Consider the following 288,358-nt stretch of genomic DNA (forward strand, 5'->3'; position numbering starts at 1 on the left):
GTGTTGAGTAGCAACTATCGTTTGCATAAAATTGATATTATCTTAGAAATTAGACTAATACTGAAATCAGAAACCAGTGTTCTAATTACAAAATGTATAAATAAAGTTGGTCCTTTCTATAAGTAAATACAGTCACTAAATTTTATACACCTTCATACATACAGTACTATGCATGCCTCCTTACGGAGTATGGCCAAAGTTATTGTGGATTCCATTATTTTATCATGACAGAAATTTATATCTGTATAGTAAAATTTGTTTGGGGTGTAGACAGGTATGTAACAACACTGTTTTAGAAAAAGCACCTCTGAATTGCTAGAGTTGGTTTTATTTATGAAAAACGAGAAATGGTGCTATCACTCAAAGAAATTTATGTCTTCCTGTGCATTGCTCTAGAAACTGCGTTAAGGTACTAAATATATATATAGAATTCCGATTATTCACTGTCAATTTTAAATTGATTTGTGCACCAAAAATGCCTCATGATGTGTAAATAATAATATAGAAAGCAGCAGGGTTATCATCACTCTCAAAATTTCAGAATTATAGCTAAAGAAATTTAATGGTCAACAAGTACTGTATAAAAACAGTCTGCATTACATTAGAACCCACAAAAAATTAAGAAAACCAGCAGTGTGAATGTGAGGGTAGAGAGGAAACATAGTGCTATCAATAGGAACCAATATAACTCAATTCATTTTGTTTAAGGATAAAATTTTTAGTAATGAACTATGATTCCTTGCTAAAATAACTATTTGTTGGGCCCCATTGTGTGTAACATCTCAAATGATGTAGTTATATATTATTATTATTATTTAGAACTAACATTTTACTTATAAAATAAGTGTTCAGTGCCAGATACAAAGAAAACCAAGGAAATCATCGGCAAGCTTCAAAAAATTACCATGACAGTAACAGATAACTGTTTTTGAAGTATGAAATCTCATCTCTATTATAGGAATACATTCTTAGACATTCAGCTATACTGGAAGAACTTTTTTTGAATGATCACAAAATAACAACAGTTAGAGTTCCTTTATAGAAAGAAAACTCAACTAAGGGATCAAAATAGGAAAATATTAAAGGAAATATTTAAGTGTGTTTCATGATATGTCTTAAAGAAAAGCTATTAAAATATGTGATCTGAATAATGAGAATGACTGAATTGCAGTAAAGGCATTAAAAGTCTAATCATTGGTTTGTGAAATCGAAAAATACCTTGTGAAAAAATGTGCTATTTTGTCTCACATGAAGCATATGTAGAATTTAATACATACTGTAATTTTGATTTTTTATTGAACATTCGTTCATGAAAATGCACTTTGATATATCTTATGGCACTCCATTGTATTACAAATAAGGATATGTTCTGACAAAATGAAATCATTTAAAGTTCTGAAGTTACTGACATCCAAACTGGAAGTGATTAGGCAACACAATGGGAGAGAATTCCTCAAATGCATTCAGACATTGTGTAGTATTCATGGTAGACAGGTAGGAGAGGTGACTCATTTAAAACCCATTAAAATAAAGTAAATAAATTCAGCAACACAACCAGAGAAAAAAGAAAAATGGTATTTTATTTAGGAATGGTTTCATTAAAACAAATCTTCGTTTGACAATAAATAAGTAGAATCTGTATATAGACTCTTAACAAATAACGATGCAGCCACGATCTGTTTCATATTTGTGACAAACTAATAACGAATTTTTGCAGGATCTATAACAAACAAAGTAAGTTGTTTGGATACTATTATACAAAAACTGAGTTAAAAGATCTATCTTCATTGTGTTGCCAAAAATGAAAAAGGCTGTTGTTTTGTTCCAAGTGCATTACTTTTTCAAATGTCAAACTGCAACCAATAGATGTCTCTTGAATTTTATGATAGCTTATATAATGGAATTAAACTAATGATACCTGCCAATGCTAGTCATACATGCTCCTAGAATAATATCACTTGTTACAGAATAATGCAAAATTATCTAAAGGTTCTTACTATACTAAGTAGAAATGATAAAATTGTTCTTACAGTGTTTGTTCACAGTACATATTCTTTAAATCTAGTAATCAGTATTACTGACTGTCATTCACTGTAGTGATTCTTGTGGAAATCCGATCACAACAGTTTCACATATTTCTTTTGAACAAGAAGTTAAACATCTCTTCTTCGTGCCTCATTTTTTATTGAGCTGGCCAAGCAAAGAGCAAATACTATTCCAACAACCTGAAAACATTATTTATTGTCTTTAAAACATAATTTTGATTAAAAATTGGTAAAAATGATTCACTGTATATTATCTAAAATATACAGTAAATCAAGTATATTGGAATGCAAAACCTTAATATGTAAGTACAGCTTCATTTTAAGTGAAAATACAGTTTTGTTAACCTTTGTTTGTCTGGTGCAACTTACTGTAAAATTAAGACACTATTTGGTGCCACCTTCTTCCACGTTAAAGAATTTTTCTGTTATTCATGCAGCCTCTTTTTTTTTTAAAAAAAAACTAATTTGATTGATGTAGGGTAAAAGTGCACATTGGTTTTAACACAAGGTGTTTGCTTCTTTGGTGATTATGGATAACATAACTGTATATAACAGACCAGAATGCTGAGAGTGGACAGATATATGTGAATTATATCCATGTCTGTTAACCTTCAGGTAATATGGATAACATGACTTTAGAGAGAGATGGATTGTGGACAACGCTAAATAATACTTTTGTAAATAACTGGAACTCCCTTTGCTGCAATGACTTACAGAGTCATTTTGTGTTCTATTTGCTGGTGTCTGTATTTAATATTCGTTGTCAATGTTGGTACACTAAAGGAAAATAAAAGAAATAATAAAATCATACTACAGGTACATATTTTTACATGAGGGAGTATCTTGACGCTAAATTATCTTAGTGCTCATGATGAAAACTGAGTCAGTGAACCAGTTTCATTCTAAAAGAATTCAAATTATGTGGATAGCTGTCAGAATAATTACATGACAGTCTAGTACTGTTAGATCACTGGAAATAAGTGTGCATAATTATTATGTGCAAGATATGTGAGTTAAAATTAAGAAGTAAGTAGCTACTACTCAATAATAATGCTTACTCACCTAATACGAGAATTTTTGTCACAACAGTTGCATGTAAAAATTAATGATGTTAGTGTTAAAAGAGAAATTTTTTAATATAATTTGAAAGTTTATATTACCCTGTTATGACGAAATAAGCACTGAAACCCTTCTTTCTAATACTACTGCATGACTGAAATTTGTATGCGCAAAACCTAAGTACTACATTTAATTGTAGTAATGCGAGTACTGTACTACTTCAAAATGTATATAACATACAGTCATTGCTACATTAGAAAAAAAAAACAAAGATAGGAGAAGGAAATTTGCAAGATAAGAAAATTTTTATTTTGGTGGCTCTTATAAATTTTTGTTGAAAAGAGGCTATAAAAAGATTATAAGTGCGATAATTTATCATTTTCATTTGTTCCAAATGATATTTGTACAATCTGGTAGCTGTGTGGTGAAGATTCATTTACTTCTATCATAATACTCATATCATTCATAAAATTTTTAAATAATCCTTAACAGGTGTTTGTATGACACATGTTTGAGAGTTGTATGAAATGGTAGTGCCAACAGACTCTGATTCTTGAACAAAGGATATGTTTATTGGGTGTTGATGCCGAGAAATTCTTTGTTCATTGACATAAAATTTCTGGAATTTGTAGGACACACACACAAACAGAAGCTGTAACTCGTTAAATAGTTTTATATCAATGTGAGAAAGGTGCATTACCAGAAAATATCAAGGAAAGCACTGTTTACTTTGATCAGAACAGTGTACTGATAATAATACATTAATTTCATACCTCAACAACAGCTGCTCCAATTGCTATACCACCCATTATGTGTCCTGCATAGCTCAAGAAGCTCTCCATAGCTTCAAGACAGCCAGTAGTGTAGTAAGGTGCTGAATTAAGAATTCCAATTCTACAAATGTCACCTTGTTTGCAACAAGATGATGGCAAGTTTACTAAGCCTATCTTCAAATAATCTCTTGGTCCATCTGCTCCACAGCATTCTAGCTGCAGTTACAGGAAAGAACAACAAATATTCATTCAAAGTCTACAGACACGTACATTGCATCAAAGCACTATCCTACCAAATATCTAAGAAAATAGTCATTAATTCCACAAAGTAATGATAACCAAATTTTTAATTGCATGGGAGGGAGAAATACTCATTTATGATAAAGGAGCTATTCATAAATAAATCATTATGTAAAATGTACATAAATAAAAATGTTCCATTGTTCAAAATCATAAACTTTCAGAAGTTCTTCAGTGTTTGCTCTGAGATTCTGACACAATGTTGCATTAGAATATCTGCAAGCTTTGATACACCTACTGGAGCACCATATGCCATTTAAATATATAACTAATAAATGAAGGTGATACATTGTTAGCAAAAACTGCATGTTCATTTGTTCAAAATCTTAAGTCTCTAGAATTTCTTCACCAGTTACTCTGAAATTTTGGCAGAAAACTACATTCCAATATGTGCTTGTATTTGTATAGCTGTTTTAATGTATATATTATACAAAGAAATATGTAATGTATAAAGGGGAAATTTTAGTACCAAAAAATCGTATTGCAGAATGCCAGAGAGAGGAGGAAAGAGGAAATGGACAGTGTGGTGGGAGGAAATGGACATAGAAAGTGGAAAGAAGGAGACAGAAAGAGAGTGGGAGCATAAGGACATTGCGAAAGGGGGGAGTAGAAGATGGAATAAGAAATGTGGGAGGTGATGGACAGAGAAAGGGGGCAGGAGGAGATGGACAGTGGACAGAGGAAGAGGGGAGGAAGTGATAGATGGAGAGAGAGGGGAAGGAAGAATTAGACAGAGAGAGGGAGAAAAGGTGATGGACAAAGAGAAAGCGAGGAGGAGATGGATAGAAACAGGCCCCACTGTTAGAGCTCTTTCCTGTTCCATTCACGTATGAAGTGCAGGAAGAATGATTTTTTAAATGCCTTCTTGTGTACTGTAACTAATATAATCTTGTTCTCATGATCTTTATGGGATTAGTAAGTAAATGCTTGTAACATATTCCTAGACTCGCCATTTAAAGCCGTTTCTTGAAACTTTGTTACTAGATTTTCACAGGATATTTTCTGTCTACCTTCAAGAATCTGCCAGATCAGTTTCTTCATCGTCTCTGTGAAACTCTCCCACAGATCAAACAAAACTATGACCATCCTTTCTGCCCTTAACTGTATATGTTCAATATCCTCTGCTAGATCTATTTGGTATGGGTTCCATGCACTTGTGCAATATTCTAAGATGGGTCGCACAAATAATGTGTAAACAATCTCGTTGTACATTGATTACATTTCCCTAGTGTACTACCAATAAACCGAATGCCCTGCCCATGACTGAGCCTATGTGATCAGTCCGTTTCATGTTCTTACTAAGTGTTACACCCAGGTGTTTTTATGAGTTTGCAGATTCCAGCTGTGACTCACTGATATTATATTTGTAGGATACTATGTTTTTCATTTCCTGAAGTAAACAGTTTGACATTTCTGAACATTTAAAGCAAGTTTCTAGTCTTTGCACCACTCTGAAATGTTATCAAGATGGGGGTGAATATCTATACAGCTTTTTTTTCAGACTATACTTCGCTGTAGGTAATTACACCCCCTGTGAAAAGTCTGAGCTTATTATTAATATCGTCTGAAAGATCATTAATGTATGACATGAGCAGTAAGAGACCCAATACACTTCCCTGGAGTACACCTGAACCTACTTCCGCATCAGTCAATGGTTCTCCACCAAAGATGACATTTTGCCAACTCCCTACCAAAAAATCTCACTCCCATCACAAATTCCGTTTGATACCGCATACGATTGTGCTCATTCTTTTGATAATATCCATTTACGTGATATTGAGCCAAGTGCTTTTTTTCAAATCGAGAAATATTGCATCTGCCTGACTGCCCTGATCCGTTGCTTTCAGGATGTTACGTGACAAAAATGTGCATTAGGTTTCACATGACCTATATTTTCAAAATCCATGCTGGTTGGCATGGAGGTGGTCTTTCTGTCAGAGGTACCTCATTATATTCGAGCTCAGAATAAATATCAAAGATAATCGACGGTAATCTTTTAGATTACTTCTTCTACCCTTCTTGAAGATAGGTGTGACATATGCTTTCTTCCAACTATTGGGCACAGTTTTGTGCTAGAGATATCTACAATACGTTATAGTTAACAGAGGGTCTAACTCAAGAGCGAATTGAGACCAGAATGTGATAGGGATTCCGTCGGACCTAGGAGCGTTGTTGAATTTTAACGATTTCAGACGTTTCAGGATGTCACTGTAAATGATTTTTATTTAACTCATCTTTTCAGTGGTACGAGAATTATATTGGGGGGGGGGGGGGGGTACTCCTGGGTTCTCCTTGTTAAAGATACATTAGAAAACAGTGTTCAGCATTCACGCTTTTGTTGTGCCTCTCTGAATTTGAATTCCTACCTTGGTCATGAGTGACTGGACATTAACTTTGGTGTCACTAACAGACATCCTGCGACAGATCCTTCGACAATATTCTGCTACGATATTCATTGAAGATTTTACACCCTTGTGCTAATATGCAGTAGCATCTGTCTCTTTAGAACTTCTTTACAGTGACTGTATATCATGGAGGATCCATCCCATCATGGACTACGAACAACCTTGTTGGCAGAACATCCGCAACTGAGCGTTATAGTAGAGGGTGAAAATACCACTTCAGTTGTAAATTACTTTATTTTCACACGACCGGTCTCGGGTTGTTATAAGCCCATCCTCAGGTGCCGTAGCTGTAGCTGTGCTGTGGCCTCCGAGTGCCGCGTGTACCAGGCGCGGTGTGCTGCCTAGGAGCCCAGAACAGGGAGCCATAGTTCTGCGCTCATAGACAGCACAACGCGCCTGGTACACGCGGCACTCGGAGGCCACAGCACAGCTACAGCTACGGCACCCGAGGATGGGCTTATAACAGTCCGAGACCGATCGTGTGAAAATAAAGTAATTTACAACTGAAGCGGTATTTTCAACCTCTGCCATCATGAATTGTTCTACTGGGTGCTTATCTATTCAGTGCTTGGTCAACTATTCATTTAAACTTGAGCCCTAGTTCCTCTACATGTTCCTGTCCAACGCGAAAAGTTTCAAGTTCCTCGTTGAGATATGACAGCTTCTCTGTCTATTGCTGAACATATAAATCTTTCTACTTGCTTTTGGTTGCCCTTTGTGCTGTGGTATTCACTGTTAATAGAACTGCCTAATGATCATTGATTCCAGTTTCGATGTGGACTTCCTCATAAAAAAATGGTTCAAATGGCTCTGAGGACTATGGGACTTAAAATTCCTCATAAAGGTCAGATCTATTTGTTGCCATTCTATCTAATATACAGGGTGATTCAGGAGGAATGTCACATAATTTGTGACATAATTTTGCATGTGAAAAATAAACTAAAAAAGGAAAAATTCCTATGAATCTGTGTCCGATGTTCAATCGTTACGAAACTGGAGAGGGCTGAAGACTAGGCACATCTATGAACGGGTATAAAGACAAGTGTGAATATTACTTACCAAAATGCTATCTAGGCGCTGTGGTAGACAAAATAATGATGGTACAGACTACTGATCCATCTTACAAGAGGTATGAGTGTTCTCCAACAGATGGCAACACTGTGACGTCTCACTGGGGCAACGGCACCGAGTGCGCCTGGTGCGCAATCGTGGGTTGGACCAGTGAGACGTCGTGAGGCCGTGTGCACGTTATGCTTGATGTTATTTAATTGAGCAAGTGCATTGTGTCCATGACTATGAACACGCTGCATACATTGATCCCCGCAGAATACGCAGACGGGTATTGTACGGGACCTGTAATGGTAGGGCCCATACAGCTGTGACAGAATGCCAGAGACATTTCCCTGATTGATGAACCCCTGCCATGGATTTCAAATATAACGTGAATCCGGAATACTATCCAGTGAACACGTAACATCAGAACGTGGGGCCGTCCATTCAGTCGATGAAAGGGACGACATTATTTCGAAAGCACAATGGAATCACACCACAAGTACACGGTGCATTAGCTGTCAGCTCGATATTCCCCAAACACGAGTCTGCGGTACCTTCCATACAGCGCATGCAACGTCTGCATCCTGGTGACTCAGCAGACAGACAACAAATTTGTGAATGGTTGGCTGTAGACACAAACGTCGTGCAATACACTTTATTTACAGATAAGACTGCATTTACACACAGTGGTATCATGAAACCAACAGTTCTCATATATGGGTGATAGGGAACCCATATAACTCTAGGGAAACAAAATTCCAACTTAGGTTCTCAGTGAATGTCGAGTGCAGTACGATTGATGACCGGCTGATGGTGCCTATCTTCCTGCCAAATTGCATGACAGCCGCAGCATATGCCCATTTCCTGATAGAAAATGTGCCTTCACTTTTGGAAGACGTGACGTTAGAGCAGCGAAGGCATATTTGCCTGCAGCATGATCGACCACCGATTCATTGTACCAGACAAGTACCCCGGTACCTGAGTAACACATTTGGCCGTGGCGGACTGACCCATTAGACTTCTGTTTATGGGGCTGGATAAGGGGGACATGTAGGCTACCATGGTGGATACACATGAAGAACGTGTCGCTCCCGTCATTGACGCTGTTGCCCACATTAAAGCCCGCCGATATGACGTTCGATTTGCAACACAACAGCCCTCCAACGCATTGACAAGTGCCCTGAGAGGGGTGGAGGCATTTTTGAAGACGTGTTGTAGTATGGATCAGTCATCTGTCCAATCATTACACTATCAACCACAGCGCCCGCACGGCACTTCAATAAATAATGTCCATACTTGTCTTCATTTTCTTACGAGCGTGCTATCTTCAATCCAATCCAGTTTCGGAACGATCCAAAATCGGACACGTGTTCATAGGATTTTTTCGATTTATTTCCACATGGATAATCGCCTCACAAATTATGTGACATTCCTGAATCACCCCGTATTTCCATCATGAGTCAGGTTCTGAACTATGTGTTCTAGGTAATTTTCAGATAAGTCATTTCGTAAAGTTTCGCAATATGTCTCTCATGCCCACCGCAAGCAAAACTTGATTTTGCCAGTTTATTGGTAGATTTATGTCTTCACCGATGATTACAGTATTGCAGTATGTTCGGGCAACTTACGTACAAGTGAAATGAGGTTTGCTCTAAAGTTTTTGGTCACATCAAGAGCTGAGTCTCGTTGGGCAACAGAAGGATCCAGTTACCATTTCCTGTCCATTACCTTACCCAGCTTAAATTTATATCTCGGTTGATTTGAGTTTCTTGTGTATTGCTTCAAATACAACACCTTCATTTCCTGTCAGCCCATAATGTCGATATACCAGTAAATTTTCCTCAAAAATCTCACTGTTATCAATTTCATATTTCAACCAGCTTAGTGTTCCTAGTAAAATGTGAGCTTCAGTGTTTTTGAGTAGCGTTCGCACTCTGACATTGTTGTGAATGCTTCAGCAGTTTACTGTTAACATTTTAATACTCTCACCTGTGGGTGGGATTTCGTTGGATCTTACCCTGGAATTCTGAGGTTCCTACAGCTATTGTTGTCTGGACTGGATGGAACCCTTGTGTGCACCTCACACACAGTCAGCTACTGGGTTAACTACTCCTGATGTGTAGTACACATCTGACCCATTTAAACAGACCCTGCAACTTTCAACACTACGTCGCAAGTCTAGAAAGTCACAGCCTAACTTCTCACAGAATCCTCGGGGTATCTGGTTCAAGCCTTCCACTCGACTCAGAACTAGGGGACCACGATCTGCTGTGGGCACGATGCTGCAGATCATTAGCTTCGCTGGATCTCTGTGAGTAAGGCTGACATTTTAGACCTTCTCTGCTAGTCGCTAGCATGATCCAAGTATGACCTCGGAGCACAGACGACAGACATAGTTCATTGCAACGTGCGTCTGCCTAAGGAACTTCTGAACTGCCTAGGTTAATAGACACCTACCCGTTTGCAGTCGCTGCCCTTGACACGGGACGCAGCAGGTTTCCCAACAGATGAAGCGAGCCTCACTAGAACAGTTTCGGTTTCAGTGCATGACAGCACCTCAGACCTGTTGGTTAGTTGGCTGCTGGGTACAATATCCTAAGTTCTCCCTGATGTGTTTCCTTTAGATAGGACGCCTGGACCCACTACTGACAACCCACTACTGACACGCTACTCACAATCGAGTGGCCAGGTAACGATAGGGCTCGTACTTCCCACCGGAGAGACAGTGTCCACAGGAGAGGATAGTACTGTAGTAGAACAGTGAATGTAGGAGAACACAAATTTGAGAGGTAATGAAGTAAGAAAGTAACATCTACAGGAGCAGTTACGATAGCCAAGAGAAGCTACGAAAAGGAAGATCGTCGCAGGCACTTCGGTTTCTTTAAGTTAGAATTTTGCAAACTAGATTAGAATCAAATATAGTGGTAAACTTCTACTAATATTTTGAAGGAATCATAACTTACACTATCCTGAAGCGCATCCATTGCTTTTCTACTACTTTCGTTTATATTGTAGTCATGAACAAAATCATAAAGAGTTTGTTTTAGAACAGCATCCGTATCACCACCGTATACAAAAGCAAGAACAGCAATTGCAATTTGCAGAACCAGTACTGTCAGGAGGAACACAGCATACTGAAAAAGATAGGTAAACAATAAAAATTAATGCTTTTCCTTCTGTGGTCATATTTCCACAACATACATATAAAACATTAACATAGCAGATATTATAGGATATCAGTAACTAACGATTACTTCTTTTTTGTGGTGTACCTTTTGGAATACTTCATTACTTATCTACCATAATAAAAATTCCTTAACTGTTTTGCGTTTAAAGAAATGGCTCTGAGCACTATGGGACTTAACTGCTGAGGTCACCAGTCCCCTAGAACTTAGAACTACTTAAACCTAACTAACCTAAGGACATCACACACATCCATGCTCGAGACAGGATTCGAACCTGCGACCGTAGCGGTCGCGCAGTTCCAGACTGAAGCGCCTAGAACCGCTCGGCCACACTGTCCGGCTTTTGCATTTAAAGTTTTTACGACTGGTCCCTCTTTCAGCAAAACGAACGAGCGGACACGTATGCCAAACGGCATCCATGGGCCGAAAAGACAAATAAAACGTAAAGAAATCGGTATCTTCTTCGTAGTTAATAAAGATCGCTTTGTTGGCCGTTTGCTGCACTGAATTTTTCACTTGTTATCTCTGTTTTGAATTTTTATTTAGAAGCCACGTGAGGTAGCCGACGGGTCTAAAGCTCCTTGCCACGGTTTGCGCGGCTTCCCCCGTCAGACGCTGAAGTCCTCCCTCGGGCATGGATGTGTGTGTGTGTGTTGTCTTTAGCTTAAGTTAGTTTAAGTTAGATTAAGTAGTGTCTAAGCCTAGGGACCGCAGACCTCATCAGTTTGGTCCCATAGGAACTTACCACAAATTTCCAGTTTTATTTAGAATTATATTTCAGTAACAAATCTGTAATAAAGTGTGGAAGGTGTCGTCACGGATCTATGAATTCAAGGATCTTTGAGCACATTTGTTTAATGTCATGGTTGCCCAAAATTATTCATAAAAGCGCCTCGGAAATTAAAATTCAAGAAGTCTGCAAGGACGATGAAACACCTAATCATTTGATTAACCATGTGAGTGGGGAAGTAACTGAACTAGTTTTGCTTATACATTTACAAAACTGAAAACTTAAAAAGTATAGGATAACCCTATACATGAATTGCGGCAAGGATGACGTACATAACCATAGACCAGTCTCTTTAATACTGGGTATCTGGACAATATTGAACGTGCAGTAAATTGAGGCTTGTTTTTTTATTTTTTATGGTGGTCTTCAGTCTGAATCTGGTTTGATGGTGGTCTCTATGACAGTCTGTATTGTGCAAGGGTGTTCATCTCTGCATAGCTGTAGCAGCCCTTATCCATTTGAGACTGCTTACCGTATTAAAACCTTAGTCTCCGTCTACAGCTTTTGCCCACCACATCTCCTTCCATTATCAAATTCTTATTTATTGATGCCTCAGGATGTGTCCCATCAGTTTATGATACCTTCTTTTAGTATGGTTAGCACAGTGGATTCGCATTGGGACCTTCCGACCATCCAGGACTAGGTTTTCGTTGATTTGCCTAAATCGCTCCAGGAAAATGTCGCGGTGGTTCCTTTGAAAAGCACACTGCCGATTTCCTTCCTCATCCTTTCGTCATCGGCATGTTACACTCCAATCTTCCTTTTTGTTTGTCCTTTTTGTCATAAATTACTTTTTACTCCGATTCACTACTTCCTCATCTGCTATGCGCTCTACCCACTTAGTCCTCGCCATTCTACTATCGCACAGCATTTCAAAAGCTGCTGTTCTCATCCTGTCCGTACTGCTTATCGTCCACGTTTCACTTCCACATAATGCTACACTCGAGAAAAATACCTTATGCAAATACTTCCTAACATTTCAGTTGATGAAATGGAATAATTGTATGGCATTAATGGACAGGAGACCCCATCTAGGGGTTGTCCGGACATCCGAGATACGTCTTTTTGACGCCACTTTGGCGACTTGCAATTCGTTGAAGGTGAGATGAAATGATTAGAATACAAACACCCAATCCCCGAGCGAAGAAAATTTTGACCCGGCCAGGAAACGAGCCCGGTACCCCTTGATCTAGAGGCAGAGACGCTGCCCACAAGTTGTGGACTTAGTGCTAGATAACAAGGTTGGCACGTGACGTACATAGATACATGTGCCATCATGAGTACCGTGAAATTACTAGTCATGCGGTGTTGATATTCCGGTTTCCAAAGAGCTGTTATTCACTGTTTTTTTAAACTCGGTAGTTTATTAATCAGTTTATACAAAACCGCTAGCCAATCAGGAATACTTCTGGAAGGAACGAATTTTTGGAGGTATGTAGTTTATAAATATCAATAAAAACGGCAACAGATGCTATTACATGTGGGTTTCTTACTCCACAAGTGGTTTCATTCTAATCGAGCATCCTCGTCGTTTGTAACGGAACTGGCTGTTGCCATTTTTATTTACATTTACATCATTCAGCTGTGCAGCCACGAAATTGTTAAAACGCTAGACCGGTATATGTTTACAGATTTATCTTTTTCAGAAATGCCTTTCTTGCTATTGCCAGTCTACGTTTTATATCTTTTGTCCTGGCTCTCAACAGCTATTTTACTGCCAGAATAGTAAAACTCAGCTGCTACTTTCAGTTTCTCATTTCATGCTCTAACTTCCTCTGGATCGCTTGACTTAAGATTGCTCTAGATTACTATTATTTTATTTTGTTAATGTTCATCTTTTAATCTGTTTTCAACACCCTATCAATTCCGTTCCGCTGTTCTTTCAAATCCCTTGTCGTCTATGATAGGATTACAATGTCATCAACAAATTTTCAATTTTCTAGCTCTTCTCCAAGAACTTTAATACCCTTTCCAAAGTTTTCCTTGGTTTCCTGTACTGCTTGCTCATTCTACAAATTGAATAACATCAGTGAAAAGCCACATTACATTAAATTACTTCTTCCTGAACTGCAGATTTCAGGGAGTGCAGTACATTCTACGTTGTCAAAAGCTTTATTTCTTTGAGTCTTCAATCTTCTGGCTGGTTTGGTGCAGCCCACCTTGTATTCCTCTTATGTGCCAAACTTTTAATCTCAGAGCAGTAATTGCAACAACCTCTGTATTGCTCTACGGTTTTTCCTCTCTGCACCTCCCTCTAGTACCATGGAAGATATTCCATGATGTCTTAACAAATAACCTATCATCCTTTCCCTTCTTCTTGCCAGTGTTTTCCGAGGGTTCTTTTCCTCGCTGATTCTGCGAAGAACCTCCTTATTCCTAGCCCTGTCAGCCCACATAATTTTCAACACTTTTCTGTTGCACAGCATCTCAAAGGCTTCGATTTTCTTCGGTTCCGGTTTTCCTACATTTCATGTCTCACTACCATACAATGCTATGCTCCAGACGTCCATTCTCTGAAATTTCTTCCTCAAATTAAGGACTATGTTTGATACTAGCAGACTTCGCTTGGCCGGGAATGCCCTTTTAGCCAGTGCTAGTCTGCGTTTTATGCTGTCATTGCTCCGTCCGTCAAGGATTATTTTTCTGGGTTGGGTTGGGTTGTTTGGGGAAGGAGACCAGACAGCGAGGTCATCGGTCTCACCGGGATTAGGGAACGAAGTGGGCCGTGCCCTTTCAGAGGAACAATCCCGGCATTTGCCCGGAGTGATTTAGGGAAATCACGGAAAACCTAAATCAGGATGGCCGGATGCGGGATTGAACCGTCATCCTCCCGAATGCGAGTCCAGTGTTTATTTTTCTGCCTAGGTAACAAAATTCCTTATTTCGTCCACTTCGTGACCCCAGTTCTGATGTTAAGTTTCTCATTGTTCTCATTTCTGCTACTTTTCATTACTTTCGTCTTTTTCAATTTATTCTGTCCATGCCCTGTACTCATTAGACTGTTCATTCCATTCAACACATCCTGAAATTCTTCTTCACTTTCAATGACGATAACACTGTCATCAGCGAATCTTATCATTGATAGCGTATCACCCTCAACTTTAATCCCTCACTTGAACCTTTTTTTTTCTTTCCCTCATTACTTCTTCGATGTATAGATTGAACAGCAAGGGCGAAAGACTATATCCCTGTCTTACTCCCTATTTAATCCCAGCGCTTTGTTCTTCGTCTTCCACTCTTATTGTTCGCTCTTGGTACTTGTACATATCGTATATTACCCTTCTTCTCCTATAACTTAGCCCTATTTTTCTCAGAATTCCGAAGATCTTGCACGATTTTACAGTGTCGAACGATTTTTCCGTGTCGATAAATCCAATGGACGTAACTTGATGTTTCTGCAGTCTTGCTTCCATTATCAACCGCAATGTCAGAACTGTCTTTCTGGTGCCTTTACCTTTCCCAAAGCTATATCGATTGTCACCAAATAGATACTCAACTTCCTTTTCCAATTCTGCGTATATTATTCTTGTAAGCAACATGAATTCATGAGCTATTAAGCTCATTGTGAGATAATTCTCACACATATGGTCCCTTGCTATCTTCGAAATTGTGCGGGTGATGGTTTTCAGGAAGTCTGATGGTACGTCGCCAATCTTATACATCTGCACACCAGTGAGAATAGTCGCTTTGTTGCCACTTCCTTTTATGATTTTAGAAATTCCTGTGGAGTGTTATCTGTCCCTTCTCCCTTATTTGATATTAAGTCGTCCAAACCTTTCGATTCAAATAATGGATCCCCTATCTCTTCCTTGCCAACTCTTATTTTTCTTCTGTCGTTTCACCAGACAAGTCCTCACCATCATAATCATAAAGGCCTTCAAGGTACTCATCTACATTTAACACTAGCATTCCCGTTGCACTCACAATGTTGCCGCTCTTGCTTTAAGTTTCATCAAAGCTTGTTTTGACATTTATATATGCCGAGTCAGACCTTCCGACAATAATTTATTATTCGATATCTTCACTTTTTTATGCAGCCATTTCGCCTTAGCTTCCTCGTTCATTTCTATATTCCTGAATTTCTCTGCACATGTTGGTATTTCCTTCGTTCATCGATCAACTGAAACATTTCTTCTGTTATCCGGGGCTTCTTGGCAGTTACCTTCCTTGCACCTACGTTTTCGTTTCCAACTTTTGTGACTGCTGTTTTCCAGAAATGACCATTCCTCTTCAACTAACCGCACTATCTACGACGTCAGAGAAGTTCATGCGTATCTCTTCATTCTTCAGTACGCCCGCAACTCGCTTCCTTGTGTACTGACTCTTCCTGACTAGTTTATTAAACGTCAGCTTACTCTTCATCGTTACGAAATTGTGATCGGAGTTTACATGTACTCCTAGGTACGACTTACAATCCAATATCTGATTTCGGAACCTCTGCCTGACTATGAGGTAATCTAACTGGAATTTTCTCATATCTCCCGGCCTTTCCCAAGTACACCTCCTCCTCTTGTGATTCCTGGACAGTTTATTCTCTACTACTAACTTACATTCATTGCAGAACTCAATTAGCCTATCTCCCCTCTCAATTCTACTACCAAGCCCATGTTCTCCCGATACCGTTTCTTCCACTCATTCCCCTAAAAACGCCTTCCAGTCCCCCATGACTCCCCCATGACTGTTAGATTTTTATCTCCCTTTGGGTAATGAACTACCCGTTCATTATACTTATACACTTCCTCTGTCTCTTCAGCTTCTGCTTGTGACGTCTGTACAAATATCTGAATTATTCTTGTTGTCGTTGGTTTGCTGTCGATTCTGATGACAACAACTCTATCACTAAAATGGTTCACAGTAACACATTCTCTGACCTACCTTCCTATTCATAACGGATTCTAGTCCCACTATACTATTTTCTGCTGCTGTTGATATTAACCTTTACTCGTCTAACCAGAAATTTTTCTTCCTTCCATTTCGCTTGACTGACCCTCAATATATCTAGACTGAGCCTTAGTATTTCTTTTTTCAGGTTTTCTAGCTTCCCTACCACGTTCAAACTTCTGACATTCCGCGCCTCGATTCATAGAACGTTATCCTATCGTTGGTTATTCAATATTTTTCTCATGGTCACCTCCCCCATGGCAGTCTCCCACCGAATACGAATGGGAGGCTATGTGTAATCTTTTGGAGTGGAGACATCATCGTGACACTTTTTCAGTCAGAACCCACTTGTTTCGTGGATACACATTATGTGTCTTTAATACAGTGATTTCCATTGCCTTCTGCATCCTCATGCCTTTGATCATTGCTGACTCTTCCAGCTTTTAGTGGCAGTTTCACACTACAACGGCAAAAGAGTGCCATGAACTTATGTCCACTCCCTCGTCCTCTTTGACAAGGCCTTTGGCAGAATGACGGTCACCTGTTTAGCTCGTAGTCTTCGACAACCATTGCTGATGAATTTTATTAAAAATATAAGCAGTTGTTAGATTCTAACCTGGGATCGAGAACATTTTATTTAGTAATCAAAGACGGTACCTCTACACCATGGTAGACGCCCCTGGACTCCGAGTAGATACGGCTCCCCGCCCCCCCCCCCCCCCCCAACAACGCCTTCATTTTTATAATTTTTAAATACAGTATATCACGCTACTTGATGTTAGGAATACACACAGTGCGATATTTGAGCACCATTTTCAAGCTATCTGTATTTAAGTGTTGTGACTTCTTTATTTTTTGTACGTTATTATGAGTGATATAGAATTTTGTATATGGTATTCAGATTAATTAAAAACTAGTAAATTTGTTGTGGATTTTAAAAACGGGTACGATATTAGGGCCGCTTCCTCAAAAACCGTGGTGCTAAAAAGGTCTCTGATACGCCACTAACTCAAAGCGAAACCTCGTAAAATCAAAGTGCCAAAGCTGGTATACCAATAGTATTAGACAACAAATTAGAAAAGCAGATAGGCAACTATGACTGCATTTATCAAAGCAGAATTATAGTAAATTAAAAAATTAAGATATTGTAACTTAGTATTAGAGTATACAACGCCGACGAAGGAAAAAAGGTGCTTCAAGCTATGAATAGGAACAACTACGCCACAGCTAGATGTTATATATGAGCAAAAATGTTCTCAGTTAAGGAAACAACCAAATTAAAATTAACGTGTAGACGAATTGGTACGGGTCACGTGTCATTTGCTTCATTGCTAGTTTCACTCTTGTAAATCTGAAATTTTAATGTATTATCATGAAAGCTGTTATTATCGGAAAATGTTCTCGTCTGTAGTGTGTAACTAGTAATACAGCAAGCAAAAAGCGACTTGTGGTGGTATGTGTTTGCTGTAAATAAATGCCGGAGTTTCGTTATATACAACTCTCTGTTTGTCAGTAACTGGTTCCTTAAAGACACTACGATTTAGAGTTCTACGACTCGTGGAGTTTGTGCAATGGCGAATTACTACCGTTCTCTCACATTAAAAAAAATGCAGGAAACAGGAAATCACTGTTTTGCAACTTTATTCCTGCATCATGGAAACGATTTGCTTCCGGACGTGGCTGCCTATTCATATCGTGATATGCGTAATGCAGTCTACACGTCCTAGCATTTTGTCCGCGAAAATTTATAAAAAATCTGTTCAGGATGTCCTTAAAGTTTTCTTGTGTTACAGAACTCGACTCTACATTCTGTTCTTATGTACTGTCCGCACCAAAGTAAGCAAGTAAGGCTTTTGTACAGAATTGTTAACAACAACCTTGTCACATTCGGAATAAAATGACAAGATCAGCTTTATGGTTAAATAAAATGAGATGTGCTCATTGTGTTGAAAGCAGTGAAACTGAGTAACATATAAAATGCCATTAACTTTAGAAAACGTTAACCATTTCGTGATGTCTGGGTGTTGTGTCATGTCCTTAGGTTAGTTAGGTTTAAGTAGTTCTAAGTTCTAGGGGACTGATGACCATAGATGTTAAGTCCCATAGTGCTCAGAGCCATTTGAATCGTTAACCATTACCATACACACTATTTATCTTCTTAGACAGCAAACTCTGTAAACCATCTGCATGTTTGGGAAGAAGATCGAATCACTACCGTATGTTTCTCTGTACTAAAGAAGTTAGAGGTCACTTTCAAAAATTCGTTTTTGATGTTGATCACATTTTGCCTGTTAATAGCATCCTATCAAGTTTGTGATACCTAAAATTAACTGCTTTGAAATTCACAGATAGGTTAACACTCTGTTACAATATGAATTAGAAATGGCAGTTTTCAGATATACCATTTATAATTGTAAACGCTTTATTTCTAAGTTGTATTACAAGAGAGGGATCGGTATCATAGTGGAAACACGAAATTTCACGAATAGCACCTAGGTAGTTAGTACATTATAACTAATTTTGACGTACTTACCGTTGTGACCATACAATGACTCTCTCTGATTGCTCCGCAGCATCCATAGAATGATATCACAAGAATAATACTGCCAATAACTATGAGTAGTATAGCAGGAGTATTTGTCTTTGAGTCAAGAACTTCTCCAATTTCACCAATTTGCAACTTTATCAGAATCCCAATTGTCAGTAGGGCGATACCTGCAAGCTAAGAAGAAGATTTTTTCAGAAACACTATGTCACATACCATTATTAACGTAGCTGAGTTTCGAGAACTAGGTCGTAGAATATAATGAAGCCTGACTGACTTCTCAAAGCTTCCACAAAACTTGCTGCTGTACATGAATATTATGAGTGAAATGTTATGATTTGTTATTATACAAGCACACGGAACGGTAAGATTAGAGGCAAAAAATCAGACAATATTAATGTTGTAGCCCGTCGAACGGATAATCAACAAATGTCTCAATTTCCACTTCACTAGTCACTATGGATACCTCTACGATTTAAGCGACAGGATAATACTGTGATGAACGATAGTGTAGAACATAATTCTATATAAAGATACTGAAAAACAACACCTATTCTCATGTCTCGAAAATAATGGTTTTCATTAAAAGATATATGCAGTATATGACAGAAGTCATTCAGTATTTTTCAGAATATAATTGACTTTTGTCTTCGAGAGAATATCTTGCAATAACTGAAACTTCTGGAAAACCTAAAGTTGAGACCAGAAAAGAGGCGTTTTTCTTTCGCTAGCGAAGCGCTAGCAATTGGTCCGGAATTGTAAGCACGAGAGCTTCTGTTGATTTTAAGTGAGTAGGACACCGCTACTGGATCGAAGCAATGTGGTGGGCAGTGATGAGTGCTCGGATTCTCCTGTTGGTAGAATGTTATCCTGTCTCGAACTCGTCCCCAACTGCACTCTCTCAGAAAGTTTAATTACGTCACACACTCCATTGCAGAATGAAATGTTTATTTTACTTCAAATAAAGTTCGTGTGTCTCTCATAAATTTGACTGCGTATACCCTCATCGCCTGTACACTTTCACGGCAGAGGTTTCGCTGTCATTTTCAGGCTAACCTCTAGGAATCCTCTGATTTACTTCTTTCTTTTGGGGAGTTGGGAGGAGGGCGATAGGTCAACATTCTGAACACTGCTTTGATGAAGCCCGCCACGACTTTCCTGCGATAAGCTCTTCATCTCAGAATAGCAAATTCATCCAACGGCCTTGATTAACTATTTGTTGAACATACTCCAATCTGTTTTCTTTTACAGTTTTTGCCCTCTGCAGCTCCCTCTTGCGCTATGGAAATTAGGACCTGATACCTTAACACGTATCTTGTCATCAGGTCCCTTCTTCCAAACAGTTTTCTCCAAATCTTCCTGTCCTCATCGATTTTACGGAGAGGTTGTTTATTTTTCTATGATGTCACTCGACTTAATTTTCAACATCCTACTGTAACATGGCATATCAAATGCTTCGATTCTCTTTTCCTATTTCCGACAGTCCATAATTTGCTTCCGTACAATGCTGTGCTTCAGACGTCAATTTTCAGAAATTTCTTCCTCATATTAAGGTCTGTTTTTGAAGCTAGTAGACTTCTTTTAATTCCCTCTTTGTCTGGATTAGCCAGATTTTTACATCCTCCTTACCTCTTTCAAAATTCAAGAAACAGTATTCGCCAGGACAAACACCTGTCTCACATCATACAGGTATAAAATTTCTTCTACTCCTACGCGATACCTTCACACAGACAAACACGCTGGTCGTATATGTACACATGATTTTTTCACAGATTGGTCTTATGAACATTTTCAATTCCCTCTGGTAAACAACATGACATCTAGACTTAAAATTCACGAAGAGATCGGCCATGAGTTTTCTTAAACTTGGCAGTCGGACGTTAGGGGAAGGTGGCGACAGATACTTTACTCTCAACTTAATTCACATTTATCGCTTGTAGAGACGTTAACGGCGTTGCCAGTTAATAAAACAAACAAATGAAAACTGTCACAGGAGGAGCTGCGTGCAGATAACATTTTATGTGATCCTAGGATTTAGAGTTCCGCAGCAACGGACGAAATGGGCAAGGATTCGCAATCCTCGCTGCTGAGCAAGATATATTCTTGTCCATGCAATTTGTCCATCTGATACTTCCTTAAGAGAAGAAGAGTAAGGACTAGAATTTTTGAATACACACTGCCGTCTACCTCGGTAGCTGAGTGGTTAGCGCGGCAGATTGCTAACCGAAGGAGCCTGGTTTCGATTCCCGGCCGGGTCTGAGATTCTCTCCTGTGGAGGAGTGGGTGTCGTGTTGCCCTTACGTTCCCATCGTCTTAATGGACTTCCCCCAACTCTCTGCCGCGAGGGACCCAGAATTCCAGCATTTCTCCTGAGCATGACAGGTGGAAACTTGCCGAAACATTACTTCAAGACGACGCTGTTATTCCCATGAAAACCGAATAAGCTTTCTCTGCTGATACAGTAATGTACAGAGGTAAGTCATATTAATTTGGGAACTCGATCGGTAATTCTTAAATAGTACTAATATGACCTGAGTCTAAGAATCACATTGCATTTACCATCAGAACTGAATCTTTATACGCACAGTATGTTTGGGCAAAATGCCATCATCTGACAGACATAAAATGCAAACAGCTTAGGAAAGCACAGGAGCTATTTATGCTTTAGCTCTGCCGAATGGTGACACTTTGTCTAAACTAGATGTACAAATAACAGTTCAAACGTATGACATCTCTGGTGGTCAACACAACGTCGTTTTAAATTTCATATACACTGTGGAACACAACTTAAGGAATGTTCAGGATTGATTATGATGATGGAAAAATCTGGATGTACACTGGCCAAATTCCAAACAGCTAGTAGTGTAATGCAGTCCACACTACCAGAAGATACAGAAATGAGTACGTTGTGTTCCAAGTTATCCTGTTAATTACGCTGAAAAACATAGGATTATGTAGCTACCTAAGGATCACAGTTTTTGTGGGATTATTTCGCAGTATACAGCTCGCACTCTCCCACAAGTCATAAAATGCGTTCGTAAAATCAACAAGCTGTTTCCAGAAGTTTATGATACGACTTTCTGACTATTCTGTTTACGTCATTCTTTCAGTTGTCGGGGCGTGTAGCTCGTTTAATTGTTGTCTTCACGATAGTAAGCTTCAGTATACAATTCTCTGCTGACTGCTAAAGCATGAACTAGCTAAGTATCTAGGGGTAAGGATTGCTGTTCAAATCTATTGAGCTGAAAACATAAGAGATCTGTTACTAAATTTACGTACGCTCTGGTATGGGCTCGTTGATCATAGCAAGAGATACTGTCTCACATACAAGACATGATTTCCTACGGGCGTGACAACTAGCATTTTTGGCAAGGTTTTCGTCATTCTCGCTCCTTAGCTACTAGAATATAATCGAACGCTTGTCGTCTTGTCAAAAGTTTGGAATGCACAGTCAAAGAAGCAAATATCGCTGACAGATTGGATGCAAAAAACAGAGAAGTACATTGGCTCTAAAAGTACGAATACTTACCACAAAAATGAAATTGAACAGGAAAAGGATGTACTTTACGATGGAAATAGCGCAGCCCATTTTGTTGCTTGTTGCTGTACCACGGACGGAAGTCTTACTGATAACGGAGTTGATCAATGCGTTATCCTATCTTATCTGTAGCCTCCGCCCCCACCACGTCTGTGGTTCGTGAAAATAACTTCGTACTTAGAGATACAGCGTTATATATGTTCAAAACTGCATGACACTCTTCTGTTACTCTGTTCTGACTTTACATATTTCCGGTGGTACATTTGTAGTTAAGAAAATGATAATTGGAAGCCAGTTCCTGAATCAAAACTACAGCTCTTTACTAATTCCCCTGAAAAAGACGATAACGAAGTAATTACTTGATAATCCAAAGTCACACACATTACATTCCACACGTAAACATGAGCAGAGAAGAAGGTAATTATTATAATGGACCTCATGGAATTGTCCACAGCGTCTGTAAACATTTAAACTACAGATTATCAAATAGTGTGTATCAGTAAACACTTTTTTTCTGCTAATATTAAATATACATAGGAGTCTGCAGAATTTCTCACCAACGGTGCCAATGTTGACAGTGTGTAAGTTTACCAAAAATTTTTCGAACTCATCTCTGCGATCAGAAAAAAGCGTTTGACTGCATAAGCCATAATACAGTTATATATAAATTAAAATATTGTGGTGCCACAGGAAACATTACAAAATGATTGAAACCCAATATCCCAAACAGAAATTAATTAGTACCAATAGGGAAGACCCTTACATTACGCTTGCAGTCGTCATCCGAGAAGGAAATAATTACGTGTGACTCTGATACCGTAGTAAGCATTTAACTGAGCGTCCATGAACCTCACAAACCTACCGCCCTACCCCCCCCCCCCCCTCTCTCTCTCTCTCTCTCTCTCTCTCTCTCTCTCTCTCTCTCTCTTCTCTGTCTCTCTCTCTCAAGCACACACACACACACACACACACACACACACACACACACACACACACAGATAATAAATAACATATGTCCAACAAGATTCCATCTTACACCCATACATTTTCACGTGATTTATTGACCTCACTTCAATATTATTACTAGATGCAAGAACTGCTTTGCTTACAGATTATACAAACACTGCAATAAATATATAGCCAAATGTAGTGGTAGGATCAGCTGTTACTGAAATTTTCGCATGTATTAATGAATGGTTTCTAGCTAGATATTTGCTACTAAATACTAAAACACATACTACATGCAGTTCAGAACTTGTTATAGGGCTCCACCTAACACATGTCTAAAAAATGTCGACATGCAGATAGAAGAGGCCACTAGTGCTACATTTGAGGATTACAGTCTGATAATAAAACTAAACAAATTACCATAAGCAAAATGGGTGTTATCAGAGATAGGTGATATAAAAATTTAAAAAAAGTTGCATAACATCGTATGGGATCATATTTTGGGGGCGTCTCCTCAAGCCAAACTAAAGTTTCCTTAGTCCAAAAACAATAAATACGAATTATGTGTGGTGTGAACTCGAAGACACTCAGCAGAGAGCTGTTGAAAAATGGGAATACTAAACAAAGTACCTTTTATGAGGAGGCTAAAGAATTTATTGATAAACGACTCTTTCTATTCCACTGACGAATTTCTTACTAGAGCTAATTTCGTAAATTAATGGTAGGCATTTTGTTAAATGTTACAGGACAGACAAAAACGGTACCTCAAATAATATATAAAGTGATACAGATAATGTTATTACTAGTGTAATTGTGTAATAGAAGCCTAATTATTGACAGATTGGAGATATCTATGCACTTTCAAATCGTTTTTAGATACTAGAATTAATGACTTGTGGAATTATGAGGTTTCACAGACAGATAGTGTTACGGGGTTTTCATTGCCTACCATCGATATACTATTAATAATATCAAATAATGTGAGAGTCACATAAATCCGATCTCTGCACATCTTCACGACAGCAATGTGCTTTTTGTTAGTAAATGTTGTAAACTACTTCATGTTTAATGATGCATGGCTGTAAGAGGTTGAGAGTTATCCTGTGTCCTTCAGTGTATAGGCATATACGAGTATATTAACATGTAAGTGATGTACTTGTCCCAGGACTGGTGGGATCTGTTTTTGGTCTCATGACATGCTTAATTCCTAGGACAGTTCAAATTTTAGCTCATGACTTAGGTAATTCCTGGGACACATTCGGGTTTTCCAGCTCCTGACCTACTCAATTCCTGGGAAATATCTTTCAGCCCACTGACGTCACAAATTGGTCTGGGAACGTGCTTTGTTCCCAGACATGTATAGTCGATACTGGAGACCTAATTCCTGTGACACATCCGGGTTTTCCAGCTCCTGACCTACTCAATTCCTGGGAAACATCTGACTTTCAGCCCACTGACGTCACAAATTGGTGTGAGAACGTGCTTTGTTTCCAGACATACTTAGTCGATACTGGAGAGGCAACAGCTAACTAGCATGACAAAAAAATCATGTCAGCCATGAAATTAGCACCGGAGAGTGGCTCAGACCAATTTGAATGCATAGTTGGCCCAACTGTATTACAACTACCCCTCATTGAGACAGTACCTTTCAAAGGCAGCGTTAGGTAATACCCTAAACAATGGCTGTTCCGTCTCTTGTTCCAGCGTCTACGCTTCCCTGTGGCTAATTATCCTCTCACGGCTTACAGGTTGGAAGGAGGAGGAGGTGATTAGTGTTTAACGTCCCGACGGCAACGGGGTCATTAGAGACGGAGCGCTAGCTCGGGTGAGGGAAGGATGCGGAAGGAAATCGGCGGTGCCCTTTCAAAGGAACCATCCCGGCATTTGCCTGAAGCGATTTAGGGAAATCACGGAAAACCTAAATCAGGGTGGCCGGAGACGGGATTGAACCGTCGTCCTCCCGAATGCGAGTCCAGTGTCAGGTTGGAACCTTTGTCGTCTGCGGCGTCTGGCAATTCCTGACAGTCCATACTCTCTCCGCCTTCCCCTGCAGTGGTACGACTTTCGTATTCAGATGCGGAGTCAGTAGAAGCAGATGCAGTTGACAATGACCCCTCAGCGTCATCATCTGTATCTTCCAGGGTCTGATGCTGAATACGACGTAGTGCCTTCCGTGGTTCTCTCTCTCTCTCTCTCTCTCTCTCTCTCTCTCTCTTTTTTTTTTTTTTTTTTTTTTTTTTTTTTTTTTTTTTTGCGCCAACGTCGGCGTTAGGAATGTTTCTCTTCACGGCGCTTCGCTTTGGTTTTGGTGTCCAGTATAGAAACAGCTTTTAAGGTTTGTTCCGAAGTCTCACCTAGGACAGAGTCTGAAGCGACATCCTTGACGTCATCCATGTCGTCCACAAACAGGGCAACCTGTAGCAGCCTGGGGTGCAGCCCTGCTACTGAGGCTAAGGATGATGCAGGAAGCCTGGCGTACAGACCGCAGGTTAGTCCCACCGCAGCAGGGGCCAGGGGTCTGAAAGATCCTATGCCAAACCACCTCATCTCCAGCTTTTCCGGAGTATCTCTCCTACCGTAATGACCTAACACATCCGCTAACAATAAAACTGTCTGCCAAACACACGGCAGCATCGCTGAAACGAGGGCAGGAAAACGGCTATGGAAGAACAATTTTGCTTAAGGTGTACAACTCCATACTACCTTTGCACTGACTCACGCGCAAATGTGACCTGGTTGAGCAGTGGTTGTCAAACTGCGGCCCAAATCAAGTATTTGTGGGGCCCGCGGTACTCAGCCGCATTTTATAATAATACACATTTAGCAAAGAAACAGCCAAATCCAAAAACCTCCAGTAACGTTAACAGCTTCTTAAGAGTGTATTTTTCCTGCGCAAACAAAAGTGGTTAAAGAGACAGTTATATCTTATGACGTGCTAAATTTTAATTAATGTTCGTGAATTCGGTGCTGAGCTAAATTCAACCTGGCCGCCTACCTCAGGGGCAGAGGGGTAAGTAGCGCTGCCACTGTGCAATTGGGTGATGTGACAGTAGGTTACCAATTAATAATAAGATTGATGCATACACTACTGGCCCTTAAAATTGCTACACCACGAAGATGACGTGCTACAGACGCAAAATTTAACGGACAGGAAGAAGATGCTGTGATATGCAAATGACTAGCTTCTCAGAGCATTCACACAAGGTTGGCGCCGCTGGCGACACCTAGAACGTGCTGACGTGAGGAAAGTTTTCAACCGATTTCTCATACACAAACAGCAGTTGACCGGCATCGCCTGGGGACTTAGAACTACTTAAACCTACCTAACCTAAGGACATCACACACATCCATGCCCGAGGCAGGATTCGAACCTGCGACCGTAGCAGGCGCACGGTTCCGGACTGCGCGCCTAGAACAGCGAGACCACCGCGGCTGGAGGCTGTGTCTGGCCTTATGCACCCACCATAAGTGAGTTTCCGTCCATATGATGTGCAGACAGTGTTTGTTCTATGCTAGCAGCGTCACCGGTTTCCTGGCGAGTGCGTTTCTCAAAAGCGTAGCTTGTACGTTCTGGTGGCTTGGCGTATGGTGCCTGTCTTGTATGTAGACACAATCGCGGGTCACGTGTAGGCATCTCCGCACGGTAGGAACGTCAGGTTGGCAGTTGACGAATGTGCCCTGCTGCCGATTTCGAGTACAAGAATTTCGGTTTGCCATTACATTCTTTTCTGTTTCCTGTAATATAGAAAACTCATTGACACATACACTTCACCTACTAGTCACAGAAGTTGTCCAATATATACTTAGCTAATACGCCAACATTTCGCAAATAAGAAAAATATATATATAGGTTGTCTCTCCCGAGAGTCATGAGGAGCATTTTCTGTGATGTTTTAGCAGATATTTGCTGGAGTTAGCCCAAACAAATGTTGTTATCACGTCTTCCATTCGACACTCGGAATGGACATAAAGAATCGCTTTCTTTCCCGCTACAAAAAAAAATTAATTTCAAATGGAATTTTTACATGACCATTCGACAGAGTGGTTCCCAATTACTTTAGTATGATACTCGTTTTACAGCATGAATTAATTGGAACAGTAAAATGCCTAGAATAAACAGTACTCCAGCAAAGACAGTACCGCCATTAGCCAGTCTTACTGCTACTATCATGCAGAAGCGCTGTTCAGTAGCTGCTGAAGTACTAGGTTATTCCGCATGTTTTACTCTCCCTGTTAATATATATCAATAAAAGAAACATCACATTAAACTAATTTTTGACCGCTCTGTTGAGCGGCACATAAAGTTCCGATTAAAAACGTTTTGTTTCTAATTTTAACAGACGCTTGTTGTCCAATTTGGGCTTTACATGAGAGACGTAATGAGCAGTATTTATTTGGTCTGACTAGAGGTGCAGATTGCAAAACGTAAATTGCAAATATCTGCTGAAACATCAAAAAAATGTGTCTAACGAGCCGTAGGAAATACATCCGGTATATACATCATATCTTATTAACTAATCTAATGTACACTTACTCACATCTGTACTTCGGTAGTTACAGTTACCATCCACGCAAAAACACTTCTCCGTCTCACTCTTTCATCCTTACCGTACTTTTCGGACATGAAACTATCATTCTAGAAGATTCATATACATACACACATGGCCTGACATATTTGTGGTTTAAAATTACACTCAGTTCTGTTGCTGAAAGAAAATCAAAACGTATTACTCAAGGTCGTCTGCATTTACTGTCAACACAACCACACATCATCCATTGTACTACGAAGAATACTCAACAACGTACTACAGTCACTCAAAATATGTCATCAAATGTGTTTCAATCATGTTTCACTAACCTTACTTTCCATATGTAATTAACTTACCAAAAGCCTTTGGTGGGAGAACGATATCTGATCCACCCATACATGCCGTTCACTAACAGGCAATCCTGTCTGCGAATGAATCGACACACTAGACTAGTGGTGGTAGACATCACATCTTATACTACATCTTTCAGTTAAAACAGCATAACGTGACCTAAATTTGAAAATCAAATGTAATTAATTTCTCTTCATTTACAGATATGTAAAAATAAATATCTCACCCAAGTCTATATGAAATAGTAGGTTTATTCTTCATTCGCGGTTATCATTTCCTGCCTCAGTTCCTCAATCTGCTGTAATGCAACCTGTATTAGCAAAACACATATAAAATTCACAATAATTACCACAATCCTCTTATTTTAGACAAGCAAAACTTTTCACACATCATCACTTACGCAGGCACAGTCGTCTCACTTTAGGCTTTGGCAGTCATTAAACATAACTCAGAATAACCTTTAGAAAGATCTTAGGTTCTGTATAGTCTTTTTTGAGTCCTGCCTATTTATTTTCACCTACATTCACCAATTTATATTCATCTATTTATATTCCTGCCTATTTATATTCACGGAAAAAACTCAAATACTAAGATATCAACACAGACACAAAAAATCACCTTGGCATCCTTACAGAGAGGGAATCAATGAAACCACAAAATTTACATCTCAAAAAAGCTTGTAAGGGACTATTTAGTATCCCCATATACTGCACGGTATCTCACAATATTCGTTAGCAAAACTTCAACGAAAAAGACTACTTGATCAGATTTTACTAACTCCTCCTCCCCTTACATCTCCTTACGAAACCGCGCAAATTGAACGTTCAAACGAATTTATCCCTGAAATTTCTCATTTTCATGAACACATTCACTAGGCAACCAAAACTTTCAAACATTCTGGGAGCTCACATCCACACATACCTACTTACAGAATGATTGACTTCACATCACTTTCACATCAAAATAACAGTAGTGAAAGTTTCCCACTCACACACTTAGGACGAAATGAGAAAAGAAAGCAGCAAAGAAAAAACAAAGGTTAAGTTATATAATGTTTCATCTGAGGTTCTCCGTGTTAGCCAGGCACGTACGATATTCTTATCAAATGCTCGTTGAAAGTTTTGTTCACAGTTGACTAATCTCACATCACTTTCACGGAAAGCACACGGTCAGATAAGGATTCGCACCCTCACAGTTGTGGGACAGAATGAGAATAGAAAAATGCACAAAACTGAAGGTGGAATACGCACTATTTCAGCTAGGAACTGTAGGCTTGCAACGTCCTTTATATATAGGGCACATGTAAGTCTCTGAAGGTTTCGTTTTGGTATTCTCACATCAGAACACATTTGCAAAACTTCCTCACAGTTGCAATATCATCGGTGACCCAGTATTGGAACAATTAACAACCAAATCGCCTCATACGCTTGCAGCACACAGACCAACAAACATAGGGGAAATGTAGAGTCAAACCTATTAAATTCTAAGGTGGAATAACAACCTCACACAGAACAGAAAAACACAAGAAAATTTTAAGCGCTCCTAGTAACAAATCTACTTTGCTCATTTCACTGTCAGACTATATCAACCGTACAGAAAATACTGACTTATTCAATAAGAAATATAAAGCAACTAAATCTTCTTCTATCATGTTCTTACACCACAAAATATCCAAATAAAACAATTAACACTATATCCAAAAGCATTATCTAAACAACGAATTTCTGTGCCAAGTTCATAAGCACACAAAAAAATGAATCACCCACAAGACGTGGGCTGATGTCGATGTAGCTACATACACATTCTCATCATCAGTGGCTATGCAAATGAGTAGAGTTGCAATTCTCCATTACGTCTAGAACGACCACCATCAAACGTCAGTGTTGTTCGTGTCTAATGTTGTTACCAGATTAGTAGGGTGCGTAATTGGCGTGGACAGTGTCAGATGTTGAGTGATCGCTGAGAAGGATACAGATGCCACGTGCACGTTTGAGACAGCATTATCAGCACCTGACAGAGTTTTAAACGGGCTCACTGTTGGTCTCCATTTGGCTGGTTGGTCGAATCATGCAATATCCAAATTCGTAGATCATTCAGACGTGACAGAGACCTGATATTGGGTTGAACGGGAACGAGAGGTGAGGCATACTCGTCGCCAGGGCTCCAGTCGATCACGTCTAATCAACAGAGGGTAGAATTTCCGAGCTACGCAGCAAGTACATCATAGCCTCTTCACATGCGTGTCCGCTATTTGAGAACAAGTGGACTCCTTGTAACATTCTACAGGGTGTTTCAAAAATGACCGGTATATTTGAAACGGCAATACAAACTAAACGAGCAGCGATAGAAATACACCGTTTGTTGCAATATGCTTGGGACAACAGTACATTTTCAGGCAGACAAATTTTCGAAATTACAGTTGTTACAATTGTCAACAACAGATGGCGCTGCGGTCTGGGAAACTCTATAGTACGATATTTTCCACATATCCATCATGCGTAGCAGTAATATGGCGTAGTCTCTGAATGAAATTACCCGAAACCTTTGACAACGTGTCTGGCGGAATGGTTTCACATGCAGATGAGATGTACTGCTTCAGCTGTTCAATTGTTTCTGGATTCTGGCGGTACACCTGGTCTTTTAAGTGTCCCCACAGAAAGAAGTCACAGGGGTTCATGTCTGGCGAACAGGGAGGCCAATCCACGCCGCCTCCTGTATGTTTCGGATAGCCCAAAGCAATCACACGATCATCGAAATATTCATTCAGGAAATTAAAGACGTCGGCCGTGCGATGTGGCCGGGCACCATCTTGCATAAACCACGAGGTGTTCGCAGTGTCGTCTAAGGCAGTTTGTACCGCCACAAATTCACGAAGAATGTCCAGATAGCGTGATACAGAAATCGTTTCTGATCTGAAAAATGGGCCAATGATTCCTTTGGAAGAAATGGCGGCCCAGACCAGTACTTTTTGAGGATGCAGGGACGATGGGACTGCAACATGGGTCTTTTCGGTTCCCCATATGCGCCAGTTCTGTTTATTGACGAAGCCGTCCAGGTAAAAATAAGCTTCGTCAGTAAACCAAATGCTGCCCACATGCATATCGCCGTCATCAATCCTGTGCACTATACCGTTAGCGAATGTCTCTCGTGCAGCAATGGTAGCGGCGCTGAGGGGTTGCCGCGTTTGAATTTTGTATGGACAGAGGTGTAAACTCTGGCGCATGAGACGGTACGTGGACTTTGGCGTCATTTGGACCGCAGCTGCAACACGGCGAACGGAAACCCGAGGCCGCTGTTGGATCACCTGCTGCACTAGCTGCAAGCTGCCCTATGTGGTTGCCGTACGCGGTCGCCCTACCTTTCCAGCACGTTCATCCGTCACGTTCCCAGTCCGTTGAAATTTTTCAAACAGATCCTTTATTGTCTCGCTTTTCGGTCCTTTGGTTACATTAAACCTCCGTTGAAAACTTCGTCTTGTTGCAACAACACTGTGTTCTAGGCGGTGGAATTCCAACACCAGAAAAATCCTCTGTTCTAAGGACTAAACCATGTTGTCCACAGCACACTTGTACGTTGTGAACAGCACACGCTTACAGCAGAAAGACGACGTACAGAATGGCGCACCCACAGACTGCGTTGTCTTCTATATCTTTCACATCACTTGCAGCGCCATCTGTTGTTGAAAATTGTAACTACTGTAATTTCGAAAGTTTGTCCGCCTGAAAATGTACTGTTGTCCCAAGCATATTGCAACAAACGGTGTATTTCTATCGCTGCTCGTTTAGTTTTTATTGCCGTTTCAAATATATCGGTCATTTTTGAAACACCCTGTATGTCACTCCACAACACTGGATGGAAAGCAGCAGCAGCTGGACTAGGCAGATACCATCCTCTGCATAGGCCGCACTTAACACAACATCACAAACGGCTGCGTTTGGAATGATGCCCTGACAGGGAAGATGAATGGCGTTGCACTGTTTTCAACGATGAATCGCGATTCTGCATCACCCTGGACGACCATCGTCGGCAGATATGGTGGCGACCAGGGAAGACACACCATTCTTCCAGCTTTTTGGAGTGGCACAATGGAGTAACTCCTGGCGACATTGGTTATAATGGCACAATGATATGTCGTAAAAGTCCTGCATTCTCGTACGTTACCGCTCACGTGAGAGCGTCAGTGTATCACTTTTCAACAGACAATGTTCGTTCACACACGGCACGTATCTCTATAAACTGTCTGCGCAATGTTGAGGTACTCCCATTGCCTGCTAGATCTCAACTACTGTCTCCAATAAAATATGAGTGGTACCAACTCCAATACATCAGTTCCACCCGAGTGCAAATATTCAGAATATCAAGAGACAGTCACAACAGTTGTTGGCCAGCTTGCCTCAGGAGAGGGCATAATGGCTTTGTGAGACCATAGCCAGCTGAATCATTTATGTCTGTTTCTTATTCAAATGGGTAATTTTTAAACAAAGCCAAGTACATCAAGAGTTACACGCAGAAGTAATGTTAATCCAAGTCCACAACCGGGTTGTAATGAATACATGCATCCCCTTCACTTGTTTATGCTAATTATTACGCACATTTATGCGATGGGGAATGCTCAGTAGCAGCCAGGCTACATGCCCATCTGACAGTTATGCGTCAGCAAGGGGCATTAACGAGAACATCATAACAACCAATGTTGTGCAACCTTAGTAGGGACAAGATCCGACTATTCGGGAGTAGGATCTTACAATCTCAGAGACTGTTCCGAGACCAACTTCCGTCACAATGTCGGCAAACGTGAAATCACATCCGGCTGGTAACAGCGATCTAAACGCCCGTTGGCTGAGAGTTTTGATATATATGCATAGGAGACGAGTGTAGTGTCCCTATTGGCTAAGGGAGAAAGGTGGGGTCTCTCTTGTGCATCAGGAAGACAGGGCGAGTTAGTTGCGAGGCGCCACTCAAAATGCACAGTCGAAAGTAACCGGAGGCGGCTCCAAAACAACGGTCACAAGTAAATATAGCAGTGATAAACAAGATATAAAGTTAAAGTAAAGATATTAATCATCACTGAACGCCACGTGTCGTGGGCAGTATCTATAACGAGTATGGAAAGGAATCAATGTGTTGTAAAGGGTTGTGTATAACGGAATAGCCAAGAGCCGCCATATTGTAAAGTCTGTGACGTGCGTTTCAAAGTACTCTTCACTAAAACGAGTGTGTTACAAAACGTTGTTAACATTTAACAACTGGCATCCCGACATACCCCACTTCAGCAGGATCACAAACCTGCATTGAACCTGGGGCCTGAGCGCTACTACTGAGCGACGACGGACAACTGAAGCAGCAAGGCACCAAGTTACAAATAAAGAAACCAGAGAAGTAAGGCGGAGTCGTTTCCTTCTCGCAACAGTGCGACTGAGAGGGCATTGTAAGATCGGTATCGAAATAGCAGCTAGGTAAGATTTATCAGAGCTCATGTGGTGTACTTCAAAAGACTGATTCACAGCAGCTGGCCTAGATCCATGCTGGTAGTCGCTGCGCCCATGTGACCCGTCACTCGTGGCTCTGGTGGTGCCTGTCAACTCATAGCTGTAATGCTTAATAGCTGCAATCGATCACTTCTGATACTGGGGATGTTAAATCCCTCCCCCCCCCCTCCCCCCGAAATCGGCGCATAGGGCCGGAAATGTCCAAGTTCACGCCGGTTCCGGTAGGAATGGGCGGGAAGAGCGACAGCACTCTCCATCAGCAGCTCTCAAACCGTGGGCTTGGGACGAGCCTTGTAAGGAGTCACGGTGGTCCAGACAGCTGTGTGCCTGTGGCAGCATACAGATCTGGTGCCAATAACATGAAGAAAAGTTGAGACGGAAGGAGTGGTTCCACCTCCATAGACTCCCAACCATTATACGTTCGCCCATTACTGGTGAGAGGAGGGATGCAGTGGTGTGGGGTGTTATCACGTACTGTGATGTAGGATACGTAGGGAGATCTGCCTGGTGGTGACCTTGGTGATCTTGTTGACTGGTCTGCAAGTCAGAGATAGAGGTGGGGCAGGAGAAGAGCAATGATTGCGACTGTGGTTGCAGCTGGAGCTGGATGTGGTGGCAGGTCATGTGGACGTGTCCAGCCAGAACATCAAACTGATGATGGCCCCTATGACCTACAATTATCACTTGGAGCCACAATGGATGCTAGTTAAATGTGCATGCTCACACACATGTGCCCTGCATAGAGGCGTTTCATTATGCAGGTTGAGCACACTGCACAGGGCACAGGAGGTCTGACAGGGTGTGATGCTGGCAACTGTGTAAGATTTTGGGTAGACTGGCCCCATTGACAGAAATCCACTTATACATCGTGAAAAAGTTGTACACGACGACCTTGGCTTATGAAGCTTGCAACGCCTTCTGCACCTGGGTTTTAAATGCGTAGACAATCTCCTCAGTGCTCAAATTGGAGAATGGATGAAAAGGGGCGGTGGTCTTATGGTTGATGCAGTTCTAGTGTCAGAAGGCCTCGGACTGATTTTGCGTAACTTGGAGTCTATTGTCAGACACCAGGGTGCAGGGTACACTTCAATGGCGAAAATTCTCTCAGGAGCATGTGTTGTAGCAGTGGTGGTAACAGATGCCTTGCATGCCGTATATGGGAGGTTTGTGAGGGCATCCACCATCAGCACCACAGGGGCACGGCCATGGCAAAAATTTTCGCTGGGGACGCCTGATGGAGGGAACAGACACAGCAGGAGCGGCACCCACGTTCATTGTCAGCATTGAAGCTGGACTAGTAAATGCGCTACTGGGGCAATGCCTTCATGTTTTCATCCCAAATTTGAAACTTGCAGGAGCTGGAGGGTGTGGGGCTGGAGTAGGGGCAGAATGACGACCTAGCAGTTGATAACCTGCATGGCGTTGAGCCAGTAGCGCAGTGGGAAATCATTACTAAAAGCTGTGTTGGCCTGGCGGGAAACATGCTCCGGCCACCCTTTTTGGATCGCTGACATAATCAACCTGTTGACTAGGTTGCGGGACGGTCCTGAGGCTACCTCATATGCCATCAGAAGGAAGTCGTCCAGGCTTGTGTGTAGAAGATTATACCAATTCCCAGCGCTGTAGATGCTGTGCCATCTTTTCGGGAGCTGAGAACGAGTCCCAAACAAGGAACTCATTGATTTGTTGCCAGTTAATAGGAATTTTCTGCCATTCAAGTACACATGAAATTTCTTGACCACATAAACGATTGCTATGGCTTCCTTCTCTATTTGGGAATAGTTGAGCTGCACAGAATTTAACAATTTGTAGACAAAGGCAATGAGCTCAGAAAAGACCCACAACTTGGGACACAAAACTGCCACTATTACACAAAGGGACGCTTCTGTCGCCAGTGTCAACGGCAGTCCATCGTGCATAGCATTAGCCATGGAGCCAGTTAGAGACTGTCCTTAAGGCAGTGACTGTGGTTAGCATACTGGACTCTCATTTAGGGGGATGATAGTTCAAATCCCGCTTCCGGCCATCCAAATTTATGTCTTCCTTGGTTTTCCTAAATCACTCCTTGCAAATGCCAGGATGCTTCCTTTGAAAGGCGACAGTATATTTCCTTCCCCACCCCAGAAAGACGACTATGTTCCGTATCTAATGGTCTTCATGTCGATGGGATATTGGACCCTAATCTTCTTTCCATGCTAAGGCGCTTAAAATCTCTTGAAAGGCAGCTGACCACACAAATTTGACAACCTTAGTCATGGTATGAGCTATTTGCATCACTTGGAGAATAAACTTGGTATGATACGTGATTAGGTTAGAAGGTGCCGACATTATGGTCGCACATGGTTTGCGATGTCTTTGTGCCTAAGAATATATCCTAAACTTTTTCTGGGAGCGAGAGAATTCCACTTTACCAAAAGGCAGCATATGCCGTTTTCCTGGAAACGTGTAAAAAGGTATTTAAGTTTCTTCTGATGTAAAGTATGCGTTGATCTAGTAACACTGATATCATCCAAATAATTGACATATTACAGGAAGCCTTGAATAAGTTGCTCTAAATGTTTGGGAATGATAGATGTACTCGTAACGCCAAATAATAAGTGATTCTACCTTTATGACCCCCTCCTGCTGCAGACCCAACAGTCCTGTCAAGACACGACTGGAGTTTCTTCAATGTTGGTGAAGTATGCCGTCGGAGTTTCTTTTTACTTGCGTGAAGTATATCGCAATGACGAGGAGGGAAGAACGCTGTTGGGAGAACAGAGACGCTGGCGATGGCACGCTGTTACTATATAGGTTAACCGATGCTTTAAATAACGTGTATCCAAACTTTTTTTGTCATCTTTCGAAAGCCAGGTATGACAGACGCAATCATTAATGCAAAATCTTACCACCCACGGAAATATAAAAAGCTTTCTTTTTGTCTTTGCTTAACAGAATTCTAAATTACCACTGACACTTGACTAGCAACATTAAAAAGTAAAAATTTTGAAGCAAGTTGCGTATGCTGATAACTATGACCCCAAAATCGTAGATTCGCTATTTCAGGAAGTGAAATCAAAAACGCATAAATTATTATCAAATGTCTGTAAATTGGTATATATGGAAAATGTTTCCAGTAGAATTAACGGACCTTTCAAGAATACCAACCATTCTTTTGCGTTCTTACTCACAAATACCGTTTTAAATAAATTAAGACGTACTGTGGGAAATGCCAATGAATACTTTTCTCGCTCAGGCGTATGTAAAGTGACCTGTGGTAACTGCAGAAAAATAAACATTGGACGGACTGGACGTAATTTTAAAACGCGTTCTAAGGAACATACCTGAGGAGTATCATAAAAAAATCCATGTTTGAACAACACCTTTTAAATGAGGAACATAGAGAAGGTGACATCACCAACCGCATCGAAATATTAAACACAAACCTAAAGGGGTTACTCTTGAAAGTATTTGAGGAGCATGCAATTTTTATTCACCGAAAAAATAATTCTTTCTTTTAAATGAACAGCTAGATTTTCACGAAATTACCTTTCTCGATATTTTTAAAGAAATAACATAAAGAGGGATTGTTGCTTCTTCGTTTTCTCATTTAATAAGCTTATATGACGACTTTTTAATTTTGTTTCACTGAACCCATTAGATGTTACGTAATTCGTAACCAATTGAATTCATCACATTTTATTATATTTTACTTCCTAAAACGTTTACGAATAGTGATACTGTATGTTACGGGAAAAGAACTTCTTAAAAACGCAATTGTATTTATTTTACGACTAACATACAAATTTTAGTTAGTTATCTACATTTTTTGGCTTAATGCTACCGTGATTAAGTTCACAAATAATTATTGCAAATTCTCTGCGTCTTTTATAAATCGCTGTATTCTCTAAGCACAATGTTGAAAATTATTTCGAGCAAAATGCCAATTCAATCAAAGTAAGGACCATCTACTCGTATACAGCTTCTCCACTCGAACAGCGTAATCTACAAAAATCTATAGGCGCCAATAGGCACTATACAACGACGCCTAGGCAAAACCGTGCTACTGCATGATCTTTGACATGCAACGGCCAACACATCGCCATTTCTGTGGAAACGGTGTCGCCTTGAAGTAACAACAATCATCATCAGCTGGCGTTCAAAGTTCGCATATCTTTTTTACTTGTGCATATGTATTTAAAGATTACTTATAATTAAGCAATTTCGCGAATGATCTGCACTATTTATTTAAACAGCATTTGTATTTAAAGATTATTTAAAACTAAGCAATTTCACGAATGATCTGCACTATTTATTTAAACAGCACCACTTTTTTAATGACATACATATTGGCTCGCTATCAAACACCTTTCAGCGTGTAGCAGCACAGCCACTAGCAGCAGTTATTATCGCCTTGACAACACGCAGCTGCTTAGCACGTCGCCAGCTCCAGCAAATGGGTAAAACATAATGCCTTTTTACTTTAATCTTCGTACATTTTGTGCAAGACTGACATCCCTTGTTACCAGTACTTTCATAATCTTTGTCGTACAATCAATGTGAAGATGGCCTGCTGTGAGTGATGGAACAGATCATTTTAAATAAATGATATTTTGCGATCGTGACTGTTCCTTCAAAAATAATTATTACAAATCAGATCGCTGACACTCCCAACCATGTTGGTTAAAGTCATGTGATACCTTTGACTAAAAATTATGCTAATGTATAAGGACTTGGTCTGTCGTTTACTTGTTGCAGCATCGGTTTCCCTGAAGTAAGTCACAACAAAATTGTGGCTTGGATGTAAAGCAATTAGGCCACCAGTGCTGCAGTGGCCCTGCCTTCTTATGCATTGCCGATGATAGAACTTCAGGCTCTTGGATGTCCAGTCATGGAGTAATTGCCTGCCATTGTAGTGCTAGTTCTTGTTGTACCAATGGCCAGTCTCTGATGTAACCGTGTCCCATCGGTTCCACTCTGACCTGCATCCATGGCTTCTTGCATTGATAGTGGCAGGCGTCTCAGTAGGATTCATCTTTGTCACATAGATTAATTTGTGCTGCAACACATGTAATGCCTTACTCTAAGGGGTCCTGTACACGTTCTCTACGACTGACCTCTGGATAACACCATCTAATGGTCAGCTCACAGTCCTGTCGTCTGCTTGTCAGTCCTAAGCTCCATACCTCCCTACCTAACCAGTACACGTATTATTTTCTTTACTGGCGTTTCGCCGTTGCCGTACAGCCATCCATCACATACTGCAACATTCTGAAATGGTTATTCCTCTATGCATGTCTTTAATTGCTATTTACTATAAAATCGGTATACGAATTAACCAGTCTAAAAACCATACCGGAGCACAAAAAAGGCGAATATGCTCCTGTTTAACAAACTCCGACTGAAAAGTGGTGTACCAGCTGCCTCATTCTACCTTTCTCAACACCTTTAAAATTTTCCCCAAAATTTTTTAACATCGAACATATTCGCGCTTTTTTTAACGTGCAACTCACATCTCTCGCTTACAAGATCCCCCAAACTGTAACACGCTCACACCCGTTAATCCATCGCTGTCAGTCACTCATATTCATCACTCCCACTTGCCCATTCTCACTCACTCACTCACTTATTCAGCGCAAGTAATTGTCATTATGTTTTTGTGCCTGTATAGCTATCACTATCCCCTGTTTCACAGCCAGTTTTCTTCGTTCTGTCCTACTAATGTCGTCACTGTTCCCCTCTTGCTCCCTCTTAGTGCTACTATCTCATTCATTCCTTTCCACTGTTGCTGCCTGTTCTCACTGTTACTTTCTGCCTCTTCCTCGTTGTCGTTGTCACTGGCTCTCAATCACTTCCATTTTCTCCTTCTATTCATTCCTTTCCCAATGGTACTGTCTCCTCCACTCCTTTCCTAGTACTGTTCTGTCACTGTCAACTATGTTCCGCAGCCAATGACCCTCTCCTTGTCATTCTTTCTATTCTGCAACCATTGTCTACTATCTTACAGTACTTATTACTTTAACATCTATTTCCAATTACCATTGTCTCTTTCTCTCCCTGCATAAAAAATGTGAAAATGTTCGTGTGCCAAAATTTTTAAAGATGCTCGGAAGGCAGGATGGGCACCTGTTACCCCACTTTTCAGTCAGTCTTCGAAACAGGAGCATATTCGCCTTTTTTTGTTCTTCGATAGGAATACTTTTCCGGTAATTCTTTTCCTTGCTAGAGTAGGGCATGACACTCATATGAAAAGAACTTTACGGATTAGCAAAATTTTGATAGTTTCCTTACGTCAAATTAAAATAACACAAAACTATATAACTTCAGACAGCATTTTACATGCACAAAAATTTTGCTTGCGCTTCAGTACTACAGCAACATGGGCTTCTCAGAACCCTTCTGATGATATCAGAGCACATTTCCCCACGCTACATCACATTACAAACTACATTTTCTCCTCACACCAGATTTTATATTGTAAGGTGGCAGATTGGACTCATGTCAATTTTGCACCTTACATGAGAGATTTTATATGTTGTAACAAATAGATGAGTATGTCACGTGACATACTTCGGCGATTATGAGCAGATCTGCAGTACGTAACGCAAAGGGATAACTCTCAGTTCGATGGTATTAACACACCAAACCCAAATACTGCATGTCAATGAGCAAAAGGTGAAAAAAGCTGCTGGAGGAAACATTTTAGTCTGGGGGCAGACGTGAGTTGCGTCGTACAACGGACCCTTTGAGCTGTTATCCATGGAGCCCTTACAGCAAAGCGGAACGTCGGCGAATTCTACGCCCCGTTTTGATGGCCTCGTGCCAAGCCATACTGGGCTTACATTTCAGCAAGATAATGTCTGTCAGGACACGGCGAGAGCTTCTGTTGCTTGTCTTCGTGCTTGCCAAACTCTGCCCACGCCAGCAAGGCCACAGGATCTCTCCCCAATGGAGAATGTATGGATCATTATGAGTAGGGCCCTCTAACCAGCTCGCTTTTTGACGATATAACTGGCCAATTTGACATAATGTGGCACGATATACCTCAAAAGGACATCCAACAACTCTAAAATCAATGCTAAGCCGAATAACCTCTTACGTAAGGTGCTTTCTGAAACTGTAGTCATTTGTTTGTCTGCAATGTAAGTCACATCTACTGATTTCCTCCGTGATATGTCGTTTTTTTGTCTTAAAGTGTTTAAAAAATTACACCTGAGACTGAAGAATAAGTTGTAATTGTGTTAAATAGCAATTCAGTTGCTGTTCTCTCGAGAAAAATATGCCGACTATAGTAAAAAAAAAAGACCATAGCATAACAGAAAATATCCAAAAATTATGTACGGAGGATATTTAGATAGGTCATACATGTTGTTGTTGTTGTTGTTGTCTTCAGTCCTGAGACTGGTTTGATGCAGCTCTCCATGCTACTCTACCCTGTGCAAGCTTCTTCATCTCCCAGTACTTACTGCAACCTACATCCTTCTGAATCTGCTTAACCTACATCCTTCTGAATCTGCTTAGTGTATTCATCTCTTGGTCTCCCTATACGATTTTTATCCTCCACGCTGCCCTCCAATACTAAATTGGTGATCCCTTGATGTCTCAGAACATGTCCTACCAACCGGTCCCTTCTTCTTGTCAAGTTGTGTCACAAACTCCTCTTCTCCCCAGTTCTATTCAATACCTCCTCATTAGTTATGTGATCTACCCATCTAATCTTCAATCACGTCCGTGTTGACAAATTTTCGGATAAAAGATTTTTGCTTTGTATTTTACCTGCTACACGAAAAAAGTAGATGGTTCACATTCCGTTCATCATTGGGTACATCGCACAATGGAGATTCCTTCAATACTATTTGGAACAAGTCGGTTGGAAATTTGCCATTGTTGAAGCGCATGCACAAAATGTCGTCAACGATAGTTTGTGTCTATTCCAGTAGTAAAGCAATCAGATAGTGTTGTTTTAGGCTGCAAATGGCGATAATTCACACCTTATGAAGTTTTGCTTCGATCCTATTGCGTCTGCCATTCGTTTCTCGTTTTTTTATTAAGCTCACTATTTCTTGGTAAGGACGTCTATCATTTAAGAGTTCGCTGAAGGTCAGTGCTCTCTTTACTAAGTTGTCTACTGGTACATTACAAGAGATGCCACTGTATCTTGAAATCCACAAACATTTGTTACTATATCTGCTTGCTTCTTTTTGTGACTTCTTTAACAAAGTCTGTAGGTGACACACTTTTGATTCAGTTTGGTTTCTTGAGGATCTTTATTACATTTTGGGAATCGGTTTATATCACATGCTGTTTCGTGTGCAAGAACTGGCGTAGTTTATGACTGATTTAGTCCACGTCTTATCATGTCATTGTAGTGGATTTCTTTTGTTTGCTCTTTTCTTGCCCTACGTCCTCTTCTTCGTTCAGGACTACAGTTCCACCTTACCCGAGAATATGTGTTCAGCTAATCATGTCAACTCACCGTAATATTGTGGCTATTTTTCTTGTACTCATCAAGTGAAAATAAAGTGGTACACATCCTTTTCTTAAGTCCATCTCGCAGTGTAACATCATGGTGTTGTCTCCAGAAACTGTTCTCAAATGTTTCACCTATGGGTAACTATGCTTTGCATAAGCCATTTGAACATGTATATGCAGACTGAAGCGATGAATGAAAGTTTTTACTAAGGCCGGGATTCGAACCGGAGACACATTTTCATTCGTGGTTTCAGTCTGCCTATATACATCACAGGTTCAAAAATGGCTCTGAGTACTATGGGACTTAACTTCTTAGGTCATCAGTCCCCTATAACGTAGAACTACTTAAACCTAACTAACCTAAGGACATCACACACATCCAAGCCCGAGGCGGGAACAACCACACGGCCACTCCGGCCGGCATACATCACAGATGTTTAACACTTTAAAAGGTCTCTGGAACCATATACTTTCATTTCATTTGAACGTAGTTTCATACGTTACATTAGTGTTCAATAAGACCAAAAGATCGGTGTTTTATATCTCAACCAACTTAAGCCAGAATGTTCTTTCCGTTTTTTTCCATATTCAACTACAATAATTTACTGATGCTTGTATTCTTAAATATTTTGAAGGTAGCCAAGTTCCGCACCCAAATACTGTTTCGTATCCTTTTTAACGTACAACTGGTTACCAGTGACTGGCTGCTTTCCGGTACTGACGCTCCCTCATAAGCAGCTAAAGACAGGTTTTTAACCTGCCTTTCTGCTAACGTGTGTGGCCTTAGATTCGAGTTGAGTTGGGAATTAACAAACAAATCAAATAAAACTACAAAATAACTTTCAATGTGAAATAAAAACAAATCAGTAACCAAAATAAATCATTATCTGTTGCAGGCTACATGTCAATCTATTTCATTACTCTGCAGTTCATTCTTAAGCTCCTGGCAGAGGCGCTGCTTCGAACACTTGAACTACCTTCAGACTCTTTCTCTACCGTTCCACTCTCTAACTGCGCGTGGGTAAAATAAAAACTTATATATTTCTGTAAGATCTCTGATTTTTGTTATTTTATACGATGATCATTTCTCCCTGTGTAGGTTGGCGATAGTAAATTATTTTCCCATTCAGAGGAGAAAGTTGATGATTGACCGCAACGAAAAACACCTTTGCAACTCATTTGTCATATACGTGACTCTCACTTCCCTGTTTCGCGATAATACAAATCGAGCTGTCCTCCTTTGGAATTTTTCGATGTTCACCGTCAGTCCTAGCTGATATGGATCCCATACCACAGAGCAGTGCTTTAGCAGAGAACGGACAACAGTATTGTTGGCTGTCTCTTTTGTAGACCCTTGTATCTTCTAAGTGTTCTTCTAATAAAATGCAGTCTTCGGGTTACCTTCTCCACAAGATTGTCTAAGTGATTGTTCCAACTTAAGTTGTTCGTAATTATAATGCCAAGATATTTAATTTAATTGACAGCACCATTTGCACTGCGACATACTTGGATTTTGCTCGGCATTCTGCCCCATTCTTCGACGTGGCTCTTCTGAGGTCATTCAATGTGAAAAAGGTTATTGCGACGAAGCACTGCATGTTCCAACTGTTTCTAAGTATGCTCAGCACGGTCCATGACAGCAGATACTGCAGGCCGTTCCTTTTGGTTGATTTCTACCCCTGAAGGAATGTGTTCACGAGTTGGACAAGTTGTGCAAGTGTCATATAAATTAAATAAGGATACAAGTGCTGAAAAAAAATTATATTAAAAAATAACTAATAGCGCGATTCGAACCGTCACCTCGTCTACGACGCTCTTCCCAACTGTAAACGCTAACGACATGACCACAATGAATTCTTACGGCTTGCACCTACGCACAAACAAATGGTTTACATAACAGACGCGTAAAACGTCTCTTGCGATTTTCTCAGAATAACCACAGTAGTGCACCTTTTAATGGCTTATTGAAGGCGTAAAAAGTTTGAAATAAACCTGTGATCCCAATTTCGTGACCTCGCTTGTAAAGAAAAATATACTCAAATATCCTTGTCTAAACCATCCATCTTGGAGAAGAATGAAGAACGCTCAGCAAGAAACAGTTATAATTCCTGACCTTTTCGTGTACTGACGACATAATGACTTGTACGTTGTTACGCTTAAGACTATTTGGAGGCATCAAGGGCACTCCAAGGTAGGAAATCAGAGACACAATGCAGAGAGTAAAGCGAAAGTGGTAGCATTCAGTTCACCGGAGATAAAGAGTATAAACATAGCTGAGCAAATTGCAGACGCTCTGGGCAGCTGTTCCGGGACAGAAGTTTCAAATTAGAGAGTTGACTGGTAACTCCATCCACCACCTAGACGCTGTCGTAGGGCGTCTCTCTAAAAGATGGCTACGAAAGACACGTCTTAGCAGAGGCAGCAAGCTTGATATTTGCTCCTGAGAAATGTAACGTCAGTGAGTTTACACAGGTTAGAGTGCTATTACAGCAGTCCTCACCCACAGAGGGGCGGGAGCAGGGCTAAGTAACGTAAAATATTGTTGTTGCTGGCCGTAATAGGAGTGGCAATGAGTGATGTTTAGCTTTCAACTGAACACTGTTGACACCAAACTTGAATTTTTTAATGCAAAATCCAGAAGTATCCCTACCTACTGAGTAAGACAAGGGAAGGAATTTAAATGTCGTTGACCAGAGCCTCCCTGAAGGGGCAGGCTGACTCGCCAGATGTCCCGAAGATTGTTAAGTGCTGATGGACTGATGGGTCGACTATAGGAAGGGAAAAATGGTGCGCCACCACGATTCTTTAAAAACCCATGTGTTGTATTCAAATCGCTGGGGCGCCGACTCCTTGCCGCTCGTGGCCAGCCTCGGTAAGTTCCGACATGCCTGCTTTTCTCACGTGGAGCGCTGCTCTCAAGTTTGTACTTAACGTGCTGCTAGTGTTCGCTACTTCTGTTGGCACCTAGTTCTATAGCTTCAGACACTACTTCTCTTGTGTAACCAATTGCCTCCTTTGCTTTTTCTAATGTTTGGAATCAGCCTTCAGTACAGAAGTTAGTCTGTTCACAATTAAATGATGTTAATTAGACCCCGGCAATTTCATGAGTCTTCTGCTGCAAACATCCTGTCGAATTTCAAAATCCGCGCCTCTCGTAGATGCCCTGTGACAGTGTTTGGCGCTGATCCAAGTCATCAACCTGCCTTCATTGTAAATTCGTCTTTCTGCATGTTCTTCTCCCGCTCGAAAACTGCAGACTGGCCACCAACCCCCTGACTTCCCTCTCTCCAGTGTCAGTATACGACAGCCTAAGGAAGATCCAGGAGCCAATTAACAAAACTCAATATGTGGGCTGCCTTTCTAAGTCACTTCACCCGCACCATCACAAATTGAAATCTTCCTTCAAATGCGCCATGATTAGGAACTCATGGAATCAAAATTATTTTTCCTTAAAATTCGAAAATGCACTGTCTGACAAAAGTGAAGCTTCCAGAACCGGAGGAGGAAACGAAGCTTTATGGGTTGAGGTAGTACATGATGTTACTGTAGTGGTCACTTTGGTCCCCTTCCTGATGCTAGCGTATTTGCCTTGAACCGACTCTTGACAAAGCAAACAGTAATCAAGTCGTCTCTATCTTATCGGCACTAATGCCATAAAATCATGACTCCTTCTAAGACATAGGCCTGACCTCCTCTGAAACTTCTAACGAAAACAAGAGTTGAGCTCTAGCTGACTTCTTGGACGTATGATTATTTAGTCGTCTTTTAGATCTAGTGGCCGGCCGCGGTGGTCGTGTGGTTCTGGCGCTGCAGTCCGGAACCGCGGGACTGCTACGGACGGAGGTTCGAATCCTGCCTCGGGCATGTGTGTGTGAAGTAGTTCTAAGTTTTAGGGGACTTATGACCTAAGATGTTGAGTCCCATAGTGCTCAGAGCCATTTGAAACTTTTTTTTAGATCTAGTTGTTGTTTCCTTTTTACTCTTCCCCTTGTTTTCGCTTTTCCTGTCTCTGTGTAGACTGTTCGTGATAACTGCAGTTTTCTGAGTTTTCTTCAAACTTCTTCATGGAGAGAGTTTGTCCATTATTGGGGAGCATTCATTCCGGAAAACTTTCGGTGCAAATTTTGCTGCGCCAACTGGAAGAGATTCTGACCTATCTTGACTTCCAGATGCTAAGACTGCAGCATTGGCCTTGGTCCTATGTGGTTCCAGAGTTAAGTCACTGATAGGTGGCTCTCTTACACGAACATTATTTCTTTCTAACTACTTCACAGCTACAAAATAGCAGCCTTGAAAAACATGTTACTTTACTGAACACACTCGTATTTTTTTTTACTTGCATAGCCATTCGCTGCGGTCCCTATTGTCGGAGCCTGTCCATAAGCTTTAGCAGGGAGATATGCAGTATGAAGTTGTGTAAAAACTTCGAGTTTTCTTTCACTGCATTTTTGCCTTAGAAACATGTAATAACTACCCAAAGGCTTAAAAACGAGACATGCATTCACGTACAAAGGAACAATTCATAAAACTTTACAGAGACTGTTTTCACGCAAAATCCAAGACAATCTGAAGAGAAAAATAAATAATTCTCTCACTGTCGCAAAATCACATAATTGTACGAGAACTGTGGCTAGCAGACACTGGGACATGTGGAAATATCGGTCGGTCCGCGTAGCGGGCTCCGATAGCGAAGTCGCGCAGTCTGCCTTCGGTAGCGAAGCCGTTCACGTACTCGCTGTGGCGTGTGCGTCGCGATTGTTTACTTTCAGACCGGTATTCGTGTGTGCTAAGATCAACGGTAGAATGGCCAACTCCTATCATGAAACCACACTAGTGTTCACTTTCTCGAACAAATATTATGTGCGACCGAAAGCACTCGCTGTCGAACAATTCCTGCTTGACACAGTGAAGATCCCCTATGAAGACGTGATCGAAATACACCTGTCCATCATTAGAAGTGCGGCTTGCGTTAAACTGACAAACGACGTTTCTTGCTACAGGATCTTAGCATGGACGAAAGACAGTATCCAGTTCCAACATTTGGACGACCACATCTGCCCTATAATTGTTGAACATGCTGGCCTGGGATTACAAAAGGTCCGTATCTTCGAACTCCCATCCGAAATCCCGACGGAAAACGTAATGGCGTCATTGCGCACTTAAGGAACAGTACACGGGTGAGCGGCAGAGAAACAGGCTCACTTCATACGTACCCGATTTTGAAAGATATGCGGCAAGTCTGCATTGAGGTAAAGAAACATGTCCAGTCCCACCTCTTCATTGGCAGTTACTGGGTCTTAGTCATATACTATGGGGAACCAAGGAACTGTTCTGGATGAGGTAAAGAAGGATATGAGTGAAACGAATGTCACCAATGAAGAATTACGCAGCTACGGTCCAACGATGTTTTTCCCCTTTCAGCTATGGCAGCCCTTTCACACACATACGCGGTGGCACTGAAATCTGATACCCTCCAGACGCCGGCAAAGCAACTTCAGGATATTTCACAATCTGCTGAGACTGGACAAGACTAGGCTGACCATCTACAATAACGACCGGCCTCTCGGCCGAACATGGCAGTGCTGGATGAAGATCCGACAGACATGAAGGTGATATGGATCTTGATGCCATGGTTGTGCCTAGAGTCACCTTTGTTCCTGAACGTCGTGACTCTACCTGACTGAAAGCTTATCCCTATGAACAAAGGTAACTAAAACGGCACAAGAAGAAGATGACATCAGACGCAGAGTCAGAGTCCTGGATGAATTCTTCACACACCCATCAGATGATTCCCAGGAAGAGGTCTCACATGAAGTTGCTCGTACACACTGCCATCATGGGCACGACAATTTAACAAGTAACCCTAGAACACAGCAACACCTTGAAGACCCCAACAGCGATGTCTCTCGCACCGCCAGCATGGACACCCTGATGGCAACGGCTTTTCCTCCATCAGCTCTGACCGGAACTGACTCCCCCGTTACGTGGCCTGAAGACATAGTTAATGAACCCCCGTCAGACTAAGAAAATCCCGGTCTGCCCCAGTAAACCTGGCAACATGCTGCAGATACAACCATACCTAATTTCTATCATTAGTTTAAATATGTTCTGCTCCTATGTTAAATTTCAGTTGTTTGTGGCATGTTACGAGCAGGAGACACTGACATTGCCCTGTTCCAAGAGCTGTGGACAAAGACACAGCCTAATTTTGATGGATATACTGCATACCTGACCCCGGCTGCCAATGGAGATAGTGGAACAGCGATTATCGTACTCGATGACCTTACAGTAGAAGACGTCACTTGCAGTCAGCGCGAGGGCTAGCACCGACAGTACGCGGAATACGACTAGCGAACGCCGATGCGCCGTCTGGCTGAGACCGACGACGGGAGCGCTCGCAGTTTTATTCTGAAAACGTCGCGCCGCTTTTTCTGGGACGATATGAGCACACCTTTTCCGGGGGAGATTACGACCGCATTCTTGCGAGGAGGCACCAGAGTCCAAATATTAACAGCTGTCTCGAACTCCATTACTCACAAGGAGAACTCCCCATTGCAACCCCCTAAGATTTAGTGGTAAGATGGCCCAGTTGATAGCCCGTCAAAAACTGAGCACAGATCAAACATGAAAACAGGAAAAAGGGGTACTGAACTATGAAAAAAGAAGCAACGTACAAATAGTGAACGGTCCAAGCTCAAGAATTGCAACATCAACTGAATTGAACGGTCACGAATTCGTGATTATGTGGCTACGATGCTGGACTGCGAAGGCGGAAGTCCATGTTCAACTCTCCCTCGTTCCCCATGTTTTAAACACAAAATTATGAACTGTTTGTTCACTGTATTCAAATTTGTGTTTGTGTCGTGATATCACGTCCGTTTGCAACAACGAGGTATAACGAAAGGAGCTCCAGACGTACGTGCGTCCTGTTTGTTCTAACCAAGTACGACTCGTTATGTCTCTTGCGTTCCGTTTTGGAAGTTTTTACTTTCGAATTCCTTTGTTGTAACACAGTTCACACCCATTTATTTGTTATTGTAATTTCTGTGAGACGTCTATGCGGCATCTCGACTGCTCTCAGTATTGAGACTATGTTCTATAACCAACGTACTCGTGTAGCACGACGATTGCCGAGACCATAGAAGGAGAACAGAAACGTCAGTGACCGGTCAGACAGTTCATAAATTTTTGAGAAAAAAAATGGGACACGAGGGAGATTTGAACACGGAAACACCCACTTGGCAGTCCAATAGCATGATCGCACAATCACGACGCTGTGGTTCTCGCAGTTCACTCGATGTTGCACATCTTAAGCTTGGAGCGTTCACTGTTTCTATTTTGCTTCTTTTTCACAGTTCAGAATACTTTCTTGTTTTCAGGCTTGATCTGTGTTCAGGTTTTGACGGGCTATCCACAGAGCCATTTTACCACTAAATCTGATGGGGTTGTGATGCGGAGTTTTCCTTCTTAGTACGTCAGCTCAATCTTTTAGGCATCTGGTAAGCATTGTACGAGGATAGCCTGGGATATACTCGAGCGTACATGACGAACCACTCAGCCAATCGATTGGATTGCGTCTACGTTACTTCCCCCCTCACTTTGGACATTCTCAATGCGGAAAGATGGCGTTCGGCCTTCTTAAACCATAGCATTTATGTGTGCACGGTCAACATCTGACGTCAAACAATATGGCTCAGCCGGGGACAGTGGAAACTTAACATTGCCTGTTTACAGGAACCGGAATTTCGACGACTGATCACAGACACATTGGAATCCTGTGAGAGACCCGTTACACAATCCTCATCCATACTTACGAGGTGTGTACCACATGTAAAGCCAGCTCTGTGCCGTGCACTGTTCGAGTATGGCAAGGAATGAATGCAGTGACACCGACACACGAAAGAATGCTACTGTATGATCGTCTGGGACCTTATGGAGCACCTGCGATCCCCGGAACTTCAGGTCGAGATTCCACGCGTTGAGGCTCAGATTTTGGTTCTTACTCGGCACCGACTGGAAGGCGTACTTCTACAAGCGCGGTGCCAAGACAGCGTTAACGGAGAAACTGGCTCAACACATCATGTCGCTGCATATCTCAGACGCCATCGACAAGTGAAGATCTGTTCTTTAGATTTACCTGACGGCTGACTTCGCCACAGCGGCACTTGCGCGCATACAACAGACGGTGAATTGTGCCACTGATGACCAATCGGCGGCCTCTCTTTCAGCAAATATTTCCACTTAAGACATTATTGATGCGCTGACCATAAAGGCTCTCAACCGATCGCCAGAACCATAAGGGCTGCCATTAGAATTTTATAGGATCTTTAAAAACTTGTAGCTGCCACGATGGAGGCCAATGTACCATGAGCTACTGTCCGCTACGACGACTAACACCGGAATTTCTCGAAAGTCTAATTATTCCGATACCCCATCCCTCTAGAGGCGCACTACCTGATAACTATTGGCCGTTAAATTAACTCAGATTTTAATACTTTTATGTGCCTCCTCGTGATGCATTTGAGTGTACCACGCCCTGTAGCCCGTGCAGACATCCTTGGGAGGAGATATTAACATACAATCAAAGCAATGTGTGTTTAGAGACATCATCACCACTTCACGAATGTGATGTAATGGATGGCTTTCCGTGCACACAATCTTGACGGTATGGAATCACAGCCTCGACAGTATCTGTGGACTTTTGGTCGACGATCTTGAACTTCGTTCATGTAAAACGTGGTTGACCTGGCCCACATTGCAGCAGCGTTATGAGATATCAAACTTTTGCTCTTCAACACAGCTATGTCCGTTAAGACTTTTCTCGCACTAGGGCTTCCACTATGTGAGATATTTATCTCCCCTCAATGTGGATTCAAGCTCAGAATGTTGTCGACGGACGTCACCTAGCGGTACGTGCCAGGCGATGTGACGTGCAGCTCATCAGCCATACCTCACCATGTAAACGAGCACCGCCTGGTACATCGTCGTTACGGCTAAATGCCGGACATAACACAAACTCCAAGTCATCGCCCTGGCTAACGTCCCCGTCTGCCTGAGGCGTAATCTGTACGACGCGGACGAACACCGTCTCATCCGTGGTGCGCTTGCGGACGTGTGATTCCTTACCCAGTAGATACTGGCTTATCTCCAGGTGCATAAGCACATAACCGTCCCTATATGCTCCACTATCCCAAGACGATGTATTTTCCGACATCAAAGATGCTTGCAGTCACCTGGATAAAGGGTGTGGCATTCCTTTATCTTTTCAGAGGTGGACCCAAGAACGCCATCGATTTCTGGACGGTTTTGCTAACTCTACATCACATAATGAGACGAAACATACCAGTCCACTTTTGCTAACTGCTTAGGAAGGATTTTATGTAAACCATCTCGTGGTTATGGCATGTCCCCAACCTGCGTCTGGGGTCTTAAAAATGAGAGATTACCGACTTGTTTTCTCACATAAGGAGCACCTCTGAGCTATCTTTTTCCTTTTGCCTTTGCTAGTCAAAGGAGTTTTATGTTATCCTTTTACACTACATAATTAAAATAAAAAAATTGTTTCCTTAGTTACTTGTATTCTGTAATTTGTACTCAATGGATACAAGTTAATTGTAATGAAAGTGATGTTTCATTTAAGGCGGGATGGGAATAACCCATGCATTTAATGCATTTCACTAGCAGACTGTATACAGAATTAATACTATATAATTGTAATGTAAATAATTCAGTAATGATCTAAGGCCTGTACCGAAGAAATAATCAGTATTTAGTGTTTCTTATTTATCAGATAGTACGATAGATTTGTGCCTATTCAACAGAACTGACTATTGCATTATTAACTAAATAAACTGTCGTAAAAAACAAAAACCGATCTGGGAAAGTGGTTAATCGACTGCTTGCGTAAAGTAGCAGATCCCGGTTCAGGTCCTGGTCCGGCACAAATTTTCATTTCTTTTCAGTTAACTGTGTATCTTTGTGGTACCGTATTCGCAGTTGTGTGAGGTGGAATGTGAGAGGGGAATGTATTATTGCTTATCTTCCAGTAATGACAGTTGTCGGGCGAACGCGACTCGTGCCTATCAGCTGGTATGATATAAATTTCAGACGGATGTAACATAGATCCGCGAATGCGCTTTATAGAAACGTTCATCTTCAAAAGCGGTACATGTTGTAGCAACGGATACAAAATTAAGTTAAGTTTGTTGTAATACGACGCAATAAACAGAAGAAAAATTATACTGACAACATTTAGTAAATGTGTAATACATGTAAATATAAATGTAGTTACAGTAATTAATCAGTTAATCATCTTCTAATCTAATCCTCTCATACACACAACAGTTACACTGTTACAACTTTTGGGCCCCTGAGGGTGGCAGCAGTCTAAAACAGAACAGACCACACGAAGAGTTCCGAATGATGCCGATTTTTAACGATTAGTGTTTGGGAGTTGGCGACCAACTTATCGCGCTCTTTCTAGTGTATTGAAGGTTCATACCATACTATCTTATATGCATTACCAATCAATAAAAAAATCGGTACATACACAGCCTAATGTGCGTCCCACAGTGTCAGTTCTGGCTACTGAACATAAAAGTTTGCAACAACTGATCTAGAGCAATCCCTCAAGTACATCGCTGCCAACGATGCTTGACATACAATGCTCATCTTCCCCCACAAATGTAAATCAAAACCAAGCTAGAACTCACTATACCCACCGAGCAGTTGCCGCTCTTCTGTCGAAGATGAAGGCATCACTCGCTTCATATCAAACTGTACTCCAGAACATCCATCACTTCCAACACCCCCAGTATTACTTTAAACATCCCCTTTTGCCCACAGCTTGCATTTAAATGTAAAGATAATCGTAAATGTAAAGATAATCTACACCTCTATTATAAAAGCCAGGAAGTCGTTTCTGAAAGTATTTGTGTGGGGTGTAGCCATGCATGGAAGTGAAACATGGACGATAAATAGTTTAGACAAGAAGAGAATACAAGCTTCCGAAATGTGGTGCTACGGAAGAATGCTGAATATTAGATGGGTAGACCACATAACTAATGAGGAGGTACTGAACAGAACTGGGGAGAAGAGAAATTTGTGGCACAATTTGACTAGAAGAAGGGATTGGTTGGCAAGGACATGTTCTGAGACATCAAGGGATCACCAATTTAGTATTGGAGGGCAGCGTGCAGCGTAAACATCTTAGAGGAAGACCACGATATGAATACACTAAGATAGGTTTCAGTAGGTACTGGGAGATGGAGTAGTTTGCACTGGATAGAGTAGCATGGAGAGCTGCATCAAACCAGTCTCTGAGCTGAAGACCACAACAACAACAATATAAAAGCGCTGGACGAATATGTGTATAACTCATATATTATTTTCCTGATTATCTTATTCTTAATCTGCGTTTTTCAGTGTTCATTTGTTTCAAGCTCCAATAACAGCTACGGAAAAAACCAGGGGAAAATAGACTTATTTAGAAATACTTAAACGTTGCCAAACTAAACAAGATATGTTCGTTTCTACTATTTCACTTTGTTTTGTTAATCCACGTCGGTAACTGTTTCATCTTTCTTTTCCTCAGCGTACATCCAGTTTTGTATGGTATCCACTTTTTTTTCAAGATTTTTCTTGTTGCTTGATTGCCTCCTGAGGCCACAGTTGTCAAAGCAGCTTAGGGGAAGGAAGCCTCGTGCCCCATCTGGCTGTGCATCGTGTAACCTTTGTTCCACGTATTATTATACTTTATTTGTTTGTTTATTGTTTTCGAAGGAAAAATTTGGCGACTTGCATAGCATTTGCCTAAACGTGCGTGGGAAACCGTCTAAAAGCACGTTCGGATTGTTCTGTCTACCATCCCCCGTGAACGAGCTCGCGTCGTTTAAAAGTTGAGAAGGGCCTTTTACGAATAAATAGTTTAATAAGTTTTACCCTATAACAGAATCCATCTAAATCCTGGCCTGCCTTGAAATAAGATATTTAGAGTTTCGTTCTTCTGCTGTACAGGCGGAAAAATGACGATTGTTCATCTTATTCCTAGCGACCTAACCATTCGACAGTCACTGGAAGTTAATATTTTGATAGTTTTTTCTTTTTATTGTTTATTTTGTTTATTGCACTTCAATTGCCAATCCGTGGCAGGCTGGCAGCAGCATATGCGCTTCTCTTCAGCCGAAAGATATTAATTGTACAACAGAAGACATCCAAAATTACAAAGGAGAAAATATAGCACACATAAAAAACATAATGGAAGAGAACAGACAGAAAGGGGGCGACTGTAAAATGGAGATAAAACCCTTAAAAAGTATTGTGCACAAAAAAACCTCACACTGGGACAATTAAAAGAACACAAGGCCAAGTATGGCTGGAGCATAAAAGTAGCGAAGGACAGCGTAGCACATATCGATCACTGACAGTAACACTATGTACAAGACCAGCACACAATTAAAATCACAGCTCTAGATGCACAGGAGAACAGCACCAAACACAACACTAATGTAGCACACTGATGACGATGAGCAAACACAGCATCTGCCAGGGACATGGAGGTGTGGAGGTGAGGGAGAAGGAAAGAAGGGAAGAAAGGAGGGAGGGTTGGAGATGGGGGAGATGAGTGGAGGAACATCGAAGAGGGCTGGGGAAGGAAGGACGTGGGAGGGACACAGTTGAGGAGGGGATGCAGGGAGTCAGGGGGGAGGACGAAAATCCGCTCTGGGAGAAGGAGAGGAGAGAAAAAAATTGGGCCCTGAGGAGGGGGGGAGAGGGGTTGGAAGGCCAGGTTACAGTCGGAAGGAAGGGTAGATGTCACAGCAAAGTTCAGCATCCAGGAGGTGGAGGTGCTGGAAATTACTCTGATGCCCTGATGAAGGAGATGGGGGGTGTGGAGGTGGAGAGAGGGAGGGATACAGCAATAGAGGCGCAGTAACAGGTGGAGGTGGAGAGGAGGAAGGAAATGAGGGCATGAGGGGGGGGGGGATCAAGCCTGCAGACAGTGTAAAGGATGTGGAGATGTTGGAGGGAAATTAGAAGGTGGGGGAAGGGGATGAGGTCATACAGGAGCCATGTGGGGGAAGGAAGGTGGATACGAAAGGCAGGGCAGAGCGCATGGTGTTTGAGGATTTGGAGGGCCTTGTAAAAGTACGTAGGTACATAGATCCAGGCAACGCTGGCATAACAGAGAATAGGATGGATGAGAGATTTGTAGGTGTGGAGGATGGTGGAAAGATGCAATCTCCATGTCTGGCCAGACAGGAGTTTCAGGAGGCAGGAATGAGCTTTCTGCTGGATGGTCAGGAGGTGAGGGGTCCAGGTGAGGTGACGGTCAAGGATGAGGCCAAGGTATCTCAGGGTGGGGGTGAGCTGGATGTGGCGACCATAAATGGTTCATAGAGATAGAAGGAGTTTGTGGTGCAGCCTGTAATGATTGCCTGGGTTTAGAGGGGTTGAGACGAAGGAACCACTGATTACACCAAGAGGCGAACTGGTCAAGGTGGGTTTGGAGGGTGCATTGGAATCACTGAAGGGTAGGATAGAGAGCTAGGAAGGCGATGTCATCAGCATATTGAAGGTGGACAGGTGGGGTGGCTTGGGTATATCGGCGGTGTACATGAGGTAGAGGAGAGAGGAGAGGACGGAACCCTGGGGGACTCCAGTAGTGGGATAAAATCCGGATCGTTACATTACGTCCTAAGCACTCATAATCTTTTCATAACCAGTTGCAGGAACAAGCATATTTTCTAGTCTACTTGCGTCTTCAGATGAAAACACAGAAAAGTGGTCAGTATGTGTGTAGAAAGAAATCATCTATAGCTTTGTCACAGGGACAACCGTGGTATCTGCCTCATATTATTTCAAGAAGCCACAAGTAACCAGATCCGAAATGCTAGGTGGAGACCTGAGCTCCTCTCTTGGTGAATGCGAAGTCTGTATCCCTGCACCATCTGTCTTGACACATAGCAAACTCGGCAAGCCAGTGTACATTCAGATCAAATAGAGTATGATACTGACTACAAGCATTGTGAACTCAAAGCAGTCTTTATGTTGATCTGTACTTTACTTATGTCAGCTGTAGAGAAGTACTTTATTGAATCTCCACATAGCTATCAAACAGGCCACCTAAAGCAAATATGTAATGAAACCCTCAGATGTTATAATAAATATTTTATATTCAGTGTAACTTGGACATTACCTTTTGCATTTCACTCTAGTTGACATGGAAGTCATAAATATTCGCTTTTAATGAAATACCTGAAAAATAAAAACATAACTCACCAGTCCAATCAAGGCTACTGGTTTCCTTCAATTGCCACATAGTTTCCATCAATGGGTTATAGTGTAAACACTACACACATCTGAACAAATCTAAAAATATTTCATATTCTTGATTTTTAGGAGATTTTTGTTGGCCTCCTATACCGAATGGCATATAGTCAAATCCAAAGAGGCCAAAAGTAGAAATGATCGTTTCAAATGTAAAAGAATGACTGATTACCAAAACACTTAAAAACAGTTAGAAAACATAATGGAAACTGAATGGTGGCATATATGGGCGGGCAAAAAGTGGAAACTGATTAATAATTGCTGCTTGAATAATTGAAATAAAATTGATTGGAAGGAATAGTTGAAAGAAATTGGAAGGTAATTTATAAATCTGTACACATATCCTGGGTGAACTTTAGCTGGTGCCAATATCAACAGACCTTCCGTGTCAATACATTTAAGATCAGTATTTATACTTTAAGTTATGTACTGCTTCACATTAATTCCATTGTACGTAGTCCTGATTATAACAATGCCGATCCAGGATAGCTCCTCCGCCAATAGCGCAAATTCCTTTTGTCTGCTCGGAACCTCCTCATGAAAGATCTCGGCGGCTACGAAATGATGAACAGACATGTGTGGTCGTCGTGAATATACGAATAAACTTTGCTTTACTAATAAATTTTATAAGACTTTATACGGTTGAAATACACATTTTTAAACAATACTGGTACGACAGATGTTATCACACGTCTGCCTGCTACCTCTTACAGAAACTGACAGGTGAATATACTGGAGTTAATAAATAGAAGAGCGCATTTCTTCTTCCTTTTTTCTCATGCAGATGTATCAAAACATTATCCTTGCCGCAAAACAACTCGTTAATTTATTTTTGTCGTGGTCTATAAGCCATTCAGTTTCCTTATAGCTTACAAGTATAAAAAAAACCGAAAGAAATGAAAAAATAATATCATTCAATATAAAACCATTATTTAAATTTTGTTTATAGTAAGCTACTTAGGCCACAGGTTAGGCAAGACAAAACTTTGAAAGTCCTATACATTTGACTTTCATCACACATAATTCATTTATAGTTTTCACAATAGAGTATTTTGGTCGCTTTCCTAATGTCAGCACATTTTAACTGAAACCACTCTTTACATAACAAATAATGACTCATGTCGATAACACTATGAATAGGACAGATTGCTACTCACCATATAGTGGAGATGTTGACTCGAAGACAGGCACAACAAAAAGATTGCCAAACAAATAAGCTTTTGGCCAAAAGGCCCTCTTCTGGAGCAGGCATGAATCGTATCGTATTTATGTCGTCGCCATAGATGCAACAAGACTATGACTCCTTCCAACACCTAAGGTTACACTTGACTTGATCTTTATCGTTTTCCGCTTCTTCCAGTCTCTGTTTGTATGGAATGCTTGTGATAACTATGGTTGTCAAAATTTGAAACACTGCTGAAGCAGCAACTGTTGAAGATCTACACAGTAAAGTGCTTCTGATGAAGGTATGTTTAGATAGACCGAAACTGTGCTCAAGGATTTCAATAAATCTTTATCCTGCAACTGTTTGGAAACATGCAATGAAAGTGTTGCTGCGCCAACTGGAAGACATTCTGACCTATCTTGACAGCTGTAGAAAGGGCACAACAAGCTTTCAAGGACTTGAAAAAGGTAGGGAAATTTGTAAAGAGAAATAAAGTTCTGTTGTTAGGTAGTTCCCATGGTAGATGTGTTGGCCAACTACTGCAGGAAAATCTAGGTCCAGAGTACCAGGTCACAAACTTTTTCAAGCCTAATGCAGATCTTGGTCAGGTAACAGAGGATGTAGGTTCTTTATGCAAGGATTTCACAAAGGAGGATGCCGTGGTTATAGTGGGTGGTCTAGGAAATAGCATTGACAGAGACTCTGAATATTCCATAGAGAGTGACCTGGTGAAGATAGCATCAGCAGCGAAGCATACGAGTGTGGGATTTGTGTCTGTGTTGAGACGCCGTGATCGGCCTTATTTGAACTCTTTCGTAGGGAGGGTGAACTTGCAGTTGGAGTGGCTGCTTGGGACAGATGCAGGGTCTCATATTGGTTTGACTCCTGTGGATGCTATTGATAGGTGGGACTACACTAGGTATGGCCTTCACCTCAATAGGAAAGGGATGGGAAAACTGTCTGGTTTTGATTGCAGAAAACTTAAGGAGGGCCACTGTCACAAGTGGTAAAATACCAGTAGTCACAGGTGTCAGAGGGATGCCTTTTTCAGGATAGGGAGGGGGGAAAGAAAACGAATTTTAAGAGAGATTGGCAGACACACTCAGTTTGAGAAAACAGATGAACAGGATTAGATTTTAGCATACAGCCTCCATTTAAACAATGTTTAACAGAAAGTAATCAAAAACTGCCAGTACATCTTCGCCAAAGCAGTTATAATCCCATTAGTATGCAGTATCAGTTATCTGTATTACACCAGAACATTCCGGGACTCAGAAATAAAGTTAATGAGCTACTCATTTGTATCGATGAAATGAATTCATCTAACCAAATTGACATAATCTGCCTCTCTGAACATCATGTGACCACTGGTATAGATATGTTAGACATTTCAGGATTTAAGCTAGCTTCCTACATCTGCAGAGTAGATATGGATGGAGGAAGAATTGCCACATTTATTAAAAACTGCCATAAATTCAAGAACATTGACATTAACAAATTCTGCTTAGAGTTGCATCTAGATGCATGTGCAACAGAAGTAGAGTTCCACAACAGATCCCATATAATAGTAACTATTTACTGTGCACCTGCAGGAAATTAAAATATATTCATAAATCATCTAGAAGCTCTTTTGGGTTCTTTAACAGGAAGAAACAAAGAAATTTTGATTGCTGGTGACTTTAATACAGATTTTCTAATGCAGTCTTCTAGTAAACATTTATTGCAGTTAGTAATGTTGTCTTTCAACCGGACTCACACTGTAAACTTTCGAACTAGGATCACTAAATCCTCAAGGACAACCATTGATAACATTTTTATAGACAAATCAAAGGAACAAAATTATATCATAAAACCTGTTGTAAATGGACTATCAGATCATGACATGCAGCTCTTGTTTTAGATGTAAATTCTAAGAATATTTTCAAGATTGCTAAATCTGAGTACAGGAGAGTTGTCAATCAACCAAAAATTTAGTGTTTTAGGAAACTGCTCAAAGATATGAACTGGAAAGATGTTTATAGTGCTTACGACATGAATGAAAAATATAACACATTCATGAACAATGTCAGTACTATGTTTGAAAACTGTTTTCCTCTAAAAGTTACTCGAATTAAACAGAAGTCTGTAATAAAGCCATGCATTACACAAGGTATAAAGATTTCCTGTAAGACAAAAAGGAAAATGTATCTGTCGACCAAGAATAGCTCCAATGCTGATGATTTAGTTAAATACAAGGAATACTGTAAAATATTAAAAAAAGTAATTCAGACATCTAAACCAATACACTACGAGAAGAAGACAGCAATGTCCGGGAACAAAATAAAAACAATATAGGATATAGTGAAAGAGGAGACAGGTAGAACCAGAAAGGAACAGGAACAAATAGCACTAAGGGTAGATGACACATTAGTAACCGATGGGCATAGTGTGGTAAATCTATTCAACAAGTACTTTATATCTGTTAATGATAGAATGGGATTGTCAGGATCAGTAAACAACGCCCTTGAATATCTGAAACTAGCCTTTACAAATAGCTTCAGGTACATGAATATGTCACTCACTTCACCAAAAGAAATAACTTCCATAATAAAATCTTTAAAAACAAAGAATTCTAGTGGTTACAATGAAATATCAACAAAATTCATTAAGGCATGTTCTTGTGAGTTTATTACAATTCTAAGTTACTTGTGTAACCAGTCAATCATAACTGGGACATTTCCTCACTGGCTAAAATATGCAGATGTTAAGCCTCTATTCAAGAAAGGGGATAAAGAGATACCAGCAAACTACAGACCGATTTCACTTTCGCCAGCAGTCTCAAAAATTTTAGAAAAAGTAATGTACAGGCAGCTTCTCAACCATCTGACCACAAATAACATATTATCAAGAACACAGTTTGAATTTCTGAAGGGTTCTGATATCGAGAAGGCTATTTACAACTACAGTGAAAATTGTACTTAATTCATTAAATAACAAGTTACAAGCAGCAGGTATTTTCTGCGATTTGTCAAAGGCATTCGATTGTGTGATCTACAACATCCTTTTAAATAAATTAGAATTCTATGATGTCACAGGCAGTGCTGCAAAATGGTTCAAGTAATACCTCGCTAACAGGAATCAAAGGATGTCAGTGCAAGGGACGAGTGAATTAAGTCATCAATCATCATCAGAATGGCAAGAAATTACATGTGGTGTGCCACAAGGATCCGTCTTAGGGCCATTGGTTTTTCTAGAGTACATTAATGATCTCTCATCAGTTATACTGTCAGAAGCTGAGTTCGTTTTGTTTGCAGATGACACAGGTATTGCAATAAATAGTATGTCGAGTGTAGTTCTAGAAAGATCTGCTAATGATATTATCAGGGATATTAATAAATGGTTTAAAGCAAACTCACTGACATTAAACTTCAAAAACACTCACTATATGCAATTCAGAACCTGTAAGAGGTTTCCACCCAGCATATGCATAAAGTATGAAGAAGAGCAGATAGAAGAGGTTGACAGTACTAAATTCCTGGGATTACTACTTAATAATAAATGCAGTTGGAAGGAGCACACCACAGAAGTGCACAAACGCCTTAACAATTCTGTATTTGAAATTCGAGTGTTAGCAGACATAGGCGACATAAAAATGGAAAAGCTTGCATACTTTGCCTACTTTCATTCCATAATGTCATATGGTATAATATTTTGGGGTAACTCTTCAAGTCAAACTCAAGTTTTCAGAGTCCAAAAGCGTGTAATATGTATTATTTGTGGTGTAAATTCACGGACGTCCTGTAGAAACCTCTTCAAAGAACTGGGTATACTAATTATTGCCTCTAAATATATTTACTCCTTAATGAAATTTGTCCTCAATAATATATTTCTTTTTCCAACAAACAGCTCAGTTCATACATACAATACCATGAACAAAAATGATCTGCACAAGGACTTAAAAGCAGTTACTTTAGTTCAAAAAGGGGTCCACTACTCAGGAACACTCATCTTCAATAATTTGCCAGCAAACATAAAAAATATAGTTACAAATAGAGATCACTTTAAAAGGAGCTTGAAAGACTTACTAGTGGCCAAATCCTTCTACTCCATTGACGAATTTTTTAATAGAAACAAATAATGTATTGTATATATTCATACTATTAGTATTGTTATTTCAGCTTTAAAAAGATTGACATGTTCCACATCCATGAGGATTGCCTCAGCACGGATCTATGGGACGAAAAAATAATCCACTCTCATCTAGATGCTGAGACAACACCATTGGTCCAAGGCCTATCTGGTTCCTGACTTAGTTCTTTGAGAGGTGTTGCTCTCACAGGAAAATTATTTGGTTCTGGCTGCTTCACAGCCACAAAATGGCAATCTCGAAAAAATTCCTGTTTACTGGTCAAACTCCTGGCTTTGTAAAACCATTCACAATGGTTCCAATTTTGTAGCCCATCCATATCCTTTATCAGAGAGAGGCACAATACGAAATTGTGAAACAACTTCAGATTTGCCTTCACTGTGTTTTTGCCGTGGCAACTTCTCCATCTATGTAATGTAGTAATTACCCAAAGATTTGGAAACGAGAGATCCAGTGGTTGTAACTTACAGGTAGTGTTGCCTGACAGTGAGAACAGGGTGACACTGCTTCTAGAGTGGTCAAAGCAACTTTATTCTTTGTGTGGGGTGAATGGCCATCGAGCAGAAACAAAACTTTCTTTCCATTGACGGATGAACTGCATTGACAGAATGCCTCAACCACCTCACAAATCACTGAGGCGACAAAAGTCATGAGATACCTCCTAATATCGCTTCGGACCTCCTTTTCCCCTGGCGTAGGGCAGCATCTCAATAGTGTATTGACTCAACAAGTCAGTGGAAGTACCGTGCAGAAATATTGGTCCATGCATATCCGTCCATAGCTGCAAAAGCATTCCCGGTGCAGGATTTTGTGCACAAAGTGACTTGTCGCTTTTGTCACACAAATGTTCGATCGGATTCATGTCAGGTGATGTGGGAGACCAAATCAATCCCTCGAACTGTCCAGATTGTTCTTCAAACAAATCGGGAACAGCTGTGGCCCAGTGGCATGTCGCATTGTCATCCATAACATGAAGTACATGAATAGCTGCAAATGGTTTCCAAGTAGCCGAACATAACAGTTTCCAGTAAATTATCGGTTCAGCTTAACCAGAAGACCTAGCCCATTGCATTTAAGCACAGCCCACATCATTATGGAGCCACCAACAGCTTGCACGGTGCCTTGTTGGCAACTTGGGTCCATGGCTTCATGGGGTCTGCGCCACAATCGAACCTTACCATCAGCTATTACTAACTGAATCCGGGTCTCGGCTGACCAGGCCACAGTTTTCCGGTAGTCAAGGGTCCAACTGACATGGTACGAGTCCAGGAGAGGCACTGCAAGTGATGTCGTACTGTTAGCAAAGGCGTTTATGTCGGTTGTCTACTGCCACAGCCCATTAACACTAAATTTCGCCGTACTGTCATGACGGACGTCCCACATTGATTTCTGCAGTTATTTCACACAGTATTGCTTGTCTGTAAACACTGACAACACCACGCAAATTTCGATGCTCTCGGTCGTTAAGTGAATTCAGTCGGCCACTGTTTTGTCCATGGTAAATCTCGGAGTATTGAATTCCCTAACGATTTCCGAAATGAAATGTGCCATGTGTCTAGCTCCAACTACCATTCCGCGTTCAAAGTCTGTTAATTCCCGTCGTCCGGCCCTAATCACGTCGGAAACGTTTTCACATGAATCACCTGAGTACAAATGAGAGTTCCGCCAATAACCTGCCATTTTATACCTTGAGTACGCCATAATAACAGCACCTGGACATGTGCATATCGCTATCGCATGACTTTTGTCACCTCGGTGTATATCCTTATTGACATATCCGCTTTCTGGGTTGCAGACAAAAACTGTTTCTGGCGAAGCTCTATCTTCTAACCGTTCTGCCGAATTTGAACGTTTCCAAACCATTAGAGATGGGACATACTGACCAGCTGGGATTGTGCAGTTAACTGCAATACTAGTGGTATCCCTTCCACTACTGGCTTTTTGACCCCTCTGCCCTTCTACCTTTGTGGACAAGAAACTGTCTTGGTTTCTTCTGAAACGTTGATAAACTGTCTCATCAACGTAAGTACCCATGTTGTGCTGAGCAGGTTTTCATAGAAAGACTTTCCTGGTACATCGAACAAGTGGCATATGCTCTCCCTGTTAAAGCCCTTTGCTCGATCAAACGAAGTCGGTTCTGGCTAACACAAAGCTCAGAGAGTCTCTTCATAACTGAATAACACCATTTTTTCCGGCAGTTATTTTTTGTCTAGCGAATCTGCGTGGAACCTCGTTCCTGCCCGCTATCTCAAAATGCGGTAAACGCAGTTTTTTCTGTGTAAAGTTAAACGTAATTCTTCTGTCTTCTGGACGTGTGCAACTAGTTCCTCCTCCAATGTCATGAGCATATCAGCTGTACTTCCAATAATTTGACTCTTCGCTGCAGCAAAATAGGTTTTCCCAACTAAACGTCTTTGTAACGCTGTTCTTGGTGCGCTATAAGTTCAGGCAGCCACACTGATAGCCATATCTCCATTTTGTGCTGTAGCTAACGCACAGCTCATACTCTATATTTCACGTCTGGAGGCATACAGGACAGAAACCTTACAAGTAGTATATATAGGTTTTAAATACTAGTATTAATTACAAATAATTAATAAATTGGTTGTTGTCACTTTATGACTCATTATTACTAAATGAAACAGCCCCATCAAATAGAGTGTTAAAGAAAAGCAGCAGACAGAAGCAGCGTACTCCCCAGGATAAACAAAACAAAATGTATGATTCATTAAATTAAACATTACACATTGTGATTTAATTACTCGTTATTCAGTTAATCGTCATTTAATTTGCTGTTACTCAATCGATGTTTCCAAATTAACTGTTCAGTTAAGCATTAATAGAGTGACTGTTATTATTTAATAAGTTTTCTCATTGATCGTTGCTTATTATTCAAGTAATGATTACTCATTAAGTTAACTATTGTGTTTGTCTGGTCCATAACGCTAACAGTTCTATGACAGTATGTGTGAATATAGCTCCCATCATTGACACACTATCTCATATATGGAAACAAAGTGGCTTATTCAAGGCATCCACATAACTTTATGTTGTCATCTGGGTGAGAAACCTGGTATTGCTCAGGTATTTATCTACCGGGTGATCAAAAAGTCAGTATAAATTTGAAAACTTAATAAGCCACGGAAAAATGTAGATAGAGAGGTAACAATTGACACACATGCCAGGAATGACATAGGGTTTTATTAGAACCGAAAAAAAAGTTAACAAAATGTCCGACAGCTCTCTTGCGCGTCGTTTGGTGATGATCGTGTGCTCAGCCGCCACTTTCGTCATGCTTGGCCTCTCAGGTCCCCAGACCTCAGTCCGTGCGATTATTGGCTTTGGGGTTACCTGAAGTCGCAAGTGTATCGTGATCAACTGACATCTCTAGGGACGCTGAAAGACAACATCCGACGCCAATGCCTCACCAAAACTCCGGACATGCTTTACAATGCTGTTAACGATATTATTCCTTGAGTACAGCTACTGTTGAGGAATGATGGTGGACATATTGAGCATTTCCTGTAAAGAACATCATCTTTGTTTTGTCTTACTTTGTTATGCTAATTATTGCTATTCTGATAAGATGAAGCGCCATCTGTCGGAAATTTTTTGAACTTTTGTATTTTTTTGGTTCTAATAAAACCCCATGTCATTCCAAGCATGTGTGTCAATTTGTATCTCTCTATCTACATTATTCCGTGGCTTATTAAGTTTTCAAATTTATACTGACTTGTTGATCACCCAGTACATCTGTGCCCGAGAGATTGTGCACATTACATTTATTTTTGACTTATAAAGATTGTTTGTATTCAATATTTGAATTAGTATCACTGGGGATGAGAATGAGCTTCTTGCTTCACTGACAGGAAAAGAGCGACAGAGAGTTGGGCAGACAAAAACAACTGACACCAAGGTCCAAGCCCAAAAAGCTCAGCGTCTGGTCTTGTGCGTTGTTTGCGGCATAACGTAAGCTCACTGGGAATTCCATACATTTCTTAAAGCAAAATGGTAAATTGATGTGAACTAGCAGGATACAAGGTACAAAAAACTAGTTCACCTACGTCACTCCCCAAAAAAATTTCCGCGCCTATGGTGTTACATTGGAGAAAAATAACTTTAAGCCTCTGTGAGTGAAGGGTTCCGAGAGACGAGATAATGCGTGATGCTATCGATGAGGAGCTTCCAAAGAGTAAGTTAACGCCTGATGTTCTCTAGCTGCAGTAAGTCTCACCTCACGATCTTCATTAGATTTTTGAGACTGCATAGTTCTCAGTCTTTTGGCCTTTCTGATGTATTCAAAAAGACTTGAATGTTTTCTAGGAATTTTTATCTGTAAAAAAAGAAATAAAAATGTAATGAATAGGCACCCATATCACAAAGGAAGCTTAATAAATTCGATTTGCTTAGCAAAGAATGTAAATGAACTCCCTTGAAAGAAGCAAAAGCAATGTTAAATTTTTAACATACCAGGTGATATCAGTAAATTCGTTTATCCTAGCCAAGTAAATTATCTGTTAGTGTGTATTCATAAATATACGATTGTGGTGCTTAATGATATCACTGACTAAGCTTCCCAAAATACATCTTGACACTGAGTTAAAAATCCCTAAAAACGCCATCGATTGGTTCTTCGGTGTACTAGAAAATTAACAGCGCTTTCTGTTGGTTCTTGGGTGTACTTCACCATGAAGATTAAACATATAAACTAAAAAACTGGGCACACGATTTTAGATAAAGTGTTAAATTACGATACCTTTTTTCCGTGTTATGATTTTGATTAAATAAAGCTTCTATTTTGCTCAAGCTAAGCTTATCTGTGAAAAACCCCATGAAAATTTGTTTTGTGTTTTCGGAGATTAGTGTGTTCAGACAATTAAAGACACACGATGGTTTCACAATTTCACTATTAGCGGAGGATAGATATAGATATGACAAAATTGTGTGATTGCTCGTACTTCCCAATGATTGCTGCAGAAATTTTCTAACCATCAGTGTAGCACCCTGACATTTCAATCATTAATATGCCAATTACAAGAACATAGTGAAAATATTACCTTCTTTCACTTCAGCTTTGTGTCTTCGTCGAACAACTCACAACTAAGATGCCGAATATTGGCAACATGTGATACGCTTAACGACCACCAGATTGCACCTATTTTCAACATGGACAGAGAAATTGAGTTGGCCTATTGATAGCAACCGTACCCTACTATGTGGCCACTGGAAACAGTCACATCATTAACAAACTAAGGGTATGCGTATGGTACGATTGAAAATGAAACGGCCACATGAAACGAATTGTAGGAATGACAGATCCTGGACTGACGTTCGTTGGAACAATCGTAGTCTACCCATGATGGAGACAGTTTACATAACCTTCATATGACCGATGCTTCTGCTTCTTGTTTTGGGACACTTACCTATCAGACTCGATAAAAGTTTCTAAGCTGCGCTCTTTGCCATGAGGTGTTTAACAAATGCGAAAACATTGCTGAAATGCCCATCCAACTCCAATGGAATACGATACAAGAGATGCGTGCAGTGCATCACGTCATGGGTTACTAGTACAAATCCTATGTTCTTAGAAAGGTCAATCAGTATCTTGCTTCGTGCTACGTATGTTTTGCTAAAAGAACGTGAAAGTAAAAGTAGATCAATCATTTCCCTTGTGCACCATTCGAAGCTACGACAGGTATGAGGGCTCATTGTGATATACGAAGAACCCACTGTCACATAGCCCAAGGCGGCTTGTGGAATCTACATCTACTTCTACACGATTACTCTGCAATTCACAGTTAAGTTCCTGGAAGAGGGTTCACGGAATTACCTTCAAGCTATTTCTCTACCGTTCCACTCTCCGACATCGTGCAAGAAAAAAAAAAGCACTTAAATTCTTTCGTATGAGCTTTGATTTATCCTATTTTGTTATGATGATCATTCCTCCGTTTGTAAGTGGGGCCAACAAAATATTTTCAGACTTTGAGGAGAAAGTTGGTGATTGGAATTTCATGAGAAGATCCTGCGCAAGGAAAACCTTCTTTGTTTTAACGATTGTCACCCCAATTTGCGTATCATATACGTGGCCCTCTCTGTCCTATTTGGTGGTAATACGAAACGAGCTAACCTTCTTTGGAATTTTTCGATGACCTTCGTCAGTCCTACCTGATGCGAATTCCACACCACAGAGCAGTACTTCAGAAGAAAGTGGACGAGTGTAGTATAAGCAGTCTCCACACATATTATAAAAGTGCATATCTGTGTTTGTTAGTGTGTGTGTGTGTGTGTGTGTGTGTGTGTGTGTGTGTGTGTGTGTGTGTGTGTGTGTGTGTGTTCCACATCACTTTTTAGACCACGGGACCAATTTCAACTGAATTTGGTACAAATATTCCTTCCTGTCAGGCAACGATCGCTGTGAAGGTAAGAACCACCTACCCAGCTAGTTTGGATCTGGAGATGTGACATCGTAAGTACTGAGATGCCTGAAAAATTGCCGCTATGCATGTCTTCTAAATTTATTATTACTTTGCTATTAACTCCATTTGCAACATATTTCTCTGATAGTATCGAAATGTGCTGCTGAATGTACCTACACGAATATGTTATTGCACAATATATAGTTCAAAAGATACATCAAAAAATGCTGCATCATGCGTAAGCTTTTATTACATTTATTCTTTACTACAAAGTCACTCCTGCAGCGGAGTCAACTTAAGGAAATCCCTAACTCCTGGGAGAATACTGATAGCTTTCAGCTGTGAAGCGCAAACGGCTACGGGCGAAAACTATAGTTGTCTATAGAGCTATAAAGAGGCGTTGTCATAGAGACATTTACAGAATCGTGTTGTAGACACGCAAAACAACTGCTCACAGCCTACATGAGCTGTCTGGGACAATATTTCTTAATTTGAATACAGTACTTACACGTCTGTACATTAGTATATTTCTTTGTACACCTATTTCATAATTTCAATGGAGTTTTCACGAATAGGTGGAAATGAAATATTCTGGATACTTCACTATTAACACAGTTTTGTTTTGTTTTCGTTTCTAATAGAAAACTGACAAAATAAATACCCAGGCAATGCTGGTTTGTCACCTAGTATAGATTAAGATTCAAATTAGATAGGAGCACCACTAAGAGGCAGCTGATTTCTTCAGACACTCTCCCTAAAGCATATTTGCTGAGAAAGTACATATTCAGTTATTTTAGCGCCATTAATCAATCAGAAAATGCCTGTAACCCAGAAGGACAAGGTAACTGTAAGTTAAATCACGCGACACGGCATGCAATGCACCAAGCTGATATTCTTCGATGCATGTAGGTTGCCTCAGTTGATTCACTGTGTAATTTTACCACCAGAAAATACGTTTCTTGCTTCCGCTTGGTGTTACCATTAGTCCATAATGAGGAAAAGTTGAAAGAAAAGTCTATTCCTATATACGAGAAACCAGTTGCAAGAGTACAAGGATGGAATTCATGTGCCTGGAATGACAAACTTTAATACTGAAATTACGCGAATTCCATTATGTCCAGAGTGTGTGTTCCTAAAGTTATATGACTCCCTCTCCTGAGAAGAAATGCTATTAATACGATTTATCCATTGTAGGTGAACGTTGCGAGTGATTTCCTCCGAAACAGGGCACGATACAGTGCATCCAGTGGTACTAGACACACACTTCTTTTGGTTGGCTTCTTGAGTTTGCCCGACTGCTGAAAATGCGAGTGAGTGACACTTCAAAAGGATAGCTAAAACAATATGAGAGTTGACAGTTTACTTTATTCCAGCAAATATTTGTGTAACTTACTTTTGCTTTCTAATGGAAATAAATTATATATTATTGTGCATGCATAACTTGGTCAGATGTCTTAATAAATTGTTGTAGAGATTTTTCAGTTTCATATGTACAATTATCTCTATTACTTGCGAAAAGTTCTGTCGCTCTCTGTATAAAATCTAGTAAACCGCATAAATAGGTACAATCAAAGCATTACCACTGAACAATTACTGGAAAACTAATGTATACCTCTGCTGTTACAGAGCATATGTAAATACTGATGTTATTGAACAAACTGTACTCAGAAAAGAATTTCTTCTCATAAATACGAGCTTTGTATGCTCGTACACTAAAACATTGTCTTTCATGGTTTCACAATACCCAAATGAACAACCGTTACCGAATCACATAAATTTCTGTGTGGTACGTTGACTTTACGTTATCCGTCTCTGGGTCTGAGGTTCCTCAAAAGCGTCTGTTGTGCATCAACCGGTTCCGCTGATGTGGTTTCGGTTCTTTTTCGAATCTCTGCAGCGTAGAAGGCGGCAATCACCAGAATGGATAACTGAAACACCAGAACAAAAAGGTTAGCCACACTGTTAGTAGCAGAAGTGAAATTTAACACATATCCTAAGTTAAATAAATTAACTATTAATAGTATTGCATTAACTGACGGTTCCGTTGGTTCTTGAGAAAATATTTTATATATTATTAAGGAAAAACACTTGACACTGGTGTGATATCCTACAGTTTGTATGATGTTACTCTTGTGTGTTTTTTCAGTAATGTTAATAACATTTATAAAAATATTACGAATTCGTATTCACGAATTATTAAGCGAAGTAGCACCTCTCCACCTTTATTGAACTGCTTATGAAACGAAGGCTCACGGATTTTGAAGCCTGTTCCATGCTGCCACAGTTTTTTCTTAAAGTTCAGACATAATGAGCATGATAGAAATCTTAAAAAATTAGTTTCCAAGACAGGAAATTATTCACTTTTATGATATTCATGTTCTCGACAGCACCATTCTGCAAACGAAACACATCACTAGCACGTATTATCTGTCAAAATACATATGTTCTTACACAACCAAGGCCACACTTTGTAAACAGTGGCCAGTTACCAGTGATACCTGGAACATCCAATTAGAAGTTGTGAGCTGATATTATGGAGATGGACAGCTTCCCGTCTCCATAAGCACACACAACCACACAACGGTGGTTCACAGATGGTTAAAAAAATTATTAGTATCCTCCTTACAGAGCTCCAGCATCACAATTCCAGTGTATAAATTGTAAATCTATAAATAATTAAAATTTGCTCTCTGTATCACACGAAACCCTTCCACGTGGTGATTAAACTCATTCCAGACTCTTGTGTACGAGTATCTGTAGCTACACCAAACTGATAACATACTTGGATGTACTCTTTAACGGAGGTCCAAAGAAAAAACAGTTGTGCCAGAACAGTGCTACGGAAACAGAGTTTCATCACAGATTCAAGCAGAGTCGAAGGCTTCTTGGTGAAAAAAGGTGGACGGAGTCAAACTGAACGCAAAGAGAGTAAAGCGAAATGCATTCAGTTCATTCAAAAGCAAAATTTTGGCAACTCACTTGATCAATAATCCTAGAATTTTTGGTCTGTGGCGGACAGATATCACAATATTTGACCGTCTACTGACCATACTGGTGCCGAAACGGAAGATGATATAGCAGATTGTTATCCTGAATTCAGTTTTCAGAAATATTTTCACTACTACAGTAAAACCCCTCCTTTCAGTCTAGGCATTAGCCCTGAAATGGTAGATATTGAGTAAATTGTTCATGGAATAGAAAGGCTAGTAAAATGGCTTTTCAGTGAACGGATCTTGAACAGATGAGATAGCCGTAAATTTCTACACACGTCAAGCAAAAGTACTTGCTCCCTTTCTAGCAGATTAATGGAGCATTGAAGAGTATCGAGTGACAGGAGCAAAATGCAGGTAATTACCGTTTTCAAAGAGGGTCATCTGACGAATGTACAATATTATAGTCATATCTTCCAGCCAATAATGCCATATGATCATTTCTTTTCTTATCGCTGAAATCATTCTATTGTACAATTGTGGGAAACTTTTATACTCACATTTTTTGCAGAACGAAACTTCCTTAGATAGACAACATCATGGAGTGAGGAAAACAAGATCTTGCAAACTTCAGTTCGCCCTATTTATGCATGAGACTCAGAGTGACGTAGGCAACGGCGGGAATTCCAGACGATATTGTTGTCCATAAGACAGTTGCAATGCCAGAGGACTCTATCGAAATGCAGACATACTTGCAAAGTAACATCAGTTAGTGTAAGGACACCAAGTTGAACATTGAAAAAATGGCAAAAAGTTACTGGAAACCATAACAATAACAAAATACCTATAATTACCCGTCCAGAGCGATCTAAAGTGAAATGATCACATAGGTCATAAGTAGAAAATGGAAGTGACAAGTTGAGATGGATTGCAAAACCTTAAGGAAACGCAGTTCATCCATGGAAACAGAGGGACACACGTCAAGGTAAGACAGTATTTGCTTTGTTTCACAGAGTACAATCAAGGACAGCCTCAACCCCTCTGTTAGCAATCGCTGATTCAAGTTGGAAATATGAATCAGCATTCATCAGTAATCACCTGAATATTGCGACAACAATTTTAATCAAAAATTAGTTCAGAACCATCGACTCAATCCTGCAGAACACCTGAGAATTTGAAATGCAATCCATTACTAGGGAAAACGTCTGATCGAGAATCATCACATCTTGTGTAGAAGGTAATAATGGCTTTTGTTGCATATACAGGCAAGAGTAGTAGTAGTAGTAGTAGTAGTAGTAGTAGTAGTAGTGGTAGTAGTAGTGGTGGTAGTGATGGTGGTGGTGGTAGTTGTGGTGGTGGTGGTGGTGGTGGTGGTGGTGGTGGTGGTGGTAGTACTAGTGTTAGTAGTAGTAATAGTAGCCATATGCCTATTTTGGCCCAGTTATAAATGTGGTAGTCCCACTACCTGCACATCCTGATGCACTTTGACCTTGAATGCGATCATCAACTTTCAAGGTTATCACATTGTTATCAGTTAGTTCATTGCATGTTCCACAAATCAGTTGAACTATTCTTTTATCTAAATTATGTAGAATAAGTCAATTTACAGGCTGTGTATATGTTCAGTGGGTTAACATTAATGAACACACTATTTTTTTAGTGCTACTCAATCTACTACATTGTCCAGGACAAATGATTTTAGCTTACGTCCAAAATTTGCTCTGTGTCCTGTCAGACGCTTTATGTTATTAGGCAACTGCTCAAAGATTTTTCTGCATATTGAGCTCCTTCCTGTGCCCCTGACTGCTTTAATAGTGGGAAATTAAGGTCATTTTTTTGCTCTAGTGTTCTAGATATGGATCTCAGCATTATTTTAAAATTGCGATGGACTGTTTGTGACAAATTTCATTAGTGAATAAAGCAAATATGTATTTGTGGTGGTGTAGTTAAAATGTCTGGCTCTTTGAACAGCGACCTACAAGATGTCCATGGACGAGCACCTCATATTATCCTTACTCGTCACTTTGGTACAATCAGCACTTTCTTTCTAAGTGGTGAGTTACTGCACTGTTTAGTGGAAATAGGTAAAATATATTAGGAGATTAATTTGTTTGTTTCCAAGGTTAGCAATCACGTGAAGAACAAAAGTAGCTGAACTTCATTGTTTGAAAAGTTCTGTAATATGTTTCCTCTAGATCAAGTTTTCGACATACAGTCAAAAATTTGAAGCGTTCTATCCTATTTACTGACTCCTGCTCATATGCTATGTCAGTTGCTGGTATGACTCTATTTGTTGTGTAGAACAGAAGTGAATAGAGTGTTTTTCAAAATTTAGAGAGAGTCAACTTTCTGAGAACCACTCAGTACATCTTTGAGAAAATTCATTTGCAATTTCTTCTGTTGTTTCCTCTAAAGGGATTCTACATCTAAATCTACATCCATACTCCGCAAGCCACCTGACGGTGTGTGGCGGAGGGTAGCCTGAGTACCTCTATCGGTTCTCCTTTTTATTCCAGTCTGGTATTGTTCGTGGAAAGAAGGATTGTCGGTATGCCTCTGTGTGGGCTCTAATCTTTCTGATTTTATCCTCATGGTCTCTTCGCGAGATATACATAGGAGGGAGCAACATACTGCTTGACTCCTCGGTGAAGGTATGTTCTCGAAACTTTAACAAAAGCCCGTACCGAGCTACTGAGCGTCTCTCCTGCAGAGTCTTCCACTGGAGTTTATCTATCATCTCCGTAACGCTTTCGCGATTACTAAATGATCCTGTAACGAAGCGCGCTGCTCTCCGTTGGATCTTCTCTACCTCTTGTATCAACCGTATTTGGTACGTATCCAACACTGATGAGCAGTATTCAACCAGTGGGCGAACAAATGTACTGTAACCTACTTCCTTTGTTTTCGGGTTGCATTTCCTTAGGATTCTCTCAATGAATCTCAGCCTGGTATCTGCTTTACCGACGATCAACTTTATATGATCATTCCATTTTAAATCACTCCTAATGCGTATTCCCAGATAATTTATGGAATTAACTGCTTCCAGTTGCAGACCTGCTATATTGTAGCTAAATGATAAGGGATCTTTCTTTCTATGTATTTGGAGCACATTACACTTGTTTACATTGAGATTCAATTGCCATTTCCTGCACCACGCGTCAATTCGCTGCAGATCCTCCTGCATTTCAGTGCAATTTTCCATTGTTAGAACCTCTCGATATACCACAGCATTATAATACCAGCATCATCTGCAGAAAGTACCAGCTCTGCTTGGTGAATGTTAAGTTGAAAGTTATTCACATATACAAGGGGTAGGAGTGGACCCAAAATTGAATACTGTAGGACTCCATTTGTGATTTCTTCCCAGTCACTAAAATTTTCTATCCATCCAGTATTGTCTGCCTCATTTAGTACAACTTTCTGCATTCAGTTTGTTAACTGTGATTCAAACCTGCTGTATATAAAGCTTTCAACTCAATAATCTTTGCGTCTTTCTTAGAGAATAACATGACCTAAATAATCAAACGCCTAGGAAAGATAAAAAAAATACCAACTGACGATGTTTTATTATTTAAGACTTGTTCTATTGGAATAGTGAATGTATAAATAGAAATTTCCCAAGCAAACGCCCGTGAAGCCAAACTGACATATGCTAAGTAAATTGTTTCTACTTCACTGTGAAACTATTCCTGAATACATTACTTTCTTCGAATATCTTGGAAGAAGATGTCAATAAGGAAAATGGGCAGTAATTACTCAAGTATTTGTTGTCACCTTTCTTATGAAGAGATTTAACAACTACATATTTTAACCTGTCTGGAAAGAATGCGTGCGCCAGTGATGAAACACAAACATCACTAATGATATTACTTATTGTGTTGAAATAATTTTTCAGAATTCAGTCTGTAATTCCATCAATGCCACATGAGCTTTGGTTTTTTAGAATTTTTATATCTCTATTGATTTCAGTGAAGGATGTTTATTCTATTTCTAATTGCTTCATGTTTTGTGGAATTACATTTTTAATATATTCTCTTGCTTCTTCAACTGAAACATTTAATCTCATTTTTGCTCCAATATTTGGTAAGTGATTGTTGAAAGTACTCACAACTTGTGAATTATCAGTCACACGCTGTCATTTAGCTTAATTGTCACAATATCTTGTACACTAACTGGCTGTCCAGTCTCCTGTTTGACGATACCCAATATAGTTTTAATCTTATTATCTACGTTATTGATTTCCATACATTCTTCTTGAGATTTTAATGACCTTTCTTAAAATATTACAATATTTTTGTAGTATGCAAATAATGTCAGATCTGGACTTAGTATGGCCTTTATATAAATTTATTTCTTCCTCTTACATTACTTTGTAATTCCCTTACTTATCTACAGCTTACTTGTTTTGTAATAGATCTTCTGGATAACTTTTTAGGAAAGCAACTTTCAGATACCGACAGAAATTTAGAATGGGACAAACTGTATTTGACGTTACCATCTGTTTCTACAGGGTGTCCCTGTCTGCAGCTCATGGACTAGTGGCTAGCATTGCTGCACTGAATCACAGGGTTCCGGGTTCGATTCCTGGCCAAGTTGGGGATTTTCTCTGCCTGGGACTGGGTGTTTTTGTTGTCCTTATCATTCCATCATCATTTGTGAAAGTGGCTCGATTGGAGTCTGTACAGATTGGGAATTTGTATGGGCGCTGAAGACCATGCAGTTGAGTGCCCCACAAACCAAACATCACTACAAGGTGTCCCATCGAAAACTAGTATGCCTTATGTTCCAGTTAATCATTCTTAGCCAAATTCCTTGTGAAATGGTCTGTATGCCCATGGTCTACTTCGAGCATCTCTCATCAACAGGTAACTGCATGTTTTTTAATGTTACTATTATCCTTTTTTAGTTAGTTCATTCTTACCTGAATGTTGGGTGTGAGGCGCACCATATTAAATATTTCCACATGTATATTGTCGTCATGCAATAGTTTAGGATGGATGCAGATAATGCATCACTAGAAAAATATAGTTGTTGACAATTATTACTATTATTACAAATGGCTCAGGCCTACCAAAGTGTATGTGCAATAACATCTTTCAACTAAGTCTGCAATCAGAACTATAATACCAAGGCTCTCTAGCTGGTTTACAGACTTTATTTCTTATTATCAGCTATTAAATAACAAAATCATCTAATAAAAATACGTTATACACACCAGGTAGCCAAAAGGTAAACAAACACATGATTATGAGAGAAGAAAAAGGCTGTTAGATTTCAGGAATAAAGAAAGTATTTGATTTTAGAAAAGGATACGAATATCACTTAATCTGCAGAACCTCATTCTTTGTCTACGTACACTCACAAGATGACCAAAGATGGTAACAAAGAGATGTGTTATCTCCAAGATAATGTCACAGTCGATATCTCGAAAATAATCAAAATTATTTACCATTTATTGCAATATTTCAAGCACTTTGTATGCAAGTGAAATATTTCTGCGTCTAAATTGTCTGCATTATTTACTACAATTGTCACGGCTTGTGTATTAGCATTAATGATGAAGACTTTCAGGTTAAAGAGCACTTTTAAGAGTTAAACAAGTGTGTTATACCGAAGCCTGTTGTATAAAAACAATGATTTCCTTTTAGCAATAGTGATTTATTTTTCATAGGTACCAAAGTACAAAAACGTATGTTTGCAAATATATCAAAACTGCTCATTGACACTGAATTTATTACAAAAAATATGCTGTTACTCTCGCTAAAACATGATTCCAAAACACATGAGAAGAGGGAAAGTGCATATTTAATGCAAACAGCAATGTGTCTTCACGAGAAGAACAACACTCCCATCTCTTCTTGGAAACAAATTTTACACAGAGAAGCATTGTCAGTAGCCCCTGCTGTCACTTGCTGGTCAAATGATGGTGTGCTCTTGGGTTATCAGTGTCACAGATTCAAGAAGATCTGAAGGGCGTTCAGTAGTAGCTGCATCCTTCACTGTAATGAACATGTCTTTTTTCTAACATACAATATTCACATAATCTTTGAATCTTGGGAAATGACAGAACAAGATCAATCAACGGATCGTCAATTTCTTCCCGACGTTTCATGCCTCCAACACCATGGGAACAAATCATTTGCTTATCATTAACAAAGTAAAAGACTACAGTGTCACTCAGTTTGTTTCAATTCTGCTTAACATCTAATGAAGAATCACGGAATTATGTTAGTCTCATCTTACATGTGTTGAATTTAGGATGAGCTACTTTTATGAAGATGAGGATGTTCTACACATCATGTGTTAAACTGTATGACAGTGCTGATTCAGGAGATGAATGCAGGCATATTTCCGTAATAGATTTAGATGTCTCATACATCATGTGTTTAGCTGCATGATGGGGAATGAATGCAGCATTTTATATTCAGTTGTAGATAAACATTTCCCCATAATATGTGAAATTTAGCTTGCTTGGAGACTGCATCAGTGCATATGTGCAGATGTCAGCAAGTCTAATCAGGAAATGGACAAAGCAAGTTGAAGCTTGTTCTAGCAAGCTATGACAATCAAAAGCAAGTTGAGACTTAACAAGTCAATACTTGTGAGGAAAACCATGTTCCCTCTTTAATACATTGTTGCTTGGAAATTTACTGTGGTACATAAATCAGGGTGATGATTGTGATGAGATGCATATAGAAAGCAGTAGTATTTGCCAAGTAAGTCAGCAAGTGGTGGGGGTAAGGGATTCCCTGGAATTTCTTATCTTGTGTGAATCAACAACAGGGTATTCCCTATGGAATTTTCAATAGCTTCCAGGCCTACAGTCACCTCTTTCTCTTTTTTATTTCCAAGAAATGTGTTTCCTTCATACTGTCTCCACCCAAGCTAGCTCTTAACGGAGAAATACTACATTAAAAAAACATAGTGAACCAGACATCAACATCTGTCACATGGGATCCTATAGTATTCTAGACAGACACATGCTGTGACATCAAGACAGAAAAATATACTACTAGTGCCTTTGGAAAATACTGTTGTCCATCCTTTCATTTGCGGTTGTAGGCACAGCAACACCTTCTGCATTTAAGAGGTGTCGAGTGAGTTATCTTGTCTGTTGTTGAAACTTCTTGGCAGGTTAAAACTGTGTGCCCGACCGAGACTCGAAATCGGGACCTTTGCCTTTCGTGGGCAAGTGCTCTACCATCTGAGCTACCGAAGCACGACTCACGGCCGGTCCTCACAGCTATACTTCTGCCAGTATCTCGTCTCCTACCTTCCAAACTTAAAGTAAACTTAAAGTAGAGCTGTGAGGACCGGTCGTGAGTCGTGCTTCGGTAGCTCAGATGGCAGAGCACTTGCCTGCGAAAGGCAAAGGGTTCGAGTCTCGGTCGGGCACACAATTTTAATCTGCCAGGAAGTTTCATATCAGCGCACACTCCGCTGCAGAGTGAAAATCTCATTATGGTTGTCTGTCGTTGTTTGGATGTCAAGCGAGTAAGAGTGTAAGTACAATTAACTGCCTCATAGTTCCTATAACACAGCATCAAGAGACATTTGCTGTCCTACTTTGAATCAAATAGTAGTTTACTAAGGATTTTAAACACGTAGGTTAATTTATTGGCAGTCAACCAGTAAGGTGGCCACCCATTAACATGCTGGGAATGGTGGCCACCTAAAGGGAGGATTATGATCACATAGGGAGAATGAGCTTCACCTGGTAGGGGAACAGCGGCTTTCTACAAGGAAGTACGTGGAAGTAAGTGGAATACTGTGCATGTGCAGAAGCCATAGGTGCGCCATATTTGTTTACGGTGTCGTCGTAACTGCGTCTGCTTAACATCTACCGTACAGCAAGCTACGTAAATTTAAGATATCTTGGGTAAGATATTCCGGAGGTAAAATAGTCCACCCAACGGACCTCTAGGCGGGGACTACTCAAGAGGACATCATTATCAAGAGAAAGAAAACTAGCATTCTACGGATCGGAGAGTGTAATGTCAGATCACTTAATCGAGCAGGTAGGTTAGAAAATTTAAAAAGGGAAATGGATTGGTTAAAGTTAGATATAGTGGGAATTAGTGAAGTTCGGTGGCAGGAGGAACAAGACTTCTGGTAAGCTGAATACAGGGTTATAAATACTAAATCACATAGGGGTAATGCAGGAGTCGCTTTAATAATGAAAAAAAATAGGAGTGCGGGTAAGCTACTACCAACAGCATAGTGAACGCATTATTGTGGCCAAGATAGACACAAAGCCCATGCCTACTACAGTAGTACAAGTTTATATGCCAACTAGCTCTGCAGATGATGAAGAAATTGCTGAAATGTATGATGAGATAAAAGAAATTATTCAGGTAGTGAAGGGAGACGAAAATTTAATAGTCATGGGTGACTGGAATTCGAGAGTGAGAAAAGGGAGAGAAGGAAATATAGTGGGTAAATATGGATTGGGGGAGAGAAATGGAAGAGGAAGCCATCTGGTAGAATTTTGCACAGAGCATAACTTAATAATAGCTAACACTTGGTTCAAGAATCATAAAAGAATGTTGTATACATGGAAGAATCCAGCAGATACTAGAAGGTATCAGATAGATTATATAATGGTAAGACAGAGATTTAGGAACCAGGTTTTAAATTGTAAGACATTTATAGGGCAGATGTGGACTCTGACCACAATCTATTGGTTATGAACTGTAGATTAAAACTGAAGAAACTGCAAAAAGGTGGGAATTTAGGGAGATGGGCCTGGATAAACTGAAAGAACCAGAAACGAAAGAAACGAAAGAAAAATTCGGAGTAGGTATTAAAGTCCATGGAGAAGAAATAAAAACTTTGAGGTTCGCCAATGACATTGTAATTCTGTCAGATACAGCACAGGACTTGGAAGAGCAGTTGAACGGAATGTACAGTGTCTTGAAAGGAGGATATAAGATGAACGTCAACAAAAGCAAAACGAGGATAATGGAATGTAGTCGAATTTAGTCGGGTGATGCTGAAGGTATTAGATTAGGAAATGAGACCCTTAATGTAGTACAGGAGTGTTGCTATTTGGGGAGCAAAATAACTGACGATGGTCGAAGTAGAGAGGATATATAATGTAGACTGGCAATGGCAAGGAAAGCGTTTCTGAAGAAGAGAAATTTGTTAACATCGAGTATAGATTTAAGTGTCAGGAAGTCGTTTCTGAAAGTATTTGTATGGAGTGTAGACGTGTATGGAAGTGAAACATGGACGATAAGTAGTTTGGACAAGAAGAGAATAAATGCCTTCGAAATGTGGTGCTACAGAAGAATGCTGAAGATTACATAGGTAGATGACGTAACTAATGAGGAGTTTTTTTTTTTTTTTGGATCATCAGTCTACTGACTGGTTTGATGCAGCCCACCACGAATTCCTCCCCTGTGCTAACCTCTTCATCTCAGAGTAGCACTTGCAACCTACGTCCTCAATTATTTGCTTGACGTATTCCAATCTCTGTCTTCCTCTACAATTTTTGCCCTCTACAGATCCCTCTAGTACCATGGAAGTCATTCCCTCATGTCTTAGAAGATGTCCTATCATCCTGTCCGTTCTCCTTATCAGTGTTTTCCACATATTCCTTTCCTCTCCGATTCTGCGTAGAACCTCCTCATTCCTTACCTTAACAGTCCACCTAATTTTCAACATTCGTCTATAGCACCAAATCTCAAATACTTCGATTCTCTTCTGTTCCGGTTTTCCCACAGTCCATGTTTCACTACCATAGAATGCTGTACTCCAGACGTACATCCTCAGAAATTTCTTCCTCAAATTAAGGCCGGTATTTGATATTAGTAGACTTCTCTTGGCCAGAAATGCCTTTTTTGCCATAGCGAGTCTGCTTTTGATGTCCTCCTTGCTCCGTCCGTCATTGGTTATTTTACTGCCTAGGTAGCAGAATTCCTTAATTTCATTGATTTCGTGACCATCAATCCTGATGTTAAGTTTCTCGCTCTTCTCATTTCTACTACTTCTAATTACCTTCGTCTTTCTCTGGTTTACTCTCAAACCATACTGTGTACTCATTAGACTGTTCATTCCGTTCAGCAGATCATTTAATTCTTCTTCACTTTCACTCAGGATAGCAATGTCATCAGCGAATCGTATCATTGATATCCTTTCAATTTGTATTTTAATTCCACTCCTGAACCTTTCTTTTATTTCCATCATTGCTTCCTCGATGTACAGATTGAAGAGTAGGGGCGAAAGGCTACAGCCTTGTCTTACACCCTTCTTAATACGAGCACTTGGTTCTTGATCGTCCACTTTTGTTATTCCCTCTTGGTTGTTGTACATATTGTACATGACCCGTCTCTCCCTATAGCTTACCCCTACTTTTTTCAGAATCTCGAACAGCTTGCACCATTTTATATTGTCGAACGCTTTTTCCAGGTCGACAAATCCGATGAATGTGTCTTGATTTTTCTTCAGCCTTGGTTCCATTATTAGCCGTAACGTCAGAATTGCCTCTCTCGTGCCTTTACTTTTCCTAAGCCAAACTGATCGTCACCTAGCGCATTCTCAATTTTCTTTTCCATTCTTCTGTATATTATTCTTGTAAGCAGCTTCGATGCATGCTCTGTTAAGCTGATTGTGCGATAATTCTCGCACTTGTCAGCTCTTGCCGTCTTCGGAATTGTGTGGATGATGCTTTTCCGAAAGTCAGATGGAATGTCGTCAGACTCATATATTCTACACACCAACGTGAATAGTCGTTTTGTTTCCACTTCCCCTAATGATTTTAGAAATTCTGAGGGACTGTTATCTATCCCTTCTGCCTTATTTGACCGTAAGTCCTCCAAAGCTCTTTTAAATTCCGATTCTAATACTGGATCCCCTATCTCTTCTAAATCGACTCCTGTTTCTTCTTCTATCACATCAGACAAATCTTCACCCTCATAGAGGCTTTCAATGTATTCTTTCCACCTATCTGCTCTCTCCTCTGCATTTAACAGTGGAAATCTCGTTGCACTCTTAATGTTACCACCGTTGCTTTTAATGTCACCAAAGGTTGTTTTGACTTTCCTGTATGCTGAGTCTGTCCTCCGACAACCATATCTTTTTCGATGTCTTCACATTTTTCCTGCAGCCATTTCGTCTTAACTTCGTTGCACTTCCTATTTATTTCATCCTTCAGCGACTTGTATTTCTGTATTCCTGATTTTCCCGGAACATGTTTGTACTTCCTCCTTTCATCAATCAACTGAAGTATTTCTTCTGTTGCCCATGGTTTCTTCGCAGCTACCTTCTTTGCACCTATGTTTTCCTTCCCAACTTCTGTGATGGCCCTTTTTAGAGACGTCCATTCCTCTTCAACTGTGTTGCCTACTGCGCTATTCCTTATTGCTGTATCTATAGCGTTAGAGAACTTCAGACGTATCTCGTCATTCCTTAGAACTTCCGTATCCCACTTCTTAGCGTATTGATTCTTCCTGACTAATGTCTTGAACTTCAGCCTACTCTTCATCACTACTATATTGTGGTCTGAGTCTATATCTGCTCCAGGGTACGCCTTACAATCCAGTATCCGATTTCGGAATCTCTGTCTGACCATGATGTAATCTAATTGAAATCTTCCCGTATCTCCCGGCCTTTTCCAAATATACCTCTACCTCTTGTGATTCTTGAACAGGGTATTCGCTATTACTAGCTGAAACTTGCTACAGAACTCAATTAGTCTTTCTCCTCTTTCATTCCTTGTTCCAAGCCCATATTCTTCTGTAACCTTTTCTTCTACTCCTTCCCCTACAACTGCATTCCAGTCGCCCATGACTATTAGATTTTCGTCCCCCTTTACATACTGCATTACCCTTTCAATATCCTCATACACTTTCTCTATCTGTTCATCTTCAGCTTGCGACGTCGGCATGTATACCTGAACTATCGTTGTCGGTGTTGGTCTGCTGTCGATTCTGATTGGAACAACCTGGTCACTGAACTGTTCACAGTAATCACCCTCTGCCCTACCTTCCTATTCATAACGAATCCTACACCTGTTGTACCATTTTCTGCTGCTGTTGATATTACCCGATACTCATCTGACCAGAAATCCTTGTCTTCCTTCCACTTCACTTCACTGACCCCTACTATATCTAGATTGATCTTTTGCATTTCCCGTTTCAGATTTTCTAGTTTCCCTACCACGTTCAAGCTTCTGACATTCCACGCCCCTACTCGTAGAACATTATCCTTTCGTTGATTATTCAATCTTTTTCTCATGGTAACCTCCTCCTTGGCAGTCCCCTCCCGGAGATCCGAATGGGGGACTATTCCGGAATCGTTTGTCAATGGATAGATCATCATGACACTTCTTCAACTACAGGCCACATGTCCTGCGGATACACGTTACGTGTCTTTAATGGAGTGGTTTCCATTGCCTTCTGCATCCTCACGTCGTTGATCATTCCTGATTCTTCCGCCTTTATGGGCTATTTCCCACCCCTAGGACAAGAGAGTGCCCTGAACCTCTCTCCGCTCCTCAGCCCTCTTTGACAAGGCCGCTGGCAGAATGAGGCTGACTTCTTATGCCGGAAGTCTTCGGCCGCCAATGCTGATTATTTATCAAAATTCAGGCAGTGTCGGGGATCGAACCCAGGACCGAAGACGTTTTGATTAGACCACGAGTACACCTTCAAATGAGGAGGTATTGAATAGAATTGGGGAGAAGAGGAGTTTGTGGCACAACTTGACAAGAAGAAGGGACCGGTTTGTAGGACATATTCTGAGGCATCAAGGGATCACAAATTTAGCATTGGAGGACAGCCTGGAGGGTAAAAATCGTAGAGAGAGACCAAGAGATGAATACACTAAGCAGATTCAGAAGGATGTAGGTTGCAGTAAGTAAGGAGATGAAGAAGCTTGCGCAGGATAAAGTAGCATGGAGAGCTGCATCAAACCAGTCTCAGGACTGAAGACAACAACAACAACAGATTTCGTGTTTGTTTTGAATACAGTCCAGAGTCAGTTAGTGCTTATTTTCATTGTTTCCAACAAGAAGTTTCTAGCAACCACAGTTTAATCAGCTATCAGCCGCCTTTTGTGAATTAGTAGTCTAGTTGAAATTGGTAACTTAACCCTCTACAGTAAATTGTTGATTTCTTAGGATGGATAGGATGTGTGACTGCTGTGTACGGACGCAGGAGAAGCTGGCCACTGTTCGCGAACAGCTGAACGTGTTGATGGCCACGGTCAGCCGTCTGCAGGCTGCTGCCTCGGAGTGTAGCGGCAGTAGGGAGTCTGGTCCGTGGCATGGTACACCCCAAGTGTTACATGCTTCATTCACCCACTGTCCCTGTTGTCGAGACATCTTCGCGGGTACCGAGCGCTGTTGGGCCTCCCTCTCTCCAAGGGGAGTGACGGCTTCAACAGTGTTGGCATCGCACGAGGTGGAGGGTTAATGTGAAGACTGTCCGTGTGGCACCGCCCGCTCTGCCTGTGAGTGGACATGTGGCCGCTCCTTTAGCAAGGTCCGAGTTGGCACACGAGGGGAGGGATTTATTAGTGATTGGGAGCTCCAACGTTAGGCGGGTGATGGAGCCTCTTAGGGAAATAGTAAAATGGTCTGCTTGCCGGGGGGTCTCATCCGAGATGTGGAGGAGGTTCTGCCGGCGGCGATAGAAACCGTTGGGTGCACCCGACTGCAAATTGTTGCTTATGTCGGAACCATCTGGGTTCAGAGGTCATCCTTAGTTCACACGGGCGGTAGGCGAAGTTGGTAAGGGCGGAAAGCCTCCCTCGCGAAATGGAATCTGAGCTGACTATTTGTAGTGTCGTTCCCAGAACCGATCACGGTCGTTTGGTTTGGAGCCGAGTGGAAGGCTTAAACCAGAGTCTCAGACGATTCTGCGGAGATCTGGGGTGCAAATTTCTCCACCTCCGCTATCGGGTGGAGAAATGCAGGGTCCCCCTGAGTAGGTCAGGCGTGCACTACACGCAGGAAGCGGCTACAAGGGTAACGGAGTACATGTGGAGTGCACATGTGGGTTCTTTAGGTTAGAGAATTCCTTTCCTAGGCCCGACAAGATGCCTCCTGAGACGCGACAAGGTAGCAGTAGGCAAATCGCAACATGGAATGACAATATTAGTATGGTAATAGCAAACTGCAGGAGCGCCTATTGAAAGGTCACAGAACTGCTCTCATTAATAAACGGTCACACTACCCACATAGTACAAGGGACGGAAAATTGGGTGAAGCCAGATGTAAACAGTAATGAAATCCTAAACTCAGACTGGAATGTATACCGCAGAGACAGGCTAGACAGTGAAGGGGGCGGCGTCTTTATAGCGATTAAAAGTGCAATAATATCGGAGGAAATTGACGGAGATCAGAAATGTAAAATAATTTGGGTGAAGGTCATGGTTAAAGCAGGCTGAAACATGGTAATTGGATGTCTCTATAGGCCCCTCGGTTCAGCAGTTGTTGTGGCAGAACACCTGAAGGAAAATTCGGAAAAAATTTAGAGTAGATTTCCGGCACATGTTATAGATTTGGGTGGAGATTTTAATTTACCAGATATAGACTGGGAGACTCAAACGTTTATAACGGGTGGCAGGGACAAAGAATCCATTGAAATTTTTTAAAGTGCTTTATCTGAAAACTACCTTGAGCAGTTAAACAGAGAACCGACTCGTGGCGATAACATATTAGACCTTCTGGTGACAAACGGATCCGAACTATTTGAAACAGTTAACGCAGAACAAGGAATCAGAGATCATAAAGATGTTACAGCATCGGTGATTTCAGTTGTAAATAGAAATATTAAAAAAGGGAGGAAGTAACAAAAAGAAGATTTCAGTGTACTTGACGGCTCAACACAAAAGTTTTATCTCAAGTGCAGACAGAGTTGAGGTTTAATGGACAACGTTCAAAATCATCGTACAAAATGCATTAGATAAGTAAGTGCCAAGCAAGATCAGATCCACCGTGGTCCAACAACCGAGTTAGAAAACTGCCACGGAAGCAAAGGGAACTTCACAGCAAACATAAACATAGCCAAAGCCTTGCAGACAAACAAAAATTACATGAAGCGAAATGTAGTGTGAGGAGGGCTATGCGAAAGGCGTTCAACGAATTCAAAACTAAAGTTCTATGTACTGACTTGGCAGAAAATCCTAAGAAATTTTGGTCTTATGTCAAAGCGGTAGGTGGATCAAAGCAAAATGTGTAGACACTCAGTGACTAAAATGGTTCTGAAACAGTGGATGGACGACTAAAGGCCGAAATACTAAATGCCATTTTCCAAAGCTGTCTCACAAAGGAAGACTGCACTGTAATTCCTTCTCTAGATTGTCGCAAAGATGACATAGTGGTAGACATCGCAATAGATGACAGAGGGGTAGAAACAATTAAAATCACTGAAAAGAGGAAAGGGCGCTGGACTTGATGGGATACCAGTTCCATTTTACACAGAGTACGCGAGGGAACCTGCCACCGTTCTTGCAGCGGTGTACTGTAGGTCTCTAGAAGAGCAGGGTTCCAAAAGATTGGAAAATGGCACAGGTTATCCCCATTTTCAAGAAGGTACGTCGAACAAATGTGCAGAACTATAGACCTATATCTCTAAAGTCGATCAGTTGTAGAACTTTGGAACACGTATTATGTTCGAGTATAATGACTTTCTGGAGACTAGAAATCTACTCTGTAGGAATCAGCATGGGTTTCGAAAAAGACAATCGTATGAAACCCAGCTCGTGCTATTCGTCCACGAGACTCAGAGGGACATAGACATGGGTTCCCAGGTAGATGCCATGTTTCTTTACTTCCGCAAGGTGTTTGATACAGTTCCCCACAGTCGTTTAATGAACAAAGTAAGAGCATACGGACTATCAGACCAATTGTGTGATTGGATTGAGGAGTTCCTAGATAACAGAACGCAGCATGTCATTCTCAATGGAGAGAAGTCTTCCGAAGTAAGAGTGATTTCAGGTGTGCCGCAGGGGAGTGTCATAGGACCTTTGCTATTCACAATATACATAAATGACCTGGTGGATGACATCGGAAGTTCACTGAGGCTTTTTGCAGATGATGCTGTGGTGTATCGAGAGGTTGCAACAATGGAAAATTGTACTGAAATGCAGGAGGATCTGCAGCGAATTGACGCATGGTGCACGGAATGGCAATTGAATCTCAATGTAGACAAGTGTAATGTGATGCGAATACATAGAAAGATAGGTCCCTTATCATTTAGCTACAAAATAGCAGGTCAGCAACTGGAAGCAGTTAATTCCATAAATTATCTGGGAGTACTCATTAGGAGTGATTTAAAATGGAATGAACATATAAAATTAATCGTCGGTAAAGCAGATGCCAGACTGAGATTCATTGGAAGAATCCTAAGGTGTGGCATCCGTACCAGATAGGGTTGATGGAAGAGATAGAGAAGATCCAACTGAGAGCAGCGCACTTCGTTACAGGATCACTTAATAATCGCGAAAGCGTTACGGAGATGACAGAGAAACTCCAGAGGAAGACTCTGCAGGAAAGACGCTCAATAGCTCGGTACGGGCTTTTGTTGAAGTTTCGAGAACATACCTTCACCGAGGAGTCAAGCAGAATATTGCTCCCTCCTACGTATATCTTGCAAAGAGACCATGAGGATAAAATCAGAGAGTTTAGAGCCCACACAGGGGCATACCGACAACCTTTCTTCCCACGAACAATATGAGACTGGAATAGAAAGTAATAAAATAGAGGTACTCAAGGTACCCTCCAACACACACCGTCAGATGGCTTGCCGAATATGGATTTAGATGCAAATGTAGATGTAGAATGGTGGCCACCTGGTAGGAGAATGGCATCTGATCAAAGTGGAGAATGGTGGCCACCTAGGGCAATTGGTGGTTAGCCACAGAAGGGGTGGTTACCATCCCAAGGGATAATAGTGGCCATCCAAAAGTGGAATGGAGACTACCTAGGGGAATTGGTGATAACATAAAGAAGGAATTGCGGTCACCTAAGGGGACTGGTGACCTCCCAAAGAGAGAATGGAGGTCACCTATGGGGAATGATGACCATCTTGTAGGGGTATGGTGGCTACCCAAAGAGGGGAAGATGGCAATATAAAAGAGGAATAGTGGCCATCCATAGGTGGAATGGTGACCACCTAGGGGGTTTTGTGTCCAAAAATAGAATGGTGGCCATCTATGGGGATTGGCGAACACCCAAATTGGTAAATGGTCTCTTCATGGGGGAGTTGTAGCTACCTAGTAGGGGAATGGTGACCACCCAGAGGGAATGGTGTCCATCAAACACAGGAATAATTGCCACTGAAAGGGGGAATGGTGGCCACCTACGGGGTTGGTGTCCACCACAAGGGAGAATTATGGTCACTTAAGGAGAATTTTGGCCATCTAAAGAGGAATGGTGACCAACCAAAGAGGAGAAAGGTGGTCACCTAAGAATCGTGGACATCTAGTAGAAGGATGAGACCCACCTAAGAGATTTGGCGAAGACCCAAAGTAGGAATTGTGGTCACCCAGGGGGAGTTATGACTACCTGGTAGGGTAATGGTGACCACCTACAGTGTAATGGTGTCCAAACAAAGGGTTGCCATGGAAAGGGGGGATGGTGGCCACCTAGGAGGATTGGTGACAACCCAAAAGTGAAATGATGGTCAACAAGGGGGAATCATGACCCCCTAGTAGGGGAATGGTGGCCACCTAAAGGGGAGTGGTGACCAATCAAAGAGGAGAAAGGTGGTAACCTAAGAATGATGGCCATCTAGTAGAGGAACAGTGGCCACCTAGGGGGATTGCTGACTATCCAAAGGAGGAATGGTGGCCACCTAGGGGGACTGGCACCCACCCTGAGGAGGAATGGTATCACCTAAGAGGAATGGTGAACAGCGAAAGAGGATATTGTTGGTACATAGGGGAGTGATGGCCAGCTAGTAGGGGAATGGTGGCCACCTAAAGGGGGGATAGTGGCTATCCAAAACGGGTCAAGTAGTGGGAGAATGGTGGTCATCCAAAGGGGAATGGTGACCAACCAGAGGACAGAGTAGTGGGGTAATGATGGCAACCAAAAGTGGGGATGGTGGTCACCTAGCAGGATTGGCGACAAATGAAGGAGGAATGGTGACAGCTCAAAGGGGTATGGTGGTCACAGTGGCCACATAGTATGGGCATGATGGCTTCCCAAAGAGGAAATAGTGGCCACAAAGGGGAACGCTGGTCACCTAGGGAAAGTGGTGGACATCCTGTAAATTGTCTATCATTTTCCAAACAGTATACTTCTTTATGTTTCGTATGGGTGCAATATATACAAGGCACACATACAGCATATTTGAAAATGGCGAAGCGAGCTGTTATTGATGTTTTATCGATTATAAAAGACCGCTGGAACTTTTAACATACCTCTTTGCACACTGTGAATCATATTAAGGAATGGAAATGGATCTGACACAAGCTTATGAAGGAAATGTATACAGCTTGTTAAAACACCTAAAGCCAAAGTATGTTTAAAGAATCAGTTGCCTGTCATACTCAGTAAGAAAAAAATAATTTTCTTTGTTCTTTCGAGACATCAACTCTGACATTGTTTTTGGAGATGTCACATCTTTCTGTTACCATCATTGGTCGTCTCGCGAGTGTGTATAAACTAGTGATGGGCTAAACTGCGATTTTCCGATATCAGTGATTTCTGTGAATGCTACTTTTCAGTATCTGCTATTCTTAGCTGTGATTTGTCGCAGTTAAGAGTCGCAGTTAAGGAAAGCATGTCGCGTATCCCTCCGCCACTGCTATTTCTGCGATTTCTGCTACTTCCGCGATTTCTGTGACTTCTGCTACTTCTGCGATTTTGGTGACTTCTGCGATTTCTGCGATTTCTGTGACTTCTGCGATTTCTGTGACTTCTGCTACTTCTGCGATTTCTGCGACTTACCACCGTATGAAAAAGTTACATCTGCTCAGACAGAAAATTGCATCTCAACAAATCTGTCTTTGGTAAGTAAGTTTTACGTTTGTTCTTCCATTGGCTTTAATTATGTATTAAAGAAACAACTGTGAAAATATTAATAGTGTAATTAATATGTAAGTAGCCATACAGTAGCGTAATAGTTCGTGTTTAGGAAATGAATTCTAACATATTGTTATGTTCACTGGTACCCGAACTAAATTTCAGTCACTCAGTAAATTGATAATTCAAAATATCATTGTCAACAGATCTGGAGAAATTGCCACTGCGTCTTTAGACCGTTTTGGTCATACGAGAGGTTAGTTTCTAAGTGTTTCGATGGACTTAATTACTTCAGTGAGATCGTCCTTGCAAATGTGAAATATACCCCATTGAGTGGCTTTCATTACAGCAAATATTAGCAATCTACTCTGTCAATTATATTGCTTGTAACTAGTGAGAGCAAAAATTGTTTAATAATCCTTGTGATTTTGCAGACACAGTTCTGACTCTTGATTACTGGTTGCTGTACGTATCTATGCACATCAAGGCTATTGAGAGAGACTCGTGAAGATTCAGGACAGCTCTTAGATGATTTGCAGTTTAAAAGTGACATAATTGTGAAATAAGTGTGCAGAGATGAGTGATTAAACTGTGTTTTATTGAAGTTGTTATGCGGTTTTAAAGGAATAATAAATGTTAAATACAGTGATTGAATAATGAAAATCTCATTTCCCACATGTTTAAGCCGTCTTATACCCGTAATTTTCCGCCACATATCTACTGGTAGACACTAGTTAAACAGTCACATGCCACCGCAGCACCCCCCCCCCCCCCCCCCTCCACAATCTTGATGTGACACTGACCTGTAACATAGCCCGAGGTATAGAATATGCATTTTGAGGCTGTTGATATGAAAATGGGAAGTACAGATCTTCCAGTTAAATCAGGAATAGCTTAAGCGAAATGCAGTGTGAGGAGGGCTATGCGAGAGGCTTTCAATGAATTCGGAAGTAAAGTCCTATGTACTGCCTTGGCAGAAAATCCTACGAAATTTTGGTCCTATGTCAAAGTGGTAGGTGGATCAAAACAAAATGTCCAGACACTCTGTGACCAAAATGGTACTGAAACAGAGGATGACAGACTAAAGGCCGAAATACTAAATGTCTTCTTCCAAAGCTGTTTCACAGAGGAAGACTGCACTGTGCTTCCTTCTCTAGATTGTCGCACAGTTGACAAAATGGTAGATATCGAAATAGACGACAGAGGGATCGAGAAACAATTAAAATCGCTCAAAAGAGGAAAGGCCGCTGGTCCTGATGGGATACCAGTTCGATTTTACACAGAGTACGGGAAGGAACTTGCCCCCCTTCTTGCAGCGGTGTACGGTAGGTCTCTAGAAGAGCGAAGCGTTCCAAAGGATTGGAAAAGGGCACAAGTCATCCCCGTTTTCAAGAAGGGACGTCGAACAGATGTGCAGAACTATAGACCTATATCTCTAACGTCGATCCGTTGTAGAATTTTGGAACACGTATTATGTTCGAGTATAATGTCTTTTCTGGAGACTAGAAATCTACTCTGTAGGAATCAGCATGGGTTTCGAAAAAGACGGTCGTGTGAAACACAGCTCGCGCTATTCGTCCACGAGACTCAGAGGGCCTTAGACACGGGTTCACAGGTAGATGCCGTGTTTCTTGACTTCCGCAAGGCGTTTGACACAGTTCCCCACAGTCGTTTAATGAACAAAGTAAGAGCATACGGACTATCAGATCAATTGTGTGATTGGATTGAGGAGTTCCTAGATAACAGAACGCAGTATGTCATTCTCAATGGAGAGAAGTCTTCCGAAGTAAGAGTGATTTCAGGTGTGCTGCAGGGGAGTGTCATAGGACCTTTGCTATTCACAATATACATAAATGACCTGGTGGATGACATCGAAAATTCACTGCGGCTTTTTGCAGATGATGCTGTGGTGTATCGAGAGGTTGCAACAATGGAAAATTGTACTGAAATGCACGAGGATCTGCAGCGAATTGACGCATGATGCACAGAATGGCAATTGAATCTCAATGTAGACAAGTGTAATGTGATGCGAATACATAGAAAGATAGGTCCCTTATAATTTAGCTACAAAATAGCAGGTCAGCAACTGGAAGCAGTTAATTCCATAAATTATCTGGGAGTACACATCAGGAGTGATTTAAAATGGAATGATCATATAAAGTTGATCGTCGGTAAAGCAGATGCCAGACTGAGATTCATTGGAAGAATCCTAAGGAAATGCAATCGGACAACAAAGGAAGTAGGTTACAGTACGCTTGTTCGCCCACTGCTTGAATACTGCTCAGCAGTGTGGGATCCGCACCAGATAGGGTTGATAGAAGAGATAGAGAAGATCCAACGGAGAGCAGCGCGCTTCGTTACAGGATCATTTAGTAATCGCGAAAGCGTTACGGAGATGATAGATAAACTCCAGTGGAAGACTCTGCAGGAGAGACGCTCAGTAGCTCGGTACGGGCTTTTGTTAAAGTTTCGAGAACATACCTTCCCCGAAGAGTCAAGCAGTATATTGCTCCCTCATACGTATATCTCGTGAAGAGACCATGAGGATAAAATCAGAGAGATTAGAGCCCACACAGAAGCATACCGACAATCCTTCTTTCCACGTACAATACGAGACTGGAATAGAAGGGAGAACCGATAGAGGTACTCAGGGTACCCTCCGCCACACCCCGTCTGGTGGCTTGCGGAGTATGGATGTAGATGTAGATGTAGAAGTGCAGTACTTGAAAGTAACACAGAAAAAGCTTACTTATGTAGGTGGTTGTAGTGTCGGCAAAAAGTTCGTGTGTGTGTGAAGTTGCCATGTAGAACACCAGAGGCAAAACTTTTATCTCGAGTCTTGAACTGTGCCGGAATAAAAGTGAGGCATTCATATGACTCAATAATGCTGTTTTCATTGCACTACACTTATACAGATGTCTGAGTTCTGCTGTGTTAACATTGCAAAGTCCTGTAGACATGTGGAGTATTAACCAAAATTGTCATATTGGAAGCAGAATCATATTTGTTACGTTACTTGATATTTTCAGGAGAAAAAGGCAATGTTGCTTCTTATTAATATAATACGTTCAGAGTCACAGCTGTGTTTGACCAATCATAACTGATGCTGAATGTGCATGTCGTCATATGTGAAGGGCTTATTTCAATAGTGGTACAAGTCCATTACCTCCACTTTTCTGTCTATAATGCTTCTGAAATTAATGATCCAAACAAACATTAATATAGGTTCATTTCTAGCAAGAAGCCATATGCTTGAATATTTCTGGTATCTCAACTGTAGATTTTTCAGCGCTCATTTAACTTTAGGACTCCGTATCTCAAAATGAACAAAAATGGACTTGTACCACTAATGAAATAAGTCCTTCATATACACACACAGCACACGGATTTCGTGAGGCACAATGCTCTTATAACGAAGTACGTACGTCGTTCAACAGATGGCACTAGAAAAAGAATGTTAACTGCGCTTTTTAGTTGCTACTTGTGACTCTTAGTTGCGACTTGTCACAGAAATCGCAGTTAGACTCGATACCGTGTCACAGAGATGAGAGTAGTACGAACTTTGGCCAACATATGACACTGTTAACTGCGCTTTTTAGTTGCTACTTGCGACTCAGTTGCGATTTGTCAGTGAAATCGCAGAAAGCAGTATGGAATTCGGCCAACAGAGGGCTCGCGGCGTTTATTGTGAAATGTTACTTGCGACTGCTAACTGTGACTGAAATCGAGTTAGATTTTGTAAAGTTGTTACTGTGATATCTGTGACTTATCAATCACTGTGATTTCTAACAGATAAACGATTTCCTGCCCACCACTAGAATAAACAAAGAACGTTGTTGTCCAGTTTCAGTTATACATCAGAGTAAAATACTTTATTCCATCCTAAAACCGATCATCTTTTTCCTTCCCTGCAAATATTTGTTTGCCTTTTGGGTATGTTGTGTGTATCACGTATTTTTATTACATGATGGTGTTATTTAATACATTGACTACTGTGGACGAGTTAATTTGTCTCGCTCCTCCACTCCCCAGGTGCAGAGGACGATTTAAACAGAGCCTTTGGGTTTTCCTTAAGCGCTATTCACTTGTTTACATGTCTCGTTCTGCCGATGCTCTCACTGCTGCAGTTGTGTTACTTCCGTATCTCGGCGAATAAAAATGTTTCGTGTACTTACATAATTCCCGGTTCGCATGTGATGGAATTGGGCACACTGTGTGTGTCCATCCACCGCATATAAAAACCAATATCTCGAGAACGCAACGAGATATCGTTCTGTTATCAATTTTAAATAAAATCTCGACATCTTTTCCACGTTTCATACACAGTAACGTATGAGCTAAACTCAGTCATACGAAAAGTCTACACAATGCGTTTTTATCTCTGCAAAATGTTTACAATTTCGTGCAATGCTTTACTTAATTGAATGCAGCTCAGTATCCTTGATGAGCAACGAAAATAAAGTCAGTCATGTATAGAGTGATGATATCAGATGGTGATACTCTTTTTCACCAAATAGTTTCCCTAAAATTGAATGATAGGTATTTCATAGCAACTGGCAGGCCCACATGGACAGAACTAAACACATCGCATGCGACTCTCTACCGGATGGATAAGATAACCAATATGTTGAGAAGAAAATTCTATTCTCACTTTTAAACAATATTTCGATACCTTATCTGCATTTCATACGTACACTAAAATCAATCATATGCGAAGTCGACACAGTGGATTTTCACCTCTGCACATTCTTTATCACCTCATGCTATGCTTAACTTGACTTTATACAGCACAGTAACTTTTAGGAATAAGGGACAGAAATGTAGTCTGTTAACGAGCGAAAGTATCACACTTTAAGATTGGAAAAAACAATTTCTTTACCTAATAGTTTTCTTGAAATTGAAAGATAATTATTTCATAGCGTCCAGAATGCCGTCTATCAGCAGAGGTAGCAGCATTAGGCGAGCAGTACAGCGAGGGAATGCAGACAGCGTGTCTGTAACAGTCTAATGGGTAATAGTTGATTACAGGAAAGGAAGTCTATAAACGGTGTAAAGAGCCTTGGCACTAGAGTTCTAATTGCAAATTGAGTAGAAAGTTGTTATTGTACATAATCTCCAGTGGGTCTGACGCATCTGTAATAATAGCAGTAATTGTCAACTATTACATTTTTCGAGTGATACATTATCTTCGTCCATCTTAAAATTGTGCTTGAGAACAATATAAATGATGAAATAATTAATCTGAGGGTGTATTGTGACTTTCATCAAGAATAGGCACCATTAACTATATTCAGACTGACAATTTGCTTGTGTGCTTGTCTGCTTTGTGTTGTATTTTAACTAATATGTGTTTTGTGCAGGTATAACGCTGGTCAGATTATTTTTACGGCATCAATACGTTAGGTCTAACTTCTGATGTCAACTGTCAGTTCATCATGTTATTTGTAACTATTTACACATGGAAATAGCACTGGAATACTTTCTTCAGAACTGACTGTTACGTTTTAGTCATTAATTTGACGACTGTATTTTTATCTAGAAATTAGCATAATATGCTTCATCTGTCAGTGAGCGCTATTTCTAATACTACACTATGTTTGATTGAAGAGAGGGAGGGGGAAGTGTATGTTTAATGTAATTTGACATTTTTTTTTACACATCGCCTTAGTATTACTCTCTGGTTGGTTGGAAAGATGAGGCAATAGGATTTTAAATTTACCATTAAGATAATTGAGGTATTTCCACCAACATGAATTATTAATAATGTGCTAAGATTAATTGGTGATAGGAGTATGGGGGAGCGGAAGAGGGAGATTTAATTTTCTGTTAGTGCATTTGGGCTATGTCCGCCATCTTGGATGTTTAATAATGCACTGTGATTGGCTGGAGATAGAGAGGGAGGGCAGAAACTGGAGGGGAGTGGGGGAGGGGGCGTTTTTCATTTCCAGCTATTGATTGGTTGATTCTGTTGAATGATGTCATGAATTCAAGATCACTGATGACGTCACGCACGATCTCCATGATCATGTGACGATCACGTGATTACCTTGAAGGTTAATGACCACGTTCAAGGTCAATTTTGGTCCAGAAAGTAATTTGTATTCCTACTGGCACGGATGGAACTGAGCGAGCGAGTAGAGAGAGAAGATGGTTGTTCAGAGCGCATGCTTTTATGCACGACAAACAAAATGAGGCTGCGCTGCAGGGTAAACGGGCACTCTGCAGACTGACCGTGGCGGCAGCGGCGGCGCCCGCGACGGCGGCGGAGGTGGCAGCGAGGCCCCCCAGGGCGTCGGCCAGCGGCTGTGCGCACCCGCGCTGGAACACCGCCTCGCAGTGTCCCTGGTGCGGGCCGGCCGGCACGCAGCACGACGTGGGCAGCCGCGTCGGGTCCACCGCGCGGTAGTCCCCGGGGCCCACCGCGGCGCAGCACTGCAGCTGCACATAGCACACGGCGACTCACTTCAGTCACGTTCTTAACAACTTCACTCAAACACATCTTAGATCGCCTGCCCTGTACTCTGCTGCTACGTTCGCAGGTTCGAATCCTGCCTCAGGCATGGATGTGTGTGATGTCCTTAGGTTAGTTAGGTTTAAGTAGTTCTAAGTTTTAGGGGACTGATGACCACAGATGTTAAGTCCCATAGTGCTCAGAGCCATTTGAACCATTTGAATCGAACGCAGTGAGATGGATCGACGTAGAGACGTGGCATAGTGGCAGAAAAGAGCTATCGTCTCTGGATGCACCCATGACCACAGTGCGAACGAAGTTCCCTGTATTGTTGATGTATCAACGCATATCGTTCCATGTGTTTACACGAAATAAAAGCGTGTAACAGGGTGTAAATATTGGCTGTACCTACACCATTATCACCAATGAATAGGAGCAAGTGTCACGCCTCGTCAGTGACAACTGTTTTCAAACCCGTCAGGGATTGCTGTGTTCAGTGAATGTAGGTGAACCATATATCACAGAAACTGAACAGTAACCGACTGGAGACGTGTGCTGTGGTCCGATACGTCACGATTTTGCTTCTTTTTATGTTTCGAGTAAGCCGACTGCACATGGAGGCGTTTAACCCTCCATTGGGCACGTGGGGGTCATTTGAGGCCCCATACCGCTTACACTTCTTGCACTTCATTATTTACTGGACCTGCAATGTTCATGGTCCCTGACATCTCTCTCGTAGTTATGATGTAAATGACTACTATGCATAAATACCATTAGTTAACTATTTATTTAATTTATGATGACGTAGTTTAGGAATCAACTAAAATGGGCACTTGGGGGTCTTCAAAGACCCACAATGAAGATTACTCAGTTGTAAGCTTCAGACAGCATTGTTGATGCGAGGGAAGTGGATGATGGCTGGTTGCATTAGGTAAGCACAGTTTTTCTTTTCAGATCTTACAGTTTTGCATACATGTAAGATGTTAATCAAAATATCCACGGCTGTACTGCCGGTCTATAGTATCCAACAGGCACAATACTTCGGCGATCGAACATGTCGCCATCATCAGGTGAACTGACGGACTGAGCTCCTGTGAATGTGCCGGCACGGAGATCCGTACGCTATGGCTGCTCAGGGGGAACTGGGTTCGGTCGCGGCGGCGGCCGATTGAAATACCCTCCGCCCGCGGCGCGCCCACTCCGCCGTCCGCGCCACGCGCCACGGTCGCGCGGTGGAACAGATTGCGACGGTGTCTGAGGTGACGTCGCTGTGATGGCTCTGTCTGCCGTGGTCGTCACAACTATACGTTTGCTCGAATTACTCTTGATTAACCCAATCGCTGGTTCCCAAGCCTTGCTAAGATTATAGCCACAGTCACGGTTTATGAGGTCGTCATTGGTGCGAATTTCGATGGCCTCTCTAACAACGCTGTCCCAGTATCTCGACGTCTGTACCAGAATCCTCGTGCGTTCGTACTCCATAGCGTGATTTTCCGACAAACAATGTTCAGCGACCGCCGACTTGCTCGGGTACATCAGTCGAGTGTGCCTCTGGTGTTCACGGCATCGATTCTGGACGGTACGCATCGTCTGACCAATATACGACTTGCCACATTGACACGGAATCTGGTACGCGCCGGCCTTCCTCAAACCGAGGTCATCTTTCATTATAACGTAAGTCAAAAATATGAAAACTGTAGAAAAAACCATTTTATTACAATTTAGGTTAGAAGTTAAATATAGGCTTACTTTTTTGTTTAGGATTGATGGAAGACTTGTTCGGGCTCAACAAGCTGATAAGATTCTTCTTCAGAAGTGAGATGATGCTAATGTTGATATTGAAAGTATTTATGAGCTGAATGATGATAAATACTTGACCTCAGATTGTGAAGAGAAGGAAGGCAGTGATGTAATGGAACATAAAGAGGAAGATGAAGTTGACGTCATTCACAGTGAAGATGTGGTAACGGTAAATAATGACAACGCTATGAAAGATTATTCATCGGAAAAGATGGAATGATTTGGTACAAAGAGCTTCCAACTAACTGTCAAACTTCCTCTCATAATATAATTCTTGGTAAACCTGATCCTAAAGTGGTACCCCTAGTTCAATAAAAGAAGCCCTAAAGCTCCTGATTACCCCAGAAATAATGTCCAGCCAGAATGTGATAAAAATGGGGAAGTGTGTGGTGGTGACATGGCCATTTCTGTCATAGTATAATTAGAACAGGTATTTCATTGTACTGAAGTTTTCATTTTCTTTTCATTTTTGTTACGACCTTTGTAGATATAGCAAAAACTGATAAATAAAATATATCAGTTGTTTTCAAAAAGGTAAAATAAAACGGTATGTCCTGATAACGTTTAATATGTAAGAACGTAAACTGTAAAAAATATTATTATAATAAAAAACAATATAAAAATATGCGCAAATTATATAATGATGTATTTTCTGCCGTACAATATAAAAACAAATTTTCATTAGATATATATGATCGACTAATAATAAAAACAGTGTGGAATATAACAATTTGATGTTACGACAAGAAAATAATGTCGAAGGCCAACAACAGATAAAGTTCTCCAGTCAAATGAACTGGGGTTTTGAAAGATCCCAAGTGCCAAGTCATGTAACTTTTCCAATGTGCTCAGCGGAGGGTTAAGATGCAATGTGTTAAGTTTGTAGCTCAGGCCAGAGATGTTTCTGTGATGATTTGGAGGTGTTCTTCGTATCGTGACATGTGCCCATAAGTTCAGAGTACATAAAACACGAATCGCGGTGTTCAACATTATTGACAATATAGTGTTACTTTTTCTCGCAGGGCACAATAGATAATATGGACACAGGAACGCCTCAGGTGGGTTCTAGAGAGATGGACGAAGGTCTTCTCAAACGGTGAGTCGAGCTACTCTCTTATATACGTTGATAACAGGATATGAGCGCGTAAGAACGACATAAGACGATGCAACAGGGTCCCTTAAGTTTGGCCATGGATTATTCTCGTGAGGGAGACTTTTACATTTAATGAAATGGAGCCTTGAATACACCAGATTTCATCTTTTACCCTCGACAATGCAGGACTCTACAACCAGATGAAGAGTGGCCGTTTGTTCATCTGTAGCACCTTGCAGGTGATCAGCGCCTTGGGCGAGACATTTCCCCACTGCCCCACTTCCAAATACTCTCAGTGTTGTTTGTAAATGCAAAAGAGGGTGCTTATGAAACCTCTCAGATCACGCTCAGTCCTTCTGAGCAATTGTGAGACGCCAGCAAGTCTGACGCTCGCACCTTGTATGCTACACCGAGAAATCTTCTACAGCTGTAAGTGGCGGTTGAGTAGTCATGGATCAACATGGCCCTCTAGGCTTTCCGTGGGCTTGTGACGTTCATTACATGTTACGTCGTCAGCATTAGAACTATATTACTAAGTTTCTCCAGTTCAGTTGTTCTTGAGTGTGTATCTCCGCATATTTGAAAACATTCCGATATTCAGCCTCATGTACTGACTTCCATTGTCTTCACAAAATTTAGTTCCAGTCTTCATGTATTCTTTTATACTAGTTCCCAATTAAACCAAGAAAAGTAGAGCAGCGTTTGATGAGATCAACACCACGTAGTTTATATGTCTAGTGCTCCTCATAACGTAAAGTTCACCTTTGTTCTACAGTGTATTCCAATCAATTCTGGTGTGGGTTTTCCATTATAAAATAGTAGTTCAAAAATTTGCAACGATCTAAAATAATTGCACGCTTGGATGGCACTTGATTTTGACACCTCATTTCCAAAGTCAATGTGCTATAAATTTCGCCATTTGAGAAATATTCCATGAGTTCTCGTCACCAATTCCTCTACACATCTTCCAAACTCCATGGAGGCTCTATCTCTCAAGATGCATTGAGACTAGTATCCTTTGAGGAAGAAAAGATACAAATGGAAACGAAAGGCGAGTTTAATGTGTGAGTCAATCTGTGAGGCATTCTGGGAAGGTGCACAGTGTTAGCTCATAACGTGCGTAAATCAGGTATTAGAGTTCGAGTCCTGCTCCATCACACAGTTTTGTCACGTAGTCTACACTAAGGAGAAAAGAAGATGTAATCGCAGTAACTAGTTTTTATTGAAATAGTATATCCACATTTATTATATTTGTGTGTAATGACTCGGCAACAGGGCAAAAAGGCAGATACGCAACTTATTGTTAAATATATTTGAACCATTGACTTTTTTTGGATGGAAGTAACTGTAGGTTAAGTCTATACTTGAAACTGTTTGCTTCGCATATGATGCATGTAGTCAGTCTCAAAATTCTTTTCAAAGAGTTATCTCTGTGTGTATTTCGTAGTTGCTTTCTTCAGTTCACTTAAACAACTGTAGTTGAACAAATGAATGAGCGGCGGTGCACGTTTACAGAAAAGCTTGTTCACTGCTCTTCCCTAATGTGACAATTTAACACGCGATTGTGAAGAATACATCCTCACTCGCCTCAGACTCCACTTTTTTTATTTTACAGGTAATCCTGTTTTCCTGATTATCAGGTAATCGCTATCGGATGGGCTCTCTGCGAACCACTATCTAATCTTTAAAATACGCATCTCGGGTTTGTCTCAGAATAATGTTGTGTAAGTCGGTCAGTATTTCATCAAAGCAACTGTTGGAAATTTTCAGAAAGTTACGTGGGATACTGTTGCAAGATGCGGCGTCAGACAAGTCTGAGAAGTGACGTTGCATTGTCGAACACTTACTGATCAGTGAGCTACTGCCAGGAAAACATCTCTTGACGCGCTGTGACATATCGTGACAAGTTAATCCTGTGATATAATCAATTAACGAAGAAATTTTTATATTACTGTTTTAATTTTTATAGTGCTTCAAAATAAAATATAGAACACTCTACAAATTTTCTTGCAATCTTCGAACTATGTCGCTGGACCTTCCGTGCTTTTTGAATTCGATAGATCGGCTCCGCCTCATTTCACAAGGTTCTCTCGTTTTCCCTGCTAGTCCGCAAATCCGCTTTTCCGTTTTTGTATGTCCTTGTCGCACAAAACCGAGCTAGCTTTCATTTACACTTTGTTCTGTACTTAAGTAGGCGTATGATAACACTAAGATCCGTTTACTTCAGCACGATCCAATTGTCATAATAAAAAAGTTACTTTGTCACTCACTCTCATCTCGTGGCATTCGGATACATGTTATCGCTTCAGTTTCAGCATTGGATGCGAACAATAAACACATTTTCGGTGTTGAAAGCGGCCATGAAGAGTGATACGTACTTTGAAAAGAGGGCCCGAGATATTACTTCATATTGTGCTAAATCGCAAGTCGGCTACGGTCGGAGCTGTTGCTACCTGCAGATACACTTAAGTTTACAAGTGAACGCCGCATGTCCTGACATTGAGTCGTTTTCAGGCTTAAATAGTACCCTAAAAACTTTATGTGACAAGTCAGGAAGTTAGTAACTCATGAATGATCCAATTAGAGCGGCAAATATGGCCTCTTTCCGCGATGATGTCGACAGAAATGCGTCATGCCATGGTCTGCACGGAACACCAAAACCGCTGGACGGCCACCCTGATTCATTAGAGCTAAACCGTCGTCCGTAACTCACGGCTATTGTTTTGGTCTATGGTGTCCCTATAGGATTAAGGGAAGGTGACGTGAGGGACCCGGGCACCGTCATGCCAACAAGAGTGCTTCATCGTTGTTTCTCATTACTCCGCAGAGATGAGGTGGTGCACTGTGTTGCTGAAGGTACAGGTAGCCAGTAAGGTGCTGTAGGAGCATGAATTCTCGGGCCAGCAGATTTCTGAGCTGTTCGCCGACAAGAGACCTGTCACGGACTTCTGCCAATCCCATGTAAACTTCCTCCACACGAGAATACCTCTACAAACTTCATAAACTGTTACATGTTGGCTAGGGCAATGCATCGCATTTTTGTTTCCGGCATACTCGTGCCCTGTCACAGGCGTATACCAATACTTATTGTTCGGCAGTCGAGAAGTCCTTCGAGTGTCCAGTGGCATCGTCTCTATACTCAGCCGCCCGCATCTCGTGGTCGTGCGGTAGCGTTCTCGCTTCCGACGCCCGGCTTCCCGGGTTCGATTCCCGGCGGGGTCAGGGATTTTCTCTGCCTTGTGATGGCTGGGTGTTGTGTGCTGTCCTTAGGTTAGTTAGGTTTAAGTAGTTCTAAGTTATAGGGGACTGATGATGTTAAGTCCCATAGTGCTCAGAGCCATTTGAACCATTTTTCTATACTCAGCCGATTTCCTTACCCATCCATTCCCAATTCAAGCTTCGAAACGTGGGCAATAGTTACCAGGACAGACATTTTATAGATGATGCACTCATCTCTAATGGATTACTATCTAAAAAACAACTTTGCAAATATCCAATGACATCTTGAAAAAATATCAAAGTGATGCTAAGATTGGTAACTGGTTTCATACACTGACGGAAATAAATTGCTACACCAAAAAAATAATTTATGTAGAATAACGAAATGTCAGTAATGCATTAGTCTAGGTTATATATTTAAGTGACTAACATTACAAGATTACAGGTTAATGTAAGCTCGAGAAAAAGTCACTGAAAATTTGAAATGCTGGCACAATACTAAGCGATGAAACCATCAGAATGTAGAATGTAAACAGACAAAAGTGCATGCTTTGAGTTGTACAGGTGCCGAAAGTCAGTTTGTGGGACGGAGTTCTATGCCTGATGCACTTAGTCGGTAAATACAGTAACGTTTAATGCTGGTTGTGGATGACTCTGGAGGTGACGTTCGGTGATCTCCATATGCGCTCGATTGGAGACAGGTCTGGAGATTAAGCAGGTCAAGGCAACATGTCGACACACTGTAGAGCTTGTTGGGCTACAACAGTGGCTTGTGGGCGAGTGTTATCCTGTTGGAAAACACCCCCTGGAATGCTGTTTGTGAATGCCAGCTTAACAGGTCGAATCACTAAACTATTTGCTGTCAGGGCACATGGGGTAACCACGAGAGTGCTCCTGCTCTCATACAAAATCTCACCTCAGACCATAACTAGTGGTGTTGGTTCTGTATGTCTAGCACCCAGATAGTGCGAGAGGCTCTCAATGAATTCGAAAGTAAAGTTCTATGTACTGACTTGGCAGAAAATCCTAAGAAATTTTGGTCCTATGTCAAAGCGGTAGGTGGATCAAAACAAAATGTCCAGACACTCTGTGGCCAAAATGGTACTGAAACAGAGGATGACAGACTAAAGGCCGAATTACTAAATGTCTTCTTCCAAAGCTGTTTCACAGAGGAAGACTGCACTGTGCTTCCTTCTCTAGATTGTCGCACAGTTGACAAAATGGTAGATATCGAAGTAGACGACAGAGGGATAGAGAGACAATTAAAATCGCTCAAAAGAGGAAAGGCCGCTGGTCCTGATGGAATACCAGTTCGATTTTACACAGAGTACGCGAAGGAACTTGCCCCCCTTCTTGCAGCGGTGTACCGTAGGTCTCTAGAAGAGCGAAGCGTTCCAAAGGATTGGAAAAGGGCACAAGTCATCCCCGTTTTCAAGAAGGGACGTCGAACAGATGTGCAGAACTATAGACCTATATCTCTAACGTCGATCCGTTGTAGAATTTTGGAACACGTATTATGTTCGAGTATAATGTCTTTTCTGGAGACTAGAAATCTACTCTGTAGGAACCAGCATGGGTTTCGAAAAAGACGGTCGTGTGAAACACAGCTCGCGCTATTCGTCCACGAGACTCAGAGGGCCTTAGACACGGGTTCACAGGTAGATGCCGTGTTTCTTGACTTCCGCAAGGCGTTTGACACAGTTCCCCACAGTCGTTTAATGAACAAAGTAAGAGCATACGGACTATCAGATCAATTGTGTGATTGGATTGAGGAGTTCCTAGATAACAGAACGCAGCATGTCATTCTCAATGGAGAGAAGTCTTCCGAAGTAAGAGTGATTTCAGGTGTGCCGCAGGGGAGTGTCATAGGACCTTTGCTATTCACAATATACATAAATGACCTGGTGGATGACATCGGAAGTTCACTGAGGCTTTTTGCAGATGATGCTGTGGTGTATCGAGAGGTTGCAACAATGGAAAATTGTACTGAAATGCAGGAGGATCTGCAGCGAATTGACGCATGGTGCACGGAATGGCAATTGAATCTCAATGTAGACAAGTGTAATGTGATGCGAATACATAGAAAGATAGGTCCCTTATCATTTAGCTACAAAATAGCAGGTCAGCAACTGGAAGCAGTTAATTCCATAAATTATCTGGGAGTACTCATTAGGAGTGATTTAAAATGGAACGATCATATAAAGTTGATGGTCGGTAAAGCAGATGCCAGACTGAGATTCATTGGAAGAATCCTAAGGAAATGCAATATGACAACAAAGGAAGTAGGTTACAGTACGCTTGTTCGCCCAATGCTTGAATACTGCTCAGCAGTGTGGGATCCGCATCAGGTAGGGTTGATAGAAGAGATAGAGAAGATCCAACGGAGAGCAGCGCGCTTCGTTACAGGATCATTTAGTAATTGCGAAAGCGTTACGGAGATGATAGATAAACTCCAGTGGAAGACTCTGCAGGAGAGACGCTCAGTAGCTCGGTACGGGCTTTTGTTAAAGTTTCGAGAACATACCTTCACCGAAGAGTCAAGCAGTATAGTGCTCCCTCCTACGTATATTTCGCGAAGAGACCATGAGGATAAAATCAGAGAGATTAGAGCCCACACAGAAGCATACCGACAATCCTTCTTTCCACGTACAATACGAGACTGGAATAGAAGGGAGAACCGATAGAGGTACTCGGGGTACCCTCCGCCACACACCGTCAGGTGGTCTGCGGAGTATGGATGTAGATGTAGATGTAGAAGAGACCATGTGGATGAAATCAGAGAGGTTAGAGCCCACACAGAAGCATACCGACAATCTTTCTTTCCACGAACAATGCGAGACTGGAATACAAGGGAGAACCGCTGGAGGTACTCAAGGTACCCTCCGCCACACACCGTCAGGTGGCTTGCGGAGTATGGACGTAGATGTAGATGTAGATGTAGATGAAGTTTGGTCACAGGCCCTTAACAGGCCTCCTCCTAACCAGCACACAACTGTCACTATCATCGAGGCAGAACCACCTTTCATCAGAAAGGACCTCCACCCTGCCTTCCAATTACCTCTCGCTTGATACCTCAGAAGTCCCAAATGGCGGTGGTTTCTGATCACTGGAATGAACGCTGCGGGGCATCTGGCTCGGAGCTGTCCTTGAAGAAACCGATTTGCAAGAGTTCTTTGTGTCGCTATGGTGCCAACTGCTGCTCAAATTGCTGCTGCAGACGCAGTATAATCCGCCAGAGCCATACGCAGAACACGAAGGTCTTCCTTCAAGGTGCTGCCACGTGGCCGTCCGGAGCCCGGTCTTCTTGCGACTGTACATCCTCGTAACCACCGCTGCCAGCAGCCATGTACAGTGACTACATGTCTACCAAGTCTTTGTGCAACACCGCAGAAGGAACATACAGTTTCTCGTAGTCCTACTACACTATCTCTTTCAAACTCAGTGACGTGTTGATAATGGCATCTTTGTCGCCTTAAAGGCATTATTGACTAACATAAGTTTACTACGTCCAGTCTCAAAGGTAACTAACTCTCACGGCCGTTACAGCGTGTATTTAAAATAAACCTGGTTTGCATACTCATAGTGGCGCTACTAGCGCCAATCTTTGTGACTGGAGCGAAATTTGAATAATCACCATCTTTTAGATGTGGAAACACCCCACAATTCCATCTTGATGGCACGATTTTTTTCCTGTCAATGTATGATGCGAAACGTAAAACTGTACGCTTCACAAACTGCTGAAAATAAGTATCCTATAATTAAAACACTACTGAGTCACAATTGGAATCAGCTATTCTGTACAAAAACATGAATGTAAGAATTTGTAGGGAAATGAAATGGGATGATCACATACAGTAGGTCCAGTAGCAGGTAAAGTAGATAGTAAACATCGACTGACTGGTGATGTATGGGGTTAGTAAATGAGGAAAGACAACTTACAAATCACTTGTGCGTCTTATTCTAGAATATTGATCTAGTGTATGGGACCCATATCTAATAGGACTGACATTGAATATTGGTCGTATACAAAGAAGGACAGCACAAATAGTCAAAGGTTTGTTTGACTCACGGGACAGGTTCATGAAAACGTTGAAAAACCTGAATTGGCAGACTCTTAATGGTAGATACCAAGCATTCCACGAAAGTCTACTTGCGAAGTTTGAAGAAGCAATAACAAGTGAATAATCAAGAGATGTTCTTCAGTGTACTACCTAGGGCTCCTGTAAGGACCGTGAAGACAAGGCTGGAATAATTACAGCACTCACAGAGTCCTTTAAGCAGCCATTCTTCCAGTGATCCATAAGTGAATGCAATGGGAAGAAATCAAGACTTGTGACACCTTACAAGGTATCCTCTGCCACGCACTCACAGTTGTTTGTGGATTATGTAAACGCAAATGTAGATGTAGAGTTCTGTACATGTTGGCGCACTTCCACGTCAGGTGAGAGATTTGTCGAACACCATATAAGATGATGGTACCCTCTTGTCAATATGACATCTTTCTGGCAGGTGGTAGAAGTAGTCTGAGAAGGTGGGTGTTTGAAAGGCATGAAATGGAGCCCCTGGTATACGTTAGACCGTCTCTTGTCGGCGACGACACAGGGACCTATTGTTCGGTGATGGGCATCCGTTTGTTCGTCTACGGCGGCACGCAGGCGACATGCACCTCCAGCAAGACAGTGCAGCACGCCACCAGTCCTGAGGCGTTTGCCGAATTTTGCAAGAGACATGGCGCTGCTTGCGCGGTCTCCCAGGTCACCTGATTTGAAGCCTGCTGAGAACGTCTGTGCTGCCATTGAGCGACATGGGCGTGCTTTGCACCAGTTCCGACCGAATTTTCGTGAGTCGTGGGCGGAGGTTGGGGAGCTAGGAATGACAACAGCTCAACAACACTCACTCTCCCTAGAGATCATAGCACGCAGCGTTATCACCATAGTCAGCACCTCGTGAGTATACGTGCTGTTGTGAAGATGAACGCCTCACAATAAGCTAATGCAAATTCTCTGAACGTATCACCAGAGCTTCTCGTACAGCTCTCGAAGAACGTGATGCACCACTATTCAGTAACGACAAAAGAGATGCCATCTACTGAAGAAGAAACTGCAACCAAGTGACAACATTTTATTGGAATTATAAGTATCGTAATATATGGCAGAATATTTTACTAACTGAGCTACTACCTTCGAAATACATCGTACTGGTGAACCCACTATATATGAGAATTATACCAGAATCGTAGCTCACCATTAAAAAGAAGAGCCGAATGTGAAAGCCAGGATTTTCATATTATTCTAATGTTTCTAATTTATCCAATGTAAATATCGTCTCCTGTAGAAGCTACGGCTTAATTATTTTCGTTAATAATAGAGTCACTGACATTACTAATTTGGGAAATTTTTGGTTCAACTATGTATGTTTAAGTATCAGAAATTCTATACATCATACAACGGGTAACTATATTCCCACAATTCATGAACATTTTGCAACTACTCTCAAAAATTAATGTCACGCCTCAGGTTCACTCTGGCATTTTATTAAATACAGCATTTCATATCATAAAAATTTTATCTGTAAATAATAGGGGGCGCAACGTCTAGGCTAGTGCAATTACTGAATGAAGGTGACGTACTGATGATTGCGTAGAAAAACTAAAAGTACAGTTTAAAATCAACTCTCTCCTGTGATGTTATGTGGGAGCTGCTAGTGTTTCTGTGTGCTACACATACTCGTTGTACATGTCACTACAGTGTCTTTCTTTAACTACACTGGTAAGCCAAACATTATGACCACTGCCCACCTCGAAGTTGGAGGCCGCTCAGTGGCGTTGCGGACACATGACGTGGTAACAACAGTATCGAAGCGGAGCAGACACGGTAGGGGGATGACCCTAGCGAGGACATAGGCTGCAAATGGGGAAGCCCATTGCGGTAAGGACTTTGACAAAGAGCAGATTATTATCACACAAAGTCTATGAACGTGCTACCGGCGTCAGCATCTACGGAAGGAGGTAGAAGGATAGTGAAACTACTTCTAGGCGCTAAATGGCTGGACGTCCATGACTCTTCACACAACGTGGGGTTCGGAGGCTTATCTGCTCTGAAAAGTAGAATAAACGATGATCTGTGGCATCTCTGTCGAAATGAACGCTGGTGCACGCACAAATGTTTTGGAGCACACCATTCATCGTGCATTGTTGAAAACAACATGGAACTCCGCAGCTGACCACTCCTACGTATTCGCAAGCTGACACAACGAATCGTGAACTACGATTATAGAGGACACGTGACCATAGGGATTTGGCCGTCGATCAATGGAAACGTGTCGGGTCTTCGGGTGAATCACATTTTTTGCTACACTAGGTCGCTGGTCGTCTCCACAAACACCGTCATCGAGCTGAACGGTGACTCGTAACGTGCAGCGCGCGACGGACGCCAGCTGGTGGGAGCAGTATTATGCCATGGAAAACATTCTCCTGCACTTACATGGGACCTGTGGTAGTAATCGAAGACACGTCAACAGCTGCGAACCACCTCCACTCCTTCATGCTTTATGTCTTCCCCGACGGCAATGTCATCTTTCAGCACTATAATTGTCCGTGTCTCGGAGCCAGAACCGTGCTACAGTGATTTGAGGAGCATTTTAACGAACTCACGTTGATGTCTCAGTGACCAAATCGGCCTGATGTAAATCCTATGCAACCCATCCGTATCGCTATCGGGTGCCATCATCGCATACGCAAATCAGCAGGCCGTCATTTACACAAATTACGTGACCTGTGCGTAGACACACAATGCCGCTTACCGCCACAAACTTACCAACAAACTGTCGGACCCCTGATACTCAGGAATAGTGATGTATTTTGTTCCAAAGACGGACAAACAAACTATTTAGCGGGTAGTCGTAAGTGTGGCTCATCAGTGTGTATCTATAAATATATTTCGCTCGCCACAGTACAGTGTACGATGCAAGGTAATTCGACCAACATAAATGTTTTGAATCCTTTTCCGTTCGGTTGTGCAAGCTATCCCAGAGAGATCGGATGCTAGTGGCCGCGGAGCAGAAGCCTCTCCGGGCACGGACGTGAAACCCTAAGCAAAAAGCTATAGAGGAACTGGCACTGTATATACGCGCACACAAGAAAGAAAGTATGCCAACGAGAAACTAAGCACTGATTTGCAGACTGTCGCCAATCACTGACAAGTCGGGTAGAGCGCGGATAGCTTCTCTCACTTTCGTCATGATGGCCTGCTATGTTCTAGGGCCACTAAAGTTTCACAAATATGACGTATTGACAATGTAGCAGAATTGTAGAACAGTGTTTTGTAAAGTTCTCCGACAATGTTTAGCGATGACGATATTCTGTTTAATTTCCTTGAAGGTTTTCTCTACAACTACGTATGTTTTGTGTTACATTCATAGCACCACATCTCTGAATCTCGCCTGATTGATAGGCATTCTGTTATACCCTCGGCAGACACTAAAAATTCGTCCACATTCTATGTGGATAGTCCCCAGAAGCCGAACCGCCTGTCTCAATTACCAGTAGACTGCCAGCTTGGGGAAATACTGAGTGAGTTGCGGTTATTGTAGCATGCGGGAACGACCAAGCGCCCAAGTCTGCAAGGGAAGCATAATGACATCATGGAAGCCACGAATACCGTCATACTAATGACAAAAAAGAGTGTCTTAAGAAAGGCTAGGTACAACACAACAATAAGCATTCACTGTAATTCCATCTAAATACAGATGGTTGCGGGGCCTCGGCTGCTGAATATAAAATGTCGAATTAAAACACCTTGAGCTGCCTGGAAATTTAAATGGCTGAAAGTGTTATGATTTGACATTGTAATATGTATTCAGGTGCCAAGCCTGCAAAAAATAGCTTCTGAAAGATGAAGTAACGAAAGTTTGAAGTGAGTAGCAGAGCTGGCAGCGAGGAAAAATCAGGTCACATGATGTCATAGCCATCCCGAGCGCCGTAGAGCGCACCGGAAGCGCCTACGTAAGTACGCTATTCTTCTTAACAAATGTCTGATTGTTGAGTGCTGATTCCCGACTGCACAGCCAGTAGTCTCAGCCCTTCTGTCAGCTGCAGCTATACAGTGAGAGGGGGGGGGGGGGAGGGGAGGGGTATGGAGGTCGACCCTCACCATGCCTAGCTATCTTCAATCGCCTACGTACCCACGAGTCCAGCTGGAAGGAAGCTACTGCTGCCATCTGCACTGTCAACTTCCTAGGCAACACTAATGGGGCTCGGAGGCCACTGTCGCCATGCAGGCCTACAGGAGACTTGAACTGGACGCTCTCCATCATCCGACTCGGAGAGGGGGCCACTGCTGCTGCCCATCCCATTTCTGTGGCAGACATCGAAGCTGCCGGCTCATGTCTCCTAAAAGAGGGCTGAGAGTCGATCCCTGGGAGCCAGCGAATACCTCGGGTGGACCCGGGGCCTGACTCCTGAGTGCAAATATCCGACGTCAATGAGTGCACTTTGAAGATCGATACATAAGGCTGGAGGCCGCTCTGTGACGTAGCAGCAGCCATCTGACATTTTGCTGCGCTATCGTTACTGCAAGACTAGTCGATGCTGATCTCCGCTGCTGACGAGGCGCTGTTCCTCCAGCCTGGCTGAGTCGCGGCGCTTTGGAAGACAATCCAGAATTACTGCCTAATAAATGTATTATTGTCAGTGATGTTTCCTTGGCGCCCTGGAGTGCAACTAGGTCCTCACCACTAAATTCCGCCTGGCTGTCTCCTAACGAATGTAGGCGCCTGGAACTGGACCTCTATAATTCGAAACATAGGTTCAACACTCTGGAATTGGTAGTACTGGCACATTTACATTAGAAATGCACCGCAGTTTCCATAAAATTTACGCATTCCATTCGCCTTTCTCACTCCTGACTGTCGTCCCCCTTCGTATCAATCCGTGGTACTAATACTAAACAGTTATACTTTATGATGGGTTCCAGAAGCTAACTTATGATGTTTGTAATTAGAGCCTATCTAGTCTTGGTCTTTATTTTAGGCATCGTCTGCGTTTATCCATATTTAAGGAGGCTTTTCACACTTTACAGCAAGTGGAAATATTATCGAAGTCGTTCAGCACTTAAATATTCATCGAGTGTCAACGTAAAGATCCTTAAAGGAGAACTGGCTGTCGGTAATGTCCTTAGCATTGCATGGTACTTTAAAATCTGATCTTCATTTCTTTCTTTTTACTGGTATGGCCATTCTTAAAATCTCTGTAGGTGAAGAATATATAAAGGACAATGAATCGGTTCTGAGTGGCGAAAGACTGATTCCCCACAGTCGAAGTGTCTTCCAAATGTCATGACTGATAGTGCCCCTTGCCAGATAAGATGCCTTTGTGTACTGCTGCAGTGACTCACGGAATGTAGCTCTTGCGACAACCTGTCCCACTTCAGTATTGGCATACGTAAATCTGACACTAGCTCACATATATCTCTTTCCTGTAGTAAATTTTTCAGAATGTGCCCCCTGACAGCATGAATTCTATAATGTACGAAAATAAAAAACAATGTGAAAAGAATAAAATTACTTCACCGTCATCACAGACAAATCTCTGAGTTACGAAAATAGGGAACATCAGATACTCATTTCTAATCGGCTTTATTTTTATGCAACGTACATTTAACTTTTTAAATTGACATTAACTATTTGGAGCGATAGAGCTTACACTGAAGCGCCAAAGAAACTGGTATTAAAATACAGAAATATGTAAACAGACAGAATACCACGCTGCAGTCGGCAAAGCATATATAAGGCAACAACTATCTGATGCAGTTGTTAGGTCGGTCACTGCTGCTACAGTGGCAGGTTATCGAGATTTAAGTGAATTTGAACGTGGTGTTATAGTCGGCACACGGGCGATGGGACACAGCATCTCCGAGGTAGCGATGAAGTGGAGATTTTTCCGTACGACCATTTCACGAGTGTACCGTAAATATCAAGAATCTTGTAAAACACCAAATCTCCGACATCGCAGAGGCCGGAAAAAGATCCAGCAGGAACGGAACCCGCACGACCGCTACGGTCGCAGGTTCGAATCCTGCCTCGGACACGGATGTGTGTGATGTCCTTAGGTTAGTTAGGTTTAAGTAGTTCTAAGTTCTAGGGGACTGATGACCTCAGATGTTAAGTACCATAGTGCTCAGAGCCATTTTAGGAACGGAACCAACGACGACTGAAGAGAATCGTTCAACGTGACAGAAGTTCAAACATTCCACAGATTGTTGCAGATTTCAGTGCTGGGCCATCAACAAGTGTCAGCTTGCGAACCATTAAACGAAACATCACCGATATGGGCTTTCGAAGCCGAAGGCCCATTCGTGTAGTATTGATGACTGCACAAACAATGCTTTATGCCTCGCCTGGGCCCGTCAACACCAACATTGTTAACTGGAAATATGTGGCCTTGTCGGACGAGTCTCATTTCAAATTGTTTCGAGCGGATGGGCGTGTACGGGTATGGAGAAACCTCATGAATCCATGAACCCTGCATGTCAGCAAGGACTGTTCAAGCTGGTGGAGTCTTTGTAATGGTGTGGGGCGTGTGCAGTTGGAGTGATATGGGACCCCTGATACGTCTAGATACGACTCTGACATGTTACATGTACGTGAGCATCCTGTCTGATAACCTGCATCTATTCATGCCCATTGTACATTCCTACGGTCTTGGGCAATTCCAGCAGAACATTTTGACACCCCACACGCCTAGAGTTGCTACAGAGTTGCTCCAGGTACACTCTTCTAAGTTTAAACACTTCCACTGGCCACGAAACTCCCCAGATATGAACATTATTGAGCAAATCTGAGGTGCCTTGCAACGTGATGTTCAGAGGAAATCACTTCCTGCTCGTACTCCTACAGATTTACGGAGAGCCCTGCAGAATTCCTGGTGTCAGTTCCCTCCAGTAATACTTCAGACATTAGTCAAGTCTATGCCACATCGTGTTGCAGCACTACTGAATGCTCGCAGGGGCCCTACGCGATATTAGACAGGCGCACCAGTTTCTTTGGCTCTTCAGTGTATGACGGTAACGATACTGAGTCGGAATGGGGTAGTGGTTCTTTGGAGTTTATGTGTTCGGAGAATGACAGTATAGGAAAAGTGATCAACAATTACCTTGGAAATTTGATTGTAATTTTGGGCTTGCATAGAAGTCACCAGCGCTTCATCGTTATAGGTTGAAAATGTTTTAAATTGATTCCACCCTGTTTACCTACAAGAACATCGCATGTTTACTTATGGCGTTTCCCAGTCATCTTGAAGTGAACAGATGGCTCAAAAAAATGGCTCTGAGTACTATGGGACTTAACATCTGAGGCCATCAGTCCCCAAGAACTAAGAACTATTTAAACCTAACTAACCTAAGGACATCACACACATCCATGCCCGAGGCAGGATTCGAACCTGCGACCGTAGCGGTCGCGCGGTTCCAGACTGAAGCGCCTAGAACCCCTCGGCCACGTGAACAGATGCTGCTGCTGACTGGTCACACAGAAACCACAGATAAATCACATAGTGAATAAACTCTCAGAGTTTCTTGTCGCATAGTTGCTGAAGTTTACGCCATGTTTAAGATATTAACATAGTGAATACAAAACCTCCGGCTTCCTACATGCTTCGCATAACCTCTTGATCCCATAGTAGTTAATTATGTTGCTTCAAGGACCCATATAATTGAATAGCGACAGCATTTCTTCCTAAATAAAAGCACTGATCTCGTAATCATGAAAAAGCTATATGAACAGTTATCGCCAAGAAAGTATGGGCTGTGAGTGTTAAAATTTTGGCAGTGATCAAGAAACTGGAGATGCAATTGATCGTGTCAAATTCCAAATAGTAGCTTTTACAATTTCAATGCACCGAATAGTCGAGCAACTTCTTCAAAAATTCGTAGAAAAGTAAAACGCCCAGCTGAAATGGAGAAAGCCGTCCGGAGTGGCCGTGCTGTTCTAGGCGCTACAGTCTGGAGCCGAGCGACTGCTCCGGTCGCAGGTTCGAATCCTGCCTCGGGCATGGATGCGTTTGATGTCCTTAGGTTAGTTAGGTTTAATTAGTTCTAAGTTATAGGCGACTGATGACCTCAGAAGTTAAGTCGCATAGTGCTTAGAGCCATTTGAACCATATGAAATGAGGAAAATACTTTGATGAAGAAGAAGAAGAAGAAAAAGAGTCAGAGTCTGTGACTGATGCCCTCCTCACCCTTCTCACCCGCTCTCCCCTTCCCAATCACCCCACCCAGTGTGCAACGAAAAGGATAAAACGGCAGATAATTAAATTCTGCTGTCAGAAGGACGCAGCACGAAGCTGTCAATGATACCCGGAAGAGACGGATGTGCACTGGAGCTGTGACTGTTACAAATACAAGGAACTCTTATTGTCTGTACGGCAACCTCCCAATTCAGGTGATAAAGTTGCTGAAAGGTTCAAAGAAACTAGAATCTGATTTCAAACACGTACCGGACTCATACGATAATAGTTGGTGGTGACTTTAATTTACCCTCGATATGTCGTGAAAATACATCTTCAATTCCTCAGGTACGCATAAAATATCTTCCGAAATTGTGCTAAACGCATTCTCTGAAAATTATATCGATCAGTTATGTCATGAGCCCAAGCGAATAGTAAACGGTTGTGAAAACACATTTGACCTCTTAGCAACAAATAATCCTGAGTTAATAACGAGCATCAAAAGCGATTCAGGGATTAGTGAACACAGGGTTGTTGTAGCGAGATTGAATACTGTAATCCCCAAATCTTCGAAAAATAAGCGAAAAATATACCTATTCAAAAAAGCAGATAAAATCGACTTGACGCCTTTCTGAGAGACAATCTCATTCCAAATTAATAATATAAGTGTAGACCAGATCTAGTATCTGCAGCAATTGAGTGATTTATACCAAATAAATTAAACTATGGAGCTGATCCTCCTTGGTATACAAAACGGGTTAGAACATTGCTGCAGAAATAACGAAAGAAACGTGCCAAATTTAAACAGACGCATAATCCCTGAGATTGGCGATCTTTTACTGAAGCTCGAAATTCAGTGCGCACTTCAATGCGAGATGCCTGTAACAGTTTCCACAACGAAACTTTGTCTCGAAACCTGGTAGAAAATCCAAAAAGATTCTGTTCGTATGTGAAGTATGTTAGCGGCAAGAGACAATCAGTGCCTTCTCTGCACGATAGCAATGAAGATACTATCGAACACAGTGCTGCCAAAGCTGAGTTAACAAACACAGCCTTCCGAAACGCCTTCACAAAAGAAGACGAAGTAAATATTCCGGGATTCGAATCGAGAACAGCTGCAAACATTAGTAACGTAGAAGTAAATATCCTCGGAGTAGTGAAGCAACTTAAATCACTTAATAAACCAAGTCGTCTGGTCCAGACTGTATACCTATTAGGATGCATTAGCTCCATATTTAACAATTATATACAACCGTTCGGCCGACGAAAGATCCGTACCCAAAGAGTGGAAAGTTGCACAGGTCACATCAATACTCAAGAAAGGTAGTAGGAGTAATCCACTAAATTACAGGTCCATATCGTTAACGTCGATATGCAGCAGGATTTTAAAACATACAGGGTGTCCAAAAAGTCTTTCCCTGATTACATAAATTGATAACTCAGGCTAGAAGTAAGATACAAACACGAAACTGGTGTCTAATTGTTTACAAAGTAACAAAGTTTTTTTCACACATCAGTAAACTTCCACATGAGCACCCTTGGTAGCACGTAGCACATCTAGGCGATATTCACTTTCCGTCCACACATTAGCCAACATCACTGGAGGGATCGATTCAACGACTTTGGTTATCCGTTGCCGCAGAGTTTCAAGATCTAGTACACGTGTTCGGTAGACCTCGACCTTGACATAACCCCGTAAAGAGAAGTCTAATGGGTTATGTCAGAAGAGCGTGGAGGCCAAACCGTTGGTCCATCACGACCAATCCATTGCCCAGGAAAGGTCATATCTAGATAGGCACGGACGTCCAAACCCCAATGAGGCGGTGCACCGTCTTGCTGAAAGAGGACATCGGGGCGATACTGAAGCAGCTGAGGAACAGCATACAGTTGCAACATGTTCAGATACACTGCAGATGTGTGGGTAGCGTCAGCGAAGAAGAATGGCCCGATAATTCGATCGTGCAATAGCGTGCACCAAACATCACCTTTGGACTGCCTCTGGTGCACTCCATGACCTCGCCAGGGGGTTGTGAATACCAAACGCGCACATTATGGCGATTCACTACTCCACTGACAAAAAAGGTCGCTTCGTCGGAAAAGGCAATTCGTCTGAGATAACCATCATCGTCCTCAATACATGATAGAATTTCGACCTCAAAGTCACATCGACGTGTACTGTCATTGATCAACAATGGAAGTGAAAGTTTACTAATGTGTGAAAAAAACTTTGATAGTTTGTACACAATTAGACACCAGTTTCATATTTGTATCTTACTTCTAGCCTGAGTTATCAATTTATGTAATCAGGGAAAGACTTTTCGGACACCACGTATATTGTGTTCGAACATTGTGAATTACCTCTAAGAAAACGGTCCATTGACACTCAGTCACCATGGGTTTAGAAAACATCGTTCCTGTGAAACATAACTATCTCTTTATTCATATGAAGTGTTGAGTGCTATTGACAAGGGATTTCAGATCTATTCCGTATTTCTGGATTTCCGGAAAGCTTTTGACACTGTACCATACTAGCGGCTCGTAGTGAAATTGCGTGCTTATGGAATATCGTCTCACTTATATGACTGGATTTATGATTTCCTGTCAGAGAGGTCACAGTTCGTTGTAATTGACGGGAAGTCATCGTGTAAAACAGAAGTGATTTCTGGCGTTTCCCAAGGTAGTGTTATAGACCCTTTGCTGTTCCTTATCTATACTAACGATTTTGGAGACAATCTCAGGAGCCGTCTTCTGTTGTTTGCAGATGATGCTGTCGTTTATCGACCAATAAAGTCATCAGAAGACCAAAACAAATTGAAAAACTATTTAGAAAAGATATACGAATGGTGTGAAAAGTGGCAGTTGACCCTAAATAATGAAATGTGTGAGGTCATCCACATGAGTGCTAAAAGGAACTCGTTAAACGACGGTGACACGATAAATCAGTCAAATCTAAAAACCATAAATTCAACTAAATACCTAGGTATTACATTCACGAACAACTTAAATTGGAAAGAAGATATAGAAAACGTTGTGGGGAAGGATAACCGAAGACTGCGTTTTATTGGCAGGTCTACTAAGGAGACTGCCTACACTACGCTTGTCCGTCCTCTTTTAGAATACCGCTGCGCGGCGTGGAATCCTTACCAGGTACGATTGACGGAGTACATCGAAAAAGTTCAAAGGAAGGCAGCACGTTTTGTATTATCGCGAAATATGGGAGAGAGTGTCACAGAAAATGATACAGAATTTGGGCTGGACATCATTAAAAGAAGGGCGTTTTTCGTTGCGACGGAATCCTCTCATGAAATTCCAATCACCAACTTTCTCCTCCGAATGCGAAAATATTTTGTTGTCACCGACCCACATAGGGAGGAACGATCACCAAGATAAAATAAGGGAAATCAGAGCTCGTACGGAAAGATATAGGCGTTCATTCTTTCCGCGCGCTATACGAGATTGGAATAATAGATAATTATGAAGGTGGTTCGATAAACCCTCTGCGACGCACTTAAATGTGATTTGCAGAGTATCCATGTAGATGTAAATGTAGAATTATTGTCGGGACGGCGATAAATACACACAACTACAAAGCGAATATTGGAAAGTTGTAACCCGTTTCTAAGTGTTTATGTCTACACAATATGGAAAAATAATGATCATTTCAAATGCTGTGTCGCTTCAGAAAAGGGTAATAAAGATGTAATTAGCAGTTGTTTCCAAAAACACTCAAATTTCTGAGCTCAACAAGGTGGATGGTACGACGTAACACCTGTATGGTTCTATAACGAAATTTAACCAAATCAATTGTGACTGTGAAAGAACAAAAATACGAAGTCATGCTGAAAGTAATGCCTACAAATGTTTTATGGGAAAACTCTTAAAACTTTTTAAATAAAACAACATTTATTAATATTTATTCTTCACGTCTACGTATTTATTTCTGAATGTTGTCGCTCTGAAAACGAGCGCATTTCTCTCAACGAGAGACCAGTTTGTTGATACCGTCACTGTAGAATTTTTTGGCTTTGTTGACGGAGCCACAACCTCACCTCTGATAGCACCGTTTCATCACTATGACATCTCGAAGGCGTTCTTTAAATTTTAGAAACAGATGAAAATCGGATGAGGCCAAGTCGGGACTGTATGGAGGATGTGGAGGATGAGCGATGACAGTCAGCCCAAGGCGTCGGATTGTTGCGGATATCGCAGTGCCTGTGTGTAGTCTGGCATCTTCATGCTAAAGTATGGTGTGCTGCATGTATGGACGAACTCTTCTAATTAGAAATTCGATTACAGCACGCCGTTCCTCAAACATCGACATAGTTACGTTTCACACCACCATGTTACATGCTACAACTTGGAGCCCTCTAGAGGCAGAGCGTTGAAAATAAGTAGACATGAAGAATAAGGAATTAGAGTGTTAATAACGTTCGTTTTATGTAAAAAGCGTTAAGAGTTTTCACATAGCAAATATGGAAGCATGACTTAACGGCAAGCCCTCGCACCGTCCATGTACATGAAGGAAAGCAGAATATGTCCTCACCTCTTCCGTGCTGTGTAAATATTATCTGATATGAAGAATCATTCTATACTGTGTTCAAACATTAAAGGTCTACTTTGGACTAAAAACCTTACCTATGATAACCAGCATGTATTCTGGAAACTTCAGTCATGTGAAACGCAACTCGCATTCTTTAGGCATGTTACTTAAATCCAGTGGACAGATGTTGCAATGTGTTTCCTGACTTCCAAAACTTTTTAATCGGAACGGAAGCGAAGCCTTCTTCATAAGGTATGCATCTGGAATGAAATAACTTATCCATGAGTGAACGAACGATTCTGGTGAGACGAAACTGACGTGTCACTGGACTGAAATCGTAACCGCAATGCAAATACTTACAAACTAAATTTTGCAATAGATAGTGATTTTATAACCTTCATCCATTTGGCGACAAATACTGGATGAATATCAGAACTGAAACGTGAGTAATAATGCACCGGATGCAACACAGGAACGTATCGACATTTAAGTTAAGTTTTTTGGTACAGCAACGTATTTATGTGTTCTGAAAGATAGCCCGACTGCAGCTAAGGCAAGAAACGGTTTGAGTTCGGATTTACTTAATGACACGTTTTGTATTTGGTACCGGAACTGTAAGTTGTTAATTTTCATTGGACATAGGTGGCGTATTTTCCACCAAAATGGTACTATGCATAAATAACTGAGTTTGTGTGATGGAGTGCATAATTATGACGTGCATAAAAACAGCAACTGGCTGTTAGCACGTAATAAATACGTGCACAAACTGAACTAGTCTCTGTTAAGCAGCATGTTCAACACAGTATATTTGTATATTATGGCAATCATATAACTCTGTAGCTCATCTAAATGCTGCCCTCCTGAATCTTCTGAACTCCAACCCTACTCCCTCCCCTTTTTTATGTATTACCCCTTTTCAGTGTTGTTGTGCATCTCCAGAGACAGGTCCTCCACATTGACGTCTTGCTAACCTCTCAAGCTTCTCACATGTAGGCTCTTACTATGTCAAATACTGTCCTCTACGTAGTTACTCTTGTTTTAGAATTCTCAGTCTGCCATTAATCATTCTCCACACCAACTGTTTCCTCCTTTAGCGATACAATATCGTGACTATTTCACTTAACAATCCCTTCTTCGCCTTCAGAGCTTCCTACAAGCTCGTTGAAAATGGAAAATAACAAACATTTATCTTCGTCAGGGATTCTTTGCGTATTCCATAAAACAACTGAGAAGTATTTGTTTCTAAAACCTGTGGGTGTGATATAGTCTGTACAATTCTCAATTGGAAACTTGTATGTGGCTAGTTAAGCCGTTGTCTGACAGAAATGTTCCTTTTGAGGTAAGTGTCGTTGCACCTGTTTGCCTCCATAAAAATTAGCACGTAACGTGAGATCATAGTCTCACTATGTTCAAAGCGACTGACTTTGAACTAAAAATCTTCTTATGTTGCACAATTATATCTCGTTCCAAGTACGGATATGAAAGAGCCTTATCACTGATTTATCTGAGACTGTAGTGTTAAGATTATGTGCTTCGGCGGTGAGTTAGATAAGTACGCAAAGCACAAAGATCTCAAATACATAACATACACTGAACAGTGTAAACCATCGTGATATTAACAGCAAGTTATAACATGCCGCTCAGACTGCACATCTTTCGGAGCATCGAGAAACTGATATGCATATGTCATTCGTAATATTTACATAGTACAGTCCAGAAGACTGAAACGTAAACTGCGATTTTCCTGGGCAGTAAAAGGTATCTTCATTACATCGTCGATTAAAGGATTGTTGCAACTTGACCACTTTGAAAGCAGTCGCTGACTGAATATCACTTGGTTTTGAGGAGTACAAGTTACGAAACAGTACTAAGATTCACTTTTGCTGAAAATACACACTCTGACAAAAAAGTGAAGACCGAGAAGACATGGTTGGATGTCAATATGACGTCGCACATGCACACACATCAGAGTGTATGTAAATAATAAGAATTGCAATATTCTCTGACAAGCATAACGGCCACCAGAAACCTTTAGTGATGTTCATGAACTCAGTGTGCCAATCCGTCCCTCTGATACCCCAATTCACCTTAACAATTCCCTCTGTCCAACTCCCACTGCTGTAGACATTAGCGATTTAATGACAATTTTCCGCAAAAACATCCACCTTTCCGACGTCAACACACCCTCCAACAAATGTGCCTTGCTGACCACTTCATCTTCCATCTCAGCAGCCAAACAAGTTTCCTACTGCCACGCCTACTCCCACACCCAGGTCAACTTCGTCTTCACTCACGTCAAGACCCTTGTTTCAATTTCCTCTAGTCATCACCCGTACAAACTACTCTATCTCTTGTACTACAGAATCTTGTACAACATCCGCTCCTATCCACTAATAAATATCTTTTAACTCATATCCTGTCCCAACACAACACACATACCTTTATCCTTAATAGAACGTTCTTCCAACCCTATTACACCATCCGAGCCTCTCCATACATCCTCCACCACACAGGTAACCCCCTTCCCCTGGCCACCACAAAAACATCCCTGTTCAGCCACAACTCTTAAACATTACTCTCACCAAACAACTTATTCGTACCCTCTTTTTCCAAACCCTTACCCTTACTTGTGCCACCATATACATCCAACCTAATCACCGCACCCTTATGACTTCCTAGCCCACATAGACCATTCCCTTTCCACCTATGTTATTGCCACTGACTTCTCCATTCATAGTAGATGCCCCAAAGAAATTCAGCGTTGGCGTCAGTTTATTGACTCCCTGCAAGGTGACATTATTCCCATCCCACACCGCACCTGTCCTGAAAGCAACACCACACCTCATTTTGTTCTAGCATCTCGCTATATTCTTGGACGCTACACTGCAGAAGTCGTCTATCTGATTGGAAGTGGCAGCCTGCCTGTACTCCTCACCATCTCCTAAACACAACTTCAGTCCCATGCACTCCATTTCAATCTGCATCCAAGACTACTCATAGAAACCAGATTGGAACCATCGTGTAATCTTTTAGCATCCTGACACTATCTCTCATGCGACATACTTCCGGCACAAAACCGTGTCAGATGCTATATACATCCAAATTCCTAGCAAGACCATATATCCTCACTGTCTCATCCTCCACTTCTCCACACAGAATCCTGTCACGTGTACTGCTCTTTTTGTGGATTCAGCACAGTGATACATTCCCACACCACAGGCAAATACAGAGACACACGAGGAATTTATTAAGGCAATAAGCTCTGGGACTGACGCTAGACATTCACCATTCAACAATACAATCTCCATCACCATCTCCATTATCTCTTCCAAGTACTGGATAGCATTCCATAGACTCACTGGCAATAACCCCATACCTCACTACCTGCTCCTCCACAATAACCATCTCTTAGCTCAACCTCTCTCTGACGTCATCTCCATTCCTGATGACCTTCATTTTGATTACTCACCTTCCCTACCGTCCACGAATGCACAAACACCACTATTCACAGCACACAACATAAAACGATACTCCACAAAAAGCGGAACACTTCCCCCAGGTCATGACTGCATTACTTACCAACATCTCACAGAATGCTCCCTCTCCTGTCTGGTCACCCTTGAAACCCTTTGCATCACTATCCTCTCCACAGGTAACTAACCTGAACTATGAAAAACCTTCAGAATCCTACTTTTCCACTAACAGCACAAACCTCACACTGATACCTCTTCCTGCCATCCCATCTGTCTCACCTCAGTGTTTAGCAAGATATTTCAATCCATTCTCTATCGATACATCCATCAAGAACTAGAGCTACACCACCGACATACCATTAGCCAGTGTGGTTTCTGTACCGATTTCTCCTCTGTTGGCCTGCCCCTGCGTCTCACACACCGCCTGTCCCACAAGCTCAACTCCTGTAAATTCGCTGTTTTTGTCTCCCTCGACCTGAAGAGAATCTACGAATTTTTATGGCATTCCAGTCTCTTTTCCAATCTCCGGGCATATGCGTTTCTTATTAACTATCGCCCATCCTTTGTCACTCTTAACAATACCAGTTCCGTTCTTTTCATCCCACTGCAGGAGTGCCACAAGGCTCTGCCCTCGTTCCTCCCCTTCATCTCTTCCACACTGCTCATATGATAAAACTACCTCCATCAGTTCACCTTCTTCAATATGCTGATTACACAACGTCCCTCGCTCTCTATTCTACATTCCAGAACTCCCAACGATTCCTACAGTTCCACCTCAATCAATTTACCTCCTGAAGTAACTGATGGCTCAAGATCAACCCCCCAAAAACACAGAAATAGATACTGGACGACACACTTGGACCTTCCATCTCCATGACTTCTACCTTACCATTTATGAGCACCTAGTCAGTCAACTAATACACTAAAATGTCATGGCTTAACTCTCAACTGGCAACTAATGTGGAAACCTTAGCCCCTAACCATCCAGCAGAAAGACCACAATAGGCTAAAATTACTAACAGGCCTAACTTAGGGTCTGTACCTCTTGACTATTCTTCACTATTCTCTACAAAACCCTGACTGACCCATTCTCTGTTATACAAGTGTTGCATGGATCTCCGCCACAGCAAAGCTCTATATGGCCCTCCAAATGCTGGGATGCAATGCATTCTGCTCGCTTTCCACATCTGTTGTCCTTCCCCCACGTGGACCTGCTACCAACTCATAACATTCCCACTCTCCCAACCCACCTGAACACCTCCGCATGTCATATACTATTCGCAAAATACAGGGTGTTTCAAAAATGACCGGTATATTTGAAACGGCAATACAAACTAAACGAGCATCGATAGAAATACACCGTTTGTTGCAATATGCTTGGGACAACAGTACATTTTCAGGCAGACAAACTTTCGAAATTACAGTAGTTACAATTGTCAACAACAGATGGCGCTGCGGTCTGGGAAACTCTATAGTACGATATTTTCCACATATCCACCATGCGTAGCAATACTATGGCGTAGTCTCTGAATGAAATTACCCGAAACCTTTGACAACGTGTCTGGCGGAATGGCTTCACATGCAGATGAGATGTACTGCTTCAGCTGTTCAATTGTTTCTGGATTCTGGCGGTACACCTGGTCTTTCAAGTGTCCCCACAGAAAGAAGTCACAGGGGTTCATGTCTGTCGAACAGGGAGGCCAATCCACGCCGCCTCCTGTATGTTTCGGATAGCCCAAAGCAATCACACGATCATCGAAATATTCATTCAGGAAATTAAAGACGTCGGCCGTGCGATGTGGCCGGGCACCATGTTGCATAAACCACGAGGTGTTCGCAGTGTCGTCTAAGGCAGTTTGTACCGCCACAAATTCAAAAAAGAATGTCCAGATAGCGTGATGCAGTAATCGTTTCGGATCTGAAAAATGGGCCAATGATTCCTTTGGAAGAAATGGCGGCCCAGACCAGTACTTTTTGAAGATACAGGGACGATGGGACTGCAACATGGGTCTTTTCGGTTCCCCATATGCGCCAGTTCTGTTTATTGACGAAGCCGTCCAGGTAAAAATAAGCTTCGTCAGTAAACCAAATGCTGCCCACATGCATATCGCCGTCATCAATCCTGTGCACTATACCGTTAGCGAATGTCTCTCGTGCAGCAATGGTAGCGGCTCTGAGGGGTTGCCGCGTCTGAATTTTGTATGGATAGAGGTGTAAACTCTGGCGCATGAGACGATACGTGGACGTTGGCGTCATCTGGACCGCAGCTGCAACACGGCGAACGGAAACCCGAGGCCGCTGTTGGATCACCTGCTGCACTAGCTGCACGTTGCCCTCTGTGGTTGCCGTACGCGGTCGCCCTACCTTTCCAGCACGTTCATCCGTCACGTTCTCAGTCCGTTGAAATTTTTAAACAGATCCTTTATTGTCTCGCTTTTCGGTCCTTTGGTTACATTAAACCTCCGTTGAAAACTTCGTCTTGTTGCAACAACACTGTGTTCTAGGCGGTGGAATTCCACCACCAGAAAAATCCTCTGTTCTAGGGAATAAACCATGTTGTCCACACCACACTTGCACGTTGTGAACAGCACACGCTTACAGCAGAATGACGACGTACAGAATGGCGCACCCACAGACTGCGTTGTCTTCTATATCTTTCACATCACTTGCAGCGCCATCTGTTGTTGAAAATTGTAACTACTGTAATTACGAAAGCTTGTCCGCCTGAAAATGTACTGTTGTCCCATGCATATTGCAACGAACGGTGTATTTCTATCGCTGCTCGTTTAGTTTTTATTGCCGTTTCAAATATACCGGTCATTTTTGAAACACCCTGTAGATTCCAATAAAGCCACTGTCTCCCATTAATCGGCAACCCTGGTATGCTGCCATGGCTTTACAGACACACGTCCCACCAGCCCTACACCAACACACACTCCGTATTGCAACCCAAGCCAACTTCAACTGACTCCTTTAAACAGACAATGAAATCCCCTCCGATATTTATCCATTCTACCAATCATAGGTTTTCCCATCTATTTCCACTTCACATCAGGGCTCTTTCCTCTCTCCTCCCTCTCGATTTCACTCCATCCCTTCCTCCCTGTGACATCATGGCCTTGGTCATGCATACTCGTCGTCAGGGCACTGGTCGACCATGTCTGACCACCATAAAGGCAGGAATGCAGTACTGTGCACCAAGCATACCGTCAAATCTTCACATCTACACATGCCATCCGATAAGAAGTAACGGTCTCTGGAACATTCTGCGTCGTCCCTTACCATTATTCGGGGACTAGCAACAGCCGGACCCCTGAATTTTTGTTTCATGCCGCAAGCTGCCGTTCACCCTGTATCAGATATAGCTGCGTTTGAGGTGGTGCCGCAACCAGGAAACGTGGACTTCTGATGAGTGGCTTCGCATTGTCTTGAGTGCTGAATTGTGATTCTCGATGCTCCTAGAAGACCAGATCTGTTTCCGATAGAACGTGCAAGAGACCAGCAAGTACGTCCCAGTCCAAATGTCCACGATGTCAAGGATCAGATACAACAGCTTGCCTCAGGAGAGGATACAACAAACAGTCAACCGAAGAGATATTTTCGATCTTGAAACTTTATCGAAACAAGAAAACGCTCACTGGTGATCAGACTGCTTTACTGCATGGATGCAAAGGAGATAGAAAACGCTTCATTTCTGTGCTAGGAGGAATAAACCCATTTTAGTGAGATAAACAGATGGCGTGGCTGTTCTTTTTTGACACTGTTAAACTGATAACTGAATTTGATGTCATTTTCAGTGGCCACCGTTTTGTGGAGAACTTTTAATATGATTAATTATTAAAAAATAATAATTAATTAATTAATTAAGACATGGTAAAGAGTTTTTAAGTCGGATTTGACTGGCGGATGGAGACGCCGAAGGTGCTGCCTTACGAATGTTAAGAATCTAAGGAGACGTCCCCCACACTCTAAGTGACATGTTACTTTAACTGTAGGGGCTGTTGGTGCCGGAGACCACTTTTCTTAGAGCGATAAAGAATAGCGAAATTGCTCGCCCAAACATGTACAAGAAAGTACTGTGTACATTTTTAGCTATTGCAATAATATAGGTAGACAAGAGGAGACAGTTTAATCACATACTAGAACTCTACTCGTTAAAATACAGATTTTTTTTTTACTATTCTGTACCTCAGTCAGTAAAAACAGAACCCTTACAGGATCACTTTGTTGTCCGACCGCCTGTCTGCCTGTCCGACTTTTAAAAACTCTTTTTCTCGGGAATGGGTGGACGTGTCTAGTTTAAATTTATGTCACATACTAAGATCCGCAGACCCTTGGCGGTGTAAAAAGTTGAAGCTTGTAAGTCAATAGAGTCAAAAGATACGAGCATTTATGTCACGTATTTTGATATTAGCAAACTCACTCATCAAAACATATAGGGTGCTTCCCGTTGGCCTAGAATCATGAAATATCGCAAAAAACAAGAAGTTAGTGTACAACCAAAGGAAAAAAAATCGAAAATTGTAAATTTGTAATTGTATCACACGAAAAAAATTGTCTTTTGTTATCCGGCTCTATGGCTGTTCGTCCGTCGGTTAAGACATCTTTTTCTTAGGCGTGAGTAGACGTATCAAGTTGAAATTTATGTCACATACTAAGATCTATAGGGTCTTGGTAGTGCAATAAATGTAAGCTCCTAAATCAATGCAATCAAAAATACGGCCATTCATGTCACATATTTTTATACTCGCCAACTCACTCGTCAAATTCGTGTAGGGTACTTTCCGTTGACCTAGAATCACGAAATTTGAGAAAATCAAGGTTTCACAATACAAGTAAAGGAAACAATCAAAAATTGTCCAATCGTAATTATATCACAAGAAAAAATAATTCTTCCGTTATTTTTTATCCGACATAAAACTTGAAATTAAAACAATCGGCAGTTTTTCATTCAGGCTGACTGGGTCGCTATGGTAAAAGTCAAACATCAGGCAAGGGAATGACTTTATTGCTCATATGATCCATTTCGGAATTTGTCCATCATCAGATATCCAGAATCGATTGTTGCAGGTAGATATGGCGTTTCTAGTTGTATGGCAAACAAACATTCGCACACTAGACGAGACTAGGACCTATGTGACATAAATTTCAGTCCTGAGAAAACGGGATCTTAATACACAAACGCAGACATAGAGCCAGATAACAACTGTAAAAAAAAAAACGTGTCATATAATTACAATTTCACAGTTTTCGGATATTTTGCTTTGGCTGTACTGATCATTATAATAATGGTCGCCTGTCCGCTGCATGACTTTATGTCACATTTATAGTACTGAAATAACATTCTCGATAATCTTGGAATGCTTGAGACCAATATCTTGTCAGTATCAAATTCGATAACAGGCAAAAATCGTAGAGCAATAAATAGCAGGTAGGCTTGTTAGTGAGATTAATATGATTCCTTGTCTCGGTGTATGATTGAATAAAAATACAAGAGTCTGCTTACGCTTTGTATTATTCAAGCTGTTGTAGACTACTTTCGTAAATTTGTCTGTGCGTATCACTGTGGTAGCCCCCTGTAACGACATGTTTACTGAGTAACTCACTACTGACGAAAGCGTAAGTTTCAGCGCGCCGACTGCGGTATCAGCCGCACATGTAATTCCACACGATCGGCGGAAATCCAAGGAATGTTACTCGGGCTTGTAACGGCGGTCCCACCACTTTGCACACTGGACCCTTTTATTGAAAGTCTGTATTTTCTACTATTATTATTATAAAGAGCAACCAAATCATGACGAAACAGAAGGAAAGAAGCAGATAACCTGTTTATTATTTCAAAAGTAATACCCATAACCGTTAACACATTTAACCCACTATAAACAAGACGGTCAGTTTTTGTCATGTTACAAAATCGAATGTAAGCATGCTTCGTGAACTTTATTAATAACTTGTTTAATACTCTGTAAATGTTTTAATGAGATGTTGAAAAGTGACCGCAATAATTTTCTCTACTTTAGAGTACATTGTGTACGTATATCATTAGCTTTACATTTGAATGATGGTCATTAATTAAGAAACTAATTTAGATTCAATAGTATGTGATATCACAGAGAACATACAAGCGTGAATGACAGGACAAAGATCATCTTTTGAAAGTCTTGATTAGTGAATGATCTGACTGATCGACAAATCCTGTTTGATGGATTAACGTTCGCCTGACTTTGAATAAACTATGTCAGCGTGTTAGTTAAATACTTTAAAATTATTCTGAACGTATAATTAACTTGTGAATACGTGATTCAGACTCTGACTTTTCACAGGCCAGGGTGAGTGACTGTTGTCGGTAAGTGATTATGCGTGACTACACAAACTGTAATTCGGTATATGGGATTTGAGACAGCTGTGAATTGTGATTATTCTCTGCAGCTGATATTTATTTTCTTTTGTAACCTCAGTGGTTATTCAGAAAAACAAACATTAGTTTACAATGTGATAAACTGTAGGGAACTGCTCGTTCGGATTAAAACGCTGCTGCTAATTTTTTGTGAATTATAGAGCAGTAAGATGAACTTAGCCCCAACGGGAAGCCGCGGTTCTGTTAGCGTCGATGTAGGCACGCCAGCTTCTTGTACTAGCTGTGTCTTCTTAATTAGACCCAGTGCTGGCTCTCAAGCCTAGATGAAACTACAGTTACGGTTGACGAGGCTGCCTCTAGTGCGTATTTCGACGGCTTCTCTAACGACGCAGTCCTAGTATTTCGAATAGTGCTAAAACCCTGTTATATCGTATTCCCAGAATGAGTTTCGGACAAACAGTACCGTGCAACAACAAAAAAAAGGTTCAAATGGATCTGAGCACTATGGGACTTAACATCTGAGGTCATCAGTCCCCTAGAACTTAGAACTACTTAAACCTACCTAACCTAAGGACATCACACACATCAATGCCCGAGGCAGGATTCGAAACTGCGACCGTAGCGATCGCGCGGTTACAGACTGTAGCGCCTAGAACCGCTCGGCCACTAAGGCCGTCACCGTGCAACCGCCGACTACTTTGAATACATTAATCGAATGTGTCGCTTTTATTCCAAGCATCGATCTCCAATGCTGCGCTCTGTTTGTCTGACATACGACTTCCTACTCGTAGTTTGGTACTGAATCTGGCATACCTCGGCCTTCCGTAAATCGAGGTCATCTTTGGCGTTTTGCAATAATTCCCGAGATTTATTAAGCGGAAAAAGAAAACAGTTCTTAGTGAATGATTTTTCAGTGAGCGCGATAGCGCGCCGGTGAACGGTGTAAGGTCAGTGGCCGCCTCGTTCTCAGTAGCTTCGACCGTCTCCACAGGCTGAACTGTAGGATGGGCGCAGACCGTGCCTCACTTGGCAGTCCAAGTAACCATTTTCTTGGAACACTATTAAGAGGCGTTCCAATTCCTAGGGGAGACTCTCTGCCACTGAGATGGCACGCGTCTTGTGTGCTAGGGTTTTGAGCAAGCTATTCCTTTGCACATGGTTGTGGTAGCTGTCTACACCCAAGTGCAGACCAATGGGCGTTTGCTTCTGATATACTTCGTGGCCCAGACTGACATCAGTAGTAAGTGGGTCCGTTCAGCGCACTAGGAGATAAATTACTGAGCAAGCTCACCCACAAAAGAAATATTAAAAAATAAATAATAAAATAAATGATTTTAACTATTGTTCACCAAATTTTATTAATAAATAAATTAAATTATTTCTATATCCATGAGGCACTGTATCATAATTTTCTAGAACAACTCTTTTATCATATTGAAGTGAAAATTCTTTCTTAATTACTTTTAGTGTCAACATCTCTAGTTATCTGGTTATACTCTAACTGTATCTTTTCTTTCACTGCACTCTCTACTAATTTGATCATACGAGGTTCATTCAAGTTCTAAGGCCTCCGATTTTTTTTTCTCTGGACTGGAAAGAGATAGAAACACGCGCATTGTTTTAAAATGAGACCGCGTTCATTGTCAATACGTCCCAGAGATTGCAGCACCATACGGCAGATGGAATTTTACCGCCGGCAGCGAGAATAAGAACTGATTTAAATACTTAAAATGGCGACGTTTTCCTTACTTGAACAGCGTGCAAGCATTCGTTTTCTGAATTTGCGTGGTGTAAAACCAATTGAAATTCATCGACAGTTGAAGGAGACATGTGGTGATGGAGTTATGGATGTGTCGAAAGTGCGTTCGTGGGTGCGACAGTTTAATGAAGGCAGAACATCGTGTGACAACAAACCGAAACAACCTTGGGCTCGCACAAGCTGGTCTGACGACATGATCGAGAAAGTGGAGAGAATTGTTTTGGGGGATCGCTGAATGACTGTTGAACAGATCGCCTCCAGAGTTGGCATTTCAGTGGGTTCTGTGCACACAATCCTGCATTACGACCTGTAAATGCGAAAAGTGTCATCCAGGTGGGTGCCACGAATGCTGACAAATGACCACATGGCTGCCCATGTGGCATATTGCCAAGCAATGTTGGCGCACAACAACAGCATGAATGGGACTTTCTTTTCGTCGGTTGTGACAATGGATGAGACATGGATGCCATTTTTCAATCCAGAAACAAAGCGCCAATCAGCTCAATGGAAGCACACAGATTCACTGCCACCAAAAAAATTTCGGATAACCGCCAGTGCTGAAAAAATGATGGTGTCCATGTTCCAGGACAGCGAGGGCGTAATCCTTACCCATTGCGTTCCGAAGGGCACTATGGTAACAGGTGCATCCTATGAAAATGTTTTGAAGAACAAATTCCTTCCTGCACTGCAACAAAAACGTTCAGGAAGGGCTGTGCGTGTGCCGTTTCACCAAGACAACGCACCCGCACATCGAGCAAACGTTACGTAACAGTTTCTTCGTGATAACAACTTTGAAGTGATTACTCATGCTCCCTACTCACCTGACTTGGCTCCTAGTAACTTATGGCTTTTTCCAACAATGAAAGACACTCTCTGTGGCCGCACATTCACTAGCCGTGCTGCTATTGCCTCAGCGATTTTCCAGTGGTCAAAACAGACTCCTAAAGAAGCCTTCGCCGCTGCCATAGAATCATGGCGTCAGCGTTGTGAAAAATGTGTACGTCTGGAGGGCGATTACGTCGAGAAGTAACGCCAGTTTCGTCGATTTCGGGTGAGTAGTTATTAGAAAAAAAAATCGGAGGTCTTAGAACTTGAATGCACCTCGTAGATTCGCCCTTCCTCTTTTGAATATTCTTGTAATTTAATGTGAAACTCTTTACTTTCGTCACAGCGCTTTTATCATTTTCCTCATATTAATAACTGTTTGGCCCAATTGAAACCCAATTAGTACTCCATTTATTATCTCCCAACTCATCTGTCCAGTCGCCCAACATACAACGTTTTTCTAAATTGGCTGTGCCATCATCAATATATACTACAAAATCAGTATTATAATATTTAACATTTTTCCTAGTTTTTTAACCTATCATAGTCTCTAATCCTTTCATTTGATGTACTGAATGCAGCTATGACAATATTTGTGGATGTATTATTTTCCACATAACAATCGTTGAAATTGTATCTCATGTGTACCATATGGTCATTAATAACATTTACATCTAAATTATCTAATCGATTATCCAATAGTATCTCATAAAATCACTGTAAATCTGTTACATATACTGTGTGACTCATATTTTGCCTTTGCCCAATTTCCCCCATAATGAGTTAAGACATATCTTCGCAAGAGCTCGTTTTCACGATTTTCCTTTATTCTATTAGGATCATAAGTGTTACATGCAAGCAAATTGCAAAAAGGAGACTTTTGTGAAAGAAAATTTGGTGAAGATTTTATAGTGCAAGGTTGCACAAATTGTAATACAGATGGTTGTTATATTAATGGAGAATTCATCAATTTTTATGTTTACCCTGCTTCAAATGCTATAAAATAGTTGCAGGTACAGAGTGTAAAAGTTTTGATAAAGGCTTCCCTAAGAGAATGAAATGTACCTGTACTGGGTGACACATGTGGTTTGTTTATGAATCTCAACAAGAAACTGGTATACAGATCCTGAATCTCATAATAGTTCACAATTTAAGGGAGATTCTGTTTATAAATTTAAGAGAAATGAGGAATTCTGCAGGTGGCTGATATATGATATAAAACAGGAATTACACATTTATAGCTCATTATGCTAAAAGTTATGATTCTGATTCATTTTGAAGTTCTGTGTTGAAAATATAATACATCCTTATACCATCTATACAGGAACTAAATTGATGTTATTGGAGATAAAGCATTTAGATCTAAAAATTATAGATAGAAGTAATTTTATACAAGTCTCTCTTAGTAGTTTCCAAAAAAGATTTGATTTGAAAGAACTGAAGATGGGATACTTCCCACATTATTTCAATGTACAAGAAAATGAAATTTACATAGGACATATTCCAGGTACTCGATATTGTTGTGTTAACACTATGAAGTCAACAGATAGAAAAGCACTTTTCAAATGTGCACAGTTCCAGAGTTAAAGAAAATTATGTGTTCAGTATGAAGAAAGAAATTGTTGAATACTGTAATTCTGTTGTAGATATTTTGAGAAGAGGCTGTTTATGACTACGAAAACAGTTCCTAGAAGTAGCTAACATTGATCCATTCTGTTATTTAACAATCAGTGGAATTTGTATGGTTCTATACAGATCTAAATATTTACCTTTAAATACAATTGCTGTATTGGATAAAGAACAGAAAGAGAATTATAGAAAGAATCCATAACTTGGTTAAACCGCTTAAACAATAACGATATTTTTCACGCTCTTAATGGAGTAGAAGCAAAAATAGCTGGTGCAAAAGTAGATGGCTTTGATAAAGAAACTAATACTGTATATCAATATCATGGTTGTTATTGGCATGGTTGTAAAAAATGTTTTAAAAGTGAGGCGATCAACGATAAAAATAAAAAACAATGGATGACCTTTATCAAAAAGCCTTAACGAGCAGTGCAGAATTGCAAAATATGGGATCTAATTTGGTAGAGATGTGGGAATATGATTGGCTTAACTTAGCAGAGTATAAAAAGCTTAAGAAATTGAAACAGTAACCTGAAATTGTTGAACCATTGAAGCTGAGAGCTGCTTTCTTTGGTGGTCGAACAAATGCAACAAAATTAAGAGCTAAAACCAATTGTGTTAGCACAAAAATAACACATGATGATGTATGCAGCCTTTATCCAACTGTACAATTCGATGATTATTATCCCGAGTGACATGAAACAAGAATATATAGACCCAGATATTATACTAAAAAATTGTTTGGATTTATAAAATGTAAATTATTGGCGCCTAGAGGATTGTATCACCCTATTTTGATTGTAAGAATTAAGACTGATAAAAGTAAAAAACTGCTGTTTCCTTTGTGTGTCATATGTGCAGAAGAAAAAATAGGAAAGTGCAATCACAGTGATGAAGAAAGAAGGTTTATTGAAACTTGGGTAACAGATGACGTAAAGCTGGCTGTGGAAATGGGATGTAAGGTTTTAGATGTTCATGAAGTATGGAATTTTAGAAATAAAAGTAATATGTTATTTAACAATTATGTGAAAGACTTTTTGAAAATAAAATTAGAAACCAGTCCATATAATTTTGAAAGTGATGAGGAGTGTATCAAAACAGGTAAAGAAAAACTGGATATTGATTTAGATCCTGATAGAATAAAACGAGCTGTTGCTAAGATATATCTAACTCATTATGGGGAAAATTTGGACAAAGGCAAAATATGAGTCACACAGAATATGTAACAGATTTACAACAGTTTTATGAGATACTGTTGGATGATCGATTAGATAATTTAGATGTAAATGTTATTAATTAGCATATGGAACAGAAGAGGTACAATTTCAAGAATTATTATGTGGAAAATAGTACATCTACAAATATTTTCATAGCTGCATTCACTACATTAATTGCAAGAATTGGATTGTATGATAGATTAAATAAACTAGGAAAAAACGTTATATATTTTGATACTGGTTCTGTAGTATATATTGATGACGGCACAGTCAATTTTAAAAAAAGTCTGTATGTTGGGTGAATGGACAGATGAGTTGGGAGATAATAAATGGATTACTAATTGGGTTTCAACTGGGCCAAAAAGTTATTACTACGAGGAAAATGATAAAAGTACTGTGATGAAAGTAAAGGGTTTCACATTAAATGCTCAATAAATTATCTCTTAGTGCTATGGTCAGACCCACTTACTACTGACATCCGCTGTTCTCTTGACCATGACGTATGGTAATGGTAGTTTTCCCTCTGTCTTGGTCCCCATAGTGAATTTGGTGTTGGGACGCGTGGAATTCAAATGATCAACGAAGTTTTGCAGTTTGTCTTTTCCAAGAGGCCAGATGAACGTGTCATCCACGTAACGGAAAACGCAAGTCGGTTTCCATCTGGATTACTTGATGGCTTCTTTCTCGAAATGCTCCATGTACAAACTCGCAACCACAGATGAGAGTGGGCCCACTGCAGCTCCCTGCGTCTGTTTATTGTGTTCTCCATTAAACAGACAATACCTTGAGGTAAGTAAATCACGTACTTCAAGCTCGGACCCTATTCCCGCAGTACGCCGGCGCTAAGCGCTGTGATTCGCCCATCTCACAGCTTTGTTGCCGCATGTACAATTAACGGTGCAGTGCGTCAGCGCCAGCTTACATGTTCTGTGTTTCTACTCGTTGTCGTGTGTTCACGAGTGCTTTCAGTAGTCCGTGGAATGGTGCAGTGATGTGTGTCTGTTAATGAACGAAGTGCAGGAGATGGGCTTACGTGTAGTGTCGATCGGTGTGTAAGGGCGAAAAGACATTAGAAATCAATCAAAAATCCTCGTATCGAACGTACTCAAGATTATTACTGATCTTTCCAACACTGGGAGAAGCTAGGAATAATATAAATTCCGCGAAAGTTCATAAAATGACAACAAGACCTTGCGAGATTTCCGAATCGACTGTATTGCGTATTAACAGTGTAGCAATTTCGGAAGAATCTCTAGATGTGAGCACATGTTTTGACTCTCCAAGAATGGAATATAAACGAAATTTTTAATGGAATGCACAGACATTACAGAAGCAAGAATGAAGTTTTTATATAAAAGCACTTACTGCGTTTTGACATCAATTGTCTTGTGGTATACTTCAATAAAACTTGTGATTTTACAAAATCACACGCAAATACACACTGATGAGCGAAGATTTTACGACCACCTGTTTATAGCTTGTTTTTCCGCCTTTGGAAATATATAACTGATTCTGGTATCACGGATCCGACAGTTTATAGGTAGGTTTGTGGAGGTAAGTGACATCAGATGTCTACGCACAGCTCATGTAATTCGTTTAAATAACGGGCTGCTGATTAGCGTATGCTGTGATGGCGTCCAACAGCTACCCAGAGGGGTTCCTTAGGATTTATATAAGGCGAATTTCGTCGCTGAGACATCAACGTGATTTGACCATAATGGTCCTCAAATTACAGTAGCACGATTCTGGCTTCTAGACACGGACAATTATACTGCTGAAAGATGACATCGCCGTCGAGGAAGACATCAAGCATGAAGTGATGCAGGTGGTTTGCAGATATCAGCGTGCATTCGATTACTTACACAAGTCCCACGCAAACACAGACGAATGTCTCCCATAGCAGAATACTGTTCCCACCAGCCTGGGTCCGTGGCACACTGCACCTTTAAGCCGCTGTTCATCCCGATAACGGAGTTTGTATAGAAGGCCATCGACGTAGTGTAGCAAAAATAAGTTTCACGCGACAAATCGGCACTTTTCCATTGGTCGACGGTCGAATCCATATGGTCCCGTGCCCACTATAATCGTAATTCACGATTCGCTGGGTCAACATGCGAACACGTAGGAGTGGTCACCTTCGGAGCTCCATGTTCAACAACGTACAATGAGTGGTGTGCTCCAAAACACTTGTGCATGCACCAGCATTGTCCTATTTCGGCAGCAGTGATGTCACAGATCACCATCTATCCTACTTTACAGAGCAGAAAAGCCTCCGAAGCCACGTTCTATGAAGACATCAAACCATTTAGCACCATTTAGTTTCTCACTGTCCTTCTACCTCCTGTAGATACACAAAACCGTAGCACGTGAGCATTCGACGCGCTTCGCCGTTTTAGAGGCGCCCGTTCACAGGCTCTAAGTAACCTGGCCTGCTCTTTGTCAAAGTCGCTTACCTCCGTGGGTTTCTCCATTTGCAGCTCATATCTTCGCTAGGGTGATCCTCAGTCCTTATCTGCTTTGTTACTGCTTTACGTGCCAGCAACGTCACCAGATGGCATCAAACATCGCTGTGGGCAGTGATCATAATGTTTTGGCTTACTAGTGTATTTTTCTCTGTTGCTGTTGTTGTTGTTGTTGTGGACTTCAGTCCTGAGACTGGTTTGATGCAGCTCTCCATGCTACTCTATCCTGTGCAACATTCTTCATCTCCCAGTACCTACTGCAACCTACATCCTTCTGAATCTGCTTAGTGTATTCATCTTTGTCTGCCTCTACGATTTTTACCCTCCACGCCGCCCTCCAATGCTAAATTTGTGATCTCTTGATGCCTTAGAACACGTCCTACCAACCGGTCCCTTCTTCTCGTTAAGTTGTGCCACAAACTCCTCCTCTCCCCAATTCTATTCAATAACTCCTCATTAGTTATGTGATCCTCCCATCTAATCTTCAGCATTCTTCTGTAGCACCACATTTCGAAAGCTTCTATTCTCTTCTTGTCAAAACTATTTATCGTCCATGTTTCACTTCCATACACGGCTACACTCCATACAAATACTTTCAGAAACGACTTCCTGACACTTAAATCTATACTCAATGTTAACAAATTTCTCTTCTTCAGAAACGCTTTCTTTGCCATTGCCAGTCTACATTTTATATCCTCTCTATATCGACCATCATCAGTTATTTTGCTTCCAAAATAGCAAAACTCCTTTACTACTTTAAGTGTCTCATTTCCTAATCTAATTCCCTCAGCATCACCTGATTTAATTCGACTGCAGTCCATTATCCTCGTTTTGCTTTCGTTTATGTTCATCTTATATCCTCCTTTCAAGGCACTGTCCATTGCGTTCAAATGCTCTTACAAGTTCTTTGCCGTCTCTGACAGAATTACAATGTCATCGGCGAACCTCAACGTTTTTATTTCTTCTCCGTGGATTTTAATACCTACAACGAATTTTTCTTTTGTTTCTTTTACTGCTTGTTCAATATACAGATTGAATAACATCGGGGAGAGGCTACAACCCTGTCTCACTCCCTTCCCAACCGCTGCTTCCCTTTCATGCCCCTCGACTCTTACAACTACCATCTGGTTTCTATACTAATTGTAAATAGCCTTTCGCTCCCTGTATTTTACCCCTGCCACCTTTAGAATTTGAAAGAGAGTATTCCAGTAAACATTGTCAAAAGCTTTCTCTAAGTCTACAAATGCAATAAATGTAGGTTTGCCTTTCTTTAATATTTCTTCTAAGATAATTACTAGGGTCAGTATTGCCTCATTTGTTCCAACATTTATACGAGATCCAAACTGATCTTCCCCGAGATCGGCTTCCATTCGTCTGTAAAGAATTCGCGTTAGTATTTTGCAGCTGTGACTTATTAAACTGTCAACACCTCCTTTCTTCGGGATTGGAATTATTATATTCTTCTTAATGTCTGAGGGTATTTCGCCTGTCTCATACATCTTGCTCACCAGATGGTAGGGTTTTTTCAGGACTGGCTCTCCCAAGGCTGTCAGTAGTTCTAATGGAATGTTGTCTACTCCCAGGGCCTTGTTTCGACACAGATCGCTCAGTGCTCTGTAAAACTCTTCACGCAGAATCGTATGTCTCACTTCATCTTCATCTACATCCTCTTCCATTTCCATAATACTGTCCTTGCTTAGACCCTCTATATACTCCTTCCACCTTTCTGCTTTCCCTTCTTTTCTTAGAACTGGTTTTCCATCTGAGCTCTTGATATTCATACAAGTGGCTCTCTTGTCTACAAAGGTCTCTTTAGTTTTCCTGTAGGCAGTATCTATCTTACCCTTAGTGAGATAAGCCTCTACATCCTTACATTTGTCCTCTAGCCATCCCTGCCTAGCCATTTTGCACTTCCTGTCGATCTCATTTTTGAGACGTTTGTATTCCTTTTTGCCTGCTTCATTTACTGCATTTTTATATTTTCTCATTTTATCAATTAAATTCAATATTTCTTCTGTTACCCAAGGATTTCTACTAGCCCTCGTCTTTTTACCTACTTGATCCTCTGCTGCCTTCACTATTTCATCCCTCAGAGCAACCCATTCTTCTTCTACTGTATTTCTTTCCCCCATTCCTGTCAATTGTTCCCTTATGCTCCCCCTGAAACTCTGTACAACCTCTGGTTTAGTCAGTTTGTCCAGATCCCATCTCCTTAAATTCCCACCTTTTTGCAGTTTCTTCAGTTTTAATCTACAGTTCATGACCAATAGATTGTGGTCAGAGTCCACATCTGCCCCTGGAAATGTCATACAATTTAAAACCTGATTCCTAAATCTCTGTCTTACCATTATATAATCTATCTGATGCTTTCTAGTATCTCCAGGATTCTTCCATGTATACAACCTTCTTTTATGATTCCAGAATGAGATTTTCACTCTGCAGCGGAGTGTGCGCTGATATGAAACTTCCTGGCAGATGAAAACTGTGTGCCCGACCGAGACTCGAACTCGGGACCTTTGCCTTTCGTGGGCAAGTGGTCTACCAACTGAGCTACTATAGCACGACTCACGCTCGGTTTGGAAGGTAGAAGACGAGTTACTGGCAGAAGTAAAGCCGTGAGTACCGGGTGTGAGTCATGCTTCGGTAGCTCAGTTGGTAGAGCACTTGCCCGCGAAAGGCAAAGGTCCCGAGTTCGAGTCTCGGTCGGGCACACAGTTTTACTCTGCCAGGAAGTTTCATTTCTTTCATGATTCTTAAACCAAGTGTTAGCTATTATTAAGTTATGCTCTGTGCAAAATTCTGTGCAAAAATCTGCCAGACGGCTTCCTCTTTCATTTCTTACCCCCAATCCATAATCACCTACTATGTTTCCTTCTCTTCCTTTTCCTACTCTCAAATGCCAGTCACCCATGACTATTTTTCTCTACTTAAACAGAAAGATTGGCCTAAAATTACCTACAGTTACATTCATTTAGCATATACCGGCGATTTGGGTGATGGGTGCAGTGACGAAGGGTCGCTACAAGCATTAAAAAAATATATTCAGAAGATAGGGAATATTGTCGGTTGTATTAAGGCGAACCATCGGAACTAAAGTTCTAGCGGCGGCATACAAGTATTCGCGCTCTTTCGCACACAGAATCTCTCGTAAATAAAATGCATTCATACGTGACATAGTACAATAGTGATGCATCATATGTTACCTATATTAACTTCATACGAGGGCTATTTAGAATGTAAGAAACGCTCGGGTGTAAAAAGGAAACCACAGTGAAAATCCAATGAAGGTTTGCACAGATGTGTTGGGCAGTGTCTCTAGTATATGCACAGACAGCGTCATGTCGCTCTTCTCAGTTCTGAGGGCACAGAGGACCGTAAAGATACCTATAAGATAGTGTCTTCGGCCATGTATGGGTCCTGCCGAGAGATTTCGCCTGATTTCATGCAGCCCCATATAACATAACTGTCATGCGTTTCCTTCTTCATAACAATGTTCTTGGCTGCTCACTGCAGGGGCAGTGAGGACGCTCATTCAGCGTTTACGATAGTAAGTGTTTGATCACCCACCATCCAGCCTGGACCTGGCTCCCACTGATTTTCATCCCTGCTCAAATGAACTGCTGGCTACGGAGACAAAATTTTTGCACAGACAACGAGTTGTAGTCCAGTGTAGAAGATTGTCGGGAAGCACAGTAGGCTGCCTTCTATGACGAGAGTCTTGGAAAGTTGGTACAACGCTACGACAGATATCTAAGTCGGAGCGGCGACTATGTAGAGAAATAGCTGGAAGGTGTAGCTAACTGTTGGAAATGAAACGGTTATTACTTTCGCTGTAGTTTCCATTTCACGACCGATAGTTCCTTACCTTCCGAATAACTGTCAAAATTTTCTTGACCACTTTCTCGATGGGAATTTCTACTAGGTCCAACAGAACACAAATTCGTCAGCGACGAAATTTTTCGAGCGCAGGTGGAATAGTTTCACACCTCTTATGGTATGTTATCTCGGAGGGCTTCTATGTTTTAGCGATAAAACATGTATCATACCATCTACAAACTTTGAGAAATTTCATATATTATTTTCGGTCCAAATTTAAGTGAAAACATGTTTTTCTTCAACATTTGTTGTAATGTTTTTATATTTTTTTCATAGGAGCTGGCAAGAACTATCCTTTGGAAAGTACTCCATAATATTCTAGATTAAAAATAGTGTCTAACATTTTTTTTGAGTTTTTACTAACATTTGATATCACTAACTGGCAACGCTGTAGGACGGTGGGACTACCTTGAGGCCCCTACTTCTGTGGCGATCTCTGTAGTCACTTCCTCTCCTGTTCCACTTGCAAGTAGAGTGAGGGAAATACATTCATAAACAAGAGCGGGCAGTACAAACTGTTAGGTGGTATCTGGACGTTTTCACATAGTAACCAAGCGGAATCCAGAACGTGCCGCGTTTTTTTCAGCAGACTTGGGTGGCAGTCTGCAACCCTCCCACGGCCTGCCTGCCGTACTCTGAAACAGCAGTTTTCGGGCGTTAATCCATTACACACGGCCGCAAACGTGCCTTAGCTCCCAGGTGCCCACTTGGGATGGCTCAAATGGCTGTGAGCCCTATGGGACTTAACATCTGAGGTCATCAGTCTCCTAGACTTAGAACTACATAACCTAACTAACCTAAGGACATTACACACACCCATGCCCGAGGCAGGATTCGAACCAGCGACCGTAGCAGCAGCGCGGTTCCGGACTGAAGTGCCTAGAACCGCTGGGCCACAACGTCCGGCACTTGGGATGTGATAATATTTATTCAGCATGGATGTCAACGGGAATTCTCTCTTTTTCGATTCCCATGAAATGTGAGAAATTCCGCACCACCTCAATAGAATTTCTGTCTGCCCAACACTGTTTCTGTATATTGTCTCTCCTGCTAGAAACAGTGTGTTCTAAATTCTCCAATAGTGAAAAACCATTCAAACTCGTTACCAGCTAATAAAATGTTTATGCACACATGTTCGCCACATCAGAGAAACTTTTTGAGCTTTCCTCTCTTTCTTCATTCTTCGAGGCACTTCCACGTTCGTCACATTGGTTAGAAGGATGCCGTCACTCACCAATGGAGTTTAGGTTAGGAAAAGAGAATTTAAAATTCTTAGCGCTCGTTTTCTGACTCTGCTCCGTGCTGACTGAGCAGTTTGAAGATAAAGGGTAAAGTGTCCTAATATGGAGTAGTTTTTGATTTTGTCTCATACCACTAACACCATTAAGAATTAAACACTATTTTTACAATTATATTAAAGTATGGGATTCTAAGATTAGGTTTGTTTGGCTTTTAGTTTGTTAAAGGTAAACTCTTTCTTTTGTAGTTTACTTTTAGAAAATCCCAAAAACTATTCCCAATATGGGGTTGGCTCCTATAATGTGGTATCACGTTCTCTTACAGTTTTCGGTTAGAAATATGACAGTAAAATCAGACATTACTAGTTTAACACACTTTCCATAAACAGATAAAGCATTGTTTTAAGTTCTTCCGGCACAAAAAGAAACACATAAATGAATATTATTTTCTTCCTTTAAATCAACCAAAGTAAACCAAAGGAAAACAACTCAAATGATCACATATTGATTATTATTCAGTTATTTACAGGTCAAGCAAATGAAATTCTTTTTCAGATTACCCCCACAGTTTATGTGAGACCCATTTCAGGAATTTTTGACAACGGATCCAGTTTTCACCTAACCGATCATTTGAAAACGACGCAGCACAACACACACACACGAGCTTTCATTTCGCTGTTCATCAACCTCTGGCAGAGAAGAAAATTCTGAATCTTCTGACGAGGATGAAGTCGGAAATTTTCTTCCTCTTTCCCCATTGGTTTAGCAGGATTAGTTGACATTCTATCTGCATAGGAATCAATCTCCGTAATCTTCTGGGACCCTTTAGTCTATATAGGCCTTGCAGTTTTTTGATTATCAACTCCGACGATCTTCTTCATTTCACTACTTTCCAGTTGTTGTATGTGTGGCAATGAAGTTGTGATCTTCGCAGAACCTGCTCTAGAACTTCTTTGGGCAGTGGCATTAGAAATAGATGATAGAGGACTCAAGTCTGCAGTTCGCACCAACCATCTTGACGAATGAAGTTGTTATAACGAAAAGAGTGAGTTTTGTTCAGAATGACCTGCCAGGTCGTCAGCAGCGACATTAGAATTGGATAATACGAAACACACGTCTGCAGCACTTATAAGAACCCATGCTGAAGCTACAAACCTATCATCAGTTGTCAGAAGTCCATTGTTGTGTGGAGTGATGAATGACGGTACACAATGTGGCGATCCGATGGCAGGGTGTGGCTATGGCGAATTCCCAGTGAACGTCATCCACTTAATCCACTAGATATTTATATGTGAGGATACTTAATGGGACAAATTTATACTCCACCTGTATGGTTAAATGATGATGGCGTCCTCTTGGGAAAAATATTCCGCGTTTGTAGTGTCAACAGTAAAATTCGGAGGCATTGTTACGTTGTCATGGTGTGGTCGTGTTTTTCATGGAGGGGTTTGATCCCCTTTTTGTTTTGCGTGACACTACCACAGCACAGGCCTACATTGTTTTTTTCGAGCACCTTCTTGTTTCCCACTGTTGAAGAGCAATTCGGAGATGGCGATTGCATGTCTAAACATGATCGAGCACCTCTTCATAATTCACGGCCTGTGGCGAAGTGGTTACACGACAATAACATCCGACAATAACTAGCCTGCACAGAGTCCTGACCTGAATCCTATAGGATGCCTTTGGGATATTTTGGAACGCCGACTTCGTGCCAGGCCTCACCGACCGACATGGGTACCACTCCTCAGTGCAGTGGGGCCGCCATCCCCAAGAAACCTTCCAGCACCGATTTTCTAACCCACCTGCGCGATTAAGGGATCTGACATTCCACGCTCCGACCTGTAGGACGCCAGTTTTCTTTCTCCTGATAACAACGTGCTCCTGAGTAGTCCCTGCCCGGAGATCCGAATGGGGAACTATTTTACTTCCGGAATATTTTTCCCAAGAGGACGCCATCATCATTTAACCATACAGGTGGAGTATAAATTTGTCCCATTAAGTATCCTCACAAATAAATATCTAGTGGATTAAGGTCAGGGAAATGTGGGGTTAGAGCACTTGATCATGATCAAACCATTTACCTGTTTAAATGAAGCACTTCCATTTCCCTGTAAGTGCTTCATTTAAGTAGTTAGGCAGATTCATTCCAAAGTGTGGCAGTGCACCACAGCTGTCGCCGGAAACCAAGTAGAACATTTTCTAATGCGTCAGGCAAAATATTGCAAAGAAACATACGATACAGGGATGCATTCAACTTGTCCGACAGTAGGTAAGGACCCAAAAAGCACTCCTTCTACGATTCCACCCGAAAGGTTTATGCGAAAACGTTCAAGGGTGACATGTGGCTTGTGTTCCGACCAGTAATGGCTATTGTGGAGGTTGAAAATGCATTCACGAGTGAAGCTAGAATCAGTTCATATCACGTTATTTATAAAATGATCGTTATCTTCCTCTTGGTACAAAAGTCGTTCACAAAACTGTACTCTCAAAACGCGGTCTTCTGGCTGCTGGCGTTGACTTAAAGCGTAATGATATTGATCAAGTTCTTCACCGTACATAAATTCAACAACCAGTCTTTCAGACATCTGGAACTGCCTTGCAATATCGTGAGTTCTTCGCCGAGGTGATTGGTAATCAGTTTTTAAGAACCACACCCTCTGTTTGTGGAGTACATCTAGTCCTTCGACGATCTCTGTCAGTTACTTGTAGACGGAGATTACAGGTTTCCCGAAGATGTTGATCCAGGCGACGAAAAACATTCTTATCAGGATGGCGCCTTTCAGGGTTATGTGCAGCACGAGCAGCAGCAGCAACAACAACAACAGCTTGGTTATTGGATGCACCCAAAACCGAAAGCATATCGACGTATTCACCTTTTGTATATTCCATCGTGAAGCCGCCATACATGAACTTGACGGGCCCAGTTACGGTTGAGCACTGGGCAGTTACTGGATTCAAACATGCCGTTTAAGGGATCCCACTGTCATGTGATGGCTATTGGCATATGAGCAAATTATGTACTGCTTATAAACGATGAGAAATAATGAATGTACGTCTAAAAAATAAAATAGGAACCTGATGAAGATTCAAACCATAGCTCCACGGTGGATGTGGGTTTCATGTCCCAGCAGTCTACTCACTGAGTTACGATTACTTGTATGGCAGTGCAAGTTGATACATGTTCCTCTGTACATTACAATGTATTGCACAACGTGATGGTGTTGCCAGCTCCTCTTTTTCATACGTGCATTTTCAAAATACACCCTCTCTGATTTTGCTATATAAACTTTTGCGTTGAATCTGGATGAGGAATCAAAGGCCGACCAAGTGTGAAATTTCTTCTTTATACGGTAAATGCAACCTTTTCCGACAGCAAAATTGTAAGTATTGTTTTTAATAGTACTACAATTTTGAAACATCCTTGTCGCCTGAAAGTTTCCATGCTAGGGTGATCTTAGACCATAACCGTTCGCACATTGGAGAAAAAACCAATTAGCCACTTACAGTGTTAAATGATGCCATTTGTGCACTGTATGAAGTCTTCCAGTTATGAAATGCTGAGGAATAGGAAGTTAGGAGTCGTTACCTGGGGCTGCAGAGTATCCCAAGAGATGGATGGGGTGCCTGTGAGTAGCGCGGTCAGCATGGCATCCGTGGGCGGCGGCAGCGAGTAGCGCAGCACCAGGCTCCAGACGCACAGCACGCCCTGGCTCACACACAGCGCGCCCAGCCACACGCACACCTGCCACAGCCAGACCAGAGGGCTCTAATTGTACCTGTATTTAAGAAAGTGAGCAGTAAGGATTATAGGAACTATAGGGGAGTCACGATGTCCCAAGTTATATGAAAAGATCCTGGAGGCCTGATCAAGTGTTGGCCTCATATTTACAGTGAGGCAGCTCCAGAAGCACCACCATGATTCTGGGGAAGACCTTGTGACGGCCTTTCTCGATATAGAAAAGTCATTTGACAGCATCTGTCGAAGAAAAGTCTGAGAACCCCTAGAAAAAAGGGGACTGGAAAAACAGAACTAGCGTAGTGGAGGAGATGGTCTGTGGAAGTCTAACTTTCACATGAAAGTGAGAGCTGAAGGAACAGATTGATTCCAGCAAACAAGTGATGTGAAACAGGGCAGTGTATTGTCACCTCTCCTCTCCATTGTGGTCATAAATGAGATAATTATTAAGGTGACAGAAAAAAAATTGAAGAACGTAATATGAAAGCAATGATGTTCACGCATGATTTGACGATCTGGAGAAACAAGGTGTAGAAGATTCAGGAACAGCTACATGCTTGGGATGAAACTGTGAGAAAGTATGGAATGAATTTAATGTAAACAAATATGAGAGCCAGGTAACAGCTGGGAAAAAAGATAGAGCAGCCAGCGGTATAAGGATTGGAGGTGAATAATTGAAGAATGTGGAAAATGCGATGAAGTAAAATGGAACAAATGAGAAAGAGATCTGAATAGTGTTAGGAGCCTTGTTTGGAACGAAGACGTCCCACAAAAAGGGAAGGAAGTAATATGTATATAGAATTTACTACATCTTAATACGGACCTATGCGTCTGAAACATGTGTAATGAAGAAAAGAGATGTGAGAAGACAACATGCATGTGAAATTAAGTTCCTCAGAAGTAAGTCAGTAATAATAAGGAGAGATAGAGTGAGGAATGGAAGATTAAGGGCGCTGAAACCACTCTGCAGCAACGGTCGCACGTTCGAATCCTGCCTCGGGCATGGATGTGTGTGAAGTCTTTAGGTTACTTAGTTTTAACTAGTTCTAAATCTAGGGGACTGTTGACCTCAGATGTTAAGTCCCCTAGTGCTTAGAGCCATTTGAACCATTTTGAAGAATAAGGTAAATAGTGAAAGAGGAACCCTAAGAGAATAGTACAGAAACATCAAGTCTAAGATGGTATGGTCAATTAAAGAACATGCAAAGCAAGAGTATTTTCAAGAAAATTCATTAAATGGAGACGAGAAGGAAACGACGAACAGGAAGACCAAGGAATGGATGGCAACAAATTTCAACAGTGGCCACAAATACCGCTAAATTTACCTGCCAAATTATATCATTGCACGGCATGTAATTGAGGAGATACGACATCATAAATATTGTGATGTGTGGAAAATTATATAATTTGTAAAGTAATAAGATGTTCGACAACGTTTTATAGTTGAGAGTACGATTCCTTAAGGAATCGGTGGTGGAGGCGGAAGGGAAGGGGGTGTATAGTACGCCATGTACTGGTTCCCAGTAATAAGGGACATTAACGCTGAGTGTAAACTGTTCGTAAGCACTGACATTCAAGGATGCATATGCAAGGGTAAGTATCAGTATATTACATCACTTTGAACACTGGTTAGCATCAGCGGTAGGACAACTGTAGCCCTGCTACGTAATTATGTTTAAAGAGCTGCAAAGCAGCGTAATTTTTGAAGAAACCGCAACTCTAGTTACCGTGTATGACTTTATTGCCACTAAAACTGGAACACGTTCGTCTTCGTAACAATCGAGAAACTGATTTGGTTCATCTGCCTTCACACATCCCTTAACTAAGTTCTATGAACATTTACTTCTCTCACAACTTTATAATAGTACACAACTGCCAAATAAACGAAAACTACAGTCCAAGTTACTTTATTTTTTGTTAATTTTGTCTTTTGTTCTAAATACCGTATTATTTTGCAGATTTGCCCATATCCACCAAACAATTTTGCTGTTTATTATTTTTCAGCTACTAAAACAGATACACCAATTGCCCTAGTTGGTGTAATATTCCATATTTTTGGTCAGGCTACTGCCTGCTCCCCCAACAGTCAACATTCGGTCCCTAGCCAGTTCCTTAAGATCTTGTGTTACTTGGTCAAGGCTAGATTATATTTTACAAGATTCTTGATCAGACATCATAATCTCAATTTTTCCTGCTGCTGTCAGAGGACACTTCCTTGTTGGAACATTTGAAATACACTGCTAGCCATTAGAAACTGCAACACCAGGCAGGATACGAATAACGAAATTTTAATTATTCTGATTACACAACATAAAAGGAAGTATATATGATCAAATTTGTAGTTTCGGTGCATACAGAGTGCGAAATTAAACGAACATTGCTGGCACGTTTGGCAGCCTACCAAGCTTGGCATCGAACTGAACTGGTCTGGGATGACAGAGTTCATCAATTACAGTTGACACGGAGAGATGGCTTTCCAGTCTCTGGATAACGCACGGCCAGATGTTTCAAATGTGAGAGAGGTCTCGAGAACGTGCTAGCCAGGTCAGCAGAAGAGATGGGTAACACGCAGTATTACGTTATCGTACTGAAAGATAACGTTAAGGAGACCTCGAAGATAGGGCACAGACACCATCCTCAACACACCAAAAACATAACGGCTGCTGTCCAAATCACCAGTTATGTGAAGTAGAGGTGATCGTGGCGTGTGCCCAATATCACGTCAAGTGCTGGTCCAGTATGACAGTAACGAATGCAGTCTGGCAACAGCGGTTCTCCTCAGGACCTCCATTCACGGATATGTTGATCGTGATTCGGAGTTCTACCGTGTTTCGGCTGAAAAGACGACGTGTCGTCAGTCCTGAGTCCAGTGGTGCAGGTGGGCGCAGCACTGTTGGCGCGCCTCTATTCTACCGCATCACAGAAAGCTGCAACAATGCTCTCCGTGCTGACAGTCGCTGATGCTCCAGACGTCGTCGCGCTATCCGTGTAGATAGATACTTGTCCTGATGCATAGCACTCTATTACACGACTACTCATGGTACTACCATGCTCAAAAAGTATCCGAACGACCTGAATTGTTTTTCACCTGATTTGCATATAGCCCATATAGCGTAACTGTCTTGCAGGTCCTCTAATATCGTTTCGGTACAGTCACTTGATAATACAAAATGGTTACCACAAGTGACAACTAGAAATCACTGCTCTCTATATGTATGGCAGTTAACTACGGCTGTAAATTAATAGCAGGATACTACAAATATCAGGGACTACCTGAGCCAGTCCTTGGCGCTTATAAACACAAATTTGTTACAAGAAGTGACATTTGTAAAGTGTTACCACTCTCATTAGTAAATTAAACTACACTCCGCCAGAACAGGCCATGAAAGCCCCACGGTACCGACAGGCCGCCGTCTCCTCAGCCTACAGGTGTCAATAGATGCGAATGTGGAATGGCATGTGGTCAGTACACCGCTCTCCCAGCCGTATGTCAATTTACGAGACCGGAGCCGCTATTTCTCAATCACGTAGCTCCTCAGTTTGCCTCACAAGCGCTGAGTGCGTCCTGCTTGCCAACAACGCTCGATAAATAGGATGGCCACCCAACTTACTGCTAGCCCAGCCCGGCAGTTCTTAACTTCGGCATCTGAAGGGAACCGGTGTTACCACTGCGGCAAGGCCGTTAGTACTTGACACAAATGATGATCGTAACTCTTAAAACATCATTCATTCTTGAATTCTTTTTCTCTAAAAGATTTTTCAACCATCTATTAACCATCGTTAACTTGGCGAGTGCTCTTGCACAAAATGATTAAAGAACCAACCTCTTAGAAAAACCATGATTAACAGCATCAAGCACTCTATCGAAACCTCACTGTTAACAACGTATCAGTAGTAATTCCACTATCTTCAAGATGGCACGTCGATCCATGTGCAGTGTTATCTAAAACAAAGGGACATAAAAGTTTTAGTTATTCATTTGTTGTGAGACGCGACTACAACGGTAATCGTCGCACAGATAAAGGTCTGATATCGATTATGTCAATAGTAGGGAGATGTTTCGAACTGCAATGACGAGAAAATTAATAATTTCTGCCTTCCTGGATTCGAAACCGGTACCTATCGCCGTTGTTTTCTAACCACGAATGGATATTAAATATAGATTTCTTTCATCAAATGCGAGATGTGCTTAGAAAACCTTTGTGCCGAGCCAGGATTCTAACCATGACACGCACCTTACGTGTAGAACTTGAGGATTATTGAAACTGGGGAAAACAATGAATTGATGGCGCTACGTCATCATGAATGGATCAAATCCCGTTAAACCAGATCCCATATGTTCAACGTCTCAACATAAAATAAAAGATAGAATAAGTGTCCAGTGAATGTAAAAGATGTTTGATTCTTTATCTAAAATAAAATATCTACTACTATTGGTGACAGAGCTTCTACATGCTGCCACTTACGCCTCTGTCATGGCCCGGCCTGGCGTGTAGTCGGTAGCGAAGGGAATAGTGGGGATGTGGAAACACGAAGAGATCGTATATTCTTTTACTTGGAATGATCAGAGGCAAATAGGATCTAACAGTGCCTATTAAAAGCTTTCACCTGAAGAAGGAACTGAACCCTGACCCTGCAGATACTAACTTAGTATCATGAACCAGACCACATAACTCCTCGGTTTAAGGCGCTACAGTCATGGACTGCGCAGCTGGTCCCAGCGAAGATTCGAGTCCTCCCTCGGGCATGGGTGTGTGTGTTTGTCCTTAGGATAATTCAGGTTAAGTAGTGTGTAAGCTTAGGGACTGATGACCTTAGCAGTTAAGTCCCATAAGATTTCACACACACACACACACACACACACACGTAACTCCTCAAATGGATGTGTCATGATTTTGTCGCAGCACTGGTGCCCCACATCGGTTGAGAATTCTGACTTCCTGACACGCAGGAGTGGATTACAGTCTGTTCAGTAGAGTCATCTCTTGCTCGATTGAATCGCCATTAACCAGCTCAGCTACCCAGTGGGTACATTCAACTTGATTTTGCAGTCACTGAAACAAAAGCGCATGACGGCCATCTACAAGAACTGCCAACACTGTAGGGCGCAGAAGATTTCACAGGGAATGTTGGTTCCACTTAAGCTATTCTCCATAGTAAACATCGTGCAGTACAAAAGAAAAGACGCATTACTGAACCCGATTCATCCATAATGTAGCTAATTACAACTCGTCAGTCTGCTAACACTGTCAGTCTGTCGGAAGCTCAGAAATAATTTATTTCATTTTATAACCCATCAATAACAAACCTCACAAAAACGTTCCTTGATAACCTCTGGGCTACATGTTCTGATGAGAAGAATTTCAGCTCCGCCGTCGTAAGCCCACCTGACGCTACCCGGAGTCAGCCCAGGTGATCGCGGCGGCTCGCGCCTTGAGCCTCTGATCTACAGCGGACGTTTGCACCCTAACACACACACACACACACACACACACACACACACACACACACACACACACACACACAGGCAATCATAAGACTGATCAATATAGTACTTTCGACTTGGACGAGAAATATTTTTTTATAAACTGTGCGTAAATCGTGCAGTGTTCTCACAGCATATCACTTGAGGAATACTAGGTATGTAATCTACCATTGTATGGGATAGTTACCAGAGAAAAGCAGATTGGTTCATAAGTTTGTGACGATTTTGGATTTGATAGAAGGGGGGAGGCAGGAAGCTTGACCGTCTATGCCCTGTATGAGGTGAGTGTTACCGAAGAAATGAAGTCGGGTAATAGCTGCTCCTCGAGGACTTCAAACACTCTACTGCTTCGATGAGGTCGAGCTCCGTCTTACATGAACCACATCTTGTCGAAATCACGGTCATTTTGGATAATAGGGATGAAACCATTTTCCAAAACTTTCATATACTGTTCGGTAGTCACCATCTGTCAACGGTTCTAGGCGCGCAGTCCGGAACCGTGCGACTGCTACGGTCGCAGGTTCGAATCCTGCCTCGGGCATGGATGTGTGTGATGTCCCTAGGTTAGTTAGGTGTAAGTAGTTCTAAGTTCTAGGGGACTAATGACCACAGCAGTTGAGTCCCATAGTGCTCAGAGCCATTTGAACCATTTTGAACCATCCGTCAAGGAATATCGCACCGATTATTCCCTGACTGGACACTGCACACCTCACAGTCACTTGTCGAGGATGAAGCGACTCCTTGACGACGAAATGCGGATTCTCAGTCCCCTAAATGCGCCAATTTAGCTGTTGACGAACCCATCCAACTGAAAGTGGGCTTTGTCACTGAACCAAACAACAATATGCATACTGACTTCCATCATGCCCCATGGCCAACCATGCACTTTGAACGTCCTAACGCAAACCGTTCAGAAGTTATGACGATTTTAGTTCATATAGTTCGATAATTGTCACCCTGTATTTTGGAAGCTTGAGGTCACAGTCGTGAGCTTTGACGAAGTCGTTGTGTGTGTGTGTGGGTGGGTGGGTGGGTGGGTGGGTGTGGTGCCGCTGCTGCAATGTCAGGAGATTATCCAGGTTCTACCCCATATTGTTTCCATACTTTTAGAACTTTTTTAACAGTAGTGCACACTGACCGATCTCAGTTGCCATTTAGTTTGAATTAAGTAAGTACCGTATGGTAAATTATACCACTGAACACAGCCCACATATAGACAACCTTTTTCTCATGAGTATGGTTGGTTTTCCATGTAAATAATGATTTATTTAGCACTTTATATCATATATAATAGTTTTTGTGTCATGAATGACACAAATGTATCTCACACTGGAATTAAGTCTTTTATCGCTGTTTGTTAAATACCACAGAAGGTGAATGCCAATGGGCGTCTCTTGAAGACAGCATCAAACTGAACAATATGACTTAGCGAACGTAAATCTTAATTGTAATGGTGTAAATGCGATTAAAATTACAACAGAATTTATTTTTGTGGTATGTTTAATCTAATTTTGTAGTCTTCTTTATGATAACTTTTTATTTGCCAAAATTACAAGGAAGGATACTCGATTTCTAGTCTCGACCAGTAAAATGACCATCTTCAGATAACATAATAGGAAACAATGCCTACATTGAATACTGAAATACAATGCTTGGTCACAATGATATTAAGATTCCAAACTTGAAAATTCAAAACTACAGTTATCGATTTTTTCACTAGCTTGTATGTTACTGGCCAGTATTTATTTGAATAAGAAGCCAGTTCAATGCAATATTTTTTTTTTTTGCTATTCTGAATTTTACTGACCAGTAGTTTGAGTGAACTGGTGTTGCACTTTGATTCATGTTCATTTTTATGTGGGTAGCGTCATCTCAAAACAATGACTGAAAATATGATGATGTTAATGTCCTATCACACGTATGTCAAAATTAAAGTTTTCAGTCACTTATATTGTCTTAAAGTACAAATAAATGGCACCACTTGCTGAATTACAGTTCTAGGAGCACTTTGCAAAATTAGCTGACTTACATCTGATGGTTGTATTGTCTAAAGAAGCGAAGAAATCGTAACATTTAGAGGGTTACAAGTCTATCTACTTCTGCTAAAATGCGGAACATCTGATGCAGTAAGATGACAGCAGATATGTGTCATGTATCCCCAGTAACTACTAATGTTTCTACAATAAATACGTTTTTACCTTAGCAATAGTGGGTATGTTGAGTGGAGTTTGTATGTTTTTATTGCGCACACCTTTTTAAGAAATAGTAAAATTTATTATATTATATTGTACTGTATAATTAATTTAATTCTTTAAAAAGTGTGTGCAACAAAAACATACCAACTGTGCTCAACATATCCACATACTACTTATAAATCTAGAACTACATCACTTTCAACTGCACTAAAAATTGCAGGCCATTCATAATACTGTCTTCTTAAAATCCATGTAGTCATAATATTAATAAGATGAAATTTAATTTTGGTTGAAAATAATCGGATTTTGAATGCACTCCAATTAATTTAAAAAGAAGTTCATTTTGCTGTATTTAATTCAGTGATGGATGGTCATTATAATGGGCTGCGCCACTGCTACAAGATTACTCTGATTTAAAAAGAGATTTTGAGAAAAACCAGAAAACATTTGCATAAAATTTAAAGCAAAAATTCTTGATGATGAAATTCATTATCATTATATTAAACTTTCTTCTTTCCTATATATCTCAGTTTAATATTCCCTTCTCCAAAAAACTGAAAATCCAACTACCAATTAATTTCAAACATTTATGTGGCAATATAATTTTAAATTCGTTATTTGTTCCAAATATTTTATCTTAATGCCTAGTGTCCAAATATTCGCAACCAGCAATGTTACAGAAAAATTGTGATTGTAGCTCACGAAACAAATTTAAAGAAATTAGTGTTGTTTTGCCTCTTCTGTAAGACTTCCATTTACATAGAATTAAAATTTATTAATAAAATTTGAAATCTGTACGGTACTGTGTTATAATTTTTTGGAATTATTCTCTTATAATACTGAAATGATAAATCTTTCTCAACTGGTTCGTTGATTAAATTTTTACTCTTTATATCTCTAGTTGTTTGGTTGTACCCTAACTATGACTTTCTTTCACCTTATCCTCAGCTAATCGTACCATAGATTCACCATTCAGCTTCTGAATATTCTTATAGTTTAAAGTGAATTCCTTCATTTTCATCTCTGGGTTTTCATTATTTTTCTCAAAATAATAACTTTTAGGTCCATTCGAAATCCAATTTGTAGCGCAATTTTTTTCTGAGTTCATTAGTATATTCATGTAGCTTACCTCCTGTTTTCATAATATTTTCACCATTATCAATTAGTACTAAACTGTCTGTATTAACAGATTTTTGTATATTATCTAAAATATCATATAATTTAAGTCTTGCATTTGATGTAGTGAATGCTGCAATAAAACTATTTATAGCTTTATTATTTTCCACATAATAATACTTGAAACTGTATGTTATCCAAAACATTTCTGTATTATCTATATTATACACTCCTGGAAATTGAAATAAGAACACCGTGAATTCATTGTTCCAGGAAGGGGAAACTTTATTGACACATTCCTGGGGTCAGATACATCACATGATCACACTGACAGAACCACAGGCACATAAACACAGGCAACAGAGCATGCACAATGTCGGCACTAGTACAGTGTATATCCACCTATCGCAGCAATGCAGGCTGCTATTCTCCCATGGAGACGATCGTAGAGATGCTGGATGTAGTCCTGTGGAATGGCTTGCCATGCCATTTCCACGTGGCACCTCAGTTGGACCAGCGTTTGTGCTGGACGTGCAGACCGCGTGAGACGACGCTTCATCCAGTCCCAAACATGCTCAATGGGGGACAGATCCGGAGATCTTGCTGGCCAGGGTAGTTGACTTACACCTTCTAGAGCACGTTGGGTGGCACGGGATACATGCGGACGTGCATTGTCCTGTTGGAACAGCAAGTTCCCTTGCCGGTCTAGGAATGGTAGAACGATGGGTTCGATGACGGTTTGCATGTACCGTGCACTATTCAGTGTCCCCTCGACGATCACCAGAGGTGTACGGTCAGTCTAGGAGATCGCTCCCCACACCATGATGCCGGGTGTTGGCCCTGTGTGCCTCGGTCGTATGCAGTCCTGATTGTGGCGCTCACCTGCACGGCGCCAAACACGCATACGACCATCATTGGCACCAAGGCAGAAGCGACTCTCATCGCTGAAGACGACACGTCTCCATTCGTCCCTCCATTCACGCCTGTCGCGACACCACTGGAGGCGGGCTGCACGATGTTGGGGCGTGAGCGGAAGACGGCCTAACGGTGTGCGGGACCGTAGCCCAGCTACATGGAGACGGTTGCGAATGGTCCTCGCCGATACCCCAGGAGCAACAGTGTCCCTAATTTGCTGGGAAGTGGCGGTGTGGTCCCCTACGGCACTGCGTAGGATCCTACGGTCTTGGCGTGCATCCGTGCGTTGCTGCGGTCCGGTCCCAGGTCGACGGGCACGTGCACCTTCCGCCGACCACTGGCGACAACATCGATGTACTGTGGAGACCTCACGCCCCACGTGTTGAGCAATTCGGCGGTACGTCCACCCGGCCTCCCACATGCCCACTATACGCCCTCGCTCAAAGTCCGTCAACTGCACATACGGTTCACGTCCACGCTGTCGCGGCATGCTACCAGTGTTAAAGACTGCGATGGAGCTCTGTATGCAACGGCAAACTGGCTGACACTGACGGCGGCGGTGCACAAATGCTGCGCAGCTAGCGCCATTCGACGGCCAACACCGCGGTTCCTGGTGTGTCCGCTGTGCCGTGCGTGTGATCATTGCTTGTACAGCCCTCTCGCAGTGTCCGGAGCAAGTATGGTGGGTCTGACACACCGGTGTCAATGTGTTCTTTTTTCCATTTCCAGGAGTGTATATTCATTTGAACCATGTCTATATTACGTCTATATTATCTAATCGATCATAGAATTGTATCTCATGAAAGTGTTGCACATCTGCCTTATGCTCAATTCTACTCATATTTTGATGTCCAAATTTTTCTCCATAATGAATTTAGACATATCGTAGCAACAGCTCATTTTTGTGAATTTTCACTTATGCTATCAGGCTCTAAGTCAATAGCTATTTTCCTTTTACATATTTGGTATACATCTTACTACTTTCAATCTTATGAGGGCTAGTTTGTAGTTTTTCTTCATGAGGTCTTTCAGGTAATTTTTAAACAACAAGTTTCTTTTATTTCTAAAATTCCACACTTTGCAGATATCTGAAATTTTATATCCTGGCCGAAGGTTGAGTTCCAAAAATGAACAGCATAGAGATAGAAGTGATGACACTTTCTGCAGGACTGGACCATTTTGCAGGACATTGCTCAATCACATACAGTGCAAGTTGTTTCTGATTTTTTTTACTAATGGGCCTGCTACGTGCTATACCACCTACTGCACTCTCCTAACTTAAGCCTTCATGAGTTCAACTCGATTTCTTAACTGAATGAAACACTTCATGGCATTCACTTCAGAGCTGCCACAAATGTGTCAGGCAATAGACCACGCCGCTCAAACTGTCAACACAATGGGCACTGCTAAGAGTATCCTATGACCTTCATATCACTGGCAATGGGCTATACACGATGCTGGTGACTACTTTGAAGGTCAGTAAAACTGTGAAATATGTATCTATTTTGTGCCACTATTAAATTTCCGACCCTTGTATTTATCACTATGAAGTTGATAATTTTTTCATTAATATGTGCTGTAGTGACATAGTTATTGATAATTGTATAACCAGTTTTTGTAACATATTTTTTTGCAAAGTACTGAATGGTAACTGTATTGTGACCACTTATAGGACCTCTTAAATCTAGTAGTCGTCTACCTTTAAAATCAGTACTTGCTTCAGTTACATTAAAAATGGTATGTAATTTTTATGAAAGTTTTATTAAATATTCTATTCTTGGATCAATTTCATTTAAGTTTATTTTTCCATCTTTAGACTGCAGCTTACTTCCAAAAATGTCCATTTACTATATTCAAGATTTCATTAAACTTTTCTTTATGGGACATCAGTTTTAAGACAAATGTACACAAATGGCAATAAATTTCTTCATTTGCATATTGTATTAGTTGTCTGTTTTGGTACAACTAACTTCAGCCTAGATATTTAACTACTTTATTAGGAGTAATTCTCAAAATGAATCACATACAAATGTTTCATCTTTATTCTTATAATAACAGATCCAATGTGAGTGTGCATGATCAGATGTATCTAGATTCGTAATTGTTTAGCTAGTTTTTCGTCAAAAAAATTACTTAATGAATTATTTGTTGTAGTTTGTTGTTCCAACGCCATCTTTCTTTTCAATAGCTAAACTGTGTCTTTTTTGCTTTTCTCCGGGTGGTCTAAAGTGCTGCAGTCATGGACTGTGCGGTTGGTCCCAGCAGAGGTTTGAGTCCTCCCTTGGGCATGGGCATGTGTGTGTTTGTCCTAAGGATAATTTAGTTTAAGTAGTATGTAAGCTTATGGACTGATGACCTTAGCAATTAAGTCCCATAAAATTTCACGCACTTTTTTTTGTTTTTCTAATTCTTTATCTCCTTTTCCCTAACCATTAATACTTTTGTGATATCAGTTGCTCCACCAGCTAGTTGATCAATAGTTGCTAGATATGATAATGCTATCAGTAATAATGGAGGTGGTTCTCCTTCACATTTTGTTTCTCTTTTAGTGTTCTGATTCGCGTTTCTTTTACTTATTTTCCTTCATACATGTCAATACATACCATGGCTGCTGTTAGCCATGAATAAACTGTCTCTCCTATTTTTAATAAATTTAATGCCATATTCTTTCTCACACAGTTCCTTTAAATATAAACAGCATGTTCTACAAAATGTCTATTAGCAACGGAAATTATTCTGTTCGGGACACATTTCTTTGCAAATGTATAATTACCTCACTATTAGCACAGTCACTTCTATTTCAGATATTTCTTGAAACTGCGCGAGGGATAATGACTTCAACATACATATAAACGCTACAAAACAAAGAGTTGAAAGCAGATAAATGATTTGCGTACAAAAAGGACAAGATACAACAGAAAAACTTTGTTATTGTAACAACTAGACTGTTTGTCCACGATAAGTGGTAGTCGGGTATGGCCGTGCCCCCGTATTAGGGCTACTGATGGGAGAGGAGCGGTAAGGGGAATGCAGCGTCGGCTGCTTGCAGCTGTGTTGGCAACATGAACCGCATTTTGTGCTCAAGACAAATCGAAGACGACACTCGCGAATATAACGCCCGCTAAGTGACACTTCTGTCGAATTGGAACTCACCTAATTTGTTGACACATTCATGCTTGAGAGTTTTACCTACCACGTATGTATTATTTATCGAAAATAATTAAAAATGAAGCTAGATGTATGTACAATTTACGACTCAATGAATCAAAAGTCAAAAATTTATTTTTGAAATCTATTTGCACATTGCATTTATTGAGCATAGAATGGCAGTAATGTTTATAACTATAATGAACTGCATCTGAAAGAAAAGTCGAAATGTCTTTCACTAAAGATAACAGACCTTTCATTTTTGTTAGATACTTCACAATTTTTTTCACAACTGGTATACCTCATTGTATAAGTAAATTACCAACAATTTCTTATTGCTATGACACACTCTTAAAACTAAATTTCTGTGTCTTTTCCTTTTTTGCATTGTTTAAAAATTATGAATATCATTTAATTGTTCATTATTGAGTTTAATTTTAACTGTATTTGGTTTAGTTTTGCTCTAGGTAGCAAAGAATAATCATGCTGTAGTAATTCCGTTATTTAGATAAAAATTTTGATCTACCTTTTACAGTACCCAACCATTATCATCAAGAGGCAGTCTAAAACTTCCTTCAGCTGGCGCAAGATGGTTTTTTTGTACTTAGACCTTCAGGGAAATCCAAGCCCATACATAATTTTCTCTTTGCATACATTATTCCTATAACTACTGTAGTGGCCAATTTCTCTACAGTTGATGCATCAGAAGCATGCTTCTTTCTTCTGAAGTTAAGTGAAGTTTTTTATCTGCTTCATGCATTTTCACTTAATCTGTATTACCTCTATATGAAATATCGTTTTTTTTGGGGATCTTTAGTGGATTAATTCCTTGGTGTCCTCTACTGAACATTTCATCTAATTTGGTACCCAAACCATCAAATCTACAGCAGGTAGATGAATTTCAAATGGTTAATTTATTAATTAATGTGTAAACTAATTGTCTTCCATAACTTTCAGTTTGATGTATGTGGCAAGTTATTCAAAAATATAATCAAATATTGAAATTCTTTTGGATTGTAGACAATAAAATTGCTAAGTTTATTTGTTAACATTTTGTTATTCACCTACTTTCATTACAATATTTTTTATTTCCAGCTAATTATTCTCTATGAATAACTGCTAATCCATCAATTAAATGTCTAACATCACTCACCTAAATATATTCAATTGATTTTTCTGTATATTCTTTAGCTAAGCCTTCAGCTGTTTTGTATCTGAAATATCTGAACTTGAAAGAGTTTGTCATAATTATGGAAAATAGTCCTCATCAATTTCTTTCATCAAACTTTCATATTATTTACCCTTGTAACCCTTGTAAATTAAGTCCTATGCTTCTTGATAGAGTATAGGGGAACGATGTGAGAGACCCACACTGCCATACTATTGGAGGACTTTTTACACTTACTTGAATTTATTTTGTTTAGATTATTATCAGCGGATAATGCTCCTCAACTGAATAATACATCTGCATAATTTGAAAAAAAATTCACCTAAATCATCCCTAGTAATCATTTTTTTAGTTAACAGATTCATTAATCCATCTGTACCTTTGTATTCTTTTCCTCCAATAGTCCTTATATCACCCTGAAATTTTGCTTGTAATTACCAACATACTGAAACATACCCACAGGTTTCAATCCAAAAAGTTTATCGTCACTGTGATTAACAGACTTCAATATTCATTCACTTTCTTTATTTTTCTACTTTCACCTTCAGCTTGAGCTACATTTTCGTACCTTAATGTCTTCCTCATACTTCTTCAATGCATCTTGTATTTCTGATCCACTTAATGAATAGTCATACAAAACAGGACGATCATCATACCAATCATGCTTCAGACTTACATATCCTGGTACACCCCAAATTCTTCTAAATTTCTATGATGATATAGAACCATATGCTTTTTAACCTCTCTATTTTCTTCAGTAACGTTCACTACATTACCACTTAACCTTTGATTCCTTTTTCAACTCTTTCAATTGCATCAATAACAGGTTGATCTTGTTTACGTTTCTCATATAATGTTCTTGATTGTTTCTTCTGAAACTTGAATCCTTCAAACAGTTCTTCAATTTTTTTATATTTCGTTTAGCTCTTTGAACAACGTGTCAGTCCCGTTTCTAAATCATTTTCTAAGGGTAAGAAAAAAATAATCTATTTTATTTTTGCATTCAGATTTATAAAAACTAAAAAGATAATGCATTCAGCTTTTGCACATATAAAAAAACAGCAACTACATGCACCTGGCCCACATTTAGCTTCTTTAATTCCCAATGTAAAATTATTATACTGTTGTCCAATTTTTTCCTAACTATTCATATCCTATTTTATAGTCAAGAGCATCTTTAAATTCTTTTATATGTTCAAGTGAAATACCATCATCAGCATCTAATAGGTATGCAATATCGTCTTTTAAAGTGCTCATTTAATAAGAAAATCTTTTATATGACATCTGTATTTACAAGACATGTGCATTTTCCTTCATTAGGTTTCCTATACATGTCAATCATAAAAAATCCAAACTGATCATTCCAACACCTACTATAGATTTGTTTAAAACCATCAAATTCTAAATCATCATCAACAAACTCATGATAAATGTGATTTAATTTTGTATTATCTTGTCTAAAAATACTTTAAAAATTAGATTATCCCTTACTAATTGTTTTCGTAATTTTGAATATGCCAGAGCTACATAAAAACATTCTATTTCTATATGTTTTTCTCTATAAAATATTCTCGAACTATATCTTGATTTTCAAGAATGAAATCATCAAATACTATAAGTGAATTATCTTGGCATTGATCAAATGGTGTCATTTCATCATTGTTTTCAATAAACATAGTAAGCCACTAACTATTTTTGTATTCAATTTATTTACACATTTTTATAAATTCTCTATAAATATGTGTGTGATTTGTCTCATTCCCAACATGCAAGTAATTTATCTTATTCCAGTTGAACCACCCTGGAGCTAGAATATAATTGCCAATCAGTAACGTTTTTTCCACATCCATTTGGTCCTTTTATTCAACATCAAATAGAATTTGGTTCAAAATGGTTGAAATGAGTCTGAGCACTATGGGACTTAAATCTATGGTCGTCAGTCACCTAGAACTTAGAACTACATAAACCTAACGAACCTAAGGACAGCACACAACACCCAGTCATCATGACACAGAGAAAATCCCTGACCCTGCTGGGAATCGAACCTGGGAAACAGGGCATGGGAAGCGAGAATGCTACAGCACGACCACGAGCTGTGGACTAGAATTTGGTAAAGCTTACAATGTTTACTTTATTATTTTTGGCTCCCAATCTGTTTTCATTTAATTTAATAAAATTAGGTAGATATTAAATAAGTCACCTATATCAGTTGAGTGGTTAGTCATCTGTTCTGAAAAAAATATGAAAAGTTATAGTATGGTTACACTTGTTGGTTTTTAATGTAACTTTTTTAATTCCAAATATTACATGGAAAACTAATAAACTATGTTATGATGGAGAATCAACAGTAAACATATGAGCCAATATAGTTTGAAAAGTTTGGAAAAATTTATTCATTCAAAACATCCAAATATTCAAATTAAAGCAAAATAAATTTTAAACAGAATTATTATTGAGTGTGATGTTAAATTATATATGGATATAAAAGAAAGTATTGATGAGCCATATCATAATGTATATGTTCCAGTTTTTGATACTATAAAGGAATTGGGAATCACTATAACTGTTGAAAATGATAGTTTAATTGAACTGAATGGACCTCGTGTGACACTTGTTCTACATCTACATCTACATGACTACTCTGCAATTCACATTTAAGTGCTTGGCAGAGGGTTCATCGAACCACAATCATACTGTCTCTCTACTATTCCACTCCCGAACAGCGAGCGGGAAAAACGAACACCTAAACCTTTCTGTTCGAGCTCTGATTTCTCTTATTTTATTTTGATGATCATCCCTACCTATGTAGGTTGGGCTCAACAAAATATTTTCGCATTCAGAAGAGAAAGTTGGGGACTGAAATTTCGTAAAAAGGTCTCTCCACGTCGAAAAACGTCTATGCTGTAATGACTTCGATCCCAACTCGTGTATCATATCTGTCACACTCTCTCCCCTATAACGTGATAATACAAAACGAGCTGCCCTTTTTTGCACCCTTTCGATGTCCTCCGTCAATCCCACCTGGTAAGGATCCCACACCGCGCAGCAATATTCTAACAGAGGACGAACGAGTGTAGTGTAAGCTGTCTCTTTAGTGGACTTGTTGCATCTTCTAAGTGCCCTGCCAATGAAACGCAACCTTTGGCTCGCCTTCCCGACAATTTTATCTATGTGGTCCTTCCAACTGAAGTTGTTCGTAATTTTAACACCCAGGTACTTAGTTTAATTGACAGCCTTGAGAATTGTACTATTTATCGAGTAATCGAATTCCAACGGATTTCTTTTGGGACTCATGTGGATCATCTCACACTTTTCGTTATTTAGTGTCAACTGCCACCTGACACACCATACAGCAATCTTTTCTAAATCGCTTTGCAACTGATACTGGTCTTCGGATGACCTTACATGACGGTAAATTACAGCATCATCTGATAACAACCTAAGAGAACTGCTCAGATTGTCACCCAGGTCATTTATATAGATCAGGAACAGTAGAGGTCCCAGGACGCTTCCCTGGGGAACACCTGATATCACTTCAGTTTTACTCGATGATTTGCCGTCTATTACTACGAACTGCGACCTTCCTGACAGGAAATCACGAATCCAGTCGCACAACTGAGATGATACCCCATAGCTCCGCAGCTTGATTAGAAGTCGCTTGTGAGGAACAGTGTCAAAAGCTTTCCGGAAATCTAGAAATACAGAATCAACTGGAGATCCCCTGTCGATAGCGGCCATTACTTCGTGCGAATAAAGAGCTAGCTGCGTTGCACAAGAGCGATGTTTTCTGAAGCCATGCTGATTACGTGTCAATAGATCGTTCCCTTCGAGGTGATTCATAATGTTTCAATACAGTATATGCTCCAAAACCCTACTGCAAACCGACGTCAATGATATAGGTCTGTAGTTAAATGGATTACTCCTACTACCCTTCTTGAACACTGGTGCGACCTGCACAATTTTCCAATCTGTAGGTACAGATCTATCGGTGAGCGAGGGGTTGTATATGAGTGCTAAGTAGGGAGCTATAGTATCAGCGTAATCTGAAAGGAACCTAATCGGTATACAATCTGCACCTGAAGATTTGCCCGTATCAAGCGATTTGAGTTGCTTCGCAACCCCTAAGGTATCTACTTCTAAGAGACTCATGCTAGCAGATGTTCGTGTTTCAAATTCTGGAATATTCCATTCGTCTTCCCTGGTGAAGGAATTTCGGAAAACTGCGTTCAATAACTCCGCTTTAGCGGCACAGTCGTCGATAACAGTACCATTGGCACTGCGCAGCGAAGGTATTGACTGCATCTTGCCGCTTGTGTACTTTACATATGACCAGAATTTCTTCGGATTTTCTACCAAATTTTGAGACAATGTTTCGTTGTGGAACCTATTAAAGGCATCTCGCATCGAAGTACGTGCCAAATTTCGCGCGTCTGTAAATTTTAGCCCATCTTTGGGATTTCGCGTTCTTCTGAACTTCGCATGCTTTTTCTGTTGCCTCTGCAACAGCGTTCGAACCTTTTTTGTGTACCACGGGGGATCCGTTCCATCTCTTACCAATTTATGAGGTATGAATATCTCAATTGCTGTTGCTACTATATCTTTGAATTGAGCCACATTTCGTCTACATTCTCATAGTCAGTTCGGAAGGAATGGAAATTGTCTTTTAGGAAGGCTTCTAGTGGCACTTTATCCGCTTTTTTAAATAAAATTATTTTGCGTTTGTTTCTGATGTATTTGGAAGAAATGGTATTGAGCCTAGCTACAATGACCTTGTGATCACTAATCCCTGTATCAGTCATGATGCTCTCTATCAGCTCTGGATTGTTTGTGGCTAAGAGGTCAAGTGTGTTTTCGCAACCATTTACAATTCGCGTGGGTTCGTGGACTAACTGCTCGAAATAATTTTCGGAGAAAGCATTTAGGACAATCTCGGAAGACGTTTTCTACCTACCACCGGTTTTGAACAAGTATTTTTGCCAACATACCGAGGGTAGGTTGAAGTCCCCACCAACTATAACCGTATGAGTGGGGTATTTATTTGTTCTAGAAATGTCTTATTAAAAATGTATCATTATTAAATAAACAACATTGAGAGCTATCAGTTCTTTTCATTCCCTGTGAATAAGAAATCAGAAAATTATCGAAACATTCCTAACAAGCATAAAGAAATTCACATAAATATGGGAGATAGATAGATTCCTCCTAATCATTTCCAGTTGTACATGAGCTTCAATATTACTGGAACTGATGGCACAGATTATCCAAATTATGATGGAAAATCTAATAAAACTTAATTTATAATATACAGAAAGCTTTTTGAGTTTATAACCATAAAGAAAGGAAATAATGTTATGCCTAGAACAGAGGATCCTTTTATTTCATCATCAGTTTTGTTATATTTGACTTCACCTCTTACTGATAAAATAAGTGTGGAAGGACATACACTTAATAATGCTAATGTAAAGAGTAAGAAAAATAAAGTGCTTTATCTTCTGAATATGCTTGGTGATTTCTTTAGGGACCATAAAGAAATTTTATGGGCAGGGGATCTTCCTATAATTTTTATTTGGAGTTCCATTACTGGAGATGCTCCTCTTTGATGGATTGACTAAATTGATGCTGAAATTGAAACAAAATGTACTCTTCGAAAAGAATATGGACCTGTAGTAGAATCTATGGAAATTAGTGTACCTACTGTTAAATATGAACCGAACTATGAACTTATACAATTAGAAGATGTACTGAAAAATCTTAAAATTCTGATCTCTTTCTATGAACTACAAACTGTGCGAGTTGCTGATTTCAGTAGCAAGAAATATTTTGAGCTGGATCTCATGAATTGGTACGACTCAATAGAATTTGATATGTCTTATTTTATTTTTATGTACTTCAGACTAATCGTAAAAATAACACACTGGCTGATTCATCACTATATCATCTTGTAAGGCCATGTAACCTATATTTGAAAAACGGAAGAAACGAAATGTTTCCACAAGAATCCTGGAATTTAAAACTACTAGACAATTATTTGAAAGCTTTTGATGTTTTTCTCTATTTTAAATCAGTAAATCAGTAACTCAACCAACCCCCCCATGAACCATGGACCTTGCCGTTGGTGGGGAGGCTTGCGTGCCTCAGCGATACAGATGGCCGTACCGTAGGTGCAACCACAACGGAGGGGTATCTGTTGAGAGGCCAGACAAACATGTGGTTCCTGAAGAGGGGCAGCAGCCTTTTCAGTAGTTGCAGGAGCAACAGTCTGGATGATTGACTCATCTGGCCTTGCAAAATTAACGAAAACGGCCTTGCTGTGCTGGTACTGCGAACGGCTGAAAGCAAGGGGAAACTACAGACGTAATTTTTCCCGAGGGCATGCAGCTTTACTGTATGATTAAATGATGATGGCGTCCTCTTGGGTAAAATATTCCGGAGGTAAAATAGTCCCCCATTCGGATCTCCGGGCGGGGACTACTCAAGAGGATGCCGTTATCAGGAGAAAAAAAACTGGCGTTCTACGGATCGGACCGTGGAATGTCAGATCCCTTAATCGGGCAGGTAGGTTAGAAAATTTAAAAAGGGAAATGGATAGGTTAAAGTTAGATATAGTGGGAATTAGTGAAGTTCGGTGGCAGGAGGAACAAGACTTCTGGTCAGGTGACTACAGGGTTATAAACACAAAATCAAACAGGGGTAATGCAGGAGTAGGTTTAATAATGAATAGGAAAATAGGAATGCGGGTGAGCTACTACAAACAGCATAGTGAACGCATTATTGTGGCCAAGATAGATACGAAGCCTACACCTACTACAGTAGTACAAGTTTATATGCCAACTAGCTCTGCAGATGATGAAGAAATTGAAGAAATGTACGATGAAATAAAGGAAATTATTCAGATAGTGAAGGGAGATGAAAATTTAATAGTAATGGGTGACTGGAATTCGAGTGTAGGAAAAGGGAGAGAGGGAAACATAGTAGGTGAATATGGATTGGGGCTAAGAAATGAAAGAGGAAGCCGCCTAGTAGAATTTTGCACAGAGTACAACTTAATCATAACTAACACTTGGTTTAAGAATCATGAAAGAAGGTTGTATACGTGGAAGAACCATGGAGATACTAAAAGGTATCAGATAGATTATATAATGGTAAGACAGAGATTTAGGAACCAGGTTTTAAGTTGTAAGACATTTCCAGGGGCAGATGTGGACTCTGACCACAATCTATTGGTTATGACCTGTAGATTAAAACTGAAGAAACTGCAAAAATGTGGGAAATTAAGGAGATGGGACCTGGATAAACTGAAAGAACCAGAGGTTGTACAGAGTTTCAGGGAGAGCATAAGGGAACAATTGACAGGAATAGGGGAAAAAAATACAGTAGAAGAAGAATGGGTAGCTCTGAGGGATGTAGTAGTGAAGGCAGCAGAGGATAAAGTAGGTACAAAGACGAGAGCTGCTAGAAATCCTTGGGTAACAGAAGAAATATTGAATTTAATTGATGAAAGGAGAAAATATAAAAATGCAGTAAATGAAGCAGGCAAAAAGGAATACAAACGTCTCAAAAATGAGATCGACAGGAAGTGCAAAATGGCTAAACAGGGATGGCTAGAGGACAAATGTAAGGATGTAGAAGCTTATCTCACTAGGGGTAAGATAGATACTGCCTACAGGAAAATTAAAGAGACCTTTGAAGAGAAGAGAACCACGTGTATGAATATCAAGAGCTCAGATGGCAGCCCAGTTCTAAGCAAAGAAGGGAAGGCAGAAAGGTGGAAGGAGTATATAGAAGGTTTATACAAGGGCGATGTACTTGAGGACAATATTATGGAAATGGAAGAGGATGTAGATGAAGACGAAATGGGAGATACGATACTGCGTGAAGAGTTTGACAGAGCACTGAAAGACCTGAGTCGAAACAAGGCCCCCAGAGTAGACAACATTCCATTAGAACTACTGACGGCCTTGGGACAACCAGTCCTGACAAAACTCTACCAGCTGGTGAGCAAGATGTATGAGACAGGCGAATTACCCTCAGACTTCAAGAAGAATATAATAATTCCAATCCCAAAGAAAGCAGGTGCTGACAGATGTGAAAATTACCGAACTATCAGTTTAATAAGCCACGGCTGCAAAATACTAACGCGAATTCTTTACAGACGAATGGAAAAACTGGTAGATGCAGACCTCGGGGAGGATCAGTTTGGATTCCGTAGAAATGTTGGAACACGTGAGGCAATATTGACCTTACGACTTATCTTAGAAGAAAGATTAAGAAAAGGCAAACCTACGTTTCTAGCATTTGTAGACTTAGAGAAAGCTTTTGACAATGTTGACTGGAATACTCTTTTTCAAATTCTAAAGGTGGCAGGGGTAAAATACAGGGAGCGAAAGGCTATTTACAATTTGTACAGAAACCAGATGGCAGTCATAAGAGTCGAGGGGCATGAAAGGGAAGTAGTGGTTGGGAAAGGAGTGAGACAGGGTTGTAGCCTCTCCCCGATGTTATTCAATCTGTATATTGAGCAAGCAGTAAAGGAAACAAAAGAAAAATTTGGAGTAGGTATTAAAATTCATGGAGACGAAGTAAAAACTTTGAGGTTCGCCGATGACATTGTAATTCTGTCAGAGACGGCAAAGGACTTGGAAGAGCAGTTGAACGGAATGGACAGTGTCTTGAAAGGAGGATATAAGATGAACATTAACAAAAGCAAAACAAGGATAATGGAATGTAGTCAAATTAAATCGGGTGATGCTGAGGGAATTAGATTAGGAAATGAGACACTTAAAGTAGTAAAGGAGTTTTGCTATTTAGGAAGTAAAATAACTGATGATGGTCGAAGTAGAGAGGATATAAAATGTAGACTGGCAATGGTAAGGAAAGCGTTTCTGAAGAAGAGAAATTTGTTAACATCGAATATAGATTTATGTATCAGGAAGTCGTTTCTGAAAGTATTTGTTTGGAGTGTAGCCATGTATGGAAGTGAAACATGGACGATAACTAGTTTGGACAAGAAGAGAATAGAAGCTTTCGAAATGTGGTGCTACAGAAGAATACTGAAGATAAGGTGGATAGAGCACGTAACTAATGAGGAGGTATTGAATAGGATTGGGGAGAAGAGAAGTTTGTGGCACAACTTGACTAGAAGAAGGGATCGGTTGGTAGGACATGTTTTGAGGCATCAAGGGATCACAAATTTAGCATTGGAGGGCAGCGTGGAGGGTAAAAATCGTAGAGGGAGACCGAGAGATGAGTACACTAAGCAGATTCAGAAGGATGTAGGTTGCAGTAGGTACTGGGAGATGAAGAAGCTTGCACAGGATAGAGTAGCATGGAGAGCTGCATCAAACCAGTCTCAGGACTGAAGACAACAACAACAACAACAACTCAACCAAAAGGAAATGTTCATATAAAGCCTCAAAAATTCATTAAAAACTCATCCTATATATGTGATTAACATTAAACATAGAAAAAATATTGTTACAAGTCAGTAGACAACAATGAAATTGGTGGGTACTCTTAATGATAAGGAATCAGAAACTTCCCTACATAGTCATATGGAATTCTCGACACAGAACACTTACTGAAAATTTTTAATTAGTATATGATATCCAATTTTATTCATTATACTTTTTTTGGACATCCCTTTTCATGGAGATTATGTCAGCATTTTGAATTTTTTAAATCAGATAATATTTCACTGAGAAATTAACAGAAAGGGTTTTGCCCCTTGCCCTGCGAGCTATGAAACCCAATTTACATCGGTATATCGCAGGTAGTGGTTTTCCATGCGTATTACCCATGTTCAAAAATGCAATCAGTATTCAGTTATATGTGAAAACAAAAAAGTTTTGACAAAAACAATCTTCAGAAATTCTGAGACCCAAGTATAGAGTTTCAATGTGAATACAGGCAGTACAGAGAGAACCTATCACAGCATCCATTAAGAACACACGATTGTTATCTTATGGTCATCTCATGAGGATGGAAAGTGACTGACTAACAAAAAGAATATGGAGTTTCATCCAATCTAAGAAAACAAGGCCAAGGTGGTTCAAATAATGGGAAAAAGATCTTAGACAGACTGGTATCTTAGAGAGAGAAATTTCAGACAGGAACAAATTTAGAAGATTGGTGAACAACTACCAAGGTTTTAAAATGGCATAATCGTCCAAAAGATGGAGAAGACCATTATCTGAAGAGCATAAACAGTCACTTCTTGGTAGGCTCAGAAGATGCTGGCAGGAAGTCGAAGCTGAAACAAGAACAAGACCTAGCCACTATAATGAAATTGGTTGTTACCATCATGCAGTCCATAGAGGCTCAACTCAGAAGAAAAATAAAAAAATAAAACAATATGAAGTGACGTCCAACAAGCGTTTTTACTTAGAAAATTTGTCAACACATGGCGATAAGGTAGCTTCATTTAAATTAATAAGGGAACATACTTCACTTCAAACACAACAAATTCTTTTTTTGTTAATTTGAGTATTGTAATTAACATTACACATTATTTGCGTTTCGTCTCTTCAAATAAAACACAATAACTTGAAGAAAATAATTTATTTTCACCCAAAATAAACTGTTAAAAATGACAGTTTGAATCAAAATTGTTACTCAAATATTAACTAAGTATACAATGTTCGACACTTTAGTTCAGCCAGACTCCACTACATATGCTTAATAAAGGGAGTGTACATTACTGAAGGTCACTTAATAACAGCCCCAATAAATCGAGTGCTTCTGTTAATTCAGAAGTTATTCTCTATGTAATGCCATGAGCATAGGACCAGATGAGTCCAAAACACACACAAGTTGTGTGGAGGGTCAAATGGGTTGTTTTGCACTTTTTTGAAATCTTATTAATGTTCTTTCTATACGTTTTAATGATTATGGAAAAGTTAATGTTACTTCAAGGTTAGTGAATACCTACCACCCACCTGCAAATCTTCATGAATAAAATATTAAATATCATTAGTATCCAGTATTGTCAAAATGATATTAATTCCAGTGTGCTCAAGACTGGTGTATAATTACACACTTCAAAATCTTCATAAACGAAATTAATTAGAGCCGAAAATGAAATTAATTTAATGAAGTTGACATAAAGAGGGTGTGCAATAGAAACATATGCAGTGCACTCAGTGTACCCACATGCTTTTACCTTTTACTGTTAGTTCATACTCTATGAACTTTTCCAGTAGTATCATACAGTTCATGTGTGAAGAACTGGCTCTACCTTGCATGATGTGTTTCTTAGCAAAACTGCCAAAAGTCAAGATGCTGCCCGAGTTCGATGTTTTAGAATCCTATAAATATGGCTAAACTATCCTTACCATAGAAATATCCCATTACAAAAGTTTCACATAAAAGCTTTCATGTTTGACAATTATAACACAATTATGTCTTCATTACACAATTACACACATAAACATAAATTACTCGGCTACATAAATCACAGGCTACTTCACTTAGGTTTATAATTTTTCTATGGTATTACACATACTCAGATAATTGTAGTTATTAGGTAAAAACAATGCAATCTCAGTGATGTATTCTGTATGTGCATTGAATGGAATCTGCTCTCAAGTCGATGTCTAATAGCCCAGATATCTAGCAAGATTTGGGTAGCAGCAGTAGAGTGAGATTTCAGGAGTCATCTAAAAATAGGTTCCTGCTGTTTGTTTATCAAGTATGTGACTGTCAAGTTACTTTTGAAACTAGAGCTGAATGGTAGTTCCAAATCCAATGGACATTTCCTTGCAGTTCTGATTAAACTTTCTGAATGAAATAAGTGACAACGAGAAAATTTAATTTTGTGATTGCAAGAAAGTCATTTTACTTGTAAATTGTTATAATTTCTCTTATCTTTCGCTCTGTGAACATGTCATTCTTTCTGCCTTAACTGCTATTATAGCAATGAGAGAATGTTCTATGCATCAGTGCTTCACTAGCTTTGTGATCTTACATTTGTTGGCCATTGCAAATGCAGCTTTTGCCATAGGGTGGATCATCACTGTAAAAGTGATAAATGTAAAGTCATTTGAATTTTCCATTCTCTAATGCAGCTGGAAAGGACCAGAATGAAATTTGGCACCTCTGTTAAGAAACTCTGTAACTTTGCACTGCAGTTTATGTTAGACTGAACAGGCAATTTCTTATAAACATTAGCTGACTGTTGGAATATGAAAAACGTGATTAATTATCACTGTAATATTATTATTGCTGTTGTTATTTGGTGCTATTATTGTTGAATATTAAGTTGGAGAAATGGGAGCAGCTCTTGTTCACTTCATGCGATATTCTCCTTTACCTTAATTTTCAGAGTAAAAGGAAAGCACCCAGTCATAAAAGCTGATAACAAGCAGCCGATACTGTAGGTATAAATCTACAACCATGTATGGTGATTTATCGCTATCATGACAAAGTAATTCACGTCAGAGTCTGTTCCCTCCATGAATAACGAGTAAATGCACTGAAACCACCAGAAATCCACGAATGAGCGGTCCTGATTAGCCTACAATGGTTTTCTGTTATTTCATCTGTTGGCTTCATTGGATTAACTGAAAATGGCAGAAAAGTTTTCATGCCTCTAGGACTCTGATGCATTGGTAACTTAGAACGAAAAGGTTGAAATACTGCGAACTTCTGGCTTTTGGGTCAAAATCGAGGGTTGTTGGCTAATAACTACATGTGTGATGATACTGAAAACAAATAATAAGTCCCCTGGCAGCCATGAATCAGATTATTGTGTGAGTAGCTACAGTTAACTGCTTTCAGAATACCGAGCTACTTTGTAAAATTTCGTCTTCAAGTTTATAGGAAGATGTTGGAGAAGAAATTCTTCCCGATTTGTTTATTGTTCATAGCTAAAATGTGATGAGTTGTGGGGGCTTCAGTGAATTAAACGAGCTAGGAGCTTAGAGTACACAAGATACATACATTTATTTGTATACTGCCATTAATGATAGCATGCTAGACTCGTCATCTGTTCTCTAGTTAATGTGAGGGTTCTCTGTAAACTATTGTAATATTCACAGTGGTGGAGTTATTATATAATGCAGTGCTTTTATGGGCAAGGGCCGATAATACTGTACCTACAGCTCTGATTGGTAAAAATAAATTGATCATAAAGTAATTCAAGGGCTGCTTTGAACTTGAGGAATCAACGAGTAGGTGGCTTACCTCGTCAAGGTTGACTAGAGGTCCTAGCGCTCAAAAGGGTGCAGGGCATTGTAATTATTTTCAGTAGTATACAAGTTTCGTTAGCCAGAAATATGAGATCTGTAGGGAATTGCCAAATTAATTTCAAGAGCGGAAAGACAGCAAAACTCGGTAATGTTTTTGTGTGCGATCATAATTTCTGAAAATCCACTATGATGATGAGGGATGGACGGAGTAGTGGGATTATATGAGGTGCATGATATTGTGAGAGAATCTTACTCTTGTTTGTCACCTTCAAAGTAAGGTCTCGGTCTGCTACTAAGAAATTAAATAATCTCCAGAAAGGTGTAAGAATAGCGTTTATTGTTGTGATTAACTATTACTTGAGAGGGTTTTGTTGTAAGTTGGATACAAAGGTATTGGTACTGTTCACAAACTGCAACTCTTTCAACAGCAAAAATTAAGTTTGAGCTATAATCTAATTGACATCGAGCGCTGTTAAAGGAGCTTGGTAGTCTGACTTAATGGATGGGCAGCACATGGGTAATCCCCAAGCATTGCACCACTCTCTGCCCGTCTGTGCCGTCGCATCATACCCCAGAGATTGCTGTGCGTCGCTGACTATAAATGCCAATCCAGACTACTTATTAAATTTCTCTTTATTTAAGGTCTTTCTGTTACTGGGCCCTTCGTTAGAAAGAACACCAATTGTTTTCCTATTTAAACTTGACTTTGTAGCCGATTGTAACAATTACTCCTCGACAATTCTCATGAACATTCTGGTCACTCAAGACTAAAACAGAAATAAAATAATGACAGCTATGAAGAGGAACCTCCCCTCAGGACCCATGGACCTTGCCATTGGTGGGGAGGCTTGCGTGCCTCAGCAATACAGATAGCCGTATCGTAGGTGCAACCACAACGGAGGGGTATCTGTTGAGAGGCCAAACAAACGTGTGATTCCTGAAGAGGGGCAGCAGCCTTTTCAGTAGTGGCTGGGGCAACAGTCTGGATGATTGACTCATCTGGCCTTGTAACATTAATCACAACGGCCTTGCTGTGCTGGCACTACGAACGGCTGAAAGCAAGGGGAAACTATGGCCGTAATTTTTCCCAAGGGCATGCAGCTTTACTGTATGATTAAATGATGATGGCATCGTCATGGGTGAAATATTCCAGAGGTAAAATAGTCCCCCATTCGGATCTGTGGGCAGGCACTACTCAGGAGGACGTTGTTATCAGTAGAAACAAAACTGGCGTTCTACGGATCGAAGCATGGAATGTCAGATCCCTTAATCGGGCAGGTAGGTTAGAAAATTTAAAAAGGGAAATGGATAGGTTAAAGTTAGATATAGTGGGAATTAGTGAAGTTCGGTGGCAGAAGGAACAATACTTTTGGTCAGGTGAATACATGGTTATAAACACAAAATCAAATAGGGGTAATGCAGGAGTAGGTTTAATAATGAATAGGAAAATAGGAGTGCAGGTAAGCTAGTACAAACAGCATAGTGAACGCATTATTGTGGCCACGATAGATACAAAGCCCACACCTACTACAGTAGTACAAGTTTATATGCCAACTAGCTCTGCAGTTGATGAAGAAATTGAATACATGTATGATGAAATAAAAGAAATTATTCAGATAGTGAAGGGAGACGAAAATTTAATAGTCATGAGTGACTGGAATGCGAGTGTAGGAAAAGGGAGAGAAGGAAACGTAGTAGGTGAATATGAACTGGGGCAAAGAAATGAAAGAGGAAGCCGCCTGGTAGAATTTTGCACAGAGCACAACTTAATCATAGCTAACACTTGGTTCAAGAATCATAAAAGAAGGCTGTATACATGGAAGAAGCCTGGAGATACTGACAGGTTTCAGATAGATTATATAATGGTAAGACAGAGATTTAGCAACCAGGTTTTAAATTATAAGACATTTCCAGGGGCAGATGTGGACTCTGACCACAATCTATTGGTTATGACTTGTAGATTAAAACTGAAGAAACTGCAAAATGGTGGGAATTTAAGGAGATCGGACATGGATAAACTAAAAGAACCAGAGGCTGTACAGAGTTTCAGGGAGAGCATAAGGGAGCAATTGACAGGAATGTGGGAAAGAAATACAGTAGAAAAAGAATGGGTACCTTTGAGGGATGAAGTAGTGAAGGCAGCAGAGAATCAAGTAGGTAAAAAGACGAGGCCTAGTAGAAATCCTTGGGTAACGGAAGAAATATTGAATTTAATTGATGAAAGGAGAAAATATAAATGCAGTAAATGAAGCAGGCAAAAAAGAATACAGACGTCTCAAAAATGAGATCGACAGGAAGTGCAAAATGGCTAAGCAGGCATGGCTAGAGGACAAATGTAAGGATGTAGAGGCTTATCTCACTAGGGGTAAGATAGATACTGCCTACAGAAAAATTAAAGAGACCTTTGGAGATAAGAGAACCACTTGTATGAACATAAAGAGCTCTGATGGAAACCCAGTTCTAAGCAAAGAAGGAAAGCAGAAAGGTGGAAGGAGTATATATAGGGTCTATACAAGGGCGATGTACTTGAGGACAATATCATGGAAATGGAAGAGGATGAAATGGGAGGTACGATACTGCTTGAAGAGTTTGACAGAGCACTGAAAGACCTGAGTCGAAACAAGCCCCCCAGAGTAGACAACATTTCATTGGAACTACAGACGGCTTTGGGAGAGCCAGTCCTGACAAAACTCTGCCATCTGGTGAGCAAGATGTAAGAGACAGGCGAAATACCCTCAGGCTTCAAGAAGAATATAATAATTCCAATACCAAAGAAAACAGGTGTTGACAGATGTGAAAATTACCGAACTATCAGTTTAATAAGTCACAGCTGCAAAATACTAACGCGAATTCTTTACAGACGAATGGAAAAACTAGTAGAAGCAGACCTCGGGGAAGAACAGTTTGGATTCCGTAGAAATGTTTGAACACGTGCGGCAATACTGACCCTACGACTTATCTTAGAAGCTAGATTAAGGAAGGGCAAACATACGTTTCTAGCATTTGTAGACTTAGAGAAAGCTTTTGACAATGTTGACTGGAATACTCTCTTTCACATTCTGAAGGTGGTAGGCGTAAAATACAGGGAGCGAAAGGCTATTTACACTTTGTACAGAAACCAGATGGCAGTTATAAGAGTCGAGGTACATGAAAGGGAGGCAGTGGTTGGGAAGGGAGTGAGACAGGGTTGTAGTCTCTCCCCGATGTAATTCAATCTATTGAGCAAGCAGTGAAGGAAACAAAAGAAAAATTCGGAGTGGATATTAAAATCCATGGAGAAGAAATAAGAACTTTGAGGTTCGCCGATGACATCGTAATTCTGTCAGAGACTGCAAAGGACTTGGAAGAGCAGTTGAATCGAATGGATAGTGTCTTGAAAGGAGGATATAAGATGAACATCAACAAAAGCAAAACGAGGATAATGGAATGTAGTCGAATTAAGTCGGGTGATGCTGAGAGAATTAGTTTAGGAAATGAGACACTTATAGTAGTAAAGGAGTTTTGCTAGTTGGGGAGCAAAATAACTGATAATGGTCGAAGTAGAGAGGATATAAAATGTAGACTGGGAATGGCAAGGAAAGCGTTTCTGAAGAAGACAAATTTGTTAACATCGAGTATAGATTTAAGTGTCAGCAAGTCATTTCTGAAAATATTTGTTTGGAGTCTAGCCATGTATGGAAGTGAATCATGGACGATAAATAGTTTGGACAAGAAGAGAATAGAAGCTTTCGAAATGTGGTGCTACAGAAGAATGCTGAAGATTAGATGGGTAGACCACATAACTAATGAGGAAGTATTGAATCGGATTGGGGAGAAGAGAAGTTTGTGGCACAACTTGACCCAAAGAAGGGATCAGTTGTTAGGACATGTTCTGAGGCATCAAGGGATCACCAATTTCGTATTGGAGGGCAGCGTGGAGGGTAAAAGTCGTAGAGGGAGACCAAGAGATGACTACACTAAGCAGATTCAGAAGGATGTAGGTTGCAGTAGATACTGGGAGATGAAGAACCTTGCACAGGATAGAGTAGCATGGAGAGCTGCATCAAAGCAGTCTCAGGACTGAAGACCTCAACAACAACAACAATGAAGAGGAAGGTCGTCCATTTCATCCATCCTGCCCTTAATATATGTCGTTTATGATGAGTTACACACATTTGCTTTCATCTTTCGTATTTCAGGTATGTGCCAATTTGAGACGATATCTGTCAATTTGAGAGATGCTGCCAGTGCGTTTTCGTTGCGCAAGATTTACTCCTGGATTGCTAGACTGCTCAAGAAAGTCATCGGAAGTGGAACCGTATTCCTTGCTGCTAGGAGAATGACTGGGACTTGCCAGCATCGTATACTAAGCCTGGCAACCCTGTGATAGCCGATAATTTGCTGGAGTGACACAGAATTCTCCTGCTAAATTCCCTTGTTATTGTCTACGAAATTCAGTTAAATATTCTGAACAATTTTCATTTATGGTGTGTCATCTAACGATCAAACGTATTATTTTTGTCCAGGAAGGGCATCCCAGGCTGAAAGTACAAATAATTTCATCTTCGTTTCTCAAGAAACTCAACGATAGTGGTAAAATTTTCCTTCTTGCTACGTGGATGATTGGGACTTGCCAAGCTTGGAGACTAAGTCTGGCAACCCTGTGATAGCCGAGATGCTACCTGGAGTGAAACAAATATCCTGCTAAATTCTCTTGACATCACTAGTACCATGACGCAACATGAAACGCTACACTAGGTCGCAACGTCACTGGAAACGACGGCGCACACTGGAGCCATCGTACCGTTTGTTCGGAATTCTAGTCTCGCAGGAGACTAACATTTTAACTCTTACGTGACAAAGCTACAGAGGTTCGGCATGCTGAGTGTGGCAAGCTATTCAAATTAAAATCATCCTACATGACACGGGCAAGCTATTATTCGACTTCGTTTCTTCGATAAGACTCACCCCACACAGGGCACAGATGTTCGAGGTTCCTGCCTTCCCCCTTCTATCAAATGCAAAATCGCCACAAACCTGTTTTTCTTTGGTAACTTTGGCATATAATGGTAGATTACATATCTAGTATTCCTCAAGTGATATGCTGTGAGAATACTGGTTACAACGTTATTCTCACTGCAGAGTTTACGCACAGTTTATAGAAAATATTTCACCCCGAAGTTGAAAGTACGATATTGATCAATCTTATGTTTGCCTTTGTGTGTGTGTGTGTGTGTGTGTGTGTGTGTGTGTGTGTGTGTGTGTGTGTGTGTCAGTTTGCAAACGTAGATCAGAGGCTCAAGGCGCGAGCCGTCGGGATCACCTGGGCTGAAGCCGAGTAGCGTTAGGTGGGCATACGACGACGGAGCAGAAACTCTTCTGATCAGAACATGTAGCCCCGAGGCTACCACGGAATCGTTTTCGAGAGGTTTTGCTGCTATTTTTGGGTTATAAAATGAAATAAATTATTTCTGAGCTTCCGACAGGCTGACACTGTTTGCTGACCGACGAGTTGTAATGGAAGAATCGGGTTCAGTAATGCATCTTTTCTTTTGTACTGCGCAACGTTTACCATGAAGAATAGTTTAAATGGAACCAACACTTCCTGTGAAATCTTCCGCGTCCCACAGTGTTGGCAGTTCGTGTAGATGGCCATTATGCGCTTTTATTTCACTGTTTGCAAAATCAAGTTGAATGTACCCACTGGGTAGCTGAGGTGGTTAATCCACTTCTGAGAGTCAGGAAGTCAGAATTCTCATCCGATGTGTGGCACCAGTGCTGCGATAAAATCATCCATATGTGGAGTTTAGTGGTCTGGGGGCTTGGTACTAGGTTAGTATCCGTAGGGTCAGGGTTCAGTTCCTGCTTCAGGCGAAAGCATTTAATAGGTACTGTTAGATCCTATTTGCCCCTAATTATTCCAGGTTAAGATTATACGATTCCTCCGTGGATCCAGATCCACATTATTCCCTTCGCTACTGACTACACGTGACGCTGGGCCATGGCAGAGGCGTAAGTGGCAGCATGTAGAAACTCTGCCACCAGTAACCATTCTTACAGTAGTAGATTTTTTATTTTAGATAAAGAATCAAACATCTTGGACAGTCTTTGGACACTTATTCTATCTTTTATTTTATGTTGAGATGTTGAACATATGGGATCTGGTTTAACGGGATTTGATCCATTCGTAATGACATAGCGCCATCAATTCGTTGTTTGCCCCATGTCCCAAATTCCTCAAGTTCGCCACATAAGGCGAGAGTCAGGGTTAGAATCCCGGCTCAGCACAAAGATTTTCTTAATGTCCTTTCAGGCTTTAACATGAGAACACCTAACTGTTGATGAAAGTTTATTTTGATTTTTAACATTTAACATTCACTATCAATATGTTACTATTTCGACCTAGAGAGACGCATATCTTTTAGGCACATCATTTCGGGCTCACATACGCCACTTCTAGCTATTGGTGAGAAATAATTCGATAGTTTTTTTTAACAAGTCTTCTTGTGTGGTCAGCAACTATATATGTGGTGTTCGATTCCCAGTCATCACTGTAATCTTCGTCGCGTTACTTCTCCTTCAAACATACGCACATGTTGCATTTGGTGAAAGAAATCAATATTTAATGTCCATTTGTGGTTAGAAAACAAAGGCAATAGGTGCCGGGTTCCAATCCTGGAGGGCAGATATTGTTTTTTTCTTGTCACTGCAGTCCGAAACTTCTCGCTAATATTGAGAAAATTCTATATCTGGCCCTTGTCTGTGCTTACATAACAAATGGATTAGGTGCTGGGTTCGAATTGCCATCCAGCACATACTGTTGTGGTCTTCAGTCCAGAGACTGGTTTGATGCAGCTCTCCATGCTACTCTATCCTGTGCAAGCTTCTTCATCTCCAAGGAACTACTGCAGCCTACATCCTTCTGAATCTGCTTAATGTATTCATCTCTTGGTCTCCCTCTACGATTTTTAGCTTCCTCGCCGCCCTTCAAAACTAAACTGGTGATCCCTTAATGCCTCAGAACATGTCCTACCAACCGACCCCTTCTTCTAGTCAACTTGTACCACAAGTTCGTCTTCTCCCCAATTCTGTTCAGTACCTTCTCATTTTGTTACGTCATCTACCCATCTAATCTTCAGCATTCTTCTGTAGCACCACATTTCGAAAGCTTATATTTTCTTCCTTTCTAAACTATTGATCATCCATATTTCACTTCCATACGTGGCTACACCCCATACAAATACTTTCAGAAAAGACTTCCTGATACTTGAATCTACACTTCTGGAAATTGAAATAAGAACACCGTGAATTCATTGTCCGAGGAAGGGGAAACTTTATTGACACATTCCTGGGGTCAGATACATCACATGATCACACTGACAGAACCACGGGCACATAGACACAGGCAACAGAGCATGCACAATGTCGGCACTAGTACAGTGTATATCCACCTTTCGCAGCAATGCAGGCTGCTATTCTCCCATGGAGACGATCGTAGAGATGCTGGATTTAGTCCTGTGGAACGGCTTGCCATGCCATTTCCACCTGGTACCTCAGTTGGACCAGCGTTCGTGCAGGACGTGCAGACCGCGTGAGACGACGCTTCATCCAGTCCCAAACATGCTCAATGGGGGACAGATCCGGAGATCTTGCTGGCCAGGGTAGTTGACTTACACCTTCTAGAGCACGTTGGGTGGCACGGGATACATGCGGACGTGCATTGTCCTGTTGGAACAGCAAGTTCCCTTGCCGGTCTAGGAATGGTAGAACGATGGGTTCGATGACGGTTTGGATGTACCGTGCACTATTCAGTGTCTCCTCGACGATCACCAGAGGTGTACGGTCAGTCTAGGAGATCGCTCCCCACACCATGATGCCGGGTGTTGGCCCTGTGTGCCTCGGTCGTATGCAGTCCTGATTGTGGCGCTCACCTGCACGGCGCCAAACACGCATACGACCATCATTGGCACCAAGGCAGAAGCGACTCTCATCGCTGAAGACGACACGTCTCCATTCGTCCCTCCATTCACGCCTGTCGCGACACCACTGGAGGCGGGCTGCACGATGTTGGGGCGTGAGTGGAAGACGGCCTAACGGTGTGCGGGACCGTAGCCCAGCTTCATGGAGACGGCTGCGAATGGTCCTCGCCGATACCCCAGGAGCAACAGTGTCCCTAATTTGCTGGGAAGTGGCGGTGCTGTCCCCTACGGCACTGCGTAGGATCCTACGGTCTTGGCGTGCATCCGTGCGTCGCTGCGGTCCGGTCCCAGGTCGACGGGCACGTGCACCTTCCGCCGACCACTGGCGACAACATCGATGTACTGTGGAGACCTCACGCCCCACGTGTTGAGCAATTCGGCGGTACGTCCACCCGGCCTCCCGCATGCCCACTATACGCCCTCGCTCAAAGTCCGTCAACTGCACATACGGTTCACGTCCACGCTGTCGCGGCATGCTACCAGTGTTAAAGACTGTGATGGAGCTCCGTATGCCACGGCAAACTGGCTGACACTGACGGCGGCGGTGCACAAATGCTGCGCAGCTAGCGCCATTCGACGGCCAACACCGCGGTTCCTGGTGTGTCCGCTGTGCCGTGCGTGTGATCATTGCTTGTACAGCCCTCTCGCAGTGTCCGGAGCAAGTATGGTGGGTCTGACACACCGGTGTCAATGTGTTCTTTTTTCCATTTCCAGGAGTGTATATTCGATGTTAGCAAATCTCTCTTCTTCAGAAACGCTTTCCTTGCCATTGCAGTCTACATTTTATATCCTCTATGTTTCTACCATCATCATTTATTTTGCTTCCCTAATGGTTATACTCATTTACTACTTTAAGTGCCTAATTTCCTAATCTAATTCCCTCAGCAACACCTGAATTAATTTGACTACATTTCATTATCATCGTTTTCCTTTTGTTGATATTAACCTTATATCCTCCCTTCAAGACACTGTCTATTCCGTTCAACTGCTCTTCGAGGTCCTTTGCTGCCTCCAAGCAGCATCGGCAAACCTCAAAGGTTTTATTTCTCCTCCATGGGTTTTAATTCCTACTCCAAATTTTTCTTTTGTTTCCTTTATTGCTTGCTGAATACACAGATTGAATAACATGGGGATAGGCTAAAACCCTGTCTCACTCCCTTCCCAACTGCTGCTTCCCTTTCATGCCCCTCGACTCTTATAACTGCCATCTGGTTTCTGTACAAATTGTAAATAGCCTTTCGCTCCCTGTATTTTACCCCTGCCATCTTTAGAATTTGAAAGAGAGTATTCCAGTCAACATTGTCGAAAGCTTTCTCTACGTCTAGAAATGCTAGAAACGTAGGTTTGCCTTTCCTTAATCTATTTTCTATGATAAGTCGTAGGGTCAGTATTGCCTCACGTGTTCCGACATTTCTACGGAATCCAAACTGATCTTCCCCGACGTCGGCTTCTACCAGTTTTTCCATTCATCTGTAAAGAACTCGTGTCAGTATTTTGCAGTCGTGGCTTATTAAACTGATAGTTCGGTAATTTTCACATCTATCAACACCTGCTTCCTTTGCTATTGGAATTTTTATATTCTTCTTGAAGTCTGAGGGTATTTCACCTGTCTCATACACCTTGCTTACCATATGGTAGAATTTTGTCGCAGCTGGCTCTCCCAAGGCTATCAGTAGTTCTAACGGAATGTTTTCTACTCCCAGGGCCTTATTTCGACTTACGCTGTGTAATCAGTGGTATCCGTACACCACCAAAAACATACGTTTTTCATATTAGGGGCACTGTGCTGCCACCTACTACCAGGTACTCCATATCAGCGACCTCAGTAGTCATTAGACATCGTGAGAGAGCAGAATGGGGCGCTCCGCGGAACTCACGGACTTCGAACGTGGTCAGGAGATTTGGTGTCACTTGTGTCATACGTCTCTGTGTGAGATTTCCCCGTTCCTAAACATCTCTAGGTCCACTGTTTTCGGTGTGATAATGAAATGCAAACGTGAAGGTACACGTACAGCACAAATGTGTGGAGGCCGACCTCGTCTGTTGACTGACGGAGACCGCCGACAGTTGAAGAGGGTCGTAATGTGTAATAGGTAGATATCTATCAGGACCATCACACAGGAATTCCGAACTGCTTCAGGACCCAGTGCAAGAACTATGATAGTTAGGCGGCAGGTGAGAAAACTTGGAGCGTAAACACTGGACGACTGAACAATGGAAAAACGTTGTACGGAGTGACGAATCACGGTACACAATGTGGCTAGCCGATGGCAGGGTGTGGTTATGGCGAATGCCCAGTGAAAGTGATTTGCCAGCGTGTGTAGTGCCAAAAGTTAAATTCTGAGTTGGTGGTGTTATGGTGTGGTCTTGTTTTTCATGGAGGGGGCTTGCACACCTTGTTGTTTTGCGTGGCACTATCACAGCACAGGCCCACTGTCGAAGAGCAATTCGGAGAATGAGAATGCATCTTTCAACACGATCGAGCACCTGTTCATAATGCACGGCCTGTGGCGGAGTGGTTACACGACAATAACATCCCTTTGATGGACTGGCCTGGCGTAAATGCTATAGAACACCTTTGGGATGTTTTGTAACGCCGACATCGTGCCAGGCCTCACCGACTCCGTAAAGAAAGGGCTGTCATTCCCATAGAAACCTTCCAGCACCTGACTGAACGTACGCCTGCGAGAGTGGAAGCTGTCATCAAGGCATTACCGATGGAGGGGTCACGAAATTGTAAGTAATTTTCAACCAGGTATCCGGATACTTTTGGTCACATAGTGTGGATCTTTCAGTGCTCTGTCAAATTCTCCATCCAGTATCATATCCCCCATTTCATCTTCATCTGTGTCCTCTTCCATGTCCATAAAGCTGCCCTCAAGTACATCGCCCTTGTGTAGGAACTCTGTATACTTTTTCGACCTTTATGCTTTTCCTTCTTTGCTTAGAACTGGTTTTCCTTCTGAGCTTTTGATATTCATACAAGTGATTCTCTTTTCTCAAAGGTCTCTTTAATTTTCCTGTAGGCAGTATCTATCTTACCCCTAGTGATATACCCCTCTACATCCTTATATCTGTCCTCTAGCCATCCCTGCTTAGCCATTTTGCACCTCTTGTCGATCTCATTTTTGAGACGTTTGTATTTCTTTTTGCCTGCTTCATTTACTGCATTTTTATATTTTCTCCTTTCATCAATTAAATTCAGTATCTCTTCTGTTACCCAAGGATTTCTAGTAGTCCTCGTGTTTTTACCTACTTGATCTCCATTGCTGATGAGTCCAAATCTGTTTTGTAAGTAGTGCAAAGGCCAAGTACAACCATTGGTAATGTCCAGCCTTTAAGGAACTGTGTAATATTTTGACCATGCCATTGCTTACCAGGTTCACCTCTCAAAGCTGCCCATTCTTTTTCTACTATATTTCTTTCCCCCATTCTTGTCAAAACTCTCTAAAACCTCTGGTTCTTTTAGTTTATCCAGGTCCCATCTCCTTAAATTCCCTCCTTTTTACAGTTTCTTCAATTTTAATCTACTGTTCACAGCCAATAGATTGTGATCAGAGTCCACATCCGTTCCTGGAAATGTCTTACAATTTAAAACCTGGTTTCTAAATCTCTGAAATCTTCCAGTGTCTTCCGGCCTCTTTCATGGATACAGGCTTCATTCATGATTCTTAAACCAAGTGTTAGGTATGATTAAGTTATTCTCTATGCAAAATTCTACCAGGCTGCTTATTTCATTCCTTACCCCCATTCCATATTCACCTACTCCTTTTCCTCCTCTTCCTTTTCCTGCTATCGAATTCCAGTCCCAATGACGATATAATTTTCGTCTCCCTTCACTATCTGAATTATTTCTTTTATCTCATCATACATTTCTTCAGTCTCTTCGTCATCTGCGGAACTAGTTGGCATATAAACTGGGACTACCGTGGTAGGCGTGAGCTTCGTGTCTATCCTGGCTACAATAATGCGTTCGCTATGCTGTTCGTAGTAGCTTACCCGCGCTCCTATTTTTCAATTCATTATTGGACCTACTGCAGCATTACCCCTATTTGATTTTGTGTTTATAACCCTGTACTCACCTGACCAGAAGTCTTGTTCCTCCTGCCACCGAAGTTCACTAATTCCCACTATATCTAACTTTAACCAATCCATTTCCCTTTTTAAATTTTCTAACCCACGTACCCGATTAAGGCGTCTGACATTCCACGCTCCGATCCGTAGAATGCCAGTTTTGTTTCTCCTGATAACAACGTCCTCCTGAGTAGCGCCTGCCCACAGATCCGAATGGGGGACTATTTTACCTCTGGAATATTTCACCCAAGAGGATGCCATCATAATTTAACCATACAGTAAGGCTGCATGCCCTCGTGAAAAATTACGGCTGTAGTTTCCCCTTGGCTTCAGCCGTTCGCAGTGCCAGCACAGCAAGGCCGTTGTGATTAATGTTACAAGGCCACATCAGTCAATCATCCAGACTGTTGCCCCTGCAGCTATTGATAATGCTGCTTGCCCCCCTTCAGGAACCACACATTTGTCTGGCCTCTCAACAGATACCCCTCCGTTGTGGTTGCACCTACGCTACGGCTATCTGTATCACAGAGGCACGCAAGCCTCCCCACCAACGGCAAGATCCATGGTTCATGGAGGGATCCAGCACATTACATTACGCTATTTCAAGTTTGTTACTTGGGAGTGGAACCATCGTTGTTAGTTAAAAGGGGCAACAGTTTCTGGATAGTTGTCTCGATCCAGTACAAAAGTTTTGGTCATTTAATTTAAAGTTCAGATCAGTTAAGTGATACTGGCTAAAAATGTATTATATCCGTCTCTTTATGCTTAGTTAGCAACGTCGATTAGTGTGTGGTCGAGTCTCAGAACATATGAATAACTTATATTTCTAATGTCACTTTGTTTTAGTTAACAAGTACGATAGGTGGTTTCCGAACTGCACGTGGATGAACGCGTCATCATGGAGATAGTGAAATTTTTAGTGATACGTTGTTGACGGTGAGGTATCGATAGAGTGAGTGCTTGATGCTATTAATAATGTTTTTTAAGTGGTTAGTTCATTAATCAGATTATGCAAAAGCATTCACCAACGATGGTTAATAGATAGTTGGAAAATCTTTCAGAGAAGAAGAAACCAAGAATGATTTATGAGTTACGGCCACTGTTTGTGTCAAGTACAAATTAGAGTGGTAACACTTTACAAATGTCACTTGTTGTAGTAAATTTGTGCTTGTAAGCGTTAAGGACTGTCTGAGGTGTTCTCTGATGCTTGTGGTATCGTGGTATTTATTTACACCTTGAGTTAATTGCATACAGAGAAGTGTCTTCTAGTGATCATTTGTGACAACAACTTTTTATAGTCAACCGACTATATCGAAGTGAGGATAGAGGACCTACAAGATAGTTACATCAAGTATGCTGCATGCAAATCAGGAGGAACGATCCATGTCGTTCGAATACTTTTGAGCGTGACAGTGTTGGAAGGCCGAGCAAACAGGTTCTTGTCCTCTCACACGCCGAGCCGCTGAGGTCCAGCATGGCGTTGAGTGTGGCCTTTCTGAACCCCTCCAGTCTATATTCGCTTGACAGTTGTGAGATCCTGACCAACGAGTGCAGCAATATTGCGGACCGGTGAAATGCACTCTTGTCAAGCCATGATCTTGCCGCTGTCGAACTACAAGTTCCGGTAGATGCTGCTCTTATTTATAGGGGGCATAACAACATATTCTCACAAACAGGTACCGTAACTATCATATCTCTGACTGAGAAACCCGTGGTGTGATATTTCCTCATGCACGGGAGACGGATGTCGTTACTCCTGCTTACATTTTTGCAGCTGCCCTTAAACGCTAATCACTTGCATATCTACGTGTGTAGTACTCTTGATGCCTATTTCACGTTTGTTGAATGCCGTCTTCATAGTGTTGCAATTTTAATGGCCAGCAGTGTACATACACAGACGGTAAAAAAATCGCGACACTAAAAAATAACTCTTGTAGAGTCATAAAATTTCTGGAATTCATTTGTGTAGGTAACATATTTAAGTGATTAACATTTGCAAGATCACAGATTAACGCAAGCGCGAGATAAGACTTTACAAATGTGTAAACATGGTACGGTAATAAACAGTGTAAACGCCGGAATGTTGAATGCAAGCATGTAAACGCGCATGTTCTGTGTTGTACAGGTGCCGGATGTCAATTTGAGGGATGGACTTCCATGGCTGGGCACTTGGTCGGTCAATACAGGGACGGTTAATGCTGTTTGTGGATGATCCTGCAATGTTCGTTCGACGATGCCCCGTATGTGCTCGTTTGGAAGCAGATCCGGTGATCAAGCTAACACGTCGACACTCTGTAGAGCATGTTGGGTTACAGCAGCGGTTTGTGGACGATCGTTACCCTGTTGGAAAACACCCCCTGGAATATTGTTCGCCGGCCGCGGTGGTCTCGCGGTTGTAGGCGCGCAGTCCGGAACCGTGCGATGCTACGGTCGCAGGTTCGAATCCTGCCTCGGGCATGGATGTGTGTGATGTCCTTAGGTTAGTTAGGTTTAAGTAGTTCTAAGTTCTAGGGGACTGATGACCAAAGCAGTTGAGTCCCATAGTGCTCAGAGCCATTTTTTTTTAAATATTGTTCATGAATTGCATCACAACAAGTCAAATGACCAGACTGACGTACAAATTTACAGTCAGGTTGCGTGGAATAACCAAGAGTGTGCTCCCGCTGCCATACGAGACCACACTCCAGACGATAACTCCAGGTGTAAGTACAGTGTGTCTAGCATGCAGACAGTTCATTTTTAATTTTATTTCATTTTGTTTTTGCAAGCCCTCAACTGGGCTCCTTCTAAATAACACACGACCATCAATGACGCCGAGGCCGAACCATCAGTTTTCATCAGAAAACACAACAGACCTCCAGCCTGCCCGCCAGTGAGCTATCGCTTGACATCACTGAAGTCGCAAACGGCGGTGGTTTGTGGTCAGTGGAATACACGCTACAGGGCATCTGTCTCTGAGCTGTCCTTGAAGTACTCGATTTGTAGCAGATCGTTGTGTCACTGTGGTGCCAACAGCTGCTCAAGTTGCTGCAGCAGCTGCATCACGATGGGCCAGAGCAATACGCCGAACACGATAGGCCTCCCACTTGGTGTTGCCACGTTACCGTCCGGAGCACGGTCTTCTTGGGACCGTACATTCTCGTGACCACCGTTGCGAGCAATCATCTACATCGGATACATTTCTGACAAGTCTTTGCAGAAGGAACATCTAGTTTCTCGTAGCCCTATTACACGAGCTCGTTCAAACTCGGTGAGGCGTTGTTGATAATAGCGTAGGCTATTTGTCGCCTTAAAGACATTCTCGACCAACATCAACTCGCTACGTCCAATCTCAAAGGTGGCTAATACTCACGACCGTTACAGCGTTTATTTAAAGCAAACCTGGTTTGGATCCTCATGCGTGGCGTTACTAGTGTCAGTCTTTTGCGACTGGTACGAAATCTGAACAGACATCATATGTGAGTTGTAGATACATGCCTGTCAACTTCGGTTTAAGTCGCACAGCTACTTCTTTATGTTGCGATTGTTTTCCGTTAGTGTAGTTAAGGCAAACAGTTTTTTGACTGTTTGCCCGACATAAAGTTTATAGGGAACATAATGAAGATCACACTCTTCATTGTTGAGTACTTAATGTCTAATATCACTCCTTGCTAATACTCTCTACACACGGTCGCATTTGCTGTCACTAAGGTGGAAACTGCTCTACAGTTACAGCTAATGATTTGTCAGCCACTAATACTATTTGCTCATTCTATGGAGCTCACCCAATCCTTGTTTGATCGGCTAATTAGGTGCATCTTCTGTTCAGAGCAGTTTAGGAATACGGAACCATTTCATTGCCAACTGGTTGCTATTTCATAGTGATATATAAAAACACTGAACGTCCAAAAAACAAAACATGAGAAATCGAATTTGGGCACTAGACGCTATTTCCTATTGTAAGATTCCACATTGATAAATGCTAGGCTCCGTGTCATGCTGTGTATGCGAAAAGGAGAAAAATTAGGACTTAAGTTTCAGTTTAAAGGGACATCGGTCCAATATTCACTTCTTTTAAGAACAAAGACTAGCTAACGTTTTCATTCAAATTTTATTGTCAGTTTCGGCTGAATTGGGCCATCTGAAAGTGCAATACAGGAGGATACCTGGTAGCAGCATATAGTACCCATAGAAAAGTTAAACCTAGTTTGTTTCTGGTTCTTGTTGTCGCTTTTCGCGCCACGCCTGTCTCTGCGCCCTGAGCGGAGGCCAGTCGTGTCACCCCTTCGGTGGAGTACTACGCCGCAGGCTGGAGTCACTATAGAGACAGATGTAGTGCATCGACAGATTACGATGTACCTGGTACAACTCTTCCGTAAGCTATCCGTTTGCAGAATGTTTGCTAAACTTCATTAACGGTCCTGGATATTGCCTACAATGAAATCTGAAGCTCCAGTTGGTCCTGCATAACTGGATGTTTCATGTCTAGTTTGAGACGCGCTGGCCAATAAATGAACCGTGGAACTCTTATTCAGTAATATGTATTTGATTTTTAAAATAATTATTGTAATTCCATACAATATATGAGGGCAGGCAAATGAAAACGAACCCACGCCACAAACGGACCATGGAATTGTTTGATTCAAAAGTAATCATCACATGCGTTAAGACCCTGGGAAACGAGGTGATGATTCCTGTGTCGCTGAACGCGGCCAGCCGCTGACGGAACAACAACCGCACCCACTGTTGCACTTCCTCGGCTGACTGAAACCGACGTCCAAGCATGTCTTTCTTCGGGCCACCAAAGACGTGAAAACAACACGGTGAAAGATCCGGGCTGTACGGAGATCGCTGCAGTGTTTCCCACCCAAATCGCTGAACTTTAGCCTTCGTCCGATTGGTAGTGTTGGGACGAGCATTATCGTGCAACAAGATGATTTCGCTCGACAGCATTCCGACAGCCCGAGAGCAAACGGCAAGGCCAACAATGTAGACCTCCGACTTCTCCCCACCAAAGAAATCCAAAGCTCTTCAGACAAGTTCCGGTAAGGTGAAAAGGACCTTCTTCCTCCACTGCAAGGGCCCTCTTCTCTTCGGGTTCCTCGAGCATGGAACCACAACCAATACACAATGGTATGAAGACATTTTTCAGATACTGCAACGCACCATAAAGTCAAAACGCCCAGGAATGCTGTGGGACGGAATGATTCTGTTGCACGGTGCTCACGTGGTCTAATTGGTATAAATCACTTCTTACATTGCAATTGTATTTCCAATTTTCAGAGCTGTATTTATGGCATCCAGGATGTTGTAGATTCCTAAGTGAACTCAAGTGTTTGCTCCCCTCAGTTGTAGGTGTCGAAAAATTAGAGCAGTTTATCCAGCTCGTCTTTTCCAAGTAATGAGCCTTTCCTCCAGAAAATTTTTGAACATAGCCCTCTTAAGACGCGTACAAGATGAGGCTGATCAAGGAAGTAGGGCGTTGTTACTTTTGTGGGAAGAGAAAGTAACCGGCGTCCCAGATTTGTATCACCGGTCGAAATTGATTATAAATTATTGGAGCTTACATCAAAAATGAAATGCGTCCTATTAAAAGCAGATAAAATTTCGACATGACAAAATTTCATGACGCACTCCAAAGCACTATGCCAAACAGTAAAATGTCGCGAAACATCGGTTGAGAAAGCCTGATTTAATTGCAAGTTGTGCTTGGCGGTTGAAGCTAAAAACGCACGCCTGCGGCATTCGACGGGAAAGAACGAACGCAGTGACGTATACGAAAGCGTTTAACATTGAAGCATGTGTGAGAACTTCAGAGGAATGTGTAGATACGCGGTACGGTAGAGTGTAGAGAAGATGACCTATTTTTACATAGCTATTTTTACAATGTAAAACAAAACTCTCTGTCGATATATTACGGCGTTAAGTTTGTAACAATAAACAGCAGATCAGTGTGGCATAGAACATTTGTGTCGACTTGAAATTTGTAAAAATTTGCCTTAATGAAGCAGAATTACGTTGAATGTATCCTTCAAACGGCCGAAAACATTCCAACATTCCATGTCGCGATCCATTACTTCGAGAGCTTAAAAATACTGCGTAAAAATAAGCACATAATATTGTTGTTGTTGTCTTCAGTCCTGAGACTGGTTTGATGCAGCTCTCCATGCTACTCTATCCTGTGCAAGCTGCTTCATCTCCCAGTACCTACTGCAACCTACATCCTTCTGAATCTGCTTAGTGTACTCATCTCTCGGTCTCCCTCTACGATTTTTACCCTCCACGCTGCCCTCCAATGCTAAATTTGTGATCCCTTGATGCCTCAAAACATGTCCTACCAACCGATCCCTTCTTCTAGTCAAGTTGTGCTACAAACTTCTCTTCTCCCCAATCCTATTCAATAACTCCTCATTAGTTACGTGATCTATCCACCTTATCTTCAGTATTCTTCTGTAGCACCACATTTCGAAAGCTTCTATTCTCTTCTTGTCCAAACTAGTTATCGTCCATGTTTCACTTCCATACATGGCTACACTCCAAACAAATACTTTCAGAAACGACTTCCTGATCCATAAATCTATATTCGATGTTAACAAATTCCTCTTCTTCAGAAACGCTTTCCTTGCCATTGCCAGTCTACATTTTATATCCTCTCTACTTCGACCATCATCAGTTATTTTACTTCCTAAATAGCAAAACTCCTTTACTACTTGAAGTGTCTCATTTCCTGATCTAATTCCCTCAGCATCACCCGATTTAATTTGACTACATTCCATTATCCTCGTTTTGCTTTTGTTAATGTTCATCTTATATCCTCCTTTCAAGACACTGTCCATTCCGTTCAACTGCTCTTCCAAGTCCTTTGCCGTCTCTGACAGAATTACAATGTCATCGGCGAACCTCAAAGTTTTTACTTCGTCTCCATGAATTTTAATACCTATCCCGAATTTTTCTTTTGTTTCCTTTACTGCTTGCTCAATATACAGATTGAATAACATCGGGGAGAGGCTACAACCCTGTCTCACTCCCTTCCCAACCACTGCTTCCCTTTCATGCCCCTCGACTCTTATGACTGCCATCTGGTTTCTGTACAAATTATAAATAGCCTTTCGCTCCCTGTATTTTACCCCTGCCACCTTTAGAATTTGAAAAAGAGTATTCCAGTCAACATTGTCAAAAGCTTTCTCTAAGTCTACAAATGCTAGAAACGTAGGTTTGCCCTTCCTTAATCTTTCTTCTAAGATAAGTCGTAAGGTCAGTATTGCCTCACGTGTTCCAACATTTCGACGGAATCCAAACTGATCCTCCCCGAGGTCTGCATCTACCAGTTTTTCCATTCGTCTGTAAAGAATTCGCGTTAGTATTTTGCAGCCGTGGCTTATTAAACTGATAGTTCGGTAATTTTCACATCTGTCAGCACCTGCTTTCTTTGGGATTGAATTATTATATTCTTCTTGAAGTCTGAGGGTATTTCGCCTGTCTCATACATCTTGCTCACCAGCTGGTAGAGTTTTGTCAGGGCTGGTTGTCCCAAGGCCGTCAGTAGTTCTAATGGAATGTTGTCTACTCCGGGGGCCTTGTTTCGACTCAGGTCTTTCAGTGCTCTGTCAAACTCTTCACGCAGTATCGTATCTCCCATTTCGTCTTCATCTACATCCTCTTCCATTTCCATAATATTGTCCTCAAGTACATCGCCCTTGTATAAACCTTCTATATACTCCTTCCACCTTTCTGCCTTCCCTTCTTTGCTTAGAACTGGGCTGCCATCTGAGCTCTTGATATTCATACACTTGGTTCTCTTCTCTCCAAAGGTCTCTTTAATTTTCCTGTAGGCAGTATCTATCTTACCCCTAGTGAGATAAGCTTCTACATCCTTACATTTGTCCTCTAGCCATCCCTGTTTAGCCATTTTGCACTTCCTGTCGATCTCATTTTTGAGACGTTTGTATTCCTTTTTGCCTGCTTCATTTACTGCATTTTTATATTTTCTCCTTTCATCAATTAAATTCAATATTTCTTCTGTTACCCAAGGATTTCTAGCAGCCCTCGTCTTAGTACCTACTTTATCCTCTGCTGCCTTCACTACTACATCCCTCAGAGCTACCCATTCTTCTTCTACTGTATTTCTTTCCCCTATTCCTGTCAATTGTTCCCTTATGCTCTCCCTGAAACTCTGTACAACCTCTGGTTCTTTCAGTTTATCCATGTCCCATCTCCTTAATTTCCCACATTTTTGCAGTTTCTTCAGTTTTAATCTACAGGTCATAACCAATAGATTGTGGTCAGAGTCCACATCTGCCCCTGGAAATGTCTTACAACTTAAAACCTGGTTCCTAAATCTCTGTCTTACCATTATATAATCTATCTGATACCTTTTAGTATCTCCAGGGTTCTTCCACGTATACAACCTTCTTTCATGATTCTTAAACCAAGTGTTAGCTATGATGAAGTTGTGCTCTGTGCAAAATTCTACTAGGCGGCTTCCTCTTTCATTTCTTAGCCCCAATCCATATTCACCTACTATGTTTCCTTCTCTCCCTTTTCCTACACTCGAATTCCAGTCACCCATTACTATTAAATTTTCGTCTCCCTTCACTATCTGAATAATTTCTTTTATTTCATCGTACATTTCTTCAATTTCTTCATCATCTGCAGAGCTAGTTGGCATATAAACTTGTACTACTGTAGTAGGTGTGGGCTTCGTATCTATCTTGGCCACAATAATGCGTTCACTATACTGTTTGTAGTAGCTTACCCGCATTCCTATTTTCCTATTCATTATTAAACCTACTCCTGCATTACCCCTATTTGATTTTGTGTTTATAACCCTGTAGTCACCTGACCAGAAGTCTTGTTCCTCCTGCCACCGAACTTCACTAATTCCCACTATATCTAACTTTAACCTATCCATTTCCCTTTTTAAATTTTCTAACCTACCTGCCCGATTAAGGGATCTGACATTCCACGCTCCGATCCGTAGAACGCCAGTTTTCTTTCTCCTGATAACGACATCCTCCTGAGTAGTCCCCGCCCGGAGATCCGAATGGGGGACTATTTTACCTCCGGAATATTTTACCCAAGAGGATGCCATCATCATTTAATCATACAGTAAAGCTGCATGTCCTCGGGAAAAATTACGGCTGTAGTTTCCCCTTGCTTTCAGCCGTTCGCAGTACCAGCACAGCAAGGCCGTTTTGATTAATGTTGCAAGGCCAGATCAGTCAATCATCCAGACTGTTGCCCCTGCAACTACTGAAAAGGCTGCTGCCCCTCTTCAGGAACCACACGTTTGTCTGGCCTCTCAACAGATACCCCTCCGTTGTGGTTGCACCTACGGTACGGCCATCTGTATCGCTGAGGCACGCAAGCCTCCCCACCAACGGCAAGGTCCATGGTTCATGGGGGGGCACATAATATTAAACACTATTATTATTTGCAGTTCAAGTCTGCCGTTAATTTTCTGTCAACAAACTGGGCAGTGCAGATGGCTCTGAGCACTATGGGACTCAACTGCTGTGGTCATTAGTCCCCTAGAACTTAGAACTACTTAAACCTAACTAACCTAAGGACATCACACACATCCATGCCCGAGGCAGGATTCGAACGTGCGACCGTAGCAGTCGCACGGTTCCGGACTGCGCGCCTAGAACCGCGAGACCACGCCGGTGCAGATGCAGGGCGCCTTACAGCGTGGGGCCTGTAGCTTGTGCTACGTGTGATATATTCTCAAACTACGGCAACTCTGGGAGGGCTTTTGTTGTTCTACGTAACAGTGTCGCAGTGAAGCATTCGTGTTGAAGTCTAAATTAGCAGAGCAGTTATCAAGTGAGGCATAGCCATTTACACTTTACAGCAAAGCGATTTCGTCGGTTACTGGCGTGCTGGGAATTTTTGTACGAAACCTACTAAATATTTGCAGGGTGTGGCAGATGGATCATAGCAATTCAAATCGAAAACCTTGCAGCTGTCCCAGAGGAATGTTCTGTCATTCCTAATAGAAATTTTCACCGCATAATCCGTATTATGTAACTTGAACTAAGATTGTGTAAACGCTCGGCAATAAATCTAATAAATATCGGAACATGATGCATGAATCAAATTTAACTGGAAGCATGTTTATCATGATACCTTCGGTAACTTGCAGGACACTTTCATCATACTAAGTGAGATCCTAGCTTTGTTTCATAGCGTTGCCGGCTATGGCCGAGTATGTCTTGGACATCGTAAAAATTTTTGGTTTGGGAATCACCGTAATGGCGCCAACTAACCCATGCAGTGTCTAATCACAATTTGTGCCAACAGGTAACAAACAAACCACTAAAGTATCAGATACCAAGACTTGCGCTAAACCTAAAATTACACTACAATGTTTTTCTGTAATTAATGAGTAGAGAGAATGAAATTAAGGAGAAAACTGCAACTAGAAAGAGACTCACCCCGACTACACCGAACAGGCGGCGAGCGTTGGTGGCACGCCACAATAGGTACGAGGTGAGTCCGGTAGAGATGGCGACGGCCACTAGGAGCGCTGGCGGCCACAGCAGACTCTGCGAGAACAGCTGCCGGTGCGGCAGTACACGCCACGCCCACCAGCCCGCCCACGACGCCTCCAGCACGCCTCCTATCTGCACAAAACACGCGCCCTCAGCGCTCACGAATATGCAGCTATATACATTTCAGGTTAATCTAAGTAGAGGGATTTGACGAAGCATTGTGGATTCTTTCGAGTAAACACATTCCTTGAATTTATTTTCTGATATCTGTAACGTCCACTGTCGATGGTTCTACCATTGTACCGAAACTTGCTAGGAAGCACAGTTACTGGACCATACCGTAGGGTCACAGGGTGTGTACTTACAAGGGAACCTCCCCATCGCACCCCCCTCAGATTTAGTTATAAGTTGGCACAGTGGATAGGCCTTGAAAAACTGAACACAGATCAATCGAGAAAACAGGAAGAAGTTGTGTGAAACTATGAAAAAAATAAGTAAAATATACAAACTGAGTAGTCCATGGGCAACATACGCAATATCAAGGATGATACGAGCTGAGGAAGCGCCGTGGTCCCGTGGTTAGCGTGAGCAGCTGCGGAACGAGAGGTCCCTGGTTAAAGTCGTCCCTCGAGTGAAAAGTTTATTTTCGCAAAGTTATGATCTGTCCGTTCGTTCATTGACGCCTCTTTTCACTGTAATAAGTTAGTGTCTGTGTTTTGCGACCGCAACGCAAAACCGTGCTAGTAGTAGACTAAAGGACGTGCCTCTCCAATGGGAGCCGAAAACATTTGATCGCAAGGTCATAGGTCAACCGATTCCTCCACAGGAAAACTCGTCTGATATATCCTATACGACACTGGTGACGGCATGTCCGTCACATGACAGGAATATGTTGTCGGCCCACCTATCTTGTACACTTGGCGAATGGTTAAAAAGATTCTTCTCCTTGCCCGATTTATGTTTTCTTGTGGATGTGATAATCACTCCCAAAAAAGTGATGAAAACATAAGAGTTTGTCACATAAACTGGAAGAAATTAATGCAATAGCTCCACAGTCGCACATAAAAAAATTAAACTTTTCACTCGAGGGAAGACATGAATCAAGGAACTTTTTTTTTTTTAAATTCTCATTTTTGTTCGGTTTCGTTCGTTGTATCTGCTCTGGGCGGACGTCGAAAGACACCCGTTAAGTTCGTTGTTGACCCATTAACTCAGTTTTCTTTTTATTTTATTACAGAGGGCCTCTGACCGAACACGCTGAGCTACCGTGCTGGCTGGACCTTTCGTTCCACAGCTGTTCGCGATAACCACGGGACCACGGCACTCTTCAGCTAAGTTTGTCCTCGATGTTGCGCATGGACTACTCAGTTCGTATATTTTGCTTATTTTTTCATAGTTCAACAGAACTTCTTCTTGTTTTCTCGATTGATCTGTGTTCAGTTTTTCAAGGCCCATCCACTGTGCCAACTTATAACTAAATCTGAGGGGGGGGGGGGGAGGGGGTGCAATGGGGAGGTTCCCTTGTTAGTAGCATGCTACGACGCCGACATCACATCCGACCTTGCCACCGCTCAGCAGCTCGCCTATTGTGCTTTAAACGCGGTTTTCAATGTGTATACGGTTGTTAACGTGAGAGAGAGTACGTTTCGAAGACTGACCACAGAATTACTGACTGCAGAATTGTGCTACAGATGTCAGTAGATTGAGGCATCCTCCGAGAATGCTTTGAATTGGTTTCGGTGAAGAATAATGGTCTGCAATGCGATCGTGAGATGCAGACTTAATAAGCGATGTAAACAACGAAGAAAGTTAGGAACTAAATTTCAGGTATTTTTTAAGAATATGCGTAAACCTGACACCGAGAACCCATGGGCTAACTTGAACTTGACACCATGGTGCATCCGCGAACTTGCTGCCCCCTACCAGTCGCCTGTGACACATTGTCTGATTTGCTTTATTTCTGTAGTGAATGTTAATTCATCTAGTATCACACGGTCTATGTGTAACAGAGATGTCAGTGTGTGTATGAGCTCCTTGGTAATTTATGAAGACATGTTGAGGGAGTGCCGCGCGGGATTAGCTGAGCGGTCTTGGGCGCTGCAGTCCTGGACTGTCCGGCTGGTCCCGGCGGAGGTTCGAGTCCTCCCTCGGGCATGAGTGTGTGTGTTTGTCCTTAGGATAATTTAGGATAAGTAGTGTGCAAGCTTAGGGACTGATGACCTTAGCAGTTAAGTCCCATAAGATTTCACACACATTTGAACATTTTGTTAAGAGAGCAGTCCTCCTCGAAAATTACAAAAATCCGATTTTTTCTGCTTAAAATGTTATCTGGGATGTTTAATTCATTGCAGTGTTCATCCAAAGTACGTCAGAAAGTCCGTTACCGAGTTACAAGGCGAATTGTGAAAAAGTGTCTACGAAAATCATTCGCATCGGGAAACAATAGTCGATATAGCGGTCAATGTGGTAGCATGTGATTTCAACGACGGCCTAATGGGTGTTATGCAGATTATGAACGTACTCGAAATTGAGATTGGACCAGTCTGTGCCAACTTCTGCATAAAAACGGACGAAAAGCGTATCTTGCGAGCAGAGCAGCGAACAACGGCTGCCAAAATTGCCCGCCGGACTACCATGGCTAGGAAGAAGATGGAGGTGGACTTCCTCTCGGATCTGGAAGGGTTACTGAATGATCCAGGGATCACTGACTGGAGCTATGTTTAATTTAACTACAAAAAATGTAACCCAGTACTTTAAACGCGTTTTCCTCGAAACCGTATTTTTCACTTTCATGGGGAACAGCTTGATAACGGTACTTACGCTTTTGATACAAATTTGATATCGGTATTCTAATTTGAATTCCACGTCAGCGTAAGTAGCTGCTTCGTGATATATTCTAAAGTCGGTTTTCGGTGCACGCTATTCTCCAGTTTTTTTCTTTTCTTCGCGCGAAGAAAATAACTTTTGTTTCAACATGTCATTTTCTTAGAGTTTAATATTTTTCTCTTGTGTATGTATGCCGATGGTAAACATATTTAAAATGGCTTATACAAAATTCTTTTGTTGCAGGTCCAATTGGAGGGCTTCAGCAATTCCCGCCGACCACCAATGTTGCCGTTGCAATAGGGCCTACCACCTGCTGCAGCGGCTACAAAGAGAGTCTAGCGTGAACACACACAAAATTGCACTGAGGTGAAAAAGTCATGGGCTAGAGATACGCACATATACAGACAGCGGTAGATTCGCGTACACGAGGTGTAAAATAGAACTGCATTAGCGGAGCTGTCATTTGTACTCAGGCGACTCATGTGAACGTTAACAGACTTTGAACGCGGAATTGTAGTTGGAGCTAGATGCACCGGACATTCCATTTCGGAAATCATTAGGGAATTCAATATTCCGAGGTTCACAATGTCAAGAGTGTGCCGAGAGTACCAAATTTCAGGCATTGCCTCTCACCACTATAATATCCCTCCCCCAAGTTACTTGCAATAATGTATTAATTCTCTCTTGAATGACTGTGTACTGTACGGGGCGACTGCCAATATTTGTGAAGTTAACTACAGGATTTTTCCTAACAAAAATCCTGAAGGTTCTCTGAAAATTATTACTATTACTATTATTATTATTATTATTATTATTATTATTATTATTCTGTCTCCAGCAATGGAAATTCGCTGGAAGAAGAATTCTTCTGAATCTCGGCGATGTCGATCCCGGGACCCCACAGCTGCTGCCATCGACGATTTAGTACTGATGGTTCTGCACAATCTCAACGAAAAACTGGAGAGGAATGAAAATTGTAGCAGATCCTTAATCGTTGTAGCAAGAATAAATCCACGTCCGGCTATGTCGCTCGTCGCTTGTTTTGATCCGTATTATTATAAATTCGGTGCAGGTTTTTGAAATTATATTCGCCACAGGATGTAAATCGGGCTGGTAAAACTTATAATGTCCAATGTGAAGTGTCAGGTTTTTAAAAGAATGAATTACCTTTTCCTGTTTTGTTGTCATTGATGATAATTGTATTCGACATTTATTCATCAAGATGAGCTCTTTCGAATTACAGTGGTCTTTAATTCTTCCACCTCTTCTATATAGACACCAAACATTTAAGTCACAATTCTGATTGCAATGGCACACTATCCCTTTCATACAACAATATATACCTCTCTCTCTCCCTCTAGGAAGACAACACAAAACAAAAAAAATTAGAAATCGCATCCAAGTCGGCTAACAAAGCTAGAGATACAATGAATAATAGTCTCTTTTTAGCATCACTGCTGCCACTGGCAGACACTATATCGTTGGGTGACAATATTACCGTCGTGGTTATTTGTGTAGTCTGTTTATATCGGACGTAAAATTATCAATTATGCCTTACACTTCAAATCGTATGCGAAGTAAACGTCTTTCACCACCAGTTTATAAGAAAAATAAAAAACATTCCCACCGCGTTGACACTTTTACCACTTTTGCACACGCGTCGTAAGACAGAATACAATGAAATATCAAATACTCTCGACAAAGCTCCGACCGACGGCCTGCTCTTAACGACCGAGAGCTGTGACGTTTTCGTAGAGTTGTCAGTGCTAACAGACAAGTAACACTAAGTGAAATTACCGCAGAAATCAATGCGGGACGCACGACGAACGTTTCCTTTATTACAGAGCTGCGAGATTTGTCGTTAATGGCGTATGGCAGCAGACGACCGACGCGAGTGCCTTTTCTAACAGTATGATACCGCCTGCAGCGGCTCTCTTGCACTCTTTACCGTGTCGGTTGGGCCCTAGACGACGAAACCCTTGGCGTCGTCAAATGAGTTCCGATTTCAGCTAGTAAGAGCTAATGGTAGGGTTCGAGTTCAGCGCAGACTCCACGAAGCCAAGGACAAAAGCTGTCAACAAGGCAATGTGCAAGCTGACGGTCTCTCCATAATGAAGTGGACTGCATTACCATGGAATGGATTCGATCCTCTGGTTCAACTGACCTACTTGCACATCATTTGCAGCCATTCATGGACTTCATGTTCCCAAACAACGGTGGCACTTTTATGGATGACAGTGCTCCATGTCACCAGACCACAATTATCTGGTTTAGCCACCCAGATCCCCCGACATAAATCCCATCGAAAATTCATGTGACGTAATGGGAAAGGCCAGTTCGTGCACAAAATCCTGCATCGACAACGCTTTCAAAATTATGGACGGCTATAGAGGCGACATGGCTTAATATTTCTGCAGGGGACTTCCAACTACTAGTTTAGTCCATGTCACGTCGAGCTGCTGCACTACGCCGAGAAAATTGAGCACCGATACGACATTAGGTGGTATCCCATGACTTTCGTTACCTCAGCGTTTTCCTTGATGACAAAAGTGTAGGGAATAAAATTATATAATCAGATTTAGCCTTATTTTTTATTTGCCTTGAAAAAAAACGCGTTCAAAGAGAACAGCACCCTTAAGAAACCACACATAAGAAAACATCCTTAAGAAAGCACACTCGTTGAAAGAAGCAGAAATAGTGCTAAAAAAAAAAAAAAAGAATGGCGAGGTCGTATGCAATTCGTGTGACAAGGGAATTAGTTAAGCGTCAGCTCTTGAGTGGCATCAAAGATAGATCCATGCTGGAGAGTCATCTCTACTATTTCTTGAGATGGCGTTTGTTGTTGACAGTGCAAAACTTTCGTCTAGTCTATAGCCGACAACTGAGGACTCTTCCTAACGTTGCATTGTATTCGTTATTCGTCCAGCGTCGAATGTTGACCCATCAAGATGTACACACATAAAAAAAAGTTTTGCATCGCCTTGGTTCCGAGAGTTCCGAAACATGTACAGAAAATAGGAATAGAGATCAACATAAACATCATTTCCGCCCTTTTTATTGCTCATGAAAACCACACGTTGCATGTTGTACCACCATACAGCGAAAACTTCAGAGGTGGTGGTCCAGATTGCTGTACACACCTGTACATCTAATATCCTGTAGCACGTGCTCCTGCATTGATGCATGCCTGTATTCGTCGTGGCATACTATCCGTAAGTTCATCAAGGCACTGTTAGTCAAGATTGTCTCACTTCTCAACGGCGATTCGGCGTAGATCCCTCAGAGTGGTTGGTGGGTCACGTCGTCCATAAACAGCCCTTTTCAATCTATCCAAGACATGTTCCATAGGCTTCATGTCTGGATAACATGCTGGCCACTCTAGTCGAGCGATGTCATTATCCTGAAGGAAGTTATTCACAAGATGTGCACGATGGGGGCGTAAATTGTCGTCCATGAAGACGAATGCTTCGCCAATATGCTGCCAATATGGTTGCACTACCGGTCGAAGGATGGAATTCACATATCGAACAGTAGTTACGTCACCTTCCATGACCACCAGCAGCGTACTTTGGCCCCCATAATGCCACCCCAAAATAGCATGGAACCTCCACCTTGATGCGCTCGTTGTACAGATTGTCTAGGGCGTTCAGCCTGACTTGATTGCCTCCAAACACGTCTCCAACGATTGTCTGGTTGAAGGCATTGCGACACTCGTCGGTAAAGAGAACCTGATGCCAATCCTGAGCGGTCCATTCAGCATGTTACTGGAACCATCTGTACAGTACTGCATGGTGTCGTGCTTGCAAAGATACTCGTAGACCTCGCCATGGTGGTCAGGAGTGAAGTTGCGCATCATGCAGCCTATTGCGCACATTTCGAGTCGTAACAGACGTCCTGTGACTGCACGAAAAGCATCATTCAACGTGGTAGCGTTGCTGGCAGGGTTCCTCTGAGCCATAATACGTAGATAGCAGTCATCCGCTGCAGTAGTAGCCCTTGGGCGGCTTGAGCGAGGCATGTCATCAACAATTTCTGTATCTCTGTATCTCCTCCATGTCCGAACAACATCGCTGTGGTTCACTCCGAGACGCCTGGACATTTTCCTTGAGAGCCTTTCCTGGCGCACAGTAACGCGATCGAACCACGGTATTGGCCGTCTAGGTATGGTTGAACTACAGACAACGCGAGCCGTATACCTCCTCCCTGGTGGAATGACTGGAACTGATCCGCTGTCGGATCCCCTCCACCTAATAGGCGCTGCTCATACATGGTTGTTTAGATCTTTCGGCAGCATTAGTAACAACTCTGAACAGTCAAACGGGCTGTGTTTGTGATACAACATCCACAGTCAACGTCTATCTTCAGGAGTTCTGGGAACTGGTGCGATGCAAAACTTTTTTTGGTGTGTGTACATGACGGCAAGAGATCGCGTCATTAGACAAACCTCGTGTATCTTTTGCTACGATTGCCATTTATGCATTATGAAGTTTCAACATTTTGTTAATATAGGAACAGCAACCCTTGTATTTCATGAAGAGTTTATGACAAATCTGTCACAGTCTCATTACACTAGTTTCGAAGCAATTGGCTCATCCTCAAGCCTGACCTACTGAGGCTGCACTGCAATGCCTGATTTTCATGACAATCATCACACAGTGACGATAGATAAATGCCACAATATCCATATAATTACCATACAAGTCAGTGTCAAACACATATTTGATTCTGACTTGTATAGTGAGCATGTATGTATATTGTGACATTTCTCTACCGCCACTGTGTGGGTCAAGTATTGTAAATTTTAGACGGTTGTCATGAGGATCAGTGCAGCCTCTATAGAATCATACTTGAGAATGAAACAGTCGATTCGAAACGAGTAGCCAAAAAAAGTAATCCAACTGTGACATATTTGTAATGAACATTTATCGCGCAGTTGTCCGTTAGATAGCATCCCAGGTATGTTCCGTCGGGTTCAGAGCAGGCGAATTTGGTGGCCAAGACATCAACGGCGTGTCTAGACAGGACCATCGAACTGCAGTAACAAAAACGTGTTTCATCTGTCCAGGTGACACGCTTCCGTTTAGCCTCAGTCTCATCTCGATGGTTCTGTTACTACTCCAATCATAACTGACGTTGTCATTCGGTCAACATGGGAACACGTTCGAGTCGTCTTCCGCATAGCCTCGTTTTGAACAATATGCGCTGAATAATGTGCAATAGAATACTTGTGCCAGACCAGCATTGCACTCCAGGGTCAGATCTCCCAACAGCCAACCAGGGTGCCTTGTCAGAACAATTCACCATTTGTTTATATTAATCAGTGGATTTCCCCATTTGTGGACGGGTTCTTGCTTGAATGATTCACTATTCATCTCTGCTCTACATAAATACTTTCCTTACACGTTAAATACCCAAAACGCCAAAAAGTGGGATGCAGTTTCGCGGTGGGGATTGATGTTTTGGATCATAAGAGAGTTTCTGAATGCGTATCAGATGAATGGCGTGGGTATTGGTGCAAAGTGCTTTGGCACAGGCAAAAGAAATTTCATCCAAAATAATGCGTATGATCTCTATAACCTCAATGCCAACATTTACTAAGGAAAATCACAAAACAGCTGTACGTTTTTAGAAGTTATTTTACTTTGACAACCAGCTTCGGCATTTCAATATGCCACCTTCAGGGCTCATATGCACTTCACGCATAGACATTCAGGTATATCGATATGGGCATCAGTATCTGGGTACCATGAATTCATATTCGAATGCTTCCTTCGAAGACTTGACTACAGCTATAAGTTTTTGTCAAGTCGTTGAATGCGTATTCACGGTATCCAGATACTGATGGCTCCAGTATGCCAGTATCGACACACTTGAATGTCTATACATGAATTCATTTACAAAAAACGTGATTTGAATATGAGTAATTCTGGTACTACTTTAACATGGACTGAACAGTGACACTGCAATCGTAGATACAGTAGTACATGTTAAACAACTGTATTATTCACTCCAGTTGAAAGCATATCATGGATGGAACAAAACCGGCGGATTGTACGTACATTTCTGCATTCTGTGCAGCAGTGACTCTGATTCCTGACGAAAGAATGAATTAAAACAACCGAATAAACCCGTAAGTCTCATTCCAATCTGAAACAAAAGTTTTCTTTGGTCTGTAGCCCAGAGGAATGACTCAGTGTTAGTTACCCACACATATCATAAAAATAGATCTCTCTCTCCTCTCTCTCTCTCTCTTTCTCTCTCTCTCTCTCTCTCTCTCTCTCTCTCTGTGTGTGTGTGTGTGTTCAGAATCTCCTCCCAAACCACTGAATCGACTGCAACCAAACTTGCTGTCAGCAACGATCACTGAGCCGCTTACCTATCACAGTTCAGGAGATATGAAATCATAAATACTGAGATGTATGAAAGACTGCCACACAGTGCATGACGTTTAAATTTGTTACTTTTGTACTACTAACTGTATTCGCAATAAACTTCGCAGTCATTATACACATGCGTCGCGAAGTACACCTGCAAAAGTATATCACGGTACCACACATAGTTCATGAGATATAATGTCATAAACACCGACATGCGTGAAAAATGATGTAGTGTGCATGACCTATAAATGTATTACTCCTTTCTACCAACTCTACTCGCAACGTATTTTGCAGACAGTATCCACATATGCCTTTAATGTGCCAAATATATTAATGAACGACGCAGAGTTCAAGAGATATGACGTCGTAAACACTGAGATACATTAAAAAAATGCCACATCATTCATGAAGTTTTAATGCAGCTATTCTTTACTACTAAGACAATCCCACAGACGAGTCAACTTAAGGAAATCAGCGACACCCGGCAGCGCTTTTGACAGCTTTCAAACACGAAGCGCAAACGGCTGTTAGCGGAAACGATAACCTTCTATAGAGCTCTGAAGATGCGTTGCCATAGAGACGTTTATAAAATCGATTTATCGATACGCAAAACAGATGCGTTCAGCGTACAGAAACTGTCTGGGATCATGTATCTTAATTTGGGTGATCTATTTCCACATTCGTATATTAAGCATATATTTTTTTTGTACGATTGATTCATAGTTTCAAACATATTTTCACTAATATATGGAAAGGAATTTCTTTTTTCAATACTTCCCTGCACAGTTTATTTTTTGATCACTTTCTAACAGCAAATGGGTAAAATGAATACCCGGGCAATTCCAGGTTTGTCAGCTAGTTTGCTATATGACGCTTTACTATACCCAAGAATCTTTCATGTTAACTGTCTCTGGCCGCGAAAACCTATGCAATTATAAAAATTTACCTATTCCGATGTTTTCCACCTAAGGTTGCCAATCAGTGCGCCACATCACTATACAAAAATCTGCTCGCCTATTGACAACGCGCAATGCAGTACAGTATTTCGCAATTTCGATTAAATATGTATTGGCGGGATACAGTTCCTGAGTTTACAATCCTTTCGCAGGTGATGATGATTTGTATTTAATAAATTAATGATTCGTAAGGTTACAGAGTTATTCATTACCTACTTGGTGCCTTACCGGGAGTAGGAAACTGAAGACCAGCAGCAGGTACCTGCAACAGCGTACACAGAACGCCATGGACGCCAAGCGACAACAGCTCACTCGCCTTTATCTTCGATTTTATCTCACACTTCTGTCATAAGATCACATTTGTCACGCCCGTGTGTCTTGAACGAGAAGTGCTTTCAGTGAGCCAATGTGTAAGTACACTCAGGTTCCGAAAAAAAAAAAAACAGAACACCTTAAACGACTAGATATAGGACGTTCATATTCACAGGACATGTGCATTAGTACACAGCATTTGAACCATGTCGATACGCGGATGCGAGGTCAACATCTATATCGCTGTGCAACACTAAATGCCGGTATAATGTGCTAGCGGCTCTCTTTATCGCTGCAAAACAGAAAGTAATGGATCAGTTTGACTTCAACAGACGCGAAGGATGCCTCGCAGACGTATGATCGAACAGTACTGTCAAATCAATGAGTTTGAAACAGGGTGCATTGTTGACCTGAGAGAATGTGATGCATCCACCCAGGGAATTGCTGCTCATGTTGGGGCGAAATATTTCGCCATTGTAACAGGTGTGTGCAGAATGCCTCACAGAAGGCCGTAGAACACACAAACCAACCCCGATAAGATCGGCACCCATCTGAATGGCACTGCAGGACAGATCTGCGTCCTCCTCGGCTCTGGCGCAATAGTGAAACAGTGTAACACATCGTACATTAACAGGGATGACAATCCTTCGTCGTTTATTATGGCATGGGTTACGCGCGCGTCGTCTATTTCTCCGCTTACCTTTGACGAACGTGCAGAAATATACTAGACAGCTATAGTGTATGGAACGACGCCACTGGGGGCGGGAAGGCCATCAGATAGTGTTTTCGGACAAATCCAAGTTCTGTTTGTTTGAAAATGATGGCCACATTTTGCTTCGCCAGAGACAGTGGAGGCGGCATCAGAGTGAGTGCATTCGCACAAGGCATTCAGTGTCAACTCAAGGCCTTATGGTGTGGGATGCTACTGGGTACAACCATCAATTACAGTTAGTGCGTCTCTAGTGCACTGCGACCAGCGTGACCTACGCAAACGACATCATGCTACCTGTAACCATAATCCTCCTACACAACGACCCAGACGCAATTTTTCAGCAAGACACCTTCTTGGTGTCATAGGAAGTCAGCCTTTTGCCCTGGTCCACCGGGTCACCCGACTTTTCGCCAATCGAAAATATGTGGGATGCGGTGAAACGACGGGGGCACCATGTGTTCCAGTGCCAACCACAACAGGTGAACTCTGGAATTTCATGGAGTATTGTTAAGATTTAAATAAAAGACACATAATAGTTGTAACACTTCTGTTCAAAGTACTAATTCGGCTCATAGCAAACATCTGACTGAAAATACGGTTGACACTGAATGAGGCACATAGTATCAGCATAGTACTTGAATATAATTACTTGTCACTAGGTTGTTGAAGGTACTCGTTTACAGTGTAATGGTAGTTGGTAATTAAGAATTTGAATGCTGCTTCCTTAAATGTAGACAGTTTTTTTTCATTTCTTTTATATGCACTGGAAGTTTGTCATGTAGTTTTGCACATTGAACGTTTGTTTGTTTCTGTGTAATAGCCTTGTTTACTCATTTTACGTTGATATCATTGCACATTCATGTATTATATGAATGCAGATCTGATTTGGTTTTGAAATTTTCAAGGCGCTTTTTTATGTTAGTTCACTTTTTTGTATGTAGAGGCATGGTAAATGTAGAATATTTAGCTGTTGAAATAAGCTGCTTCGGGGGTGTTAGCCTTCTAGTGTTTGTCTTTATTTTAACAGATCGTTTTTGTAGTGTGAAGCTGGTATTTAGATTTGTCTTACTGTGGCTCCAGGTAGTGAGGCCATAGGTAATAGCTGTCTGAGTGTAACCAAAGTAGACAGTTCTGCTACACAGTTTACTAGACATGTTACTACTTACATGTTGAGCAAAGCAAGCAGAACTCCATTGGCTAGTGAGATAGTGGATGTGGCTTTCCAAACTAAATTTTCATTTATGTGGAGACCTAAAAATTTTGTGACAGCTACTATCTTAACTTCTTTATTTCATATTCTGAGTTCCAGATCAATTTGTGAACTTATTTCCTGTAATGGATATAATTAGTTTTTGAAGTATTTAAAATTAACTTATTCATTTCAAACTAATTTTATAAGTATTCCAAAACTCTAGTTGCAGATATTGCAATAATTGATTTACATCAGTTTCAACATTGGTATCATCAGCAAACAGGGTTATATGAATACCACTGATTGAAGTTTTGATTTCCTTTACATAAATTAGAAATAAGAGACATCCTAGAACACTTCCGTATCGTACTCCAATTGGCACAGTTCGAAAATCAGATCTGTATCCAATACTTTGGTTTTTAATGTCGGCTAAGGCAATTTCTACGTGTCTTCTATTATGGAGATAAATCGAAACCATCCTTTTGCTACTCCTCGCATCCCAATGGCTTCTAACTTGTGGACAGCATCAGAAACCTTCGATAAGTACAATTTTATTCCTTTTGTAGTGTTGTGTCTGTCAATACCATTACGATATTTTCAATGAAATGGGAAATAGTTAATTCTTTACTCAATCCTTTGTAGAAATCGTGCTGGTGTACAGATAAAGATTGAATTTTTTTAAGGAAATTTGTAATTCTATGTTTCATGACTGTATCTAATACTTTTCAAAATACAGCTAACAAAGCTACTCGTCTATAATTTCTCACTTGATATATATTGTCATTTTTAAACAGTGGTTTTATTTTTGAAATTTTTAATCTTTGACGACACACTCCTTTCGATAATGATATATTAATGATGCGTGAGAGCCGTTCTGATGTGACAGTGGCGCATTTTATTACTACTGAAGCAGATATTTCGTAAATCCTGGAAAACATTTTGTTCTTCATTGTCTTTATTATTCTTAGAACTTCTGGTTTATTTGTGGGCATAGCAATATTGATTTGATACTTTGTTCTCTTAGAACAGAGGTTCTACCATTCCTAAGGCAATTTTTACTCAGGTTGACTAGAGTATTTATGAAGTAGTCATTTATGTAATTTTCAAGGGTAAGATTTCTGAGTAACACACCGTCATCATCTTTTAAAACACAGTCTTCTTGATTTTTAACATTTCTGTTTATATCTTTTCTGCTAAATTCCATACTGCTTTTGATTTGTTTGTAAACCCTAAAACTACATAGTTGTTGTGCGTTGTTTTATCTTTTTTAATCACCTACCTATAAATGTTCTTATACATCTTAACATAGTCTGCAAAGTGTTTAAGTCTTTTTTGATTTGCAACCTGACAGTAGGTGACATATAATGACAGTTTTTTTTGTTTTTTGTTTTTTTTTTTTTTTGGAAAACGCTTCAGAAATAGGAACACAAGAGTACAAGAAAAAGCATTGTATGATTCATCAGTTGTTGTTTTTGAAAATACATTTTCCCCAGTTTCCCCTGCTAACATCTGAATAGCAGTATTTACTTTTTCTGTGCTAAAGTGTCTCTTATATCCCCACTTATATTTTATTACATTGGGTATAGAGGAATTTGTACATGTCAGAAGTGTGGTGTGATCTGAAAGACCTAAGTTTACATTTTGTGCCTCAATGATACCATTTACCATGTTTGTGAAGATATTATCTAATAGGTAAGATGAAAACTCTGTTGTTCTACTGGGGTTCATAAAGAGTGGTTTCATGCGGAAGCTGTTTAGGATACTCTTTTCTTCACTTTCAGTCAATATGTTAATGTTAAAATTCCCACATAAAAATAATTTCACTTAATTATTGCATAAAGTGCCTAATGTTGCCTCCAGCTTGTTTTTATCAACGATTGGTGATCTATATATTGATATGACAATTAGTTTTGTACTCTTCTCCACAGTTTTTATTTCTGTGGCACATGATTCAAAATGTTTCTCGGTATTTAAATGGTCCACTTCTGTTTTGCTTTTAACTGTCGCCGCTCGGGGTAGCCGATCGGTCTTAGGGCGCCTTGCCGTGGTTCGCGCGGCTCCGCAGTCGGAGGTTCGAGTCCTCCCTCGGGCATGGGTGTGTGTTGTACTTAGCGTAAGTTAGTTTAAGCTAGTTTAATTAGTGTGTAAGCCTAGGGACCGATGACCTCGGAAATTTGGTCCCATAGGAACTTACCATCAGTTTCCAAATTTTAAACTGTAATCCTGTTTTTGTATAAATATATAAACCACCATTTTACATACACTGCGGCACTAATGAGATGCTAATTTAAATTCGCATATATTTATAAGACTTAATTCATTTTGCTTGCATCAATGTTCAGATAAATAAATACATGAGACAGCTGCAGAATTATTTGACGTTACTTCATCTACTACAAGGCACTGTATTTTTTTTACCGGCGTTTGTCACTTATTTGCGATTTCAGGCTGATTTGTCACAACCTTTTCCTTTTGCTGGTTTGCAGCCATTCTCACAGTAAGCAAAATTCCATTGTTTGCCATCCCCCCAGGCGTGGCAATTTCAGTGATCTGCATGAACTTACCCAGTAGGCCTACGATGCGCATTGATACCACTACTCCTTTCAAGAATACGTTACTTGTCACATTTACAATCGTACCAGAACTTGTGCTACTATTGACAGTCAAGAGTTATTAAAACTTGAAAGCTGCAGAAATTCTAATTTAGCGAACGACGGGACTTTTATTTATATGCCACATATCCTCTTTGGTCTGTACGACGTTTGTCGCTCAACGTTGCTCTCTATGGGGCTTGATCTTTTTGTGTAAAATACAGTTATTGTGAAAAAAATTGAAGTTATTTGGAAGCGGTCCTCTGTCACTTCTACCATAATTAGGTGAAATTTAGGGTTTTATCGAAAGTATCTATTCGTCTTACGAATTATAACAGTATGCCATATACAGGGTTTTCGGAAGTTCCCGTTTAGGACTTGTAGAGGGGAGTGAGGAACCCATTATTGTTTTGGTGTAAGGAACATATCATCAACGTCTGTAAAGCAAATTTAGTTACGCCCTGTATAGATCTGCACGTCATATTTTACACGTCCTCGTTAAAGAGGCAACAGTGCGTAACTGACAGTGCCGATTTCACGCGTAAATGCAAAAACACGCGCATCCACAGAACATTGTTATGGGCTCTTACGTATCTATCTGGTTTAAGGAAAAACGCGTTGCACAGCTTCAGTTCTTGGAAATGTGAAAGCGTTTCACTAAACAATCTTTTCAAGGAGAAAGAAATCCTTACTCGCATGAAAGTATGGTATGAAAGTGGAAATTTGCTGTCGAGACTGACTGAAAGCTGCCTGTCGCAACACCAATTGTCGACCCTCTGCAGGTCTCCCCGCATGTCGTCGCGGTCTTCCTGGCGTTGAAATCTCCGTACAGACAACAAAATCAGCAGTGGACAGTCTAAGGAGCCTCCGACGCTCCAGTTAGCGATATTTCATTCTTTTGCACTTGCACAGAATTTACACAATTTTTTTACCTTGTCTGACTTAGCAGTATCTTTCAGCTTAATTTTTATTGTAAAGAACTGCAAATTCGTCTTTTGCGCGATAACAGCACGTGAGCTGGGTCAAGTATGTCACCTGACCGACGTTGGAAAAGACAGTTATGTGGACCGTTCGTTTCCTCGACCACAATAAGTCGTATTAGTAATGTGCAGCATTTTCAGTGAAAAATTGTAGCATGTAGGCAACAAAATGTAGCAAATTTTAATCCAAATAATTGTAGTGAAGCTGATTTTTAGTCTTATAGAGGCACAATTGAGATGGCTATGTTATTCCCCAAAGTTGTTCATCGTGCTTGGGTCTACTGTGTTACTCTATTTTTTGTTCAGAAATATTTGCTTCCTGTGTATTGTGTACACTTGCGAGGGAGAAACTAGCAGACCAAACGGAAAACACAGGGTGCTTCGTTGTCACTTGGCTACAAACTGTCCCAAACTGAATTTCGTCATAAAATATAAAATTTTAACACTGAATGAGTTATGGGCCAGAATTCAATAAATATATAAAAGTAGCTAGGATCTACTTCTAGACTATTGTCTTTGCTTCACTGAAATCACATCGAACAATAATCGTAAACAACAAACACTTGAAGCATCCTAGCTTTTCTCCAGAAGTACGGTTTGTTCAACTAACCGTTGCACGTTGCCACTAGAAACAGAGACTGGCATGGATACGGAAACAACAAACACTTTAGCATCTGTTGTTTTTCTTCAAATATAAGCTTTTATCAAGTATTCATTAAACGTTACCAATAAGAACCGTGTCTTTAGCAAAATGCATACAGGTGAGTCAAACGAAGGGTACAAGATTCTTAGAAAACCTTTTATTGCTGTTTGGTAGCGTTGTTGGTTGTATGCCTATATGTGCAAGGTCACTGTGTAGCGAAAGGTATTCATAACACACATGAAGTAATATATATCTTTTAATATAAGATAACTAAATATCTCGCAAACGAGGCATCGTACGGAAAAAGTTCTAGGTGAAAAATTTACATTATTAGTAAAGTCTGCGTAATATACAGCTCGCCAGCTCCTAACCATACCTCCTACATGTGCGATATCAGCTTTGAATTTTCAAATGGGAAGCCCTTATGTTATTGCGTATTCTGATTCTACTCCAAACAATACATCCGTTATAGTCAAACCATTGCTTTCGATTCGCCGTAGACGGTGCTGTTATCGACAAATGTGTGCCGGTTTTTGCGATTTAATCGACGCATTTGATTCTGTTTTATTTTACGATGTAAATGTAAACCTTAGTGTTGTAAGTGCGAAATTTACTTCAGTGCCGCAAATTTGACTGTAAAGTACAATATGGCGTACTGTTTCACTTAGCGTGATCCAGGAACAACGGCGTGGATGTAGCAGTTTTATGTTCCGATCGGGATGCTTATTTCGGTGTCTCCTTGCCTCTCACCTGTGGGATGGGTATTATCACTTCATGGATATTTTACCTTATTGCAGTGGCTATAGTTTGTATTCCACCAGTTGCCGCGCGGCGATCGGGGCGAGATTTACGCAGTTGGATGGAAACCCACTCGGAAATCCGTCACTCTGATAGCGGGCCTCGAGGGCGGCCACCGGAATCAAGCATTCCAGTAGTTTGGCGACTTACAAAAATCAAACCTGCACGGAACAGAAAACTACTTTACAAGTAGCTTATTTGCCAGAAATGTCTGGCATATTATTTGTAGTGCACAACAAATTTGCAACACTAAAGTGAGTACCGAACATAAATGCCAACTGTTAGAACACAAAGGTTTACATTTATATGGTAAATGAACTGTAGAATGAAATACTTAGGGAAGTAATTTGCAAATACAGGCGCATTTGACATTTGTCGATTACAGCGCCATCTATCGAGTATAGGAAGCATTACTTTGACTGAACCGTACGTCTTTTTGGAATAGAATCCGAATTGCACTAAAATATGGGGCTCTTAATTGGAAAATAAAGGAAACTGATCCCACCCACACAGGAGATTTGGTTAAGAGATGACCAGTTGTAGCATAGATAGACGCCCCCTTTACTAATATTAACTTTTCATCTAGAACAGTAGACAACTTCATCCTTATCCTCCTCAGTGAGATCGAGATACGGCCATGTGCATGGCTTAATTATTGTATACCAGGATGCACAAAGAAACATATTTAGCAGTATCAGTTGTAAGCCTTTCAATTAAAAACAGGACGCAATCATAGGAAAGGCCGAAACGTCGTAAGATAGACTGCTAGTAACATTTTAACTCCTCGTGACCAGGGCTTCAAATACAAATCTATATCTTTCCGTAAACCAATTGTCAGTTGACTTTCTATATCTATAGAAGGTATGGATTCAGTATGCCATATGTGAAACGTGAGATACATGGTTTCACATGATCAGTGTTGGTGAACTCCATGCTGCTTGGCATGGAGGAGATCATTCTGCTCAGTGTACCCCATTACATTTGAACTCATAATCTGTTCTGAGTTTCTACAACAGAAGGATGTCAGGGATACTGGACAGTAATTTTATTGATCATTTCTGCTACCCTTCTTCTAGATGGGTATGACCTGTGCTTTCATTCAGATACTCGGCATTCTTTTTTTTCTTTTTTTTAATCTATGATAGCTGCTTTATTTTATATCTGTTATGCAGTAACCTCTGTTTTTGCAGAAGTTTCATTACTGAGACTTTATACTTCCCCCTTTTCTATAATGAACTGTTCTGCTGGGTGCATACATATTCAGTGTGTGGTCAGCTATTGATTTAAAATTGAGCTGTAGTTCCTCTCCATCTCTTGTTTTGAATTGAAAGTTTGAAGTTTCTCTTTGAGATATGACTTTACTGCATCTTTGTGTAATTTGCTGTACATACAAATCTTTCTGCATGTGATAGTTGCACTTTTCTGAACAAAGAGTTTTTGATTCACCACTGCTCAAGAATAATTGTATCAGTTTCACATGCTTTTCCTGTATCTTGTTTAAACTGTTTGTGTTACCATTTTTATATTTGATGATCTTTGCATGGTGTGCTGACATCTCTCCTAGTGCACACAAACAATGATATAATACTAGAACCATGGCTGGCCCATTCCTTAATTCCTTTATTAGTCACTACTTCACATTATTGCCTAGACTGCTGTATTTCTGTGGGTTTTTGTCAAATTAATTAACCACCACACTTAATTTTACATTTTATGGGGGAAAAATTAAAAGAGAAAAATCCAGAATCACTTGGAACTGCAGGTGGGTCAGTTCTGACCCCACTGCTGCAGCTAATATAGTAATTTGATATCATGTTTATCTTTAGATTGTGTTTGCTGAACTATCTCCAAACTCACTGTTACCTGGTGATGTTGCAGTTCTCCAGCATTTGGGGGGAGGAGGGGAAGGGGGAAATCAGGTTGAAACATGTCTGAACATGTACACAAGGGTGGCACAGCCAGTACCTTATTCCTAGAAATACAGAGTAGGCAGTTGATTCTAACTGCATGAATAGTGCTTGCACCATACACATTTATTGTGGGCAAACTTTTAAGAACAGAGGAGGATATTGTAACTGCCGTAATTGAGATTTTGGTCCATGACTCCAAGGAAGGTTTCATCTGAAGAAGATTTGGCACACCCTATAGTGTCAGATTCTTCATCAGAAGACGATGTTACGCCACATGCTGACATACTGAATACTGATGAAATAGGTATGTTTGTTTATATGTTTATTTTACAGTTATATGCTGCATGGACACACTTTCAATTGCAGCAGTCATGTAGATATGGTGGTGCAACCTTACTTGAATAAGGGAAGAATTTCACATATGACAGTTTTTTCATCTCCTTGACTGTCTCGGAAACCATGAAAGCAAATGCTACAAGTATTTTGGGCCCCATAAATTGATTACACATTAAAATACTGGTCTCTCTGAAGAAGGCGAAAGGAGAATTATGTAGCACAGTGTTGTTGAAGAAAAATGAAATGACATTGACTGTTTATCAGGGAAAGAGCATCAAGAATGTTGTGATTATCAGCACTATGCATCCATGTGCGAAAATAGAGCCTAGTTTGAAAAGAAGCCAGATACAGTTACATATAATAAATGCTCTAAATATGGAGTGGATGTCCTCGACCAAACGACTCACAACTACTCAAACAAAGCACCACCAGACCTTAACCTATTCACACATCTTGCAAGATGCTGGATTAACCTGGGATAGATGCCTGCATATTGTACAATGCTCTGAACAAAAAGTTGAAACACTGGGACTTCATATTGCAGCTGGGGGAGGAGGTTACTGAGAAGTATACAACAACCTGGCAAATTAAAACTGTGTGCCGGACCGAGACTCGAACTCGGGTGCTTTGCCTTTCGTAGGCAAGTGTTCTACCAACTGAGCTACCCAAGCATGACTTACGACCCGTCCTCACAATTTTACTTTCACCAGTACCTCGTCTCCTACATTCCAAACTTCACAGAAATTCTCCTGCGAACCTTGCAGGACTATCAGTACTGGAAGAAAGGATATTGCGGAGACATGGCTGAGCCACAGCCTGGGGGAAGTTTCCAGTATGAGATTTTCACTCTGCAGTGGAGTGTGCACTGATTTGAAACTTACTTTCAGATTAAAACTGTGAGGCGGACCAAGAATAACTCGGGACCTTTGCCTTTCATGGGCAAGTGCTCTACCAACTGAGGTACCCAAGCACGGCTCACAACCCGTCCTCACAATTTTGCTTCCACCATTACCTCATCTCCTACCTTCCAAACTTCACATAAGTTATCTAGTGCTTGGTGCTTGGGTAGCTCAGTTGGTAGAGCACATGCCCGCGAAAGACAAAGATCCCGAGTTTGGGTCTAGGTCCGGCACACATTTTAATCTACGAGGAAGTTTCAGCAACCAGGAAGATAAGTATCTGCATCACTCCTGAAGTTAAGAAAGTGAACACATTATCTTTTTAAGTGAGATTGTGCTGGGATCAAATCATTCATTAATCCTTGCACTGCACACTTGATTTGAATTACCTTGCATCTCACACTAGAGTCCACTGGACCCCTGTAAAATGTTATCACCTATCATGTGTTTGAAGCTCATTATACTGTCTTGTGTATGTGGGACATTATAAATATATTGATTCAGTCAACTGTAGTGTTTATTATTACAAGAATGAGAAACACATGGTATATATAAAATATGCATAGTATTATTAATAAATAATGTTTTGTATTTAATTGTGTTTAACTTTCTCGTACCTGAATGTGTATAATGCAAGACAATGTCTTACTTGACTTTGTTTCTGTTATATTACAATGAGTAATAATATGGTATTTATAAATTTGGTGTATCTTACACTTCAACACTATACTGAAAATGAGTTTTTTGTATATATGTATATTTTTATTAATGTATAAATTCAACATGAGTCTGAATGTATAAAGTAATGTAATATAATACAATGGATTGCTTGATTTTTACTTGATATTTTGGCATAGGATGTTTGCAAAATCACTATTATAACATATTTGTGCAAAAACACGTAAGAAAGATGAAAGTAATGTATATTAGAATCTAGTGAAAAACTGTGACTTACGTATCAATCACCATTTGTATTGTCAATGAGTGCACTTGGTGCAAATTAGGACTCTACATTCATTGCAGGTTGCCTGTTTATGATCCTGTCAACATTTTTGTTTTTCTGCCCCTTTTCCTTGATGTAGTGAACATCTCACTTTGGTGGTTAGACATTCTGGTCTGCCTAGTGCCACAGTATCTAATATTTACTTCTTAGTGAAGGTGTATTCAATCTAGAGCTTAGGTGAGGCACAGTTAAGTTCCATGCCAGTTCATGCAGTAATTTATTTTGTGGCTTCTTTACTTCAGTGTTGGAAAGGGTTAACAGAATCATGGTGTTTTTCCCACTTTGATCCAGAATGCCACAGAAAACCCTCATAGTCCATCTTCTTGTTGCATGCACAGTGGGGTAAGTTTTGCATAGCTGATCAAAAGTGTCAGTACCACCTTTTGTTTTATTGTATGAAATGATCATGTTAGGTTTTCCTGTTCTTTTGTTGATGTTGTGTGAATAGTGCATGGTAGACAGCAAGAGTACAACTTCATTCTTCTTTGGGACATATGAGAGTAGTATCTTACTCACATCAAAGGCAAATTGTGTTTTTCTGACATTTTGAGGATGTAAAAAGATTATATGGTATTTCAGGTTATTTTTTCTTACAGTTCCCAGCATTGTCAAATCAAATTTTTCAGTCATTGTCTGATAAAGAGGAGCAGAAGAAAACTAGTTGTCAACAGTCAGGTTCCTATAAGTGCCATGAATGGGTTCTGATAACTTTCTCACATAATAAGATGGGTTCATTTTTTTCTGTTACTACCTAGTCTATGTATGAAATATCATTCAGCATGTACTAAGTCTTGCAATCATTAAATGTCAAAATCTTAATTCTATATTTGTCCAGTTTTGAAGACATGTATATTCTGAATGGGCGTCAGCCTTGGAAGCCCATTAGCTGCTCATCTGTTGTACAGTATTCGAAAGGTGTGTACAGGGACTTGCAATTACCAATAAATTTAGACCAGATGTCCCAAATGGGTGAAAATTTGTCTCCTTGCTTTCTTTGCATCCATGTTGCTTTGTCTTCAGATCTTAGACAACTAATCAAAAACTGAAAGCCCCTGTGTGACATTATATTGTGAAACAGGGCATTACCAAATTTAGGAAACCAAAGTTCTTCTAAATTTGTGTGAGCAGCCTTGTTTATGCCACAGAGATACAAGAGTCCAATGGCAGCTCTTAGCTCTGCAATATTTGTAGTGTTATGGTAACTTTCCGTATTTCTGACTGAAAAACATTTGTGAGTAATTTCTTTGTTAGTGTAAGTGACAATCATGTCCAGCATTTCATCTGTCACTAATAACTGCCATGCTTCAATTGGACTAGAAATAGACCTTGTTTGACCCTTTGATCCTGGGAGATAAGTAACTAAATTTCTGGATTTAGTTCTTTCTCTCCTAGATGGTGTAGTTGAAGACCTCTTAAAGCCATTCTTACCTAGAAGGATGTTTGCATTGGAAGAACTACCATGAATATCATCATTGTCTTCTCCACCCTCTTCTGTACCTGATGATTCCTGTATTTTGATAAACTCAGAATCTTCATCAGAATCTGGGTCTCGAAATGAATCGTCTTCCTGGTCCAACTCATCCATAAGTGCATTATATATATTGTCATCTGTTATAAGTCATTTACTCATTGTTTCTGAAAAATAAAATAATGTTGAAAGGAAATGGTTATTAAGTTACACACTATATATATTTCAGTATTGTATACTTACCAAGTTATTATTTTCAATCTGCATAAATGAGCTATGTGGAATGCATACTGGGGTAATCAAGAACTCATGGATGTTCAACAGTCCATATAGCGTGATAACGCCATAACAACAATGCAAATGTTTGAGTTAACATTGCATATATGTAGGTAGCGTTACCAACATAATATGCACCAGGTTTCAACAAACTGTTGCCAGCATACTCTTTGTAATAACACAATAAAAATTATGCTGGGGTCTCTAGGACCCTAGTGTGCGGTGCGAAGGTTAAGCATCATGTGTAAGGAAACTAACTGCAATAGATGCATATCAGATTACTGTTATTTTTGTTCGTTTAGTGATGCTAGCCAGTAAATGCATCCAAAAGTGTGTGCAAGTTTTCTTAATAGCAATCAGTTAATTTCAGAAAAGCTACGCTATGTTTGTTGATTGTGTAATAAACTGTCCATACCTTCAAAGAAAAGACTCATTAGCAGCTATAATAATCCACTGACACAGTATAATAAAAGTTATAGATAATTGGCTCATAACTGACCCAGCTGCAATTCTAGGTATGACCGAATATCAGCAGTTCTAGTTTTAAAGGACTGTATCATTCCAGGATATATCTTATATATTTTTTTGTTACTTAGTTTGTAGATGATTTGCAGGCAGTTACATCTGACTTCAGTTATAATGACATGATATAAAGCATAGTAACATTCAAATTTATTTTTGCATTGATACACTGAACAACAAATTTGATGTGAAAGTGTGTAAATTGCATGATTTTGAGTTAATTATGTTTATTTCAGTATAAAATGATACAAAATCACCATCTTCATAAATATTTAGCTCTACTTTTTTTTAAAAAAGAAAGAAATCTACATTTTGTAGAAAGGTGTGTACAGGGACTTGCAATTACCAATAAATTTAGACCAGATGTCCCAAATGGGTGAAAATTTGTCTCCTTGCTTTCTTTGCATCCATGTTGCTTTGTCTTCAGATCTTAGACAACTAATCAAAAACTGAAAGCCCCTGTGTGACATTATATTGTGAAACAGGGCATTACCAAATTTAGGAAACCAAAGTTCTTCTAAATTTGTGTGAGCAGCCTTGTTTATGCCACAGAGATACAAGAGTCCAATGGCAGCTCTTAGCTCTGCAATATTTGTAGTGTTATGGTAACTTTCCGTATTTCTGACTGAAAAACATTTGTGAGTAATTTCTTTGTTAGTGTAAGTGACAATCATGTCCAGCATTTCATCTGTCACTAATAACTGCCATGCTTCAATTGGACTAGAAATAGACCTTGTTTGACCCTTTGATCCTGGGAGATAAGTAACTAAATTTCTGGATTTAGTTCTTTCTCTCCTAGATGGTGTAGTTGAAGACCTCTTAAAGCCATTCTTACCTAGAAGGATGTTTGCATTGGAAGAACTACCATGAATATCATCATTGTCTTCTCCACCCTCTTCTGTACCTGATGATTCCTGTATTTTGATAAACTCAGAATCTTCATCAGAATCTGGGTCTCGAAATGAATCGTCTTCCTGGTCCAACTCATCCATAAGTGCATTATATATATTGTCATCTGTTATAAGTCATTTACTCATTGTTTCTGAAAAATAAAATAATGTTGAAAGGAAATGGTTATTAAGTTACACACTATATATATTTCAGTATTGTATACTTACCAAGTTATTATTTTCAATCTGCATAAATGAGCTATGTGGAATGCATACTGGGGTAATCAAGAACTCATGGATGTTCAACAGTCCATATAGCGTGATAACGCCATAACAACAATGCAAATGTTTGAGTTAACATTGCATATATGTAGGTAGCGTTACCAACATAATATGCACCAGGTTTCAACAAACTGTTGCCAGCATACTCTTTGTAATAACACAATAAAAATTATGCTGGGGTCTCTAGGACCCTAGTGTGCGGTGCGAAGGTTAAGCATCATGTGTAAGGAAACTAACTGCAATAGATGCATATCAGATTACTGTTATTTTTGTTCGTTTAGTGATGCTAGCCAGTAAATGCATCCAAAAGTGTGTGCAAGTTTTCTTAATAGCAATCAGTTAATTTCAGAAAAGCTACGCTATGTTTGTTGATTGTGTAATAAACTGTCCATACCTTCAAAGAAAAGACTCATTAGCAGCTATAATAATCCACTGACACAGTATAATAAAAGTTATAGATAATTGGCTCATAACTGACCCAGCTGCAATTCTAGGTATGACCGAATATCAGCAGTTCTAGTTTTAAAGGTCTGTATCATTCCAGGATATATCTTATATATTTTTTTGTTACTTAGTTTGTAGATGATTTGCAGGCAGTTACATCTGACTTCAGTTATAATGACATGATATAAAGCATAGTAACATTCAAATTTATTTTTGCATTGATACACTGAACAACAAATTTGATGTGAAAGTGTGTAAATTGCATGATTTTGAGTTAATTATGTTTATTTCAGTATAAAATGATACAAAATCACCATCTTCATAAATATTTAGCTCTACTTTTTTTTAAAAAAGAAAGAAATCTACATTTTGTATAAATAACGCAATAACAATTCAGAAGATGACTGTTTTTGCTTGGCTTGACATTTATACACATACTTGGGAATATCCCTTGTGACAGCCCAGCGGTAATCTGCTAAAGTAGTAGTACTCCACTTTATGGCATACCTCTTCTCAGATGTGGCAATATCTTCATGAAATTGCTCCCCATGTTCATCACTTACTGCACCACAGTCTTTGGGGAAGAAGTCAAGATGACTATGTAAGAAATGCTTTTTCAATGACATGTTGCAACCAAGTTTTTCAAAAGATAACAACATGTTATCTACAATCTCCTTGTAATTTATTTCTCATTTGTTCCCTAAGAACTGTAAAAAGACTGTCTTAAAACATTACCATGCATGCTTCTCATCAACTGATGAACTTTTTATCTGTCAAACAGAACTCATGCCACTGAAGCCTATTATGCATGTGATTGTTCTTGAACGATTTTAGTGGAATAAATGATAAATGGAGAAGGCACACTTCATATCTCACATTATATTTGTTGAGCTTTTCTTAATTACAATTTTGAACTTGGCCAATAATGCAGCAACTGCAGACGAAATTTATAATATTACTTGAAAATACAGCTCTTTGGTTGCACAGGTAAAAATTTTCAACTTTACTTCTGATGAAGTTTGCCTTAGAGCAGTTGAAACCTAGGTAAAGTTGAAAATTTTTACCTGTGCAACCGAAGAGCTGTATTTTCAAGTAATATTATATTTACTTTTCTTAATTCCTAAAATAATGAATTACCAGACAAGTAGCAGAAGAATCCAGCATAGCCCAACATATGCAAGTAGTATTAGCAGTAGTCGTAGTAGTAGTAGTGGTGGTGGTGGTTGTACCAACAGCTTTAGAAGTACTTAGTACCATAGCTTTACTTGTGCTATGAGACACATCATGATTATACAGACTGCAGCAAATTACCAAAACAGTTTTATAGATAAGCCACGATACAGAGACATCAGACAGGTAAATTTCTGACAGTTAAGAAGTAATATTATTATTTTTCAAAGTTCAGCACTAATAACTGTCATCATGTATGTGTCCGTGTACCATATCACAGATCTGAAGGTCCAGAGTTGGGTCCCCAATTTGTCCTAAGATGTTTTCTGCCACACATTGCATCTTTGATCTCTTACTTTGATGTGTTAATGTGAAAAATACCGAGTTGCACCATGGTTCAGAGTTGGCGCTAAACTGCTGATCGCTTATAATTACCTGCGTCAGTCATTTCGAAAGTCAGAGAAAAATGATGTCTTGCCTTCTTCAGTAAAACTTTGTTGGTAAAACAGTCCATTGTAGGCATATACAGCTTAGTTTTCCTTTTTAATTACCCATCATCAGAAACTTACCATGATACAGGCACAGACAAAAACATTTTACAATAAATGAATGTAGAACTGTTCCCAAAGATCATACTTGTCAAAACATCATGGTATATCAATACTGGCACCTGGTTGGTGTCTGTACTACATCTTCACCAGTATTTGAAAGTATTTCATAATTAGCATCTGTCTTACCTGCCTCCATAGCTCAATGGTCTGCATGTCTGGCTGACAAACCAGATTTCATTATTGTGACTGCTAGGGGTGTTTCCTTTGAGGGAGGGCTGAAATGGAATACACACAGTCTCATGATGCCAACTGAGGAGCTACTTGAGTGAGAAGTAGCAGGTCCAAGGACAAAAAAGTAGACAATGTCCAGGAGAGTGGTGTGCTGATCTCGTGGCCCTCCATACTGCATCCAGTGACACATGATGGTCTGTTAGTCCTTATTGGCCAATTATGGTTAGAAAATGGTGCTTTGTTTTATGCGGAGCATCCAAAGTCAGGATGCTGTAAAGAAAGCTGCAGACCAATAAAGTGCATGGTTTGAGAAGAATAAAGTTATTCATAAATTCAAAATCATTTTCTTATTTTTTTTTAAATATGGGTTTTAAATTTCCTGTGCTTTATTTAATGTTGTATGTACTGTGCATGTGAATGTGTGCACCCCACAAACACGTGTGTATCCATCACCCCTCTCCCCTGCCCCCAACATGTGCATATACAAAAATGTACAGTCATGATGCCTGTAACCAAAGGTATCCCATAATCTATAAATATCTGTTGGTGAATGAACGAATAAAGTTTTGATACTTGTCACCATTCTTCCTCTTCCCATCACTTTTCAACTCAATGTTTGGATCTCCAGCTACTTGAAATGAGAGAAGCGAAGATCAGCAGAAATATTCTCAAGCAGAAATAACAAGAGGCCAACACAGTGCATTTCTATATAAAGTAGGCAGCAATCCCTCTCTAGTTTCAATGAAAGTTTGAAATTTTGTGCAGATGTTCCCTGTAGAATGAAACTGATGATGATGATGAGTCCCATACTTCTTACTAGGCGAGGTCCTAGTGGAGGTGGTTTGCCATTGCCTTCCTCCGACCGTAATGGGGATGAATGATGATGATGAAGATGACACAACACCCAGTCATCACAAGGCAAGAAAAATACCTGACCCCACCGGGAATCGAACTCAGGACCCTGTGCTCGTGAAGCGAGAATGCTACTTCAAGGCCATGAGCTGCGGAATGAAACTAAGCTGTGTAAAACCTGAGCCCAAGAAACAAAAATTGGAAGGTTCAGGAGCTTTCAGAGAAAAACTGCAGTATTGTGTATGAGTTGTATGACAATTTGGAAAACTTTAAAACAATTTGTTATTGCAAGTAGGAGTAATATAAAAGGAAATTTTGGGTCAGGCACATGGCTTATTGGTGTCCACACACTGTTAAAATTTCAAGTCATCCACTGTTTTTCACGCTATATGAGGACAAAGAGGGGAAAAATTAATTCTATTTGTTTGTGACTGCAATAACTCCTTTTGCAAACAAAGTATATTGATTGCACTTTGGCAGTTCTATGGAGAAGTTGCCTGATATCATTCATCCAAACTGGAGAATTTATTTGTGAGCATCGACCAACCGATTGATATTTTTATTAGTCCTGTTATATCATGCAGCACAAGTTGTACAGTTGGTATTGGACAGGTCAGTCCAAACAGTAACAAAAAGGGAATGAAGATGAATGCCTAGATAGCCTACCACTTTTTACATTAATCACAGCTATCGAACATCCCAATTAACAGAAATTTGTCATAATCACACTTACATTGTCCTCCCAAACAGACATTTTCTCTCTGATAGGAACAGCTTGAAGACTGAATATTTCCAAAGTTAAATAGAACGGGTTTCTTCTTCTATTTTTTTACAATTAAAATGAATATTGGGGCATGAAATTTGGACAAAATGACTTAACATTGTTTATCTGACCAGCACAGCAAATGTCTGCTCACAACAAAGTGCACGTGGCATGTTGCTCCAATACCCACTCATTCCACATAAAAAACCACACTTTGTAATTATTTCCTAGAATTATGGTGTATAAAAATCCTTTAATGAAATTTAAGAGAAATCTGTATCCTTATGTTGCTCAGGTGGCAATGGCAGCAGTATGCTAAAAATTTCATCATATTACAAAGTGGAAGAAATAGTGAAGAGCAACAAGACAGTTATAGAGTAGCATGTAACACAGTTGGGAAATAAAGGTCAAGGCATATTGAATAATACTTGGATGGTGTGGGTATTAACTACTAAACTAACAGGATGTATGAAGACAACCAGTGACACAGTCAATCAAGATTTAGACATGACATGTACCTGACTAAATTTACTTGATGTGAGGATTGCCGCAGTGGGACTTATCCGACCATTAGTGAGTAGCATAGAGGATGCAAGAGTGGAAGTGACAGGATTACAGGAGGTGGTACACCACACAATAGGATTGAGTCCTACACTGTTACTTTGAGTGAATTTACTAACTATCCTGCAAAGGGTGCAGGAAGAACAAAGAGCAGAACTAAAGCACCTAGTGAAACCTACGGAACAGAACTTGTCATTATTTTACCAAATATCAACAGTTGAAATCAACACCAACAGAGCAAGACTTCATGTATTTGTTCAATTCCCAATAGCTAATTTTGATGCACATTACAAGTGTTTTACAGTCCAACCCTATTCACTAAACAAGTAAATATGTGTATTTGAAGACACAGAAAGTGTTGTTCATTTCATAGAAGGTAAGCTAGGGATTGGTGTTAACAGATGGGCTCTGGTTATGCCAAAAAGAAAGAATTACTAGAACCTAACTTACCTAAGTAACAACCTAAAATCAGACTTCTCCATTTGCTGGCCGAACTGATAGCCACACAGAAAAGTTGTACTACCGCTCAGCAAACATTACAGCTTGTCCGGCGGTACCACAATGAGCAGTGCTATAGGATTTATGACCAGCATGCATTGGTTTCTGCTACTGCTGTGTTTCTGACCTTGCTTTTTGTGATCCATGCCTACTTTAAGCAGAGAACCACCTAAGCTATCGAGTTTCCAATGGACCAGTTACCAGCTGGGCTAACATAGACAGTAACGTTTAAATTAAGGAACAGCCAACAGACCACATGGTTTATGCTGAGAATTAGAGGAAGAGGAAAGCCTTGTATTTTGATACCAATGTGTAAAACATATGTTGAGGTATTAGTTGTCCAGAAATGTAAACATGTCATAATTCAGAGGCTAAATTTCTTCAAGAAAGGAGAAGTCACTATTTTGCAAGACATATTTAGAATGAAAGAATGGTTACTGAGGGAGCTGACAAAGTGGAAGAAGCTAACAAGTGCCTCTGAAGAGTGAAGTTGGGCAATATTACAGCTCTGCATAGGCTCTTACAGGAGCTGAATACACAAGAAAAGCAGAATGAATGAAGTGATGACACTCATCCAGGATCCAGGGTGAGAATGTAGCTGTTGGAAGCCCTCTCCCCACCTAAAAAAATCAGACCTCCATTCTCAGATGTTCTCAGATGCCTACCGATGTACTCTGTACACAACCATATCGAGGAGCACGCGTGATGCCAAACACTATCACCTACATCAGCTGTTAACTTTGGTGCAAAGATCACTACAGTACCAGATGAAGCATTTTATCTCTTACCAAGGACTTCATCTCCAGTAGCAGCAGGTAACTGCCTGAGCTGGGCACCATATGAGGATGACTTGGTGTGAGATACTGTCTTCTGCAGGTGAACATCTCCCTGGTAGGTTGCATATTTGAGCCTAGGCTAGGGGTTTGCCTGGTGTCTCTGTTGCTCTACATCAGTGCCATTGATCTTAGTCCAGTGAGGTCTTACGCCTGTCACTTTGGCTAAACTGTATGTTATGGTTTGAACACCATCCTTTCCACTGTGGTACGCAACAACAATGAGGCTATCGGAAGCTGCCCCTGGCACACTTTAGTGGCAGCTTCGTTAATGCCAATGGCTGTTGCTGCTAATGCGAGCTGTGCCTGAAACCAGCAGTTGCTGACTTGAGCACTCAATGCACTGGCTGCTGGCCACATCATTGAGGAGCAATACCTTCCCATTTGTTTCAATCAACATGAATAAACTGCTATTGTAAACAGGGTTATTTCATTAATGCCTGACTGAGCAGTTCTTGTCACCATCACTTGTACAAACCACATCCAGGTGAAGAAGTGGCATCTTTTTCTGAGCAACAGCTGGTCGATTCCTCCACCACTGTTGGGGTCCCAGCAGTACCTTGTAAAAACTTTTAAGTGGAACTAGACTTCTACAGACACATAGAATAACATTCTCTTTAGGGTCGTGATTTTAAAAGGTGTGAGTAATAATGTGAATGACAAAACATTATTCCAAAAGGCTAATTTAAGACTACATTAACTTCTACCAAAAAATAAAGTATATGAAGCCAACCCACTATTTCAGTACTACATGAAATGTAGACTTGCAAGTAATTACTGTCAAAATTAAATTGAACAGTACATATTGCTGGGTAAACTGGCTGGTCTAACAGCAAAAAACCTTGAGTGATAGAGGCTCTGTCATGTGTGGTAAAATACCAGGGGTTACAGATGTCAGAGCAGGCCCTTTTTTAAGGCAGGATAGAGAGAAAGACTACCAACATGGACCTTGCCGTTGGTGGGGAGGCTTGCGTGCCTCAGCGATACAGATGGCCATACCGTAGGTGCAACCACAACAGAGGGGTATCTGTTGAGAGACCATACAAATGCGTGGTTCCTGAAGAGGGGCAGCAGCCTTTTCAGTAGTTGCAGGGGCAACAGTCTGGATGATTGACTGATCTGTCCATGCAACACTAACCAAAACGGCCTTGCTGTGCTGGTACTGCGAATGGCTGAAAGCAAGGGTAAACTACAGCCGTAATTTTTCACAACGGCAGCTTTACTGTATGGTTAAATGATGATGGTGTCCTCTTGGATAAAATATTCTGGAGGTAAAATAGTCCCACATTCGGATCTCCGGGTGGGGACTACTTATCTTAAATTGTAAGACATTTCCAGGGGCAGATGTAGACCCTGACCACAATCTATTGGTCACAAACTGTAGATTAAAAACGAAGAAACTGCAAAAAAAATGGGAATTTAAGGAGATGGGACCTGGACAAACTGAATCAACCAGAGGTTGTACAGAGTTTCAGGGAGAGCATAAGGGAACAATTGACAGGAATGGGGGAAAGAAATACAGTAGAAGAAGAATGAGTGGCTTTGAGGGATGAAGTAGTGAAGGCAGCAGAGGATCAAGTAGGTAAAAAGACAAGGGCTAGTAGAAATCCTTGGGTAACACAAGAAATATTGAATCTAATTGATGAAAGGAGAAAATATAAAAATGCAGTAAATGAAGCAGGCAAAAGGGAATACAAACGTCTCAAAAATGAGATCAACAGGAAGTGCAAAATGGCTAAGCGGGGATGGCTAGAGGACAAAAGTAAGGATGTAGAGGCTTATCTCACTAGGGGTAAGATAGATATTGCCTACAGGAAAATTAAAGAGACCTTTGGAGAAAAGAGAGCCACTGGTATGAATATCAAGAGCTCAGACGGAAACCCATTGCTAAGCAAAGAAGGGAAAGCAGAAAGGTGGAAGGAGTATATAGCGGGTCTATACAAGGGTGATTTACTTAAGGACAATATCATGGAAATGGAAGAGGATGTAGATGAAGATGAAATGGGAGATACGATACTACGTGAAGAGTTTGACAGAGCACTGAAAGACCTGAGTCGAAACAAGGCCCCTGGAGTAGACAACATTCCATTGGAACTACTGACGGCCTTGGGAGAGCCAGTCCTGACAAAACTCTATCATCTTGTGAGCAAGATGTATGAGACAGGCAAAATAGCCTCAGACTTCAAGAAGAATATGATAATTCCAATCCCAAAGAAAGCAGGTGTTGACAGATGTGAAAGTTAGCAAACTATCAGTTTAATAAATCACAGATGCAAAATACTAACATGAATTCTTTACAGACAAATGGAAAAACTGGTAAAAGCCAACCTTGGCGAAGATCAGTTTGGATTCTGCAGAAATGTTGGAACACGTGAGGCAGTACTGACCTTATGACTTATCTTAGAAAATAGATTAAGGAAAGGCAGTGTTTGGGAAGAGACTGAGACAGGGTTGTAGCCCGTCCCCATTGTTATTCGATCTGTATATTGAGCAAGGAGTAAAGGAATCAAAAGAAAAATTCGGAGTAGGTATTAAAATCCATGGAGAAGAAATCAAAACTTTGAGGTTCGCCGATGACATTGTCATTCTGTCAGAGACAGCAAGGGACTTGGAAGAGCAGTTGAATGGAATGGACAGTGTCTTGAGAGGAGGATATAAGATGAACATCAACAAAAGCGAAACAAGGATAATGGAATGTAGTCGAATTAAGTTGGGTGATGCTGAGGGAATTAGATTAGGAAATGAGAAACTTAAAGTAGTAAAGGAGTTTTGCTATTTGGGGAGTAAAATAACTGATGATGGTCGAAGTAGAGAGGATATAAAATATAGACTGGCAATGGCAAGGAAAGCGTTTCTGAAGAAGAGAAATTTGTTAACATCGAGTGTTGATTTAAGTGTCAGGAAGTGGTTTTTGAAAATATTTGTATGGAGTGTTGCCATGTATGGAAGTGAAACATTGATGATAAATAGTTTGGACAAGAAGAGAATAGAAGCTTTCGAAATGTGGTGCTACAGAAGAATGCTGAAGATTAGATGGGAAGATCATGCAACTAATGAGGAGGTATTGAATAGATTTGGGGAGAAGAGGAGTTTGTGGCACAACTTGACAAGAACAAGGGCCCGGTTGGTAGGACATGTTCTGAGGCATCAAGGGATCACAAATTTAGCATTGGAGGGCAGCGTGGAGGGTAAAAATCATAGAGGGAGACCAAGAGATGAATACAGTAAGCAGATTCAGATGGATGTAGGTTACAGTAAGTACTGGGAGATGAAGAAGCTTGCACAGGATAGAGTAGCATGGAGAGCTGCATCAAACCAGTCTCAGGACTGAAGACAACAACAACAACAGAGAGAAAGAAATAGAGTTTTAAGAGAGGTCACGATTGAAGCAAATCTTCAGTTCGAGAAAGAAACTAAAAATATAATTCTGGTATATTGCACACTGTTTAAAGTTGCAGTCAATCTGTATGAATTTTAGTTTCACCGAATTTTATCTCTATCAGTGTGTAATTCCAGCTATCTTTATTGCAGTAAAATATCCAAGGACTAAGAATCAAAATTAATGAAGTACTTATCTGCACGGATGAATCAGAACTGTTAAACCCAGTAGACATAATCTGCCTCTCTGGTGTTAAGTGTTACAGGATTTAGGTTAGCATTTCACTTTTGTAGAGCAGAAATGGAGAAAGGAGGATTTGCCACTTTTATCAGGAACTGTCATAAATTTAAGAACATAAATATTAATAAATTTTGCTCATAGCAGTGTATTGAAGTATATACAAAAAAGTAGAATTTCAAATCATCCTTCACAATAATAAGTGTATACCAAGCATCTGCAATTAATCTTGATCTGTTTGTAAATCACCTTGAAACTCTGTTGGCTCTTTTAACAGAAAAATGTCGAAAATAATGTTTGCTGATAATTTTGCTGTAGGTTTTCTTAAAAAAACTCTTCCAACAGAATTTATTGAAGTCAGTAACACTATCATTCATTAGTGTAAACTTATCAGTATGGTAGCTAATTGCTTAAAAATAGTCATTGTTAATATTTTAGTAGAAAGATCTAATAAACAGAACAGAGTACAAAACCAATAGTTAATGGCCTCTCAGACCATGACATGAAGTTCCTGTTGTTAAATGTTAAGAACGAACAGGACATAAAATCTAGTAAATCTGAATTCAACGTGGTCTTCAGTAAGCAAAAAATTGATTACTTTAGAAAACTCCTCAATGACATTAACTGACATGAATGGAAAACACAACACTTTCATTAACAATGTCCTTGTCTTATATGTAAATTGTTTCTCCAAAAAATCATGTTAGATCAAAATCCAGAAAGAAGCCTTGGATTGCTCAATGAATAAAGGTATCGTGTAAGACAAAAAGGTAACTTTATGCGACAGTCATAAACACCTCTGGTGTTAATGCCATAACACATTATATGACATACTGCAAAATATTAAAATTAGTAATATTGACAACAAAGGAAGATCACAAGATAAAGATAATCACATCAGACAAAGAATAAAAACAATATGGAATACAGTAAGGTGGAGGCAGGCAGAACAAGAGATGAAGAGGAGCATATATAATTGAAAGTAAGTGATACATCGGTAACGGGTGAGTGCAGCACTGCAGCACATTTTAAGCATTTTGTAACTGTTACTGAAAAGAGGGGGTCTTTAGGTTCAATAGATGCTGCAAAGGAATATTTCAGACCAGTCATTACAGATAACGTCAGTAATATGATATTACTCTAGTCACCCAGTAGAAGTAATGTCCACGATAAATCTTTAATATGAAAAAAATTCTAATGATTATGACAAAATATGTCAGCAAAGTTAATTAAAGTGTGTGCTCCTGAGTTAAGTAGCATATTAAATTATCCATGTAACCACCCATTTATCAGTGCAACATTTTCCTGCATGCTTGGAATATGCCAAAGTTAAACCTTTGTTTAAGAAAGAGAGAAAGGAATACCATCAAATTTCCATCCAATTTCAGTTTTGCCAGCATATTCTAAAGTTTTAGACAAGGTAATATACAGTTGCCTTTTTGACCATCTGGCAGCAAATAACATATTGTGAAAGTCGCAGTTTGAATTTCTAAACCATTCAGAACTGTGAAGGCTATCTGAAGGTACAGTTAGAAAGTATTTAATTCCTGAGAAAATAAATTAGAGGTTGCTAGTATATTTTGTAATCTGTCAAAGGCATTTGACTGTAAATCACAATATTCATTTAAGTAAAGTAGAATATTAGTATGTTTCAGCAAATAGTGCTTCCTGGTCCAAATCCTATATGTTTGTCAGGAAACCAAGAGTGTCAATAGGAAAGACTTTTACTAAGCTACCTACATCTACATCTATACTCTACAAACCACTGTGAGGTGCATGACAGAGAGTGCATCCCATTGTACCAGTTACTCAGGTTTCTTCCTGCTCCATTCACATGCGGAGTGTGGGAAGAATGATTGGTTGAATGTCCCCATGTGTGCAGTAATTATGACTTTCTCGGCATGGTTTACATCTGTCTTCAAGAGTCTGCCATTTCAGGTCCTTCAGTATCTTTGTGACACTCTCCCACAGATGAAAAAAAACCTGTGACCATTCATACTGCCCTTCTCTGTAAATGTTCAATATCCTCTGTTAGTCGAGACAGGTATGTGTTCCACACACTTGAGCATTGTTCTGGAAGGGATGCATGAGTGATTTGTAAGCAACCTCTTTAATAGACTGATTGCACTTCCCCAGTATTCTACGAATAAACTGAAGTCTACCACCTGCTTTACTCCCAACTGACCCTACTTAATCATTCCATTTCATATCCCTATAGAGGAGTTATCTGATGTAGGTGATATAAAAATAAACTAGTCTTAGAAGAGCCTAAAGCATTTGTTGGTGGCTAACACCTACTCCACTGATGAATTTCTTGGCAAAACCAACTGATGTGTGTGCGCTACTAATAATGTCAAATAATGCTACGATTTTGTACAATCTGATTTCTATACAAATTCAGTGCAGTAATACAATCATTGTAAATAGATGTGGAAAAATGATTTTTATATTTTATGGTGCATGGCTACAATAGCTTAAGTGTATTGATCATTTAGACTTTTTATTACAAGTTTGTTATTACATTTTACAAAAGTTATGTTTAAGATTTTTTGTCTTGTTTCATATCCATAGGATCATTTTGTACATTAGTGTTTTTTTGTAAATATTTATTTTCTATTCTTGTTTTCTGACATATTCTACACTCTGGAGTATCTCTTCACTGTAGATCTATTGGAATGAAAGTACATCCAATCAAATGTAAATAAAAGTCCAATCAGCATATAAATGTAACCCTGCGTGGAGTAGGGAATGCAGAGTTTTCCTTGTGGAACGGAAGATCCAGGAACTTAAAACTACAAAACGCATCCCGTATGGTGAGGCGAAGAAAATTTACAAGTCCATGCAGCCGCCCATGTTCGCTGCTTCCTTTTCTTCCGTTCTCAAACAGCCAGTCTTGAAAACCGATGCCGCTACACAAACGGAGGTTGCTACTGTCAGCACTAGCACCTGCGTTTGTCAGTGTACGTGTGCTGCTGCCGTTCCTGTGAACCATGCTGCTCCCCTACGGCCTTCTGACCAGGCCTTGGTAGCTGACATCATAGAACTTCTTGCCCCTTCCTGGGTCCAGTCTTGTGCACTGCCCAGCACTGCTACACCCCCTACTGCATCTGAGGTTTTGGCTCCAATGCCACATCAGGCCAGAACATCGAAGCCAAAGACAAAGGTGAAGACTCGCCCACTAAAGGAGACTGAAATTATACAGTCTGCTGATGTGGATGTCATTCTCTCTGACGTCTCTCTCAACTCCTTTTCTGAGGCGATGGAGGTTGATGTCAGACTGGGGCAATCATCTCGCCCCAAAACTGAGTCTCCACCTGTTGTGGGCTCTCCTTCCCAACAGAAAGTGAGAATGAAGGTACTCCCACTCTGATAGATGGCTCCCATTATACAGTGGAACATGAATGGATTCCGGGCACATGTGGAGGAACTGAACCTCCTAGCACGGCAACGCCCCCTGTGCTTGTGTTTACAGGAAACGCATTTAAAACCATCTGATGCTCCTGTACTAAGGGGCTATATGTCATATCTCAAAGATGACCTGACTGGAGAAAGGGCCAAAGGCGGAGTCCTTGTGTTTGTCAATAATGACCACCACTCCTCTACTCTCCCCCTGGATACTGACCTGCAGGCAGTGCCTTGGTGGACAGAAGAGTGCCGTTCAGCCATCCAGGACAGGCGTGCAGCTCTTCGCCGATTTAAATGCTGCTCAACAGCGGTCAATCTTACCGCCTTTCGAATCGCGAGAGCCAAGGCATGCCGTGTCATTAAAGAGAGCAAGAAAAGGTCATCGCAGGAGTTCCCGGACTCCATCAACTGTTCCACTTGTTCCACAAAAGTATGGGAAGCCGTCCGGAGGATTTCCGGTAAACGCAGCCGTTTACCGATAGCTGCAGTCCTGAACCAGGGATGCCTCCAAACGACACCCAGATGCTGGCAGAGCATTTTGCACAAAGTACTGCCACTGCAATCCAGGATCTAGTGTTTCGTCGCTACAGTGCGACTGTCGAAAGAGTGAACTTGGACTTTTGGTCGAACAGTTCTGAGGCCTACAACTCCCCTTTCTCCATGTGGGAACTTGAATTGGCTCTTACTGAGACTTCTGACACTGCACCAGGTTACGACCACATCCAGTACTCCATGCTTCGACATCTGCCAGCGGCGTCAAAGGAAATCCTCCTCGAATGTTTTAATCTCATATGGCAGACAAGAGTGTTCTCCACCTCGTGGAGGGAGGCAATCCTCACCCCTCTCCTCAAACCAGGAAAGGACTGCACATGTCCCAGTAATTATTGTAGTATTGCCTTGACAAGCTGTGAACCAGGAAAGGACCGCACATGTCCCAGTAGTTATCGTAGTATCACCTTGACAAGCTGTGTCGGAAAGATCCTGGAACAGATGGTTAACCGTCATCTGGTCTGGCTGCTAGAGACCAGATAGCTCCTTAGCCGCTTTCAGTGGGGATTCCAAAAATTTCAGTCCACGGTCGACAACCTGACCCTCCTCAAGGCAGCTATTCAGCAGGCTTTCCTCTGCAGCATCACTGTATCGGTATCTTCTTTGATATCAGTAAGGCATATGATACTACTTGGAGACACTGTATTCTTGCACAACTGCATCAATGGGGCTTTTGTGGCTGCCTCCCCATTTTCATTCGGTCTTTCCTGTCTCAGCTGGTTTTTTGGACCCGCGTTGGTAACACACTGTCTGATCACTTTGAGCAAGAGAACGGTGTCCCGGAGGGCAGTGTTTTAAGTGTTACCTTCTTTGCCATAGCCATCAACAGTATAACGTCTACAGTGAGGAGTCCAGTACAGTGCTCCTTGTTTGTGGATGACTTTGCTGTTTTCTGTTCCTCCTCCAGTGTTGTAACCGCGAGCTGTCAATAGCAGCTAACAGTGCGGCGGTTAGGGGAGTGGGCTGCAAAGACAGGTTTTCGGTTTTCTGCCGATAAGTGTGTTTGTGTTCATTTTAATCGTTCTCGTCGTCTTTTTACTTTGCCTGCCTTGCGTATGGGGCATACTGTCCTACATTTTAGAGAAACAGTGTGGTTTCTGGGCCTAAGTTTTGACTCCAGGTTGTCATGGCGGCCACACCTACGTGACTTGAAAGCCAGAACACTGAATGCACTGAACATCCTCAAGTGCCTCAGCCACAGGTCTTGGGGAGCAGACAGGGTTCGTCGCGTCTCCTTCAGGTTTATCGAGCTTTTGTGCGTTCACGGCTGGACTATGGGTGCACAATATACGGGCCAGCGAGGCCATTTTATTTGCTGATCCTTGATGCTGTTCACCATGCTGGGATTCGACTGGCCACGGGTGCTTATCGGACCAGTCTCGTACCCAGCCTCTGTGCTGAGGCTGGCGAACCGCCACTTACCATCTGGCGGCAGCTCCTGCTGGTGCATCAGGCTTGTAAGTTTCTTGCAGCTCCCAGCTCGCCTGCTCACCATCTTGTTGCCCATCCACCTCTGGAATGCCTTTCTTCCCGCCACCCCCGGGCTATGTTGCCGTTTGGTATCCGTGTGCAATGTGTGCTAGAGTCGCTTGGTGTGGAGTCTGTGCAACCCCAAATCAGGGTTTTAACCGCCTGCCACCCTGGTTACTGAAGAGGCCCAGAGTGATTTTAGATTTATTGCAGTACAAGAGAGATTGCACTCCTGCCACCATTTTTAATGCAGCATTTTCTGTCATTTTATATGAGCACCACGACTATGTACCTGTTTTTACGGATGGGTCGAAACAAGGGGATTCTGTTGGTTGCTCAGTTGTTTTTCCGGATCGTGTCCTCAAGGTCTGACTGCCTCAGACTTTTAATGTCTTTGATGCAGAATTGTCAGCGATCTTGCGGGCACTGGAGCAGATGAGACATTCTTCCTCTCCTAAATTCCTAGTCTGTTCTGATTCACTCAGTGCCCTTCACTCATTGCACCATTTGTATCCAGCAGATAAAATAGTGCAGACCATCCAGGATGCCCTCCTTCGACTACAGCGACTGGGGAAGGTTGTAGCTTTCTGCTGGGTTCCAGGGCATGTCGGCATTGCTGGGAATGAAAGGGCAGATGTCGCAGCCAAGGAGGCGTGTCTTGCCCCACAAGTATCTCAGTGTGCTATTCCCCTGCACGCACTCACCTCACTGTTGAGCTCACGAGTCATGCGTTGGTGGGAGGATGAGTGGCTGGAAGTGACTGACAATAAGCTCCGTATAGTCAAGCCCACAATGCGTGTGTGGTGTACCTCCTTTCAGCCCCATCGACGGGACGAGGTTCTCCTCACTTGGCTTCGAATAGGCCACAGCCCTATGATGCATGGCTTCCTGCTCCAGCGGGAGGACCCTCCAATTTGTGGTGCTTGTGGCGTTCAGGTCACTGTACGCCACATTTTATTGGATTGTGTTTTATTTTCTGACCAGCAGGCAGTGGCTGACTAGCCAGCAGACCTGCCATCTCTTTTAGGCAACACTCGGACGAATGTTGTTTAAGTTTTAAAGTTCTGTGCCATGTCAAATGTTTTTACAAAGATTTTAGGGAGAGGATTTTAATTTGCTCACTGTGTGACAAGCTCGCCCATTATGTAAGTGGCCAGCCAATCACTATTTTATGCGGCACTCGTGTTGCTATGTTTTCCCTTTCCTTCGGTTTTACTTTCTTATGTAGTATTTTCCTTCTTTTCCTGCTTTCTTTGAGTCTGTTTTTCAGTTTTATTAGGTCTCTCCACATTCATTCCTTTTAAAGTGTGTCAGGGCGCTGATGACCTCGATGTTGAGTGCCCATAAGCCCCAACACACACACACACACACACACACACACACACACACACACACACACAGCATATAAATGTGACTAAATTTTCAGAACATGTCGGTATTAAGAATGCTAAATATGTGCTGTTGCTATTTCACTCTCTGTTTTTGTGAGTGTAAATATGAAAATGCTGCCACTGTGACTGAGTCTAGTTCACTTTTTCAGAAAGTTCTCTTAAGACATTGTCTTCAGTAAAATATTTTAGGGGCGAATCAAGTTTCATTCAGCCTTGTGCTATGCAAATGTGAATTTCATTTATTACGAATGAATAACAGTTTGCTGCTGCAGAAGCTTTCATACCTGCCAACAAGGAAAAGCCCAGTACTTTAGAGAATCACTTTTAGATTGATTAGAATGTACTTATTTTTCATGTTTCAGGTAAATGGTTCATTACATTCTCAACAGTACTAATGACAGCTTCTGATAGTGTTGTTTCCGGAAGTGTCTCTCTGACAAGTACACATACTTATGAATTGACCAATATGAAGGCCCCTGACATGGAACCACAAATATACTTGGGGAGTAAATATTTATGTCATAACTCATCAGTAAAACGAAGAAGTTTTAGAGATGAGAGTGAAGTATGCTTCTGGAATAATCCATGTGCAAATATTGGTGTTTGTCAGCCAAGACCAGATAAGCCAGCAGGCTTCATTTGCGAATGTTATGAACAGTTTTACATTGGTGAGGAGTGTATTGTGGGTAAACTGGAGGAAAGGAACTACTGTGATGAAAATAATGACTTGTGTCAGAATGGAGGAAGCTGCAAACCAATGTGGGGAAGCTATTTTTGTGAGTGCTCAGATGAATATGAAGGACGTAAATGTGAAAATAGGAAGAACGGTAAGTAATAAACTGCACTGCATTGTAAACATTTTTCTGTGTTCCATTCCCTAACGTAGCTACAGCCTCACCAGTACCTATCCAACAATAGCTTAGGGGTCATTGAAATCAAACAATGGAATCTCTGGATAGGAATATCAACCTTGTGAAAAAGACAGATTGCTACATATAATAAAGAAGATGCCTTTAGTTTGCAACCAGGCATAATTAAAAGACACTTGCATAAAGGTTTAGGCCACAGTCTTCAACAGCAAAAGATAAACACACACCATTCATACACACAAGCAAGTACACCTCATGCACACATGACTGCCAACTCCAGCACCTTGGGCCAGCCTGAGCAGATGGGGTATGAGAAAATAAAATGGCTTTGCATAATATTTGGATGTGAACATATTTGAAATCTTGAAATGGGAGTCATGTAACTCATTAATGTTTGTGTAACAAACTTTGTAGAAAAAGGTAACTAAAAGGTAAGGAAATGTGTAGAGTCCATCCATGGACTACTTCCTGTAAAACAATTTTACAATACATTTATTCCATTATAAACGTTTAGGAATAAGGAAGTCTGCTCACTGAATAGCAGAAGGATTGATTCATTGATAAATACGCAAAAAAGAATGAAAACAGAATAGATTTTGGATTAATCGTTTAATGTACTAGACAAAACACACACACACATTGAGGCGTTACCTGCTGTAATTTGTAAAATGCCTACATCTAGAATTCAATTGTTATTACTCTTAAATTCTGAACTGTGTTGTTGACATTGATGTGGACTTCTTCACTGTTGAAGTTGTGTGCTGGAATCTGGAAGCTTAGATAAATTTTCAGCTTTCACTTCTTCTGAACACAGTTATGTTGTCCCTTATGTTAAAATTGGTATATAATGGCAACACTTCATAAACCATTGCTGTTCCTACATTCGACATAACATCACATCAGTTCAGTATAACATTTATGAATAAAAGTTGTATCCACCTGATGGATAACTAAGTATCATCTGTCTTCTGTGACATCACCACCATTGTCAGGTTGTTGTTGTTGTTGTCTTCAGTCCTGAGACTGGTTTGATGCAGCTTTCCATGCTACTCTATCCTGTGCGAAGTTTCTTCATCTCCATGTACCTACTGCAAACTACATCCTTCTGAATCTGCTTAGTGTATTCATCTCTTGGTCTCCCTCTACGATTTTTATCCTCCATGCTGCCCTCCAATACTAAACTGGTGATCCCTTGATGCCTCAGAACATGTTCTACCAACCGATCCCTTCTTCTGGTCAAGTTGTGCCACAAATTTCTCTTCTCCCCAATCCTATTCAATACTTCCTCATTAGTTATGTGGTCTACCCATCTAATCTTCAGCATTCTTCTGTAGCACCACATTTCGAAAGCTTCTATTCTCTTCTTGTCCAAACTATTTATCGTCCATGTTTCACTTCCATACATGGGTAGACTCCAAACAAATATTTTCGGAAATGACTTGCTGACACTTAAATCTATACTCGACGTTAACAAATTTCTCTTCTTCAGAAACGCTTTCCTTGCCATTGCCAGTCTACATTTTATATCCTCTCTACTTCGACCATCATCAGTTATTTTACTCCCCAAATAGCAAAACTCCTTTACTACTTTAAGTGTCTCATTTCCTAATCTAATTCCCTCAGCATCACCTGCTTAATTCGACTACATTCCATTATTCTCGTTTTGCTTTTGTTGATGTTCATCTTATATCCACCTTTTTAGACACTGTCCATTCCGTTCAATTGCTCTTGTAAGTCCTTTGCTGTCTCTGTCAGAATTACAATGTCATCGGCGAACCTCAAAGTTTTTATTTCTTCCCCCTGGATTTTAATACCTACTCCGAATTTTTCTTTTGTTCCTTTACTGCTTGCTCAATATAGAGATTGCATAACATCGGGGAGAGGCTGCAACCCTGTCTTACTCCCTTCCCAATCACTGCTTCCCTTTCATGTCCCTCGACTCTTATAACTGCCATCTGGTTTCTGTACAAATGGTAAATAGCCTTTTGCTCTCTGTATTTTACCCCTGCCACCTTTAGAATTTGAAAGAGAGTATTCCAGTCAACATTGTCAAAAGCTTTCTCTAAGTCTACAAATGCTAGAAATGTAGGTTTGCCTTTCCTTAATCTTTCTTCTAAGATAAGTTGTAAGGTCAGTATTGCCTCACATGTTCCAGTATTTCTGCGGAATCCAAACTGATCTTCCCCGAGGTCAGCTTCTACTAGTTTTTCCATTCGTCTGTAAAGAATTGGAGTTAGTATTTTGCAGCTGTGGCTTATTAAACTGATTGTTCGGTAATTTTCACATCTGTCAACACCTGCTTTCTTTGAGATTGGAATTATTATATTCTTCTTGAAGTCTGAGGGTATTTCACCTGTCTCATACATCTTGCTCACCAGATGGTACAGTTTTGTCGGAACTGGCTCTCCCAAGGCTGTCAGTAGTTCCAATGGAATGTTGTCTACTTCGGGGGCCTTGTTTCGACTCAGGTCTTTCAGTGCTCTGTCAAACTCTTCACGCAGTATCGTATCTCCCATTTCACCTTCCTCTACATCCTCTTCCATTTCCATAATATTGTCCTCAAGTACATCGCCCTTGTATAGACCCTATATATACTCCATCCACCTTTCTGCTTTCCCTTCTTTGCTTAGAACTGGGTTTCCATCTGCGCTCTTGATATTCATACAAGTGGTTCTCTTTTCTCCAAAGGTCTCTTTAATTTTGCTGTAGGCAGTATCTATCTTACCCCTAGTGAGATAAGCCTCTACATCCTTACATTTGTCCTCTAGCCATCCCTGCTTAGCCATTTTGCACGTCCTGTTGATCTCATTTTTGAGATGTTTGTATTCCTTTTTGCTGCTTCATTTACTGCATTTTTATATTTTCTCCTTTCATCAATTAAATTCAATATTTCTTCTGTTACCCAAGGATTTCTACTAGCACTCGTCTTTTTACCTACTTGATCTTCTGCTGCGTTCACTACTTCATCCCTCAGAGCTAACCATTCTTCTTCTACTGTACTTCTTTCCCCGACTGCTGTCAATTGTTCCCTTATGCTCTCCCTGAAACTCTGTACACCCTCTGGTTCTTTCAGTTTATCCAGGTCCCATCTCCTTAAATTTCCTCCTTTTTGCAGTTTCTTCAGTTTTAATCTACAGTTCATAAACAATAGATTGTGGTCAGAGTCTCCATCTGCCCCTGGAAATGTCTTACAATTTAAAACCTGGTTCCTAAATCTCTGTCTTACCATTATATAATCTATCTGATACCTTTTAGTATCACCAGGGTTCTTCCATGTATACAACCTCCTTTCATGATTCTGAAACCAAGTGTTAGTTATGATTAAGTTGTGCTCTGTGCAAAATTCTACCAGGCGGCTTCCTCTTTCATTTCTTAGCACCAATCCATATTCCCCTACTACGTTTCCTCCTCTCCCTTTTCCTACACTCGAATTCCAGTACCCATGACTATTAAATTTTCGTCTCCCTTCACTATCTGAATAATTTCTTTTATCTCATCACATGTTTCATCAATTTCTTCGTCATCTGCAGAGCTAGTTGGCATATAAACTTGTACTACTGTAGTAGGTGTGGGCTTCGTATCTATCTTGGCCACAATAATGCGTTCACTATGCTGTTTGTAGTAGCTTACCCGCATTCCTATTTTCCTATTCATTATTGAACCTACTCCTGCATTACCCCTATTTGATTTTGTGTTTATAACCCTGTAGTCACCTGACCAGAAGTCTTGTTCCTCCTGCCACCGAACTTCACTAATTCCCACTATATCTAACTTCAACCTATCCATTTCCCTTTTTAAATTTTCTAACCTACCTGCCCGATTAAGGGATCTGACATTCCACGCTCTGATCCGTAGAACGCCAGTTTTCTTTCTCCTGATAACGACATCCTCTTGAGTAGTCCCTGCCTGGAGATCCGAATGGGAGGCTATTTTACCTCCGGAATATTTTACCCAAGAGGACGCCATCATCATTTAATCATACAGTAAAGCTGCATGTCCTTGGGAAAAATTACGACTGTAGTTTCCCCTTGCTTTCAGCCGTTCACAGTACAAGCACAGCAAGGCCGTTTTGGTTATTGTTACAAGGCCAGATCAGTCAATCATCCAGACTGTTGCCCTACTGAAAAGGCTGCTGCCCCTCTTCAGGAACCACATGTTTGTCTGGCCTCTCAACAGATACCCCTCCGTTGGGGTTGTACCTACGGTACGGCTATCTGTATCGCTGAGGCACGCAAGCCTCCCCACCAACGACAAGATCCATGGTTCATGGGTGGGGGGGGGGGGGCATTGTCAGGTACAACCTTTTATTCAAAGGCGCACCTAATACTCCAAGCTGGGAAACCGCTGCATGGAATAACTGTCAAATCAGCATGTACCATGAAGCACAGTAAAAGTGCCATCTTCATCTCATCTTGAAGAAGCACGGCGTTCATCTGTACCAGCTTACATACTCAAACAGTAACAAAATGTCCAAACGGTTTGTGATTCTAAAGTAATTAACTAAGAGAAATACTTTAAACTGCTGCAATCATCATTTGTCAGTTGGGCAGTTGTTGGCTAAGATGTCACTTTCCTAAAATGATACATTACACCACAAAACACACACACACACACACACACACACACACACACACACACACTCACTCACTCACTCACTCTCTCTCTCTCTCTCTCTCTCTCTCTCTCTCTCTCTCTCTCTCTCTCTCTCTCACACACACACACACACACACACACACACATATGTGCAGCTATATTTTGCTGCCTGAACACACAATGCTGGGTCTGCAGTTCAGTGGCTGAACTGGGATAAGACTATGTCGGCTGAGTGGTATAGATTGACAAAGAGGTGAGAAGCAGGAGAAGGGGTTGTGGAGTGCTCGCTGGAGCTCAGAGGGAGGCAGGTGGTATTAGGAGTGTGGGAGAATGAAGCAGCAGATGTTCGAGGTAGGAACGTGACGTACAGGTACATGAGGCACTGAGCTGTGCTTGCTTCCCTCTCCTCTGTCCTGTCACCTCTTCCCAGTCCATGTTCATGCTACCAGAGCTTTTTTACTGTATTTATTTCATTCTGATTTTTTTTTGCTTTTAACCACTACTAATTTTTTCTCATCAACCAGACACAGCATAAAATTGAGATGAATTTTTTGAAATATACTACTATAAAAATGATCAGTACTATCATCTACTCTCCCTCCTAGTGGAATAGAATGAAATGATGTGTGCAGCCATAAAGACCGTCAACAATCTGAAGATCTTACGGTCCAGCAGATAATAAAAATAATTTTAAAAAGTAGAAATCATATTTGGTTGTCAGTTTCCTTTACTGTATAAGGAAGTTTCTCATCATATATGATGAATTATTCTGTATTTTATTATGTTTTAACTTTAGTTTTTGTGCATTTTCTTCTTCTTCTGTTCAGTATTTAACAAAGGATGTTTTGTCCTTTAAGGTCATAATTTGTGTCTGTTGCTGTTAATCCATTTCAAGAAAAATGTACTCTACAGATCTTTGCTCTGTCTTGTGTTGTTTATGATTACATTTAATGTATCAGTTTTAATGTTGGTGTTTTGCTCCCTTCAAAGAAAGTACACCCAAGATTGCATTTTTAAAATGCAATTTTTGCAACTTGAATTCAAGTCTGTAGTTGATTTCACTTTACGTATGTCTGTATACACAAGAGCTGGAGTGTCAGCTGTGATAAAACATTTTATGCATATGTCTTTTGTTGAGCTAAGTGCTGCCCTAAGCAATTCCAATTTTTTTAGCTTTTATTTGAGGTCTATGGCTGCATCAGCCTAACCCCTCTTGTGGAGAAAATATTTTTTTGACATGCACTATCAGTTTTTCTCAGATTGGTCGTAGGATTTCATTGGGATTCAGGCTGGTGAATGACATTGACAACAAAGTATGATCCTACAATCTTAGGGGGTGGATAATCCATTGCTGCTAATATTCTCTAATAACAGCATGAACTGTGTGAAACAGGCTTTGTCTGGCAAGCACCAATTACACACACAAAATTTGGCATACTGGTATATTGCAAAAATAATTGTCTAAATAAGTTCCTGAAAGAAAATAAATGGTAACTCGGTGGCAGCTAATAAATAACACAGCAGTGTGGCTAAGTTTGAAGTGTTAGATGAAAAATGAAATGATCACACAGCACTGATTTCCAGGAGACCCAATAGGGGAAGTTTGGCCACTGAGTTGCAAGTCATTTCAGTTGACACCATAATGGAAAATTTAATGTATCATTGATGATTAAATAATGATGAGACCACAACACCCAGCTTCAGAGAATCAAACCTGGGCCTGCTGCATGGCAGTCAAACTCACCACTCTGCTAAAGGGGACCAAAATATTACAGAAAAGGTGCCCATATTTAAAGTTACAGTTTCAAATGTTGCAGAAAGAGAACCACCGCTGAGAATGAAGTCAAATTTGAACAGTATGTTACTGACACAGGGAAAACATCATTGAAAAAAAAAAATTACCAGTAGTGGGCATCTTAAAATAAATAGAATCACAATTCCATGGCTGCAGTTTGAGTTGCACATTACACCATCTCTACTCTTCAATGTACATGACTGCACAAGTTCGGCAGTCAACAGCTGTGGCACTGCTGGTTAGGTAAGTCCTCCCACCACCATAGAGTCCATCAGACCAAGTGGGAAAAAATCAGCTTTTAATTGTCCTGAGGTCAAAAACTCCATGAAAAGCAAAATGACATTGGTTTTTAATTGTCCTGGGCCAAAAACCTCATAACATGCAAGAAACCTTAAAAAGGAAAATGACGTTGGCTTTTAATTTTCCTGTGGCAAAAAACTATGTAAAAAGCAAAATGACAACAGTTCCTAAATGTCATGAGACTGACACAAGGTATGCTCAATTTTCTGCCCAATGTTTTCTGCCTCAAGTTAAAACTGAGAAACAGCATGTTCCACAACAGATCAGAATGTCTCGGGGTCACATTCACAATGCGGTGCACAGTGCATGGCTTCAGTTCAGTGTTGTTCATAATTGGAGCACTAAATACAACATCTTTCAGATAACTCCACAGCCAAAAGTAACATAGATTAAGATCAGGTGACCTGGATGCCAGACTGTAGGGAATGATGGCTGATAATTCTAATATTTCTGAATGCCTCTACAGCAGCTGCTTCTCTGGCTGTGCAGTGTTGGGAGGAGCACCATCTTTCGTAAAAATGATCCTACCCACACTGTTGAAGGGTTGGCATGACATTGGTGCACAAAAGACTCTTGTAGCATTTACCAGTGATGGTACAGTTAACAGCAGCCACAGGACTCATCTGCTTGAAAAAATGCAACCTTATGATAAACGATGCCCTTAATCTGCACCACACAGTTACCTTCACAGCATGAAGTGGTACTAGTTGACATGCATGCAGATTTTCGGTTGCCCATATTCTGCGTATTGGCATGTCCATGGAGATAGAAATAGGCTTCTTCTGTCCACAGAATGCTCCATCACCGTTCGTTGTCGTCTTCCAGGAGAGCAAGAAATTCCAGAGTGAATGTCTGTCTTCCTGGCAGGTCAGCAGGAAGAAACTCCTGAACATGGGTAATTTTGTATGGATAGCAATGCAGGATATTTTGTAGGATTTTATGCTCCATGTTCACAGGCATGTCCAGCATTTACGCACTTCCCCATGCACTGTATGTTTACATACCATTGGTCAACCCTTCCTTCAGTGCTGTGACCATACTTTAACGGATGTTTGATTAGCTGCTTTCCTCCTTCTGCCACACTGAGCATCAAAAGAACCTTACTTTTTTAATTCTGTTATCATTTTTCCATCTCTTAGAATACATCAGACCAATGCCTTTTTTCGTACCCTTGAGTGTCTGAAGTTCAGTAGGGCTACTGACACACAGTCATTTTCTTGTAAAAGAGCCTTACCAGCAGCACACAATCCTTTATGGAGACAATTATGTTGGGTACCTTGGACATAAGCTGAGGAACAGCCATGCACTGCATGTCTCTTGGTGTGCATATTCTGCTGCTTACAGTGCCATCTACAGTTTTTTTTTTTTTTTTTTTCATAGCATTTCCTCCTACATTGACATTATTTTGTTCAAATCTGATGCCACTCTGAGCAGTGAATCTCTTTCTACACCATTTTGAAACTGGGAGTTTCATATGGACACCCTGTTTACTGGTCACTCGAACCACGGAAGATACAATGACTTTATATCAAGCATTTAAAAGTGTATGTATTTCCACATTAAAGTTACACAAGTAAGATTGTACAGTTAACAAGTGCAAGAATAATGAATAAATTTTGGTAGCTTTCCCAATTAAATAAGCTAGTGTAAAAGCAGAACCAGAATTTAAGTCCCGACTATGTGTTAATATTGAAGTTAATCAGTGAGACTGATTCACCATTCGTCATGAAATACGACTTAAAAGTTCATCATGGAATATGACTATTACTTACAGAAAGTTAAAGTCTCTTAACTGCAAAAAAAAAAAAAAAAAGAAAAAAAAAAGAAAAACATATGCCTGAAACTGTGTGACAGTATCTAAATCCCCTTGCGCCACTGATAATTCTATCATATGTAAAGTTTCCAAAGTATTGAAGTGGTGCAGCTGGCTTGCCACTCAGAAACTAAGTTCATCTTCTGCCAGAAGCTACACCAACTCTCCACCAGCTGCCCAGAATGACTGCCCAAAAGACAAGTCCTCAAAACAAGACCACGAGGCACAGATGTGTTGATTACTCAACCTCTGAAGAAAGTGTACCACTCTGTTCATGTTCACAACTTCTAACAAATAAACATTAAAATGACCGTCATTCAAATGACATTGTTTTTCTTAACACTAGGTGTGTCAAAATAGGTGGCTCCATGCTGCTCACTTTCCAATATTACAGAACATTCTCACATGCATATGCACTAAATATTAATACAAACATGATATAGTGCCATCATACCATCATTAAAATAAGAAAATGCATGAAAATATTCTTATATACAGAAGTGTGGTATTTCAGATCAGAGTGTAATTTAATTACAGCTGATTTAATCAGAAACCTGTCTCAGTCAGATTGTATATAGCTTAATTGGCAAAGCAGTATCTTACATATCTAACATAATTGCACATAGGAAAGGGGTAAGGTTACAGGTTATCACATGTTGACATCATGATATCCGTAATTGTGAAATATGTTTTGTGCTCGTTGATTTGATTTGGATTAAATCAAAGTGTTAATCCATTTAAGTTATAATTGATGTGTATCAGCAGGTGTGCACTGTACAGTTAAGCTAATTCAACATATTGTTTGTGATTGTAGCAGTTTGGTTTACCACTAGCATAGCTTAAAGTCTGTGTGTAATCATCACTTATAAAAATTGCACCAATTAAGAACTTAAGTTTTCACAGTGTTGTGCAATGCTTTATTGAACTTGAGACATCAAGTCACAGAATTTGGGGCCTTACTTTTTGTGTAAGTTCTCTGGATTCCATTTTAGTATTGTTGTGTGTAATATCTGTGAGTGATGTTTTGTCACTGGAAGGAGACATCTTGGCACTCAGTCACACACTAATTGCCCTCTTGGTTAGCGGAATCCTTCCATGAAATTCCAGTCCCATTACTTGTGACATCCTGCCTTTTACTTGGCACCATACTCTGGTCAAGCTTACAAACTCCACCTTGTCACTGCCTCAGACTTCTCGGCCCAAACAATGAGCCAACTAAGCTTAGGAATTCACACTACTTGTGTCAGATATTTACAATATTTTTCTTCCTCTGTGGTTTTAACCAAGAGACTTATTTTTGTTCTTACAGACAACTTTGCTTGTTTTTCTTTTTCTGGCAAGAATTTTAAAATCACAAGATATTGTAGTCTTGTTAAAATGAAAGCTTCATATTTGCAGGTTAACCGCCCTTCATAATGGGTAGGTAGGTTGTCAGCATACACTGTGGCATTTATTAACATATTCTTTTTCAAGGCAAATCCCATAATGTGTCTCTGATTTTCGTGTTCCAAATTGGTCACCCTTATCTGATTCTTTTTTGTGTGATCCTGTTCAGAGATATTTTATTTGCACAAAGCATCAGTGGGAAACTCTTTAATGGAATTAACAAGCTAAATGCATTTGTTCATGAAATTCAAAGTGTGGGGAAGTTGGACAAACTTCAGCTAAAGCATGGATTTGTGTGGTATCTATTGAAACTACTGTTCTGAGTTTGAAATTTGATCTTAATATAATCTTCTGACTGATTTATGACATTACTGATGCACTTTCCAGCTCATAATTGATCCCATTTTTCCTGAGCATTTGTAAAAACAGCTTAAAATTTCTTGTTTTTCTTTTCCTCAGTAGTGCAGCAAAAGTTGTTACTACTACAGCACCAAAGATTGTGCATAACATTTCCCCAGTAGATTACGCTCATCTACCAGCATGGAAAAAGTGCAGTTAGTCCTTGGATTAAAAATTGCTTTACAATGCCGCATTATTGTTTTGACAACTGTCCAGTCTAGTGACGCTTTACTGAATCAGTGTGGTGGTGAGTGTATTAGATTGGTGCATAATTCTGAAGCATTTTTGTTTTGCATCCTGGTATTCCAGTTGACATGGATTTATTTATCAATTGCCATTTTTTGTTTGTGGTTCACTGTGGCTATTTGAGTTTACATATTGTAATTTGGAGATAGTGACTGGAGCTGGAGACATTGGGAAATTGTGTGCAAAGTGAAGAAATCAGAATATGACATATTCATCTGTTTGAGGTCAATAGAGGTCTGACAGGAGCAGATGCAGCCAGAAACATTTGCACAATGTATCAGGATAACACCATTAATCAGAGCATGGAAAGCATCAGCTCCTAGTACAAAGCCCTGTGCATACCCACAAAAGAAAACGTTATACATCTTGTGGAAAAGTGGCGGTGTGGTGTACTATGAATTGCTTCTTCAAGGTGTAATCATCAGTGCTGACATTTATGGTCAACAACTGAAACGTTGTACAGACACAATCCATGAACAACAAACAGGAAAAGTTCATGAAGTGATGCTGCTCCACAATAATGCCCACTTGTACTTTGCTAGACTGGGAAATCACTCTGCACCCAACCCTTATTCTCCTGACCTTACACCCTCAGATATTCATTTTTTCCACCAACCTCCCTAGGAACTTCCTTTCTGGATAAAAATGTACTCCATATTTGACCTGAAGAGTTCTTTGACTCAAAACAACATGATTTATGCAGTCGTGGAATTGAAAAATTATCCCAGCATTGGCAGACTGTTGTAAATAATTAAGGAGAATATATTATTAATGATTACAGTTTCTGTTATATGTATCTGTTGTGTTTCTTTAACGTATGGAAAAATGCTCTGAACTTAAGCACCAATCTTACATATTAAGTAGATGTTAATGGATGTAAAGAGAGACCCTATAGGATGCTACACTATACTTATTATTATAGACACAAACAGATGTTGAATTTTTTGTGGTCTACTTTATTTACTAAAAGCCTTTGTAACTATAAGGATAATTTTCCTTGAAGTGGTAAGAGATACAACCCATTATAAATTCAGTATCATATGTAAATGATTATGATCCCCGAATGCAATTCCATGCCACTAATTTGAAATTATGCAAAAATAAGTAATTGTTACTTGCCATGTATGCCAGTAAGGACATTATATGACAGATTTTGAACAGGGCACTGTACATCAGAACTGATATTGGAGATTTCATTTCCTCTTATTGTGTTTTCACTTTCACAAACAAATAATAGGTCAGGAAGGCAGGTGAATAGCATCTTACAACTCCATTGCTGCACAGTTGTAGGTAAGTTGGAACTATCTCTCATATTTTAGGTAGAAATGGTCACTCTATTACCTCAGGGCCTAGATCTGTTTCAGTTGTTGAACAAAGTCTACAAAATTTATTTTTATCCTCTTTTGATTTGATATAGTAAGGGAACATTTTTCAGTATTTTGTTTGTTGATTGTCACCCAGTATGAGATATTCCAAAACATAGAAACAAAACTGTACAATTAAAAGTTCCCAGCCATTCCTTCCCAGTTTAATATTAAGTATGTGCCCTTGTAATGTACTGTGAGATATGTTAATGTTATGTCGACCACCTTTAATCAGAGGTATTTTGTGAGCTAATAAAAATGAATGAATCTGGAAACCATACAACTGTTCACTATTCAAGTGACATGATTATTTTTTGAGTAGCCAGACCATATAACTCACATTTTAGTGTAAAAGTGACAGTCGGCAATTAAATTCATTTACCAAAGTTCAAGCACACAGCATGTTCAACATTTGTTATAGATTTAAATTACAAACATTTTTAAACTTTTATCACATCAAGAAAAGTTACTGACATATATGTATAGTTTGTTGTACTATTCTGAACAATTTTCACTGCTGCTTACAATATTAATAAGCTGCAAATTCTTTCTTTTAAGGTGAAACAACCAGGATGTCCCAACCAGTTTTTCTCTATGATATTGATGCAGGGACAACAAATTCATGTACTTTCCTACTATTTTTTAAAAAGAAAAATGTGGGCCATAACTTCACATTCACATTATATCTAAATGAAATAAAAATTTTTGATGCCCGCAAAGAAGACATGTACCTTGAAGTTCCTTCAAAATGGAAGGCTTCGCTGAAGTCAAAGCATTTAACTTCAAAGTTTATTGATGGTATGCATTTATATTTTAACTTTTCATATCATGTTCTAATGATCACTAAATGAAAGTGTTAGGGAAAAATGAAATAAAAAAGAGGCCCTTACTATTTACTTCAGATCAACTGCATCTGATTTATTTCATTACGTTAACTGTTATCAGTATTGTTTCAATATCATATAACTTACACAAACCAATAAATTTATGAGCACTTTATTTTATGTTTCTGTCATATATGTAATTATACATTGGAATCATCATAATATACTTGTCTCTTCTAAAACAAGAGCTGCTTTGCAGAATACCCATCTTATTCTTGGGTCTGCCAGCCATATAATAACTGCTGGTCAATTGAATTAAACAAAGCTGTGGCACTGAAAGTGTTCCTCATGCTATGAATAATCAACAAGTTTGCTGTGTTATGTGGTTGGTACATAATCACAACTTATAGTGGCCATCACCTTGTCAGCCAAGTACATGAAGCAAAAAAATGTGAGATCAGTGCATTTGGTCTTCATCTGATAGGGGAGTGTCACACACAAGACTCGGACTTTGCATTTCCAAAGTAAAGGAGATTGGTGTTTTTTTGAGTGTCACCATGTTTATGGTGTGCCAAAAGTATGTCAATTTGTAGGTAATTGCTGTCTTCAGAGTCAGTGGTCTTGGGCAACTGTGTGTTGATGAGAGGATTAACTGTTGAATATCACAGATTGTAACAACGGATACTTGAGTCACCACGCAGCAGATCATTTGCCAAATCACTACTGGACCATAACACAATTTAGCAGACATGTTGTTCAGAACAATTGTCTCATTATAGTATACAATGCTCAAATGCACTGCCCCTTGAAGCACTGTATGTAAAAAAGGGCACAAAAGTTAGCACTGGAGCAGTGACATTGGCTTTCGATATTTGAAATGTAGAAGAACATTGCTTGGACTAATGTGCCATAGTACATTCCAGGATGTGAGCACATTGAAAACCACATCTCTTGTTATGTCTCTCATGCCAACTAGACATTGTTCTGGCAACCGGTGGAGACATTCTATTGTAGGGGATATTTTTGTGGGTAAATTGGCAATATGTCTGTCATGGTGTCACCAGTGAATGAAATAGGAATCTCCTGTCTGATCATATGCATCTGTATCTCCACCTACAGCACCAGATGAAATGTACCTTCCACAAAATTGTGCATAGCTCCGTTGCTACTAGATATTGTCAGCGTCTAAGAGTACTTGTATGTCCTATGCAAGCTCCTTCATCTCCCAGTACCTACTGCAACCTACCTCCTTCTGAATCTGCTTAGTGTATACACCTCTTGGTCTCCCTCTACGATTTTTATCCTCCACGCTGCCCTCCCACCCTGAACTTGTGATCCCTTGATACCTCAGGACATGTCCTACCAACCGAGCCCTTCTTCTAGTCAAGTTGTGCCACAAACTTCTCTTCTCCCCAATCCTATTCAATACCTCCTCATTAGTTACATGATCTACCCACCTAATTTTCAACATTCTTCTCTAGCACCACATTTCGAAAGCTTCTATTCTCTTCTTGTCCAAACTATCTATTGTCCATGTTTCACTTTCATACATGGCTACACTCCATACAAATACTTTCAGAAACGACTTCCTGACACTTAAATCTATACTCGATGTTAACAAATTTCTCTTCTTCAGAAACACTTTCCTTGCCATTGCCAGTCTACATTTTATATCCTCTCTACTTCGACCATCATCATTTATTTTACTCCCCAAATAGCAAAACTCCTTTACTAATTTAATTGTCTCATTTCCTAATCTAATTCCCTCAGCATCACCCAACTTAATTCGACTACATTCCATTATCCTCGTTTTGCTTTTGTTGATGTTCATCTTATATCCTCCGTTCAAGACACTGTCCATTCCGTTCAACTGCTCTTCCAAGTCCTTTGCTGTCTCTGTCAGAATTACAATGTCGTCAGCGAACCTGAACGTTTTTATTTCTTCCCCCTGGATTTTAATACCTACTGCGAATGTTTCTTTTGTTTCCTTTACTGCTTGCTCAATATAGAGATTGAATAACATCAGGGAGAGGCTTCAACCCTGTCTCACTCCCTTCCCAAACACTGCTTCCATTTCATGCCCCTCGACTCTTATTACTGCCATCTGGTTTGTGTACAAATTTTAAATAGTCTTTCACTCCCTGTATTTTACGCCTGCCACCTTTAGAATTTGAAAGAGAGTATTCCAGCCAACATTGTCGAAACCTTTCTCTAAGTTACAAATGCTAGAAACATAGGTTTGCCTTTCTGTAATCTTTGTTCTAAGATAAGTCGTAAGGTCAGTATTGCCTCACGTGTTCCAACATTTCTATGGAATCCAAACTGATCATCCCCGAAGTCAGCTTCTACCAGTTTTTCCATTTGTCTGTAAATAATTTGCGTTAGTATTTTGCAGCTGTGATTTATTAAACTGATAGTTTGGTAATTTTCACATCTGTCAACACTTGCTTTCTTTGGAATTGGAATTATTATATTCCTCTTGAAGTCTGAGGGTATTTCGCCTGTCTCATACATCTTGCTCACCAGATGGTAGAGTTTTGTCAGGACTGGCTCTCCCAAGGCTGTCAGTAGTTGTAATGGAATGTTGTTTACCCCTGAGGCCTTGTTTTGATTCAGGTCTTTCAGTGCTCTGTCAAACTCTTCATGCAGTATCGTGTCTCCCATTTCACCTTCATCTACATCATCTTCTATTTCCATAATATTGTCCTCAAGTACATCACCCTTGTATAGACCCTCTACATACTCCTTCCGCCTTTCTGCTTTCCCCTCTTTGCTTAGAACTGGGTTTCCAATTGAGCTCTTGATATTCATACAAGTGGCTCTCTTTTCTCCAAGGGTCTCTTTAATTTTCCTGTAGGCTGTTTCTATCTTACCTCTAGTGAGATAAGCCTCTACATCCTTACATTTGTCCTCTAGCCATCTGTGCTTAGCCGTTTTGCACTTGCTGTCGATCTCATTTTTGAGACGTTTGCATTCCTTTTTGCCTGCTTCTTCATTTACTGTGTTTTTATATTTTCTCCTTTCAACAATTAAATTCAATATTTCTGGTGTTACCCAAGGATTTCTACTAGCTCTCCTCTTTTTACTTACTTGATCCTCTGCTGCATGCACTACTTCATCCCTCAGAGCTACCCATTCGTCTTCTATTGTATTTCTTTCCCTCATTCCTCTCAATTGTTCCCTTATGCTGTCCCTGAAACTCTGAACAACCTCTGGTTCTTTCAGTTTATCCAGGTCCCAGCTCCTTAAATGATATAAAGTGAGTAAAATATATAAGAAATGTATCCTTATCATGAAATTGGGGACTTATTTTCAAAAATCTAGCTTCATTCAGAGTTCACATGCAGAACAGATTTTTTTGTTTGATTTTTTTAAATACACCATTTCTAAGTTTCAAACTTGTGTAAATAGCTTCAAATTTTGTAAAAAGACAGATACATCTAATTAAAGGTTGTCTTGTTGGTTTGTGAAAGCTGTTTTTATTGCCATGATATAAGCAACATGTTTCTAAAGACAGTAAACAAACTTATACTGGATGTCATCACCTGAGTCAACAAGAATCTGCATAGATACATAGATTGCCAAGCTACATCAGTACAATTTCAAAATTATGGTAGAGTAAACACTGGGAACCAGAATGAAAACTGCTCCTATTTTAGCTCAGAAAAGGTGAACATGTCCTGGGCAGAGTGAGGGATGTGAACAAAGAAAACTATGTTTTTAGCTTAACTAGCAGCTTCAAAGACATTTAAATCAAAACATCTTGACATATTTGTACTTTTTATGACTTAACCCTATCATCCTAGTGCATTGAGCTCTTGCACCTCACCTCCTGTTAGGGGTATGGTGAGTGTGCTTCTAGAATGTGGGATGCAACTGCAATGGGAAGTATCTGAGAGCGGGGGTACATCTATAATAGGAAGTATCCAGTGTGAGGATGCATGCATCCTAAACTTAATGACACATTGTGTCATATTGGACAAGGATGGCAAATACAATGTTGGATGACATGATGCCACGTGTCATGTTATATAACACAACGTCATCTATCATGTTACTTTATTTGACATGATGCATTGTATTACATTGCATGGTTACTAATGTTAACAAGTAAAAAAGCAGCAATGTCTCTGAGCTGCCAGATAAGTCAAAATTAGTTCCCTTCTGTTACATTGCTAATTTTGTCTGTAATTTATTCATCTTTTATGTGCTAAGATAGGGAGCATTTTTCATTCTGGCATTTAATTTGTTTGCTCACAAGTTTATGTTTGTATGTTTATTTATTTATTTATTTATTTTTTTCTTAAGCTGTCTTCCATAGTTTTAGTTAAGAATGGGAGCTTTCAGGTCTCTAGAAAAGGTCAAGCAGTAAATAGTGAAGCAACTGTCAGAAATTACTTCTATTTATTTTTTTATTTATTTATTTACATGTCGAGTGCCGCAGGACCAAATTGCGGAGCAAATCTCCAATACGTGTCACTACATGAAATTACTACATAAGTGTAATAACAGATAAAAATAAGATGTTTATGACCCCAAAAAAAGTCAAGCCACAAGTATAAATAAATACAATCAACAATACAAGAAGAATCAGCTTAATTTTTGAAGGAAGTTAATGACAGAATAGAAGGAGAGACCCCTTAGGTTTTTGAATTCTTGTGCTAGGTGATTGAAAATGGATGCTGCAGTATACTGCCCACCTTTCTGCACAAGAGTTAAGGAAGTCCGATTCAAAGGCAGGTTTTATTTTTGCAAGTATTAAATAAGTGGAAGCTGCTTATTCTTGGGAATAAGCTAATATTGTTAACAAGAAATGAAAGTAAGGAATATATATATTGAGAGACCAATGTCAAAATACCCAGACTCGTGAGCAGGAATCGACAAGAGGTACGTGAACTTACACCACTTATTGCCCGAACCACCCATTTGTGAGCCAAAAATATCCTTTTAGCGTGGAAAGAGGCACCCCAAAATATAGTACCATATGATATAAGCAAATGAAAATAAACAAAGTAGACTAATTTTCATGTTGAACGATCACTTACTTCAGATACTGTTCAGATGGTCTATCTGAACACCTAGAAATTTGAACTTTCCAGTTTCACTAATCACATGGCCATTCTGTGAAATTAAAACATCGGGTTTTGTTGAATTATGTGTTAGAAACTGAATCTTACTGTGATTTAGCGTTAGTTTATTTTCTACAAGCCATGAACTTATGTCACAAACTGCAGTATTTGAAATTGAGCCAATGTTCCACACAACATCCTTTACTACCCGGCTAGTGTCATCAACAAACAGGGATATTTTATAGTTACTTGTAATACTAGAGGCCACGTTATTTATATAAATAAGGAACAGGAGTGGCCCAAATGCTGATCCCTGACCCCACCCCCCATTTGTTTGACCGTACCCCCCTCAGACCTCACATCACAGCCATTCTCAACACTAGGAATAATGGTCATTTGTTGTCTGTTGCTAAAGTAAATGAAGTGAACCAATTGCGAGCTACTCCCAGTATTCTGTAATTGTCCAACTTCTGAGGCAATATTTTGTGATTAACACAATCAAATGCTATAGTTAAATCAAAAAATTTTCCTAACATTCGAAACCTTTTGTTTAACCCATCCAGCACCTCACAGAGAAAAGAGAATATAGGATTTTCAGTTGTTAAATGACTTCTAAAGCTGAACTGTACATTTAATAGCAAATTGTGTGGTTAAAAATGATCAATTATCCTTACATACACAGCCTTTTCAATAACTTTAGCAAACACTGATGGCATAGAAATAGGTCTAAAATTGTCTACGTTATCTCTTTCTCCCTTTTCATAAAGCAGCTTTCCTTCTTCTGAGTACTTTAATTGTCCAGGAAACTGAACATTCCTAAAGGAAGAATTACACATATGGCTAAATACAGGGCTAACATGTGTAGCACACTACTTTAATATTCTGCTAGGAACTCCATCATATCCATGAGAGTATTTAGTCTTCAGTGATTTAATAATTGACTCAATTTCCTCCTTGTCCGTATCACAGAGGAGTATTTCAGACTTCAATTTTGGGAAGGAATTTGCCAAGAGAGTTAATTGATTCCCTGTAGAAACCAAATTTTTATTTAGTCCAGCAATGATCAGAAGTGATTGTTAAATACTGTACATATATCTGATTTATCAGTAACAGAAATATTTTTACTATGAACTGATTTTATCTCATCGAGCTTGTGCTGCTGACCAGACACTTTCTTCACACTTGATTGTATGGTTTTAATTTTATCCTGTAAATTAGCTACTCTACTTGCATACTACATACTTTTTGCCTTCCTAATAACATTTTAAAGCACATAACAGTACTGTTTGTAATGGGCTACTGTAGCTTGATTGTGGGTACTGCCAACATTTTGATATAATTCTTGCTTTGTTCTACATGATATCCTTATCCCACTAGTCAGCCACCCAGACTGTTTTTTACTGCTAATGCCCCATTTAGAATGTTCTAATGGAAAGCAGCTCTTGAAGAGCATGAGAAATATGTTAAGGAAAGAATTATATTTGTCATCTATGTTATCAGCACTATAAACATCCTACACTCTTGTTCCTTTACAAGGTTTAAAAAACTCTGTTGCTGTTGGATTTACTTTCCTACATAGTATGTAGTTATATGAGACATTTGTTTGAATACAAAAGCCTTTTAGTGTTAAAATTTGTGCATCATGGTCTGAAAGGCCATTCACCCTTTTACTAACAAAATGCCCATCTAGTAATGAAGAATGAATGAAAATTTTGTCTATGGCTGTGCTACTGTTCCCTGCGTCTTAGCTGAAAAAACACAATCTACATCAGATCATATGAATTTAGGGGATCTACCCACATACACAAAATTAATATTGAAGTCACCACATTATAACAAATTTCTGGTACTTCCTCTAGCTTGAGCAGAAACGCTCTGAAGTCAGTGTTAGTGGACCTATAAACAACTAGAATAAGAAGTTTAGTTTCACTAAATTCAACTGCACTTGCACAATATTCAAATATCTGTTCAGTGCAGTGCTTTGATATGTCTATGGACTGAAATGGAATACAGTTTCTTACGTACATCGCCACACCTCCACCCCACAAGGGACTCCTTGAAGAACAGCCGGCTAATATATCCTGGTAAAGGAAGCCTCTGAATTGTCAAATTATTTAAGTGGTTCTCCGATACTCCCATAATTTCAGAGTCAACATCTATAAGCAGTTCACTAACTTTATTTCTAATACTTCTTATAGTTTTATGAAATATGCTAATTCCTTCTCTACTTGGAAATATGGTATCCTCTGAAGGTGAGCCCTTGGTTAGAGGGACTCCCTTTAAGCAGGTATACCTATCAGCTGACTTCTATCTAAAAAAAGGTGCAGCTCTAACAACAACCATTACAGGAATTTTTCCACAAGTGATCCATCCCACCACCACCCACTACACTGTCACCTATAAGCTTAGCCAGTCTCTCCTTCCCATACCTATTGAGGTGCAGGCCATGCCTAGTGAAACCTGATCTACTGACAGACTCAACTGGCACCACTGCAATGTGACCCACGCCCTCTACCATCAGTGCCCTCTCCAGCCGCATGTTAATGCACCTAACAGCCACATTAAGATGAGGCCGATCATGACACTGAAACAGTTGCACAAAATGCTCATTAGTGCCACCAGTTTCAGTTTGTACTTTTTACTGACAGTATAAACAATTACCTATCACTAATTTAAGAAACAGAATTTATGCTTGGATCGTTCCACTGTCTGGCAGAGAAGGTTGAGAAGACGAGCCATGCACATGGAGTTTCAACGAAGTTCACAGTGTGCAGCACTGTCCTCAGAACTGATAGTGGCCCTTTGGTTCAGGGTCGAGTGGAAGAACTGAACCAGGGACTTGAAAGGTTCTGTGACAAGCTATACTGTGACTCCCTGTACTTGCACCATGGGTTGAAAACTGTAGGGTCCACCTAAATGGGTCAGGTGTACACTACACACCAAAGACTGCTACCCAGATGTTGTGAGACAGGTTGAAAATGACATCCACACTGATAACACAGACAGCCAGAAAGCAAATTTCAATATACACAGTTCATGCAAACAGCTCCTGATTGACAGCGGAAGATATTAAAAAATTGACACAAGAATTTCGTTCATCCAATTCTAATTCAGAGACTGCACAAAATGACTTATCCTTATTGCATCAGAATATCCAAGGATTAAGGGGTAAGCTTAACAAGTTGCTTGTTGCTTGTTTGTGTTGACAGATTAGAGCTGAGCAAACCAGTTGATATAATCTTCCTTCTGAACATCAAGTGACTACTGGTATACATGTATTAAATGTTACATGACTCAAGTTAGCTTCTCTCTTTTGTAGAGAATATGTAGAGAAAGGAGGACTTGCTATATTTATCAAAAACTGTTTCAATGTCAAGGATATTGATATTAATACATTTTGCTCAGAACAAATTTAGAAGCTTGTGCAACAGAAGTAGTATTTCTTAATAAGTAATAAGTATATGCAGAGCACCTTCATGAAACTTTAACCTCTTCATAAAAAATCTGGAAGCTCTGTTGTCTCATCTCCCAGTTAAAAAAAAAAAACAAACAAAAAAAAAACATTGAAATAGTGGTTGCTGGTGATTTTAATGTGGATTTATTGAAAGGCTCTATTAGCGAAAAATTATTTCAATCAGCAACACTGTCATGTAGTTTAGTTCCTACTGTGAACTTTGCAATAAAGGTATGTAAATGCTCTGAGACTGCTATTGATAGTATCTTTGTAGACACATCACAGGGAAAAAAAGTCATATTAAAAAAATTAATAATGAATGGGCTATCTGATCATGACATGCTGCATCTTATGTTAAATGTTGAATCTTGTCAGGATGTAAAATCTATCAAACCTGAGTACAGGTTGAGAATTTTAGGAAATTGAGAATTTTAGGAAATTGCTCAAAGGCATGAACTGGATAGAGGTTTGCAATCGTCAGACTCAAAAGCAAAATACAAAGCATCTTTGGCACCTCTGGGATAGAGCTCCCTATCTTTGACTCCAACATCTTTGGACTACCTTTGTGTTTTGCCGGCATGCAACTTTTGTAGTGCCATGTTTGTTCTTGCTTGCTTGTGTCTAATAAATGCATTTACAATATCTAAAGTGTTTTACTACTGACCTGTGATACATGATAACCACAGTGGTGACTCTGACATTGTTGTCATATGATTGTGAGTTATTTTTTGCTTTGTTTCATCATTAACAGACTTCGTGTGCCAGCCCACATTTTCTTCGGAACAATGGATCTACCTGTGTCTTTCGCTGCCAGTACTACACATCCTATTAACTGTGCTTCTGACCACGAGTGGTTAAGTGGACCTAATGTGCATCTGGTTAAAAGTGAACAGTTATCTACACCCATCAATGCTGGCAGACACTTAACCTTAACTGGCTCAACATGGCCACCGTCAAGTGCAACTACGCAGCAACGGCCACTATTTGGATAGTGCACGCTGCCTAGTGACATAATTGATGATAACCCAGTTAAGGATGTTGTGGTTTACCCCTCAGCTATGCAGTCTCCTCTGGCTTGGTTTGCTGTGCTGATGAAGTTTCAGAACTGTGAGTCGAACATTCCAATTCACGGGGTTGCACATTTTTATACATCTAGTGTCACAACCCCACCCCCCGCAAGCTGTTTGGCAACACCATAATCGCCTTCCACCCACTTTTGCCCATGCTGGTTACCGGGTCAGTCCCCCCACGGGTGCACTATGACTGTGTTTCACGTGCTGTTGCAATGGCACTGGCTGTTACACCCATGCCATGCTCATCATTAGGAATGCAGTTGGGACATACTGTGCTGTCCTTTGCACCAGCTCTCTCCACACCATTTGCTACATGTGACCGCCACACTATGCAGACCTCAGGCAATGTACCGTCCACCACTATTGCACCCCAGGTTTCAGGGGCTTTCTGCTCTGCATGGATCTTCATCTACCAGTGCTGCATCAACATGTGTTACCCAGCAGGTTTCCTAAGCTGCCTGCTTTTCAAAAAGTTAACTCTAAAACTTGGTTCGCATTGGTGGATCACCCACTGGATATCCACAGTATTTTGGACTACGAAGCATGTTTTGTGTGCCTGGTGAGTCACCTCCATGTTCATTCAAACCTCATCAGTGATCTGCTTCTCTCACCGCCTACCTCACACAAGTATTTGACAGCAAAAGCACTGTTCATCAAGCGCCTTTCTCGCCCCCCAATGGAAGCTATCCACCACATTATTCACGTTGAACACCTTGATGACAACACCCCTTTGCAGCTTTCACATCACCTCTGTGTATTAATTAATGATCCAGCATTACCTGACTTTGCACTTTGGGCATTGTGGATAGTCAAAATTCCTTTGGATCTACTGCTTCACTCTCCTATCGTGGTCCTTGGCTCCATTGTTATGTCAGCAGTCCACACATTCCCTTGACTTTCCACATCGCCGATGTGGGTGAACCTGTGATAGGGTTGGACTTTCTACACTATTATGAACTTTCACATGATCTGCAAGCTGCCACACTCTGCCATGCATCTGGTTCTACTGTTCTGTGCCCAAACAAGTTCAGTATGACTTTGCTCTCTGCCTCGTTGGCTACACTTTCCACATGTGCATCTGTGCTTGAGTGTGTTACTACACGGCTCACTGATTTGTCAGACGTGCGCACACAAATCGACGAACTCCACACTCAGAACGATGTGCTATGCACTTGCATTGTCTCTGCCTCTGCTGAATTGTCACATGCACAACACACGATACGTCACTTATTTGCAGAACTGCAGCAAGGTGAACCAAGACATTCATCTACTACGTCTTCTCACCACATTGCTCCTGTGTCAAGCATTCCACTGACTGCTGCCATTTCCACGTCACTGGAGATGAACCTCCAAGATGCACCTGTTTGTGCTACTAGGGATTCCTCGCATCTCATGGCTTCTGTGTCATGCCTTCCTTTGTTGACAGACAGTCGCCTGTACATTATAAGTCTAGGCACCTTAACACTTCCAAACTTTTGCATGCAAAAGAAATCACTCAAGATTTGTTAGCTTCAGGTGTGCTCCACCCCTCAGCCTTGTTCTTAAAAAGGACTGCTCCTTACTCATGTGTGGAGATTACAGGTCCCATAATGCTTGCACAATTATCGATAACCATCCCATTCCTCATATCCTTCACGCAATGTACATGGTTCTAAGTTCTTCTCTGTTTTAGATTGTTCGAAGGCGTACCATCAAATTCCTAAGCATCCGTCAGATATTCCAAAGATGGCCTATTTCTATACTGTTACATGCCTAACGGGCTGAAAAATGCTGCGCAGTCATGGCAGCTGTGCATTGATTCCAGTTTGCTACCTTTGCCATTTGCTTACGCTTATTTAGATGACATACTGATCTTTTCCTCCTCTAAGGAGCATCAAGTCGACCTTGATGCAGTCCATTCGGCCCTCGCTGCCAACGGCGTGGTTATCAACCATGATAAATCTTAACTGTGTTCCACTTCAGTTATGTTCCTAGGCCATACTGTCTCTGCCAATGGTCTCTGACTGACGAATTCTCATGTCAAAACCACACTTGATCTCCCTCTTGTGCTCAACTCCATCGATTTCTGGGTATGGCTAACTTCTATCACCACCTTATCCCTTGTGGTGTGGAGTACCCTATCTTTGACTACGACATCTTTGGACTACCTTTGTGCTATGCCCTCGTGGTGCACAACGTTGTTTCTTATTACAGACCTACAATATGTGATAACCACACATCCATTAATAAAGCTACATTATCATTTGAAAATTATTTTCCCTAAAGGTAACTCAAATCAAACAGAAGTCTAAAAATTAACCATGGATTACACAAGAAATAAAAATATCATGTGGGACAAAAAGGAGACTGCATCTGCTATATAGAAACAGCTCTGTTGTTAGCATTGTAATGCATTACAAAGAAAACTGCTAAATATTGAAGCAAGTAATCCAGAAGTCTAAGCACCTTTATTATGAGAAAAAGATAATTACATCAGGAAACAAAATAAAAATTATATTGTACTTAGAGAAGAAAGAGACAGGTTGGGCCAAAAAGGATGGGGAAGAGATAGCACTATAATTAAATGAGGCATTGGTAACTATTTTTCAAACCTCATAAACAAGCACTTTTTTACTGTTACTGACAACTGGGGTTTATCAGGTTCAGTAAACATTGGAATGGAATAACTGAGACCAGTTTCCACAAATAACTTCAATAAAATGGAGCTGACAAACACGTCTCCCAGAGAAGTAGAGTCCATCATAAAACCCCTCAAAATCAAAGTATTTTAGTACTAATGATAATGTACCAACAAAGTTAATCAGAGTGTGGTCACATGAATTAAGTTCTATTATTATTATTTGTGTAATCAGTTTCTTGTCAGCAGAACATTTCCAGGCTGGCTAAAATATGCCGAAATTAAGCCTCTTTACAAGAAAGGGGATAAAGAGATAGCATGAAACTATCAGCCAATTTCCCTTTTTCCAGCATTTTCTAAAACATTTGAAAAGGTTGTGCTCCAGTGTCATCTTAAGCATCTAACTGCAAATGATATATTGTCCAAGTCACAGTTTGGGTTCCTTAAGGATTCTGATGTAGAGAGGGCAAATTACACACTCCTTAAGAATGTACTTTGAATTAACAAATTAGAGGCTACTGACATTTTTTGTGACTCGTAAAAAGCTTTGACTGTGTGAATCACAGCATTCTCTTACGTAAATTAGAATATTATGGTGTCACCAGCATTGCTGTAAAAAGCTTCGAGTCTTACATAACTAACATTAAACAAAGGGTGCCATTACAAAATACCTGTGGAATAAGTAGTCTTCATCTGACTGGGAATTAACTATGTGTGTTGTTCCTCAAGGTTCCATTTTGGGATTGTTGTGTTTTCTTGTGTACAGTAATGACTTCTTGTCTGTTATATTGCCAAATGCTACGTTTTTTTTCTTTACATATGATATAAGCAATGCAATAAATTTCAGGTCAAGTACAGATTTAGAAAAGGTTGTTAATCAAATTTTCACAGACGTTGATAAGTGGTTTAACGTTAATCCACTGTCATTAAACTTTGAAAAAATCACTCTACATGCAGTTCAAAACCTATAAGAGACTTCCTTCCAGCATGTGTATGACATATGAAGACATGTAGATCAAAGAGGTTGACAGTGTTTCATTTCTGGGATTACAACTCAGTAATAAATTCAGTTGGGAAGGGCATACCACAGTATTGCTGAAGTGACTGTGCAACTCAGTATTTGCAATCAGAATGTTGTCATATACAGGAGGTATAAAGAAACTTGCATACCTTGCTTACTTTCGTTCTATTACGTCATATGGGAACATATTCTGGGGTAACTTGTCAAACTGAACAAAAGTTTTTAGCATGCAAAAGTGTGTAATAAGACTCATTTGTGGTGTAAATTCAAGAACATCATACAGAAATCTGTTCAAGGAACTTCGTATTCTAATTACTGATTCTCAGTACATTTATTCTGTACTGAAATTTGTTGCAAGTACTGTGTCACACTTTCCAGCACAATACCTAGTACCAACACTTGGAGTAAGAGCAATCTACATGAAGACCTAACATCACTTACCATTATCCAAAAAGGGGTCCAATATCCAGGAACCCACATTTTCAAGAAATTGCCGACAACCAGTAAAAACAGATAAAGCACAGATTAAACAGAGTTTTGAAGACTTTTTAATAAGCAACTCCTACTCTATAGACGAATATCTTAGCAGAGAATGATGGATCAGCTTGATTAAAAATATCAGTTAGACTTCTGTTCTGACAGCATTTGGTCACATCAGTAATATTAGGTATTTTGTGTATGATAAATTTATTATAAGTGTGTTTCATTCTGACTTTGTATTAATTCTGTAAATATTAGCAGTTCTAGACTAATATTAGCATTTCTAGACTACTGTAATGTGTTGACATATTTTGACAATCTCCAACAAATGATCAAGGTATTGAGTATAGTATTCAAATGTTTTATGTTTGCATGAGAATTGAAAAGAATGAAATAAGTATTAGTGTCAATGGTGTTGAGAACAGCTGAAACCGTTAAAACTGTGCAAAACTCCAGGGCCTGATGGAATCCTTGTTAGATTGTATACTAAATTCGTGGTTGAGTTCTTCTAACTGTGATCTATCATAGATCCCTAGTACAAAAACTGTGCACCGTTTTTTGAAAAAGGCACATGTCACACACATATACAAGAAGATTAGTAGAAGTGATTGACAAAACTGTCATCCAGTATTTTTAAAATCGATTTGTTGTAGAATCTTAGAACATATGAGCGCAAAGATAATGAGGTAACTAGACCAGAGTGACCTCTTCCATGCCAAACAGTATGGCTTTCAAAAATATCGAACATGTGAAATCCAGCTCACACACTTTTAATATGATATACTGAAAGCTTTGGATCAAGGCAATCTGGTAGATGCAGTATTTCTTGATTTCCAGAAAGCATTTGACTCAATCCTGCACCTATGCTTATTGTCAAAAGTATCATCATGTAGGGGTATCAAGCAAAATTTGTTGAGCTCTTTTTGGTAGGGAGGACACAGCATATTATCTTGGTTAGAGAGTCATTTTTAGAGGTAGGAGCAACTGTGGGTGTACCCCAGGAAAGTGTGTTGGGAATATGAAAAGGAATCAGCACATAGGCTCAGTCATGGGTGAAGTGGGTAATATATTTTGTTTTGTTGGTAGAATACTGGGGAAGTGCAATCACTCTGCAAAGGAGACTGCTCACAAATCACTCGTACAACTTGTTCTATAATATTGCTCAAGCGTGTGAGACCTGTAGCAAAAGTACTAACAGGGAATACTGAAAACATACAGAGAAGGGCAGCACCAATGGTCAAGGTTTCCTTAATCCATGGGAGAGTGACACAGAGATTCTGAAGGAACTGAACTCGAAGACTCTTGAAGATAGACTTAAACTATCCCGAGAATGTCTATTACCAGAGTTTCAAGAACCAGCTTTCAATAACGAATCTAGGAATATACTACAAATCCCTATGCATTGCTCATATGATGATAAGATTAGAATAATTGGTGCACACACAGAGGCATTCAATCAGTCTTTCTGCACTCCATACCTGATTGGAAGCCGCACGGGGTAGCCGTGCAGTCTAGGGCGTCTTGTCACGGTCCGTGCAGCTCCTCCCATTGGAGGTTCAAGTCCTCCCTTGGGCATGAGTGTGTGTGTTGTCTTAAGCATAAGTTAGGTTAATTAGTGTGTAAGCTCAGGGACCAATGAACTCTGCAGTTTGGTCCTGTAAGTTCTTACCACTAATTCCCAATTTCCTGACTGGACTGCCAAGAAATTCTAATAGCTGGTAGAATGGGATGAACCCTTCGCTATGTACCTCACATTGGTTTACAGAGTATAGAGAGTTCAAGTAGATGTAGAAAAGTCAATGTTTTATAAAAAAGTTACTGCTTTGTCATGTCTTATAACTATTTTATATTTTTCAACTAATGCTTGAATAATATTTACATATGTATGTTAATGACCCTCGTAAGACAATTGTTATCTGCACACTGTGAGGATAAACCCATGTTTCCATTGGGTATTATTACTTAGCACTCTACCAACAAGGGGTTTTGATTCTTCCAGTAAGATACTCTGATAACATCTGGAAAGACTGTCAAGTAAAATTACATAACCCATGTTAATAACCTTCTTTACTTAATTTTGCAGAGATTTCCTATGCATTCCATTTTGTTTGTTGATTGTTGAGTTTCTTTGCACCAGTATAGAATCAAAGTGCTCGGTCCTATCCAAACAAATTGTATCAGTTGTAGATAAACCAAAAAATATTTTTACTGCTAATCACAAATATTCTAAAGGTGTAAAGTACTAGTACTAGCAGTAGTTGTAGCAGTAGTTTTACTCATCCATTCACCCCATTTTTAGAGGATGTTGGACATGTTATGGTACTACAGTTTAAGGGGGGGGGGGGGGGGGGAGAAAAAAAGAAAAAGCAGAAGAAAAAGGTACTTAAGTAAGAATAAGGTTTGAGAAGGGACCTCTATAATGGATTTGTTTACCTCCTCTAACCATTTCTTATTCTTAATTTATACATTACTAATAGTTAATGGATGTAGTAACACTACTGTAGGAAGTATGTGCAGATGTGCATAACATGCTTTGTAGAACTTCCTGATTAATATTGTGATTCCATTTTAGATTATTACCCACCATAAGAGGTTCCTTTATTGTGTGACCAATAAGGATGTATTTCAGGTACCATTAGGTCATTTTTAGTTTTGTGCAGCTGTATTAAAAAGATGTTAGTTAACCACAGTTTAGATACACAGCTGACACAGTCACATCATTTTCGGGACATATAATGGAGGTATACATAACCTTTGTATGCAAAGTTTTTGTGAAAGAGCTATTTGAAAACAAATAAATGTCAAAAGACAGAAGTGCCTCATTCCACAGCAACAATTCTGTAAATGTTTAATTTGGGTTACTGCTTTATGCTTTGGTTGTACAGGTGCTTTATTCCATGTTGGGTTATGTTGTGGTCTTCAGTCCAGAGACTGGTTTGATGCAGCTCTCCATGCTACTCTATCCTGTGCAAGTTTCTTCATCTCCAAGTACCTACTGCACGCCACATCCTTCTGAATCTGCGTAGTGTATTCATCTCTTGGTCTCCCTCTCCGATTTTTACTCTCCACGCTGCCCTTCAATACTAAATTGGTGATCCCTTGATGCATCAGAACATGTCCTACCAACCGATCCCTTCTTCTAGTTAAGTCTTGCCACAAATTCCTCTTCTCCCCAGTTATAAAAATATTACAGGTTACTACCATAATGACATGCCTTTTGCATGCAAAGGCTAAAATGTGTAGATGCTCAACATAGATTTATGCAATGGTAGTCTGTTTGAAGGCTAAATTTTGTACATTTTGTGATCCTTTGTTTTTAACAGAACCAAGACTTGGTGTGAATCTGATAACCAAAATTCACAAAATGAATTAAGCAGACTGCTGTCATTTAATGTCAAATAGAAAGTGTGTATTTTCCTCTCCACAATAAGAGGAAGTAGTCTCCACAGTATATGGCCTGTGCGGATACTTGTAGAAATGCCCTTGGTTTAGTCTAAGTGTAGCTATTAGAGAAGCCAGGTGCGCACACTTTAGTGGATGGGATTTTATGGACTGAAGAATGATGTAGTGAATTAATGCCTGGTTATTGTCTCTGTTCCTTGTCTATTTCCATTCTTTTTGCCAGTACCCACAATTTCTCTAAATAGTAAAACATCTGTGGTCCATACTTGAGATTCCATTCGAAGTTACATCTCATCCCAAGGCAGTGTTTTTCACTAAGTGGTCAGCGAGTTAATTACCAGCAGGTCCCATAGCGATTTCACACAAGCAAGTATAACAGATGTATATTTTCAGCTCTTTACCATTTAATGCAGCCTTGCAAATACAGTCTCTTCTACCAATATCCTGACCACATATTTTGCAGCCATATTCAGACTGAACCAAGTCTCTTGGCACACTCCAAGAATGTTCTGAAGATACCCAGCTAAAATATTGGCAACAGAGATGGAATTTTCATGATTGCATATCCAAAATTTAATGGAGCCTTTTCTCTCATCAGTATAAGCTTGTCAGTGATACTGTATACAACAGGATTTTCACTCTCACTGCAGCTAAGTTCTCCACAATTCTTAGAGCAGATACTTAACCACTGATGTGAGTATAGTGCATGAAACTACTGTTATCTGGAATTGGAAATGTAGTGTTTGTAGTGAGATCACAGGCTTCAAAATCATGATGTTTGCTGCCATCGGTTATTCAAATAAACCTGACTTGTGCAAACTTTGCATGTAGAATATCCATCAACAAACTGTTAAATAATTATATTTATTATGCTGTTATAGCTATTGCTGTCATCAGATATCTGCAGTTAAGATTAAATGAACTTAAAAGAGTGCCTAGTGGTGTTATACAACAATCAGCCTACAAAAAAATTTGCATTAAAAAATAGACTTAAAAAGTTCTCTCACCACAAAACTTTGAACTTGGAAAACAATGTTTGTTGTCATACTGAAACCTGTGTGTAATCAGGGCATCAGCAGACAACTGGTTCACAAATCATACAAATTTGTAAGTTCTAGCTGACAGGTGGTTCTAGTCCAGGGGGACGTTCCCCTCAGATTTACTCTATTGTTATTATTAGTTTTATTTATTTCTTATCTCAGACGTCATGTCTGGTCAAAAGTAGAAAGTGACGCGGACCTTGATCAAGCGTGACTTCCTTTTAACTGTACGGTATATGTTATATTGCATTTAGGAACTTTCGGGTAATTGAACATGAATCAATAATTACGAATTTCAGTAGCTGTATACATAAGTTTGGATATAGCTGTATTGCATTGATGTACTGGTAGATATTGTGTGGTATGACTCCTGTAGTTGATAGTATAATTGGTATAATGTCAACTTTATCCTGATGCCACATATCCTTGACTTCCTCAGCCAGTTGGATGTATTTTTCAAATTTTTCTCCTGTTTCCTTTTATATATTTGTTGTATTGGGTATGGATATTTCGATTAGTTGTGTTAATTTCTTCTTTTTATTGGTGAGTATGATGTCAGGTTTGTTATGTGGTGTTGTTTTATCTGTTATAATGGTTCTGTTCCAGTATAATTTGTATTCATCATTCTCCAGTACATTTTGTGGTGCCTACTTGTATGTGGGAACATGTTGTTTTATAAGTTTATGTTGTAAGGCAAGCTGTTGATGTATTTTTTTGCTACATTGTCATGTCTTCTGGGGTATTCTGTATTTGCTAGTATTGTACATCCGCTTGTGATGTGATCTACTGTTTCTATTTGTTGTTTGCAAAGTCTGCATTTATCTGTTGTGGTATTGGGATCTTTAATAATGTGCTTGCTGTAATATCTGGTGTTTATTGTTTGATCCTGTATTGCAATCACGAATCCTTCCATCTCACTGTATATATTGCCTTTTCTTAGACATGTGTTGGATGCGTCTTGATCGATGTGTGGCTATGTTAGATGATACAGGTGCTTGCCATGTAGTGTTTTCTTTTTCCAATTTACTTTCTTCGTATCTGATGGTGTTATGTGATCTAAAGGGTTGTAGAAGTGGTTATGAAATTGGAGTGGTGTAGACGATGTATTTATATGAGTGATTGCTTTGTGTATTTTGCTAGTTTCTCCTCGTTCTAGAAAGAATTTTCTTAAATTTTCTACCTGTCCATAATGTAGGTTTTTTATGTCGATAAATCCCCTTCCTTCTTCCTTTCTGCTTAATGTGAATCTTTCTGTTGCTGAATGTATGTGATGTATTCTATATTTGTGGCATTGTGATCGTGTAAGTGTATTGAGTGCTTCTAGGTCTGTGTTACTCCATTTCACTACTCCAAATGAGTAGGTCAATATTGGTATAGCATAAGTATTTATAGCTTTTGTTTTGTTTCTTGCTGTGAATTCTGTTTTTAGTATTTTTGTTAGTCTTTGTCTATATTTTTCTTTTAGTTCTTCTTTAATATTTGTATTATGTATTCCTATTTTTTGTCTGCATCCTAGATATTTATAGGCATCTTGGTATGTTACCTCTGCATCTATTATCAGTTGCTCTTTACATCGTCGTGCTCCTTTGCAACAGCCTTTTTGTTCTTCATTTATAATTTTGTCCTGTGTTGTATGTTTCATTAATTTCTGTGTAATGACTGAAGTTAATATTTTGTACATTGTTGGTAGGCATGTTATGGGGCGGTATTTAGCTGGGTTTGCTGTGTCTGCTTGATCTTTAGGTTTCATATAAGTTATTCCATGTGTAAGTGTATCAGGGAATGTGTATGGGTCTGCAATGTAACTGTTAAATAATTTAGTTAGATGTGAATGTGTTGAGGTGAACTTCTTTAGCCAGAAAATTTGCTATTTTATCTTTTCCAGGGGCTTTCCAATTGTAAGTAGAATTAATTGCTTTGGTGACTTCATGTTGCAAAATTATCACTTCAGGCATTTGTTGTATCATCTTGTATGTGTCTGTTTCTGCTTGTATCCACCGTGCATGCCTGTTATGTTGTACCAGGTTTGACCATATGTTGCTCCAGAAGTGTTCCATGTCTGTTATGTTTGGGGGATTGTCTATTTTAATGTGTGTGATCTATTGTCTGGTAAAATTTCTTTTGGTTTGTGTTGAATGTTTGATTTTTGTTTCCTTCTATTTTCACTTTTATTGTATCTTCTAAGTCGTTTGGCCAATGCTTGTAATTTCTGTTTCTTTTCATCTAATTGCTCTATCACTTCTTGTTGTGAGATTTTACCTAACCTTTTTCGTTTTTTTTTTTTTCTGACATTTGATGTCTTGTAAATTGTGTTAGCTGTCCAATGTCTTTTCTCAATTTTTCTATTGTGATCTGTAGCCTGTGTAGCCATGCTGGTTTTGTGGGTTTCTTCTGTGTATTGGTTGGTTCTGATCTCTGCCTAGTGTGTATATTTAGTGTAGTGAGTGCTCCTATATAAACCAGTAGTTGTAACTCTTCCATAGTTGTGTTTTCATTTATTTTGTTGTGTATGATTGTGTTGATAGTTTTTATTGTTGTTTCGACTTGTGGGTTATTTGGCGGTCTATGCAATAATGGTCTAATGTCTGTATTTGTGTCTTTGTATTCTGTATATGTCAGCTGAAATTTTTCTTCTATATCTAACATGTGTGTCACTTTGTGTTTTATTTGTACTTGTTCTGGTGGCAGTCTTAAGATTTCGTTTTCCTCTGATTGTTTAATTGATGTGTGTTGTTCTTTGTTTGTTTGCTCTGGGATGTTTGAGTCCATTACTGTATTTTCTTCTTCTTCTGATTGCACATTATTTTGTTCCAGTATTTGTTGTACTTTTTGTTTGATGTTTTCTAATTCTGACTGGGGTATCCTGTTATTTTTGATTATTACACGGATCTGATCAGCTAGTCGTTGTTCTGTTAAAAATTTTACTTCTCGGTATCTGGCAATAAATGTTATGTATACTTGTGATCTGTATCCAGTTGTGTTGGTTCCTAGGTTTGTTGCTTGGTAATAACAGAACATGAGGTGTCGATTAACTTCATCTGACCATCTCATCCTCTGTCTTTGTTTTCCTTCTAGGGTGGTTGCAGGAAGCATATCCTGCAAAACACCTTTATTTGGATTTAAATCATTTCCCAGTTGGCTAGCAGTGTCGTTACCATTGCGGGCGGGCATAGGGTTCAAGCGTCGTCCCCGACCATGACGGCGCTTGTCCGAGGCTTCTTTAGTTGTGTCCTGAACCAACTAATCACACTAAAAGGGGGGTTAGCCCTATCAGTGGTTTGTTCTTTTCGTGCCTTTTACAACTGGCAGAACATACTGGAGGCCTATTCTTTCCCCGGGCCTCCACAGGGATTAGTTTTTAGTTTTATTGTAATTATTATTATTATTATTATTATTACTTTTTCCTTCAATTTCATACTTATAAAAAGCAGACAGTTTTTAAATTACAAACATACAAAGTCAATCTATAAAACACAATTTAAATGAATGTATTTATGTACTCATGGCATTAAATTTTCAGATGGCAAGAAATAGTCCACATGGAGTTCACCTGAACGTGACAACAATTGCTGTCATCTGAAAAGTTAATGTCATTGATATGGAACTCTTCTCTCTTAAATCATATTTATAATTTGACTTTTGGTGCTGTAATTTAAAGAATGTCTGTCTTTTTATAAGAATTAAGTGAACAAAAAAAGGATAATAATAAAATGAAAGTAAAATTTGGAGTCAGAGTCCCCCACACTAGGGCCATCTGTCCACTAGAACTTACATCTTTGTATAATTTTTGGACAAGCTATTCCTTGCTGTGATTAGACATGGATTTTAATATTGATTCAGAACATTGTTTTAGAAGTTCAAACTTTTTTTGTGAGTGGACTTATTAGAAATATTTTTTAAAATTTTAAATGTTTTGTTGCTTTGTATTGTATAACAAGAGCCTGTCATTCTTTGTGCTCATTTGATCTTGATTGCTGATATCTGATGTTAGTAGTAGTAGTAGTAGTTTTATTCATCCGTAGATCTCTTTTTACAAGGATATAGGACATGTCAAAGTATTTACAAGCTTAGATCAATTTACAATAAGCTAATTCGTATACACATATATTTACAGACTTCTAGTTAGAGACAATCATTAGATTTTACTCCTGGTATACAATAATTTATTTAAAAATAACTCATTAAATAATGTAATGCCACACTATTCACTCATATTTCACTATCAGTCACTGCACACACTATACACACATTGTTTCATAACACTTCACTCACTACATACACACACACACACACACACACACACACACACAGGTGATCCTTGGGCCATTTTCTGTACTGCAAGTTCCCATTTGCTATCCTGAAGAACTGAGTCAGCATCCCTTCATAATGAGTGAGATGTTGAGCTCAGAAAGAGGAAGAGGTGTTAGTATTGTGCTATGCATAGCTTGAGGGGAGAGTGTCTCTAGAAAGGAAAAAAGAAGAAAAATAATAAAGTGAAGGTATTATGTGGAATATTGGATGTTTTATAATCATCATTATTATTATTATTTGTTTGTATAACATTTTTTTTATCAAACCCCTACTCTGCTTTATCTAAGTAATCCTTCAATGTATAAAATGTATTGCATAACAGGTACTTTTTAGGTGCCTTCTTAAATAAGTGTATTTTTGAAATTTCTTTAATCTCTTTTGGTAATTTATTGTACAGTTTTATTCCTTGGTAGAAAATGCTGTTTTGAGTTTTATGTTTATTTTTTCTTGGTAAATGTAAGTTGAGTCTATCTCTTGTTGCATGGTCATGGACAGAGCTGTTTCTGCAGTAATTGCCAATGTTACTTTTGATGTGTACAACTGACTGGTAAATGTGTTCACATGGAGCAGTTAAAATTCCCAGTGTTTTGAACAGATCTTTACAATGAGCTCGACTACTATTTCTGGTTATTATTCTTATGGCTCTTTTCTGGAGTTTGAAAATTGTGTTCATATTTTGTGGATTTGTTCCCCAAAAAAGAATGCCATAGCTAAGAATTGAGTGTACATATGAATAATATGTAACTAAAAGACACTGCATGTTACACACAGATGACAGAATTCTAAGGGCATAACATGCTGATGACATTCTGTTTGCAAGTACCTTTGTGTGTTCGCACCACTTCAGCTGAGAGTCAATATTCATTCCTAGAAATTTTGCATTTGTTCCACAGTCTATAGAGGTGCCATCTACATTTAATTTAACATTGTCATTTTTCCTCTTCAAACTGAAGTTCATGGCATTAGTTTTCTTTATGTTTAATGTCAATTTGTTGCTTATTGACCAATCGTAAACTTCCTTGAGAGTTTCATTTGCTTTCTCGGTAAGGAGTTCTCTTGTTCTCTCAGTGACTATAATATTGCTGTCATCAGCGAAGAGAATTTTCTCACCATGAGTAACACTACTGGGAAAGTCATTGATGTATATCAGGAATAGTATTGGTCCTAATATGCTACCTTGTGGAACCCCTATATTAATATGTTTTGGTTCTGATAAGTATTTTACTAAATGTTTAGATCTATTTGAAGTATGTGTTATCTCTACTCTTTGTACCCTATCTGTTAGGTATGATCGAAACCAGTCATTAGCTACCCCTCTTATTCCTAATGCTTCTAATTTATTTAATAGAATCTTGTGGTCGACTGTATCAAAAGCCTTAGAAAGATCCAAAAATATGCCTGTGACACACTCATCTTTATCAAGAGCATTAAGTACAACTTTTGTGAATTCTACTATGGCTGACTCCGTATTTTTGCCACTTCGAAAACCAAACTGTGATTTGCTTAAAAGATTGTATTTATTCAGATAATTCATTAATCTGTCTTTCATAATTGCTTCTATTATTTTTGAGAATGCTGACAGCAGGGAAATGGGCCGGTAATTTTCTATGTCTTCTGCATTACCTTTCTTAAGCAAAGGTACAACTCTTGCCTGTTTTAGCTGCTCTGGAAATGTCCCTGATGTGAAGGATTCATTTATTATATTTGTTAATGGGCCTTGTATAATCCCTATGCATTGTTTCAGTACACACATTGGTACATCATCTAAGCCTTCTGACTTTTTATTTTTTAGCTTTTGAACAGTTTTATTGACTTCATTCTCTGTGGTTGGAAGTAACATCATTGTATCTAGTGCAACAATTTTTGCAGGTGTTATATTTGTTTTGGGGAATTTTTGCTGTAACTTCTCTGCAATACTTGAAAAATGCTCGTTTACATAGTTTGCTAAGTGTTGTGGATCATTTATTACCTTATCCCCCTCCCTTAGCAGTATGTTATTCTGCGTTTGTTTGCCTCTCCCCGTTTCCTTTTTTATAACATCCCAGACTGCTTTGCTTTTATTCTCTGCATTATATATTATTTTGTCATTAAATGACTTTTTTGCAGCAATCAGCACCTTCCTATAAATCTTTTTGTATCTATGATAGAAATTTAAGAATTCTGGATCATTGTGAATCTTTTTCATGGAACTGAGGTGTTTAAGTGTTTGGGAGGACTTCTTAATACCTGCTGTTATCCATCTGTTTTTGTGAGATGTTGATACAGTCATGCATACTTTTGGAAATGCTGTTTCAAAGTTCAATTTAAACAATGTGGAGAATTTGGAGAATTTCATATTCACATTGGTTTCCTTATACACTTCATCCCAGCTTTGTTTTTCTAGTTCTTTTGAAAAATCTTTTATTTTGATTTCTGATAGATGTCGTTTATAGGCTTGTAGTTTAGGGAATGATTCGATGCCTGATTTTACTGTTGTTATTTGACAGAGATGGTCTGATAGTCCGAGATCTTTTACAGCTACATCACATTTTTCCCTGTCTATATTTGTGGCCACATGGTCAATTACTGATGCAGTCATTGTAGTAACCCTTGTTGCACTATTGACCAATAGGGACATGCCAAAACTTTGAAGGATATTTATGAAGGTGCTGCTGGATTCATTTATGATATTAGTGTTGATGTTTATGTCCCCACACAGAATTATGTTGACCTTTGTACTTGAGACTTTATCTAGAACTTCTGTTAATTTATTGAAAAAAGTGTCCACACTACCACTGGGAGATCTATACACACACAAAATGATTAATTTCTTGGTGATATGGAGCCCTGATAATTCAATAGCTGATATTTCAATGTGTTTGTCTTCACTTACTGTACTGAGGTCATGTCTAGATTTGAACTGTGTTCCTTTTCTGATATAAATGCATGATCCTCCACCCCTTGAAGTAGTTCTGCAGTAAGAGTTTGCCCTTTCATACAATGATAATACTACATGTTGGATTTCTGTGTCTCTACACCAGTGCTCAGTAATACAAACTACTGTGCAGTTCAAAGATTGGAGCTCAACTTCTAATGCTTGTATTTTATTTTTTATTGATTGCATGTTTTGATGGAGGATTGTTAAGTCTGTGAAATGCCCCATGTTACTCTTTCCGATGGTTTGTTTTTCTTTGTGACATCTGGTATGTGTGATTTTTGAAGTGTTATAATCTATCTTGTGAGTGATTGTTTCAGTATTTTTTGAACTGCTAGAGATACTCTTTAGGCAGGGGAACCTGTTGTCTGGATTTATCCTAAAAAAGACCTACTTTTCCTACCTATGACAACAGGTATTTGACCATGTGTGGCCCGAGATCCACCCCCTATACTTTCATGAATCAGCTGTACCAATCTTCCCTTCCCAGTCCTGTTTAGGTGTAGGCCATGCCTAGTGAAACCCCATCTGTTGATAGTCCCGACGGGCACCAGAGAAACATGAGCAAAGTTGGCTGTCCTCAGAGCCATCCCCAGCCCCACATTGATTCGCCTCACAGCTCCATCAAGGCGTGGCTGATCATGACGCCGGAACAGCTCAACAAAGTGTACATTGGTGCCATGAGTCAGGGAAGCTATCTTGTCCAGGTCACCACCTATTTCATATGCCCCATCCCTGTCCAAACTGTTTCCCGCCCCACCCACTATCACTACATGGTCCTCTTTTGTAAAATCCTTACATAAAGACCCTAGGTCCTCTATCACATGACTTAGCCCTGCATTTGGTTTGAAGATACTGGTGGCCTGGTACGCTGCCCCTAAACTTTCCTGTAACTGAGGGCCTACACCTCGCCCATGGCTACTACCTAGCAGCAGCACTTTCTTCTTCCTAACACTTTGTACATTCCTAGGCTTCTTGGCCTCGGTTGATGTGTGCTGCACATTTCCTGCTCCTCGTTCTACCTGAGGCTCTTCTCCACTTAACTCTGGCAGTGGCAGATACCTGTTTTTGGTGTTGATGATAAAACTATCAGATCGCGTTCTCTTTCTTCCTATCCTCCTACCAGCTGCCAGTTCCCAACCACCCTCCTCCCCCCTATTTCCCTTGATCCTTATCAGTTCCTTCCTTGCTTCCTCCAACTGTGCCTGAAGGGCACAGATTTTCCTTTCCTGCTCCCCAATCAAAATGTTCCTACTGCATACTCTGCAGTTCCAGGAGAGAGCCTCTTCTGTTCTCCCAACATTCTCCCCACTGCATCCCCCCCAGTGAAAATATTTCCTACAAGATTGGCAACAAATCCCTCTACTCACTACCCTATAACAGCTCCCACGTTTCTCACTCATGGTCAGTTTCGAAAGAATAGTTAAGTTTAAAGAATGTTTTAAATTTGTCAAGGTCGTGAGATTGTATGTCTGCAAGCAAAAAAAACGACACAAAGATCTTATGTGCGGTGGTTGTTGTTTTTCTACTGATTTAGAGATGCAAAAACAGAAGAATGAATTTGTAATTACTTTTCTTTTAGAGAATTTAAGTTATCAGGCGTGTTTGGTCAGGTTTTTAAACGTTTATAACTCGGAAAATTTAGACCTAGATCGCGTCTATCTAACTAGTAAACAATACGAAATGTGTTAGTTAAATACGATTTAGAAATGTTTAATTACACTTTTATTGCGTCAATAGACACTGATGAAACTAGTAGCTGTCTTTTTTAAACGATTTTTGCACTATCAAGAAAACTTGAATAGAATTTGTTGTGTTTATGTCACGCAAAATTACGGGTTATGTCGCGATTATCGGGACCTCAGCTAAAGAACAAGTTTTTTCAAGAACAACCTCTGCTTGGACGCTAATATTCAGTTGTGTGACAAGAACGGACACTACAGCAAGTAATAAAAACAAAGAATATTTAAACTTGGCACTATCTCCTCAAAATAAGTAAGTGGAAGCTCAGATGCAGCAACTACCAGTTGCAGTTGTTGGGTTCGATTACACTTCCACTGATTTCAACTCAAATTTGTGAATTTTCTCAAGGCAGTGGTCTGGGAAAGATATAAACCACTTCTACAAATAGAGACTTTTTGTTTGATCTTCACCCATCACCAAAATTCAGTCATCACCCTAATTATGTTGATGGCTGCTGTTGATATTTCTGTCCAATTTCCTATAACAGATTGTTTAAATGGGAACATCATGGCTGTGAATTGTACCATGAAGCCATCTAGAAACATGTTCTCCTCACAGATATGTACATTGTTTGCGTATTACAGAATTTTTTTACTTCTGTAAGGAATATACTATGTACAACCAAAAAGGCAAAGAAACTGGTACACCCGCCTGATATCATGTAGGGCCCCTGCGAGTATGCAGAAGTGCCACAACATGACATGGCATGAACTCTACTAATGTCAAAAGTAGTCCTGGAAGGAATTGACACCATGAGTATAAGGGGGTGGAGATCTCTTCTGAACAGCACGTTGCAAGACATCCCAGATATGCTCATAATTTTCATGTCTGGGGAGTTTGGTGGCCAGCAAAAGTGTTTAAACTCAGAAGAGTGTTCCTGAAGCCACTCTGTAGCAATTCTGGATGTGTAGGGAGTTGCATGGTCCTGCTGGAATTGCCCAAGTCTGTCAGAATGCACAATGGACATGAATGGATGCAGGTGCTCAGACAGGATACTTACACACATGTCACCTGTCAGTATCATATCTAGACATATCAGGGCTCCCATATCACTCCAACTGCACATGCCCCACACCATTACAGAGCCTCCACCAACTCGAACAGTCCCCTGCTGACATGCAGGATCCATGGATTTGTGACATTGTCTCCATGTCCATACACATCCATCTGCTTGATACAATTTGAATTGAGACACATCTGACCAGGCAACATGTTTCTAGTCATCAACAGTCCAATGTCAGTGTTGATGAGCCCAGCTGTAAAGCTTTGTGTTGTGCAGTCATCAAGGGTACACAAGTGGGCCTTTGGCACCAAAAGGCCATGTCAATGATGTTTTGTTGAATAGTTCACACACTGATGCTTGTTGAATGCATCAAAATCTGGAACAATTTGGGAAGGGTTTTGCACTTCTGTCATGTTGAACGATTCTCTTCAGTCGTCATTGGTGCCGTTTTTGCTGGCCACGATGTTGGAGATTTGATGTGTTACTGGATTCCTGATATTCACAGTACACTCATGAAATGGTCGTACGGGAAAATCTCCACTTCATCACAACCTCAGAGATGACATGTCCCGTCACTCATGGGCCAACTATAACACCACATTCAAACTAACTTAAATCTTGATAACCTGCCATTGTGGCAAAAGTAACCGATCTAACAACTGCGCCAGGTGGTTGTTGTGTTATATAGGCACTGTCGACCACAGTGCCATATTCTGCCTGTTTACATATATGTGTATTTGAATACGCTTGCCAATACCAGTTTTTCTGGCACCTGAATAGTTCTTAGTGTTGTTAATTGACCTTTGAGTATTACAAGATGGAATCAATGAAAGAGTGAGGAAAATATATATTCTACAAATGTGTTCATTCCTTTATTTTTGGGCTAGCACAGATAGTGGAAGATAATTGAATACTCTTCTTAAGTTCAAAAACACTATTACAAGGTAGAGATTTTTATTCAAATATAGTAAAGGCTAAATGACTTCAAAGAGCTAGACATGATATGAGAGTGAAAGATGATGCTATTTCAAAAGCAGTGTTAGCAGGAAGGCCAGAGAGAAAGTGTGCCCAGGGAAGAAGAAGAAGAAGAAGAAGAAGAAGAAGATTTGAGGGGACTGTGGAAAGACATTTATTTTAGAACATCTTACTGAATTGCTAGTAACTAACTGGCAATAAAATTATTATAATCAAATCAACGCTCCAATTGCTATTTGTTCACTCATTCCAACTCACTTTAGGGACATTGTAGTGTTGTTATTTTCGATATGATGTCAGTATATAGGTTGACTGACAAGTCATGCAAATCAAATGGAATCACATATTTTGTGTCATAACCAACATTGCTTATAACGTATGCTCATTTATGAAAAGGGCAGTTGCTACTCACCGTAAGCTGAGTCGTAGATAGGCACAACAAAAAACTGTTGGAAAGTGAGCTTACATGCACACACACACACACACACACACACACACACACACACACACACACACACACACACACACAAATGCAGCTCAAACACACATGACCACAGTCTATGGCAGCTGGAGCCAAACTGCGAACAGCAATGCATGGTGGAGAGGCAGCCAGGTAGTGGAAGCATGCAGGGATGGGAAGGGTCTAGATGGGTAAAGACAATGACTATTGAAGTTTGAGGCCAGGCCAGTTATGGGAATGTAGGATATATTGCAGGGAGAGTTTCCATCTGCACAATTCAGAAAAGCTGGTGTTGATGGAAAGGATCCAGATGGCACAGGGTGGAAAGTAGTCATTGAAATGGCGAATGTCATATTGGGTGGCTTGTTCAGCAGCAGGATCGTCCAGTTATTTCTTGGCCACAGTTTATTGCCCAGCCATTCATAAGGACAGGCAGCTTGTTGGTTGTTATGCTCATGTAGAATGCAGCACAGTGGTTGCAGCTTAGGCTGTAGATCACATGACTGGTTTCATAGGTGGTGTTCATAACCCGACTGGAGTAGGGGTGGTGAGAAGATGTATGAGACATGTCTTGCATTAGAGGGATATGGACCATGAGTCAAGGGTTTAGGAGCAGGGGTTGTGTAGGGGTGGGTGAGGATATTGTGTTGGTTTGGTGGGTGGCAGCATACCACTGTGGGAGGCGTGGCAAAGATAGTGAGTACGAAATTTCTCGTTTCAGGGCACAAAGAGAAGTAGTTGAAACTAGCAGAGAATGTCATTCAGTTGCTCCAGTCCAGTGTGGTACTGAGTCATGAGTGGAATGTTCCTCTGCAGCAGGACGGTTGGACTTTGGGAACTGGTGGGTGACAGGAAAGATAAGGTGTAGGAGATCTGTTTTTACACAAGGTTGGGAGGGTAATTATGATCTGTAAAGGCCTCAGTAAGACCCTCGGTATATTTTGACAGGGACCACTTGTCACTACAGATGAGATGGACATGGATGGCTAGGCTGTATGGAAGGGACTTCTTTGTACTGAATGGGTGAAGCTGTTGAAATGAAGGTATTGCTGGTGGATGGTAGGTATGATATGGACAGAGGTACTGATGTAGCCGTTGTTGAGGTGGATGTCAGCACTGAGGAAAGACGCTTGTTGGGTTCAGGAGAGACCAGGTGCAGAAAATGAGGGAGAAGGTGTTCAGGTTCTGGAGGAATGTGGACAGGGTGTGCTCACCCTTGATCCGGATCACGAAGATATCATCAATGAATATGAACCAGGTGAAGTGTTGGGATTCTGGGTGCTTAGTAAAGATTCCTCTAGATAGCCCAGGAATAGGTTGTCACTCAGAATCCCAAACCCAACAAGCCACCTTTCTCGATGTTGACCTCCACCGCAAAGCATCTCTGTACGTATTAAACCTACTATCCACCAGCAATACTTCTACTTCGACATTCCATACCAAGAAGTCCCTTCCACACAGCATTGCCTCCAGTAGCCATTGCATCTGTAATGATGAGTGGTCCCTCTCGAAATATACTGAGGGTCTCACTGAGGCCTTTACAGATCGTAATTATCCTCCCAACCCTGTAAAAAACAGGTAATGCTACCTTTGAAACCAGTCATGTGATCTACAAGCTAAGCTGCAATCACTGTGCCACATTCTACATGGGCATGGCAACCAACAAGCTGGCTGTCCTCATGAATGACCACCGACATTGTGGCCAAGAAACAACTGGACAACCCTGTTGCTGAGCAAGCCACCCAACATGGTGTTCTTCATTTCAGTGACTGCTTCATAGACTGTGCCGCCTGGATCCTTTCCACCAACACCAGCTTTTCTGAATTGTGCAGGTGGGTACTCTCCCTGCAATATATCCTGCATTCCTGTAACCCTCCTTGACTCAACATTTGTTAGTCATTATCCTTACCCATTTAGCATCTTCTCTGTTCTCATTCCAGCCCTACAGATCCCTATATTCGGCCAACACACCCAGTCTTTTTGCTTCACTCATTTTCTGCTACTCCCCCTCCCCCCCCCCCCCAATCTCCCTCCCCTCCCTGACATTCCTATTGCACATAGCTGCCCAACTCTCCACCTTGTCCCTACATACTCCCAGCAGCACTTTACTTACTGTCCCCCCCCCCCCCCCCTACCTTGCCATCCCTCCACCTCCCCACCCTAGCCTCCTCCATACCCCCACCCAGCTGCCTCTCCGATCATGCATTGCTGTTCAATAGTGTGGCTCCAGCTGCCAGAGACTGTGGTCATGTGTGTGTGTGTGGTGTCTATTTTTGACGAAAGCCTTGTTGGCCAAAACCTCAATTTCTTTTTGTTATGCCTGTGTGTGACACAGCATCTCTGCTATTTGGTGAGTAGTGACTAATATGTTACATACCATCCTGGATTTGACACTGTTGATGTGCTTGGTTATCCTTTTCAGAAAAGTATACACAAGTTCATTTTACATCATATCAGCCACATTGCAGAAAACATTGACATAGGTGTTAATTTCCATTATTAGGCTAATTTTTGATTCTGCTAGGGCATGCATCATTTTTATGGAGTCTTACTGTAAGATAGCCCCACAAGAAGACTTCTTGAGATGTGAAATCAGGAGTACTTGGAGGCCATAGATGATTCAATCATAGAAAAATTCACTTAAAAAGGAATTTTGTTTGATTAGTAGATGCATTGAAGGTGGGCACAGTGAAAAAGACAACTGAAATATTAAAGCTTCTGCAGTAAAAAACACACACACCTTCCCACAAGTACAACTCTCACATATTCAAACAAGCATAGCTCTCATACACATGGCCACAAGCTCAGGGCGGAAGAGCCCAACTGAGACTGCGTCTGATGAAGCAGCAAACTTGCAGGGATGGGTGGTGGAATAAGGAAGAGACTTGAGACTTGGAGGTGAGAGGGGAATATTAGCAGGATACAGTTGGGAGAAGATGTTAGTGCTACCTGTTGGAACATGCTGCATCTCTGGGTGGGTAAATGGCACCGAACAGGAAGGAAAGAGTAAAACTGTCCCTCCATAATGTCATTCCTATCCCTTGTAAATATCTTGTATCCAGTGAAATGGAAGTATCCATGTGGCTGAGTCTAGTTTCATAAATAGCTACCCATTATATAATATACTATTAATCTATATACCGATAAACATCGATTCCAATAAGAAAACTATAAAACCATCACGTCTGTCTGTTTGAGTTTGCAACGCTTCAAAACTACTAGTCAAATTTTTATGGGGGTTTTCACAGGTCAACGTTTTCCAAGGTAATCCCATTCCAGGCGGAGCTTCAAGGTATCCTCAAAACCTTAGGCCCCCTACAAAACCTTTCACCTGACTCCATCAAAATCCTGACGCCACTGACACCTCGCACTCCTGCCTTCTACCTACTTCCTAAAATTCACAAACCCAAGCATCCTGGCCGCCCCATTGTAGCTGGTTACCAAGCCCCCACAGAATGTATCTCTGCCTACGTAGATCAACACCTTCAACCCATTACATGCACTCTCCCATTCTTCATCAAAGACACCAACCACTTTCTGGAACGCCTGGAATCCGTACCCAGTCTGTTACCCCTGGAAACCATCCTTTTAACCATTTATGCCACTTCGCTATACACAAATATCCCGCACGTCCAGGGCCTCGCTGCAATGGAGCACTTCCTTTCACGCCGATCACCTGCCACCCTACCTAAAACCTCTTTCCTCGTCACCTTAGCCAGCTTCATCCTGACCCACAATTTCTTCACTTTTGAAGGCCAGACATACCAACAATTAAAGGGAACAGCCATGGGTACCAGGATGGCCCCCTCATATGCCAACCTATTTATGGGTCGCTTAGAGGAAGTCTTCTTGGTTACCCAAGCCTGCCACCCAAAGTTTGGTACAGATTTATTGATGAAATCTTCATGATCTGGACTCACAGTGAAGAACAACTCCAGAATTTCCTCTCCAACTTCAAGTCCTTTGGTTCCATCAGATTCACCTGGTCCTACTCCAAATCCCATGCCACTTTCCTAGATGTTGATCTCCATTTGTCCAATGGCTTCACACATTCGTCCACATCAAACCCACCAACAAGCAACAGTACCTCCATTATGACAGCTGCCACCCATTCCATATCAAACGGTCCCTTCCCTACAGCCTAGGCCTCCGTGGCAAACGAATCTGCTCCAGTCCTGAATCCCTGGACCATTACACCAACAACCTGAAAACAGCTTTTGCATCCCGCAACTACCCTCCCGACCTGGTACAGAAGCAGATAACCAGAGCCACTTCCTCATCCCCTCAAACCCAGAACCTCTCATAGAAGAACACCAAAAGTGCCCCACTTGTGACAGGATACTTCCCGGGACTGGATCAGACTCTGAATGTGGCTCTCCAGCAGGGATACGACTTCCTAAAATCCTGCCCCGAAATGAGATCCATCCCTCATGAAATCCTCTCCACTCCACCAAGAGTGTCTTTCCGCCGTCCACCTAACCTTCGTAACCTCTTGGTTCATCCCTATGAAATCCCCAAACCACCTTCCCTACCTTCTGGCTCCTACCCTTGCAACTGCCCATGGTGTAAAACCTGTCCTATGCACCCTCCCACCACCACCTACTCCAGTCCTGTAACCCGGAAGGTGTACAAGATCAAAGGCAGAGCCACGTGTGAAAGCACCCACGTGATTTACCAACTGACCTGCCTGCACTGTGACGCTTTCTAAGTGGGAATGACCAGCAACAAACTGTCCATTCGCATGAATGGACACAGGCAGACAGTTTTTGTTGGTAATGAGAAACACCCTGTGGCTAAACATGCCTTGGTGCACGGCCAGCACATCTTGGCACAGTGTTACACCGTCCGAGTTATCTGGATACTTCCCACCAACACCAACCTATCCGAACTCCGGAGATGGGAACTTGCCCTTCAATATATCCTCTCTTCTCGTTATCCACCAGGCCTCAATCTCCGCTAATTTCAAGTTGCCGCCACTCATACCTCACCTGTCATTCAACATCATCTTTGCCTCCACACTTCCGCCTCGACTGACATCTCTGCCCTTACTCTTTGCCTTCAAATATGTCTGCTTGTGTCTGTGTATGTGCGGATGGATATGTGTGTGTGTGTGTGTGTGTGTGTGTGTGTGTGTGTGTGTGTGTGTGTGTGTGTGTGTGTGTGTGTGTGTGTGTGTGTGTGCGAGTGTACACCTGTCCTTTTTTTCCCCTAAGGGAAGTCTTTCCGCTCCCGGGATTGGAATGACTCCTTACCCTCTCCCTTAAAACCCACATCCTTTCGTCTTTCCCTCTCCTTCCCTCTTTCCTGATGAAGCGGCTTTGGGTTGCGAAAGCTTGAAATTTGTGTGTGTGTTTATGTGTTTTTTTATTATGTCTATCTACCAGCACTTTCTCATTTGGTAAGCATCTTTGTCTTATATATAATTTAAAGTTTTATCTATAATTGCCTACTCAGCTGAGGATTTTAGATATTTACCCCAGTGACATGATCATTACAGCATATTACACTTTGGAACCAATAGATGTCACATTAAGTTTTGTAGTACATCAAAGAACCAATAGATAGTGCTGTTAGTCTTTTTTTCCTTTAGTGACAGATGTTTCTCAGAAGTTTATGTCGGTGACAGAATTAAGTGCCGCTGTCATATCTTTATGAATAAAAACTAACAGTGAATTTTCTTTGCTAGGATATATGAATTTACTGATTTTGCTTTGTGTATTAAGATACATAACAAAATTGCTTTTTTTTCTTTCTTTACTGTTAAAAGTAGTTGGCATGCACCCATATCAATAAGAAAGTGGTGAAACTGTTTTGCCTCATAATTTGTGCCATATATCACTAATACATTCACTTAAGGACTTCATTTGTTCTGTTTATGTTGATCAAATGCTACCAACATATGTGAACTCTTGGTTTCATGAAAGAGCTATATTGGCATCTTGAAACAATCAAGCTGCAAAAATAATTTGGACACACTCATGTATATATCTATTAACTGAGTCATGGAGCAGGATGAATCTACCAATTTTCCAGTCGAATTTTTAAACACTTTTAGCATACCTGGCCTCCCATGACATGAAAGTAATTTGAAAAACAATGTCCTGTTTGTTTTGTAGTGAAGTTTGTTCATGTTGTTGTTGTTGTTGTTGTTGTTGTTGTTGTGGTCTTCAGTCCAGAGACTGGTTTGATGCAGCTCTCCATGCTACTCTATCCTGTGCAAGTTTCTTCATCTCCCAGTACCTACTGCAACCTACATGCTTCTGAATGTGTTTAGTGTATTCCTCTATTGGTCTTCCTCTACCATTTTTACCCTCCACACTGCCCTCCAATACTAAATTGGTCATTCCTTGATGCCTCAAAATATGTCCTACCAAGTGAGCCCTTCTCCTGGTCAAGTTGTGCCACAAATTTCTCCCCAATTCTGCTCAGTGCCTCCTCATTAGTTATGTGATCTACTTATTTTATCTTCAGCATTCTTCTGTAGCACCACATTTCGAAAGCTTCTATTCTCTTCTTGTCTAAACTATTTATCGCCCACATTTCACTTCCATATATGGCTACACTCCATACAAATACTTTCAGAAACGACTTCCTGACACTTAAATCTATACTCGATGTTACCAAATTTCTCTTCTTCAGAAACGCTTTCCTTGCCATTGCCAGTCTACGTTTTATATCCTCTCTACTTTGACCATCATCAGTTATTTTACTCCCCAAATAACAAAACTCCTTTACTACTCCTTTACTACCAAAACTGTGTAATGGAATGAGGCTTAAAGTTACTTCTCCCCAAAGTAACATCATAGAAGTGGAAATTTTGATGGGAAGTGATGTAGGAGAGTGAATTTTTACACCCTTAATCCCACTTATTCCTAATAATGTACCATTTTGCTTAAACATACGCAATTACCAGTGAGCTTACATTATGCCAGGACTATAAAAAAAAAAAATATGAAACCAGACTTGCATGTTGTAGGAATGGACCTTATTATCAGTTTCTTTGATACTACTTCAAACATTGTATACAAGGAAGTCATAAAGAAATTTGAGACATAAAAAATCTTGGGCGCAGGTAGGCAACACTCGGTTTCTCAGCTAGCAAATTAAATGTCCCATTGCAGGCTTCTGTAAGAGGAATTCACCATCAAGGCAAGTCTCAGTAATTCTGTGGCATTTAGGAATTAATATTGTAATTGGGAAAGTGGTGTGGAATGGACTTAATTATTCCATAGTTTAAGGAATAGAGCCCAAAATGCTAACTATTTTGCTGCTTGTATCAGACAAATGATACTGAAAGCAAACTGTTGTGACAGTGCCACAACATTTAACAGTGCCACCACGACAGTACGCGCACACGGCGATAGAGGTGCTCCGCAACTCGGCTGAGTGCGGGAGTGCCACCTAGCTACGAATGGTGCTGGCCGCATGTCACGGCAGTCGAATAAGAAATACTGAGTTGTTGTCATGTAACCAGCTATTGTTTCTAAGTGAGTGTGTTTGAATATCCACACAATTATTGGTGATTAACACTTTTTGGCGACGAGGATGAGATCTTTTCACTGCATTGTAGATTTGTGTGTTCGTGACGGGGCAGACATGGAACAGCTTATGCAATTGCTCATTGAACAACAAACACAGCTGACAGCTGCTATTCAGGCGTTGTTGATGTCGCTTACTCATCGTCTGTCTTCCTCTTCTCCGCCTCCATTCCCTCCTTACGAGGAGGCCGCTGAAGACTGAGAGGATTATGAGAAGCGTTTGCAGCAACACTTCTTGGCTTTCGGCATTCTCAATGCTCCTATGTGTAAGTCATTATTGCTATCTTGGATTTCCCCACGGATCTATCAGCTGCTATCTCAGTTAGCCCCTCTGTGGGAACCTGCCTCTCTGTCCTTCCAAGAAATGTGTGACTTATTGTCTAAATATTACCGAAAAAACACCCATGTCGTTGCCGCCCACGTGGCGTTCTACCGGTGTTGTAAACAGCCCCATAAATCTTACCAGGCTTGG

The 288,358-nt window shown here is 40.6% G+C and overlaps 2 protein-coding genes across 2 annotated transcripts; both read right to left on the minus strand.

Moving 5' to 3' along the window:
* Nucleotides 1–1,559: 1,559 nt before the first annotated feature.
* On the minus strand, nt 1,560–22,668 carry LOC126274788 (23 kDa integral membrane protein-like). The gene is made up of 5 exons (XM_049977142.1): nt 22,566–22,668; nt 19,025–19,213; nt 10,599–10,769; nt 3,878–4,093; nt 1,560–2,225 (listed from the first exon to the last, which is right to left on the minus strand). The coding sequence occupies exons 1-5, from the start codon at nt 22,623–22,625 to the stop codon at nt 2,154–2,156; spliced, it is 708 nt and encodes a 235-aa protein (XP_049833099.1). The 5' UTR covers nt 22,626–22,668; the 3' UTR covers nt 1,560–2,153.
* A 47,054-nt stretch (nt 22,669–69,722) lies between these two features.
* On the minus strand, nt 69,723–206,374 carry LOC126274804 (uncharacterized). Its single transcript, XM_049977143.1, has 5 exons — nt 206,278–206,374; nt 195,834–196,022; nt 146,027–146,182; nt 96,515–96,721; nt 69,723–70,305 (listed from the first exon to the last, which is right to left on the minus strand). Exons 1-5 carry the CDS (start codon nt 206,335–206,337, stop codon nt 70,180–70,182), a joined length of 738 nt encoding a protein of 245 aa, XP_049833100.1. The 5' UTR covers nt 206,338–206,374; the 3' UTR covers nt 69,723–70,179.
* Nucleotides 206,375–288,358: the final 81,984 nt, after the last annotated feature.

This window comes from Schistocerca gregaria, chromosome 1 (genome assembly GCF_023897955.1).
Source record: "Schistocerca gregaria isolate iqSchGreg1 chromosome 1, iqSchGreg1.2, whole genome shotgun sequence".
Taxonomy (NCBI): domain Eukaryota; kingdom Metazoa; phylum Arthropoda; class Insecta; order Orthoptera; family Acrididae; genus Schistocerca; species Schistocerca gregaria.

What these genes read in the sequence shown, in the direction of transcription:
- LOC126274804 (XM_049977143.1), bottom strand. Translation starts at nt 206,337, where the DNA reads ATGGCGTTCTGTGTACGCTGTTGCAGGTACCTGCTGCTGGTCTTCAGT. An exon ending in TCTTCAGTTTCCTACTCCCG is followed by an intron (nt 196,023 to 206,277) that starts GTAAGGCACCAA and finishes TGTTTTGTGCAG; the next exon opens with ATAGGAGGCGTGCTGGAGGC. An exon ending in GCCTGTTCGGTGTAGTCGGG is followed by an intron (nt 146,183 to 195,833) that starts GTGAGTCTCTTT and finishes TGGCTGTGGCAG; the next exon opens with GTGTGCGTGTGGCTGGGCGC.
- LOC126274788 (XM_049977142.1), bottom strand. Translation starts at nt 22,625, where the DNA reads ATGGGCTGCGCTATTTCCATCGTAAAGTACATCCTTTTCCTGTTCAAT. An exon ending in TGTTCAATTTCATTTTTGTG is followed by an intron (nt 19,214 to 22,565) that starts GTAAGTATTCGT and finishes TCTTCTTCTTAG; the next exon opens with CTTGCAGGTATCGCCCTACT. An exon ending in TGGATGCGCTTCAGGATAGT is followed by an intron (nt 4,094 to 10,598) that starts GTAAGTTATGAT and finishes CTGTAACTGCAG; the next exon opens with CTAGAATGCTGTGGAGCAGA.